This window comes from Mustela erminea, chromosome 19, assembly GCF_009829155.1.
Source record: "Mustela erminea isolate mMusErm1 chromosome 19, mMusErm1.Pri, whole genome shotgun sequence".
NCBI classification, from domain to species: Eukaryota; Metazoa; Chordata; class Mammalia; order Carnivora; family Mustelidae; genus Mustela; species Mustela erminea.
Window position 1 is genome coordinate 6,042,009 of NC_045632.1, and position 206,724 is coordinate 6,248,732.

The following is a 206,724-nucleotide window of genomic DNA, read 5'->3' on the forward strand; positions in this document are numbered from 1 at the left end:
TCTTGAACAGCTCGATGAAGTCCTCTCTATGCTCAGACTCACCATGTACAAAGGTCTTTCAGTTCTGTTTGCGGGTTAAACTAGTTTGGGGTGTACTTTGCATCCTATTATCATAGCAGTCCCGGCAAATGTGACGTTTATAAACTCAGGCTCCGAAAGATCAATTTCCTTGCTAGAGGTCGCCCAGCCAGTAAATCAAACATTTGAACACAGAGCCAGGATGCTCCAACCCAGCTGCCCAGTCCCAGAGAGAACAGGAGGCCCGGGTGGAGTGAGACCCATGGTGTGTGTTTATTCTGGTGTTGGTAGCAGCAGCAGTGGGGGAATCGGCCAGACGCAGGATGTGTTGAACAGAAAGGGCAGACACAGGTACGGGTGTGTGTGTGTGTGTGTGTGTGTGTGTGTGTGTGTGTGTGTGTGTATGTGTCTGGAGGAATACAGAGGATTAGTCTGTTGACAACCACGGCGAGAACGAGGGTCAGGACACTCTTTTGGACAAACAGCAAAGAGACAGACAGAAAGACGAAGGGTTTGGGGGGCTGGGGTCCCCCAGACATGCATGGCCCCTTGCCTGGAAGGGGAGCCCTGGGGAAGGGAAGACAGACACAGTGGAGACTGAATGCCCCCCCACCCTGAAACAGGGAGCCGGGCCCACCAGCCCCCCACCCTCACGTCCAGTGGGGTAGAAGGACGGGCAGGCCCAGGGCTGCCCTGCACCACGCAGCTCGGACGTTATGGCTTCAAGGAAATGAATTTCCAGTCCGGGCAGGAAGGGATGGGGTCCTGAGGGGGCCTGGTCCAATCCTGGGCCTAGGCCAGACCTACAGGATGGGGCAGGGAGGAGATGTCAGTGATGGCAGAGAGCAGGCCCATGACCTGCTGTAGCTTCATCAACACCGCAGGGACCTGGTCCCTTGTCACTCCACCCTCTGACCCAGGAATCCAGGCCCCCAGCCCCTCCTCCCTTGGAGCTGGGAGTCCAGGGCCCCAATCTCCTTCCTCCCCTGGTCTGGGTTCCTTACCCTTCACTCTGAGTTCTCTTTCTCTGATAATCCTTTGCTGCCTTTCGTGAAACTGGACAAAGTCTTTTCCTGAATAAGGAAATCCAGAAGGTTAAGATATAGGGAACAGAGGCAAGACAACCGCTAATAATCAACATAGTAAGACATCAGACCTGTTTTCATCATTTGCAATTTTCTTTTTTCACTCAGCTCTGAAGTGATGGGCCAAGTGGTATTACAGTCCTATTCTATAGAGGGAGAAACTGAGGTACAAAGAAAAAGTCACTGGAAATGTGAGGCGAGATGAGGCTACAGGGGTGATGCAGGAGACCCTCGCAGGGGGAGGGGGCTCAGAGAAGCTGAGGCTCTGTTTTGGAGGCTCTAGGGAGCCAGGGAGGGCAGTAAGCAAAGGGGCAGGGTCAGTGCTGGGGGTAGAAAGACCCTCTGGGGCCAGGCACTACGGCACTACTGGCTGAAAGCCAAGGTCAGGACCCCACTCAGGCAGGGTTCCACTCCTCTCTGTGCTCCCAGCATTGCCCAGCACGAGCATAGCACACAGGAGCTCTGGAGAAGTTTGTGGAATTAGTGAGTAAATTAGGAGAAGAATGAGTGGTGGAAGGAGGGAGTAGCTGCCATCTGTCTCTCTAAATAGAGCCACAGTCTTTTCAAAAATCACACTTGAGCTCTGTGCTCTGCTGCTTAAAATCCCTCCCTACCCGTGGAAGCCAAGTCCAAAGCAAGGCCGAGCTACAGTGAGGACCAGGAGGATTTCACCCTGGGTGCAAAATTTCAGGTGTGCCCCAAATCAGCACTCGAAATAAATACTATTGCAATGCAATATTTTTAAAAATCAAAATTAATCCAAAAAAATCCATGATCAGAAAAATATCACATTTTAAATGGAGGCCAGTCTCATGTCATAGCAGAGCCTGAGACAAAAGGAAAAATCAGCAGCTTTATTTTTATGTATTTTTATGGGTATTTTTTCCTGGAAATTTAAAATAATTTTTAAATTTTGAAAACAATGAAGAGTATGTGTAGTACAATTCACAGTACATTAAGTTTAAATGTTTATTTACACTCTAAACAGAATTTAGTATGATTTTACTGTCTTGGCTTTAATGACAGCAAATTCGTGGGTAATATTTTCAAAATCTACTTCTGCACTTTTTTGTTTGTTTGTTTGTTTCAAATGAGATAATGGCCATATTTGAAAATTTCTCTTGACCATGTAATAATCATAAATAATTTTCGATTTTAAAAAATTAGCAAGCTCATTCTTACATGACCTACCCGGCTCTGGTTATTTGCCCCTTTCCCCCTTCTCTCTCTGCTCCAGAGGGCCTGCCTCTGCCTCTTCCAGCTCATGGGCCTGCCCCTGCCTCTTCCAGCTTAAGAGGAACACCCAGCCCCCAGCCAAGCTCTTCCGCAGGAGCTTCTCCTAACCTCAAAACCTTCACCTAAGCCCCTTCCTTCTCAATCTTCAGGCTTCTGCTCAAATGTCACGTCCACAGAGAGGCCCTTCAGAATACCCTAAGCCAAAGGGCACCCCCCGTCCCTTGTCCAGATGTCCTCTACCTCCCAGACTTCCAAGGCTTTTGGACTACAATCCACAAGAAAAAAAAATTGGCAGTACAATCCTTACAACGGGTGCTGCCCTGTGAAATTTTCTGTTCTGTTCTATCTTGATTTCATTTTCTTAGGAAGAAAAAATTGTTGATCCCCACCCAGTAAACCACAGTCTAGTGATTTTTCAATTGCAGCCTTCTTTAAACCAAACCCAACCCAACCCCCTCAAAACCCCAACCCTGTTCCATCTTATCACCCAGTTTTTCCCTTTTGTTTTGGGCTTAGCTCATGGGAAGTAATAGTAACTGACCCCTTGCTGAGCCCCTACTGACAAGCAGACACTGATCCTGCATTAACTCACCGAATCCTCACAACCTTCCTAACTTAGCTACTATTAACAACCCATTTCCCAGTAGAATAAACTGAGACACAGAAAGGTTAAGCAAGGTGCTCTTAGTCACACAGCGAGAGCCGGGATTCCGACCCAGGCGGTCTGACTCCGCAGCCCGTAAGGACGGAAGCTCCGCGTGAATTACTGCATGAGCGCGGGAATGGCAGGGCGAGTGGCCCCGGGTGGCCTCTCCACTCACCTCCACCAGCTGATGCCAGTGTTCCACGGGCTTGCGGGGGTTGGCCAGCATCTCCGCCCAGTGCTCACGGCCGTGGGGGTCGGCGGCGTCCGGGCCCACGCGGCACACGCCGATCACCTCGTTGTGCCCGATGCTGGGGGAGCGAGCGGCGGTGAACAGCTGGGGCGGCGGGGGGGGGGGCGGGGGGGGGCAGGGCCTGGCCCCGCCTCACCCCCTGGCCTCCTGCCCGCCCCCGCCCGCCGGGCCACGCCCCTCACCAATCGTAGTCTACCACCGCGATGCTGAGCCCCACGCTCTCCACGCTCTCCGGGGCCACGTCGAACACCAGCGCCTCGTTGTACGTGGGATTCAGGGTGTTCTTCTTGATGGAGGTTTTCCGCTTCTTCAAACGCCGCCCCTCACTGATCAGAGAGGCCTTCACATAGGGGTCTGGGGGAGGGCATCAAGAGCACTGAACCTTGACTTCCTCCCTCAGACCCGAGTCCAGACCCCAGACTCCTCCCCCGACCTAACGGTCTGGGTCCCCATTGCCCTCCTCCCTCAGACCCAGGGATCCAGCCCCTCAGCCCCCTCCTCCCTCAGACCCAGGAGTCCGGGCCCTCAGCCCCTCCTCCATCAGACCTAGGAGTCCAGGGCCCCAGATGCTCCTCCCTCAGATCCCAGCGCCTCCTGGAACCCACCTGAGAAGCCGGTGAGGTCCATCGCTTTGAGGTTAGAGGCTTTGATGATAGTCACGGTGAGGCGCCCAGCCGTGGGGAGGTAGCAGAGTGAGAAGTTGAGCTCCCCAAGATCTGCCTTTTCCTGCAGTTGGGGAAAACGGTTCAACAATGCCCTGCCTTGGTCTCCCCACCCGTCAACCTCTCCCTCACTTGCTCTCCCTTCTGGAACCTCCAGGTCTCCTCCCTGATATCCAGGACTGGGTTTCCCATCCACTCAACAATCTGACTTTGCCAAACCTGGTAACTCCCTGGCCACAGCTGCCCGCCACCAGCAAAGCCTATTTGTTCTGCAGGGAAGATTGAAAGAGGCATGAGGGAGGGGGGAGAGCAAGAAAGAGCCAGAGAGAGAGAGAGAGAAGAACACAGTGAGAAATATACTGTGACAGGGACCAAGACACTGAGAGATATAGTTAGAAAGGCAGACCCACAGAGTCCTAAAGTACAAAAACCCAGAGAAGGACTCTAGAGACCCAGAGATAGTGCTGGTCCAAGAGAGAGATCAGAGGAACAGAGACTTCAGAGAGAGGAATAGAGAGGCCAGGAAGAGAGAGGGACAGAATCCCAGAGAGAGACAGAGTTTGGCGGAGGTGTGTGTGTGTGTCAGAGCCCCCCAGGTGCAGGAGATCTGGAGAAATTGGGGACAGAGACTTGGTGGAGGGTGTGGAGATCCAGAGAGAGTGATAGAGACCTAGGAAGGGGTGGGGGGAAGGGCAAAGACCCAGACGGAGAGAAAGAGAGAGAAACCTATGTAGAGCCGGTGAGGAACAGAGATCCAGACAGTGTGACAGGCACTGAGAAGAGAAGTCAGTCTTAGGGAAGGCAGGAGACACACCAACCTTAAGCGAGGCTGCAAGGGAGACAGCCTCCCACCAACACACACACACAGAGCCTCTACACCAACACACACACACAGACACCTGGAAGGGGGGTCAGCTAGCCAGGACTTCCAACCCACCCCCTGCTGGCCCTTCAGCTTTATCTGGGCCCCTGGCCTCCCAACTACAGTGACCGAGGCCCAGGTCCCTGCACCCCCTCCACTCACTATCCCTGATAGCAAACTGTGACAACCTAGACCTGGAGCTCCCGAGGACTGTCTGGGGTCCCCAGGTCCTGATCCTGAAACAAAAAAGCCAGTCGTTTAAGGAATGAATGAATGAATGAAGACCTCCAGTGATAATGAGGGGCAGGGGAGAGAATGAGAAATGATACACATAAGCAGGAGACGGGAGGGAGCCAGAGAGAGGGTCAGGACCCCTAACAAGCACGCAGGAGCCCAGCTTGGGGAACGACTAGATCGAAGAGGAAGGGAGGCCAGTTGGGGGGGGCGCTCCTGAGCACAATCTGGTACTGGGGGGAACTGAGGGGTGTCAGGACATAGAGGATCCAGGTATGTCTAAGGCCTGAGGGATCCAGCTCTCAGGAGCCAGGTGGAGACCAGAGGATGAGATTAGATCTGGAGGTCATGGGTTCGAAACGTAAAATGTTCAGAGATCAGAAAGGTTGGGGTTCAGGAAGCGAGGGAATTAGAAAAGGAGGTCGGAAGGTGAAGGGAGTCAGAAAAACAAATGCTGGGAATTCCAGGGTCGGACAGGTGGAGGGTCAGGAATCTGGGGTCAAAGCATGAAATTATGATAAAGTGGCTGGTGGGCACAGGGGTGTCTGTTATATTTCTCGGCTGTTACCATCAGATGTGAAAGGAGGTCAGAAATTGGGAGATCTGGGGTCCAGGCATGATGTCAGTATTTGACAGGGTGTGGGGGGCGGGGGGTCCTATTATAGCAATCTCTACACTTTGCTTGTGTGTTTGCAATATTTTGCAGTAAAACAAAATTTTAAAAGCCTGGGTCAAGAAGTTAGAAGGTTATGAAGTCCAAAGGCAAAGAGGTGAAAACACTGAGGGGTCCTGGGTCCCCGAAAGACTGACCGAGCCGCCCTCCACGATGTCCCTCCAGAGTGGGCGGTCGGGGGGCTGCTCAGCCAGCTCCAGGAGGTTGTCCAGCACCACTTGGCCGATGAGGTCGTGCCGCGAGAAGCGGTCGAAGTCATAGACGCTGAAGTGCAGTTTGCGCTGGGCCAGCTCAGCCAGTGGCACAGAGAACTGGAATGTCTCGTTGAACACAGGGTTCAGCGTCTTCCTGTGGACCTGGAGGGGTGGGCAAGGGAGGGATACAGGCACCATTCCCATCAACTCCGCTTCCGAAGGACCCAGGAGTCCAGACCCAAAACCCACTCCTCCCTCAGATCCAGGAGTCCGGACCCCCGCCCCCTCCTCTGCGGGACCCGGATGTCCGGGACCCTTCCTCTGGACCTTGGTCTGGAACTTTTTCTTGCGGTCTGGCAGCAGGTAGATCTTGACGTAGGGGTCTGAGAAACCGTTGGAGTCCTTGGCCGGGAGGTCCAAGGCCTGCAGGATCCGCACCACCAGCTGGTCTGAGCCATAGAGGTACCGCAGAGCGAAACTGATGCGGCCACAGGGCGCCCCCCCACCGGCATCTCCCGAGCCCGGGGCCCCGCCGCCACGCCGGCCGCCTGGTCCAGTCCCCTGATACAGCTCTGGCTTGATCTGCCCGATGAGTTTGGCTTTTTCCTCCCCACCCGGCAAGGGTAAGGGTAGGGCAGGCGGCCGCTCCTCACTGCCAGGGTCCGGCTGGGGGGTCAGGGTCTGCTGGGTGAGGGGCCGGGGTAGGGCCGGGTACCTGTGAGAGCGGGGAAGACCAAGGTGGGGTCACTGGCTGGGGTCCTTGACAGTATCTGAAGACCTGAGAGACTCCTCCCTGCCTCCTTCCCAAGGGCCACAGCCAAATGGCGACAGACCCCCCCCACCTCTGCTCACTGTGACCTTGAGCAAGCCACTTGCACTCTCTGAGCCTCAGTTTCTCCACCTTATTGGGGGGTATCCCAGTCTCTAAGCTAGCTCCAGCTAGGATCTGCTTATGCATCAACTTCCAGAAGCCTCCTCCGGACCTCAAGTGCATAACCCAGAATAACTTCTCTGAAGACCCCTGGGCCCCCACACAACCCAGGCCTCCTGAAGCTTCACCTGCCCTTCTTCAAATTCCCCCAACCTGTCTTAACCCTGGTCTCACCTCTCCTGCCTCACCATCACTCCACCTGGCCTGTCCGTTCTCAACTCCTTTCTCCACTGTCCACAAGTGTGTGGGGGACACTGGAATCCCAGAGCAGACCCATCAGCCACCCTGGCTGCTTCTTCCCTCTCATACACATGCTTTCCCTGGACAAGCTCATCCGCACCCCAGGTCTCCACACCCATCAACAGCACGGTGTCTGCTCAATCTGTTTCCTGGGCTCCAGCCCGGTAGGCCCCCAGCCTTGGCCATCCACCAGACCCCACATACCCCACACACCCCTCATATTCTCTGCCAGGCTCCATGCCTTCTCCCCAACCGGCTCCTTCTCCCCTGTGCTCCCCCTAGATCTGCAGATCAGACACCAGAGCCATCCCCTCCTCCTGTCCCCTCAAAGCCTATCCTTTCCCTCTCCCAAATTTCCCCATCCATGGCTCTGGTTCCTTTGCCTTCTCCTGCAAGGACCATCACACCCAGGGTGAAGTCCATGTGATGGGGTCCCTAACGATGGGCAGTGCTCAGCAGCCTCAGGTGTGCTGGAGGCACACATGGGCCTGGGCGGAGTGGGAGGGCTCAAGCTGTGGAAAGGGATGTGGTAGGGAGGCTCCTTGAACTACAGATCCCCCAGCCACTCCTTCCTCCCAGGGTGACTTTGAGTAGGTCATTAACACCCTCTGAGCCTCAGTTTCTCCATCTGTATAATGGGGGAGGGGAGAGCTGAGACCCGTGTATCCATCCGCCTCTGGAAGGCCTCCCCAGAGACCCCAAACTACAACTCCCATGAGACCCTGGGCCCCTGGTCAGGCCTGGGAATGAGACTACCTTCTCCCATGACCATCTGGGACCCAAGACAATCCCTCTAAGGGCAGTTTCCCCTGATTGCTGCTCCAGGCTCCTCACATTCAACAAGACCCAGATACGCTCAGGGACTCCCTCAAACTCACTCCTCTTACTAGATCCTCTGACAACCCCACCATCCACCCAATCACTAAGCCAGGCTGGAGGCCTTCAGTTCCTCTTCCCACCACTCCTACCCACCCCCAGCCATCACTCCCAAGTCTCACCTCTCCTGCTCCCTGACTTTCTTTACCTCCTTCTCTTATCCCCATGCCCATAACCTCAGCTAAGCCTTATCCTCTCCTGCCTGGACTACAGGCTTCCAGTCCGTTCCTCTAGCCCTTCCCCTATGTGGCCACAGAGAGGTCTTTCTGCACCCAGAACTGGCCCTGCCCCTCCCGCTCACAATGTTCCATGGCTCCCCAGTGCCCCCAGGACAAAGCCCCAGTCCCTCAGCCCCACATTCAAGGCGCCATGTGGTCTGGCCCTGCCTACATCCTAAGCCACATCTCCCTTTCTTTTTTCACACTTACTCTCAGGCCATAGTGACTGCTGGCAGTTCCCACAGTGCACTGTGACCTCCTTCCCCTCTCCCTTTTGCATGGGCTGCTCTCTCCTCCTGGAATGCCCAGCTCACACCCCTACCTCTGTGCCAGGCCAAATCTTCCTCATTGTGTAGGTCTTGGCCACAACACCTCCACCTCTGGAAGGCCCCAGCCTCTTCCCAGACTGGAACTGCGACTTCTCAGACTCCCACAGCTGTGGCCCCCTAAGCCACTTTCCGGCAGTACTGGCCTGGGTGGGAGGGGACAGCCAACACCCATCTCGGGTCTGGTTCATGTTAGGTGCTCCATATCCATGTGCAGAATGAGGAATACAGAACAAATGAACTCCAGGCCCCGCCACCAATCCTGGCTTAGGGTGAAACAGATGAATTGGTTTGTGTCTCAGGGCCTCGGGAGTCTAATCTTCATTCTCCTCCACCTTCCTGACCCCTGGAGTCCTATACCTTCCGAATCTGAGTCCAGATCTCTAGGGTCCTCCTCCCTTAGATCCTGAAGTCTGGAGCCCTAGCCTCCTTTGTCCCCAGGACCCAGGAATTCACACCCCAAGCCCCTTCCTGCCCCAGGACTCAGGACTCTGGACCTCTAGGCCTCTCCTCTTGCAGGGCTCAGGAGAACCATATCTGGGAAAGAGACACAGAGGAGGAACAGAAGTTCAGAGTGGAACCCCAGCCCAGTAGCCTGTCTCACCTGGTGGTGGGTGCCAGGCTTGTGACCTGCTGATGCGACTGGGCACTGGGCAGGCCCCCACCACTGGGGGGCAGCAGGAGCAGCCCAGAGCCTGCACCTCCCTCAGAGGGGAGTTCAGGAGATGTCTGGCTCGGTTTGACCCCAGCGGCCACTGCAGCTGCCGCAGCCTCTGGGTATGAGTCCATGTCCAAGTAGGAGGGCTCAGGGGGGTCAGAGCCCCCTAGGCTGCCTGGCTCCAGCAGCTCAGCGAAGGGCGGATGGTGGGCGGTGTGGGCATGGTGGTGTGGACCCCCCAGCAGAGGATGGCCACCCAGGCCAGCCCCCAGGTGGTGCCCACCGCCGCCTACCAGGCCTGCCAGCCCCACCCCAGGGCCTAGGTCTTTGCGCAGGGGGCCCCCGCCCACTGCTGAGCCTCCCTTGTCCCGCCAGGGCACCCAGCACAATTTCCAGGACACGAAGAGGGAGACGCCCAGAAGGACAATGCCACAGAATGTCACGATGACCGACAGCAGGCTCACGGAGATGTCTGGAGAGAGTGAGGACAAAGGTCAGGGGTCAGGGTGGGGTCACAGTTTATCCTCCCACTGCCATCCCCAAGGAGCTAGCCTCTAGCATTTGCCATGCATTGTCCTAAGCACTTTACATATGTTACTTAAACTATGACCCACAAGGTCAGTATCACTATATAACCATTTTAAAGATAAGGAAACTGAGGCACAGACAGGTTGAGTGACTTGTGTTATGCTGCACAGGTAGTAAATGACGATCTGGGATTTGAAAGAGCCACCTGTCTTCAGATGTGATGCTTAATCACTAGCCCATGCTGCCTCTCTGTAAGAGGACACACCATCTGAGGTACCACCAATGTCTCCCAAAATGCTCAGAGATGATCAAGGAGAGAGGAGGCTGCATGACACAGTTAGGCAGGTCAGGGTTCACATCTCTGCTGTGCTATGCTCGGGAACATATCTTAAGCACTCTGAGCCTTACATTCCCCATTTGCCAAGTAGGAAAAATCAGTCCTGCCTCTCAACTATGGTATTGAGGAGTGTAGGATGTAAATAGCTGCACAGCCAGGATAGCCAGTATTGCAGTGGAATGTAGAGGCACACATTCCTGAGCGGTTACTATGTTGCAGATCCCTAAGGGCTTTATTGGCAATAGCTTACTTTAGCTTACTTATGCCTGACAGGCACCCTAGGAGGTTCGACATTATTATGCCTGTCTTCCATAAAAGGAAACTGAGGGCAATAGACACAAAGTCTTCTGTATAGAGTCCCACAGCAGATCAGAGGTGTGTGTGTGTGTTGGGGTGGGGGTGGGGATCTCAGAATTTGGGTCTAGAGTGCCTGGCTCCAGAGCCCACGGTCTTCCTTATGCTGTCACTCATCAATATTTCCCAATAAATGGTAGTTCAGACATGGATTTTTATTAGACTAACAAATCCTATTGCTGTATGTGTATCCCTATGTATCCATGACCCTGCAGAGGCCCAGAATGGGCAGTGGCACTCTGAGCTTCCTACCTACCCCCACCCCTTAGGGTGTTCCTTTCCAAGTAACCGACATCTGCTCGGAGTTCCTGGGACCTGATGAAGAGCAGAGCAAGGGCTTTCCAGCCTCTTGAACATGGGAAGAATTGAGAAAAAGGGGTCAGGGGGCCATTTGGGAGGACAAGGCAGAGAAGAGGAGAGAAAAATCAGCTGCTTTCCCCTACCTTCAGCCTCACCCAGACCCTCTCCAAGTCAAAACATCAATCCTCCAAACTCTGTTGCATTTCTTGTTCCTGTCTGCCTGGTCTGGGGAGCGAGGTAGAGTAGTTGGGCAGGAAAAAGATGAACCTTGCCCAAAGAAATGTTTGGCCCTTGATCGGCTCCTGGAAAGAACCTCTAAGCCCTTGGAACATTCTGCCTGCAAGCATTTTTGTTTTTCTGAGGAAACTTGGACCATGTCAGATGGTCTGTGTAACAATGTGATTGATGTTGGGGGACTGGGATGTATCAGCTTGGCCTCTGGAGGAGGTGGAGGTGAAGTTTAGACCAATGGGCGGTCAGCCATGTGTACATGACCGAGACTGGAAGCTCATATCTGGTCTCTCCTGTACCCTATTCTATGTGACTTGCCCTTTGCTGTTTTTAACCTCCATCCTTTTGCTGTAATAAAACATAACTGTGAGGAGAACAGCTTTTCTGTGAGTCCTTCTAGGGAATCACTGAAACTGAAAACAGAGACCACAGGTGGGCTTGGGGACCCTCAAATTGTGGTAGTATGTTAGACTTCCTGGGGTCAAATCTGGCTCTTTTGCTTACAGGTTGTAAGTCTCTGAGCAAGCAACCGCAGTTTTCTGGACCTCATTTCTCATCCCTGCCCCTGGATACCCCCCACACAAGGTGCCGAGCTCTGCCTTGCACGCAGCAAGTAAGACTGTCATTATAACCTCGCAGCATGTGCTTCCTCGGGGTTCCTCATCTGGACAAGGGCACTCATAATATTTCCTTGCTCTCAGAACCCTGCTGCTTCCTAGATGGGTGACCTTGGGCAAGTCACTTCACCCTTCTGAGTCCCCCCCCCCCATCAAAAATAGGGACTATAGCTACCACAGAGGATTGTTGTGAGTGGTTGATGAAATATGCCAAGGACCTTGCATGCTGCCTGGTACACAGTCAGTGCTCAATAAGTACATCCCAGCATTTATTGAATGACCACTGTGTGCCCAGCTTGTTCTAAGCACTTCACATGTGTTAAATCATTTGAATCTCTCAGTTGCCCCAGGAGGTAGTCACTTTTATTATCCCCATTTTCGGGAAGAAACTGAGGCACAGAAGAAATATTATTTGCCTAAAGTCATCCAATAGTAAGTAGGGGTGGTGGGATTTGAACCCAGACTGGTCAGACAGCCTGACTTAAGAGTCTAAGCTTTGGGGCACCTTGGTGGCTTAGTCGGTTAAGCATCCAACTCTTGGTTTTCAGCTCAGGTCGTGATCTCAGGGTCGTAGGATCGAGCCTCATGTCAGACTCCGTGCTCAGTATGGAGTCTGCTTGGGAGCCTCTCTCTTCTCCCTCTGTTCCTCCCCCTGCTTGTGCTCACTTTCTCTCTCTATCTTTCTCTCAAATAAATAAATAAAATCTTAAAAACAAAAAGAGCCTGAGCTTTTAAGCCCTATGCAAGATGCACAAAAGGTGTGTGAAGGGGATAAGCATATGGCTGGGGGGAGGGGCCTGGGCAGGAGGCTCACAGGACAAAACCCAAAAGATCACGGGTCAAATGGCCCACCCAGCTCCTTCTCCTTAGATCGGAGGTTTGGGAGACCAGCAGCAGGCAGGATGGAGGGGAGATTCTAAGAGGGACTGGCCATGGGCACCTAGGGAACCGAAAGCTGAGCAGGTCTGCTCTGAATCTCTGAAAATACTGAATGTAGGGGACAGGGGGCTGGCTGAGATAGCCTGGGGGGAGGTGCTGACCTGCATCTGGGCCCCGGGGATAGCCTCGAATTCGCAGGTCGTTGAACTCCTGGCACCTGTCACTGGTGTCGGCATCTCGGACCCGTGCACAGAGGTCTGAGACCAGGATGAGTGCCCGCCGGCAGAGGTCATCCTCGTAGTCGCCTGACATGGTAGCCGGTGGGTTCTGTGCTTGGAAGGGGCCAGACAAGGGTGCCGATGGGGAATGAGATTGAGGGAGGGGTCGATAAGAAAAAGAGAAAAGGAAGGATAGGCGAGGAGACAGAGATTGGGAGTAGATGGACAAGGGGATATAGATTAGGGAGGGATAGACAAGGAGAAAGAAATTAGGGGCAGATGGACAGGAGACTGATTCGGGGCACAGGCAAAAAGACAGTATTGGGTTGGACAAACAAGGGGATGGAGATCAGCATGAATGGACAAGAGGAGAGAGAATAGGGACAAACAGACAAGGAGAAAGAGACAAGCAAGGCCAGTCCCTTGGAGATTAAGAATGCATGATAAACGGATAGACACACAAGGAGACAGAGATTAGGGGTGCACAGACAAAGGACGGAATTTAGGCACGGGCAGAAGAGGGGACAGCTGTTCATGGCTCATGCATTCAACAAATATTCATTGAGCACCAACTTCATGCCAGGCTCAGTGCCAGCAGCTGCAGATCCAGCAGAGAACGAACCCCACACATTTCCCGACTTCTTGGTGTTACAATCCCGTAAGAGGAGACATGGAGTAAACAAGTCAACAAACACACATAAACAAACAAGACAGGCTCACACTGTGAGAAGTGCCCTGAAAGAAATAGTTGGATATGTCACAAAGGGACAGGAGGGGGCAGTTGGGGGAGGAGGGCTCTCTGAGACCTGAAGGACCAGATGCAGCTGGCCACGGCCAGTAGGTGGTGGGGCTAGAGTGGGGAAAGCAACCCAAGCAGCGGGAATAGCATGAACAAGGGCTTGACAGGTTCAAGGAATGGGAAGGAGGCCAGATCCAGGTAGGAAGAATGAGGACAAGGAGAGAGGGAGGGATGAGGTTAGAGAGATAAGAGTGTGGTGGTGGGTGGGGTGGGATGGAAGATGCAGGTGCAGAGATAGGGACCAAGTTGAGAAAGAGATAAGGGGAGGGGAGACAGAGATACTGGGAAGGGCAAACTGCGGCCCAGAACAGAGGGACAGATGAGCAGACAGACAGAGGGAAAGTCAAGGATTGAGATTTGGGATGAACTAAGCATAAAGAATGGACTAGTGTGTAATTTATGGGAGTGTGAGAGATAGGCGGACAGAGGGACTGTGTAAGTGCCAGGACAGAAATATCTTTAAAAGCGAAACAGTGGTGGGAAGAATGGATGGGGAGCAGAAATAAAAGACAGATGGACAGACAATGGCCAGAGACCACAGATGGGCAAAAGGATACAAAGGAGGGCTGGGCAAACAGACATGGGTGCAGAAGGAAGGTTGGATGGGGGTGGGGGCATAAAAGAGAGAGGATGGGGAGAAAGAGGTGGATGTGGGGAGATGGGGAATTAGCCACACATGGTTTGGAGCGAGACATCAGAGATGGACTGGAAGGAGAGTGCAGGGAGAATATAGGGGCGGACAGACCAGAGATCACAGATGGACAGGTGTCGTGGGGGTACTGCCGAAGGCCAGGACTCCGAGACAGGCATGGTCAGACTCACCTGCGCTTATCCCTGCCGTGTCCTGGGTGGCAGCCGAGGTGGCGGCTGGCGGCAGCCCATGGGGGTTGTAGGGCGGACAAGGGGCTGCGGACCCGTCCCCACGCGCCAGGTGGTGGGAGGAGGAGCTGAATCTGGAGGCCGCGGCCAGGAGAAAAAGCTTAGTCCGAGCTTCACGTCTTGTCCTACTCGGACGGGCTGCTCGACCCCAGGCGACCCCCGGGCAGTCCAGCCACCCCCTCCCACCTCCCGGGCCCCAGCTCCCGCTGAGCTTAGACACTACAATTCCCAGCAGGCCTTGCGCTAGCGCGGCTAAGACTTCACAGAGCCGGCGCTGCATGGGCTTCTGGGAGTTGAAGTCCTAAATGCCTCTCCCGGCTGCAGAGAGGATGGGAATTTTTTTTGTAGGTGGGGGGGTTATGAGATACCGGGGTCCCAAGGCGCTGCAGGGGGGAGGAATGATGTCCTGGACCTCGAGAGGTCGCGGAGTCTTAAATCTTCAAGAGCCATGGAGTAGGTAAACGATCCCCACGCCCGGGGTATCGGTGGGCGAGGCTGGGGTACACCTAGGTGTTTCGGGACCCCCCTTTCTCGGGCCACGTGCCCCTCCCCCGGGGCGACCAGCGAGCGCTGCAGCACCCGCACTCTCTGGCAGGAGATCCGCATGCCTCTGCACTTACCCCCGCCCCCACGCGCTGGGGCCGCCCCCCAGGATCGGCCTGGGGCGGGGGCTGGGGCAGGGGGAGGGGGGAGGAGCGGACTCACCCCGAGCCGCCGCCGCCGCCTCCGCCGCAGCAGCCCCGCGCGCCCGCCGCGGTGCCCGCTCGGCTCCTCCCCCAGCCCCTGGCGCAGGTCCGCGGCTCCTCCCTTTGCACCCCCTCCTTTCCTCCCCTCTGAACCTGCGGCTTGAAAGCCGAAATCGCGCGGCCGCAGCAAGGAAGGAGGGAGGTTTCCCGGGACCCAGGCGTCCGAGACCCAGCTCTCTGACCCAGTGGAAGAAAGATCCAGCTGTCTAGGATCATGACCTTCCGCTCCCCCAGGATTCAGGGGTCCCGGTCCCCAGCCCCTCTTCTGCCAAATGGAAAAGTCTGGGACCCCAGTCCCTTCTCCTCCCGGAACTCAGGGTACTGAGCTCCCACTCACTCAATTCTCACATCCAGGAATCCACCCCTCGCGGCCCACTCGTCCCGGGGCCTTTCCTTCACAGGACCTTCCACAGGAGTAGGAGTCTTCCCGTCTGGGGAGCTCTGAGGGCTGGAGGTGGGATGGGAGGCGGGGCCTCAGAGTTAGCGGGTCTGAAGACTCTCCGCCCGGTGCGAGGATTAGCAGGAACCTGAATTTGGATCCTGCCAGCCGGCTCCTGCCTGTGTGACCTCACGCTCTTTGCTCTTGAGGTCCAGTGTGCTCTTCCAAAAATACAGACAATAAATCTGTTTCCAAAGGGATCCAGACATTTGACAAACCAGGCAACAGAGGTAAAGCACTGGCACCAAGTAGGTGCTTAATGACTTTCTCAAAAGCAGCAAGTAAGAGTTAATGCCCTATTAATAGCAGTTAATAATAATTGCCACTGACTGTGATCTGGGCACTGAGCTAAGTGCTTGGAAAGCACTCATTTAATCTCCACTTTGGCCCTATTAGGTGTGTACAGTTATGCTATTCCCATTTCACAGAGGAGAAAACCGAGGTCCATAGAGGTTAAATCTCTCGGAGAGGACCCAGAACCTCAGAGTCACTGCAGCAACGGGCAGGGGTGGCTGGGAGGCCCCTCAGTCTTCTTTAGTGCTGCCCTCCCGACCCCCAGTGACACTCATATAAATATACTCTCTAAGTAAAAAATTACTTTCTTCTGCCAAGGCAGCTTTAAGGCAAGTTCTCTCCCTTTAACTAAATTCCATCTCCCTCCCCACATATTGCTACCTATGTATATATACATTTGCAGTCCTTGTCACACTGTAGAATCACCCAGAAATGCCTCCCAGGTTCACCTTGAATCCTATCCTCAGTGCTTTTTCATTCTCCCTGATGGACCTGCATTTGTACCCAAGGAAGCCTGCACGGGGGGAGGGGGGTACATGCCCAGATGGAGGCACACAGGTCCATGCAGCTCAGAGCCCACTCACAACGAGGCCTGCACACCCAGCTGGCCGCCCAGAGTCCACAGGCAGCCCCTGCCCAGTTCCCCAGGAGAGATACACAGAAGGAAGTATGCAGCAATGCATACATTCAGAGATGTGTGTACATGGGTGGGCTTGCCAGACTTCCATGACACATCTCCAAAGAGATAGCTTCTCATTGGCTGGCAGCTGTAGGGTACCGGTTGCACCTGTGGTTTGGGAAATGGCAGAGCCAGGCTCCAATCCAGGTCTCTTTTCAGTATTGTGTGTGAATGGTTTATATTCTCAATGCCTCAGTTCCCTGTCTGTAAATGAGGATAGTTTATGTATTATTTATTTAACTTATTTTTTTTTTAAGATTTCATTTAAATCTTTAAAGAGAGAGATGGGGGAGAGAGGGCACAAGCAGGGGGAGCAGCAGGCAGAGTGAGAGGGAGAAGCAGGCTCCCCACTGAGCAGACAGCCCAACGTGGTACTCCATCTCATGGCCCCTGAGCTGAAGGCAGACACTTAACCAACTGAGCCACCCAGGTGCCCCGAGGATAGCTTTTTAAAAGCCCAGATTCCACTTCATTACGTTATTTTGAGGATTAAATTCATATGAGGTGCTTAGAAAAAATGGTTAGTATTTAGTATTGTCATAATTAGTAATTATATGCATTTGCTCATCTACTTTTTCTCTCTTTCAAAGTAAACTCTGCAGCCAACTCTGGGGCTTGAACTTATCCCTGGAGATCAAGAACCATATGCCCTACTGACTGAGACAGCCAGATGCCTGCTCACATACTTTTTAACTGCATTTGACAATGAGGAAACTGAGGCTCAGAAAAAGGAAATGTCCTGCCTGAGGTCACACGCCTAGGAAGTTGTCAGAGGTGATCATATGGATCATATGGATTTGAATCTAGACCCTTGCATTCAGCCTCTACATTGTTTGCCTCCAGGAAGTTTGAGGACCTTGCCTGTCACAGCTTCTGGGAGTGTAGAGCAGCATAGAGTATTGGACAGGGAGGGAACCAGGAGACAGTCTTCCATATTCATTTCATTCCATCCATAGTGTCATTTGTTAAATACTTATTAAGCATAGGAATGCCTGGGTGGCAGTCGGTTAAGTGTCAGACTCTTGGTTTTGACCTCAGTCTGTGATCTCAGGATGGTGAGATTGAGCCAGCATTGAGCTCCAGGCTTGGCATGGAGTTTTCTTGAGATTCTCTCTTCCTCTCCCTCAGCCCTTCCCTCTCGTGTGCTCGCTCTCTCTAGGTACCAGGGATCCAGCTAGGAACAAAGCAGACAGAAATCCAAGTCTTGCGAGGGCCCATGGTCTGATAGAGGAGACAGAGAGTCATCAAATAAATATCTATACAGGGGTGCCTGGCTGGCTCAGTTAGAAGAGCATGCAACTCTTGATCTTGAGATCATGAGTTTGAGCCCCACATTGGGTTAAGTAACGATAACTTGAATAAATACAACTTAAGGAAAAAACTATATGTATTAGAATCAATGCTTTGTGTGTCTGAGGATGTCACGGAGGGCTTCCCTGAGGAAGTGACAGAGTAATGTCTGAACTGAACTGAGAAGGGTGAGTAGGCAGAAACCAGGTGAAGATGGGGTAAGGGGAGGAGAAGTGCTCCAGCAAGAAGGAACAGCCTGTTGGAGGCCTGGGGCAGCAGGGAGTTTGGTTCACTGAGGACTGCCAGACACATAAGCTCTATGGGGGAAGCACTTTGTTTTGTTTATTGCTTTATCCCTGCTGCCTGACGCATTGCCTGGCACACAGTAGGGACCCAATATATATGGATTGGTTGGATGAAGGATTGAACAAGTGCATGAATAAATAGAGGAATGTATGAATGTGTGTATGGATGGATGGGTGGATGGATAGATGGATGGATGGGTGGGCGGATGAGTGGACAGATGGGTGGATGGATAGATGGATCGGTGGACGGATGGATAAATGGATGGACGGATGGATGGATGAATGGGTGGGTGGGTGGGTGGGTGGGTGGATGGATGGATGGATGGATGGATGAATGGATGGATGAGTGGATGGGTGGATGAGTGGATGGATAAATGGATGGATGGATGGATGGATGGATGAATGGATGGATGGGTGGGTGGGTGGATAGATGGATGAGTGGATGGATGGATGGATGGATGGATGGATGGATGGATGGATGGTTGGATGGATGAGTGGATGGATGGATGGATGGATGGGTGGGTAGGTGGGTGGATGGATGGATGGGTGGGTGGGGGGATGGATGGATGGATGAATGGATGGATGAGTGGATGACTAGAGGACTGGATGCATGTATGGGTGGATAGGTGGGCGGATGAAGTGATAGTTGGATGGGTGAATGGTTCAGTGGGTGGATGGGTAGGTGGATGGATGAGCGATTGGATGAATTTACACAAATACCTACAGATTCACACACAAATATTCCTGGAAATAGATGCAACTACACACCCAGATACATACACACATGTGTGTAAACAAAGATTCACCTCTTCTGGTGCTGCTCCTGGAGAAGCAAACACCAAGAAATTGGCCAAGCTGGCTAGGGCCTGTGTGGATGAAGATGCAGGGAGGCAAACCCTTTGACCAGGGCTAGAACCATCCCCACCCCCCACTGCGGCACTGACATAATTTCTGGAAAAGGAAGAAAATGCCGATTCAGGGATTTGTGTCCCAGGCTGTGAGCCAGGCCAGGGAGTGGGACAGGAATGGCCCAAGAGAGATGAGGCGATGGTAGAGGGAGGCATATGGGGCTAAGACAGACAGAGAAAAAGACAGAGAGATAGAGAGACACAGAGAAACAGAGATGGAGAAATAGAGCAACGGAGACAGAGATGCAGAAAGCTATAGAGACACAGAGAATAAGAAATGAACAAAGAAAGAGACACATGACATAGAAATTCAAATTCAGACACAGAACGAGATGAGGCAGGATTCCAGAGTTGAGAGAGGAAGAAAAATAAAGACATGGAGAGAAATGGAGACACAGGGAGATGGAAACATAGAGATCCAGACTCTAGAGGGAAGATGAGAGAGACACAGATGGAAAGAGAGTGAGAGGAGAACACCCGAAGGGGGAAAAAAAGAGCTCCAGAAGAAATGGCTAAAACTGGGCTCAGAGAGGGGAAGACATTTGCCCAAGGTTGCACAGTCTGGACATAGCATTTGATGCTGGTCTGTTGAGGGCCAGTGGGGTTGGGGCTGCTGAGCATGAGCCACAGCGATAGAGAGAAATAGTCTCTCTATCTAGCTGCTGGCCTGCCAGGGCAGATAGACACAGGACCGAATGCCTGAGCAAGACAGAGTGGACCATGTTTAGTCTGGGAAAGAAGGAGACAAAGAATGAACAAAGGAAGGAGACAAAAAACACAGCTAGGAGGAGGAGGAGGAGTCAAAGAAGGGTTCTGGAGGAGGGGGCATTTGGGCTTCTTATTAAAGGGTGAGAGCATTTGGGCTTAGGGAATTGAGGAAGAGCATTCTAGGCAGAAGGCACAGAATGTGAAGAGTGAAAACAGGAGTGGGGTGGGAGGGATTTGAGAATGTTTGAAGGGGTGAGGTGGGAGAGGAAAGTGGGACCAGATTGCAGATTTCAAATTCCTGGCTGAGAAACTGCATCATTGTCCAGGGGCACCGAGGAGCCATGGGAGGGCTGCAAGCTGGTGAGGGGCAGGGTCAGCTCTGGGTGCAGAAGGATGCCTCTGGAACCCTGCAGGGAAAGGAATGAGGAGGGGAGGGCAAGAGGAAGGTTGTAGCAAGGGTCCAGGCAGGAGAGGATGAAGCCTGAGTGTCAGGACTGTGGGAATGAAGAGGAAAGGAAGCAGTAGAGAGAGTCAAGAGGGATGGAGCTTGGAGACTGAGGAGCTGTGGGGGGTAGGTGTGCCTGTGGTCATGGGAATGAAAGATGTTCCCTGTCCCATAGGGTTGGAGTTGGCCACTGGAAATGGAGAAGGACAGCCTGATAGGAAAGAAAGACATGAGGGTGCTGAAAGGGAGACAGGGCCACAGAGGAACTGAGGATGAAACTGGGTCTATTTAAGTGAGCACTGTTTTAATTGCCAATGACAAGAGACTCAAATGACTGAAGCAAAGGAGGGAATTAATTGGGTAAATGAAAGCTTCAGGCATGGCTGGATCTAGGTATCCCAATCATCCTCAGGAATCTGCATGTTTGGTCTCTGTTCTCCTCATGTTGTCTTTGCTTTTGGGCTCATTCTCTCCCCATATAGTTATGAGAGCCCCCAGCAGCTCCAACCTAGACTCGACCAGCCCAGCAAGCTTAGCACTTTAGATCCTCTTTTATAACAGGTCCAGTAAAAGTACAAGGCTGGACTCTATCCTATATTGATTTTTAAGCTCACTCCTGAAGAAATCACTCAGAAAATCAAGGCACTATTCCCTAGAAAGCAGAGAGCCTGTGCTTATCAAGTCAAGGCAGAGACCATCTTGAAGGGGAGAATAGAGCACTAGAGATATAAGTGACAGGGACAGAGAGGGGAGGACAGACAGAATAACTAAGAAAGTCCTGCCTCTTCTCCCACACTTCCTGCTGAGAGCTCTGCAGACACAAAGAAAGACATGCTTAAAGAACACCAGTGTGGCACACTCCTGCACCTGGGCCCAGGAGCCCCCAGACCGTCCACATCCACCTCTGGATCCAGGAATCTGGTCTCCCACTCCCTCCTCCCATTGACCCAGAGGTCCAGGATCCCAGCTCCCTCCTTCCTCAGACCCAGAGTTGGTGTTCCCAGCCCCTCCCCCTCCTTCTGGAGGTACCATGGCGACCAGGCCCCCTGCCCACCTTTCCCTCCCCCATACAGAATCCAGTTTCTGTTTGAATCTGGCCTGTGTCTGACCAGTTCCTGCGTGAGACAGGGATGATCGTGAGACAGGGATGATCGGAGGGCAAGTGGGACCAGAAAGGGGATGACAGAGGGCAGGGGAACCAGTTATGAGAGAAGAGAGGTGAAGAAAGATGGGAAAAGGAGACTGGGAAGAGACAGGGAGAGAAGTAGGGAGACAGAGAAAGGGTGGTAGGCTTGGAGGGAGGCAGAACACTATGAAGAGAAGGAGGGCAGGAGGGCTGGGGAAATGTTGGGGAAACTAGGGGAGAAGGAGACTGGGGGGATGGAGGGAGGGAGGGGGAGAACAGTGGGGACGAAGAGGGCAGAGAAATCAAGGGAAAGAGTGGAGGAGAGATGCAGAGAGATCAGGGGGAAAAGATGGGGAGAGAGGTGGAGAGGGACAGAGAGATGGGGAGAGAAGGAGGATGAAAGAGGGACAGAGCCAGGGAGAGGCAGAGAGTTGAGGAGACAGGGAAAAACGGAGAAAGAAGCAGGAAAAAGGCAAAGAAGGAATCGGGGCACACAGGAATTGGAACTCACTGGGTTTCCAGAGGTTAGGGGAACCCAGATTCCTATGTGGCCTCAGCCTTCCAGTTCTTCCTTATTTCCCCCCCGGGGCTTTAGAGATGAGGAGGAGACAGCAGTGGGGGGAAGGAGCTGGGGTGGGTGGTCCAGTCAGGGCCCTTCTCCCCATCCTCCTGAGACATCCCCCACCCACCTTCCCAGGATGCAGCAAGAGGTGGAGACCCTGTGCTCCTCCACCGTGGGCAACCGCAGCATGCACAGGGAGGCAGGTACTGAGCACTGTGTGTGTGTGTGTGTGTGTTTGTGTGTGTGTGTGTGTGTATTGGGGAGAAGGGGGGGCCTTCACCCGTGCCCCATGTGGTAACCCTGGATTGCAGTGTGGCCTTAAGCTAGTCACTGGCCTACCAGAAAGCCACCCCAGACTCCGTCGTTGACCAGATTCATGGGCAACACCCTTTGGACTTCAAACTACATTTGTCATGAGCCTTTGCGGTTTCTTGGCCAGTGGTCTGGACCCAGAACTACATTTCCCACGAGCCTCTGGGGACTTCACGATGCTTCTGAGGCTATTGTCTCCCTAGGTGCTCTGCCCTGGTCCCTCACACTCTCCTTTTCTCCCACACTGAGCTCAACAGCTTCCCCCAAAGTCACTCCTCCTCCCTCTTTCCCAACCTCAATGGTCCCACTACCAACCTGGTCACTGGGCTAGACCACTGGTACTGGCCCTCCCTTCCCATTTCCTCCCACAGCCATCAGTCTGCAGCCCCATCTTCCAGCCCACCTCTTGTGTCCTCTGCCTGTCTCTCCATCCCCAGAGCCCCAACTCAGGTCTTGTCCTCTTCCACATGGATGCTTTCTCTACCTAACTCCCAGTTCAGTTTTTTCCCCTAAGCCCATTCCCCACTTGGCTCCTGCAGGGTCTTCTGACCACCATCACCGACCCTGTCTCTCCTCTGCTCACACCTTTCCTTCCTTCTTCATCACCTCCAGGATAGAGTCCCAACCCTTCAGCCTCAGACCCCGTGTGGTCAGCCACCTGCTGTCAACCTCAGCCTCATGTTCCAGGACTCCCTACCTGCACTCTGCTTTAGCAGGGTCATTCATTTAGCACTCAGTCAACATTCATTGAGTAGCATCTTGGTGAGGATGCATTCGGCTAGCATGCAATAGTAATTGGACTTGGTGTAGTATAAAGAATAGGAGGACCATTATCACCCAACCAGAAGCCCAGAAGTGGGGCATGGCTTGGGTTTGGTTGAGTCAGAAGCTCAGTGATATCATTGAGGACCAGATTCTATTTCACTGCCTTTAGGCCTGAAATGTGTGTCCTTTGCATACCAGCTTACTCACCACAAAACGGCTGCCACAAGTCCCAGGTATCACTTGCTGAGGTCTTCATCTTAAAAACTCCCAAATTATCTCTCCTCACATCTTATTGGCCAGCACTCAGTCACCCACTCACTCTTGACTCAACCCCTGGCAAAAGATTATCATCATTACTTTTGTCAGCAGTTCTCAACTCTGGTCCTCACATCAGGTGAAAGGATTTAAAAAAAAAAAATCTATACCCACCCTCACTTCAGACCCAATTTAACCAGAATCTCTAGGCTCTGGGTCCTTGCATCTATATTTTCTGAATGCTTGCCAAGTGATTGCGATGAACAGTAAGGGTTGGAAGGCACTGGTTTAAACTGGATGGGATACCTTTGAGGAAATGAGATTGGTGAGGGTCCCTTGAGTTGCATGAGCAAGGGATGGACCCTTCTCAAATGGGGGAAGAAGGATGGGACTGGCTGAGTGGGGATCCTTTCTTGGTATCTGTTACAAGAGCCTCTGTGCCAGGTGCTATGCCAGGCATAGCAAATGACCTCATGGCAAAATGGACACCGTTTCTGTCCTCAGATCTCTTTTATTTTTAAAAAAGATTTCATCTTTATTTATTTACTTGAGAGAGAGAGAAGCAGACTCCCCACTGAGCAGGGAGGCTCCATCCCAGGACCCTGGGATCACTACCAGAGCCAAAGGCAGATGCTTAACCAACTGAGCCACCCAGGCGTCCCTGTCCTCAGGTCTCTTTTAGGGTCTTTGAAGACCTCTTTTGGTGATCTCTGCCCCACATCATCTCTAACCTAGACTGAGGCACCCATCTGATAAATATAGTTTATGTAGAGCTTCAGAAAAGTTGAGTGGAACTGAGTTGACTAGTTGGCCAGTTTTGTAGATCAGTATTTCAGTTTTGTGGCTGGCTTTGTGGTACTTCAGAACCAGAAATATTTTTAACTTACTAGGGTGAGAACTTTGGCGTCAGATATCAGAAAGCCCATGGGTCTCCAGTGTTTTTGCCTATGGTGCCCGATTAGTGAAATGACCCAGCCTGTTCCCACACAGGGAGGGCAGACAGAGAGGGTGGACACCAACTCACAAATAATTAATAACCTACAAATGCAATAACCATGCCTTAGTCTTGGGGCTGAAGGGAATTCTGAGAAGTTATTGCAGATGACCATATTCTTTTGCTTAAAAACCTGAGTCCCTGGTGGTCCCTCTGCATAAACAACCTTTTCCCTGCCATTCCTCTTTTCTTTCTTTTCCTTCCTTCCTTCCTTCCTTCCTTCCTTCCTTCCTTCCTCCCTCTTTCTTTCTTTCTTCTTTCTTTGTTTCTCTCTCTCTTTCTCTTTTTCCTTTCAGTAGGCTCCATGACCTGAGCTGAGATCAAGAGTTGGACGCTCAACTGACTGAGCCACCCAGGCGCTGCCCTGCCATTTCTTTATTTGGCAAGCTCCTCCTTATTCCCTGGGTCTCCCTGTAGACATTACCTCCTTCAAGGAGCCTTCCCTGATTGCCCCTAGATTAGGCTTCGCCTTCACCTCATGACATCTCCGCTGTATATTCTATCATCCTTTATAGTGACTGCTTCCCTCACCAGACTGGGAGCTCCTGGCAAGTAGGGCAGTTGGTCTAGACAGAGTGGGGTAAGAGGCAGCAGACTGGGGAGATTGAGAACACAGAGTCTAGATCCAGATGCTTAGATTTTTATCCTGTGTCACCTTGGGCAAGTCCCATGATCTCTCTATGCTTCTGTTTCATCATTTGTTAAATTGCACTATTTCAGCAAGCTGTCGTGAGGATGCAATGGAAAACACTTTAGAAAGTGATTGGCTTTTTATTTTATTTTATTTTCAAAGTAAGCTCTACACCCAGTGTGAGGCTTGAACTCACAATCCTGAGATCAAGAATTGGATGCTCTACCAACTAAGCCAGCCAGGTGCCCCAAGGGTTTGGCTTTTTAAAAGGGATTGTAGGGGTGCCTGGGTGGCTCAGTGGGTTAAAGCCTCTGCCCTCGGCTCAGATCATGATCTCAGGGTCCTGGGATCAAGCTCCGCATGGGCTCTCAAGCCTGCATTGGGCTCTCTGCTCAGCAGGGAGTCTGCTTCCCTTCCTCTCTCTCTGCCTGCTCCTCTGCCTGCTTGTGATCTCTGTCAAATAAATAAGTAAATCTTTAAAAATATAATAAAAGGGATTGTAAACCTAGAGTTATTATTATCATTATATGGACAGATGTGGGGAGGCTATTGTGTTGGAGAGATGTAGGGGAAGCCAGTATAGCTGGAAGAAAATGATTAGAAAAGTCAACAGGGGTTGCGACCACACACAGAGATCTTGTTAAAATGCAGATTCTGATTCCATAGGTCTGGGAAATACTGTGTTTCTTTCTTTTTTGTTTCAATTTGTTTTCCAAGTTGCATACATAAAACAAAGAGATCGTAAATATATTTCAATCCGTTTGGACACATGCCTAGGTTCATCTCACCCAAAGCACTGTGAAGCATAGACTATCCCCATTATACCAGTTCCCTCACATCCAAATGCTGTGTTTCAAACAAGGTACTGCTCCCCAGATCACACACTGAGGAGCGAGTCCCCACCTCAGGGAGGACTGTACCCTGAAGGCAAGAGGAAGCCACTGGTGGTTCGCAAGCATGGGGTGTTGCGATGGAATGATCACCCCAGCTGCCCTGTGGAAACAGACGGGAGGTGGGAGGATGGGGACCAGAGCAGGAGACTTACTATGGTACAAGCTCAGTCAAAGACCACCAGGATCATAGCTGTGACATAGCTGTGTGCTGGAGACAGGCTCTTGTGAGTCGATTGTTAAATTTTGCAAGCTGGTTGTTATAACTGTGGGAGCATGGAATTGGTCATGGTGGGAGTACTGACAGAATGAAAACTGGCAAAGGCTACAGTGGGTGTGGTGTGAGCGCATGTGGGCACATGTAAGAGAGAGACAGAGACAGAGTGATATTAATTAGACATTTACCAGCACACCCCTAAGTTTACTGACTTGTACTGAAGGAGTCCGTAACACATGGACCGTCTTAGTAGGAGGGTGTTAGGGAGGACTTATTATTATGGGAGCTCCTGGGTTAGGTGACTTTGGGAGAATTCAGGGAAGCAGGATTTGCTCTGGATCGGATGCTGGCAGGAAGTGGAGGCAAGGCTATGACGCAGGAGGGATGAATGGAGCGAACATTGTGGGTGGGGAAGAAGCAGCATCAGCTCTAAACCAAGAGGAGGATGTTTGGTCATTTCGTGGTTTGGATGGTGTTCATGTTGTGTGGTGCTGAGACATAACTCTGCTCTTATTTTTATCTTGGTCTATCATGGTAACAGAGTGGCCTTGGCTGACGTGGGTGTTCTGTGAGATTGTTTATGTCCGACATAAACAGCCCTGGCTGTTGAGGGCTGCTTTCCTCTTTGTTCATTTGCTGTAACAAAGAGACACCCCCACACATGATGGCATGAAGAAGAGAGCGTATTTCTCTCATGTGACGGGAGGCAGGTGGTCTGGATTGGTGGGACATCTCAGCCCCATGAGATGACTCAGGGACCCAGATTCCCTCCATATTGTTGCTCTAGCACGGCTGAAGCTGGCTTGTTGCTACATCCATTCCAGTACAAGGGAAGGGGAAACAAGTCAAAGACAAGCAACGGACTTTTAAACAAATGACTCCAAAGTTTCATCCCTCACTCCCCTAACACAGTTGGTGAGAACTCCGTCACATGGCCACACACAGCTGCAAGGGATGCTGGGAACCGTTTTATCTAGCCCGACGGCTGGTCAGACTCTAAGACTGTAGAGGAGGGGCAAAACGGGTTATGTGAGACAACTAGCTGTTGGCCATTAAGAGAGACCCTTTAGTCAATGGAGGAGTTGCCTAGAGCGGCTCAGATTTGACAGCTGTTATCAGACTAGTTGCAATCAGAAGGCCTTTTCTGAGAGTGCTGGGAAAACCACACACTGGATTCAAAGGCTGCTGCTGGGCTAGGGTGACTGGAATAGGAAGCAAAATGCATGACAAGCCCCTTTCTCTTCCTCCAGCCTTGCGATCTATCTCTCTCTCTCGCTCTCTCTCTCTCTTTCGTGCGCGCGCGCGCCCCCTACAGGCAGAGCCTAGCAGGAACCCAGCTGTTGCAGCAGCAGAAACGGGGCGTGGGGGTTGGGGGGGGAGGGTTGATGGAGTCCCTGCCCTGGGATCAGAGTGGGTGCAGAAGGGAGTTGTTTGGAGCTGAGAGGCAATAGCTTAGTAGGTGGCATAAGAGCTATTCGGGGTGGCATGGACAACCCTTCGTGATGCCCATTTAGGCCAAAAAATGTCAGAGGAGTGCTCAGGACTGCTGACATTGAGTTCTTCATCCCCAGGAGCCCTCCTTGTGGACCTAGAGACCCCAGAGGAGACGCCAACCCGGAGCCTGGGCAGGCCTGTCAAATCCTCGTGAGTGGCCCCTGGCCCCTCTGATCTCAGCTCCTCCAAGCGCAATGTCAGCAACCCCTGACCTCAGAGGTCCTGCCCGCTCGCTCTCTCCCCAGAAAGCAGTACCTGCGCCAGGTCATTGCAGAATACGAGGCGCTGGACCGAGAGCTCCCGTGCATCCGGAAGTTCCCCACACCACCCGCTGCCCAGCCTCTCTGTCTGTGCATGGAGACCTCGGTGAGTGGCCTCCTCGCCCCTGCCCCTACCCCTGGGACACCAGGCCCGAGTTTCTGCACAGTTTTACTGGGAGGATAGAAAGAGAACTGGCTCAGAAATGAGGTGGACAAAGCTTAAATCTAGACTCGGCAGCTTACCAGCTGTGGGCTTGGCACCAGGTTTTAGGCTGCTAAAAATTGATTATGAATTTGTCAAGGGATCAATCATCATATTTATCACTGCTGATCCCAGAGAGGCAAAGAGAAGGGGAGGAAAAGGGGCAGCGAAGGGCAGAGATCAAAAGACAGAGAGCAGGGAGACTGAGGACACAGGGAGTCCTTTCAATCCTTCTACCATGAAATTCTGTAAAGTTTGCAAATGTAGCAAAGACTCAAGATAAAGCCCCTGCTTTTGGAGATTCAGTGTCCAAATCTGTTGGTAATCCCTACCATCAGTCAGAGGAGGTATCTACTAGGTTCTTACTGGTAAATTAAAACCTTAATGGGATGCTTCCATGCACCAGGCACAGGACCCAGACGCACTCCCTCAGCCCATCTTTGTGAGTTTAGCCCAACAGAGATTGTTGTCCTTGTCTTCCTTGTGGCTCTGAACAGAAGACCCTGCCTCCACCACACATACACCCACAGCTTGCCTTCCTGGAGATGACCAGTTTCATGATTTCATCCTAGTTCATCAGCAATTTTATATGCTATGACCATAGTATATCACCTTCAACATGGTAATCTCATGCTGAAAATGTGGTTAGTGATCAATGTTTTCGAATGGCAAGAAGTCACAACCCCTATGATCACTATTATTATTATTATTATTATTTTACAACGGAATATTCCTTAAAATGCTAATAGAAACATAAAAGGAAAAGTGTACAACCTTAATCCTTGCAGGATCTTCGAGAGTTGCTAAAAGCCTGCCATCCAGCGCAGGTTGCTGGAGAACTTTTTGGTAAAGTTGGCCAAATTGGTAAATCATTTAATCCACCTGTTCATTGGCAAATCGGCTCCTTGAGAATTGCTTTTTGGAGAATGACCTAGGAGGACAGGTAGATGCTTTTCTACCTCAAAGATACCTGTGCTCCCCGCTTTGACTACAGCGACGGGCTCCTGAGATCGAGTGTGAGTCTTGCCTCGCAAATGCCACCTGAGATTCTGGCAGGTCCTGCAAGTGGGTCTAAGGTAGGGGCTTAGGAACCTGGACTGAACCGGACTGTCTCGTACTGAAGTTCTCTTGACTCCTCCAGCCAGAGGAGGACCTTACCCACCTAGAGGTGCTGGAGGCTCTGGAGGCCGAGTTACCCGGCGCCATGGAGAGCGGGCGCGTGGGCAGCATCCGCTTTGAAAATATGAATGTCATCTGTGGGACTGCGGGGCGCCGGGACAGGTAAGCCTGCCGCGGGGTCGCCGTCCCGAAGGAACAAGAGAGGCGTGGCTAGGAGTGGGAGTGAGGGGTGTGGCCTACTGAGGGCAGTGGGGAGGGGCCAAGGCGCTGAGTGGGCGGGGCCGAGAAGGGAAGGCTGTGTGGTCTGGAGAAGGGCTTGATGGGTGCAAGGGCGGGACGATGGGGCTGAGAGTGAAGTGAAGCGGGAAAGGGCTCGAGACGAGAGTGAGAGCAGGGAAGGGGGAGGGCCAGGTGAGATCAGAGAGAAGGCGGGACCTGGACTGAGGAAATGGACGTTGAGTGACCCGGATAGGTAACACCGAGGTGTGGGGTCGAAGCCTGGACCCATCACATTGAGGGAGTGGGGACCAGGAGAGATCTAGAGAGTCAGAGGCCTGTAGTGTCTAGCTGGGGGCGAGGCCGGGAGAAACTTAAATCTGGGGACAGGCCTGAGAGACACACTGAAGGGGGCCCGGCCCTGGAACGGCGGTTTGAAGAGATAGAGCCTCGACAGACCACGATTGGGGGACAGGACCAGGCTGAGAGAAGACGGGACCTAGAATGACCCGCGTAAGGATCGAAGTACGGGTTGACTTCGGCGAGACGGCAGGGCTGCTGAGGGGTTTAGGGACAGCGGGACGAGCTGAGCAACCGCAGTGGGTAAACGAACGGGGAGGAGGGACCAGGCAGGGACTCTCCGACAATCAAAGGCGGGGCTGGGACCAGCGATTCCTTTCGGTCTCCGCCCCGTCCCTGTGCTCTTGGCCCTGCCCCCTCGCAGGTGGCTCATCACGGTCACTGACTTCCAGACTCGCTCGCGTCTGCTGCGCTCCGGTATCCGCCTCCGCGGGAACGCTCACCCGCTGGTGCGCCACGACGAGCTGCTGTTGGCGGATTACCGCCTGCACCTGCGCCGCTCCCTTGTCCGGCGGCGCATGCTCGAGGCTCTAGGGGCGGAGCCGACCGAGGAAGACTAACATTTAGAGGGCGGGCCGCGGCTGCGCAAGCCCACCGCCCCGCGGGCTCGGGCGACCCACCCGGAACCCCCGGAGGGAAGGGGGCGTTGCCTCCCCAGGAAGGAGGCGGGACCGGCTCGAGGGGGTGGATACTGTGAGTTTAATTATAAAGAATGACCTGGTACAAAAGCCATTTCTCTCTGCAAAATTTTGGTGGGGAGTCAGGGGGAGGGAGGTGATGGGGGTAGGGATGAACCCCCATAATATAATCCCGCCTCCCTCATCTTCCCCCAGTCCCTGCAAATGGACGCCTGGGTCCCCATCCCTTGAATGATGAACTGAGGCTCGCGAGAGGGAAGACCCGGCGCCGGGGCTTTCAACCCATGCTGATCCGTCTCAGCGAGAACCAGACGTCCTCATCCGCCCCCCTTCTCTTTTCTCCCACCCCCCTTGGAAGACAATTCTCGGGCTTTTATTTCAGGTTTTTTTTTTTTTTCTGGATTTTTTTGTGTGTGTGTTCTAGGTTTTTTTTTTTTTTTAATATTTTCTTTTGTTTTTGTTCCTCTTTTTGCTTTATCCTCTCCGCCCCGCGCTGCCCCCATCCAGTCCCTTCCCCATCCCACCCCGATCTCCTCCCCCCCCACCCCCTACACCCTCCCCAACCCCGCGACACCCATCCAAAATGAACAAGCCCTTGATAGACGGGTGCCGCGCAGGCCCCCTGCGGGCGGGGGGCATCCGACAAGGGGGAGGGGGCGGGTAGGGGCCCAGCATGACCTCTGCCCCCCTCCTTGCTACCCCTCCCCCCTCCCACGACCCTCCCACAAGGTTCCCCGCAGATCCCTGACGTGGTGAGGGGAGAGGGCTGCAAGCACCCTCCCCCCCCATGGACGGAGCGCCCCCCCCTCGGGGGTAGGGGGCAGCAGAGAGGGAATGGGCTTGGGGAAAGGAGGGGGAGCTCCCTTCTTTGGCAGCTGAACATGGGGGGGACCTGAGGGCGATGCCCTCCCCCCTTTACCCACAGTAGTAGAGGGGGCTTCCCAGGGGAAGGGGTGGCTTAAAATTCCCAAGCCCCAGGAATAAAGGAAGTGGGGAAGCGTGCAGGAAGGGAACAGCCATGCTGGAGGGAGGAGGAGTTCGTTGGAGAAAAGGAAAGGTTTGGAGGGGGAAGGATCTTCGTGCAAAATGGATGGAGAGATGGTCTAGGAAGAGTGAGAGGAGGGAGGATGTGCAAGAGGTCACAGACTGGAGCAGGGAGAAGAGGAAGCGTGGAGGCACGGTGAGCAAGAGGGGAGTGTGCATAGGGTCTTCTCTTGCCAGGAGAAAGGAGTGTCCAAGGGGTGAGAAAACAGGCAGGGTAAGAACGTCCGGAAGAGGTGTTCCTCCACAGGCACAAAACAAGGATGCTAGGAAAAGAAACGACAGTACAGCCCAAGAGTGTGTGGAAGGAGACAAGTGTGCAAAAGGAGAGAGACAGTTGAGTTCCCCCCAGGGAGACTGAAACATTCCGGGAGCCAACAGGAACAAGGAGAGATTCAAGAATGAGTGTGCAGCAAAGCCACGCTCTGCAGAAACGTTAGAGAAGGAACGTGGCCTCCAGAGAGCGGTGGAAGAGCTGGGGAGGACATGTGCGCAAGAGTTGAGTGAGTGAGAAAGCTCACAAAAGAACTGAGAAATGAAGCAGGACACAGATCTGGAAAAGAAGGGTGCACAGAACTGGGAACCTGGCAAAGAGGAAGAAAATGAGAGAGAAGCAGTTCCTGGGAGGCAGGTGTGCGGGATGTGGAAGAAGTGATGGTGTGAGGAGGGGAGGGGCAGGGAAGGGCATGGGAGTGTCACTGTTAGAGGGAGAGGCGTGGGGAGTCAGAACATGGGGCTTTGACAACAAGAAGGGGAAATGTTTAAGACGATGGGCACAAGCGTGTCAGGAGCCGTGCATGAGATAGTAAGTGCACAAGAACTGAGTCAAGGCAGGTGTGTTCCACAGAATAAATACGTGTGCACGGAGTTTGTGAGTGGGTAGGGAAAAGGGTGTCCCAAGTGTGTCTGCAGCAAGGGTTTAGAGATTTTCAGGAGTGAGGTGTGTAAAGGAAGGTACCAAGGGAAGAGTACGCAGGCAAGAGTTTGAGACAGGAAGGGTATGGAACGTAGAAGAAGAAATGCAATGTGTGCTAGGGAAACAGGGTGTTTGAGTGCTGAGAGGGCCTCATGAGCCAGAAGCAAAGGCGGAGTGTGCAAGACAGCGAGAGGGCAAATTTGTGCAAAATTGTAGCCCAGGGAGAGGAGAGGCAAGCAGGCGTGCAAAGGAGCGTGCAAGAGGCCGGGGCGGTGTGTGTGGGGGGGAAGAGGCGGCTGCTGTATGTGCTGGGGAGAAGGGAAGGTGGGGAGAACCCAGGGGCCTGGAGGGGGCGAGGAAGGGTTGTTAGAGGGGCGGCAGGTGGTGGAATCTGAGGGCACCCCCTTCCCCTGTGGCCGGGACAACCCGCATCCAATCAGGCTCAGGGCTGACCCTCTATGGCTCTGTCTGTTCCCCCCTCCCCAGAATCGACCCTTCCCTCCTCCTCCATCCCCCTCTGTGATTTCCTCCATCACCCCCGCCTCCTTTGCTCCCTGCTTCACACACAGTCTTGTGTCAGCTGCCCCCTCCTGTGAGGTGCAAATGTCTGGCTGGGATCAGGCCACCTGGTGACCTCCAGCCTTGGGAGAGGAGGGCAGGGCGCAGTTCTAGCAGAGTCCCTGGCCCAGGGGGAGAGAATGACGGTCAGGGGTCAGAGGTCAAGAGGCCAGTAGGCCCAGGGGTTCTGTGGACGGGCTGGTCCGTCCAGTCCAGCCATCACCTCTCCAGGAAAAATTTGAGAGCCCGGTCGATGTTCATGCGGTGGCCCACCCTGGTCACACCCAGATCGACGTAATCCTCCTTGGTCAAGGCAGGCAGATGGGAGCCATCGATCTCGTGGTCCAGGAACTGCGCCCGGTGCTCAGCCAACCCCAGCCACTCAAGCCAATCAGCCACATCGAACTTGGTCCAGAACCCCAGAGGCTTAGCGCCGAAGGGCTTGTCCGGGGGCAGCGAAAGCAGGCGGGTTGGTGAGAGGGAGCGGGAGGCCCCTGACAAGGCCCCACCAAGCCCCCCAGACATCCCAGGGTGTGGTGGCACAAAGACAGGGGCGAAAGGATCAGCTGAACCTCCTGCCCCTCCGGTTGGGGAGCTGCGGATGTCAAAGAGGCCCGGATACAGGGGTCCGGAAGGCAGGATGGGCAGGGACGAGGGCCTGGGCGCAGGGCTGACCTTGTGCTCCGAGGCGGGCAGCAGTGAGGGGCTGGGGGCCCGGCGGAGCAGAGGAGGCCGCATCTCGAACTCCACGCCCTGGAGGTGGCGGGTGGACGTGGAGGAGGAGGCTGAGGGTGAGGTGGCCCCCGACGCTGCAGCAGCTGAAGGGGGGACCCCGCTTCCTGTGGGGAGTGGCGGCAGAGGTGGTTTGGGCCAGTTCTGAAACAGGCTGCTGACGGGTTTGGAGAGGAGCGAGGACTGGGAGTCTTCAGAGAGTCTGGAAGGTGACAAAGGGGCAAGGGTGGAGGAAGGGGGTTTGGAGGGCAATGGCGGGGTGAGAAAGAGGCAGAGGTCAAGACGTAGGGAGAGAAGAGACACAGGAGCGGGGGGGTAGAGAAGTGGAGGAGAGAGATGGGAAGAGATAGAAGGGGCGAGGGGGTGAGACAGATGTCAGGACAGAAATGAAGGGAGAGAAGAACGAGAGGACAGGGAGAGGGTGACAGTCAAGAGAGATGAAAGAAAAAGAGACATTAAGTGATAATAATAATAATCGCCACCACTTACTGATGCTCACGTGTGCCAGGCATTGTTCTAAGTGCTTTACATATCGCATCTCAGTGTATTCCCCATGACAGCCCTGATGCAGGTTACTATTATTATCAGCAGCACAGAGAGGTTAAGTAACTTGCCTAAAGACACACAGCCAGGAAGTGGCAGAGCCCAGTTATATGGCACCAAAGTCTGAGCTCTTAACCACTACTCTATACTGCCTATCGGGTTATGGCCAGTCACAGCAGAGTGGAAGACAGGGAGACGGTGAGAGAGGAACAAAAAGAGGGTGAGCGTTCAAGGGAGAGAGATGGAAGGGGATAGGGGACAGAGAGAGAGAGAGAGAGAGAGAGGGAGAGAGATGAGGAGAGGGAGATGAAAGAGAGAAGAAACAAGGGGAGAAAAAGGTTCCCCTCATCCCTTTAGCTCCTTCAGAGCAGTCCTGCCTCAGGACCTTTGAACAGGCTGTTACCTTGGCCTAGCTCACTTCCTCCATGTAGCCATGAGATCTGCTCCCTCCCTTCCTTCAGTTTCTGCTCATCTTGCTGGTTTATTGTGAGGCATTTTCTGACCATCCCCATCCCTGCCTCGTTAGACTATGAGCTCTGTGAAGGCAGGGCCTTGCCTGTCCTGTCCCCTATGGTGTCCCTATCACTCGGCAGGGCACCCAGTGCACAGTAGGTGCTAAAGCAATAGCAGTGCATCTCGCCTATATTAAGCATCCTCTCCTCCACCCAGAATACTTAGAAATGATCAGCCAGTTGCCCTAGATCTTAAAGGCTTGAGAAAACCACATTCAGACATCACCCCATGAGGGTCTGATGTCCCTCAGAGGACATCAGACCCTCAGAGTTAGAGTGAGCTCTGCAGAAGGCCAAGGGCAAGGGGATTAAGAGACCTCTCCTCACTCTCTCCGTATGCCTGAATCAGGAATGTGACTCTACTTGCCCTAGACTAGAAGGTCTTGAATGAGCTCGAACTTTGTGGCGATCCTGGCTAAGCTAGCTGCTTTAGGAAACTTCTTCACTATCCTGTATTTTTCCTTCTACACTTGCTGGGCCTTGGTAAGAGGCCCCTCCCCTCCCCCAACTCCTGTTACAACAGAGGCCCACATTTAATCCTCTAGAAAACCCTTTAGGTGGGTTCAGTGCTGTCTACCTTCTACAGAGAGGTGGGTTCCTTTGCCTGAGGTCTCCCAGTTAGAAGTCCTGGGCTGAGACCAAAGCCCAAGAGGCTGGGCTCCAGACCCACACACCAAACCACTACGCCCTAGAGCCTCTTCTTAATCTTGAGCCACACCGGGTTCAAGGGACTTGATTTCAGGGACTGTCAGAAATGACAACCCACCAAGGAAACAGACATCAGCAAGTTGTGCTCCAATCTCCTTTGTTGATAACTTTTTTGTTCATCATGGGATGTGGGTTGTCATGGTGATGGGAAGAGACCACAAAAGCTACTGAGCTAAAGCATTTGGGAAAGCATGCTTCTGAGGACAGACTCCTGCAAGCCAGCCCCGTTTGTTTTCTTTCTACCACCTGGGACCCTCCAAGGATGCAGCTATGGGGTGGGTAGACTCTGGTACCCACAGCATTGGCCCCTGTGGCCTCCATCACCAACCACCCACCCCGGCTCACCTCTGCCGCTGCAGGGAAGAGGTCCTCTCAGGGACGTAGCTGGATCCCCCGTGGTGACTGTCCCCGCTTCCCCCGCTGCCTCCCCGGGCCCAGGGCAGAGCGCCACCAGCTGCCGAGGAGCCCCCAAATTGTTGAAGCTTGGAGCTGAGTTCACTGATGATGCTGGCTTTTACTGTGGCCAAGGCTGAGGCCTGAGGCTGGGCCAGGGGCCCGGGCAGGGGTGGTGGCGGTGGGCCCGGGCCCTCCTCCCAGGGTAGCAGCTTCCGAGGCAAAGAGGAGGCTGATGGCAAGGGCACTGGTGGGCCTTCTGGCTCTATCGCCACCGGACCCCCAGCCATACCCGCCGTCGAGGGTCCCGTGCAACCACTCAGGGCCAGCAGCCCATCTGTTCCAGCTCCCGTCACAGAGACAGTGGGGCTGGTGGGAGTGACAGGGTCCCGGAGTCCCCCACTGGGCCCAGGCCTCAGGCCTCCACTGGTCCCCAGAGCCCGGCCCCGGAGCTTAGAAGGAGTCATGAGCTGTGGGGGATAGGGTGGGCCAGGAGTCCCACTCCCCCCGAAGGCCTGGCCGTCCAGGTAGGCCACGTATGTGTCCAGAAGCTCTGGCCCACTGGCCACACTGGCCCCACCGCCTCCACCACCACCTCCTGCAGGGCCACCGCCTTCCGCAGAAAGGCTGCTCAGTGTGGACGCGCTGCTGATGGTCTCCAGCGGGTGGTCGCTGCTGCTCCGACTGTCTACCTCCTCGATTCCCGAATCTGTGCCGGGCGGTGGGTCCGGGCCAGGCTGTGGCGCCGGGGGAGCAGGGGCAGCCGGGGCCGGTGGGCCTGGCGGAGGGGGGTCCCCAGGAGCCACGGGGGCCCCCTGGGTCAGTGTGGCCACCTCACTGTCATAGGAAGTCAGGCTGGATGCCGTGGAGTCCAGGGTGGGAGGTGCAGCGGCGACAGCAGGTGGTGGCACTGGGGGCAATGGGGTGGTTGGGGTGGGTGGGTCCGGCAGCGGATGGGGGGGCCCGGGTGTGAGGGGCGACTCTGGCTTCTCGAAGCTGTTGGAGAACTCCAGAGGCGGAGGCAGCGGTTCCACAAAGAGGAATTCGCCATCTTCCACATCCACCGAGGGAGCAGGGGGCGGCAAGACTAGCAGGGGAAGCCCGTTCTCTTCAGTGCCCCGCGGGGAGGTCGGCGAGGGCGGTACGGAGCGGCGCGGGCTGGGCGGTGGAACCCCCGGCCCGTCTTCCGAGGGGGGTCCCCTTCCCCCCGCCCCACTGGCTCTGGGCTGGCAGTTCTCAAGGAACCGCACGTGCAGGGGCAGCCGCTCCGGCTCCTCAGGGGCTCCCGGCCTCCACGCCTTGTTCACCCCGGGGTGCGGGGGCGGGGGCTCTGGCCCCAGCTGCAGGAGGAGGGGCCCGACCCCGGGAGCTGTGGGGGGCAAGCGGTGCAGCAAGGAGCGTCGGGCAGCTGGAGGGCTGGCCGGAAGGGACTTCTCCTGGCTGCCCAGCCCTGCACGGTACCCCAGCTCCCGACGGGCGGGGTCCGGCGGTGAGGCCCCCCAGAGACGCAGCACCGGCTCATGGTGGGCGTGGGGCGAGTGGTGGTGTGGGGTGGGCGGCGGGGCCTCATAGCGGGGCGATGGGGGCCTTGGAGGGGGCTGGGGGGGCCCACCACCCTCCGAGGACTCCTTCAGCGCCCGCTCTCGGGCGGCCAGGGCCAGTCCGAGAGGGGAGGCGGGGTCCAGGGCCTTGCCGGTCAGCGGGTGGACCAGGGGCCGGGGCGGCAGGAAACTGGTGAAGGCGCTGCTGCCCCCACTGCCCCCGTAGGCGCGGCTGCCGGCCGCGTAAGCCCCGTAGCCACCGCCACTCCCCGCGCCCGCAGACTCCAGCCGCAGATAGGGCTCGGCGGAGAACATGCCTTCATCGATGGACTTCGAGTGGCGCAGCCGGGGACCCGGGGGCGCCCCTGGGCCCAGCCCGCTGTCGCCGCCATCCTCGTCCCCCGCGTCGGTGGAGAGGAAGAGCGTGGACCGCCGGCGGGCTTCGTTCTGCCAGCCCCCTTCCCTCCGGGCCGCCCCCACCAGGGCCGCCCCGAACTGGCTGGTGAAATCCAGGGTGGCCGGGCCGCTGGGCGAGGTGGGGGTGGGCACGGGCGAGGGGGACGGCGGCACCGGCGACATGGCCGGGGCGGGGCTCGGCGCCGAGGAGCCTCCCGCGCTGCCGCTGCCGCCGCCGCCGCCGCCGCCGCCGCCCCCCGCAGCCTCGGGCTGGGTTGGGGGCTCGGCCTCGGTGCTGCTGCCCTGGCTGCTGCGGCCGCTGCTACTGGTGGACGGGGCCTTGATGATGATGGTGGGGATTGGGATGGAGTTCTTTTCCGAGGGGGCGGCCGCCGCGGGCGGCGGCTGCGGGGACGCCGGAGACGTGGGCGAGGCGGCGGCTGGGAGGCCGCCTCCCTTCTGAGGCTCACCTTCGACTTTGGTCTGCTTGACCAGGGGCCCCTTGCGCCCGCGGCCCGAGCGGGCTGGCACGTACATGGCCGCGCTGGCCGCCCGGGGGGGCAGCTGGAAGTAGCGCAGAGCTGGGGCCTGGGAGGAGCTGATGCCTCCGCCCCCGCTGCCGTGGTGCGACGGGGACGGGGCCCCCGGGGTGGGGCTGGGCCCACCGCCCCTCCAGCCGCGCAGGCTGGGCTGGGGCCCCAGAGCCAGTCGGGGTGGGGGATCGTCGGGGGAGCCGCCCGTCTCCATCTCCGGGGGATGAGGGGGGTGGGCGTGGTGGTGGTGAGGCTGGGGGGGCGGGGCGTGATGGTGGTGGTGGTGGGGCGGGTGGTGGTGGGCGGGGGGCAGGGGTCCGCTGTGGTACAGGCTTTTCTCACGGCTCCCTACACGCGTGTCGGGAGGGGAGGGTCCATCAAAGGATGCGGGGGAAGAGGACGGGAGGGGGCCACCCGAACTGGGGTTGAAGGGCCCTCCCCTGGGGGATGGAGTGAGGCGGCCGGAGGAGGAGGGGGCTGGAGGTGTGCTGTAGGGGGGCTCGGGTGGGGACGTGGTGGGCGGTGGGGGGATGTCCTCCGAGCCAGGCACAGACAGGCTGCGGCTGAACTTCATGGCTGGGGGTGCTAGGTATGGTCTATCATCTTCTGCAGCCCCTGGGGAAGATACAGTGGATCCAGGATTGGGGGGGAGGGGGTCTCCCTCCTCCCCTATACCATAGTACTACAATATTAATGCAACAACAACAACAACAACAACAATATGATGCCACTGAGTATATGCTAAGAACCTCACACGAACTAGTCCAGAGTTCCCCACCTGTGGTAAATCGGCTTGATGTCACAGGCTGTGCGTTGCACAAAGCAACCGGCAGGGGGAGCAAGGGGAGGCGGGGCGATATTCAGCTGCACTTCCTCCTCAAGCCAGGAGGGGGCGCCGTTTTCTAATTCCCGCAAAGACACAGCCTATGCTAGTGGTGGCTTGGGGGAAGCAAAAGTGGCTGGAGCCCGGGACAGATGCCATGTTTAGGTGCATAGTCACAGATTTCTCTTCATGCATACGCGGAAATAAAATGTAATTAGCACATAAAGCCTGCGCTTTCACAGACGGAGCTGGTTAGGATGAGGCTAACGTTTATGAGAGAGATCCAATTTATGGGTAAGCAATGCTGGGTGGCTTTACAGGTAGTTGAGATGAGATAAAGGAGATACAGGTAGACCTCACAGATGCAAGACTCACTGGTAGACTTTGGACGCTGGAAGTGGGAGAAAAGCTAGACCCAGTCACAAAAGGACTTGGAGTGGATGGGAAGAACGAAGTCTTTTGCCTACTTATCACTGTCAGGGCTCAGTCTTTGACCCTCTTCTCTCCTCTGACTACTCTCTCTCCTTTGGCAATCTCAAGCGACATGCTGCTTCATTCACTAGGTCTCTGCTGAAGACGCCTACATCTGTCCTGGGGCTCAGTCCTTTCCCCTGAGCTCCAGGCTCCTATATCCAAATGCCATATCCACTTAATTGGATGTCTCACTGGCATCTGAAACTTAGCAGGCCCCCAGCTGTGCTCCTGATCTCCTCCCACCCTACAGTCTCCCCCTTCTGAACAAACGGTGGATCAGTCCTACCTCAGGACCTTTGTGTTGGCTGTTCTCACTCCCTGTAATACCTTACCGCCATATATCCACATCGCTCTCCCCCTTCAATTCCACGTTTTGGCTCATATCTGCCTCCCAGAACTCATCTCCCTTATTCTACTCTGCTTCCTACCCCACTAGAACTTACCACTGCCAACATACTATATAACTGTCTTGTTTCTTATCATTATAATCTATTGTCTGTCTTCCCCTGCTGGAAGGCAAGCTCCATGAGGGCAGGACCCTTTCCTCTGTTTTGTTCACTGACATATCTCCAGCAGTCTAGGACGTAGGGTGGATACCCAGTAAACATTTGTAGAATGCATCCACGCATGAGGGAAGTCAAGTATAAGAGAGAAGAAAGAAAGAAGAAAGTAGGTAGTGGGGGCTCTGACTCCTGCATCCAGGCAGGAATAATAACATGCTCATTTTCTAGATGCAGAACCCAAGGCCCAGAAAGGTGCATCTACTTGCCACAGGCCACACAGCTAGGAGGGACAAGAGCCAGAATTCAGATCCAGGTTTGCCCAACAAAAAAGCCTGAGCTCTCTGCCCAGCTGGATGGAACTGTTGTCATATACGGAAGTAGAAAAGAACATTTCAAAGTCCCTTTGTTCCTCCTGTAAACTGTCATCCTCCCAGCCTCCCCCTCCCCTGCTAGCATCCAATATACCCACCCTTCCGGGTGACATACCAATAGATTTTTGCCGGAGCATAAGCCCAGGTCCTGGAGGCAGGTAAGAAGGACGTTCATAACTCGGCTGCGAGCGGTGGTGCGGATCGAAGCTTGACTTTAGGGTGGCAGTCAGAGAAAAAAGACAGCAGAGAAAGATCAGTCTGGGCATGAAGATTCATAGCTTCACCACACAGCCAGCCTCCAAGCCTACTCCAACCAAGCCTCTGCAGAAAGGGTGAAAGGCATGGAGGAGGCAAAAGGGAATTCTGGAAGAGGGAAAGGTGTCTGAGTTTGGGCAGTGGGGAGAACAAAAGGAAAAGAAAGCAGATTCTCAGCAGCCCTGTTTTCTCTGCTTCCCATACCGAACACTAATCTGGGCCTTTTCTCCATTCTTGCTGTCAACCCCCAGGTCCAAGTCCCCAGCATTGCCTGGCTTGCTGGCTGCCCTAGCCTCTTCCCCTGTTCCCCTACCCCTTTCTTACTCTGCCACGTAAGAGTCAGAGGGATCTTTCAGAAAGAAGTCCAGGTCATGCAACTGCCCTGCTTAAAATCCCACAGGAGCGTTCTGCATCACCAGTCAGGAGGGGATTAGAATTCCCAACTCCGGTCTGGAGTTGTGGTCTGTGGTAGACACTGCTGGTACACACAACATCCCCTTGGCTGGGACGCTGTGACCATCCCCAGCTGCTGAGAGTGTCACCTGCCTGGGCTCTTGGCTGCCCCCCAGTTTAAAGAGTCCGCCTCCTCCAAAGGAGACGATAGGCCCAAGCAGTTATGTCCCCTACTTCTTCTTCTTCTTTTTTTTAAGATCTTATTTATTTCAGAAAGAGAGTGAGTGTGTGTGCATGAGTCGGGAAGAGGGGTAGAGAGAGAAGCAGGCTCCTGGCTGAGCAGGGAGCCCAATGTGGGACTCCAACTCAGGACCCTGGGATCCTGACCTAAGCCAAAAGCAGATGCTTAACCGACTGAGCCACCCTGGCACCCCATGTCCCCCTACTTCTGGGAGCAGCCTGCAGCCAAGGACCAACTAACAGGGAGATCCAAGGCAGAATTAAGTCCGTGGTGTAATTCAAACTCTCCCAGGGATCAGGCAGAAAGGGACTCCAGCGGGGGCCACGTTTGCTGAGCTCTCACAGCCCATTCTGCCCCCCTCACTCCCTTATAATTCTCCCCTTACAATACCGTAAGAGCAGGAATCCCCATCTCAGGCTCTGCCTATGGGAAACGCAGGTGCCCAGTACAGTTCAGCCCCGCCTACATCTCCTACCTGCTCACTCTGACTCCATCGTGTCCACCAGTCCTGCCCCAGTGCCCCAAGGTCCATCCCTGTTTTAGAGCACCTATAAGTCCTGCATTTGCTTTCTGCAATGTCTTCTCCTCCTCGTCACACATTCCTTTCCATCTTTCTGTCCTCTACACAAATGTCCCTCCCAGTCACTGTCTACTGCACTTCCCTGCACTGTTTCCTTAGGACACTCCTCTCCATCTGAGACACCTTGTTTATGTGCTTCCTTCCTGACTACCTGCCCAGAATCCGGCTCCTGGACGGCACCAGAGGTATGGTATCTCCAGTCCATGACACCTGCAGGCAAAATATTCTCATTTCCTTTAAAATCAGAGGGGGGAACATGAATAGAATCCAGTCTGGATGATAATACTCATCTTTGCACCAACACAGCCATAAAATACAGATTTTTAAACTTTTTTTTGAGGGAGGGGCTTAGGAAGGCAAAAGTGCCAAAGGCCCATGGAATCCTAACAGCAGTTGGACGGTAGCGACGCTGCTGCTCTCTTTCACTGCTGGGTCCCCAGTCTCCAACCAGGACCCGATATTCTATAAGCTTGTGTCAGATGAATAAAGGAGTAACTAAAGGAGAAGGAACCAGCATCAGCCAACTGACTCCAGTGCTTCTGCCAGGTGACCTCATGTGTCACTCTTCTCTGTCTTTGGGGCCCGAAGTACAGAGAAAGGAAACTCTAATTCAGACGAAGTCCCAACCTTACTTCCCTCACCTCCCATCACACTCTCTCAACTTCCTGTGCTGTTTCTCACCTCAGGGCCTCCACATCCTCTGTTCCCTCTGCCTGGAACATCCTTTCCCCCTGCTCTGCTTGGGAAGATATGTCTTCCTACCCCCACTTGGGTCTGGCGTCTCCCTTCCTCTAGACCTACGCTGCCCAATACAACAACCACCACCCTTTTAGATGTAAATTTTAACAAATTAATATAAAGTAAAATGAAAAATTCCCTTCCTCTGTTTTTGCTGGTCACATTTCAAGGGTTGAGTCGCCACACATTCCTGCAACACAGGAACTCTACTGGACAAGACAGAGCTGCTCTAGACCACATAGGATGCACCTGTCCTAACCTCTCCCTGCACTCACCCCCCTGGATTGAGACTGCCCATTTCTGCGTTTGTCTCATTCACTCATTCCACAGATATTTACTGAGCACCCGGGCCATCCCAGGGACTGTTCCAGATGCTGCAAATGCAGCCATCAATAAAACAGACAAAGTCGGGCACCTGGGTGGCTCAGTGGGTTAAGCCGCTGCCTTCGGCTCGGGTCATGATCTCAGGGTCCTGGGATCGAGGCCCGCATTGGGCTCTCTGCTCAGCGGGGAGCCTGCTTCCCTCTCTCTCTGCCTGCCTCTCTGTCTACTTGTGATCTCTCTGTCAAATAAATAAATAAATAAAATCTTTAAAAAAAAAAACAAAAAAACAAAAAACAGACAAAGTCCCCCTGCCTACATGGAGGGCAGACAAAATAAATTAGTAACATAACGGGTCGGGCGGAGGGAAGAGAGGGAGGAGAGGAGGATTTCAACAGGGCCATCAAGGAAGGTCTTTCTGTGAAGACTGAATCTGAGCAATTTCCAGAAGAAGGGAGCCATGCATATTCCCGGGGTGGGGGGAGGGTGGTAGTGGGGAGTTGCCAGGCAGAGGGAACAGCAATTGTCTATGTCCCGAGGGGGGAGTGAGTATGGTGTGCTTAAGGAACACTCAGGAGGCCGATCTGTCTTGGGCAGGTGAGTGGGGGCACTGAGGGGTGAGAGATGAGGTCAGACATCTGGTAGAAAGGTGATAATGGGTGGAATCTGTTAGTTTCAGATATCTCCTCCCTGGAGAGGCTTCCGCCTGATACTCTGCACTGTAACTCCCTCCAAATTAACCTAGTGTAGACTTATTATAATTATTTGCTTCTTGTTCATTGTCTGTCTCCCTGGGCATGGATCCCACACAGTTCCCATTCTACTCTTCCTTGGTAAGAAAAAAACAATCTCGTTTGGCACCTATTGGAACTACATTTCCCAGGATCCCGTGCAGCTGCGTGTGTAGGTAGGCTGGGATGCATAAGTGCAAGCATGTGTGTGTTACTTTGGGGAAGTCTCCTCAGAGGTAACCCAAGAAGCAACAATGCACCCTCCTTTGCCTTTCCGCCTTGACACTCTTCCTTGTTCCTGCTACCTGGAATGCTGGTGGCACAGCTAGAGCTCCAGCCATCTTGGACTAGGAGGTGACCGTATGGTTGGAAAGAAGGCTAGGATGGTGGAGCAGAAAGTGAGAGGGGTCCTGGGTCTTCACGACCATGGCAACTGCCATACCCACCTACTCCAGAATTCGTTAACATGACAGAGTAACAAGACTCTTCTGGTTCAAGTCACTGTTATTTGGAGGTTTTTCACGTATGGAAGAACCCAATTCTGCAAAATCCAACCCTTGTCCAGGAATTTAAATTCCCTAACAGGAGTGGCTTTACTCAGTTCGCTCTTCCAACCCCAGCAGGTCCAGCGCATCAAGGTGCTCAGTAAATATGTGCAGAAGGAGTCCAGACTGAGGAGGGCAAGCAAGGGGATAATAGGGACATGGGAAGGAAGGTGAGGGAAGCATCTGGTAGAGGAATGGGAGTGGGGATGGGTGGGGGAGCAGAGTAGTGGGGGAGGGTTCCGAATGACAGGGGAGGGGTTGAGGGGCAGGGAAGGGGTGTCTCTGAATGAAGAGAGTGCACAGTGAAGGGAGAGGCGTCAGACTGGCGTGTTGCCAGAAGACATTCTAAGTGGAAGAGGAGGGATTAAATGATGGGTTAACTTGACATAAAAGGGGTCAGAGTGGCAGAGGAGATGTCAGGCTGATGGAGAAGCCATAAAAGCGTCTGAGGAGGCGTTGGACTGCCTGCCTGAGGGGCACACTGACTCAAGGTGGGACAGGCTGACCTCCATCCAGGGAAGCGGAGTGTCCTCTCCCGCGCAGGGGGGCAGCGAATCAGAGTGCCCGGGTGCGCGTGACGTCACCGGCTGCGGGCAGACTCCTCCCCAGCAAGTCAGCCAGAGAGGTCCGCCCTCCTCCGGTGCCACCTCGTGCACCGGTTGTGGGTCTGATGCCTCAAGGGCAGAGTGTGTGCCCTGGGGCTGTGCACAGCCTGGAGGCTGAAGATAGGCTGAGAAATGCGCTCCAGGGAGACAGCCCCTGAAAGGGGTGATGGGGGAGACAGCGGAGGGGGAAACAGGCAGAGAGAAAGAGATAGACAAAGAGAGAGATGGGGGTTCAGAGCAGGGGAGACAGGAGGGGAAATGAGACAGCGATGGGAAGAGGGCCCCAACAAAGCAGGAAGAGAGGCAGTCCTGAGAGGCCTTGAAGGGGTGGTGGGTGGGCAGGGCTGCTCCAGGAGGGTTAGGCATGCAAACAGGAGGGAAAGAGACAATGCGATCAAGAGAGTATGGCCAAATAATCAGAGGGAAAAATTGTGTCCAGAGAAAGGTTGAGACTGGCAGCCAGACAGAGATGGGGAGAAGGGAGGACAGTGCAAGAGTGGGAGGAAGGTAGGGTACCCCTTGGGGTCAGAGACCAGGTAACAGAGACAGTAGCTGAGGGAGACAAAGCCACACAGAGGGGAGGACAGAGGGATGGACAGCAGAATGTTAGGAGGAGACAGCCCAAGAAGCACTTTGACCTACAAAGAGGCCTCGGTGGCAATACTGAGCCCCACACTGCCCGCTTACCCCCTCTGGTCTAGTGCACAGGGCTCAAATCGAGACAGCTGAAGCAGATGGGAAAATGAGAAACAGAAAACAAGACCATAGGGAGAGAGAGAGCCACAGAGATACAGAAGCAGCAGGAAGGGGCCCCTGTGTTGACTCAGAGTGTGAGAGGTCAAGATGTCTGATGGAAAGGTGGTGACAGAGATGGGGGGTGAAGAGAGCCCCTAACACAAGAGGTGGGGCTTTGGGAAGGCCCAGGGCTAGACCCTGGAAGGGAAAAGAAAAAGGGAAAATGACCACTGGCCTCTATGGCCCAGAGGGAAGGGAGATGCCATTCAAGAACTCAGGTGACTACCTAGGAGTCTCATTTCCAGGAGGGAGGGGCACGTGGGCACTAGATGTTATCATTGGCCCATGTCTGGGCTCCTCTAGGGGTGTCTTTGGAGCTCAGATGGTGAATTCCATGAGGGCTGGGATCTTATCTGTCCTATAACCATGGTTCACCCAGGAAGGGGTTGGCATGTTGGTTGCTATTTGTTGAATAAATGAAAACAAGAGTGTGCCCTATCTACTCTCAGAGACTCTGCATGTGATATGCTGTTGTAGGGTCTCTGGGGCACATGCAAGTCTCACTGGCAAGTCATTGTGGGGTCTCCAGTCTGTTTTATGGCCTAAGAGGGCTCGCCATGTGTTGCGAGCCTGCTGTACTAGGAGTTGACCTCATTCAATCCTCATCAGGACCAGCAAGACTGGCTTTAGCCCCATTGTACAGAGCAGGGAACTGAGGATGCAGAGAAATCAGGCAGTATGGTTCAAGTGACTCAAGGAGTCAGAGGGAGTCAGAATTTGAAGCAGGTCTGCCTGGCTTGACTGCCCATCCACTTCTGAATCTACACTGACCTTCAGGGGAAGTGGGCACAGAACACGGTCCCCACAGCCTCAGAGATTTCGGATTCCTTGAGAAACTCAAGACAGGTGAGACGGGAGGGGCTGCTGCGTGCAAGGCACTCTGCCAAGCCCCAAGAAGGTGGCCAAGGACCCTCCACTTTTACATCTGAAAGCAATTCTATGAGTCTGAGTACAAAATCTGCCACCTGCATTTGAGGCATTCTAAAGTAGGCAGTCTAACCCTTAGTAGGTCTATGGCTAGACTTCAAGGGGGCCATGCACTTGGACTAGAAAAAAAATTACATCTTTATTGTCATTATCTTCCAATGAAAACAGAATTTCCTCGACTAAGGATGTAGGCAGCAAACCAACCTGGCCTTATCAAGTCCTGTTCCTGTATCCCCAATAGAAATCCCAGATCGGGGGCGCCTGAGTGGCTCAGTGGGTTAGGCCTTTGCCTTCGGCTTGGGTCATGATCTCAGGGTCCTGGGATCGAGCCCCACATCTCGCTCTCTACTCAGCGGGGAGCCTGCTTCCCCCCTCCACCACGCCTGCCTCTCTGCCTACTTGTGATCTCTCTCTCTGTGTCAAATAAATAAATGAAATCTTTAAAAAAAAAAAAAAAAAGGAAATCCCAGATCGTACCATATCCCTTCACAGAGGTGCAGATCTCTTGAAATTGTGTTTATGCGCCTCATGACTAGTTAAGAGTTAAGATCCATCACGAGGTCTTGCTGGCTAATGTGTTAACGAAAAAGCACTGATATTACTATCATAAATTATGTGTTTACTTTGTGTATGTTTTTAACTGAACCCTAGGCCTAACACAGGGCTCGAACGCATGACGCCGAGATCAAGAGTCACCTGCCCTACGGACTGAGCCAGCCAGGTGCCCCACGAATTTTGCTTTTTAAAAATATTTTGATAACTGTATTATCAGTGTAATTGGCTTCGTTTTCTTAAGTAATTTACTTTACAATTCTAAGCATTATTTGGAGGACCATGCCAGCCTGCCAAGGGGGCGCAAGGTCCCTCAAAAGCCAAAGAATCCGGTTTTAGACTAAACAGCCTGTTGGCCACTGGGTGGTGGGTGTGGCCTGTGGGAAGAAAGGGTTGAGGGCAGGATCAGAGGGCATGGCTTGAGCAGAGAAGTAAGGCGGTGTGTGATCTCTGCAGGGGACTCTGGAAGGTGAGAGGAGGTTGCTTGGTGGCTGTTTCCCACAAAGGGGCACAGCCGAATGACAACCAGCTAGGGAAGGACCATCAGGCCCACCAGAAAAACCAGGGCCATGGATCCAGTTGCCTGACTTGCCTGGACTGAATTTTGCCTCCCTCTCTTAAGCCTTGGTTTCCCCTCTGTAAATGGGCTAGCTGTGTGGATGATCCTAGAAATGAATGAGATAATCCACGTAAAATGTAGTGTCCAAAATAGGATCACCACCCATTACAGGTCAGCCTCTGTCATAGGGAAAAGCAGGCAGAGTGGAGACAGCGATAATAAATAATATTTTTAAAACTCCCACTTGTTGAGCACCTATTATCACGTGCTGGGCCAATGCCATGGATCACCAGCTGTGACATCATTCTGCCTTCCCTGAGACTCTTGAGGTGGGACAGAGATGGAGAAGAGGTGAGAGCAGGGAGTGAGGAAATGAGGGACAAGACTTAGGAGGAGAATAAGGAAGAGGATGGGCAGAGAGGAAAGAAAGCTCCCAGAGTGAGGAGAGAAGAGGGAGCCCAGGAAGGGTGGTGCCCCTCCAGGGCCAACATCCAGCACAAAGGGTTCAGGAAGTTTATGCAAGGAGAAAATGGTGTGTGCATCCCTCAAGCCTCCTCTCCACTCTGCTCCCATTCCCTACCCACCCCCCCACCCCATCCAGGATGCCTACCTCAGTGGCAAAGAAGCCTTTGGGCCGGTGTTTGCCCAGCGACGCAAGGCCACCAGGTCCAGGACTCTCGCTTGCACTGATGGTCTGCTGAGCTGCCGCCAAAATTTCATCCAGTTTGTCTAAGGGGAGGTGGAAAGAGGCAGTGAAAGGAAGCTTGATTTGGCCTCGGGCAGAAACAGAGCTTCCAGGAGCCCATGCGGTATGTTGTATGAACCAGGACAGAGCACCCCCGACTCCATTCCCGTGACCGAGAGCCCTTGTGGAGACAGAATCTCCAGCTCAGAAGGCAGGGCCCAGCGGTGGGAAGGGGTCAGGGCTGCAAATTGGCACATGAGGGAAGGTGGAGGGGAGGCAGAAGTGTCGGGGGAGAGGCTGAGTACAGAGGTGGGAGCTTGCACTTGATGGCTGGGGCAAGGCTGGGGTATGAGATGATCAGGTCTGAGGTGACGAAAGGGTGTGCTGTCAGGAAGAGGGCTGGAAGGGCTGAGTGCAGGGGCAGGGGGCGTGGGGCCAGGGGTCCTGGGGAGCCCGGGGAACAGGGCTGGGCCATCTTACTGAGTGCCATCTGATACACGGTCCGCTTTTTCTCCATGCTGGGCACCGGCGCCGGCTGCTGCTCGTACTCTGTGGGCAAAGGATGCGGATGAAGTCCAGGGGCGCCCCCGGCGGCGGGGCGGAGCGGGCTCGGCCAGTAGGCGTGGCCAGCGGGCGTGCGCAAGCGCGAATGGGGCAGTGAAGGGCCCGGGTCAGGGAGAGGGGCAAGTCCGCCGGCGGGATGGGGACGGGGGGCCCCCCCGCCAGTCCTGTGCCCACTCACCACTCTTCTTCTTCCAGGGGGAGACTAGCCCGGGGGAGAGGCAGTAGAGGAGCCAAGAGTTAGGACTTCAGGGGGAGGTGAGGGGTCCCCTCTTTGGAACACCCTCCTCCCTCAGGGTAGGGGCGGTCAGCGGCCTGATCTGCCCCCTGTCAGGGGAAACGGGACCCCCCAGGTCCACTCGGCCCTGTCTGGGGGAGGGGCTGGCCTTCCTTTCTGTTAGTGGGGGGTGGGGAAGCTGGTGGAGGAAGAGATAGAGAATTGGGGCGGGGGGTGAGTTGGGGCAGATGGAGAAAACCGGAAAGGAAACGGGGACCCGTAAGAGGGACATGCAGACCCAGAGAGAGACTCGACAGAGAAACAGATATAAGAGGACAAAGGAAAGTTGACTCTCAGACGCCCCTTCCCAACGACACACACGCAGGCCAGAGAGAGTCTGACCCATGGACTAGGGACAGGATGAGGACAGGACCCCTGGTCACTAACAACACTAACAAACTCAAGGTCTGGTTTAGCCCTCCTCTGCCCCCCTACCAGCCCTCCCCAGCGCCTGTGCCCCAGCAGCCCCACAGGCTCACCCATCTCCTCCAGCTCTGAGGTCATAGACTTTGAACGCAGAGAAATGGCTGGAGGCGGGAGCCGCTTTGCCTGCTGAGGTGCTGAAAAGATGATGTTGGGGGTCAGGCATCAGTATCCCGAAAGAAGGCCCACGAACCCCCCCACCAACACTGCAGTGCTTACAGATACCAGAGAATAACTGCCACCAGCATGCTGACTCCTCCCCTCCTCAGTTTCTCCCCCAGAAGGGTCATGAACAAGCAATCTTGGGGAAGGAAAGGCCAGTGGTGGGGACCATTAGGCCATTAGGACCTCTGAGTATCTGAGCCTGGTGGCAGTGGGGTGCCCAGGTCTGGCCACACAAATGAGTGGAGAAGCACCTTTCTTATGGACAGCCTCATCCATGTCCGGGTGCCTGGTGACCATCACCACCTTGACCATCAGCGTGTTGCCCCCTTGTCGGATCATGTTCACCACCTGCCGGTGGCCAACCTTCACCACATTCTGCCCGTTCACCTGTGGCACAGATACCCCCACACCACACAGAATAGGTGAGGGGAGGGATGCTTTCAGCTTCAGAGTCGCCAACACAGTGGCCTCCAGCCTTGCCCTGTGTATATCACTCTTGGCCTCCCCATCACCCCTTCTCTTTGCAAGGCCCTACTTCTCCTTTGGTAACTTTCCTGGCCCCAGGGCCGGGGAAGGGGCTGGGCTCACCCCATTCTCCCCTCTCCCCCCCCCACCTCCTCCGTGCCCCTGCATTGTGTGTGTGTGTGTGTGTGTGTGTGTGTGTGTGTGTGTTTGTGCTGGGGAACAGCTCTGTTTTCTTCTGATGGTTCAGAGAAGCCTTTTGGAAGGAATCACTAAAGAAAGCAGAGGCTGGCTAGGGGGTGGGCTGGGGGGCTGGGAGGTCTAGTGCTGAAAGAGCGTCTGGATTTGGGCAGATTTGTTGTGGATTAGGAGGAGTCTAGGGTTTCTGTCACCAGGGTCCCAGGAAAAGAGCAGTATCTGTGGAAGGGGCGCTGGAGGTCAGCCCTCGGGAAGGCCCCTGGGGCTGGGGGTCAGGACTCACCTCGATGAGGAAGTCTCCCATCCGCAGTCCAGCTCGCCATGCCACACCCCCCTCATCCACAGACTCCAGATACTGCAGCGCCGGGAAGGCCGGGGTGGGGGTGAACTCCTCGATGGGGGTCTGCGCTGCAGATGGGAGGAGCCGGCGGGGTCGGAGGGGAGGGGGTGGAGAGGCCGAGCAGGGGATGGGGCTCAGACCCAAGTCACAGAGGCCTCACCGTAGCTGAGGGACCAGCACCCTGGGGGTGGGGTGGTGGGTGGGCTGGGGTCCCTTCCCCTGTCCATCCCCCTGGGTCAGAGAGCCCTTCTCCCGTCTCCTCCCCGGCCGGCACTCACCCTTGGCCCCCCGGAGCACGAACCCAAACCCCTCACTGTCCTTCTTCTGCAGCAAGACTGTCTTCTCCTTAATGATGTAATCGCTGGCAAGGGGGTGGGGTGGGGGTGGGGAGGTGGAGAAGGGATTATGAGACACGGGAGTCTGAGCTCCACCAGCAACCCGGTGACCTGAGCCCCCTGCTCCAGAGCCATTCATCCCACCTCCTATGATCTTCCTCACCCATTCCATGTGTGTTTGCTCACAGCAGCCCTTACAGGCCTCCCCCTCAGAGCCCAGAGTGCTTGCTCTCCCACTCAATCTTCCCTCATTCATTCATCTGTGCATCCATCCACCCATCCATTCAGCAAGCAGTTTCCAAGCCCACTGTGTGCGGGCGCAGCGCAAGGGCTGGAAGATAAATTGCCAGATTACCGGACAGCCTGGCTGGAGCCCCCGCCCCCTCTAGCCACTTCCTTATCTGTGACCTTGAGCCCGAGGCTTTAACTTCTTGGGCCTCAATTTCATCTATAGTGTGAGACAATAACAAGCCCCACCAGACGGGGTCGCTGTGGGAGTTCAGTATGCACGGTATTGAGCACCGTGCGCGGCACAAGCATGTACTCGGTAGGATTCCTTTAATGTCTTGGGTCAAGTTACCCAGTCAACAGGACATGGGTACTTCGATGATAGCCCTCCCAACTCCTTGACCACGTATCTACTACAGTAACGGCCCCCCAGGTACCCAAGCCGATTGTAGCCTCACTTACTCAGCAGTGTGCAAGATGGTGGCCACTCAATTCATGTGATTATCTATACGCAAATTAATTAAAATTAAATTGAGAAGTTCAGTTTCTCAGTCTCACTAGCCACGTTTCAAAGTGCCCCGTAGCCATGTGTGGCTAGTGGTTATCAGGGCGGACAGTGCAGTTACAGAACATTTCCATCGCTGCAGAAAGTTCTAGTGAGCCCCAGAGACTTTTCTATTCCCTGGTATACCCCCAGTGTATCTCCGGCCTGCAGTGGATAGGATGCAAACTATCCACGAATATGCAGACAGTCGCCACCATTAGGCCACCAAAGCCTGTCGCACATTTAGGTGATGTTCACATACCCAAGAAAGTTCAATTAAACTCAAATTTTTTCCACGAATCTCAACACCTGCCCGGGGTTGCTCAGGTAACAGCTTCAAATCTTTGACATCACCACAGTGTACCCCAAGATTATATATCCATTCCATTCCAGGAAGCCCAGTATACAACAGGAATACCTATCCATCTTGACTCCAATCCCACTACCCTTGGGAGCCCCAAGAATACCCTCCATCCACTAGAATGCACACCCTACTGCACCCCGAGCTTCCTGTGGTCACGTCTGAGACCCGTCCAGCGCACATGCAGACCCGTTAGCAGATCCCAGTAATATCCACCAGCCCCAACACACTCCAATAATAGTCAAGCGTGCTCCCCACCCACTTCAATTACCTACCCCCACAGATTCGGCAAAACAGCCCTTCACGATTACTCCAGTAGATTTCAGTAACACCCCCACACATCCCAGTATGCTCCAATAATAACTCCCCCTCACTTGGATCTCAGTGTATTCCCATAACACGCCCCCTGAACACATCCCAGCACACGCCAATAATACCCACTGTGCTCCTACTGTATTTCGGTACCATTCCCCTGATACGCAAGCACCCCTGTGTACTCCCGTGACCCCCCACGACTTCCACTGTCACTGTCACATCCATATGTTTGCACCACAACGACAGCGTTCTGCACATGCACGTGTATGGCAGCCCTGCCCCCGTCCCTCCTCCCCCCTCTTATCGTAACTGAGTGTGCTCAACAGCACATGTGTATACGCAGGCAGACCTAGCAACCGCTTTCTCTCCAGGTTCACCATGGTCCAGTCAACATGCCACACTATACCCACCATGTCTTCTAGATCTTATATTCAAGCCAGAGAGAGGCCACCTTTGTAGCTGGGTGGGAGGGGTATAGGAAGAGAGGAGGGAAGGAGTTCAAATGGGTAAAGGAAGGGAGAGGAAAGGAGGAGGAAGAGGGCAAGGACAAGGTCAACAGAAATTGGTTCAGAGCTGCCTGCTCCTGACCATGCACTCTGCGACACCCACCTCTGTCCCAGCCTGACCACTTCCACTGAACTCTTACGCCCTTGTGCTCGCTTCGGCATCACATATACTGAACCCTTATGCCCTTGCTACCCTCATACCCCCTCCAGACCTCTAGGTTCCCAACAGGCAGAGTGGCCTTGGGACTTTGTTCATCCCTCATTTGCAACTGTTTCTTTTTCTTCTGTTCATGCCACAAACCCCTCTGTTTCCCACACCTTTCCCCTACCCCTGGAATCTCTCTTTTACCCCACATTATCTTCACACTCCAGACACAAGCCTTCCCCAAATAGACCATCCCCCCATATAATTCAACAGAACTCCCATGTCCATTGCACGCCAGGAAGAAGCCCTTGCTTTGTGCAAGGCGGTATTTGAAACCCTCCACTTGGAAGTAACTCGGTTGTCTCTCCTAGCCAGCCTCTGACATAGCTGTAGTACTATTTCCACTTTATAGGTGAGGAAACAGAAGCACAGAAAGGTTAGGCAACTTGCCTAAGGTCACACAGCACGTAATCTTGGAAACACAGAAGAAATACTTGGATGGCTGCAGTTATAACACTGTTCTCTCCACTGCACCCAAATACTTCAAGTGCATATATATCTGCCCCGAATTGGCCAGAAGCACCCACCCCTCGGTGCCTGAAATTATCCCAGGTTACGCCCTCAGCACAATGAGGGAAATTTACTGACCCATTGCTGAATGCCAGACGCCACTACACGCATTTAACATTTATCTATTCACACATTCTCACAACACCCCTGCGAGAGGTAACCGAGGCACGGAGAAGTAACATGCTCGAGATCACAGCAGCTAAAAAAGGGTCAAAGCCAAAGACTGAATTCCTCACAGGCAACCCATATGCTCCAGTGCTCCAATAACGTCCAAACACCCTTGATCATCACAACACTACCTCTGTTCCTCCCTCTCAAGCATCCCCATCCCATACAGGCTCCTTTCTCTCCGCACTCCTATGACTTTCTTGCTCAATCCCTGGCCATGGGATGCTTCCCTTATCCCCCTCATCCCACCACATTTTCCTCCAGCTTCCCACCTGCCCTGTTGCCCCAACAGTTTCCCTAAACTCTGTGCTCCCTATCCTCTGCTCTTGTGTGTGCCCCTTTACCTCTCTGCACCTTGCTCCCTACTCCTCCATGCCATCTGAAAGCTCCATGTTGGCCCAACCCACCCTCATTAGCTTTCACTTCCCCTAACCCTCCTCACACCCCCACTGGGCCATCCCTCTACCTCCTATTTCGCCTCTGCATACGGCCCATCCCCTTCCCCAAAGTGTCCTCCACGGACCTCTGTGACCTCTCACCCCTCTCATGCCCCCCTCACCCTTCCCTTCGCCTCACCCCTCCTACATCCTCTCCCTCCTCTGCATGCAACCCCACTGTGTGCTCTACAGCACCCTAGGTTCCTTTCATACTCCCCAGTCCCCCGCATTCTGCTCCGTGGAAGCTGCTTTCTACTTCTGCATCCTCAACTCACTTCCTCACACACCCTTCCGCCTCCTGGTACTTGCAGCTGCATTTCATTTACATTCCCTGCATCCTCTCTGTGTTCTCCCTGTGCTGCCTGAATCCCCACCCCCAAATCCTCCTCGCGGTTCCTGCATTCCCTCCTCACCCCATTTCTCCAAACACCCCACGCACCCTCTATACTCCAGCAGCCCCCCGTTTCCCCCAAGTCGGTGTCCTCCGCTTTCCCCTGTTCCATTCTCATTGGCCTCCCTCCTCCTGAGACCCTCTAACCCCACCCCTGCCCCAGCATTCATTACCCACTCCATACCCCATTCAGGCTGGCATTGCTGACGACCTGCCCTGCAGGAGCACACACAATGCTCTCCCCTAGGCCATGCCTTGGCGACCCCAGAGCGGCCTCCGGAGCTCAGCAGCCAGCTCTTGTTCCCCAGATCCCACACGCGGAGACTGCAGCAGCGTCCACTCCCCCCCCCCACCCCAGAGGTGCCTCTCACACACCCGAGATCCCACAGCCCAGAGCTGGCTGCTGTAAAAGGTACCCCCTCCAGTACTCAGCCCCTCCTCATGTACCCCTCTCCATGGGTCTCTCCACGACCTGCACAGAGGCCCCCTCACTGGGAAGCCAGCCCCCTCCCATGCTGAGAAGTGGCACACACAGGCAGAAGCAGTTACCCGTGCAGAAGCGCAGCCCGAGCTCAGCACACATGCCCCACACCGGCACGGACCCCCTGGAGGCACGGAGAGGGGCACATGGGGACAGAGACACGCAGAGGGGGGGTGGGGGGGAGGGGACAGGCCTGGCATGAGAGGATAGGTAATGGGAAACACAGCCGCAGTCCCTGGGACAGACCCACTCTATCACACACACACACACACACACACACACTTCTCAGACAGCCTCTCTGTGGCTCCAAGTCACACACAGAGAGAGACACCGCCAAACAGGGACACACAGATGGACACAGCTGGGGGAGGGGGGCTGGGAGCCCACCATCTCTCCATCTCTGTCAGTCAGTCAGTCTCTCTCTCTCTCTCTCTCTCTCTCTCTCTCACACACACACACACACACACACGCGTGCGCGCACGGCTGCAGGCAGTCACACACACGCACATCGACATAGCCACACTGACACATGCACAGTCGCACAGTGACACGCAGCGGAAAAAGAGGAGGGGAGGGGAGGCCGGGGGTGGGATGTGTGTGATGGGGGGATGACTGTGAATGGGAGAGAGGGGTATGAATGAGGGGACTTGCCAACTCTGTAAAGGGGTGTGGGGAGATGAGGATCAGTGGAACAGGGTGCCTGAGGGGGAGCCACGGTGGCTCCCCACAGGGAGGGCTCCACAGAGTGGGGGCGGCGAAGGCGGCAGAAAGGGGTAGTGGGTCCCAAACCCCGGAGTGGGATCCGTTTGGAGGGTCTGACTGGGGGCAAGGTTTCGGAGGAAGACATGAGGGGGGTCTGAAAGGGCCTAGGAAGGGGGCTGAGGAGTGTATGTGCTGAGGGGGGCTCGGGGAGAGAGGCCCACGGACGGGGATGAGAGAAGGGTTGAGAAGAGGGGTCCTAAAGGGTTTATCACAGAGGGAAGGTGAGGGGAGAGCGAGTGGGGGGGGGCGGCTTGAGGGGGGAGGAGTCCCAAGGCTGGGGGATTAGCGGCGAGGGGAGGGTCGTCACAGCGGGCCGGGGCCTCCCAGCCTGCCGCGGAGAAAAGGGGCGGCGCGCTCCGTTACCTGTAGATGTACCAGACGCTGCGCCGCCGGGGCCCCAGGGCCGGCCAGCTGGAGGAGAGCGCGGGGGGCGGCTGCGGCAGGGAGCCCCCACCAGGGCCGCCTCCGAGACCCCCGCCACCGCCGACCGCAGACAAAGCCATCGCCGCCGCGGCCCCGGCCCAGGTCCCGGTGCCGGCCGCCCCCGCCGCCGCCGCCGCCGCCGCGTCCCCGTCCCCGCTCGGCCGAACCCCCGTGTCCGGGCCCCCAGGCCCCGCCTCATGCTGACCCGCGCCGGGAGGGGGGAGGGGGAGGGGGCGCGCACCCTCCCGCGGGAGGGAGGGCAGGGCCGGGGGCTCACATGCCGAGGGGCGCGGGGGCGCGGGGCGCGGGGTCGGGCCGCGGCGGGAGCGAGAGGACCGCGGACGGCGCCGGTTTCAGCACCGCGGACAGCTCCGGAGGCGGGCGGCGGGCGCTAGGCTTTAACCCCTTGGCGTCCTGCGCCGTGTGGCGGAGGGGGCCGGGCAGGGGGGGGAGGGGACCGGGAGGGGAACGCGGGGGCCCCCTTGGCGGGAGAAGGGGGAGGGGCGAGGCGCGGGGGGGGAGGAGAAGGGGGAGGCACTTCCGGTCTGGGCCCCCCCTTAACCCCCTCCCCCCTCCTGAGCCCTCCCGCGCAGGTGCAGAGCGAGGGAGAGCGGAGAGAGACGCACAACACCATACAAGATGCCTCGCGACCGCGTGCGGGGACGCGCGAACCGAGCCCCACTTCCCAGGCAGGGATACCACGGTGAGAGAGGCCTCAGGAGGGGACGCACAGCACCCCCATCGCAGATCGACACATAATGCACCCCGACACAGTCTGGAAGGGCCAGGAAGGGAAGGCTAGAAACATTGAGACTGGGCTCCAGAACAGTGAGAGACACCCCTCCCCCCAGGCCCAAAGAAGCCGAGAGGAGGGGCAGACACACACCGCAGCTCACTCCAGAGAGGAGAGAGCATAGACCCCCCAGGGGAAGGAGAGGGGGTGGCAACAGGCCAGAACCTCACAGCTCCAGCAGGGATGCAGGGCACACAACACAGACCAGGCCCCCTCAAGGAGAGCAGGGCGGGAGGCTGGAGGCGAAGAGGCTCAGACGCACCACACAGAGCAGCACATGCCAGCGGGCACAAGGAGGGAAGGAGAAGGGGAGGGAATAAAGTTGATGGAGCTAGGGGAGGAGAAGGAAGAAGCTGAGGGCAAGAGGGACCACCCCAATCCAGCTGGTGAGGCAAGTGATTCCCAGACTAAGGCCAAGGAGAGACCCAGAGAGACACTGTCAGAGACAAGAAGCAGAGGCTCATAGGGATATTTGGGGTGGGGGGGACCTTGATACTCACCCGGTGCCCAGAGCCAGAGACGTGCCAGGTGAACGCGCACAATGGTCAAGCGCCTCAGACACTCCGGGGGCAGGGTGGCACCCCAGCCCCACCCTCTCTCCCCATCTTGTTATTTCTCTCTCCCCAACCCCCTCACCCATCCCCACTGGCCAGAACACAGACACATAGGTTTGGACACATTTAATGGAAGGATGCTACAAACAAGGAGACCCTTCCCTGGATGGGGGGAACAGTGGGGGAGGGTGTCATCTTTCAGATACCAGTTATGACCATCCCTCCCCCACAGTCTTGCCCTTCTGGAGGCCCATGCCCTGGAATCCTCCCCTCTTCTGCCCTCCCCTCCCCCAGTGCCCCAGGTCCTGAATTCCAGATCAATTGGACAGATGCAAATGCATGCACACGATTTTCTGGGCTGACACGCAGGGACAGTGGCATGCACAGAAAGAGACAGACGTGTGCAGAAACCCACCTGTCCGTACAAGGTAAGCAGACACATTGACATCCCTGGAAACACTTGCCCTCATTCTCAGACACACAGATTCAAGGAAACACAAATGTGCAGTGCCAACCGCACGATTAGCCTCAATCGCACGCCCATAAATGACAGCCAAAAATGCACCCATCTACACAGAATAGGACAGACCCTCTCGCTGTCATGGGCATCTCCAGGCACAGGGCTACAGGTCTAGGAGCCTCTCGTCACCCATGCATACAGACACGTGTCATGCTCACCTACAGAGACACGGGGGCAAGGACATACTCAGAGAATCCGTACAAGGACGCTTGCCAGTGTAAGATGTTCACGCACAGGGAAACCAGCTCTGGTCGTGCACACACAAGTCCACATATCCCCAGGCACCCCTTTCTTCCCATTCCTGACCCCATGCCCTCCCTTCCCCTCCCCTCTCACCTCCCTGGGCCAATCCCATCCATCAAGCTTCTGAAGCAAGTCAGCCAGCAGCCAGGGAGGGGAAAGGTGTCAGTGTGCCTGTCTCTCCACCCCCACCCCTCCTGGCCCAGCTCTGCCTGCCCCTCTCCCCAAACCCGTGCGAGGCATGGGATGCATACACTTCTGCTGCACATGACCGCACAGAGATGAGGCACACGAAGGAGAAAGGCCTCCAGCCAGCCACACACACGAGCTCCCCAGCCCCAGACAGCTCCATACTTATCTGTCCACCCCATTGGTCTTAGGCTACCCAAAACTGGGCAGTCTCAGTGGCTGCCAAGGATGGTTTGGGACTGGGCTTGTGGTCTGAAGCTAACTCTGCCTTCCCCCACCTCTGGATTAAACTTTAGAGGGAGCAGAAAGGAGGCTTGGAGGTGGTAGACATATTTAAAGGTGGAGTATGAAGGGAGGTTGGGGTAAGGGGCACCCAAGGGTGTATGGACATTTACCTTGGGGCATCAAAGCTGTCGTAGGAGCCCACAGTATAATGCCGGAAGAGTCTCTTTGCCTTGTCACTGCGGCTTTCTGCAGGAGGACAAAGGACGACCTTAGACCCTCACTCTGGAAACCATGGGCCCACTCCCGGGGGTCCTGGCCCATGTCGTCCCCTCTATTCACCCCCCAGAGTCCCACCCCTGTCAGGAGAACCCCAGGATGATCAGGGACAACTGGAGAGTCCTCATTACCTTGTTTTCCTTCCTGGGAGCGGTTCGCCACCTCTTCTAGGCAGTCCGAGGGAAACCAGCCAACACGACCTTTGACCTGGCCTTCCCAGAAGCCTCCTTCCCCGATGCTAAGCACTGGGTGGGGAGCAGGGACATAGAAACACTTCTGTGTTTCTGTGTCGCCTCCCCAACTCCAACATACTTGATGCACAGCCTTGCTACAATTCCCCAGCACCGAGCATAGGGCCTGGCCCAAGGGCATCCTTAATAAATGTCCAAGGAAGGGATGAGGGGTTGGCTGGAGAACCAAATCCTATCATTCCTGCATTCTTGCTTTCCGAATCCAATGGGGACATCCAGAGGCACTGGGAGAAAGGGCTGTGTCTGGTGACATGGTCCTCGCAGGTTAAGTCCCCCCAGGACTGACCCTCACCTCCCTTGGTAAGCAGCCAGGCACAACTTGACTGTTCTATAATTTCCTGATGCCCTCTTAGACTCCCTAAGCCCTTCTGCAGTTCCGCCACAGCCCCCATTCCCTCCCACTCCCTCCTGGCCACTCAAATTTCTGTCCTTTGCTCCCAGCCCCTGCCCTCTGCCTCCTTTTGTTTCCCCTGGCTCTAGACGGGAAGAGATTAGAATCACCTCTTTCTTCCTCTCCACCCCTTGTCCCTGGAGGCCATTTCCTGCTGGCCCCATCTCTTAGCCACACATAGCACACCTTTGCTGACTGGCTGTGCTGTGTGTGTGCCGACCGCTCAAGGACAAAGACGGACATCGGGAACTGCTAATGTCTATCCAGTTCTCACCAGTAACCAGAACCCTAAGAAGGGACACTTTCGTTAAACCCCTTTTACCCACAGGGAAACTGAGGCTCAGAGGGCTGAGGTCATTTGCTCAGAATATACAGCTTATCGTCCACAGAGTCTGGATTTGAACACCTCTCTGCGTCTCCAGGGTGAATGCTTGGAGTCACAGTGTTTTGTGACCTCTCTGTTCAAGCGCTGTGTTGCTGCTCCTTCTAATACTGATGATCAAAGCAACAGTAACAAAGGCACGGTCTTCCATTTCTTCATTTCTCCTGGCTCTGTCTGCGCCCAGCCCTTCGCATACTTCCCTCACATCTACAGGGGTAGGTGACAACTGGTTTCCCATTTTATAGACGAAGAAGCTACAGCTAAACAGAAAAGTCCCTGGTCCCAGAGACGACTCAAGCCACACTAGGATTTGAATTGGGGCCCCCTGGCCCCAAGCTTTCTCTGCTTCAACTGCCACCCTTGGGAGGATCTGGGGAGACCAGATTGAGGAGATGCTCAAGGTCAGGGAAAGGAGCAAGTGAGGGAGTAAAAAGGGCTCTGGGCTCTTGGCTAGCCCTCCAGTGACCAGCTGGGTGGTCATGGAATCAATCGTCCGTTCACCAAATGAGTATTTATTTAGTGTCGGTCATGAGTCAAGCACCAGGCTAGAGTGCTCTTGGACACAACCAATGTGGTTCTTAACCTCGCGGTGCTTCCACGCAGGCACCGTGGGAGGAGTAACTCTGTAGGTGAGCGCACGATTGAAAGTTAAGGTCAGCCCTTCAGGGGAGAAGGACCAGGTGTCCAAAGAAAGGCCAGATGGGGGTCTATAAATCGGATGGCAAAGAGGTGCCAGGACGGTGTCCCGGACAACATGACATATAGACTGAGACTGGAAGGATCCTAGGAGCTGAAGAGGCAGAGAGGGAGGAAACGTTGTTCTGGGAGAAGAAACAGCATGTGCAAAGCGCCTGGTGTGGAAAAGGCTTGGGGCATGTGAGGAATGGGGAGAAAGAGGTTCCTGGCGCCTTGTGCGGGAAGGAGAGAGTGCCATGGGATGAGATTGGTGGGTGGGCAGGGGAGGGGCTGGCAGCCAGGCACAGGCACTGGGGTTTGGCCTGAGAGCACAGGGAGCCTGCAGCCTCATTGGGATGGGGTAAACCTCAAGGGCATGGTGGATGGAGGCACGCTTTGAAGCAATGACATGTCATCCTACTGTAAGGGAAGGACATCCAAACCGGGCAGTGTACAGAAGTACTGGGCTTGAATTTCAGAAAGAAACTTGGAAGATACTGCACATGGGAGGTCCCACCCTCGGACCTTAGCTTCCCCTTCTTCTTTCAAAACTCAGTCTCAAAGCACAGACCACACCCTCCAAGTGGCATGCATCTGTGCACGCATACCCGCTTCCCAGGCACCCTGCCTCTAGCGGCACTGCCCCTGGCCTCCAGTTTGCTCCTCTGTCTGGCCATTCATTCAGCAGATGTGCACTGAGGCTTCCTGGGTCCTGGGTCCTGACACGGGCCCCTGGCCACCCAGAGATCAATGACATGTGACCTTGCTTTCAGGAACTCACGCTACGGGAAGAAAGAAGGCGAACAGATCCGATACATGACCCAGCTGATGCTCTGATCCCTGCACACCTTTCCATGACCCACACAACCTCTGTCTCCTGTGGGAGGAACCCCCAGCTTTCCCAGACAGCCGGGGTCTCTCTCTCTCTCTCTCCTCTCTGAGCACCTGTCGTGGGGGCTCGCTGAGGACAATGATCATTGGCGTTTGCTGTGTGCTCAGCATTGTCCTGGGTGCCTTAAGGGAACTTTTTAAATCCTCATCAGGGTCCCGTCGTACAGATGAAGAAACTGAGGCCCAGAAAAAAGTCTCTTGTCTGAGGGTGCCCAGCCAGGAAGCGGTAGAGCCGGGATTTGAACCCAGGAAGCTTGGCCCTCCAGCGCTACACTACTCAGCTCCTCTGCAGCTGAGAGTCGGCAAAGAACTGCTCCCCCGTCTCGCATTCACTGCTACGTCTGCTTGCTTCCCGTTTCCAAGCCTCATTCTATCCAAGAACACACGTCACCAGCCCTGCGAAGTCTGCACGTGAGGGCTACTGGCACTGTTTTCCAGAAGCACACAGAAGAACCAAAGAGAGGCAAACTCCAGGAACAGCAGCCGCCGGCCACTCAGGGAGCCCTGGGCTTGGCCCTGGCTTCCAGCACCTGTCTCAGAGCCCCAGGAAACGGGCCCCATGCTGTTCCTCAGAGGAGAACACCTGGCAGGGGCAGGAGGTGAAGTCAAGGTGGCTTGGCCCCACGCTCCACACCAGGTGGCAGGAAAGACCATGGGTTCAGACTGGGGACTGGGGCAGGTCACTGGACCTGGGAGACCATTCCTTCAACTGTCAGAGGGGGTCCCGACACCCTCCTGAAAGGCCGATCCTGCGGGGGAGACCACTCCCACAGGGCATGGCATGGTGTTGGGGTCCCCAAATGCTCATTTTCCCTCTTTTGCCTCAACACGTCCTGCCGACGGGCGGCATTGCAGCAGCTACAATTCATGCTCAGGGCAGGGGGTGTCCAGGGGGCTCTCTGGGGTCCCCAGAGTATGCCCTGGACAGTCTAGGCCCTGGAGAACTGTTTGTTCTTGACTGCTTCCTCAAGTGGTTAGCTCACCTGCCCGACCATCGCCCCCAGTCTGGCCCAGCCCTGCCCTGCCCGGTTACCTTTGATCTTCTCCCCCTTGCTCAGGGAGATCTCCCCCTCCGCTTGGGCCTGGTAGGACTTCACGGCCATGAAGGAGCGTCCAGGTACGGCTGAGTAGAGCTTCCTACGCCTCCCGCGGCTGCCCAGGGAGCCCCCAGGGCCCCCCGAGCCCCCCGTGCCCCCTGCCGGCCCTTCCCTGGGCGTCCCGCTGGAGCTGCATACACAGAGGGTGTGAGAGGCAGGGGAGAGTGGAGGGAGGGGGCACCTCTGGGAGAACAGGGGTCCGTGGGGTGGGGGGAGATGGAGCATCAGAGTGGGGAGGGGGTCTGAGTGAGCTTCCCAGCTCTGGCATCCTTAGGGGAAGAAGGCATTTGGGGGCTCCCTCTGCCGGCCCACTGCTGCCCCCCTCGCCCCCCCACCCCCTCCTCTGCCTCCTGGCTTCCGGCTCTGCCCCTCCCACGGCCCTGCATGCTGTGCCTGATTCAGCTTCCTGAAGTGGAGCTCTGACTGTGTCATCTCTCAGCTCCCTCACGAGCCTTCAGCGACTCCCAGCTTCCTCCTGGTGCAGGTCCAACTCCTCTGCCTGCCGTGCCCAGCCCGCCATGATTTTTCGCTCTTCCGTGTCCTCAGGACATACCGGCCAGCCACAGTCCCCCTTCTCCTCCTCTTGCCAGCCTGACCTCTTTACCCCCGCAGAATGCCCCCTGCTCATCCTCCCCTCTACCCTGAGTGGTTCCTCTGCTCTGCCACCCCTCCTCTGGCCTCGTCTCTAAACTCAGATACCCTTCCCCAAGTCCCTTGTCTATCCCCACCTTATTTGGCTTTTTCTCACCTTGCCCTGTCTGTCTGTCTGTCCTCAGGGGCTGGAACCAACATTTCCATTGGGCTCCCCACCCCTGACCCCTGGCACCGAGCAGGTGCTCAGCTAAACTGGCACATTCTGGGACAGGTGCAAGACTGCGGCTTACAAGGCCCTTCCCTCCTCAGGGGGCAGGAGCAGGAGCAAGATCTGGAGGCCTGAGGGGGTGGACCAGGGCCTGGGGTGGATGGGGCACCAGCCTGGGTGGGGGCAGTTGCGGCTCCAAGGATAGGATCTGGTTGGGACCAGGGCTGAGCTTTCCCCTACCTGGGCCGTCCACGGGGCTGCCTCTTGGCCTCTTCAGGGTGCCTCCCGCGGGATGGGGAGCGAGCCCGTGCACCCCGGGGGCTGCTGGCACTTCGGAGGGTCCCACTGCTGAGCTTGGTGCTGGGGGCCGAGGGCTGTGACTGGCCCTGGGGCCCTGAAGTAGGGCCAGGGGCCCCAGAGGATGAGGTCCCCGGGGCGGCAAACACCATCCAGTCGGGCAGGGCCATGCTGGTATCACTGTTGGCCCGAAGCAGCGCTGGGGGCACCGTCAGCCCTGCGCCTGGGGGTCCCCGTCGCCGGGCTGCATACTTGGGGGACTCCTGGAAGGGCACTGAGAGGGCATAGCGGCAGGGGGCAGAAGGAGCAAGGGAGACAGGCAGGCGGAGGGGGTGTGCAGGCAAGGGAGGAGAGGCATGAGAGGAGAAAGACAGCCGTGAGAGAGAATGGGGGGTGGGAATTGCACCCCTTATTACCCTAATTACCCCTCATTACTATTCAGATAGTAGTCTCACTCACAGCCCAGTGACTCCCCAGTCCCCCCATACACCCCCAGCTACCCATCGGATCTCCCCTCAGCCCCACCCACCCCTGCTCGCTCACCCACATCCTGTTCTCGATGGTTTCGGATCAACTCCCCCAGTTCAAAATTCCCAGCGATCACTGCCACCTGGAGGGAGGGGGCACAGGGAGGTGGGGTGGCCCAGGCAGCAGAGGGAGAGGGCGGGAAGCATGGTGAGGACCCCTGCCCCCCAAACCTTCACCCCAGCAACTGCACCCCCTTCTCTCCCAAACCACCAGCCTCTCCGCCAGCAGCCCTACCTGTCCCACCTTCCTCACCCCCTGCCTTCTTTGTGCATCACCCCCTACCCCCGCCAGCCCTCACAGCCCCACACCTGGAAGGGGGTCTGTCCGTTGTTATTCTTCACATCCTTGTTGGCTCCTCGATAGAGGAGAATCCGAGCACAGGTCTCCTGAGGACGAAAGCGATGGTCGGTGGCAGAGAGTGAAACAAAAGGAAACCATGAAGATCATGAGCAGACAGAGGCACTGGGCTGAGAACTTCAGGAACAACCTGATCTAAACCTGCCTGGCCCAGGACAGTGGCCACTTACCACACATGGCTCAAGAGCCCTTTAAATGTGTCCGGTCCAAACTGAGCTGAGCTATATGTGTAAACTATACACCAGATTTTAAGAACTTAGCATGAAAAAAAATTACACATCTCTAATAATTGTTATATCGCTTGCATGTTGACAGGATATTTTTGGAAACCATGGGTTACTGAAATATGCTACAAAGATTAACGTCACCTGTCAACTTTTTAAAAAAATGTAGCTCCTGGGACACTTAAAATTACACGTGTGACTCCTGTTACTGTCTATTGGACGGCGCTCATCAGAATCAGGGATTCTCGACCTCAGCACTACTGACATTAGGGGCCAGATACACCTTTGTCGTGGCAGCTGTCCTGTGCCTGGTAGGACGCTTAGCGGCATCCCTGGGCTCTACCACTAGATGCCACTAGCACTCCCTTCTCTAGCTGTGAAAAAAACCGAGAATGTCTGCACACAGGGCTAAATGTCCCCTGGGGCCAGGAGTGCTGAAGTCCAGAGCCACCAACCCAGGCTTCATGGAGAGCTTCCTATGATCCATGTCAGGGGCATAGCACTTTAGAGGGGAAGCTCACTGTATTGCCCAACAGTTCCACGAGATGGAAATTGCTACCCCCATTTGACAGAGGAGGAAGCTAAGGCATCACAAGTAGCCACCAGTCATGCAGGGGGTGACTATCAGCAGTTGGATTTGAACGAAGATCTGTCGGGCTCCAGAGTCTTTCTTCTTATCATGCATTCTGCTAGACCCAGAAGGAAGGGGGTGGGCAGAGGGGGCCAGGGTTGAACAGTGGGGCTTAGGAATGCCATCCATGTCCAGATCGGTGCCTTCCTAATGTCAGCCAAGTCACTCCCTCTAGATAAATCCCAGTGGCCTCACCATGGCCCTAGAGACTCCAACTCCACCTGGTTTGCCTGCTTTCCTACCTCCAGCCTCATCAACTTCATCTTCTGCCATCTTTGTTCACACCCTCTACTCCAGCCACACTGGCCTCTTTCTTCCACTGACAGGCATGCTCCTGCCCCAGGGCTTTTGCACCTGCTGCTCCCTCTGCTTGGAATTAATTGTCTGCCCCTAGATTTCCACATGGCTCATTTTCTCACTTCATTCAGGTTTCTGCTCAAATGCCACCTCTTTGGAGAGGGTTTCTCTGGCTACCTTGTCAAAATAGCTCCCTATCCTGTTCCCTGTTTTATTTTTATTTATACGATGCCCACTACATGCCAGGCATTCTTCTAAGCCAGTATTAGCTCATTTTCTTCATGACGCTATCTCCCTCAAATGACATTTCTCTTTCACTTGTCTCATTAGCATCTCTCCCCCACTACCTCGTGAGTTTTACATAGGGGCACCCAGCACTTGGAATAGTGCCTAGACCACAGGAGCTGTCCAATAAACTGTTACTGGAGTCTTCCACCATTTGTCTTGCCTGACCAAAGCCAGCCTGGCCCCAGATCAACTCCCCTCTCCAGCTCCCCCTGATGCAATTCAACCAGCATTCACAAAGCACCCTTCGGTCTCACTCTCTTCGTGTAACAAGCACACCAAGGATGCTTGTATGGTCCCGTTCTACAGGACAGGCTCAGAGAGGGCAAATCTGTGCCCAAAGTCACACAGCCGGGGAGTGGAGCAGCTAGAACTCAAATGTGGCCTCTGAAGCCCAGGGCTCATCTAGGTCTTACGGGCGTACAATGCCGATTGCCTAAGTCGATCCCTGAACAGCAAAGTTAGCTCAGTTTTCTGGGTGTGTTTGTGAGGGTATGAGAGTGTGTGTGTGCGCGTCCAAGTAAGTGTGTACATGCTGACCCCCAATTAGACTGTTAACTGCTGTTTGTGTGTTTTTGCGTGTCTGCCCGCCTCCACCATTGCCTTGCCCAGCCCAGGCCCAGAACATCTCCTCCAGCCCAACCAGCAATGCACCCTATGCCTCGAGAACCTCAATTTACTGGTGTCCTAGCACTGATCTCACGGCACTGCAATTCCTTGTCTACACAGCTGCCTCTTTGCCAGGTGTGAACGCCCCCCAGCTCCCCAGACAGGCACCATGCTGAGTCCAATTCATCTCCCATTGGTAGGTGCCCACGAAACATGCACGGGGATGTAGGAGGAGGAAGGACATGGAGCCGAGTCACTCAGAATTCATTTGTTCAAGTCATTCATTCACTGAGTCATTCAGTCTATTGCAAAGAAAACACCTGTTGAATATTCTGAGGGGGGCTCTGTGTGGTCCTGGGGCAAATTCAAGGTAGCTGATTCAAAATTCATCCCTCCGCTCATTTATTCAACATAGAGGCACTGAGGCCGAGTACGACTTGCAGCCTCGGGGCTGAGTGAATGATCAAACAGCCCCCACCCTTGAGGAGCTCACGCCTTTCATTAACATGAACCTGACCTGCACCAGCAGGGGAGAGACCGCCATGTCAGGAAGCCAGTGGGGGAGAGTAAGGAAATCGGTCAGACCTAGCTCCGGCCTTGGGAAGCTTAAGGTCTGAGAGGGCAAACAAGGTAGGGAGAAGCACAAAACAAACTCTCTCTGTCTCAACATGTACTAGCTAAGCACCATGCAAAGACGTCCATCCATTTGAGCCTTTGCTCTGTAGGTGTTACTGACCCGTTGCACCGAGAGAGGAGAAGCTCAAGGAGGCTCCTCCAACCAAGGGTAATTGCTCCCACACTCTAGTTCTTTATACTAAGTTTTCCCTGTTGAATTGAATGATATAGTTTCCATGTCCTGATGAACAATGCTTCCTTCTGGGGATGAGCGCGCAACACACATGGTCTTTCCTCCCCTTCAATCAGCTGACGTCATCCCCATGGCAGGGAAAGGACAGAGCCTGAGAGAGGGCTTGTCTGGGGTGGGGGGGCGGTCTGTCCACAGGCCATGCGCTGAGGCCGTGGAGCGGGGGAATCAGGGGACAAGAGAGACAGAAGCACTGGGGAGGGGACATGACAGCACCGCGTTGGTTGGGTTTGACAAACACAGAGTTCTCCCTCGGCAGAGCAGACTGCTTGCTGCCACAAGGCAGCACGTGGCTACCTGCCACATTGCCAGCACTGCAAGTTCTGATGAGGCAGAAGGGGATGGGGCTGTCTTGGAAGACTTCCTGGAGGAGGGGGAGAAGTGGTTGGCAGACCAGCACCAGCATGCCAAGCCCCGCTCTGCGGAGTCCCTGAGGCACCCCTTCAAGGGCAGGAAGCCCTGGATAACAGGGAAGGAGACTGAGGGGCTGATTCGCACAGGATCTCCTAGGGCTGGGGTCAGCAGGCTGAAAGTTACAACTGGCTGGTTCTGGTTCTGGTTGGTGAGGCCCCTGCTAGCTCTTTCCGGCTCACCTCCTCCCATGGCTCCTGAGGTGGGGGCCGTCCACCCAACCCTGAATTGCTACAACTTGCAATACACTCTTGCTCCCTTCTAAGATGTGGTTTGGCCTTTCCTCTGTCCCCTGCAGCGCCCTCCAAAAGGCACTGCACACAGCAGGTCCTCCACGAGCAGCAGAATGGAGACACACAGGAAAGGGGACCTGGGGAGCAACTCTCCCGTCTGGGGATGGTCCTGATGTGCTCTCTCCCTTCTGGTTTGCTACCCAGGCTGTGCCCACAGCCTGGGACACCCTTTCTCCCCTTCCGATTCAGCTGACTCCTGCTCGTCCTAGCACTGGTACTGCATTTTCTGGGGGGCCACTTCTACCTCAGCCCCAAGGCCAAGCCCAGGCTCGGGCTCCCGTGGGAACCCAGATCCCCTGGGACCTTCCTCCCACTGCCCTATACCATAATGGGAAGTCCTGCCTGGCTGGAGGTGCTATCTGTCTGGCTCGCTACCTAGTCCTCAGCACCGGGAAGGTGCTCAGTAAATATCTGTTGAATGAATGAAGGCACAGATGAACGAACGAATGAAACAGTGATGGAACAGGGGGTGCAGGGAGGCTGGGAAGCTGGGGGCAGGAGGAGGGCCCCAGGCAGACGCTGCCAGAGCAGACCTTATTGTAGAGGGCGCAGATGTGCAATGCCGTGTTCCCCGAGGCGTTCTGGGCTCCAGGCTCAGCCCCGTAGAAGAGCAGGTGTTCCAGGTGCTGAGAATGACCCCGCTGGCAGGCCTGGGAGGACAGGGAATCCAGAAGGCTACATCAGAGTCTCCCAGCCATGGCATCTATCTCTAGCCTGAGGCCAGCAAACCCTCCTTCTCCCTCTCTTCTCAGCCTCCATTCCTGCCCAGGGGCCCAGACTATCAGCTTCCCGGGTCATTCCAAGACTCAGGTGACTGGTCTGGCCCTGCAAGAGGCTCAAGAGACCATCGTCAGCCATCTCAGGGATCAAGATGTCCAATGTCCCCTGTCCTTGCCTTCCCCATCTTTTTCTCCTTGGAGACCATGCTCGTCCCGCCCCCATGCTCTGTGAGGACCCCAGCATCTGGATCCCCAGCTCTTTGCACCAGGGTCTCTGATCCTTGCTCTGATCAGGGCCCAGGCACACCCCCTCCACACATGCCCCCCCCCAACCCCTCCTGGCCGAGTCTGGAGCACCTGGTGAATCTCCTGCCAGCCGTTCTCATCAGCTATGCCCAGCTGGGCCCTGTTGTAAAGGAGCAGCTCACAGCAGCGGGGGTCGCCCCCCACCATAGCCGTATGGAACAGAGGGGTCAGGCCTCGGCGGTCCTTGTAGTTGGGGGAACCCCCGAGGTCCAGGAGTGCCTGAGGAGGGAGACAAGACAGAAGACTGTCCCACTAGTCCTGGCTCAACCTGAAGGGACCAATGGGGCAGGGAGTCTTGGGTGACCCACACTGGCCAAGGCTGTTTTGGGTTCTGCCACGATGCCCTTGTACGACCTTGAGGCTGGCTCTTCCCCTGCCCTGTGGCTGACTTTGAATGAGACATGGAAGGAGCCTGGTGCCTCAGCGCCTCATCCTAGAAGGAAGACAGTTGGGGGACCATGGGAGAAAATAGTCTGGACGCAGGAGGACCCCTGGCCAGGCAGGAGGCGTAGTTGGGACCAGCATCCCAAAGATGGGATGCAGAAGGAAATCTGGGAAAAGGTTAAGCTTGGACCAAGGGGAGTCGAGCCAGCCTCGCTGAGGCCCGGGGGCTGGGGGACAGGGGGCATCCCGCTCCAGGAACAGCTCCGGGCACAGAGGCTGGCGGAGCTGAGCATCATTAGAAAAGTGCTGGCAGCAGCTGCGCGAGGACAGCCTGCAGCCGCGCTGTCCACCAAGACGTTTGCAGGAAACAGCCTACAACCGCCCCGCCCATCCAACACGGCAGCCACACGTGGGCTCCCGGGTGCTCGAATCTGCCAGTGAGCCCGAGAAACAGAAGTGTTCGTCTTAGTTCACTTTAATTAATTTACATCTAAACAGCCCCATGTGGCCAGTGGCTACAGGACTGGACAGAGTCGGTCTAGAGGCCGGGTGGTGGTAAGAGTAGGATCGGTCTGGGGGGGAAGGGAGCAGACTGGGGGTGCATCCAGAGGGCCTAAGCAGATCTCTGTGGCTGGCGTCTGACTGCATTTAGGGCCTTCAGAGCAGCTGGAAAAGGGAAGGGAGGGTCCATTCCGCTGGGCATCTGTGAGCTGAGGTTTTATCAACAGCTACATATCTCTGGAGGCGGTCTATCCTGACCTGTGTACGAAGAGGGATCAAGTGCCATGGGGGTGAGGGGAGAGGAAGAGGATTTTAAAGTGGAGATGCGGGTTCATCTACCTGGGAAAGTGCATTTTAGTCACAAAGCATGGGGAAGGGCTGCGTCTGCTTCTGAGAGAAGGGGAATGAGCCCCAGGCCGGAAGGGTAGGTGAGGGGCTGCATCCGGAGGTATGGGGGGCAGTGCCTGGGGAAGGTATGTGGACGGGCTGTGTTTGCAGGGAATGTGTGTGAGCACACGGAGCACTGTCTGCATCTGGGGGCCCAGCAGGTAGCTCATGGTGTGCTTTAAGGAACAGAGGAGGGAGGGTCGACACTTCAGGGAGACAGAGGCAAGGTTGGGGGTGAGCTGGGTCAGAGGGAGCCAGAATGTCTGGGTAGCAGGAGAGTATAGATATTAGGATCTCCCTGGGCTCTTCCGGGGGAAAGCTCCGTGTGACAGTGCCCCGCAGGGTGGGTGCACCCGGGGAGCAGCAGAGGGTCTCAGAGTCCCTTGGAGGAGTGAGCACGGGGGTTGTGTGTGTGTCAGGCTCTGGAAAGGGGCTTTGTATTTGGGACACGAAGAGAGACTATTTTTAACTAATCTAAAGAACTGAGGCTTGAGAGAGAACAAACGGGAAAGGGAGAGGAGTCTGAGGGAAGAGCAGAAGTGGCATCCCCACGGGGACGTGGGAGGGGACATCCACGAGGCGAGATGAGAGGCAAAGGGGGAGACCAGATGGTCTTGTGGGGTCAAGAGAGATGAAAGGGAGGAGGAGGCTGGGTCTGGGGCAACTCGCTGCAGTTCAACCTGTTAGGGGACCACTGCAGTCTGGGGGAGGGTCCCGGGGGTCTGGCACCTCACCGTGAGAGCGAGGCAATGACGGGCACATGCAGCTTTGTGCAGTGCTGTCATGCCATCCCGGGCTCGGAAGTCGATGTGGGCCCCTCCCAGGCACAGGGTTCGAATCACTTCCACGGAGCCTTCCGTCTGGGCAGCCAAAGTCAGGGGGGTCTCTAAGGGGCAGGAAAGGCCAGTCACATGCAGCCCTTATGCCTCATTTTAGGTTCCCCACCAAACCTCTTCCAAAGCACTTGGTTCCCTCCCTACCTCCTGAATCTGAGTCATGATAATTGGGGTCCAGCCCCTTGTCCAGCAGCCGCGCCACCTTGTCAGACGTCCCGAGCTGCACGTACTCCAGGAACTTCTTCAACCCCGTCTGAGCCATGGACAAGAGAGAGAAGACAGGCCGGTCAGGGAGCAAGGGAAAAAAGCTAGGGTCCCAAGCAGAGCTGGCCAGTGGAAATACACAGCGAGCCGCATGGGGCATTGGAAAGTCTCTAGGAGCCACCTTTTAAAAAAAAAAAAAAAAAAAAAAAAAGAGGAAGGCGCACTGTTGATTGTACCAAAATTCATCTTAATGACCTATCTTTTTAACCTAATCTAGCCAACATACTACCGCATCAACAGCTAATCCATAGGAAATGTATCAAGGAGAGAGTTTACTCTTTTGGGCACCGAATCTTCAAAATCCATGGGCATTTCACACGGGCAGCGAGGCTCAGTTTGGACCTGCCGCACCGTAAGTACTTGGGAGCCATATGTGGCCAGTGGCTACCAGAGTGGCTGGTGCAGGTCTGGAGGGATGAATATTTGGGGGAGGACAGAGAAGAATGCATGAAGGGGTCAGGATGGGGCATGAGGAGGGGACAAAGGCTTTTTTCCCAAGTGTCAGGAAGCCTTCTCTTCACCTCTGGCTAAAGCAGCCCCCTGGTTTCCTCCCAGGTCTTAGGGGACCAGGGGAGACACAAGAGACATATATATGGTCAGAGGCCTGGAGGGCAACATGGCTCCATGTGGCCGGGGGTGGGAGACATCCCGGGAAAGTTTAGGCTATAGGAGTGGGGGAACTGTGGAATATCTCAGAAACAGCCCTGAGGCAGAGGGACACTGTGTGTCGGAGTTCAGGCCAAGTGGGGGGAAGCAGGGGCTCTGCGTGGATATGGGGGACCCAGATATGAGATAGCAGAGTCCAAGGAAGAAGAAAGTAAGAGGAAGGGGGAAATAGGGGGACCTGGCCAGAGCAATGAGAGGCAGAGAGGGGAATGAAGAAGGGCTATGATGGAGAAAAAGGGGTGGCATTTGGGGCAGTCCCAAATGCAAGACAGCATCTCGAGCTAATGGGGGAGCCTGGCAGAGGAACAGAAGGGGCTGGGGAGTGTGGAAGGCTGTGGGGAAGAGGTGGGAGAGGAAGTGGGAAAGTGGGGGGGTCCCGGTCTCTGTGCGGGATGTTGGTGGGTAAGCTCCAGCAGGGTTCTCTCACCTTCGTGTGCAATTTGGCCAGCTGCTTCTCATCCAGGTTGGTCTGCTTGTAAACCCGGGTCTTATAACGGAACTGTGGCCAGGGGGGTATGAGGGGAGAGACACAGAGATTTGGAATCAGGGACTTGGGGAGGAGGCTGGACTCTTTTTGAGCTAGGGGGAGGAGGGCTGGTCATCTCAGGGTCAAGGTGGAAACAACCCTGGAACCTCGGCTGGGCAGGCTGAGGAGTGCGGGGCTGCTGTGAAGTATGTGGACTGCAACCCCTGACTTGGAGGAGTGGGAGTCTGGACCCCGCACAGAATGTTCTAGAACACCTATGTAATTGTGAATCCTTTCCCACTTTGAAAGGCGAGGAGAAGCTTGGGGCAGGGAAGTGACTTGCCCAAGGCCACTCTGTTGGTCAGAGGCAGAATAGGTTGTCCTTTGAACTCAGGCCTCTCTGACTCTACCGCTGAGAAGGAGATCTGGAAGAGCCCACCGGCTTTTCCCTTGCAAGGGCATGATGGGGAAAACAACGGGGCCTGCCTTCTCTCCTCTGTGACCAAGCTGGGCAGACTGTGGGCCTCACCTCCAGGTAGGGCACCCCCTTCTCAAAAGACTGAGGGTACTCCCGGAGCAGCCGCTCCTCCTCCAGGAAGTTGGCATCGCGGCCTGAGGTGGCCGGCTGGAACAGACCGTAGTTAAGCACGTCCTGCAGGCTCTCGCTCAGGGCGCAGAGCACCTGCTGCTTGGCTGTCCAGATGGTGGCATCAGGGTTGAAGCGCAGACATTTCTGGTTGGGAAGGTGACAGGGAGGAGCCTGAGCTGGTTTGGAGAGGGGGTGGGGGTGATTCTGGGGACAGGACAGGGACCCTGGGTTGAGGGGATGCTGTGGGGGTCTGGAGAGGGGGCCCAAGTGGGAGGATGCCCCGCACCAGAAGCCTCCTCCTGTGGGTTGGGGTCCCAGGGCCCTCCCGGCTAGCGGGCAGTTGGTAGGTCACTCACTGTCTGGTGCAGGTCCGGGATGCCAATCCTGAAGACCATCATGCTGAAGTGGGCGTCGTCTGGGACAGACATGGAGCGGCCCTGGAGGCCTCGGGTGGAGGCCAGACTACCAGGTGCTCCGCTGCCCTGGCCCCGGGTCCCCCGGGGGCCTCTGCTGGGCCCGTCTGGGGAGCTGTCGGACTCTGAGCCCCCCTCGGGACACTCGCTGGCACTGTGGCGTTCCTCGTCCTCGCTTGACGCGGGGCTGTGGGTCATCGTGGGGCCACGGGGCGACAGGGGACAGCAGCATCACAGGCGGCTGCCGGGGGGCCAAGGGCGGCTGTCAGATGGAAAGCCTGGGACTCTTCCGAGGCCACAGGCAAGTCGTGGACAAGCAGTCTAGGGCCGCTACCCTACGTGCCCCATGCAGCCAGGAAGGAGGTTGGACACACCCCCAGATACTCCTGCCATCTCTGCTCACACACGCCCATCACTACCATGCTTCCAACGCGTCTCCTTCCCTGCCCTTGGCCCTGCTCGCAGCCCCCCACCCCTCCTGCGCCCCACTTTGCCGCTGACCCAGCATGGCAGTGTCCCAGAAACCGCAGAATCACCGCGGGAGCTACTGGCCCACTTTGGCAGGCCACGGAAAATGCAGCTAAAATTAGCTGAGGACAGACAGGTGGACGACCCACCGGCATCCTGGCCTCCTGGCCCCACCCAGCCTAGCCCCTCACCCGGGTCCCTCCTGTCAGCCTCCTGGATAGCTGGTGGTGGGAGGCTGGGATGTAGTATTGGGGAGACAGAGGCACTGTGAGCCTGGGGCGGCAGAAGTGGGAGGCCGCGTGGTGCCCGGGAGTGGTGCCCGGGAGCGGGTGGAACTGGTGACTTCACTGAAGTGTGGCTGACAACGTGTGCAGAGGACTGCTGGGAATCAGTGTCCCAGGGGAGCAGGGACACTCAGATGCGGGTGTCATGGGGCAGAGGATCACACATGGGGCATCCCTCAGGGAACCACAAGACGTGGCCTCTGCAGGCCGTTCGGGGCATCCTGAGAGGGGTGCAGGTGGGTGGGGAGACGGGCCTGGGAGGGCTGACTGGTGCTGGTAGTACAGTGGCCTGGGTCAGCGTGGGGTGGCTGTGGATAACCTGCGGGCACATCTGGGCACTGACACTACAGGACAGGGCGATTGGCATTGCCTGGTACTGGTGGATCCACTCGGAGGGGGCCTGGGGGGCTGGGAGGGTGGCTAAGAAGCGGGGTGATGGTCTTGGGGACTGAGGTGGGAGGTCATCTCCAGATCTCCACTATTCTCTCCTGAGGCGGCCTTGTAAGCCTAGGTGCCAAATGGGGTCCGCCTCCCTCTTCTTCTCCCAGTCTCCCACCCCAGCACCGGAAACCAGAATGTCTGGTCTGGTCCCTCCCCCCCACACCAGGCCCAGCTCCTGCACCGTTGCCATGGAGATGGGAAGCAGTGGAGGGTACTGCTGACTTTGGGGGAGTGGGGATGGGCTGGGGGGTTGGGGGAGGGAAGACAAAATGAGTGTGCGAAGAGGACAGTTCCAAGAGCTGTGGGTGAGCGAGCAGCTTAATCGCGAGCTGGCCAACCCCTCCCCCATGAGTGGCCAGGCTGCGAAGCCCCCCCCCCACCCCCCAGGCACCCAGCAGAGCTGCCTCACCTTGCCCTTGCAGAGGCCCCCCAGCCTCCAACCCGCCGGATTCCACATCCCACCTCCGGACCCGGAGCCCGCTGCCACTCCCCCTCGGCTGACCCTGGCTGACCCCCAGCCTCAAGCGGGCACTAATGGGGTGGCCTGGGGGATGAAAGCAAAGCTGGCCCGGGCACCCCCGCGCGTGCGGCTGCCCCCAACCCCCCAGACCAGCTCCGGCCCCTCCCCCTCAGGCCCGAGGGAGGGAGCGGGCACACTCCGCCGGGGCGGCATGAATCAAACGCTCCGCGGCTAAGAATAGCTGGCACGCAGCTGGTACTGAGACGGGCTGAGGAATCGGCGGGGGGGGGGTGTGGAGAAGGGGAGAGAGGGGGTGCCCTGGGAGGCTGCGGGGGGATAGGGGGCAGCTGGTGTGGCCGAGAGCGGGGCCGGGAGAATGAATGGAGGCGGAGAGAGGCGGGGAAAGGCGGGGAGAAGAGCCGGGGCTGGGGCCGAAAAACCGGTGGGGGAGAGCCACGGGCCGGGGAGAGGGGGCGGGGGCACCCGGGAGCGGGACTCGGAGGCGGGAGCCGAGGGGGCGCGCCGGCCGGTGGTGAAGGGAGAGGAGACGGTGGGGATGAAGGGAGCTTGTGAACAGGGTGGGAGGGGATTGGAGGAGCCTAGGAGGAGAAGCCAGAGCTAGAGGGGGTCGAAGGGGGCGGAGGAGGCCAAGGCCCAGACCCCCGATGGAGGGGCAGAGAACCAGGGTGACCTGGGGGAGGGGCCTCGCGCGGTGGGGCTGCAGAAGGGGTCTGTGGGCACTGGAAAGCTGGGGTGGGTGAGGCGGGGGAGTGGCCAGGCAGGGCCAGGAGGTGGGTACAGCGAAAGAGCCCTCGGCCTGGGAGCGCGGGGAAGCGGGCTTGGGCTGGGGGCCTTACTGGCGGGGGTTGGGGGGCTCATCCTCGCCTCAAGTCTGGTATATGGGACGGGGCACCGGGGACTGGGGCGTAACCCAATTTGGCGTCGCCCGGGGCAACGCTCCCCTCCTCACCCCCACCCCCCATCGCACTCCCGGGCCCGGAGCCCGGCGAGCGGCCAAGGACGTCCGGGGCGCCCCCGCCCCCTCCCGCGGCCCCGGCCCCGGCCCCGCAGTTCCCCCAAACCCCCGGGTTTTCGGCCCCCTTACCTGCCTGGCGGGGCTGCTGAGTCCCGGTCGGCGGCGCCCGCGGCCCCTCCCCCCTCCCCCCACCCCCCACCCCCCCGGAAACGGGGGACCCTCAGGCCATGCCCCACCGCCCCGGAGGGCGAGCGGGCCGGGGAGGGGGCGGGCGGGGGCCGGGGGGGAGGGCGGGGGGGCCGAGGACCTCACCCCCCCCGCGGGCCGGGCCTGGCCATCCGCAGAGCGCCCCCCCTTCTGCCGCGGTCGCCGCGCCCCTCCGGGCTAGCCCGCCCCCGACTCGGTCCGGCCGGCTCCGGGCGCGGCGTCTCCGCCTGCTCTTCCTCCTCCTCTTCCTCAGGCCGCCGCCGCCGCCGCCGCCGCCGCCCGCTCCGCGCCTCCTCTGCCTCCCTTCTCGCTCTCTAGCTCTCACTGTCTCTCCCTCGCCCTGTCTCTCTCTCCCTCCCTCCCTCTCTCTCCCTCCCTCCCCTCCCTCCGCCCTCTCCCCTCCCTCCAGAGCCGGCGGAGGAGACATCGCCCCTCCCCGCGCCCCCAAACCTCGCCCATCCCCCCCCCCGCCGGCTCCGCCCCCTCCCCCTGCCCTCCCCCACCACGCCCCATCGCCACCAGATAACCCAACCCGGCTCTACCCTTGCTTGCCCCTCTACCCGGACCATGGGGCCCCGCCCCCCTAAGGGTACAGATCCACAGACAAACAGACAGACACACACACACACACACACACTCCAGGACCACCCCTCCCACAGCGCTTCCCAACCCGGCTGCACACAGTAGGGCGCAATAAATATTTGTCGCTAGACTCTAAACCTCCAAACTGGATTGTGAGAGCTATAGAATTCCGTCGCCCCAAACACACACACACACACACACACACACACACACACACACACACGCCCCTTCCCCCAAGGCACAGGTGCTTAGAGTCACTAGCTGGCCCTGCACGGTCGCACGTTCCCCCCACATACACTCTGCTGGGCATGCATGACCTAACATACCTGAGTGTACATCACCACAAACACACCCAGCTACAACATGCACATATCACACCAGCGTGCCAGAGCACACGCGCCACACAGCATTCTCCCCCCACCCCCGCAGGGGCGTGCAGGATGCTCTGATCTCCCACTCACGTGCAATCCAGAAATGGACACTCGCAATTGTGAGGGGTAGTGTGCATGCGGTCCCATCTCACCCCCCCACCATCCATCACACAGGTGTGCACGTGCCCATTTAGATGCACAGCCCTGTGCCTTAGCTCCCCTCCCTAGCTGACATTTCCTGAGCACTTCGCATGTGCCAGGTTCTGCTCCTGACTGTCAACTGACTGTCACCAGTCCTATGGACTGTGGGGACTTTCACCATCCCCATTTTCCAGAGGGAGAAACTGGGGCACAGAGAAGCTAAGTGACTTGGTGTCCAAGGTCACCTAGCTCTGAAGAAGTGACACCAAGGACCAGGGATGGGCAGCTGGCTCAGTCTTTACACTGCTGCCGTTCACGCTGCCGTTCACGGCTAGGCACAACATCAAGGCATGTCCTCCTTCATTGTACACAGACGCTCCCAAGGTCCCCTCACAGCTCAGGTCTCTGGTGCTGGGAACATCTCAGAGAGACAGGGCAGGTCCCATAGGGCAATGGTAAGACTGTCCCCAGAGCCCAAGCTCCTATCCTTCTTCCAGCTCCACCAGCGCCTCCAGAGCAGCCAGCTGGAGCACAGGCACCTGCAGAGGGCAGTTCAGAGACACCTCTGGCCAAGTCTCCAGCTGTGGGCTCCAGGGTACCAGGGATGAGCCAGCCCTGCCCCAGGAGGCCCCGCTCTGCATGCATATACCAGCCCAGGTGGCGAGCATCTGGGCCCAGGGAGAGAACAGCTGCCTACACTGGCACCAGCAGTGAGAGAGGCTGTGTGTTCCTCTACAGTTTACGAGGCCTTTCCTAGCCTGTGCGTTCTCTCGAGGGCTCTAGCTGCTAGCGAGGGGTCCTCAGGCCCCTAAGAGGCACCCGAAAGGCTCAGGGGGTGAGTAACCTGCCCTCATGCCACACTGCCTTCTGCTTTCTTGGAAAAGGGAAGGTTGGAGGAGTGGATTTCCAAGCCCCCTCCAGGGGCTCCCAGCAGCTGAGGGCCCATGCCCTGCCCTTGCTTAGAGCTAAAAGCCTTGGCTAGTTGTTGCCATGCTGGTGACCTCCAGCAGGCTGCATCGTCCCTTCTCTGAGCCTCAGTTTCATCCCTTGAAGAGTGGGCCCTGCAGTCCCAGGCTGCTGAGCTCCATGGCGGCTGGCACAACCAGCCAGGCCTCAGCCGGGAAAGCCCTGCATGACTCACGGGTCTGGCAGAGAGTGGGCCTGGCCTGGCCTCCTGCTTCCCTTATGTCTGCAGCTTCTCTCTTATTGCCCTCACCACCTCCACCCTGGTGACCACCAGCCCCTCCCCAGCGTGCCCCTGTGCCCCTGCCCCATGGAACTTGGGATGCCACCTAAACACAGTGGTCCAGCCTTCAGCCTTTGGCTGAGCTGTTACCCTACCAGGAATGGCTATTTCTTTCCTCACGGAGCAGACTGATTGAGCACCTACTGTGTGCTAGGTTGGCCTTGTCCTCGCTCTGGGGATGCAGCAATGAACAGGAATGCCTGCCTTGGTTGGCAGGAGACGGACAACAAACGAGGAAATGAACAAACAAGACAATCCAGTCTTGATTAGACCAACAAGATAAAATGGGCTGTTAAGTTGTAGAAGTGCAGCTTCCTTGGATATGATCGAGAAGGCCTCACTGAGCTGAGACCTTCATAATGAGAAGGAGCTGTGGGAAGAGGATCTAGAAGGAGCAAAAGGCTAGTGCAAAAGCTTGAGGTAGGAAGGAGCCTGGCATTCAGGAAACAGTGGAGAGGCGGTGTGGCTGGAGCCTGGGGGACAAGGGGAAGGGTGGGTGATGAGCTTGCCGAGGTGCCAAGGACCCATCCTTCCCAGCTTCCCACTGGGCAATCCAGGCCCCTGCTGAGGACAGGGTTTGGCTTCCCTCCTGCATATGATGGGAAGCTGGGGGAGCAGGGGAGTGGGGAGTGACGTGATCTGATTTATGGTTTGGAAGCATTGCTCTGGCTGCGGCAAGCAGTGTGGATTGGAGGGGCTCAGGAGAAAGGAGGGAGAGAGCCAGGAGGTGGTGACTGCAGTGGTCCAGGCAGGAGGCGAGGCACCGAGGCAGGCAGGCACCGCGAGGCAGGCATGGCTGAATGCTCAGAACGCCACACAGTGAGCCCTGCGACTGTCTACTCCACCTCCTGGAGGAAGTGTCCTCGATCACCACCCACCCCCCCTTCCCCCCTCCCTTTTGCCCTACTGTCTGCTGGTAGGTGGGGGCTGGAGTCCCCAGCATTGCCCCACCCAGGGCCTGCGCCTGCCAGAGGCTTCCAGGAGAGTACAGCCAATGAATCCCAGAACCCCACCTTCTAGAGTTGCCTGCACAGTGACATGCATACTCTCCATATGTGTCCCCACAGACAGGCACATACACTCATTTTCATCTTGGGGCAAGGGCTTGAGGCCAGGATGGGAGATCTGGGGGCAGGAGGCGCCCTAGAGCCTGTGAATCCTGGGAAAGCCTCCTCCAGCAGGGTGCGTGGGCAATGGTGGTCACAGGGTAATAAAAACCTTATGGAGACCCTGCAGTCTCCCTGCTCCTGAAGAGTGGCCAGGAGGAGTAGGGAGCAGGGCCAAGCCCCAAGAACCCCCTGAGGGTGTTCCTGGGCACAGGTCATGTCCCCAAGATCCCTTGGAGAACCAGCTCCTTCCTCTTCGGGCCATCTGAGCTTTTGGCCATGGTGGAAGGAAAGGGCAGAGCGGAAGTGAGCTCTGGAAAGCGGGAAGAGGGGGGTATGTGGGGAGACCCAAGGCGGGATCCAGGCTTTGGAACGTTGGAGGTTTCCGGCCACAGAGGCAGGGCCTCAAGGGAGCCAAGAGAGGCGGAGAGAGACACACACACAGAGGAGCAGAGACCAACGGACGAACAGACCGGTGGACAGAGACAGGAGCTGGGAAGAAGGGGACCGGAGAGAAGCTGGGAAAGGCAGAAACCAGGGGCTAGTGATTTGCACGCACTTCCCAGCGCCCAGAGACATCCATCTGCCGCCTTGGGAGCTGCAGAGCTCAGCCTGATGCAGGCAGCTTGGCTGCTTGGGGCCCTGGTGGTCCCTCAGCTCCTGGGCTTTAGCCACGGGGCTCGAGGAGCGGACAGGGAGTGGGAGGGGGTCTGGGGAGGCGCCCAAGAGGAGGAGCGGGAAAGGGAAGCCCTGATGCTGAAGGTGAGTTGCTTGGGACTTTGATGGGGAACTGTGGGTGTTGGAAGGAGGGTATTACCGGGTTAGGGAAATAGGCAAGGGAGAGTGATGGGGCAGGCTCAAAGGATGGGGATGATGGATTCCGACAAGGGACTCAGGGGCAAGGCTCACTGCTGGAAAGGGGTGGTTGGAGCGTGTGGGGCGTCTGAACGCAGCAGGGCTGGCCCTAACCATCCCTCCCCCGCCTCAGCATTTGCAGGAGGCCCTGGGATTGCCCGCTGGGAGGGGGGACGAAAACCCCGAGGGAACCCCTGAAGACAAAGAGACCTGGGGGACCGAGGAGGACGGTCAGGGGGAGGAAGAGGAGGAAACAACGCTAACGCCCTCCTCTAGCCCTAGCCCCTCTCCCACCCCTGAGGACACCGTCACTTATATCCGTGAGTAATCATTAGCTCCGCCCTGCCCCCAGGCCTCTGTGGTCCTTTTCTCAAAAAACGAACCGTCCTTCCACGGCCGAGGACCTTTCAATGGCCCACCGCCCAGCGCCCCACCCCTCACGTCCCTGGGAGCTCCGGGTGCCTGGTCTTGCACTCCCAAGAGCCCCTACCTTCCAGAAATCCCGAATGCCGCCCACCGCACCTCTACCCCCAGAAGCCCTAACTGCCCCCCAGGCCCTTTGGTCCGCCAGCTCCGCTTCCCCGGTCCCGTCCAACGTGCTCCTTGTCTACCCGCAGTGGGCCGCCTGGCCGGCCTGGACGCAGGCCTGCACCAGCTGCACGTCCGTCTGCACGCGTTGGACACCCGCGTGGTCGAGTTGACTCGGGGGCTGCGGCAGCTGCGGGAGGCGGCAAGCGACACCCGCGACGCCGTGGAAGCCCTGCAGGAGACGCAGAGGCGCGCCGAGCGCGAGCATGGCCGCTTAGAGGGTGAGTCCGCGCCGCGCGGGGCAGGGAAAGTGGGACGATCCGGGTCAAGTGGAGGACCGGTGGGAGGAGGGGGCCCAGAAACATCTGAAGAGACGTGAGGACCCAGGGTGTTACGGGCGAGCGGTTTCCTAGAGATGTGCAGGGTGTTGGCTTATGGAGAGTTTAGAGTAGCCGGGAGGGTGAATGCGGAGAGCCGCGGAGGGGGAGGCCCGCTCCGACCGCTCAGTGGAGCGTACCCGACTCGGCCCGCGCCACGCCCCCTACAGTCCGGTTCCAGCCGTCTGGCTCCACCCCCATTGGGCCCAACTCTCCGCCTCCTTACTCTCGGTGGCTCTGACCCCGCCTCCTCCCAGCCCCGCCCCGGAGGCTCCGACCCCGCCTTCCCCCCCTACCCCCGGGTCCCCTGACCCCGCCCCTCCTCGCCCCCAGGTTGCTTGAAGGGGCTGCGCCTTGGCCACAAGTGCTTCCTGCTGTCGCGCGACTTCGAAGCGCAGGCGGCGGCGCAGGCGCGGTGCGTGGCACGGGGCGGGAGCCTGGCACAGCCCGCCGACCGCCAGCAGATGGAGGCGCTGACTCGCTACTTGCGCGGGGCTCTCGCTCCCTACAACTGGCCCGTGTGGCTGGGCGTGCACGACCGGCGCTCCGAGGGACTATATCTCTTCGAGAACGGCCAGCGCGTGTCCTTCTTCGCTTGGCACCGCGCGCCCCGTCCGGAGCCCGGAGCCGGTCCTAGCCCCGCGCCGCACCCGCTCAGCCCCAACCAGCCCAACGGCGGCACGCTCGAGAACTGCGTGGCGCAAGCCTCGGATGACGGCTCCTGGTGGGACCACGACTGCGAACGCCGCCTCTACTACGTCTGCGAGTACCCCTTCTAGCGGGGCTTGTCCTCGCGTCTCCAGCCCATCCCACCACTCGCCCTTTGGCTGGGCGTTTCATCCTGCGAGTACGCCCTTCCTTCCTTTTCTCCCTACCCACGGATGGAAGCGTGTTCCCTCTGGCTGGGCGATCCCAGGGAGTCTTCTGTGGAGCCGAGAGCCCTTCCTCGCCTGTGTCTTTCTTGGGAGCGGCGGGCACCAGGCTAAGTCACACGCCAATAAAGCCTTGTGGAATCTGACTTGAGCGGGCGGTGGAGGCACTTTTGGTCTTTTATTGTCTCCAGGCAAGCCTGGAAGGGCAAGACCCTGGCCTTTGGATGCCTGTCCTGTTCCGCATTTACAGGTATCGTTTGAACCCCAGAATCAGAGTGATGGATAACACATGTACAAATGTATACACATCATCTGCTCCTGCACATAGATGCCCGGAGTGCACGTGTGCACGTGCTGCTGACGCGTCTACTCCTGTTGTGTCCCACTCAGGCCTTTGGGACACAGGGTCTGTCAGTCATTGTCCAGGCCTTTGCCTTGGTCCTGGTTAAAGAGATCTGGGAAATACAAAGGAGCTAAAGGCTCTGACAAGTCCTGCAGGAAATAGCCCCTTTAATTTTCTTTAGTTGGTTTATCTCAAACTCTTTCCACCAGATGGTCCCTACCCCCAGGGCATGTGTTGAGACGCAAGCTTAACCTATACTGAGGGAATTTAGGCTCCCTCCCAGTGTTTCCTTCTCTACTCCCTGCCTCTGAGGCCATAAGCCAGTCCCTCCTCTGTGAGCCTCAGTTTCCTCACCTGAACATGGGAATAATCATCCCGCCTTGTATTAGCTCTTGGAAAGTTTTGGGGAGCCCAGGAAAGTGAGCATTTTGAAAATGGTTGAACGTGAATCACATGCTACCTTTCTTTACCTTTTTCATACCTTCATTCCCTGAGTCAGAATACTCAGGAGTGGGCCAACCTGGGCCTCAGCACTGAGGACAGCACTCTTTGGAGGAGGAGCTCTTCTTTTGGAATTACCCAGCCCCCTCTCACTCCCCCTCCCAACAGTGGCAACACGGGCCTGACCCTGACATCATCATGGAGCCCAGGAAATGTATTGTGACCTTGTCTGTCCTTATATCCCTGCCTCTCCTTCACCATGGTACCACCAGCCTAAATGTCACCACTGGATCCACGAGTGGGAGGAATGAGCCATCCCTGTCATCTCCACCCCTGTCATTTCTCAGCCCCACAGCCCCTATAGAAGTAACAGAATGGGGAATGGTGAGGGGGTGAGGGGGCAGGGGCTCTAGTCAGGAAAGCTTCAATTGGGGGACTGAAGACCTTGCTTAAAATTATTCTTCCTCTGAACTTGTTTCCTGGGGTCGGGGAAGACATCAGGTTGTCTTCTAGGCGACCAGAGGGCATATTAGGTAGACATGGGTAACTGCTACTGCCTGGAAGGGGCCCACCATTACACACCTGACATTCTGGAAAGTGGGTGGGTAAATACGGAGTAGGTCAGTGGTTACCTGCCTGGACTCTGGAGCCAGACGTCCCGGGTTCTAATCCTATCTTGGCCACTTACCTACGAGGCACATAAAGTTAGATATAACCCCTGTGCCTCAGTGCCCCCATCTGTACAATCCGGGTAAGAGTGTCTACCTCTTAGAGTGCTGGACACAGAGGAGTCTTTACAACACCAGATCTGACTCTCACGTGGCAATTTTAACCTCCCCCTCTGCATGCTCTATCCAGATGCTGCCTTTGCATATGTACAGCTTCTTTCAAGAATTGGCCAGTGTGTCACCCTGAACAACCTGCTTCCCCTTCCCCCAGTAGGGTATGGTGCCCCTGTGATGTTCATAAATGCTGAGTTCTCTTCTGAGCTAAGTAAGCCCCGATGAGCCAGACCAGGGAGCCTCGCTGGACAGGGCTGGGTATGACCAACTCTGTGCCCCCACCATCCCCAGGCATAGGGGAGCTCCTTATGGAAAGGAAGACGCCTATATGGTGCCATGTTTGGGACCTTGAGATGAGTTCGATCTCTGCTTCTCTATCTCCCTGCCCTCCCCCAGGCTGAGTCCGAGCCTTCCCTGGGCTCCCACATACTTGGGGGCTTTCCTTATCACAACGTCCATTACTCTAGGTGTCACTGTTTGGTCATTGTCATACTAAGCCTGGACACAGAATTACATCCACACAGAGGTGGGAGCGTGGGATGGTGGTGAAGGGCGTTTTGCAAGGATTGTTTAAGCATCAGATCAGCTCCCCTGTACGATGCATTTTGGACTGATTCCTGACTCAGTTCTGTTCATAGGGACCCTGCCCCCCTCACCTCCTAGAAGCCCTCCTAGGCCTGCTAAAGACCAGCGTTTGCCAATGCCCTCCCCCTGACTCTCTGCGGAGCACCTGCGGTTAGAGAGCTCGGAGACGCGGACCAGAGAAGGTCTCAGCAGCTGCCTGGGATCGATGCATGAAGAGATTCCAGGGCGGTGGTGGAGGAAGGGCCCAATCCCTGAGATGACCCAGCGGAGGAAAAACCCGGTCGTCACCAGTTTGCCAAGACTACAAGTCCCAGGAGTCCGAGCGGCAGGCCTTTCCATTCTTCCCAGAACCACGTTTCCCAGCAGCCATCGGGAACCTCATGGAAGTCCTCTCGAAAAATCCCGCCCCCTTCTCCCAAGTGACAGGTAGGAACTTGACCGTCTCCAATCACAGCTCACACCCTTCCCCCGCCAACCCCGCCGGGCCTCGCCCCAAAGGTGTTTTGGGAAATGTAGTCCCGTTACGCGTCAACGGGGAGAAAAACCCAAAGTCAAAGCCTTGACATTCGTTTAGGCTTAGATTGTAACCAGTGCTCAGACCTTTCCAAGAGTTTTTAAAAATACAGGTGAATTTCCACGGATAATTGTAAATTGGTAATAAGCGTCTTTTAAAACAGAAGTGCATAGAAAACATGAAAATGCGTAGAAAATGGGAAGAAAATTTCTCAAAATGTGAGTATCTTGAATATGTACTAAATTACAACATAAAATACGACACAAAAATTCTTCCTTGGCCTCGAAAAAAATGGCTAAATACTAGTCCAAACTAAACTTAGTTTCTCTTAAAAAAAAAAAAAAAGCACACACACTTTTTGTTTGGAAATAATCTCAAGCTTACAGATAACCTGCCCAAACACAAATAGTTTCTACCCAGATTTATCTATTGTTAACATCTTACCCCATTGCTTTGGATTTATCATTACTTATTCATCCATCCATCCATCCATCCATCCAACACCCACCCGTCCGTCCTAAACCAATTAGCAGGAACAAATTAAAATCAGGTTTACTGACCAGTTGCAGGGAAGGAGACCACATCCCAAAAGAGAAGCTGTGATCAACTTACGGCATTCGGGGGAAGAGAAGAATTTGGTGAAATTTGAGTGAAACTGTGGTTTGGTAGCTTCAGAGCAAAGCAGGGATGTGTATAAATGAGTCAACAGTTATGGACTGCAAAGTGGACTCAGGATCCTGTTTCCTTGGAAACTACAAAGTTAAGATAAACGTGGCATGCTATGCCCAGAAACTCTATATAAAGCTCTTCATCGGGGCTGGAAATTGAGGCTTCTTGTCTGTGTCAAAGTGACGTAGATCTTCCGGGAAAAGTGGGCTAAGTTCCATTCCTACAGATAGACTTTCAAACAACAAAGTTTTGAAAAGCCTGTGATTTTAGAGAACAAACTTCCTCAGTGAGTAAGAGAGCAGTCCTTGCTCACAAAGCAGGTGGTAGGACCCTTCACAGATGCCGCGTATCCCTGGGAAAAATGTTGCCCATTAACTCTGCCCCGAACCTTATCTGTGTGTGTAGATAAATGGTAGGCAGAGGTTTACAGTCCGAGCTGGTTTTAGTTTCTCAGTATGTGCATCTATTTTCTGAAGCATGTTTTAGTTACATACACTGTCGCCCTTTACCCCTGAATACTTCTGTGTGTATTTCCTAAAAACAGAGATACTCTCTTATTTATCCACGATCCTCAACCTCAATAAACATAACATTTACTGATTCTTTTTATCTAATGTCTTGAGCTATCAGTTTCATCAGTTGACCCAAATGCTCTCTCACAGCACTTTCCCCTTCCAGTTCAGGATCTAGTCTGGGCTCAGGGATTGCATTTTGTTGTCACATCTCCTTGAATCTGGAACATTTCCATATTTATGATATCGACATTTTGGAAGAACAACCCAACCTTTTTTTTTTTTTTTTTAAGTAGGAGTTCCTCCCTTGAGTTTGCCTAACGTTTCCTCATGGTGATCCGACCCAGGGTACTCATTCTCCGCCACAATATATGAGGTGAAGTGTGTCCTTCCTCCTTATGGTCAGTTGAGGGAAGCATGAAGAGCATGGAATGATTGCTTTTGTTTTAGGTCCTGTTTCTGTCCTCAGTGGTTCACTTTGAACATGGCCCCCTCCTGGCTTCTACAGGCTTTTCCGTGCCAGCCCCATGTTCTTTATTCATTCATTTGAACAACCTCTTCTCTGCTCCAGCCCCAAGCTACCACCGCCTCTTAAAATGCCAGCCTCTGTCATTCCAGCAGCAAGTCGCTTTTTTTCCAAAGCACAGGTGGTTGTGTGAGCCAGGCCAGATGGCAGCATGAGCCTGGTTTTGGAAATTCTTGCAGGAGGCAAGTAACCTTCCCTTCTCAGTCTATTTCCACCTACTCCAAACGCAACTGGACTTTGGGTTCTAACCCTGAGCCGTGACAGCTCCTGGCAACCTTCCGGGCAGGAAGCCAGAGCTGGGGTGGATTTGGAGGACAGAGGTGGCGGGAAGTAGAACACCAGCTCTGCTTTCAAAACAATCTTTTGGGCAATGGTGGGTACATGCAAAATAATCTGTGTGTAAGGACTGAGGTACAGGGAGACCGCCCATTAATTTATCATTCGATTTAATACTAGGACATTATTATTTACTCCTCTTTCCTTCATGCCCACCTGTAACCACGATCCTGAATCACGTCTAAACTTCACTCAATTTCCGTGATTACTTTGGCGCGTATATATGCGTCCCCAAACAGCATATGATTTCTTTTTGCCTGTTTTTGAGCTTTGTAGCAACAATATCTGCATTAGTGTTCTAGAGCTGCTGTAACGAAGTACTAAAGACAGGGTAGCTCAAACAACAGAAATGGTATTTCTCACCATCCTGGAAGCTGGAAGTTGAAGATGCAGGTGTCAGCAGGCAGGTGGCTGCCTTTTCTTTGTGTCCTCACTCGTTCTTCTGTCTGTGCTTAGGCATTCTGGTGTCTCTCTCTGTGTCCAGATGTCCTCTTATGAAGGATACCAATCAGCTTGGATTAGGGCCGACTCTAAGGGCTTCGTTTTAAAGTCCTTAATTTGGGGGACCTGGCTCAGTAGGTTAAGTGTCTGCCTTCGGCTCAGGTCATGATCCCAGGGTCCTGGGATGGAGCCTGGCATCAGGCTTCCTACTCAGCCGGAAGCCTGCTTCTCCCTCTCCCACTCCCCTTGCTTGTGCTCTCTCTTTCTAATGACCTTATTTCAAAATACAGTCACATTCTAAGGTGCTGGGCTTCAACATAGGAATCTGTGGTGAGGGGCAAAAATCTAGCCCATTACCATATTTTACTATATGCAGCTATAGATGCAGCTAGCTTTTTTTTTTCTTTAAGATTTTATTCTTTAAGTAATCTCTAGGCTCAGCATGGGGTTCATACTTACAGTCCCCTAGATCAGAAGTAGAATGTTCCATGACTGAGCCAGCCAGGCACCCCAAGGTTTTTGTTTTTGTTTTTAAATAAGAGTCTTTTCTTTTTTTAAAAGATTTTATTTATTTATTTGACAGACAGAGATCACAGGTAGGCAGAGAGGCAGACAGAGAGAGGAAGGGAAGCAGGCTCTCTCCTGAACAGAGAACCCAGATGCGATGCAGGGCTTGGGCTCGATGCTGGGCTCCATCCCAGGACTGCAGGGGTTTGATCCCAGGACCCTGAGATCATGACCTGAGCCGAAAGCAAAGGCTTTAACCCACTGAGCCACCTAGGCGCCCCTAACTAAGAGTCTTACTTTCCTTCTTTCTTTCAGAACAGTTTTAGGTTTACAACAAAATTGAGAGGAAGGTGAGGGCGGGGTGGGGGTGTGCACCTGGCTGGCTCAAGCGGTTAAGCTTCTGCCTTGGGCTCAGGTCATGATCTCAGCGTCCTGGGATCGAGCCCTGCCCGGGTGGGGAGTCTACTCTCCTCCCTCTGTGATCTCTCTTGCTCTCTCTCAAATAAATAAATAAATAATTTTTTTTAAAAAGGTTGAGAGGAAGGTAGGGAGATTTCCCACATACCCCACCCCCACACATGCATAACCTCCTCCCATCAACATCCTCCACTAGAATGGGTACATTTGCCACAATGGTTGAACCTACACATCAGTACCCCTCAAGGTTTACCTGAAGGAGTCACTCTCAGTGGTGTGCCTCCAGTGAGTGTGGACAAACGTATAATGGCATGTGTCCGTCATTATAGTATCATGCAGTCCCTTAAGAAAGCCTTCCCTGCCCTGAGGGGCGAACCATATTCTCTTGCATTCTTTTTTTTTTTTTTAAGATTTTATTTATTATTTATTTGACAGACAGAGATCACAAGTAGGCAGAGAGACAGGCAGAGAGAGAGGAAGGGAAGCAGGCTCCCTGCTGAGCATAGAGCCCGATGTGGGGCTCCATCCCATGACCTTGGGATCATGACTTGAGCTGAAGGCAGAGACTTTAACCCACCCAGGTGCCCTTTCTCTTGCATTCTTAAAGTTTTCCCTTCCACACGAAAGTCTTCAGTCCACCTGAAGTTGATTTTTGTGAGGTGTGATGTAGAAATCCAATTTCACTTTCCCCCTAAGGATAAACAATGATTTCAACAGCCTTTGTTAAATAGTTAACCTTTTCCGATTCTCTGTGGTTCCTGCCTCATTATATTTTAGTACTTGTGGGTCTTTTATGGGGCTCTCTGTTCCGCACATCGATTCACCTGTTTAAGCCAGCATCAAGACCATCCTGTCTCAGTAACCATTGCTTTATATGATGTTTCATGGAACAAGTCATTACAACTTTGCATAAACCCACCCAGCAATTAGGAAAAGAAGTAACACTCCCCAACTCATTTTATGAGGTTACTACAATATTAACACACACACACACACACACAGTCAAAGACGGGGCACCTGGCTGGCTCAGTCCGCGGAGTGGGCAACTCTTGATCTCAGGGTTTTGGATTCAAGTCCCATGCTGAGTGTAGAGATTATTTTAAAAAATAGAATCTGAAAAAATGGTCAAGCACAGCATAAACAAGGAAAACCACAGTCTATTTCTCTCGTGAATCAAAAAAGTCCTAAATAAAATACTACTATCTGCTTTAATCAATTGATTGATTCTCCACATACATGGGTTAACAGAGGAAAACCAGATGACTATCACCACAGATGGAAAAAAAGCATTTGATAAAAACTTGATCCAATAATGGACAAACAATCTAAAGCAAACAGTTTCTATAATGAACAAACAATCTAAAGCAAACAGTGGGAAAATCAGCAATAAAGCAAATCCACAGGAACAAGAGCAAAACAAGTGACTAAAAAAAGGGGGCGCAGAAATCAATGGAATGAAAGAGGGGAGAAAAGTCTAACAAAACAAGATGTTGATTTTAGAAAAAGTTACTGACATCGATTGACTTTTGGCAAAACTGAATAAGAAAAAGAGAGAGGGGCTCCAAATAAAATACAAACCATAAAAGTGGATAATTATAGCTAGGACTGAGATATAAAAAGTAATTAGGGTCACCTGGCTGGCTCAGTCATGGAACATGCAACTCTTAGTATTGGGGTCATCAGTTTGAGCCCCTTGGTGGGTGTAGAGTTTACTTAAAAATAAATTAATAAACTTTAAAAATTGTAATTAGAGGGGCGCCTGGGTGGCTCAACTCTGCCTTCGGCTCAGGTCATGATGTCAGGGTCCTGGGATTGAGCCCTGCATCGGGCTCTCTGCTCAGTAGGGAACCTGCTTCCCCCTCTCTCTCTCTGCCTACCTCCCTGCCTACTTGTGATCTCTGTCTGTCAAATAAATAAATAAAATCTTTAAAAAATAAAAAATAAAAATGTAATTAGATAGTACTATAACCAACTATGGGCCAGCATTTAAAAATGTAGATAAAATGGTTAAATCATTAGAAAAATATAAAATGCCCCAAATTATGCAAAAATCAAAAACTTCAGTAAACCAGTAACTACTAAAATATACAAAGTTAGAGTCAAAGATTTCCATTCTCTCTCTCTCTCTCTCTCAAAAAATCTCCAGGGGCACAGATGGTCTTCTAGGTGACTGATATCAAATATTCAAGAAATGGCTAATTTTTATGTTATACACATTATTCCAGAAAATAGAAATGTAGAATCTGTCTAGTTCATTTTTGGAAGCTAATGCAACGCTGATTCTAAAACCAGATAAGGAACATGTACAAGAAAAGAAAATTATAGGTCCATTTAATTTGTGAATGTGGGTGCAAAAATCCTACATCTCGTAATAGCCTACGAAATCCTACACTGTATCATAATTCATCATGATGGGGTAGGATTTATGCTAGTTAGCAAGGGTCGTTCAAAATTAAAAAAAAAATTCTTTTAGTATAATTCACTAATAGAAAAAGGAGGAAAATGTAATGATTTCAGTCAACATGGAGAAATAATTTGGTAAGGTTTTATATATATTTATGAGTGAAAATTAAAACAGTAACTAGGGGGGGAAAGGATATTTTCTTAACCTTTTTTTTTTAAAGATTTTATTTATTTATTTGACAGAGAGAGAGATCACAAGTAGGCAGAGAGGCAGGCAGAGAGAGAGAGGAGGAAGCAGACTCCCTGCTGAGCAGAGAGCCCGAAGCGGGACTTGATCCCAGGACCCTGGGATCATGACCTGAGCCGAAGGCAGTGGCTTAACCCACTGAGCCACCCAGGCACCCTTTTCTTAACCTTTTAAAGCTTCCAGCAAACACCATAAAAATTTTGGATGGTTTCCTTCTAAGAGCAAGAATGATATTAGGATATTCTCATCATGGCTGTTGCTTAACACAGTACTGTATATAAATCCTGATTAATGGTTTATTTAAAAAGCTGTAGGAACAAGTAAGAGATATCAGCAAGGTCCTGAATTACAAGATTAACCTAGAGGGGTGTCTGGCTGGCTTAGTCGTGGATTGTGAAACTCTTGATCTCTCGGAGCTGTGAGTTTGAGCCTCACATTGGGTATAGAGATTACTTAAAAAAAAAAAAAAAAACCTTTAAAAAGTCAAACAAAAAACCCCCCAAGATTAACCTACAAAAATCAGTTCCATTTCTTTACACCGACAATAGACAACCATGAAATGTAATTAAAAATACCATTCATCGGGGTGCCTGGGTGGCTTAGTGGGTTAAAGCGTCTGCCTTTGGCTCAGGTCATGATCCCAGGGTCCTGGGATCAAGCCCCACACCGGCTTTCTGCTCAGCAGGGAGCCTGCTTCCCCCTCTCTCTGCCTGCTTCTCTGCCCGCTTGTGATCTCTGTCTGTCAAATAAATAAATAAAATCTTTAAAAAAAATATTCACCATCCCTCTGAAATACCTTGAAATCATCTGGGAACTAACACATTAAAAAAATTAAGATTTTGGGAGAGAAAACTTTATTTTTTTAAAAGATTTTATTCATTTAAGAGAGAGAGTATGAACTGGGGGAGAGACAGTTCAGAGTCCCCACTGAGCAAGGAGTCCAACGCAGGGCTCCATCCCAGGACCCTGCCCCAGCGGAAGGCAGATGCTTAACTGACTGAGCCACTCAGGTGCCACAAACTCTAATTAAGGACACAAAGATGATTGGAATAAAAATAAAGACACTCTAGGGGCGCCTGGGTGGCTCAGCGGGTTAAAGCCTCTCCCTTCGACTCAGGTCATGATCCCAGGGTCCTGGGATCGAGCCCCACATCAGGCTCTCTGCTCCGCAGGGAGCCTGCGTCCTCCTCTCTCTCTGCCTGCTTCTCTGCCTACTTGTGATCTCTGTCAAATAAATAAATAAAATCTTTTATAAATAAATAAAGACACTCTATGCTCTTGGTTGTGTGATTAAATATTATACAGATGTTAATACCTCACCAAAAAGTCATAGATCTAACATAGTTGTAAGCAAATTTCTACTTGGATTATTTTAAACTTTTATTGAGATTCACATACCATATAATTCATACAACTAAAGTGGACAATTCATCGGCTCTTGGTACATACAGATATGAGCAACCATCATCATGGTCAATTTGAGAGCATTTCACCATCACAAACAGACAAACAAACACCAAACCTGTAGCTTTTTTTTTTTAAATAAAGAATTTATTTATAAATAAATAAATAAATAAATATAAATCTTCTACTGAGCAGAGAGCCCGATGCGGGGCTCGATCCCAGGACCCTGAGAATGACCTGAGCCGAAGGCAGAGGCTTAACCCACTGAGACACCCAGGTGCCCCAAACCTGTAGCTTTAGCAATTATCTTATCTCTCCATCCATTCCCAGTCCCAAGAAACCAAGAATCTGTTTTCTGATCTTACAGATTTTCCCATTATGGATATTTCAGATGAACGGAATCGTGTAAATGTGTCGTCTTTTTGACTGGCTTCTTTAGCTTAGTGTGGTGTTTTCAAGTTTCATCTGGGTTGTGGCATGGAGTAGCCCCTCATTCCTTCTTATGGCTGAATAACATTTCATTGTATGGATATCTTGCATTTTGTTTGTCATTCCTCAGTTGATGGCGACTGTTAACACCTTTAATGCTGCTATAAATATTCATGTTCCAGTTTCTGTGTGGTTGTATGTTTTTATTTCTCCTGGAAATCTGTCTAGGAGGGGGAATTCCTGGATCTCAGGGTAACTCTATGTTTGACTTTTTTGAACTACCAGCCTGTTTCCCACAGTCTGCCCCATTTTATGCTCCCACCAGCAGTGTGTGAGGGTTTCAGTTTCTCCTCATCCTTGCCAAAACTTGCTATTATCTGACTTTTTAATTTTAGCCATCCTCATGGATGCGAAGTGGTACCTACCTCCTTGTGATTTTTATTTGCACTTCTCTGATGACTAATGATGCAGATATTTTCATGTGCTTTTTGGCCATTTGTATATCTCCTTTGGGAAACGTCTATTCAGATCTCTAGCCCATTCAAAAATTGTGTGATTTGTATTTTTGATACTGACTTGGAAGAGTTCTTAATCTATTTGTTTTGTTTGTTTGTTTGTTTTAAAAGATTTTATTTATTTATTTGACAAAGAGAGGGAGAGATCACAAGTAGGCAGAGGCAGGTGGGTGGGGGGAAGCAGGCTCCTTGCTGAGCAGAGAACCCGATGCGGGGCTCCATCCCAGGACCCTGGGATCACGACCTGAGCTGAAGGCAGAGGTTTAACCCACTGAGCCACCCAGGCGCCCCTGTTTGTTTGTTTGTTTGTTTGTTTTGTCGTTGCTTTGGGGCTTACATTTTAATTGATTGGAATCAGGTTCTTATTTATACTAGCTTAATTCCAGTGAGATAGAGAATTGGAACTCCTATGGAGCTCTATTCTCTTTTCTCTCTTCCTGTGGTATTATTGTCATTACGTATTAATATTACAAACCCAACAATTATTATTACTATTTTACTATCCATAGTTATTTCCTTACCTTTCCTCTACCACCTCCTTTGTGTTGATATTGGCAAATATTTTACATCTCTGCATGTTATAGGACAATGATATGTTATTTTGCAGATTATTTTATACAATTGATTTCAAAATCAGTTAAGAGAATAATGGAGAAAAACTGCATTAATAGTGCCTTTTAAAATTACATAATTACCAGAGCATCTGGCTGGCTCAGTTGGTGGAGACTGTGACTATGGATCTCAGAGTTGTGAGTTTGAGCCTCACGTTGGGTGTAGAGGTTACTAAAAATAAAATCCTTAGAAAATGAAATAAAATAAAATAATGTAGTTACCTTAACTAGTTTTCCCTGTGGATTTGCCTTACCATCTGTAATTACTTTGCCTTCTGCCTGAAGAACTTCCTTTAGTAGTTATTGTAAGGCAGGTCTGCTAGCAACAGATTCTCTCAGTTTTTTTTTTAAATCTAGGAATGTCTTTATTTTACCTTTACTTTTGAGAGATAGCTTTGCTAGGTATAAGATTCTTGGTTGCCACTGCTATTCTTTGAGCACTTTGAGGGGGGCCTGGATGGCTGAGTGGGTAGAGCACATGACTCTTGATCTCGGGGTTGTGAGTTCAAGCCCCACATGGGGTATAGAGATTGTTTTAAAAAAATAAAATCTTGGGGTGCCTGGGTGGCTCAATGGGTTAAAGCCTCTGCCTTCAGCTCGGATCATGATCCCAGGATCCTGGGATCAAGCCCCGCATGGGCTCTCCTCTCAGCAGGGAGCCTGCTTCCTCCTCTCTCTCTCTGCCTGCCCTCTGCCTACTTGTGGTCTGGAGGTCAAATAAATGAATACATTCTTTAAAAAAAAAAAAAAGATCTTGGGACATCTGGGTGGCTCAGTGAGTTAAGTTCAGACTCTTAGTTTTGGGTGAGGTCATGATCTCAGGGTCCTGGGATCCAGCCCTGCATCAGGCTCCATGCTCAGCACAGAGTCTGCTAAAGTTGCTCTCTCCCTCTCCCCCTGTACCGCCCTCCCTGGCCCGGCTCATGTACTTGCTCTCTTGCTCTCTCTCTTAAATAAATCTTAAAAATAAAATAAAATAAAATCTTAAGCAGCAACAAAAAAGAAAGATTTTTCTCCTTTTCTTTATTCTTCCTAGGGGACTGTCCAGACCAGAGGACGTGTGGCATGTTGCATAGGACATGTTGCCATAGGACACCCAGCTGGGCATTTCCTGTGCTTCATCAGAATGACCAGGATGTCACCATCTTCCACCTTCCCCTCCCACACACCCCAGGAGACCAGTGAGATCCCTGTGAAGTTTTAAATTTGTATTGATTTTCTAATGAATGCGGTTAAGTAGTCTTTCAAGAGACTCTGGTTTTAGAGGCATTTGAGGATCCTCCTCAGGGAGATGGTGGTCTTTGGTTGGGAAGAGCCCCGCATGGTTGGTAAGGTGGGATTGAGACCCAGAGGGAGCACTGCTTCTTGGCATGGCCAAGGGAAGGAAACAGCATTTCCTTGGGCAGCCTCCATGGGAGAGGCTTGTGGAGGATGCCCTAAGCCTCGGATTTTGGGGACTGAAAATCTCTCTTTAATAAAATTTCTATGAGAATCCAAGAAGGTGATCACAGCTTCATTCACCCAGATAAAGGCAGTTCATCGGCACTGATGGTGACCAGTGCTCCAGGCCCTGTCCAGCGCTCTATAAACATACAGACACCCAAAATTGGCATCTCGACCCTACCAGAGTGATAATTAGATTATGACTAGTCTACAGATGAGGAAGCTGGAGGGTCAGAGTGGTAAAGCCACTTACCAATGGTCACAGAGCGAGTAAGTGGTAGTTGGGCCTTGAAAAGACTGACCCCACTAATCCATTCAGTCATGATTGTTGAGAACCGGTGAGCTGAACGTTATGGTTCTAGGCTCTAGAGACAGAGAGGTGAAGGAGACAAGGATCCCTACTTTGGAGAGGGACATTCAAGGGAGAGGGCTTGACATTTGAGGGGGAGGAGCTAACATTCCAATAGGAGTTGGTGACATGCCAGTGGGAGGGGTTAACATTCTGGGGAAGGAGCTAACATCCCAGGGGGAGGGGCTGACATTTTTTTTTTTTTAAGATTTTATTTATTTATTTGACACAGAGAGAGATCACAAGTAGGCAGAGAGGCAGGCAGAGAGGGAGGGGGAAGCAAGCTCCCCGCAGAGCAGAGACCCTGATGCGGGGCTGGATCCCAGGACCCTGAGATCATGACCCAAGCCCAAGGCAGAGGCCCAACCCGCTGAGCCACCCAGGCGCCCCAGGGGCTGACATTTTGAGGGAGGGTTTACATAGTACAGGGAGGGGCTGACACCCCAGGAGGAGGGGTTGATATTCTGGGAGAGGGGTCAACAGCCCTGGGGAAGAGGTGAAATTCTGGGTGAAGAGCTAACATCCCAGGGGAGGGGTTGACATCTCAGGGGAGGGACTGATACCCCAAGGGGAGGGGCTGACATTCTGGGGGAGGAGCTTATGTCCCAAGGGGAGGGGCCAACAACCCCTATCTTTCAGAGCCTACAGCCTCCTCTTCACAATAGTCTGTCCCTTCAAGTATTGACGGAGCCCACGGCACAAATCTCTGCTATCCTCTGAATCCCTGACCAGAACAGGGCCTCTGCCCTCACGGAGCTCACAGCCTAGGGAAGACAGTCCTGAACAGCAAAATCCTGCAGAAAGATATTTACCTCCCCGGCAGGAGGGAAGCAATTACTCGCTCTTAATCACTACCTCTGTTTCTCTCAGCAGGGAGAGAGGGAAGGCGGCGCCCCCAATCTGGCCTGGTTTGAGATGTTCCTAGCCGTGGGAGACAGACATACTGTCATCAAACGTCGGAAAATAGCTGTCATGAGACTCCTCACCCCCTGACACTTGACACCTTTCCCTTCCCAGCACCTGAAGCCCTCCTTCCTCAGCGGCAACAAAACCGTAGTTTCTGTTCCTGTTGACTGAGCACAGAATGCTTCCTAATCCTCACGCACCCCTGCTGGGGTAGAGAGACTGAACTGCTCAGGGTCCCAGTCAGGGTCAGGATGTCAGGGTCCGGGTTCAAACTCAGCACTGTGGCGGGAGTCCAGAGGCCATGCCCTTCCCAACACACACGACCAGCTGTGCTATGGATCTCCTGGTTCCCATTCTTGTCCCTGCAGAATCAAATGAAGAAGGGGGGCAAGGTGACAGCCCTACCCCTTTGTCTGTTTCATTCGCTTCTGTGTCCCTCGCTCCTGAGATGCGGTCTATCATGAATGATGCGCCGCCCCACCCTCTGGGTCTTGTGCTGACCCAGACCTTGCCCAGTGTAATGAATTATTCATTTCTTTGAAAATGGGGACTTCCCATGTGCCTCCTCCAGTGGTGGGTGATGCTGGGGACCCCAGAGGAGTCATCCCAGGACTCTGATCTGAAAGAGGCTGCAGGCTGGCCACAGAGATGGATATGGTCAGTGAGCTATCAAATTGGTTATGGCTGTGACAAAGCAGGGACCAGGTGTAAGGGGTAGAGGGGGTGGGCTTGAGAGATGGAGTTGAAGGCTTTGATGGGGTCTGTTGGAAGGCCAGGCTGAGGGGCACCGGGGAGCCATGGGAGGTGTGTGAGCAGAGAAGGGTTAGAGTCAACCCTGAATGTAGAGGAGTCCCTCTGGGGTCCCCTGGGGGACAGAAAGAGGCCAGGAGAAAGTGAGCATGAGGGTCCTGGGGAAGAGGAGAAGGCCTGAGTGGGGGCCAGGCCACAGAGATAGAGAAGAAAGTATGAAGGAGGGAGGGGCTAGTAGTGGGCTCTAATCCAGGACACCCTCCCTTGCCTTATCTCCTTCCAATCTGGCAGAGCATGGGACACTAACCTCTCCATTTCCCACAGCCTGCCACACCCTCCAGGCCTCCCCTGCCGCCATCCTGGGTCCAGACCCCCTCTTCCGGCAGCCTGCCCTCAACTCTGTACTCCTGTCCTCAGAGGCAAACTTACTGACTTTCAAACTGTGTGACCTTCAGAGCACCTCCATTTGCTGGTCTATGAAATGGGTGTATTCATTTCTAATGGCTGCTGTAACCAATATCTATAAACTTAAAGGCTTAAAACCACATGAATCTATCCTGCACTTCTGGGGGCCCTAAATTGGGGTGGGTCACTGGGTTCAAGAGGAGAGTCCATTTCCTTTCCTTCTCTAGTTTCTGAAATTGCCCTGTTTTGTGGCTCGTGGACCTTGGTCCATCTTCAGAACCAGCAGGATTGGTCTCTGGGTCCCTCGCTCTTCTGCCTCCCTCTCCTACTTCCTAGTGACTATATGCCCCCCCCAAGATAATCCAGGATCCTCTCCCCATTTTGACAAATAGGCTTAATTTCATCTGTGGCTTTACTACCCTGCTGCTTCTGCTGGGGCTGGTGGGGATAGGGGATCCCAGGCCAGACATGGTGGAAGTGTGGGTGCTGCTCAGACCACTGGAGCTCACCATGGGTGGGGCAGGGGAGGGTGAGTAGTGGGTGCTTCAACCCTATGCGTTACACACCTGGGGACCAGGCCTCCAGGCTATGCCAGACCCTTGGCAGAACCGAGGGAGAGTGTCTGAGAAGGACATGGGTGAGAGGTCCAGTCATCCTGGGAGGACCTGAAGGGAAATTCCTGGGGGTTGGAGACAGTATGGGGGAAGGCGGAGGGTAGGGGAGGTCCTATCTCCTCCAAGCCTGGAAAATATGGGGTGTGCATGTTCAGCAAGAGATGGATATAGGAGAATGGGGAGGCAGAGAGAGAGAGAGGAGGAGAGAGAGGGACAGAGATGCAGAGAGGACAGGGAGGAGGGAGACAGAGACCGGGTGGAGGGAGACACAGAAGACCCTGAGAAAGTGGGACAGAGACCCTGAGAGAGGGATAGACACGCTGGTGGGGGGCGGAGATGATGCAGAAGCCCTGAGAAATGAGGTGAAATGGAAGAAGAGGTGGAGGGGAGGGGATGCGTGCAGGTGCAAACGTGATGAGACTGCGTAGACATGGGCGTCAGATGGCAGCCAAAGTAGGGAGGGGAGGTGAGAGGCAGGTCAGGCTGCCAGGAGGGATCAAGTGGAAGAGGAGACAGAAAAAGATATGGAGACAAAGACCCAGTGAGAGACAGGAACACGAAGAGCTCCAGCGAAAGACCGAAATAGCACCAGCCTCAACCTGAAGAAGAGCGCTCGGGGGAGACAGACGGACAGGGAGACAGACCACGGGCTGTGGGCTTGCATGTAAAGGCAGGACTGTGGACATGGCTGAGGAATTTAGAATGAGTGTGACCCCCCACAAGCCTGATTATCCCAGGACTGAGCGCTTCCTGTGATCCAGGGCTCTGGGAGCTCAAACTGGAAAGTTCGATGCAGCCCAGGACGCCTTGGTCCCCCAGATGGAACAGAGCAACACTGGGACAGCGCTGGGCCACCAGCTTCTCTGGCTCAGCACTGCATTGGCTATCATCATGCCTGTCTTCTCTCACTGCCCTGGGAAATGGGCCTCCCCATCGCCCTTCCGGTGCCCTGCTCTGGGAACAAACTACTTTGTCTTTCTCTTGTTTTCAAACTCCCAAATATTGCTAAACTAAAGGTTAAATTTTGCTTCACGTTCTGAGTCTTTTGATGTATCCACGGAGCTGCCGTGGACTGAGCTCCAAGGCGGGCGGGGAAATTCCTCTCTTCTTGTCTTGGGAAAATGCATTACAGAGACGCCTCTGAACCTGGCCGCACATCACAATCTCCGGGGGGAGCTTTTAAAATCCAATCGATGTCCAGGCCCCATCCCCAGGCGTTGTGGTTTAAGTGGTCCAGGGTAGAGCTGGTCTCTGGGACTTTCAAAAGCTCCCCACGGGCAGCGGGCTGAGCCCCATCCCTCTGAAGTGCCTGTGGTTGTAGAAATGCAACCTTAATAGCTCCCAGGGGACCCAGAACCCCAGCACTAAGTGGTTGAAAACCCTGGGGGCGGGGAGGGGGGGCATGCACAGATCGACTGCTCTGTCTGTATTTGGTTGTTCTATAAGCATTAACAGCCAAGACCCAAGCTGGGGCTCCCTTAGGAGTCAGATCCTATTCTGTGCACCCCACTTTCAAGCTCCCTGGTCACGGCCACCAAGGATGGGAGGGGAGACCAAGCAGCCACACTGGGAGCAGGAGGGGTTTTAGGAAGCCTTCTAGAGGAAGCAGACGCAGAGCAGAGGTGGGAAGGGGCACTCCAGGCGGGAAGCACAGCTTGTATGTGCAAAAACACAAGGGAATAACATTTTTTACTATCTCTGTTATATGTGGTTAAGGATATACTGGGGCGGGGTGCGGGGGAGCTGTGCGAAGGGTGTAGGTGAGATGGAAAGGAAAAGAAAAGAAAAAAGACTAGAGGGACGTCAGGTCCTACACAACTCCAAGGCCAAGCTGAAGGGCTGGGACTCGTGGGGGCGGGGGGCCACCTGAGGTGGGGGACATGGGAAGGCTGCTAGCAGGGAGGGACAGAGTCAGCTCTGGATGTAAAGGACCTCTGTGAAAGCTAGAAGTTAGAGACAGGAAGTAAGGCGAAGGTCCGGGGAGAGAGAAACCCTGGTGGGAGCCCGCCCGGAAGGTCTCTGAATTCGGTTTGCCCAAGCCAAGTTCCCTCACGGAGCCGGGCGGACTAACTTCTGGCTGGGAAAATGGTCCAACACCTCCCTCGTGTGGTGGCTCCTAGTTTTGCAGCCAGGGCTTCCCGTAAGTAAAACTAGCCTCTACATCAGGACGTTTTTGAGAATTAAAGAGGACGCTATTAACCAATGACGTTGCAACAACTGGCCCAAGGTGTCTGCAATCCGCGAGGCAAAATTGTAGTGAGGCTATAAGTCCGTTCCTAATCGAAATTTGCTAGGCCTTTCCTGCGAAAGTCGGGATGTTTGGTCACCCTCTTCAGGAACTGCCCTTTTAGATATTGAGTTGAAATAAAATTGTTCATCATATAAGAAAGTGGAGGAAGCTCAGCCAAAGGCTGGGGTGTCCCCCAGGGCATTCCATCTGCTGGGGATGAAGGCAGGCAGTGGGGAGGAGGTGGTTAGTGAGGGAGCTAGTAACAGACTGTCTGGAGGTCTAGACACTTCTATAGGAAGGGGCATTAATAGTGCGTATTGAAGGTTGAGTAGAAGTTTTCTAAGAAAAGAGAAAGATGTGTTGCAAAATATAACAATGAAGATGATACCTGACAAACTCAGTTTGTGTCTTTGGTCTCAAGTTTTTCTGGCTGTGGCCTTCAGAGCCCACTGAACAAAAATTTTCACCTTTGTCTGACTGAGAAGAAAACCAGGGTTTTCTGAAGCTGAAGTACGCAGCAGTTCGTGTTGATGCCAGGTGAGTCAGTCCTGCTCTCTCTCCTCTCTGTGCCTTCTATTTTTTTTTTTTTTTAAGATTTTATTTGAGAGAGAGAGAGAGAGCATGAGCAGAGGGGAGGGGGACAGGGAGAGGGAGAAGCAGACTCCCCTGCTGAGCAGGCAGCCCATTGTGGGATTTGATCCCAATACCTTGGGATCATGACCTGAGCCAAAGGCAGACACTTAACTGAGCCACCCAGGTGCCCCTTTCCTCTGTGCCTTTGCACCCAGAGTACAAATGTCCTTCCTCCTAACTGCTCCTGAAAGACTCCTACTCATCTCTCAAAACCCAGCTCAAATTTTGGGCTCCCTGTCTCAAACCAGAGACTCCGGGCCTTTAGCCCCTCCTTTATCAGGCCCAGGAGACTGGACTCCTGGCCCCCTCCTCCTGCTGTCTCAAGAGACCTGTCCCTCCAACAGAGCCTGGGAGGCTGTGACCAGCCAGGATGAAACAGGTTGTGCTGATTCAGTCCATTTATTTGGTCTCAGAGGCCAGAGTCATGATCCAGGGCCAAATGCTCTTGGATTAGGCATCCTGTGTCTTCTCATTGCTGAGCCTAAGGGAGGAAGACACAGAAAATCACAGAGGCATGGGAGAGGAGAAGAGGCTAAGTGGTTAAAATTGGGGCCAAAGGAAAAAAAATTTAAAAAAAAAATTGGGGCCAAAGAGACAGAGATTCAGCTCACCACCCTTACCCTCTTCCCACTCACCTTGTTGAAGAAGTAGATGGAGGCAAGGATGGTGAATACAGCCATAGCCAGGGTTACGTTCTGGGGGGAGCAGTCAGAGGTCAGGGCTTATTCCTTTCCTTCCCTCCCTCTGACCTCCCTCCCCCTGCGAGACCCCTCCTCACTTCCTGAAAGTTCATGGCCATGGTCTTGAACTCCGTGCTTGCTTGACCTTCCTCCTCCTTTCCTGGACTCTGAGGCAGAGAGGACAGATCAGCCACTAGAACGTAAGAGGGGTTGCCTGGGAGACCAGAATGGTGGCCGTGGTGACGAGAGAAGGGCATTCTGGGTAGAGGGGACATGGGACAGATACTGGAGGGAGAGGGGACTTGGAGGCAGAATGTTACATGCAGTATGTGAATTTGGGACGGGGACGTTTGAAATCAGAGAATCCAGATCTTCAACACTACACTGAGAAATCTGTCCCCCTCGCCCCCCAACCCTAGAGTGCTGGGAGCCATGGGAGGCTGTGAACAGGGGAGGCACTGAGTCAGCTCTGTCAGTGTCTTAGGAACAAGGAAGAGGCTGGAAGCTGGGAGGTGGCCCCTGGGAAAATTTTCTCCCCCAGTCTGCCAGACCCGAGGTTCTGAGGAGCAGCAGCTGAACTGAGCATTCCCATGAGTCTTGTCACTAGTGCTGGGGGGTACAGGGTGGCAACTTGCCCACCTGTGGACCACAGGCACAGGGACAATGCCAGAGACTCCAACCGTGTCCCCCCCAACCCCGGGTTCCCTGACTTTCTCCCCACCAACCTTCCCGCTGGCATTATAGGTGTCCAACTCTTTTTGTTTGTTACACCTTAGAACTAACTTCCCGGTTACCAGAAATATGGAGGCTAAAGAAACAAGTACAGTCAAAGGTCATCACCCACAGGTCCCAAATCTGTGAATTCTCCTCGCTAAATTCTCTGTAATCCCAAAATGCCATGCCCTTTGCCTTCTCGTGGTCATTAGTGGACATGGGCAGAACGGCCAAAATTTTGAGTTGCTGGATACACACATGGTCCCAGGTACACACATGGTCCCAACGAGGTGACACTCTGCCCTTGGAACTCATTCATCCTCAAAACAGCCCTGTGAGGCACAGATGGCACTCATTCCCATTGTACGGATTTGATGAATGAGGAGGCACAGAGAGGTGCGTAACTTGCCCACAGTTGCACAGCTTGTAAAGGGGGTTTGAATGCAGCCAAGCCAAAGCCGGGGTCTGGGTGTTCAACCACTGGGCTGTGCTGGCTGGGGCCAGCTGTGGGTGGCACCGGAAGAAGGTAACATCTCCAAGAAGCCCAAGAGAGCTTCAAAGGGCGCCAACGTTGAAGGGGTGAGAATAGGAAAAGACAGACTGAGGTTGTGAGGAGGGAGGAGAAGGCAGAGAATGGGTCTAGAATGCGGAGCTGGGTTGGGGGGGGGTCTCTCTGTCTCCTTTCGCACCCAGGTTAAGGGTCTCTGGTTCAAATCCCAGTTTTGCCACACACTGCCTGTGTTCCTCAGGCAAATTACTGACCCTGCTGTGCCTCGGTTTCCCCACCTGCACAATGGGGATGGTGAGAACAGAATCAGCCCCTGCCAGAGCTGCAGTGAAGATTAAACAGGTTGATCCACTGGCAAATCCAAGGCTGGCAAAGTCCCCAGGGGAGCCAGATCCCAGGAGGCCACCTCGGTTCCTGGGGGAGGCATGCCGGGACCTGCTTTCCGGGGGGTGCTGAGGCAGGGGTAATGAGCAGGTGGGGCTGCAGCGCAGACGGTGGGCTGAGCTCAGCGTCTGGGCTGTGCGGAGATGGCTGGGACAGGGTTTTGGGGCCTCCCCGCTGGACTTCTCCTGCTCCTGCCGCTGCTGCAGCCCCAGCCCCTGACCGAAGGACCCCTGGTGTTTGTGGCTGTGGTGAGGTTGTCCCCTGCCCTGGCCTGGCCTCTCCCCTCTCCTCAGCCAGCCCTGACCTGGTCCCGTCCCCAGGTGTTCCGCCACGGTGACCGGGCCCCGCTGGCCTCCTACCCCACGGACCCACACAAGGAGGCGATTGCAGCTGTGTGGCCAAGAGGCCTGGGACAGCTGACAGGGGTGAGAAGCCGGGGTGCGGGGGAGGAGAGGGTGGGGTGGGGAGGGGTCTGCTGAGGCTTCCTCTGTCCTCAGGAGGGGGTCCGCCAGCAGCTGGAGTTGGGACGGTTCCTGAGGAGCCGCTATGAGGCCTTTCTGAGCCCGGAGTACCGGCGGGAGGAGGTACTGCCAATGAGATGACCCTTGCTTGGCCTTCTGATCTCTCACCTCTGACCTCCACTGACTCCAAAAGTTGGGCCTCCACCTCTGGCCTTTGACCCCCAATAACCTGACCTGCACCCCATATCTGATCCCTGACCTCCAAACCATCAGCTAACTTGCACTGACCTCTGACCTCTGACCCCATCTCGACACGTGTCCCATGCTTCACCTCTGATCTCTGGGCTCCATCAACTGACTTTATTTCCTGGCCTCCCCCTCTGTCTTCAGACACCCACCAACTCCAACCAGACCTTCTGACCTCTGGTTTCTGATTCCAAAACTTGACTGATTCTGACTTTGACCCTCAGTGGTTCAATGTGCCTTCAAGAGTTCAGTGTTTGATCTCTGCCCTTCGTCAAATCTGATTTGTCTTTCCTATGTCCTCCTCTGTCTTTTGACATCTCTCAATTAGGATCATTCCTTCTGACCTCTGACCTCTGATCCCTGAGAGACATGTCCTGAATTTTGGTCCCATGTCCTTCCACCTCCCCTTTAAACCTTGAACTCCAACTTCCAGCCATCAGCAATTGTGATCTTCCTTTCTTTCACTGATGCAACTGACTCCTTTAATCCCACATGTTCGCCCAACTTCTGACCTCCAACCCCACTGCTCCTGACCTTGACCTCTGACTGTTGGTCCCATCTTCCAACATGGAAGACCAGACACTCCCGCTCACCCTCAGCTTTGACTTCCAACACCTGACCTTCGACCCTGAACTTAATCTGAAGCTTTTAGTTTGATGCTGCAGCCAACGTCTGACCCGACATTGGGCCCCTTGCCTGCCTTCTCTCCGCCACTGCAGGTGTATGTCCGCAGCACTGACTTTGACCGCACGCTGGAGAGTGCTCAGGCCAACCTCGCAGGGCTGTTCCCTGAGGCTGCCCCAGGTAGCCCAGAGGCTGCCTGGAGGCCCATCCCGGTGCACACAGTGCCCATCACCGAGGACAAGGTCAGGGGGCTGGACAGGTGCAGGGGGGTGGGAGGGATGGAGTGAGACCGAGACCCCTAGGTGGGGGGAGCCAGTGATTGGGAGAGGCAGCCTGTGCTGGCTGGGAGCAGTGAGACCCGCTCTGCGACAGAGCTGTCTAGGTGGCTCATGGATGTCGTGAGCCGCCATCCCCGTGATGTGCGGCCAGATTTGGGAGAGACCGCGTATTTTTAAAAGAGAGATTTGGACGAGGGCTCCACAGCCCAGCTCCCGCACTGCGACTGTGGGGTCCCAGTCACGCTGTTCTCTCTGAGCCTCAGTTTCCCCCAGCTGCTGAGGTTCCCCATGCGCAGCTGTCCCCGATACCATGAGCTGCTAAGAGAGGCCACAGAGGCTGCGGAGTACCAGACTGCCCTGGAGGGCTGGACAGTGAGCTGGGATGGCGGGGCGCGCTGGGAAGGGTGTGGGGCGGGGCGGCGCCGGGGGCGGCCGGTTGGACTCACCCAGGTTCCGTGCACCCAGGACTTCCTGACTCACCTGGAGAACGTCACCGGGCTGTTGTTGGTTGGAGAGCCGCTCCGCAGGGCATGGAAGGTTCTAGACACACTGATATGCCAGGTGAGCCCCTGCCCCACCCAACCAGCCGAGTGATTAAGGGCACCTGGATTCAAATCCCAGCTTTGCTGCTCACTATCTGCGTTCCCTCAGGCAAGTCACTTAATTCTTGGTGCCTCAGTTTGCCCATCTGCACAGTGGGGATACCAACAGCACTTGGGGTTTCTGGGAAGATCAAAACGGGCTAATCCACGCAATGTGCTTAGAACAATGCCTGGCATGCAGGCCTGCAGGAATGGTTGAGGCTACATGTTCGCTGTTCCTCCTCTGTTAGATCTCTTGTGGGAAAGGCTCCCAAACCCAGAACTTGGGCAGCAGGGACCGACCGGAACCGGTGTGATGCTCTTTAGATAGATAGTCTTTGCTTAGCCCATTCCGTAAGAATTACCCTAGTTGCACGGTGGGAATAACAACGTGCGTGATTAAGAGGGCTGCCTAGCCCCCACTGGGTGTATTCTGAGGGAGATGGTATTGCCACCGTGGGAACCTTCTAGATTCCAAAATGTCTGATGTTTGAAACACCGCTGGCTCCTTGCGTGGGGGCTCCTGGGCTGTGGGGTGATGGTCATTATTATTGTTAATTAATGATGGCTATTGGCCATGATTTCCTGACCAGCCAGCCCATGAGGGGTTTGTCGGAGGGGTGGGAGAGAGGACTGCAGCTCAGGGGGACAGCACAAGTACTCGAAGGGCATGAGGAGAGCATAACAAGCTCAGAATGTCCCAGTCACTTTGTCTTCTCTCCGTGTCTCTCTCCAGCAAGCCCATGGTCTTCCCCTCCCATCCTGGGCCTCCCCGAAAGTCCTACGGACCCTAGCCCAGATCTCGGCTTTGGATATTGGGGCCCACGTGGGTCCACCCCGGGCAGCGGAGAAGGCCCAGCTGACAGGGGGTGAGGTGTGGGGCTGGGAGGCTGGGAGGCCAAAGCGCCTTCCTTTGGGGGATTCTAAGCACTGTTCTTGCCCTCTCAGGGATCCTGCTGGATGCCATCCTTGCCAACTTCTCTCGGGCCCAGCACCTGGGGCTGCCCCTCAAGATGGTTATGTACTCAGCTGTGAGTCTTTGGGGAGGGAGGCAGTGCCACGTGGGCACAGGGATGGGGGATGTCAGATGGCAATGTGGATGGTCAGGAAGAGCTGGTGGGGTGGTCTCAATGGAACTTCAGCCCACTGCCTTGGGTAACTCATATCTTCAAACCATACTCTCAGACTGTATCACTAGAGGTATGCAGTCTGGAAGGAGGGAGGTGTTGGTGTTATAAGAGAATCTGGCTCTTCTGCAAAGACAAGCTGTTTAACTGAGCTGCCCAATCATATTTTTGCATCTATTTGACCAATGTTCATTAAATGATTTCCTGTATCTGGTGGGACTGCCTCCAGGGTGAGCTGATTTGGGGGGGGCAGGGTTGGTTCTAAGAGATCTGGGGGCATCTGGGAGGAAGCCGGATGCACAAGTCTAGAGTTCAGGAGAGGGGAGACATCAAAAGAGGAGCGTGTCTCAGTCCTGGGATCCACCTGCAGCACGACAGCACCCTGCTGGCCCTCCAGGGAGCCCTGGGTCTCTATGACGGGCACACCCCACCGTATGCTGCCTGCCTCGGCTTTGAATTCCGGAGGCGCCTCGGGGACCCGGATGAAGATGCAGGGTAAGGAGAGGGCAGTGCCCGGGGAATGGGCGGGACAGGACTGTCTCAAGAAGAGATGGGGTCCCAGGCAGAGGGGGATTTGTGTGGGATGGTTCAAGGAGGTTGATACGTAGGAATCAGGAGTCCAGTGTCTCCACTCCAGATTTAAGTCAGTGACGGGGGAGGTAAGGAGGGATCTGGGTGCTATCACCTCCTGTCTTCCTCCAGGAATGTCACCATCTCCCTCTTCTACCGCAACGACTCCACCGGACTGCCCCTGACCCTTAGCCTCCCCGGGTGCCCAGGCGCCTGCCCGCTAGCCCGCTTCCGCCAGCTCACTGCCCCGGCCCGGCCTCCAGCTCACGGGGTCCCCTGTCATGGCTCCCATGAGCCTGCCACCCCTGCAGGTGATGGCCACTGGCGTTGGGGTGGGAGTGTGGGGGGGCCCAGGTCCCGAGACTCACACTCCCATGTTCTCCCCACAGCCACTGTGGTGCCCCTGCTGGCTGGGGCTGTGGCAGTGCTGGCGGCGCTCAGCGTGGGGCTGGGCCTGCTGGCCTGGAGACCCAGCTGCCTGCGGGCCTGGGGGGGCCCTGTGTGAGCTGGGAACCCAGGAACCCCCTCCTCCACAGCTGGCATTGCACCCCAACACGTCTGCTCACCCACTGCTTTGGCTTCCGTGACTTACTGTGCGCACCTGTTCCTGCAGGAGATGGGGGCGGCGGGGCTCTCTGGCCAGGAAGCTGCAGGCAGTTGTGCGTGTGATCCTGCGTGTGTCATGGATGTGTGCCCGGGGTGGTTTGTGTACGTTTGGCTCCTGTGTCTACACATTCACGTGTGCTTCTGCACTTCTACACAGGAGCACAGAGACTCACATTGGTGCCTATGTGCATGTATCCCTGTGACACATTTCTATGCATACACGTGTGTGCTGGTGCATGTGGGGCTGCTGTGTATGGGTGTGTTCCTGTTGTCTCCATACAAGCTGGGGAGTATATGCTACATCAGTACACGTGGGGCTACGGGTTTGTAGGTGTGCACCTGCTCAGGGCGCCCCTGCACAGGTCACACACCTTGTGGAGACAGGGCTCCTGGGACCCAATCTGGCTCTGGTGACCCTTGCAGGCTCACGGGGCAGTAGGGACTGGTGTCACCTTTTCCCCCAACTTCTGGGCGGGGTGGGTCAGGCCTGCAGTGTAGCAGGAGAGCCTTCTGGCAGTGCCAGGTCCAGAGCCGTGGGCAAGCTTGAGGCAAGCTGAGTGACCAGCCTCTGCTCCCACCTCACTTGGCAGAGCCCAGAACCCCAATTCATCAGACCCCACAACCCTAGCCATTAACCTCCTGGGAACCAGCACAGCAGGTGGGGCTGGGAACATCACTCAGGGCTGCTGCGCAATGGTGGGGGGCAGGGGGTGTGGAGTGGGGGTCTGCAGCAGCATCCATTGGCTGCCAGGTGGCTAAATGAAATAAAGTGGAACGTTCCAGCCCCCCCGGCTGCACTGGCTGCAGCTTGGGGTCTCTGGCGAGGCCTGGCTGGTCAGAGTAGGTAGGGCTCCCCTCATTGCAAGCACAGCTTGTGACAGCATTAAGACTCAAGCTGCCCTGCACACCTGCTAGTGAACAGCAGGCTCGTTCACGTGTTCCCACACCTAACCACTCAACCTGCAAGGGGAGGTGCATGCTCCCACCGCGTGTCCAGTGCCCCGAATGTGCAGCACCAGCTCCCCCAGCCATTCCCCTAGCATGTGGCACTGATGGTCACACCTGTGTTGTCCGTGGGGAGCCCAGTGTGCAGGTGCCCATCAGTTAGGGTAGCTAGAGGTGGTCAGAGATGGGGGACCTACAGACAGAAGCTACTTCTAGCCACGAGGACCCCAAACTTCTACCTGGGGGGGAATAAGGCCCAGGGCCCTCAGACTGGGGCCAGCAGCCCTGGAGTCTGTACAACTTAGAAAAGCTCGAGATCTTCTTTCACACCCATCCTTGGGTGGGGGCTCAGCTCTATTGATGTCCATACCTCCCTGCCCATCACTGGCCCTGGAGGTACGGAGCCATCACAGGGCTGCAGAGTGTCTTCATGAGCTTCCGGGGGGAGAGCTGGTGGTGGTGGTGGGGAGAAGCATCTTCTTGCTTAGAGATTTGGACCCGAAGTTCTAGCAGGTTCCCCTACGCTGTTCTAAGTGACTCCAGTAGGGGCCCAGCCTCCTCAGCATACTGGGATGGCCCAAGGAGATGGGGGGGGCTTTCCTAGGGCCACAGTGCAAGACCTTACCCTCCCCCAGGAGGGTTCTGGATTCCCACCAGGACCATGCCACAACCCTGCTCAGACACCAAGGTCCACACACAGCAATGCTCACGCTATTTAATGAGTCCCATGTGCCCAGTGTGGCCTGCCAGGGTGGCTGGCTGTCCTCACAAAGCTGTGATTCTTGGCCCCAACATCTTTAATCCAGATGTGACCAACACTGGCCAGAGGTCATACATCTGCCTAATGGGACTGGCAGCTGCTTCTCCAGGTGAGCAAACAGCAGAGGTCCACTTTAAATGGGAAAGGAATTGCAAAACAGTAATAAAAAAGTCTTAAGGGGAAAAAACATTCCAAGAGAAAGGAGCATCCCTAAAATCAAAATGTACATGCTTTAAATCATTAGGTAAAAACACTGTATTTAAAAATACCTTAAAAAAGGTACAAACTTCAAGGTGCTTTCACATCAATGGGCTGTGGGGTCTCCCCACTTGGCCTGTAGTGCTTAGGGGGCCCATGTGGCCAAGGGGTGGGTGCCTGCCCACCCACTGTGCCAATCGGGCTGAAATGTAACGGATAAAAAGGAACAGGTCATGCCCCAGGGGAATGAGGCACCTAGGGCCACTGGCTGGCTCACCTGCCTCCACTGCTCTGGCTGGTGACACCTGTGGGGTGGCTGGGGGCAAGGACAGTCCCCTCTTCTGGGAGCCTCAAATACAGTAACAGTGAGGCCTGCCGTGGGGAGGCTGGAGAACAGGCAGACGGGCCATCCCTCAGTCTACGATGTTGGGGGCGGCGGGGGGGGGAGTTTGCGGTGGGTAGGTGGAGCCAGAGTGTTTCCCCTGGAATCCAGCCTCCCTCTGCCACGGAGTCCCATTGAAAACGTGGCCAGGAGGCCTAGTCATGGTGCACAGGCACAGGCGGCTCCTCCCCACAGGCCTGGTCTGAGTAGGGGGGAGGTGGGGGCTGCTCGTCCCCCAGCATGTAGGCTGGGTGGCTGCGGCTACGCTTAGCCTCTTTGATGTACAGCTCCAGGAGCACCTTGGTGGGCTGCTTGTCCACCCTCTCCTTGGGCACGCCATGGCTCAGCAGCCAGCCCATGAGGTCTTTGCGTGTTGGGTTGGGCCCCAACATGAGCTTGGCACGGCCTGGCTGGCTCTGACGCCAGAGCAGGCCCACGTCGGCGATGGTCTGGATCTCCATCACCGCTTCCAGCACCGTCATGCCCTTGACCAGCAGGCTGACGAGCGAGAGCCGCAGCTCCGAGGGTGCAGCCGTTAGCAGGCGCCGCTGGAGGCCCTGCGTGAAGGGCACGTCCTCAGGTGCGGGCCTTAGCCCCTGCTCGCCTGCGGGAGGCGAGGACGGCTCGCGGTAGATCCAGTCCAGCATGCCCAGCTCACGTACCAGCTGGATGCCCTCCTCCATGGTGGTCCAGGGTCGAAAGGGCAGCTCGGTAGCCTCGAAGTGCAAGAAGGATTCCCAACGCTGGCGCCAGGCCAGCAGCAGCCAGGTGAGCAGTGACTTGCAGCCACCCCGCAGGGTCTTACAGCGATAGTTGAAGATGGCATCGCTGGTCAGGTCGCCCAGCAGGGCCAGCTCTCCAGAATTCAGGGACAGGGCCGGGCCCCCCTGGTCATACACACGCAGGATCCAGGTGATCATGAGCTCATTGGGGTTCTGCTTGAAGCGCCGTGAGATGGCCAGGAGCTCGGTGTACGTGTAGTAACGGTCCCCCCGCCTTATCTGGGTGAGTGCCAGAGCTCTCTCAGCCATGGTCACAGCTGTCCCCTGCAGGTAACAGCAGGAAGCCCGGAGGGGTGCCGCCGCAGGACCCTTATGGAAGGACAGAGGTCATCAATGGGAAATTAGTCACACCCTCCAGCACCTCCCTGGAGTGGGACCCCTCAGATCCCCAGGTGTCAAAGGTCCCGGGGGGCACTGTGTCCTCAGGGGAGGTCAGAGCCCAGTGCTGAACATCATGGGGGTCCAAGCACAGTCCCTGCAAAAAGCCCTGGCAGTCAGCATCACTGCAACCTCTCCTGTACCCACCTCCTCCTGCCACCTCCCCCGATAGGCACACTGTGAGGATCAAGTGACTCCAGAGCTCAGCATTTGCTTTTACAGGATGAGCATCATCTACAGATCTTACAACAATAAGTTATCATGGTATTAATAATAAGAGAGACCCTCTTCTGTTCTTACCAAGCACAGGGATGGTGTGGCTGTTTGATTCCTCTAGGAACCACCTGCAGACGGGAAGGGGTCAGGGAGGGAAGAGCCGGTCAGTGGGGCACAGGACAGCCATGGGCCTCCATCCCTCCCTCTCCAGAGTGGGGGCCCCTCAGATCCCGCCAGGTGTCAAAGGTCCCAGGGGGGCACCTTGTCCTCAGGGGAGGTCAGAGCCCAGTGCTGGGCATCATGGGGGCCCTAGTACCCTTTGTCACCTCCTCACTCAGGTCGCAGAGCCACCTCCCTCCAGTCCTAAGGTTGGGGGGGGGATGCAGACAAGAGCTCATCCAGGTGGGACAAATGACTGAAACGTGGCCATTGAGGCACCAAGGAGCAAGCCCCCATCACATGCCTTTTGATGCCATATTTCCCCCCACACCAATGCAACTGACTACAGCATGCCCCCACCCCACCCAGGGATGCTTCTCCTCCTGGAAAACAGAGATTTGCCTGACAGACCCATGGGGGGATGGGGGCCTCCCTCCTGTGTTCAACTCCAAGAAGCCCCTACTGGAAACACCCCATGTCTGCTCTGTATGTACCTCATGTTCCTCCCACCCTGCCCTGCACCTCTTCCAAAGCCTCCAGTTCTGCTCTCATCTCCCCTCACCTGTCCTTGCTGAACAAATGGAAACTCCCTACTCCACTTGCTCAGAAATTCCCTCTCAGCAGCAATGAATGCTCTGCAGAAGAACACCCTAGGCGAAGAGCCCTGGTCCTCAGATACTCGTGATCTGAAATCTGAGCTCACTTATCACAAAAAGTAGCTTCTTCTCCCTGAAGTGCTGTCAGAAGAGTGGAAACCTCCAAGGACACCAGAACATACTTGCAGTTCTGTTCCCAACAGAAAAGAGCGTCCTAGAGCCAAGAACACTTGTTTCTTTTCTGATAACAGGTCTCTACACCCATTTTAGGATTTACCTTCTTGAAACACTTGAGCAACATTCTCCAGATAAAGGGTCCCTTTAGACAATGGTTACTGTGTAAATCAAGGGTAACTTTAATAACTGTAGCAGCTTAGAGGTAAAGGATTCTGGGGAAGCTAAGCTCTGCTTCAAAGTACAAGGTATTCAATCTACAAAACCCTCAGTATTAACAGTGATAAATGTTGCCAGCTTGTTTCTTTTGTTCTGCTGACGTTGCAAATTAGATTTCTGGTTAGCCCCTTTCTTTGAAACCCATATATAGGTTTATGTTTTCTTCCATAATCCATGTATTCTGCATCTAATTCAACCCCTACCTTTGAAGATGGGAAACTTCACTGCTACCCTCTCCCCCTGCCCTCTCCCCAACTGCACAGAGGACTCAAGCCCATATGTTCCTCAAGTGTGGTGCCTACTTGACAGACTTAGAAACTGAGGCTCAGGAGACCAATCACTTGTCTAGCTCTCCAAGCTCATCAACAGCAGAGCTGGGATTTGGACCCAGGCCCATTCTGGCTACACTTCCACGGCTATAAATGAACAGGGATTTGCATCCCCAGCACAAACGCTGGCCCATAAATACATGTCCACACACCAGAGAGATGTGAAGTGAAGTCACTCCAAATGAAGGTATTTTAGATTTGGGGTTGGGGGGGAGCAGGTGGGCCAGGGAGTGGAAGCAAAGGTTCTCACCAAGATGAGGTCGTAGTGGGTGGTCCCTCAGCTTGAAGATACACCTGTAACACAGAAAGGACAGAGGGAGGGTGGAGGAAGAAACAGTCTTGGGGCAGGGGTGGTGGTCCAGAGACATCCAAACCAGGGCCTCTCAGATCCCCAGGTGTCAAAGGTCCTGGGGGGCACTGCATCCTCAGGGGTGATAGGAGCCCAGTGCTGGACATCATGGGAGCCCTGGTCCCCAAGGCAACCACATCCCAAGGCCACTCACCTTCAGGAACAGAGGCCAGATTAATTGCACTCAAGAGACTGGGAAACACAAAACCCATCAGAAGGTATGAATGCCCTCAACTCTCCCTATGGAGACACGCCATACCCCACTTCCCCAGTGTCACAGGTCCACAGGGGACTGTCCTCAAACCCACTACATGGAGAAACCCCAGTGTCTATCAGCCCTTGCCCCGTTTTACAGATTTTCAGCATTGGCTCTACTTGCTAGTACCCGAAGCAATGAAAGCTGCTAGGGTACACATCCATCCCTTGGAAGAACCTATTGGGAGATAAAGGAGGGAGCTATTCTAGGAAAAAAACCCAAAAAACAAAACAAAACAAAACCCCCTAAGATATAAGCAGCATATGCAATGACCAGAGACCCTTTACTGAAACCATTCTGGAATAAATCCGCTGAGGAAGACATTCTGGAGACGACTTTGAAACCACAAATACAATATAAAGTGTTAACTATTTTCGATAAAATTAAAAACGTGTTTTCAAAACACAAGGAAAGCAAACATGGCAAAACGTTACAACTTAAACTTTGGTGGCATTCCCACCAGCCTGAGGATTTTAATGATAAAAAGTGAAGCAGAAATACATCGGACAACAGCGACAGAGGGCGCACCAGTGATGGAGGAGAAAAATCCTTTCACTTGTGGGGCGGCCACTGTTAGGATCAAGTCAATGATTTTCCAGGTGGTTGCCCAAAGGGAGAAAAAACTCAGAGAGGACTTTTGGTGGGTCCTGGTGGGGAGACAGATGATCAGCCACCTGCCACAGGGCTGGGTCTTCTCCGGAATCAGGAAACCAATGGATGTCCAAGACCCCAAGGACCAATGAGCCCAAAAGTTACGTTTCACAAGAATGATGCTTGGAGTGAACACAAAACTCCTGATACCTGGACGGGCCGTGTCAGAATGATTCGTGAGGGTAAACAAAGGCCCCACTTGCTTACTCCTAAAACCACACCTACATGGTTCTCAGAAACAACCCAGTAATTCATTTCGAGACTCTGCTCCGCCTCATTCCTTAGAAATCCTCCCCCAATAAACTTTGTGCTAGGCTGTACAAAATGCCAGCCATGTGCAATCGAAAAAACAGCGACTGCCTAAGGAAAACAAATGTAGCTAACACAGGGGTGGAAAACCTAAGAAAAACTCAGAGTCACACGCGCTCCCCAGCCCGCCCAAGATTAGTGGTCAAGATGGCGGAGCCCTGCAACGTGGGAAACAGAGATGGCGCAGCCAGACTGCGGTACAAAGGCACGCTAGCTCTGGGAGTCTTCATTCGCTCCGGCGGCAAGAGTCCTCCCCACCCTGACCGCCCTTGGCAAAGGGTGCCCGCCCCGCAAAGAACCCTAGGCTCGCCTCGGAATGCGCGCGGGGGTCTCACAAGGGCCCAGACCCCTTTCACGCGACGACCTGGCCGCCTCGCCGCAGCCCTGGGGCACCTCCTGACAGAAGCGACCCAGATCCCAAAGCCCAAACGCGCGAACGGAATGAAGCCAAAAGAACAAAAACACCTTACCCGTCCCTCAGCCTCTCCAAAGCGTGCGCCGGTGGCCTCGCGTCCCGCTTTATAGTGCGCGCCGCTCGCCGGGTCCACCGCGCGCGCCAGCCCGGGCTCCGCCCCGAGGCGTCCAGCACACGCACCGGTGTCGGAAAACCAACTTTGGCGCTTGGGAAAGCGAATAATGCCTATTCTCGCAAAATCTTCCTGAACAGACAACAGAATGTTGTCCCTGGAGTCGGAGAAAAGGAGCAGTGGGATATCGGGCCCCGTTATCCTGTCAGGAGAGTCAGGCAATTCTGAAGACAGTACCAAAGGCGGGCTGAAAAGGGGCAGGACCCCGAATGCGGCAGGAGAAGGACCGCGAGGCAACTGGAATTGCCAGCGGGGCAGGGGCGCCAGCCCTGGGCGCAAGGGGCGGGGCCCACCCCGACGAAGTCCGAGCGCAGGGCGGGGGCGGGGCCAGCGCGGAGATTGACAAGAACGTTCTGGGGCGGTGCTCGCGTGGCGCAGAATGAGAGGCTGGTCCTGAGCTGCGAAAGGAGGGGTTGGTCTCTGGACGCCCCGCTGGAAGCCTGGACGTCTGGATCAAAGGGAGGAGGATGCTGGGGGCCTGGAATCCTGGGCTGAGTGAGGGCCGGATCCCCTGCCCTCAACCCCCCACCCCCAGTCTAGATGATCTAAGACCTGGGGGCTTGGATTCTTCGTAGGGTTGGAGCTCTAGGGAGTGTCTTTCAACTGACAATGATTGTAAACATTATTTTCTTTTCAAAGATAAAAAATGAAACTTTCCGCTTCAAACCCAACCCACTCACTAGAGTCGCCACTGTCGATGTGGTGTAGACTTTTTACATTATGGCTGTACACACGCATACAAGTATTGTGGGTAATGATGTTTCCCGCCCCTCCTCCACTCTGTCCCATAAATAGTCCCCCTGCCCATCAGTACATATAGAGTGACCTCATTCCTTAAACAGAGGCAAAGTATTCCCTTCTGGAGTGGAACACACATTGTCTCCCTTGTCATTTGGATTGTTTTTTTTCCCATGAAGTTTATGGTCTGAAGTAAAAGAGACTTACACCCTCCTGTTAAGAAAATGAGACATTCCCTTCACTGGATTTTGCCTCACTCAGAATAGAGCAAAGCCCTCACTGTGGCTCACAAAGGCCAGAGTGAACTGTCTCCTGTTCCCCCTCTGTCCCTGCCCCCCTACCTTGCTCAGGGCTTCCCTAGTCTTCTTGGAGCCTGCCAAGGATGGACATTTGTACCTCAGGACCTTTGCACTTGTTGTTCCCTCTGTCAGGAATCCTTTCCCTCAGTCTATCCCTATGGCTTCAGTCATGTGTCTGTTCAGATGTCACCTTGGCAAGGAGACCCCACCCCTTCCCAGACCTGTCTCTCTTCCCCTCTTTTATTTTTCCTCATAACACTTATCCCTAACATATCTCTTTGTGGGCATATATTTTTGCCTCTCTGCCAAAATGTCAAGCCATAAAAATAAGGATTTGTGGCTAGTTTGATCACTGCTATCGATCCAGTGTCTGCCACATAGTTGAAGCTCAATTTACATTAAAGATGAAGATAATTTGAGAACCTTTTGTGGGAGAGAAGTGGCAGGATTATTTTAGTAACCCTTGAAGAACACAAACTATGGACTAGGTGTTATGTTAAATTCTATCTAAGTTGAAGTACTATCATTACCCCCATTTTACAGATGAGGAAACAGACCCAGATGGTTCAATACCTGGGCACAGGTCACAGAGCTAATAAGTGGCAAAGCCTACCCTCAACCCTTCTAGCTTAACCACTGTGTGAAAGGGAAGTAGAGGGGTCCCCCTGGTTGAGACCCTGCAGAGGGACCCAGGCAATGAAATAAAATCTGTACTTGAGTTTCAACCCTGCCCCTGCTCAGCAAATGACTCTGAGAGCAAAAATATGTCGCATCGAACAACCTTAAAGATAGGTGTACAGGTAAATAGACAATTTTTTTTTTAAAAAAAAAACAGCTCTGTGTTGGGGGACGATTAAGGAAGAAGAGGAGGTCACAATGGGGGATGCTGGGAAAAGCAGGAGGCAAAGTGTGGGTGCAGAGAGAATTGGCTTCAGAAAGGGCACATTACTGGCGTTCATGAAAGTAAAAGATAAAGCCTTGAGAGCCTGTAGAGACTCAGCTATCCAACAAATATTGATCGGCATCATCTGTATGTATGCCAGGAACTGTTGGCTCAGTCTCTTTGTTGACCTTGTGCCTTGCATCTCTTTCTCCTGAGTTCCTTCCCTTACCTGTCCCTCTACCCCAGAGGGCCCAAGGAGAGGGGCATTTCTACAGGACACTTAACAATGTACTGAGCTAGGAGAATATTCTGGGCAAGAATACAGATTGTTTAGATATACTAATTATTAATCTGAGTGGGGGGATTCAGAGAGGACTGAAAAGGGCAAAAACTCTCAGAGGGGTGGAGGGCTTGAGAGCTGGTTGTCAGGTACTTGGCAGAGAGCCATGGAGACAGGCCTGGAGAGGTGGAGTCATTCCCACGTCCTAAGTCCAGATGGCCTGGAGCGCCAGGATGGACCAGAAATTCATGTAGTTGAGATAGGAAAAGAAGCCTGGAGAAGGAAGAGAGCAGAGAGGGTGAGAAGCAGAGTTCACAGCCCACCCCTGGCCCCAACTCCCTCCCCAAGCCCAGTCATACCCCTACCCTGTCCCAAATCCATTCCCAAATCCAAACCCAACCCCATCCCCACATCCAGCCCTATGCCCACACATTCCCACCCTCATCTCCCCAATCCTGTCTCCCACCACAGTCCCATCTTATCTAGCCCTATTCACAATCCATCCTCATCCCAAGCTCTATCCCACTCAGCCCCTGTCTGTCTTCCTGAAAACCCATGCCCAAACCCAACCCCACTGGAACCCAGACCAGTCATCAGGAAGACAAAGACGCCGATCCATGCCAGGTAGAAGCTGAGCCCCAGCTTGTAAGTCATGCCTTCCTGCAAGTACTCCCTGGCCTGCAGCAGGTAGAACAGGACACCCAAGATGATGCTGGTCCCTGCATGAGTACAGGTGTTAGGAAGCTGGGCATCAGGTGTGTGCAGAACCCTGCCCATAGTTGTGCAGCTGCCTAGCCCTTGATCAGTATTGTCCCACTTTCTGTTGCCTCCCTGTACCTCTGTGCACAGGTGGGAAACCAGGCTCCTGACCTTGTCATGGTAGAGAACATTGGAAGCGCAAGTCTTCAACCAGGCCATGGTGGTGTCTAAAACCACAGACTTTGGAGCCAACAGACCAGAGCTCTTGTCCTGCGTCTCCCTCCCACCTCATCTCTCCCACCACTTCATCTCTCTGAGCCTCATTTCCCTCCTCTGTAAAGCAGGCATAATCATAGGACTCATCTCCTTGGACTATCATGAGTTGTTGAGATTGGCACATTTCCTGATACACAGTGAGCCCAGAATTGAGCTCAATTATTATCATTGTATTGTGTCTTTAATTTTGGGCTTCTGAAGGAGGGGACAAGAAACCCATTCATTCTGAATATTTCAACTTTTAAAATTTGGGTAGTGAAGGCTTGGGTAATTTTTTCCTTTATGTTATTGAAAGATAATATAGGAGGTGTTTTCCATTTAATTAAAAGGAATGGGCAGAATTTTTTTTTGTAGAAAAATGTCTTATATAAATGACACAAAACTAAGGTGTTTTATACCCTTTGTACCTTATATTTCAACAATTGGGAAGAGCTGCTGAACAAATTGGATAAATACTTCTTGCACACAAGGCAACAGGAAGTTCGAGTGTTGCTTATTCTTGACTTTTGCTATCACTCTCCAAGAATGTTTTCCTGATACAAATAAAAGTTGTGGTCAATTACTACAAATAACAGGAACGTAATATCCTTCATTTCCAAATTGAAGTGCCGCCCCACCTCCTTTTAAAAAGTGTATTTGGCATGCAAGTGGGAAACTAGACCCTTCTCCTCCTTTTATCTTCTTTTTAAACTAGACTATTCTAATCAGAGTATCAATTTTGAGTTATTTGTGTCAGGTGGGAGGATTGTCATGGTTAAGGACTTGGGCAAAGTTAAATATCTACCATCAAGTAGCAACATATTCTAATTCAGTCCTCAGTATACCTCCATGTGGTGGGAAATTTTATCCCCATCCTACAGATGAGAAAATTGTGGCTCAGAAAGATTAAGTAGCTTGAACACAATTACAGAGCAGGCGGTGGTGGGGAGATAGGATTTGGGATGGGAGTTGGAACTATAAATGGCTAATTGGGTAGAGGTTGACGTTTGCGTGATAAGGATGGAGGATGAGGTTGGGGATGGGTTGTGATTGAGTTTGAAAGTGAGGGTCACGGGTGATAGGGTTGGGTTGAATTTGGAATGAGTGTCGAGGAGGGTTAGGTATGGGGTTGAGTTGGGTGTTGAGATTTGGAAAGGGATTGGGGATGGGAATGGGGATGGTTTAGAGATTGAAAAGTAGATAGGATTGGAATGCAGTTTGGGATGGGGATCGGTACCCACAAGGGGGAAATGGGTGAGTTTGAGATTTGTTGGTGATAGAGATGGGAGGCAAAGTGGAAGCTGGTATGGGGGCTAGAGATGGAGTTGTATTGGAAGTTCATATTTTTTTATGGGCATGGATTGGAGATTTGGGGGCACATAGGACTGGGATTGGTGATGAAAGGGAAGATGGGGATGGGATTGGAATGTAGTGGGGAGGGGATTGGATATCATGATGGGCACCAGACAAGGTACTTCTCGCCTTGGTTCCTGAGGGAAAAATCTTAGTGCCGTGCCTGCCAGGAGGCTGATGATGACGTTGGAGAAGTCCAGCACGGGCAAGTTGGAGCTGGTGAAGAAGATGATGTTTATGAGTAAAATGCAGAGGCAGAAGCTGGCGATGCTGGCGAGGAGGAGAAAGGCCCAGGCAAAGTCCAGCAAATCTGGGGAAGGAAGAAAACCAGGAACACTGAAAGAGGCACTCGGTCCCTGAGCATGGTGGAGAGGATCCCCAGTGAAGTTGGGAATATTCATGAACACTCTCCCTTGCAGATTCTTCATCTTCATTTTAACAAAATTGAAATTGGTCTCTAGAGAAGAGATACTAAGGCAGATGCCTGTAGCACAGAGGGCACACCTCTGGGTCATTGAGAATAGGTTCTTGGGCAGGGAGAGGGGAGATGAACATTGAGGAACCAGCTCTGTGATGAGGGCAGATTCCATGGGGTGCAAAGCCTCAGGATAATGTGTAAGATCCTAGGGTTATAAGGACTGTGAGGTTGGGCATCATGGAGGTGAAGATGAGCACAGGGCAATGGGGATGGTCCTGAGGCAGTGGGGACCATTGGGGGAGGAGAAGGGATGACTATCCAAGGGGTAATGAGAACTATTAAGAGAAGGGAAGACTAACCCAGGGCAGTGAGGACCATCCCAGGGAAGGCAGAGAAGGGTCCCTGGGACAAAGAGGAGAGATAAGTCCCAAGAATGGTGAGTATAGAACAGGCCTTACAAGCATTCTGGTCGTACTCATGTAGGCAGGAGATGTCAGGGCACTGCACAAAGAGGACAGTGTTGATGGGGATGGTCAAGAAGCCATCAGGGTGCTCAGGAGGTCTGAGTGGCACCTGGAAGTGGATCCAGGGCTGGCCCAGAGAGATGAGACCGATGATCATCATGCCAACCAGGCTTAGTGCCAGACTCAGTTGACGGCTGATCTTCTTGGCTCCGTGCAGCAGCCGCCAGCCCATGGGCAGCTGTGAATGGCTGTGTCTACCCCTGTTCTGAAACCTGTAGCAGATTGCCCACCACCAGTGTCAGCACTGAGTCCAGCCACCCAGCCCAGCCACCCCAGGTCCAGCTGCCAGACCCTGTCCTAACCAGTCTACCCTTCAGACTTTCTTTTCTCTGTGTCCATCCTCCATGCCCTGTATCCCCCAGGTCCTGCCTTTAGAACCTGCTCACCCACGTTCAGCCTCTAGGCTTCCTTACCTCCAGATCTAGCTTCCAAACCGTGCCACCCCCACACTCCATTCCTAGGTTGAATCAATCACAGGTCCAGCCTTTATGCCAAGCCCCATCCACAGCCAACCTTCTGATTCAGCCTCCTGCCACACCTGGGTCCATGCTCCAGCCTCCAGTATACTAGTTTTAGTTCTGCTTCCTCTCCTTTGCATGCTGTCCTTTCCCAGAATTCTAGCCCAGAACCTGGCCCGCTGCCTGGACCCCTGCCTCTCACCTGTCAGCATTGATCTCTTTGGATCTGCTTGCCTGTGTGCTCTGGATATTATTTTCTAGAGTACTTTGGTTGGATTGGGTATTGTCCTCAGAGCCTTTGAAACTCTCCTGGGAGGGCCAGATGACTGATTCAACGCTTTTGATACTGACTGTGGGGCTGTGAGTAATTGAAGGGGGGACATCGACTTTAGCCCTGACTGGCGGTGTGAGGCCTTGAATACTTGAGTGAGAACTCCAGCGTCTTGGCCAGTGGCTATTGCTACTAGCTTGACTTCTGCTGTGGGTATCTGACTCTATATTAGTCAGGGAGTTGGTAGTCATTAACAGAGAATTTTGAACGTTGAAGTAGTGAGTTTGGAAATTGGATGGAACATCTTGGGTGCTGAAGTGATGACTGTAGCTAACTGATGGTGCATCTTGGACACTGACCCGGTGACTGCTAAGAGTGGCTGGTGTGTCCTCAGTACTGACACGACGACTGTGGGTGACAGATGGTGTGTCTTGGGTACCAGCCCAGAGACTGTTGACTAATGGAGGTTCTTGGGTGCTGACCCGGCGATTGTGGATAATGGGCAAGGGTTCTTGGATGCTGACCTGATGCCTGTAGGGAATGGGCCGAGAGTCTTGTGTGTTGACCTGGCGACTGTGGAGAATGGATGGAGAGGTTGGGGTCTCCTTTTGGGTATTACTGGGAGCTGCTGGAAGGACATCTGGCTGGGTGCTCTTGTCGTGAGGTTGGGGCCTCTGGGACATGTGGAAATGGAAGGCAAAGCCAGTCCCCAGGTGAATTAAACAGCCTGCCAACTGCTTCAGCCCCTCCTTCCAGGCACCTTCATGTCCACCTAGGAGTCTCTTGGTCTCTTTTCTAGATTCAGGCTCTGTCCTTTGTGGTTTGGATCTCTCTGACCCTCCTTCTGTGTTCCCTGGTCTCTCCTGCTATCTAGGGGTAGGCCTCAGGCCTTCAGTCTGGCCTACAGCTGGGGGGAGGGGGAGGTTCCATGACAGTTGGAGTGATTCCAGGAAGTTAGGACGTTGGCCATGGATTCACACTCTAACCTGTGTGAGTGACAGGGGGACTGGACTGGGGCTGGGTCAGGGTGGGGTCCATGTGGGGTATGGGCAGAGTCAGGGTTGGGTCGAGAAGAGGTCATGCCTGGGTTTGAGAGATGTCAGGACTGGGCAGGGGTGGAGTGGCAGTGGGGAGGGAGTGACCAGTCAGAGCAGAATCAGAGAGGGGCCAGAGTAGGGTCAGGGCTGGGCAGGGCTGAGCCAGCCCTGGTGCCCCTGAGGTCAGTTCTTAAGTTTCTGGAGGGTGTGAGATCTGAATTTGTAAGCCCCTTCCTATCTGCCCCTACTCCACTCCACTCCCAGAGCGTCTGAACCAATTTCCTCCTTGTATTCCCTTTTCCAGTTCAATGTCCCTCCTAGCTCTCTTTCTCATCTGTCTCTGTCTCTCTTCATCTTTTCCTGAGGCCTTGGGGACCAAGAGAAGGTTGGACCCATTCCCTGCCCTCAGAGACCTGCAGCCCAGGCTTGGGAGGGGAGGCAGAACAGCCACAGCTTGAGAAGGGCTCAAAAGTGGTCAGTGGAAATGCAGGAACTCCAAGTATGTGCAGCCTTTCCAGTCAGGAGTGGCGATATTGCAGACTTCCGTTTCCCATATCCTTCCTTTAGGTTTTTGTGGTAGCCTTTTGGAAAAAAGAAAGAGGAAGGAAGGAAGGAAAAAAAATGTACAGACTTTTATGTCTTTAATTACATGAATATCAAACTCCTCTGTGTCTTGTTTTCCTCATTTGTCCAAGGAGATAATGGTATTTCAGAGAGTTGTCTTAAGGATAAAATGGGTTGGGGCGCCTGGGTGGCTCAGTCATTAAGCGTCTGCCTTCTCCTGAGGTCCTGATGATTGAACCCCATATCAGGCTCCCCAGGGAGCCTGCTTCTCTCTCTCCAGCTTCCCCATGCTTGTGTTCCCTCTCTCACTATCTCTCTGTCATAAATAAATAAAATATTTTAAAAAAGAAAAGGATGAAGTGGATTAAGAACATGTAAAAGTGCCTAGAACCAATCGTAACCAAAACCTGTTGGATTTTTTTACACTTCGCAGATACTGATTTCGACTCACCAAGTTATTTTCTCCATTCCCCAAGCTCCTTCCCAAGTCCTAGACCCGTATACCCAACTTCCTCTGAAATCCACACTGAGAGGTGCCACAGAAGGACAGGAAGGAATTAGTATAACTAGATACCATGAATGTCCCCACCAGCTCATTTATTCTCACATTCCATCATTACCTTTTTCATTAAACAAATAGCAAAGGGTCTATACCAGCTGATGAGGGGTCAGTGGGAAACAGAAGATATTTGTTGCTGACCCTCAATGAGGTCCATTGGAGAAGACTGGTAGGGAAAAAAAGTAGTGGGATAAGGGGAATCACAAGTCTGTGACAGCAGTGAAGAAAAGTTGCATGTTGCACGGTGTGTGGCTTTGTCCAAGAATTGAGGCTTGGCTAGGCTCAGGAAAGGAGATGCGGAAGGAGTGGCATGGGAGGGTGGTTAGGGCATTTTGGGCACAGGTGGAAGAAGAGTACAACAGGCAGAAGGAGCAGCCTGAACTGTGTGTGGAGGTGCTGAGGTAGGGAAGCTCTCAGTGTGAAAGGGACCCTGTGAAATCTAGTGTGGCTGGACATAAGTGAGCAAGAGAGGTGGGGCAGGAGTCCCTGCCAGTCGGGAAGGTTGACAGGATCACAGGGGCTTGGTGGATGTAGGGTATAGATGACACCATGGATCTCGGCCTCATGAACATGCTTTGGAGCCTGTGTTGTAGCTGTGTGTGTCCTGGATTGAGATTTGTGACAGGGTCTAGATAAGGGGATGAGGTTGAGAGCAGAGATGGAGCTGGGGTTTGGGGAACAGGAACTGGAGGAGGGGGTTGGAGACAAAACAAGTATGTTTGGGCTTCAAACAGGGTTGTGGATGGGGGCCAAGTTGGGTATTAGGGTTAGAGATGAGAATGAGGATTCATTTAGAATCAGAGACCGGGCTGAGGTGGGAATTGGGGTTTGGGTGGGGGTGGGGAGATGGCTGTGGGACAAGGGGATTGATAATGAGGTAAAAGGCAAGGTCTGGGTGGGGGTGGAGATGTGGCCATGGTCAGAAATGGTCAGCAGTGGTTTGCAGTGGTTTGCAGGTGGATCCTAGCCCCCAGAACTCTCTTCTTTCCCAGCCGACGTGGTCTCTTCCTGGGACGAGGACCGCAAGTTCATCCTGCGGGGCTGGTCTCTTGTCTTCAGTGTCCTTGCAACCCTGATGGTGCTCAGTGTGGTGGATGGACGTCTGGTCTACTTGCAGGGCTCTTTTACAGGCCACCTGGGCATCTGGACAGACTGCAGGAGGTACAAGTGTGCCAACCTGGGCCAAGTCACCGGTCAGTAGGCGCCTGGGCAGGCTATGGGATATTTGAGGGAGGGGGTGTATCAGGACGTTATTTTGGGGCAGGAATCTCTGGGGAATCTCTTTGGATGTTCTTGGGAATGTTTAGAATTCTTGGGAGGGTCTCCGGAGATTCCCTAAAGGCATTGTGAAGGAGTCTTCTGGAGTTGTATATGACTTTTGAGGAAACAGGGAAACAAGACTGTCCTAGTGGATAGGAAGAGCATCACAATTGACAGAAAACCAATCTTTCTCATGATTAGATGGCTAAAGACACCATCATTTTCTCCCTCACTTAAAAAACAATCTATTTATTTGAGAGAGAGAGAGTGCAGGGGGTAGGGGCAGAGGGAGATGGGGAAGGAGAGAGAGTCCCAAGCCGACTCTGCATTGAGCCTGTGGTAGGGCTTGATCTCAGGACCTGGAGATCCTGACCTGAGCTGAAACCAAGAGTCAGATGTTCAATAGCTACCCCCTTCCCTCATTTTTTAAAATAGTGTTTTTTTTTTTTTTTTAAAGATGGTTAAAGAGGGGCGCCTGGGTGGCTCAGTGGGTTAAAGCCTCTGCCTTCGGCTCAGGTCGTGATCCCGGGATCCTGGGATCGAGCCCCACATCAGGCTCTCTGCTCAGTAGGGAGCCTACTTCCCTTCCTCTCTCTCTGCCTGCTTGTGATCTCTGTCTGTCAAATAAATAAATAAAATCTTAAAAAATAAAGATGGTTAAAGAAAGATGATTTCCAGCTCCTTCAGAAACATCTTGCTTCCTTGTAGGTCTCTGTGTATTTCCAGCACTTATGAGCACTGCAACAGGAGGCAGCCCAGAACCTGGAGCCAGAGTGCCCGGGTCTGGATCCTGGCTCAACCATTTGTTGGCTGGGTGATCTTCGGCAACTTCTTTGGCCTCTCTGTGGCTCAGTTTCCTCATTTCTAAAATGGTAGTGGTAGTAGTCCCTATTAATGCATTGTTAGAAGAATTAGGAAGTTAAAACAGTGCCTGGTACATATTAAGTGCTACACCAGCATTAGCTTATTATTATTATAAGGGATTTTTTTTTCAGCCAATGCACCTACCTTCATTTCAGGTCTCAAATAAGTTTATGAAACTTCCAGAACACTGTGCGATATTAATCTTATTTATTTTGGATATCTCTTTTTTGTATACCTCCCAAACTTAAGTTGGTGTAAGTAAGACAAACATGGTTTCAAGTTATAGAAAAGTACAAAGGCCTAGATCTATCCCAGGTTCAGGTACTGCTGGATCCAGGCGCTTAATGGGTGTCATTAGGGAATCTGTCTCTTGCCACCCCTCTGTGAAGGCTTCCTCTGTGTTGGGCCTCAGGCAAGCACTGCCTGGATAGTGGCAGTGGGGACCATGAATAGCACCCAGATTCTCTCCTTTCTGTGAGCAACCATGGGGGAAAGAGAATAAGTTATCTTCCATATCCCTCAAGCAAAGATCTCAGGATTAGCACTGAGGGGATCATATTTACTTCTCTGGGATTTCTCACTCCTCCCTGCACCAGTTGCTGTGGTCAGGAAGAAGTCATGCTGTGAATGGCTGGGTCTAGATCAGATGCTTTTCTTACGAGTCAATAGAGGGGCCATTTCTGTCAGAGGCACAAGGACCAAAGGTGGACAGAGAGTTCCTTAAAAGAAAGTCAAGTTGCTGTTGCCAGAAGAATAGGAATGGATGCTGGTCAAGCAAAAAATAAATAAATAAATAAATAAATAAATAAGGTTCACAAATTTCTCCCATATTAATGATACTTTATTGGAACTTAATTACCTTGGGGGTAAATTCCCAAGAGTGGAATAGCAGTCCTTCAGAAGAGCTGAGAAGACTTTGTAAGACTTTGATACACATTCCCTAAAATTTAAGTTACTTTTATTTGAACAGGCAATATATTTACACAGATTAACATTTTAACAAGTTCAAGAGTCTCCCTCACATTTCTGTCCCCCATTCCACCCATTCCCCTTCCTGGGCGCAACCTGTGCTACTAAGCCATTTTTAAGATCCTGTGTGTTCTTCTAGTCTTGTTTTCTGCACACATGAGAAAATAGCTATGTTTATATACAGTATGTATAAACAAACATCTACACATACACACATAAACACCCACACATATGTCTCTCTATATATTGCATATATTTATCACTTAAAAACACACAAGGTGGTATTACAGATCTCTTTTTATTTTTTAAAAAAATTTTAAAAAGATTTTATTTATTTATCAGATAGAGATCACAAGTAGGCAGAGAGGCAGGCAGAGGAGGCGGGTGCGGGGGGAAGGGAGCTCCCTGCTGAGCACAAAGCCCAATGTGGGGCTCGATCCCAGGACCCTGGGATCATGACCTGAGCCTAAGGCAGAAGCTTTACCCCACTGAGCCAACCAGGTGCCTCTACAGATCTCTTTTTAAAAGTAAATCATCATTTATTGAATGCTAAGAATGTATAATCCTTTATGGTTAGTATAAAGACATAACATATAGGTTATGAGGGCCTTTTTTAAGGTATAGAAACTTGGAATTTTTTAAAAGATTATTTATTTATTTGACAGAGAGAGAGAGATCACAAGTAGGTAGACAGGCAGGCAGAGAGAGAGGAGGAAGCAGGCTCCCTGCTGAGCAGAGAGCCTGATGTGGGGCTTGATTCCAGGACACTTGGATCATGACCTGACCCTGCCGCCTCCTGTTGGCGAACCGAAGAAGAACGAGGCACAAACAAGTCAGCTGCAAGAGAAAGGGAGCAGGGGGCAACAGTAGAAAAGACTGTTGCCCCGAACAATTCCTCAGTCTCGCTTTTATTAGATAGAAACAGTAACCAACAGAAGGGCCGAAGAAGGCAAACGTTAGTCATATGCCTTGTAGATAAACAAGAAGGGGGGCAAAATAGGTTTGTACAAGCAGTATAAAGTTTATAGTTGAACAAGCACATTCAAAGGACTTATCTAAGTAGCCACAGGTGCTCTCCGGGAGGAAAGGGGAGATAACGGAAAAATGAAGCAGGTGGTTTTCCACCCTGAGTGAACCAGGGCATCCCCAGCCGCTCAGCTTCAAGGCCATATATCGTCCTCTCCCCCAGAGGCCTGTTGCCAGTATGTGTTTTTCTTAAGGCTGTATCTAAATGTGCTTGGTAACTAGTAAAATTTCCCATGGGTTATATTTTAAGTAATACATTGTTCTGAGGGGCAGTTGCATGACCCAAAGGCAGAGGCTTTAACCCACTGAGCCACCCAGGCACTCCAGAAACTCAGAATTTTTATGTTCTAATTTCCCTACCTTTGCCTCTGAGATTTTACCAATTGCTTCTCAGCTTTGGGGAGTTCTTCTCCCTCTAGATTTTTGGCGAAAATTCAATAGTGGTTGTGTGTGTGTGTGTATGTGTGTGTGTGTGTGTGTGTGTGTGTGTGTGTGTGTGTGTGTGTCTGTGATTTTAATATGGGGTTTGCAGAGAGAATTGAATCCTGTGCTCCTTGCCAACCTATGGAAAGAATCTGAATTAGTCAAGAGTCTTTGAGATCATAAGTAACAGAAACTCTAACTTGAAATAGCTTGAGTGAAGGAATTTATGGTTTTATTTAAATGAAAAAGAGTGGGAGTAGGAATGCTTTTGGGCATGGCTGAATTCAAGTGTCCAAGTGATAGCATTAGACATTACTACCTGTCTATTCCTTGGCTACTTGAATTGGCTTCACTCTCAAGGCTCCACATGGTGGTAAGTCAGGATCTAGTTAGAAAAACAGATAATTCTAGATGCTTCAGAGGGTAGTTAATATAGGGACAGAAGAAAGAGAGGTGGTAGTATTACCAGAGCCTGGAAGCTGGAGCCATATTGAAGGCATAGACTCATGGTAGGATTTGCTTAGAGGTGACTAGAATCATAGGGGGAAAAATTCAGTTACTGCTAAAGACACCAGCTGAGGGGGTGGGGTGGGGAGAGGGAAATAAATACACTGGCCTGTCCTCTTCTTCCAGAGCCAGTCTTCTACTGTGCTGCGCATTAGCCAAACAGTATACTAAGCCAGTGAGCAAAGGAAGCTCAGAAATGCACTCCTTGCAGTAAAGAACAGGGAAGGGTGGGGAGTGGATCTGAGAGCAGACAGACAAACTGGCAGAACTACTAACAATGTGGCCTCAAGTCTGGCAGGAAAAAAAAAACCCACAAAAAGTTTCTGCAAAAGTCTTGTGTGGTGGGTCACATGAGCACCCCAAATCAAATACAGCAGCCAGAGCAATGCAATGCATTGATCAGCTTATTAGTGGGGCTGAGAGTGGTGAATGGACCTTGAAGCTTACACCACAAACGTCTACTTCTGACCAAAACACAGGTGCTCCATTCTCTGGGATGACAAGAGCCAGGGACTTGAATGTCATCTCAACTCTCTTTCTCCTGTCCTCCTGTCTGGTTCCCTTTCTTAGTTTTACTCTATCATATCTCAAGCACCCAGGAGACTGGGTCTAAGGCTCAGGCAGCCCCAAGCTTATAATCCTCTTGACTAAAAGAAAGAGTTTTTGACAGCTTCAATTAGAAAAAGTCCCAGGGGATAACTGTGTGGCTCAGTCGGTTAAGGGTCTGCCTTTGGCTCAGGTCATAATCCTAAGGTCCTGGGATCAAGCCCAGCATTGAGCTCCTTGCTCAGTGGGGAGTCTGCTTCTCCCTCTGCCTGCCATTCCCCCTGGTTGTGCTCTTTCTCTCTCTCTTTCTCAAATAAATAAACAAGATCTCTAAAAAAAACAAAGAAAAAAAAAAAAAAACCCAGAGCAGAGCTTGGTTGGTTGGCTTTGGTCATGTGCCCATCTTTAGGCCAATCACCATGGCCTGAGGTATAGGGCACTGTGATTGGCTCAGCCAGGGTCATGAGTATCTCTGTGGCCCGGGGAAGGCAAGGTATGTCATGAGAAGTCCTCAACCAGGATTTTGTGATTGACCCCCAGAGCACTCTTGCTATTCTGTATATATGACCAAGCTTTTACTTTCTGGTTAGGTTTCTGGTTATGTGATATTCAGTTTGCCAGAAGCAAAGCAGATGGAGTCTTAGCTTATTTGGCTGTAAGAGTCTTGCACTGTTCATAAGTAGGCAAAGTAGGGAAGAGTGAAAAGGAGATGCAATTCTCAGAAGGGGCAAAATTTTTGTTCTGAAATGTATATTGGATAAATAGCAACTTAAACTGAGTGTGATTATGTTTTAGGGTATTTGGAAGTTTTTCTTGTGTGTACATATCTGTGTATGCTCTAAGGGTCAAGGTAGGTGATTTGGAGAATATCTGTGGGGGACTCTGGGATGTGAATGGGGATAATATTTGGGAGGTTCTGGGAGTGTAAATGGGATCCCTAGGGGACCTTGGGATGTAAGTGGGGGAGACTATAGCAGAAGTAGGGGGACTTTGGAGACTAGGGATGACTAAAGTGTTTTGAATAATTTTGAGGGTGCTACTGGGGATGTCAGGGTACAATACTGAGGGTATTAATGTGAGTTGCTGTGGGATGCCTTTGGGGGTGTCTGTGGGGATGACTCTAGAAATGACTGAGATGATTCTGTGGGGTGACTTTGAGGCTGTGAGTGGGAGTGACTTAGGAGTCATCTGTGGGGTCACCTTGGAAGTATTGGTGGAGTTGATTATGAAGGTTCTGGGGTTGACTTTGGGGTTGGTGGGGGGTGATTTGTGACAATTTTGAGGGTGTAATTGGGGCTGATTTTGACTACACAGGTGCCTAGGGTGACTTTATGAGAGTCATTTTGGGGTTTCTAGGAAGGTACATAGGTGATGGGATTGTGGGTAAAGCTGAGGAGGTCTGTTGCCAAACTTTGGGGGTGTTCATTGGGCTGCTGCTGGGGATGGCAGTGGGATGAGATTGGAAGGTGACCTTGAAGAGTGTCTGGGGATGACTCTGGAGCATTTCCTCTTCTCTCTCTAGTTCTCATCCATATGAGCATGGGCTTCATGATGCTGGCCCTGACCCTGTGCTTCATCCTCCTCCCCACCATGGGCCTCTCCTTCCGGCCAGTGTTCCGACGCCTTACTAAGGTCGACCTTGTCTTCAGTTTTCTCAGCTTCAGCATTGGTAAGTGTCGGCTTGGGGAAAGAGGTGCCTTTCCCACCACCAGTATTTCTCCCCACGACTCTCTTTTTGGCTTTGGTAAGGTGTACCTCTAAAGTTCTGTCCTGCTACCTTCTGGGTCTGTCTTTGAATGTCATTTAGGGTTCTCTGCCACACTCTTTCTGTGTGCATCTCAGTTCCACTTTACCTTTTGCAGTTGGGGTGAGTGTTGGGGGTTATGTCTCTCTCCCCTTCCTATTTCCCCTCTTTCTTTCCACTTCTGTCTGGGTATCTTTCTGTCTGTCACGGGAGTGTGTGTGCGTGTGTGTGCGCGCGTGCGTGCGCGTGCACGCACAATGGCTGGTCACAAAGTGGGCGGGGGGGGGGGAGAGGAGAGGCTGTCTCTTTTCTCTTTCTGGGGGGGTCCTGGGGTCCCTGCCCAGCCATGTGTCCATCTCTGGCCTCACCCCAGTGCAGGGTTCCTGATTGTTCTCAGTCTGACACTCTTTGTAGTCAGCTGCGAGACGTTGCAGCCGAGGCCACAGATATCCTACCTGGTAACCACTTACCTGTGCTGGACTGCAAGCGCCTTGATGCTGTGGGCCGGTGAGGGCGGTGCCTCGGGAGGAAGGGGCGGTGCCTCGGGAGGGCAGGGGTCGGAGCCCGGGGGAGAACTGGAGGCAGGGCCCGGGGCTGGATAGGGGTGGACCCGAGGGGAGACGGCCACGAGGCATTGGACAGGCCCTAGGGCGGGACTCCGAGTGCAACCGCTCACTCGGCCTCCCCGCACCGCTCCCCCCCCACCCCCTTCCCCGGCCCGCAGGAGCTCTGAGCTACTTAAACCATGTGGGCATGTGGAGCAAAAGGACGTCCTCTAAGGAGCGGCGGGTGAGTTATCGACGGTGGGCTTTGAAGAACACCCTGAGAAGCGTGTCCCAACAGCAGCCTGACTCGGACCACAAGCACACCGTGGACCTGCCCAAGGCACTCACCCCCTCAAGCCTCCCGAATCAGTCGCACGGAGCTTCTCAGGATACTGACCGATGACCACGGTCAGATACCGGGCCCATCCCCTTACTCGTGGCCACGTGCCCGAAGAATGTGCCCCCATTCCTCGAGCTACCCTTTCCAGCTCTTTTCCCGCCCACTGAATCTCTGCTCCTACCCCTACAGTGCGACAGGGCCCCCTTCGACTCCTAAATTGTCTTCTGCGCAACTTGCCGGTGTGCCCCCCACCCCCAACCTAGCTAGGGCCCGCCCCTGGGTGACAAGCCCCCTCAGGCCACGCCCCGAAGCTGCACTACAACGTGGGAACTCCTCCCCCTCCAGGGCGAGTCACGTTCCCAGTGGGAACACTACACTGCCCCCCATTTGATGTAGCTGCACCCTTCTGGGGAACCAGCTTCTCCCCCAGAACGGCATGGCTTGTGATAACACTTCCTACCCCCCCCCCCCCCCCCCCCACCTTACTGACTTTTCCGACACGATAAAACGTGGGAGCCTCATAACCTTTAAGTCCGACCCTCTATTGCGTTCTCTCCCCCAGGGCAGGGTCCAGGGTTCAGAGTGTGTGAACCTGTATCGAGTCCCTTGCCCTTGCTTGCCCTTTGGGGTATGAGCCTCTCTCTGCGGGTTTGTCTACACCTGTCTTGGCTCATTCGTGCACACCTCCTGCCGAGAGCCTGGGAGGGCTTTAGACTGGGCTGCTGGGATCCCCAACTTCCAGGTTCCCAGCGTCTGGGAGGCCAGAGGACAGCAAACGTGATGCGAATTTGATGCTTATGCGATTTTACTGGGGTAGAGAACATATGGGGGCATTCAGGAATTGGCTGTCATGGTCTCCTTGATCCACTCCAGGTGCGAGATCACTTTGGTGTAGATGGCGGGCATACTGGGGCTGCCACATGGAACGTGGCCCCAGGATGTGATACCTTGAAGCACACCATCGCAGATCAGTGGGCCCCCTGAGTCACCCTGCAGCACAAGGCGGAGAGGAAGAGGAAAGTCAGCAAGGCCCCGGGGTCTGTGTGTGAACCACCAGTTCTAACCCCCGGGCTCACAGAGTGCAGACAGCGACTCCCCAGTTCCGGGAAAGACCCAGTTCTCTCCAGAGTCCACTGCCAGAGGGCCGGTGGGATGCTAACAGAGGTGAACTCTGATGTGGAGGAGGGAGATCCATGGGACACCAGGATGAGGGTGTGGGAAGGAAGCGGGGCAGTGGGGAGGGCACAGAGGCTGGTTGGGGAAGCTGGAGTTGATGCCTGATTAGCTCTCAAGTCCAGAACCTGAGTCCCCTCCCCCAGCACCAAGAGGCCTGGGGGTAGGGGGTGGGGCAGGCTGACTCACCGCACAGGTGTCCTTGCCACCCTCCAGCTGTCCAGCGCACAGCATGAACTCTGTCACCTTCTGGGTGTGGGCCTTGGCACATAGATCATTGGACAGGAGTTTGAGGTCCACACACTGGAGATCGTCTGGGTATGTGACTACAGACCAGACAGAAAAAGGGCTGTGACCAGACCCCAGGTGGCTCCTCAGACCCTGAGTCTAGTCCCCAGCTCCCTCCTCCCTACACCCAAGTGCCTGGACCGGCTCTAGCGTACACTCATCTGGTTCAGTGCTACCCCAGCCAGAGGCATAGCAGGTGCTCCCCAGTTTGGGTTCCTGAGTGGGCAGGTCCAGGACCCTCACGGCGTCTGTAATCTGGGCCGGGGCTGCCAGGCGGAGCAGCATGAGGTCATGGCTGTAGTCCTCTCCCGGGAGGCGGGTGTGGTTCTTGAGGAGACTCAGGTTGAATTCAGGGTGTGGAAAGCTCTCACTGACCTGGACAAACTGGGCTGTGTCTTCATGCTCAAACAGGTTGTGGCGACCCAGCCAGAGCTGGTAATTGCTGGGGAGAGAGGGGGCCCCAGGGAATGAGGAGAGAGGAGGGAGAAAGGGAGATGGGGCCAGGGAAGGTCCTGAAGACAGAGAAACAAGGAGTAACCTTGGAGAGAGAGAGAGACAGTTGGGAAGATAAAGGGCTATGAAGAAAAGAGAGTGAGTGAGAGACAGAAGGATGTGACAAGGTCAAAGCCAGAGACAAAGACAGGGAGAGTGAAAAAGAGAGAGCACAAAGGGAGAGAGGGGATGGGAGGCAGAGGGGGAACAGTGAGAGACAGAGCACAAAGGAGGCAGAGACAGTAGAAGGAGGGAAGGAGCAGGAGGGAAGGAGCAGGGGTGAAGGACCACACAGGGAGGAGAAGGAGCAGCAGGCTCAGTGCCACAGGGACAGGAAGCAAAGGGAGAGAGTGAGGAACACAGGTGGTGGGGGTGGAGGGCAGGCTGAGAGAGAACAGGGAGGGAGGTCAGGGAGGCAGAACAGGAGGGGCAGGGAGGGGGCCTGGGACAGGCTCAGCTGCAGCAGGGACTGTGGGGCTGGCTCCCCAGCAGCGGGTGGGTTGGCCGCCAGCCCAAGGTCTGCTCCACCTCCCTCCCCAGACTTTCTCCCCCTTTCTCCTCCTCTTTTTTCTCCTCCTCACCGGACTCCAGCTGAAACCAGCCCTTCCCTGTGTCCCCTGGAGGACATCACTGTCCTGGAGGGAGGGTCTGGGTACATGAGAAGCGCTCCCCCCCCCACCCCCAACCCCATGCACACGTCAGGAGAATCCCTTCCTTTTCTCTGGGGATCCCCCTCATTCCCATTCTGGGGGTGCTCAGCAGCGATGCAGGAGAGGGAGTGAGGTCTGCAGCAGAGGGACCCAGAGGTGGACAGATGCAGGGAGACACAGACAGACAGACACAGGACAAAGCCAGTTACTAAGAGAGACAAAGACACAGGGCAGGGAAACACAGGAAGACAGTTATAGGGAGAGCCCAGAGACATAGGCTGCCATGGGAGGACCTCCTGGGTGGTCCCTGCCATTCTCCATGGGCCCCAGACCAGTACCATCTTTGTTTCCCTTAGCCCCCCAGCTTCCCCTTAGGTGAACCCAGGGTCTGTGCCCAGTTGCTTATTCCTGTGGGAGCACAGACATCCACCCTCCCCACACACCCTGTCTCCACTCACTCGTTTATGCAGTGGGCAGCTGTGAGCACCCACTGTGGGTGCACCAGGACACCCCCGCACTGGAACTTGCTGAAATGGTACAGAGCTGCCTGCCAGGGTTGGGAGTTCAGCTCACAGTCCCAGCCTCCTATGATCCGGGACTGGACTGGGGGCGCGGCACCTGTGGAAGGGGTGCTGGGTCAGGGCAGGTGGGAGGTGGCCCTCGGGCTGGGGATACTGGGCTAGGAAAGGGAGCTGTGATGTGGGGTTGGAGGGACATGAGGGCAGAGGAGCAGGGCTGGAGGCCTGGGGAGATGAGCAAGGGTGTGGGGGATTTCTGGAATTCTAGAGCCATCCCTGGGATTATGGATTGGTGACGGGTCCTGTGTGGAGAGACTATGCTGAGAACAGAGCCAACCACAGGGATCAGGCAGGAGATAAGAAGGCAGTGTGTAGAGTAGCATATGTGGGGGCCGGGTGATATGTGGGTGATTTGGGATCTTGGCCTGGGGAACAGAAAATTGTAAGTTCTGAGAGGGAAAAAAAAAGATTCTAGAAATAGAGGATATATGCCCCAAGAGTGTCGTTCAAAAGCTGGGGAGGAAGGATTTAGGGGGTTACAGAGATCCCAGGCTGAGCAATTGGTTAGGGCCCAGGTTGGGCTTTTGGGGGTCTGGAAAGATTCAGGGGAACTTTCAGGGAAACTAGGTCTGAGAGGCCAAGAATAACACCTGGGCTGAGGAGTCTTGGTGTGATTTGAGGTCCCTTGATTGGGACTGGGAGAGGGTCCCCTGGGCGTCCAATGTTCTTGTAAATGGTTTTGTAAAAGGGGTGAAGCCATGGAACTGGGGTTGGGGTCAGGACTGGGAGGGGGCTTAGGGGAGACAGAGCTCCATGAGAGTTCCTCTGGGATTGGGTGATTCTCATGGAGATGGGGTTCATCGTCTGCAGGTACAGGAGGGATCTGGGGGTCTCTCGGGGGTGGTGCCAGATAGGAATGAAGATGGAGACTTACTAGGGCCAAACAGCTATGGGAATGCAGGGAGGACCCACTCGATGTGGCGTTTTAGAAATATAAGCTGGAGTACTTGGTGGGTGGTAGGGCAGGATAGCTGGCCTGTGAAGGTATTTGGGGATCCTGGAGGGAAGTCGGGAAAACCAGAGCCATACAGGAGGGATGCACTTGGGGAGGGCTGGAGCATGGGGAGGAAGGACATTCCAGAAAGGAAGGAGCCTGTAGCTGGGGGTTCTGGGTGTTCTTCCTCAGGGAGAAGAGGGGGTGGTGCTGGAGCAGGGTTCACAGACAAGGAGTTGGGGAAGGAGGAGATATTTGTAGAATTCTTATACCATGATGGGGGGCCCCCCCAGAGTCACGAGCCAGAAAGTCTGTTTGGGGAGAAATATAGGTGTCTGATGGAATTTGAGGGTCCTGGGAAGATTTGAAGGGAGCCAGATGCCAGGGACAGGAGGACGTAGTTGAGAGCGGACAGCCAGATGGGAAAAATCACCAGGGTATAGAATAATTTGGGGACTCAGGAGCCCAAGCCATAGAGAACTAGGGGGTGGGTGGGGGTGATTAGGATCCCAGGGCCTGCTGGGATTGGGGGCCCTCATTGGAAGAGTTGGAGTCCCCCAAAGAAAGAGACAGAGATAGCCCAGGCTCTGCCCCTTTGGTAAGGGGCAGGAGTCTGAGCAGGAAGAGGAGAAAGTTCTGGGGGTCCTGGGAGGGGGCAGGGACCTATTGCAAGAATGAGGACTGCAACCAGGAAGAGGGGCTGGAACTTTAGGGGCCTGGGTCTGGGGTGGAGTGTGGGAGAGAAAGAAGTTATGGGGGGTGAGGGCAGCATGAAAGTCGGGCCCACTCCCCCACCCCACATCTTCCCCACTGTCTCACCAGTCCCCGCCACGGACAGGGCAAGGCAGAGAACCAGGAACCACATGGTGACCACGGGCAGGCTGGTGGTGAGCTCGGAGCTTGGAAGCCTCCCCAGGAGTGTTTTAAAGCCCTCATCCCCCCTCCCACCCTAGCCCCACCCCTGCCCTGCTGGCAACAGATACTGGCCAAGGCCCTGCCCCTGCTGCCTGGGGGCTGGACACCTCCTTCCACCCCAGAGCTGTGGAAGGGGCGGGAGACCGAGCACCTGTTACACGCTGGCTCTGATTGTGCTAGAATGGTTCCTGGGGCCTGAGGTCAGAGAGGGCAGGGCTTGGAGCTCCTGGGCCCCTGCTTTTGGAGACAAGAGCCGGTGAGGAGAGGTGTGGGGGGTGACTGGGACAAGAAAGAGGAGAGTGGAGGAATCAGTGACCACCAATACAAAGCCCCATACATTGGAACCCCAAGGAAAGTCACACACCTGAAGAACCAGTGCAACCTCAAACACCAGCGGTGGGGCTCTGATTCCCTTCTTCATGCACCACCTGAAGCCAAGATGCCAGTTTCTCAGCTTCAGCTGTCTCTGAAACGTAAGCTTTGGCTTTCAAAACACCCTGATTCTGGGGCGCCTGGGTGGCTCAGTGGGTTAAGCCTCCGCCTTTGGCCCGGGTCATGATCCCAGGGTCCTGGGATGGAGCCCCGCATGGGGCTCTCTGCTCAGCGGGGAGCCTGCTTCCCCCTCTCTCTCTGCGTGCCTCTCTGCCTACTTGTGAGCTCTGTCAAATAAATAAATAAAATCTTAAAAAAAAAAAAAAAAAGAACACCCTGATTCTTATACTCCCCGACTCAGGATCTAGGCCCTACCCTACTGTTTCTCTCCAAATAAAGTCTTGGATCTACCACCATCACCCTAGTACCCCCAGATCGAGAAGTATGAAGTTTCAGTGGTCTCCCTGATTATGTTCCCTAGCATTTCAAAACCCAGTGTCCCCCTGCCCTTCAACAATGTTGGGATCCCATTACACCTCACCCCTACTCCTTGTTCCCCTGGATGCTCAAGGTTATGTCCCCCAAAGTCCCGCAAATTCCAAACTCTCTGCCTTCCACGGTCAAGGGCATCTTCTCCACAAATTCTAATTCCCCTTCCCCCAGTAAAATATTTAGGTCTCAGGAGCCAGGTTCATGTAGTTCAACATCGGGTGACCTTGAAGATCACACTTGGGGGGGATCTCTGTTGAGAACTGGGAACCAGATTCCTGCAGCCTCAGTGTTAAATTCATAGGCTCCTGACACCTTCCCTTGGCTCTTCAGTAAAATCAAAGTACATCGCAGGGTAACCCAGTCTCCACTATGTGTCAGGAAGCCCGCCCAAGGAAAGGAGAGCGTTTGCCATTTTGCCTGGCTACCAAGAAGTCTACAATGAAGTCTCGAAGAAAATGAGGTCATTCTTGATCATCTAGTGTGCTGGGTCCTCTCACTGGGGTCCGGAGATATATTTGCCCAGTGCCAGGCACTATTTGAATCAGTTCATATGAGCTTCCTCATCTAATCCTTACAGCCCTGTGAGGGAAGCAATACAGTAAGTTCTGTTTTACAGATGGGAAAACCGAAGCTGAGGGGCACTGGGTCTTTTCCTCAAGATTACACAGGTGGGGGCGCCTGGGTGGCTCAGTGGGTTAAAGCCTCTGCCTTCGGCTCAGGTCACGATCCCAGGGTCCTGGGATCGAGTCCTTCATTGGGCTTTCTGCTCAGCGGGAAGCCTGCTTCTCTTCCTCTCTCTCTTTGCCTGCCTCTCTGCCTACTTGTGATCTCTGGCTGTCAAGTAAATAAATAAATCTTAAAAAAAAAAAAAGATTACACAGGTGATCCTATGTGTATGGAAATGAAGAGAGCCCTACCTCCTGCAGTTTCTCTTCACCTAGGCATTGGGGTGTGGGTGTAAAGGAACAGTGCACAGTGGCTCTGGGTCTCCTCACAGTCTCTGGCTCCCACTTCCTTTCATCCCCAGGAAAAAGTCACAGAAACTCCTATAGAGAAACTTGCATCAGCACTCTTGTTATTTCAGTGTTTAAAATGGGTGAACTTGGACGCCTGGGTGGCTCAGTGGGTTAAGCCACTGCCTTCGGCTCGGGTCATGATCTCAGGGTCCTGGGATCGAGTCCCGCATCGGGCTCTCTGCTCAGCAGGGAGCCTGCTTCCTCCTCTTTCTCTCTCTGCCTGCCTCTCTGCCTACTTGTGATCTCTCTCTGTCAAATAAATAAATAAAATCTTAAAAAAAAAAATGGGTGAACTTGAGCACCGGCCCTGGCAAGGGACAAGTCCTTGGATAACATCTGTCCCTTGGACAAATGAGGTCTTGAGGGTTGGCTCAGTTCTCTCCCCAGTCAGGATGGGGCTGCTGGTCAGCTCTGGGAGCTTCTTCTCAGAGACACAAGATAGGAGACCAAAACTGTCAGTTCCTCTTCATGTTTTCCTTAATCCACTCCAAGTAGCTACAGACTTTGGAATAGACACCAGGCTTGGTAGTAGTGTCACAGGGGACATCACCCCAGGACACAATGCCCTGCAAGACTCTGCCACAGACCAGGGGTCCCCCAGAGTCACCCTGTGGGGAAAAGGGAAAGTGTGAATGGGAAACTTCTGGATCCAGGGCCCCCATTCCTATCCCAATCACCCTTCACAATCTCAATCAAAATCTAATCCAACCCCACCCCATGCAATCCCACCCCACCTCAACTCAATATAACCCAATTTAGCCCAAACCAGTCCAACCCAACTGCAGCCTAACACAAGTCAATACAACTCAGCCAACCCATGTTCTATCCTTTTCATGTAACCCCACCCAACCCAATTAAACCCCTACATCTTCCCCATTCAGAATCAAACCAGACCTACGCCCATCCTCTTTGCCAACACAACCAATCCTAGTCATCATCATGTCTTTCACACCCTAGACAAAGTTTTCCCTATCCTCCAGTTCAACCCTAAATATTTTCCATCTAAATCAAACCAGGGGCACTGGGGTGGCTTGGTCGGTTAAGCATCTTACTCTTGCTTTCAGCTCAGGGTCCTGAGATGGAGCCCACCACAGGGCTCCAGGCTGCAGTCTCCATGCTCAGTAGGGAGTCTGCTTGAGATTCTCCCTCTGGTCCCTCCTCACCTTGTGCTCTCTCTCACTCCCTAAAATAAATAAATATTTCTGAAAAAAAAAATCAAATCAAGCCCATTCATATTCCTTTTTTAAAGATTTTATTTATTTTTTAGACAGAGAGAGCATGAGCAGAGGGGCAGAGGGAGGAGAAGCAGACTTCCCGCTGAAAAGGGAGCTGGATGCAGGGCTCGATCCCAGGACCCTGAGATCATGACCTGAGCCACGCTTAACCGGCTGAGCCACCCAGGTGTCCCAAACCCATTCCTATTCTTAACTCAAACCCAGGCTACTCCAAACCAATCACCACATCATCCACCCCAAACACAACCTAATCCATCTCCAACCTCACCCCCATTCTAACTGCTCTTCCTTCTCCATCCCCAAACCTCTCCCTGGCATCTTCTCTGGCCCAAAGCAAGCACAACCTGACCCCATCCCTACTCCCAAACCTGTCCCTCTACCCCATGGCTCTGACCTCACAGGAGGCCGGGCCTCCGCCTACTCCCCCCACACACACCATAGAGGCCATCAGGCACCCTGGGTAGTCCTTGTTACAAGATGTGGCTGGGGAAACACTGATGTTGGCACAATGCAGGGTATCTGGGTATCCCTCACGGGGGAGACAGTGGACTTGGAGTGAATCCGTATTTTCAGGCCCTAGTCTCCTTCACCCAAGAGCCCTGGAGAATAGGATCCCTAGAGGCCTGACACCCAGCGCCATCCTTTCACTCACCTTGTGACTCTGTGCTCCCTTTGGTCCCAGGCTTGTCATTAGACACCAGGCCCTTGCCGGACACCAGGCAGGCCTCACCCCGTTGGGGGCAACGTGTGGCAGCGAGCGCCACGGGGCATACGTGCAGGGAGAGGGACGCGGGCCGTGTCAGACATAGCAACAGCAACATGTCACAGCGATGGCTGCGGGCTTCGTAGTGTGGGTGTGGGATGACTCAGGCCACAGTGCACAGCCGCTTGGGACCACCGCGCTTGCGCAGATTGTGTTTGCCCAGGTGCACTCTCATGAGGCTGTGAGGGCGGGTGAGGGCAGGTGATTACCTGCAAGAGGAGTGAGGAGTGCACAGAAAGATCAAAGAGCGAGCGAGCTGGGGTCCCCCCACCTTCTGAGAATCTGGAGACGCCATACACTGTCCAAGGCACTGCAGCCAATAGTTTTAGGCCCTGCCACTCAGAGACCAAGGAGATGCACCCCCACCCCTCCCCTGCTCCCGCCCTGGAACTCAACCCCCAGGTTCCAGCTCCTTCCTCCGCAGAATCCAAGATGCTCAGATCCCTAGACCCTTGCTGCATGCCCCTCAGGACTTGGAGCCCTGCCTTCGTACCAGGTTTGGTAGTGGTTTGTAGACCACACCCAGAGTGCAGAAATGAGGGAAGCGCCACAGCTGAAATGCCCACGCTCAGATAGGGCCACTTGGCATGGCTGGGAGTGGGGCTCACACTCCTCACTTCCCAGTATCTAGTCAGTGTCATCCTGGGCTGCTGGGAGGGGGGCAGAGGAGGGTCCCTGAGGACAGAGTCCTTTTCCTTGGGTCCTACACCTTGCTTGGACCCTATCTGGGAGGGGAGCAGAGGAGGGTCCCTGAGGACAGAGTCCTTTTCCTTGGGTCCTGCACCTTGCCTGGACCCTATCCATACCATGCATTTTTCATTTGTGCTCTCCCCCAATCTCTTAAGGTGTCCCTGTCCTTGAATTTTCAGCACTGCCTTCTCTCTGGCTTTTACCACTGCTGCTTGTTTTCTCCAGAACTGTCCCCCTGCCCTTGGCCCTCACCTGTTTACTACAGGATTCTGGGAGAGCAGGGAGGTGGGAAAGGACTAGAAGTCAAGAAGTCCTCTGAGATTAGTAGAGACAGCAACATTGGATACAGGTTCCAAAAGATGACCACTTGGAACCAGCCACTCAAGGTCGCCAAGCTGTCACAGACATCAAATGGATGTGGCCACTCAATACGTATGACATGCAGTCTTGGCTTCAGAGTCTGAACATCTCAGCCAAATGCAGATATGGCCACACAAGGTCATGGGCAAACTTGGGAACAACCAGTCTCCCGAACTTAGGAACTGAGGAAGAGAGCACTTTAAGCTTAAATTCACTTGCATATACATGGGTTGAAGTTTTAAGAATCACAGCATATTAATAGACATAGCTGAATATGAACAGCTACAGCAGTGGCGTGTGTGCCTGTGCGTGTGTGGGCACACACACCCACACACCACAGACCCTGATTTGCACGTAGAAGTTCACACCTAAATTTACAGTCTCTAGGGGTGGCTGGGTGGCTCATTGGTTAAGCGTCTGCCTTCAGTGTGGGTTGTGATCCCAGGGTCCTGGGATCAAGCCCGGCATCGGGCTCATTGGTCAGCGAGGAACCTGCTTCTTCCTCTCCCTCTACTTGCTGCTCCCCCTGGGCTTGGGCATTCTCTCTCTCTCTGACAAATAAATAAATGAAATCTTTAAAAAAATAAATTTACCGTTTCCAGTGTGGATCTGAATATACCAGTCACAGACTTGCACACTAGTGCACAGGGACTGGACAACACGGTGGGCTTCTTAATAAGGGTACATGGGGAGAGACATACATATGAACTCAGACCCTCAAAGACTTGTTCACAGACATGAGTCTACGTATAGGGGTTAAATCTGGAATGTTAGAATAAAGGCCCTAGATCCATACGTGTTATCTGTGAGCCTCTGAGCAAATTATTTGACCTCTCTGGGCCTATGTTTCCTCCTCTGTAAAATGGGATTATTGTAAGGATTAAATATGTGTGTGTCTATGATGTCTGGCTTATTATAGTTGCTTAATAAAGACTAGTTATTTTAAATAAATGACATAGATTTACTTATGTAGGTGTACATGTGGATAATTAGGCTCTGGACAGAAATTTAGCCAAAGTCAGTCAGACATATGACCAGGCTCAGATGAAGAGTCAGGTCAAAATTGTGATTCTTCTTCAAGTGTGGGGATTCAGAGTAAGAGACATGAATCCAGAGGGCCAATACTCAGATGTGGACCCATTAGATCAGACCCCAGGGAAACAGTGCACACAGGGCTAGATATCTAAGGTCAAAGACGTAGCCGGAGACACAGGGCAGGACATATTTTACCATCTCCAGATGAGCCCCCCACGCAGTCACTGGTGTTCAAGGTCACTGGGTTTCACATAGGGAAACCGGTTCACACATGTGGGTAGGGTGTGGACACACAGAGCTTTGAACCCCCCCCCCCCCACTGCACCATGCACAAGGACATAAACAGGGATATTTCAAGGTTACAAGATTATGATCTGCTGCTGGGCAATGGGGATATGACCTCTGAAGTTCACGCAGACACCCATCCTGGGGCAGGAATTTGCAGAGCCAGACCAAAAACCCATCCTCTGCCTGCCAGGGTCAGGAACTGGGCCAAGGGCCCTGGCAAGGTTGGGGGAATGCGGATGTGGTGGACAGGGGGCTTAACAAGGGAAGGGCGGGATTGTTGTCCTGTGAGGAAGGACAGAGGGTGCAGGCTGAACCGCCGGGTGTCGAGGCTGCTCCTGGCCAGTACAAGCCGGAGGGGGGTGCAGGCCCCAGCTGGGTGCAGCAGGCAGGCAGGAGGCAGGGAGGAGAAAGCACAGAGAAAGCCTGAGGGGAGGCTGGCAGCAGGGGGGAGCTTCAAGGGGCGCCCAGAGGCGAGGGTCATGTGAAAGTCCACCCTCCACTTCTCCAGAGTAAAGGCATCAGGTTACAGTAAAATTCTCCATGGGTGGTAGTTGAACATGGGTTGGAGTTTTCCTGCCACCCAGGGTCACCTTGACATAGTGGTCACCCCTCCCCAGCCTCAGCCCCTTTCCCTGTCAAATGAGGCTAGTAGAGACCACCCCACAGAGATGTTTTGAGAATTAGGGGAGCTCTGGCATATTATCCTCGTGGCTGCCTGGCATCTACCCAGCACTCAGCCCACTTACAGGACACTACCCTGGACTAAGTATCTTCTCATGCCTCACCCACAGGACCAGATTTAACCCTTACAACTCTGGGGGCGTCTGCTGTTATCTCCATATCACAGAGATGTTAAGTCACCAGAACACAGCGAGTTGGAATTCCAGCCCAGAAGTCTGTGTTCGTGGCCTCTTAACACTTGTTTAAGGCTTATGGTGAGCTTTTTTTTTTTTTTTTTTTGGCTTATGGTGAGCTTTATCTACATTATGCTACTGAAACCTCACCATTACTGTCATAGGTAGCTGCTGTCTTCTAGAGAAGGCACTCTAGGTAGAGAGAGGTAATTTCCTCAAGGTCACACAGCAAGGAAAGGGCAGCCCCAGAACTCGAACTCAGGTCTGTGTCACCCCAAGGACTGTTCTTGTTGTCAGAAGCGCAAGAGGCCCCAGTTGACATGGGGACTCCAGGGCAGCCCCAGGCCTCTGACAGTCTTAAGGTAGGGTGAGGACTCTGGGAGGGGGGGAGGGGGAAAGTAGAAGACTGTAGGGCCTGGATTTGTTCTTGATGTTGGGGAGGGCGACGACATTCCCATAGACCCAGACCTGACCTGGGCCCACCTCATCTGCAGATATCAGCAGGAAGGAGAAGGTGAGGAGAAGCCACATTGTGGAGCAGGGACAAGGGTTCTGTTGAAGTCTGCGGAGAGGAGAGAGTAAACCCGGTTGAGGCTGGACACTTGGGCCCTCACCTGGATCCCTCCAGACACAAACTCATCCCACCTGCTGCTTGATAAACTTCTTCTACCATCTTTGCCCCCCCCCCACCCCAGACTGCTCTTCCCCCCCGCCCCCGGCCTTCCCAGGTTCCTACCCACCCCAGCCTACCCCGGTTCTCCATCTCTGAGGGTTGTGTTGTTCCTCCAGGCACCAAAACAGACCCTCAGGTGCCCCCAGAGCCTATCAGGCCCCAGCACCATCCCACTTGCTCCTGGATCTCTCTCCATGCTTAAGGCTCTGGTTCAGAACACGTTCTCCCCCCAGACCCTAACCCAGCCTCCTACCTGGCCTCCTGGGTGCCCATTGCCCCCCACCCCTCCTGTCTGTCTCTCCAATCAAGTTCACACTCCCCAACCTACATGGCCTTGCAGGGTCTTTCTAGACCCAGAGCTGACCATGTTGCACTCCTGCTGATAGCCCTCAGGATATCGCCAGCACACCCAGTAAAAAGTCCTAGCTCCCCAGCCTTACTTTCGAGGATATGAGTGGTTTCTCTCTTTCCACCAGGCCCTCTGAGGGGGTCTCTCATAAGCTTGCCCTTCTAGATGCAGCTGATTCTCCCATTTTCCTTCCTTGATGTCATGCCTCCATGCCTCCTCCTCCCAGGTATGCCATTCCTTTCAGGATCCACTTGACTTTGAGGGATTTTCTGACCATCTCTAATGAGTGGTGTCTGCCTCCTCCATCAGACTGAGAACTTGCTGTAGGCAGGCCTGACCTGACTGAACACTGGATTCCTGGTGAAGGGTCCAGTCCATGGGAGGCCCTAACAAGCTTTGGGAATGAATTAAAGCCTTCCCCTTATCTTCCAACTTCATATTTTCCCTCCAAGGCTCAGCTCCCACCTCTTCCAGGAAGCCCTGAGACCTAGCAGATGTCTTTTCTGGGCCTTACAGCCCCTGGTGTACCTCTATCACATCACAAATCCCCAGGAATGCTCATATAAGGTCATCTCTGTGTCCCCAGCCTGGGGCCTGGCACCTGGGGAGATTGAGCTGAGCTGACCTGAACCCTTGATAACTCCTGACCTTTTCTTAGCTCTGATACAAGAGCTTTGGGGGACATCCTCCTGATTCACTCTATCCCCCTCCTCCCTGGCCCCTCTGCAGCTCCTTCTTGCATCTCCTTTCTTTGTTCAGGTCCAACTTGAGGCTTCAGTAAAGGGCACATGGACCTAAACAGGTACCCTTGAAATTCAAGTCCCTCAGGGCAGTGTATGTCTGCTTTCTGGGACCAGGGCATCCAGTGTCTCCCCTAGACCAGGGCAGACCTGTGTCTTCCTGGCTATCTCCCATTCCCCCCATCCCTAGCTCTTGTCTCAAAGATCTCACCCCAAAGATCCTCCAGCTTCATCTGGGGCAGTTTGGGTGCCAGAAGAAGGGGAGCAGGCACCTGAATACCTGAATTTGTAGCCTCTGGCCCCACCTAGAGTCTCTAGGGGGTAGGGTGGGGAGGAAGGTGGCTGAGAGTCAGGTTTACAGGTGGGGACACCTAGGTGGCTAGTGGGGTGGGGGACAAGGCCTAATGAGCATTTATTAGGTTGATGCTTTTGTCTGAGTCTATAAGGAAGAATTCCCTGCCAGGGACAGTTCCTAAAGGGAGAGGAGGCAGGAGGGCAAGAGCCCCAAATCAGAAGAAATCAACAGATAGGACCAGCAATCTGGAACCTGGAACCTGGAATTGAGGTCTGGAGTATAGAAACTGTATTCTAGCGCCATGTTTCTTATGCCTGGGGTAAGGTTCTGAATCTCAGATTCTGGACCTGGATCTGGACCCCTCAATTCTGGGATTCTGAACCTTGGATCTCTGATTTTGAACAGTGGAGTTTGGATCTGGATCCCCACTTCCTGATTTGGGGTTTTGGATTCAGATCTCTGATTCTGGATCTGGGTGCCTTTGGCTCCTAACTCTAGATCCTGGGCATTGTATTCTGGATCTTGGGTTTTGTACGTTTTGTTGTGGATCTCCAACTCTGGACTCCGAATTTGGTGGTCTAGAGTCAGGCATTTATGATCTGAAGTATAGAGTATGGATTTTGGAGTCTGTATTCTGGAGTTTGGGTCTGGAATCTGGATCCTACAGTCTGGTCTTTGAGTGATAGGTCTTAGTCTTGGATTCTAGATCCAGGGCCTTTGAATCTAGAATCCAGACTAGGAGTCTGGAATTTGGTGTTTAGCACCTAGGACTTGAGGTCCTAGGATCCCTCACATCTGTTGTGTGAAGCCTGGGGCATGAATGGTAGATTTTAAATTTTGAGTTTTAAGGCCTGGATTCTAGAGTCTGGATCTAGACCTTTAAGATTTCATGGATTAGTTTTGGAATGTAAAGTATGGAGTTTCAAATCTACATTGTTCATTTAAAGGGCTGAACTGGGAGATATGGGCCCGAGTTCCACAAGTCAGAGATTCCTAGAATCTTCTCTGTAATATGAATTTAGACACTGGTAGATTGGAGTCTTTAATTTGGATCCTTTAATTTGGATCAAGAGATTCTGCATTTTGAAATCTGGATTCTGCTTTCTGGAGATCATTATTAAAATGACTCAAAGCTTTGGGAATTCCAAGTTGTCTTCCAATGTCTCAGGACCATAGGAGGGCCCTTAGCAATTTTCTAGAGTCTGTGCTGGCTTGTATAACTAATGAGAAGGCACGGAGAGCAGGAGGGTCTGACCACAGATCACCCAGTGAAGGATGGGACCTACTACAAACATGGTCCCTCTTAGTGTCTGGAAAGCCATTACCTATATGGGAAGAGGCTGCATGAACAGGGCTGACTGTTTAGGGGATCAGTGGCCAATGCCTCCGGGTCCTTGGCCCTTGATTTCCCTACAGATAATATGTGAGAATGATGGCATCTAAGCCACCAGATGTCTTTGGGATATTCCTGAACCACTGACCCCCAGTTATTCCAGAATCTTAGGGTCTCAGTTATTCTAGAATGATTGACCCTCAAAATTTCTAGCCTACTACATCTCCAGATTCTAGAATCTAGAATCTAGTATCTAGAACTAAAGATACCTAGAAGTCTAGGACCTCGAACACTTTAGAACCTGAGGTTAAAATAATCTAGAACCACGAACCTCCACATATTCTAGAACCCTAGATCTTCAGATGTTCTGGAATCCCCCCAGACATTAGACATTCTGGATTCCCAGTTGAGAAGCTATTCTAGAACTCCTTTGTCCCTTCATCTGGCAAAAAAAATTCTTGCTGACGATCTCTAGGACTCAGTGGGCTACAGCTTCCGTTAGGCAGTTCCTGTGTACCTTATCTCATTCATCCTCCTGACAGCCCTGTGGGGGTGGTTATCATGGCTTCCTTCTTAATGTGGAGAAAACTGAAGCTCAGAGAGGGGTGTCATAGGCAATGGTCATGCAGAGGATGCAGAGGAATCCAGCATTCTGGAGCCACCTCCCTCTGTTGGATCTGGGTGGTGAAGAGGGGAATGAGGTGAACCCCTGGGGTAATCACCATGAGAACTTCCCTGGTGTCAGGCTAAGCATTTTCCATCATGATCGCATGTGTTCCTTTCACTCAGGCAGGTGTTGTAAGCATCCCCATGACACAGATGGGGACACGGACAGATCTCAGACCTAGCTCAACGCAGGCTCACAGGCTCATGGGGAGGGCACCCCGCCCCGCCCTGACACGGTGACGTCAGCGCCCCTCCTCCCACCCACTTTGACCTAGACAGACCTGGGCTATCGATCCATGTCCTTCTGGGCCTCTTTCCAGTTGTCCTTCACCTCCACAGGCGGCCCGAGTCCTGACGTCTGCCTTGCTCCTCCTCTTCCTCCTGAGAACACTCCCTGAAGCCTGAACCTCTCTTGTCTCAACTCATGTGGTTCAACCACCAACCACACAGGTCTCCTTCATCTGACCTCGAACTCCAGCCTCTGGCAGCCACCTGCTTCTGGGCATCCTCCCACCCGCAATGTCCTCAGGCCCTTCTCACTCACAGTGTCCTAACTCATTTCTCTCTCTCGCCAAACTCGTCTTCCCATGTTTTCCATCTCAGGGACAGCTCCACTGTTCACCCTGTCCTACGGCCTGTCCCGCAGGCACTGTCCCCACACCTTCCTTTTCCTTATCCCCTACAGCTCAATGGTCTCCAGCCCCATCCCTTCTCTCCATTCCCTTGGCCTGGCTGCAAGTCAGGCATCCTCCTCTACTCCTAGACCCTCACCTCCAGCCTCCCGTCCTCTATTTTGTCTCCTCCCACCCATTACCAGGTGATCTCAGAAGGTCTCTCTACACTCAGAGTTGACTCCTTTCCTCCCCTTCTCATAGCCCTTCAGTGGTGACTGCATCACCCCTGGACAAGGTACCTGCCTTCAGTGAGTCATTTGAGGCTGGGATCCCCTTGTCCGAACAAGTCTCATCTTGAACCCCCTTCCCCATGGAGACAATCATTGTGTCCCTCCCGCCCTGGAATGGGACTGGACTCCTGGTGCCTGAGGCTTCCCTTCACCCCTCCCCTCCACCTTCAGCGTGGGACAGTGGAAGGTGGTGTTTCAGAGTACGGGCTCTGGAGTCAGAGAGCTCCACCTCACTGCTTGCTAGTTTGGGAGATTCTGGTGTATCTTCCTTTCTCTGCTTCTGATTCTCATCTTTAGAATCAGATAATCAGAGGGTCTCCTTGTAGAGTTTCCCAAGGAGTGTCTAAGAGCCACTACCTATAAGGAGCTAAGGGCACTATTAATTTCACTCCATTTCACACACTAACAAACAGTGGGGAGGGGAAGGCCCCAGTTGTTCAAGGTCATCTAGGCTGCAGAGGGGAGGGGGCAAGAGAATGATCCAAGGGATCCTTGGGTGCAAAGCACCACTTCTTTGGTTATCAGGGTCTCGTTGTGGGATAGGAGTGGAAAAAGGGTGGGGATGGTCTCTGGTTGGATGAGGTAATATGCATGGAGCAGGTGTGTAAATCATAACATTAGGTTCGCACTTAAAAGACCGGTTAACACAGGATGTGATTCAGATGTGAACTCTAGAGTCAGGGGCCTGGGTTGGCATCTTGCCTGCAGCCCATAATACTGTGCACCTTGGGAAAGTCACTTGGCCTCCCTATGCCTCAGTTTCCGCATCTGTAAGGTACAAATAATTGCTTCTGCCTCATAGGAATGTTTTGAGGCAAGAGTGCCTGATGGCATTTAGGGCCATAAATGCTGCCATGCCTGGCATTTAGGGCCTAGTAATCCCAGATGATGATTAGTCCTGTTTATCCTGGGGAGGAGTGGTCGTACGGTCTGTCTTAGATAACACAGTCGGGCAGCGGCAGTTCCCGGACTTGAAGAATCCGATATCCGACTGTCCACCTCTCAGATATGGCACCTTTCTCTGAAATTCCTTTATAGAGACTCCCGTTTTACACACGGGAACACTGAGTCCCAGGGGGTAAGAAACAGATGTTTGGGGCCCCAGCGTGAGAGTGTTCTCTCCAGCAGGGAGAAGTACTCCGGTACGGACTAGGATTTCTAGTTTATCTCTGAGATTTTGTCTCACTTTCTGTGCTGGGAGGAGCCGCGGGCGGGGCTGGGGGTGGGGGACCGAGACTGAAAACATGGCGTCTTTTCTTCTTGGCCTGGCAGGCTCCCGCCGCTAGGTGGCGCCAAGTGCGCTTGTCCACGGAGGTTTGCTCCCGGGTCTGAGGGAGGAGGGTTTGGGGGAATCACGCAGAATTAGGGAACGCTGAAGGAGGTGGATCTTGGCGGCGGCCGAGAGGGGTAGGTTGGAGACTCGTCCTGGAATTTGTTCTTAGCTGTTCTGCAGGAATTCTTGGGTCCATTCGGCGAACGGGCACAGGTTTGTGCAGGAATTAGGTTGGTGTGCTGGGGTTTTCCGCAGCCCTGTGCTCCCGTGGACACAAAGTCTGCAAGTATCTGTCCACCTCAGACCAGAGGGCTCCCGCCGCGCTTCCGGGACAGAGGGAAAGGGACCAAGATCCAAGTCAGGCAGAACATCAAAGCCGGTGGGGTGAGGAAAGAGAGGGTGACTCGGAGAAGAGGAGCAGAGAGACAGAGCAGGACAAAAGACAAAGGTGGTTGGGATAGAATTCTCCATGGACTCCCATGTTTCTGCGTGTTTTTGGAGTTTGGTCTACCAAGCCGTCTTGCAAGACGGTTATTCCGGTCCGAGCAGTTGGTTTACAGTCCGGGACAATAGAGATCTCTCTCCAGAAAAAGTCCGTGTCTTATCCTAGCGAATAAAGACAACATCCTGCTCTCATAAAGATTTATTTGCTCTTTAGAAAATAAATATGCCTCCCACGAAGGGGCATTTCCCAGCTCGCATACTATGTGGAAGAGGTACTGGAGTCATGGGGCTGGAGTGTATGTGCGTGTGCCTCCGGACTGCAAGGAATCTGAGAGGCAGGGCAAGACTGTGGCTCTAAGATGTTAAGAGCAGGTGAGTGGAACTCCAATGTCCCATAGGGTTGAGAGAGCCAAAGTTGCTTACACTTTGGTCTTTTGTCTGCCCCACACTCAACCTGTGCATAGCCATCTGCCTACACAGTTGCACGTGGGTGTTCGTGGTGCGTACAGTTTGCATAAACGCAATGCTCAAGGGCAACCGTGGGCTGTTTCAGGCTTCATCCAGCAGTGCTGTGAGACACAAGTTCATCACCATGAGGTCAAGTTGTTGAAACTAGCCCAACCAGTGTGACTCCTACCACTTGCACTGCCCAGAGTGCTGCCCACACCTGCCCCCTTGTGTCCAGAGCCTGCATGGCAACTGGCTGAGCCCTCGTGTCTGACAAGGAGCCCAAGACCACAGGGAGTCATGTTGGGAAGATGGATGATCAAGGCTGGACATCATCTCTCCAGGAATCATAGGCTCCAAGGCTGCATTGTGGAATGGCCATTGTCCAGAAATTGGTTTGGTCTGAAATGAGTGAGTTGGGGTTGTATGGGGTTGGGTCAGGATTCAGTTAGGTGTGTCAGGTGCTATTTTGGTTGGGGTTGTAGATGAGGGTCAGTATGGAGATAGGGTGCTGGACCCATAATGTCTCTCCCCAGGGTAACTCGGGGGACCCCGATCTGCATGTGGGTTCTCTGGCCCCTGAATTGACTATATTCCTCTACTCCAGTTCTTATGATCTTAAAATGGGTTTGTGTCTGTCCATTAAAAAAAAAAATCCAGTATAGTTAGCATGCTGTGTTATTTTAGTTTCAGTTTATACAATGGCCACTTATTTATTTTATTTTTGAAAGGAGGATATTTCATTACTTTTAAAAAGTAAACTCTATCCCCAATTTGGGGCTTGAACTCACTTATCCCATCTCCTTGAGATCAAGAGTTCAGTGCTCTACCAACTGTCCCAGCCATGTGCCCTCAATGCCCCCAAGAGCTTATTTGTGTACTTAAATAGGAAAGGAGGGGGATTTTCTATCAAGTTTTAAACACATACCTTAGGCTGACCCATCAAGAGTAGCTCTGATTTTCCCAAAGAGCCTTGGAAATCAAAATGGTGGAAGCCTAGTAAACCATTCTGTCTCTCCTTTGAGACCCCCAAAGATGAACCTTGAGATGCATGAATCTAGCTCCTGAGAACTACATAGTCCATTGCACAAAGTACTGGATTTTGCATGAGGATACTCTTGACTTGGGTTGTCAGATGAACCAGGATCCCTAGGCTATCAAGTGCTTTGTTACTTTTCCATTCTGGTTCTGAGACCACTGCTAGGAGAAACCCAAGTCCCTTTGGTAACTGAGACCATGATTTCCATGTCCTTCAGACAGAAAGGGCCACCTCTCACCCCCTCCCAGGATGACTATCACTCACCCCTCTCCTCCTGACTGCATTCCCACCATGACCACAGCATTGTTCCTGAACCTCCCACTCCCTCTTAGAATGCCAACAGCTCATGGGAGACCACTCCTAGCATTGACCCTCACCCTTTCAGTCACCCTGTAATAGGGAGATACCCAGTTCTCTCAACTCTCAGCCCAGCTGAAAGCCTCCAACCACAGTTCTGGGAACCCCCATTCTCAAACACCCTAAATCCATCCAAGATGCTTTTCTCAGCCCACCAGAACTAACACCTAAATCAGTGATGTTTTACAACCTCAAAAGCTCACCACAGGCCTCAAAAGTTTTTCCAGCATGGAACTCAATAAAACTTTCCTCTCTTAGCCTCTGCCCCTCTGGGACCCTTATGTGGAGTTTCTGGAAACTCTTAATATCCCAGACCACACAACCATTTCCCCCCGCCCCCTGCCATGTGATTCCTCAAATCACCAGACCCCCACACCACATGCTACTCTAGATACTGCCCTCTGTCTCCTGCTTGATTCTTGTAGTTGGCTCTACACTCACTATAGTCTCCCCACCCAGGCCCTGCCACCAACCCACAACCCCAGGAATGGCTCCAGAATTTCAGAACCTTCCCACCCTTCCCACTCCCCTTGTCTCTCTATCTGGACCCTGAGCAGTGTTCCTGTCCCCATGTCCCTCCATCTCCACAGCACAGTTCCAACTCTTAGCCCAAGCCCTCTAAGCCCTGCTGCTTATGTGTACTCTCTCTCTCTCTAAGAAAAAAAATTTTTTTAACGTGGGGAGTTGATATATCCCTGAGATAAGATGTATTTCTGGTGTATGGTGTAGTTCTGGCCTTAGGAACTGCAAGCAAACTGCTTCTGGTGGTCTTCACCATTCTATGTCTGCCCGGAAAGAACCGTTTATTTTTTTATTGCTGCAGAGCTGAGGTTTCTGAAATCCAAACCTGGAGTCTTACCCTCTGAGTGGCTGAATTACAATGTAAAATGAGTTGCCAGCCATCCCGGTATCTTCTGTTCAAATGAAGGCATGATGGGAAAGAAGAGCGTTCAGAAGTTCAAAAGGAGATATATGGGAAGATCCTGATGAAAGGGAGGACACTGTGGGTAGGGTCCAAATAGAGATGTGTTTCAGCCAGGGTGTAGGGGATAGAGAAGATCCAGGGAGCAAGTGTTCGTGTCTGAAGGTCTGTGAGGCTCCTGGGGTCTGTCCTGGTGCCTGAGGGAACATTGTACTTTCCCCAGAGGGAGAGCCAAGAGGAAGAGCGTGTTGGGCAGGGGGAGGGACATGAGTGATAAAAGGAAGTTTCTGAAAAAGCTGGTGGGATGACTTTGTGTTTGGATGCATCCTTGGGGCAGGCAAGTCCAGCATCTCCACTGCTTACACCTCTCCCCCAAAGTTCAGCTCAGTCCTGGTCTGTCCTCCACCATGTGGCTGCCCAGCAGGTCCCCTGCCTACCTCTACCTCCATCTGGCCAGTTGCTGCCTCAGTGCCTAGCTGTTTGTCACGAATTCTGAAAAGTCCAAGATTTCACTGCCTTGCAAGCAAATGTTAGCTGGCCAGTTTTGTGAGTACTGGCAGAACACAGCAGATCCTTGGTCAGAGGCAGGATTTTACGACTCATGGCCCAGGAGGCAGCATGGGCTTTATATTTACACCCATTCACCTGGCTCTCCAACGCCCATGGCGGTGATCAAGGAACATAGGTGGATTCTGTGCACACAGTGATTTGTGTCATAGCTGAGGAATGGAGTTTGGGAATCCTTAATCTTATAAGGGGGCTGCTGGCAAACTTTCCAAAGTCAGAATGTGGTTGAGATATTATCTTTATAATTCTGGATTGCAAATAAAATTTCTCTGGAGGGACATATAATTTTTATTGTCCTTGGCCATAAACAGACATTATATTTTATTAAATCGTGGACAGTAAACAAACCTTCTCTGAGGGAGATACCATCTTGAAAGGCTGCATGATAGACAAACAATCTTGGAAGACAGTCCAGAGTAAAATACATATTGATTCCTTTGTTATGAAGATGTGACATGCCCATGGAGAATTTCTGAGAACATGAGTCCGGTCTCACCCCTTCCCTTTCCTCCAAGGAAGGGGAAGGTAGTATCACTCTGCTTTCCTCATGCTCTTTCTCCACCACATCTACATGGCCTCTGCTCACCAGAGTTCCAGCCCTAGTTTCCAACAGCAGGGGGAAGAGTGTGGTCATTTGATCTGTGGGATTGATGTCCAGTCCTGCCCTAGTGTTGGCTTCTGTTTCTGTGTGTGTGTGTGTGTGTGTGTGTGTGGCTTTGATCTTGAGGGGATGTCTCTATGTTTCCCTTAGATAGAGAGTTCTATCGTAGACAAGGAGTTCATAGAGGTTCATAGTCCTTTGAGCTCGTAAACTGCCTGTCTGGTACTTGTGCACAGCGCAGCTGTGTGTGTGTTGGGGGACAAGTGTGCAAGGCCTTACCTGTCTCCTACTTGCTTCCTCTTGTGAACTTTGTCATCATACGTGAAACACAGTGAGAGATCTTGAACATCAAGCATCTGACTTGGGGGCTGATGTAGCGATGTGTCCTGTCCTGAAGCCTGTATCTCCAGCTGTCTCTGTCATCTTCAATGTCCAGCCTGTGTCTAGGTGTTGCACTGGGGTCGGATCCACTGGGTCCACACCTGAATGCTCAGCCTCTGGGTTTGTGCCTGCCACTTTGAATCACCGCCACAAAGTGGCTTGTGGAATAATCCAGTTTTGACCTTGACTATCTTACCTGGGTCTGCATCTATGTGAGCATGCATCTATGTGCATCTGTGAGCATGACCATATCTGTGTCCACAACATTTAATATCCACATTTAGCCCTTGACGAAAATAACTGCTATTAAGCAGCAACTTGTCCTAGGCGTTCTCTTACACACAGACCCCTCTTTAACCTTAAAACAACCTCCATTTAACAGATGAGGAAATGGAAACACACAGAGGTCAAATGCTGGCTATAATACCATTTTATAGAGCTATGTTTCTGAACATGTCTTCAGGGGCCTGAGTCCATACTGACGTGTCTCCCCTGTGTATCCTTATTTAGGACCCGGCTTCTATGTCTAGACCCCGTGTACAAGTGTGTGCATCTCTGATATTGGATATGTTCAGACCTCCATTGGACACTGTGAATTTAGGTCTGAGTTGGTACATCCAAAGCTTGGTGTCAGTGTGTGTGTGTGTGTGTGTGTGTGTGTGTGTGTGTGCGCGCGCGCGCACAGGCACTCATGACTTATCTGCCTACATCCATATGCACATATGAACATCTACTGTGGTTCTTGAATAACGTGCATATGTCAAGTGAGTTTCAGCATGAGGTGCTGTCCACTCAGTGCCCAAGTTTGAAAGTGTGATTTGCATGTGTGTACATCCATGAAATAGGATGACCACATTCATAAACTTGTGTGACACTGAGTTTGGCTGAGATGTTGGAGTCATCTTGACACAGAGACATCTTTTTGTCATCCATTCTCAGTGGCTACATCCACTTAAGAGGTATGGTACATGGGTGACATTGAGTGACTCAGTCCAAGTGACCACATGTCTGAATCTGTGTCCACTGGCTTTGCCTCCATCCTAAACCATGGAAACCCCTGCCCTCCTGTCCTTTTCCTCTCCTCCCTCCTTCAGGTACTAGCAAATGAGAGGGTGGGAGAGACAAAAGGAATGGAGTTCCAGAGGAAAGAGACCGTAGTTTGAAAAGCTAGAAGGGGGACAATGTTGAAAAAACACATCAGAGTACCTGGAGAAATTGAAAGGAAGGCATGGGTAAAGTTGGGATTTGGAATGGTTTTGGTTTGATTTGGATGGGAATGATGTGGGGGCTCAAGGGGGATGGTGGGCAATATATTTGTGGATGTAGAAGACCTGGGGGTTAAGATTGGTTGTGTTGGATGGAAGGATGGTATGGGTTTGGTTTGATTTTGAATGTGGAGAAGGTGGTGGCTGTGTTCTGTTGGGTTAAGTTGGGTGGGTTCATTTGCCTTGGGTTGGACACGTGTGGGATTGGGGTTGGTTGCGTTGGGTTGTACTGGGTTTTGGTTGAGGTCATGTATGGGGATTAGGATGGGGATTGGGCACTGTCTCCATTTCTGCCACAGGGTGACACTGATCTGTGTGTGGGGGAGGTCAGATCACGGACTGAATGTGTTCCTGTACCCCAGTCTTTATGGTCTTTACTTGTGACTGTCGGTGACCACTTCTCTCACTTCCTGTCTTGGGAGCTTCTCATGCGGCTCAGCACAGAGGGGGAAAGATTGGATCAAGTGCTTGACATGGGAGGGGCTGGATCCGCCTGTCTTCCGTAGGTGAGAGCCCCCTTCCTGGCTCACAGATGACTTTCTTCTCTCTGTCTTGGCATGGCAGAAGGGGCAAGGGATCCCTTTTAAGTGTATTCATTCCATTCATGAGGACTTCACCTTTGTGACATAATCACTTCCCAAAGGCCCCATCTCCTCAAACCATCACACTGGGGAGTAGCAGTTCAATGTAAGAATTTGGGAGGAATGCAGACATTCTGTCCATAGCATGTAGGATAACACTGGAGGCCAGAAAGGCTCTAGTTCTTGAGTCTCTTCTGAGACTCCAAAATGCGATGTTCAACGCCACTTCATCCTGAGGTGCATTAACGAGGCCCCTCTAATCTAAATGTTCACTGGAGCAGGGCCACTGGATTCTTCGAGGGTTCTCTTGACCTGAATATGCAGCTCATCCGGGTGTCCTGGGTCATCAGATGTCCAGGTTAAGGAATGAGGAGTTGGGAGGGGGTCTATGTTGGTACCTCTGAATTGTTCTGGGGAACGTTGGATTTTGGGATGCTAGGAGATTCGCTCCAGGATACCTTTGGAATTTCATATCTCTGGGTCTAGTAGTGTTGGGATTGTGGATCTCTGGCATTCCAAGAATTGATTTTGTGGGGAACATTTTAGTCGGGCAACTCATTCCTGCATCTGGAAGTACAGGGGTTCTGAAAGCCAAGCTCGTATTTCAGGGATGTGGGAAGTTGGGGGACAGGCATCTTGGCTCAGGGGGATATCAGAGAGCTTCAGGGACATAGTGCATGTATTTGAGGGTCCAATGGGCTTTGGGTTGTGAAATCTCTCTTGGAGTGTAGCCATTGGAGGCTTTGTAATAGGAATCCTGATTCTCCAGTGCTGCTGATTCTGTTTTCTCGGGCTTCCTCTCACTGCCTGTGTCTAAAAGAGCAAGGCAACAGGGCTGTAGGCCCTGGCCCATTTGGACTCAGAGCCCGGCATATATCCAGCGTGATTAAGGACCTAAGAACAACAGGTGCTTGCTCTTTCATCCCTCCCATAGCCCTGGGGGTGGGGGTTGTCCACACCCAGAAGCAGGGCCAGGCTTTGGCCAGCTTCTTGGTGGCAGCAGATCAGGGGTGTGGCCATGGGGTTGTAGACTTTAAAGCCTCCCCAGCTCCTAGCTCACCGTCTGCCAGCTCCTGGACACTCTGTCACCATGTGGCCTCTGGTCCTGTGCCTGGCAATGTCCCTGGGGTGGACTGGTGAGTAGAATGGATCTGAAAGAGGGAGAGGGGCCCTGACTCTCATGGTGCTCTCACCCTGCCACCCCCACAAGGCCAGCACTCTCCCCATCCGTGCAGCCTGTTTCTCCCACCCACAGTCCAGCCCAGGCTGGGTACCAGTCTCTTCCTGCCTCTCCCACCCCCACCCCAGAACCTTCCTTAGCTCTTCACCCTGCCATCTTCTTCACAGTCCTCACTGCCACACTGGGTGCCCTGCTTCCTCCCAGTGACCCCCAGACAGCTTCCGGACACGCGCAGTCTGGAGCCATCTCTGTCTCTTCTCTTCAGTGCTCCCCAACTCTTCCAAGCAGCACCTCCTCCTCATTGGACCCAGGGACCCTGATCCTCCTGTCCTACTTCCTAGTTCTCCAAGGTCCGGTGCTCTGGCTCCTGAGCCCCCAGGTGACCTTTCCTCTCAGTCCTCATCCCCTAAATATTGAAACCTTCTCAGAACCCACAATTCCCACCACAGGCATACAAGATATTTAAGACCGAGACCCCTTAGCACCACTCAAATTCTTCTCTCCCAGTCCATGATCCATGACCCTCTCCTTTGGAGTCCTTAACACTGATTTTCTTTTTCTTTCTTTTTTTAAAGATTTTATTTATTTATTTGACAGACAGAGATCACAAGAAGGCAGAGAGGCAGGCAGAGAGAGAGGAAGAGTAGCAGGCTCCCTGCTGAGCAGAGAGCTCACACAGGCCTCCATCCCAGGACCCTGGAATCATGACCTGAGCCAAAGGCAGAGGCTTTAACCCACTGAGCCACCCAGGCACCCGCTTAACACTGGCTTCTAAATCCCCTTCCTCTTCTCTGAGCCAACACCTCCACCAAAGCCAGCTGTCCCCCAGTCCAGGAACTCCAGATCACTACAAAACAGCTGGCCTGCACACCACAAGTTGCTCCAGATGCTTCCTGTTTTCTTCTGATTCCTGGGGTGCAGTCTGTCTCAGCAGAATGTCTTCTCAGGCAGGATCTGTCACCCACCCAATTTAGGGACTGCAGGAAAATCACAGACCCTTACTGCACCACTTACCAGAACCTCAGCTCTGCTCTTCTGCGGCTGTGTCCCTCTCCTAACCTAGACCCTCCCAGCCCCATCATCTCCTCCCACCTGCCCTGACCCAGCATCCCTCTGCAGGTGCTGTGGCTCCCATCCAGTCCCAGATGAGCGGAGGCTCGGAGTGTAATAATTTCCAACCCTGGCTGTCGCTTGTGTACAATTTCAGCAGTGTCAGGTGCGGGGGTGTCCTGGTGCACCCACAGTGGGTGCTCACAGCTGCCCAGTGCATGTACAAGTGAGTCTGAGCATGGGATCTGGGAGGGGGTGTCTGTGCTCCCACAGGAATAAGCAATGGGGCACAGACCTTGGGGTCACCCCACAGGGATGTGGGAAGTTGGGGGGCAGGCATCTTGGCTCAGGGGGATATCAGAGAGCTTCAAGGACATAGTGCATGTATTTGAGGGTCCAATGGGCTTTGGGTTGTGAAATCTCTCTTGGGGTGGGGGAGGCTGGGGGGCTGAGGGAAACAAAGATGATACTGGTCTGGGGCCCATGGAGAGTGGCAGGGACCACCCCAGGGAAGCCCTCCCATGGCAGCCCGTGTCTCTGTGTCTCTCCCTGTAACTATCTTCCTGTCTCCCTGTCCTGTGTCTCTGTCTCTCAGTCACTTGCTCTGTCGTGTGTCTGTCTATGATTTATCCGTCTCCCTCTCTCTCCTGTCTCAGGGTCTCTGTGTGTCCCCCTGTGTCTGTCCACCTCTGGGTCCCTCAGCTACATCCCTGTCACTATAGGTCTCATCCTCCATGCCTCTGCCCCATCTGTCTCTCTGGGTCTCTGCCTCACTCCCTTCCCCCGATTGCTGCTGAGCACCCCCAGGATGGGACTGAGGGAGACCCCCAGAGAAAAGGAAGGGATTCTCCTGATGTGTGTGTGTGTTTTTTTGGGGGGGGGGTGCTTCTCATGTGCCCAGCCCCTCCCTCCAGGACAATGATGCACTCCAGGGGACACAGGGAAGGGCTGGTTTCAGCTGGAGTCTGGTGGGGGCCCTGGAAGAAGGAGGAGAAGGAGGAGAAAGAGGAGGCCAAAGAGGGGGAGAAGGGGGTGGAGAAGAAGAGGGGGAGGAAGGTTAGTAAGGGTCGCGGGTTGGCGGGGAGGAGAAGCGGAGATAGTCCCAGGTGGGAGGGGGTGATGGAGGGATGTAGAGGTAGAAGATGGAGGAGGTCCTGGGAGGGAGGGGGCTGCCGACCTTGGGCTGGGGGCCAGGCCACCCGCTGCTGGGGAGCCAGCCCCCAGCCCCTGCTGCAGCTGAGCCAGTCCCAGGCCCCCTGCCTGCCCCTCCCTGTCCTCCCTCCCTGCTCTCTCTCAGGCTGCACCCGCCACCTGCTTGCGTTCCTCCCTCTCTCCTCTTGCTCCTGTCCCTGTCGCACTGGACCTGCTGCTCCTTCCTGTCTGTTCTTTCACTCTTGCTTCTTTCCAGGGACCCTTCCTCAAGGTCGCCACCTTTTCGCTTCCTCTCCTGTTGCCTTTGTGCTCCTTCGGACTCCCTGTTCTACCCTTTGCCTCGTTCCTTCTGTTTCAAGCTCTCTCTTTCACTGCTTCTCTTTATCTCTGGATCTGCCTTTCATGCTGTCACCCTCTTTTGTTTCCCCCAGGTCTCTATTTTTCCGTGACTAATTCTTTACCGCAGGCTCTCTCTCTTTCTCCATGGTTGCCTCTTGATTCTCTCTGTCTTCAGGACCCTCCCTGGCCCCACCTCCCCTCCCCCTTCTCTCTTCTCATTCCCTGGGGCTCCCTTTCTCCCCAGAAATTACCAGCTCTGGCTGGGTCGCCACAGCCTGTTCCAGCATGAAGACACAGCCCAATTATTCGAGGATATTAGAAACTTCCCACACCCTAAATTCAACCTGAGTCTCTTGAAGAAACACACCTACCTCCCTGGAGAGGACTACAGCCATGACCTCATGCTGCTCCGCCTGGCAGCGCCCGCCCAGATTACAGATGCAGTGAGGGTCCTGGACCTGCCCACCCAGGAACCCAAACCGGGGAGCACCTGCTATACCTCTGGCTGGGGCAGCATTGAACCAGGTAAGTGTACGCCAGAGCCGGACCATGCAGCCTGGAGCCCAGACACGTGGGTGTAGGGAGGAGGGAGCTGGGGACTGGACTCAGGATCTGAGGGAGGAGGAGGACTGAGGAGCCACTTGGGGTCTGGCCACAGCTCTTTTTTCTCTTGGTCCTAGTCTCAGACACTGGCGATCTCCAGTGTATGGACCTCAAACTCCTGCCCAATGATGTGTGTGCCAAGGCCCACATCCAGAAGGTGACAGATCACATGTTGTGTGCTGGCCCTTTGGAGGGCAACAGTGACACCTGCCCGGTGAGCCAGCCTCTCCCCCCCTCGACCACCTGGGCTCAGACACGAGGCCCAGATTCAGGACCGGGGTGCAAGGGTTAATCAGGCATCTGTCCCACTGCTGTCTAGCTGTAGCCCCGCCCCCAGTGCCTGCGTGCCCCCTGCCCTATCCCACACCCCCTTCTAGGCACCACCCGCACCTCAGTCTTCTACATCACAGTCCATCCCTTCCTCCAGGCAGCAAGTACTTACTGAGCATCTACTGCGTGCCCAACACCAACCTAGCCCATGGGAAGACAGCAGTCACTGCTGTCTATGTCGCGTTCACTGTTTCTGTCTGTGTCCCTCACGTGGTGGGGGGGGGGCTTCATGAGGGGCACTGCTTTCATGTCAGGAGATGCTGGTGCCGTGGGGTAGAAGGAGACATCATGGAGCCGGGGGAGATGGCCGGTGAGCTGAGGGGAAGGCAAGGAGGTGGTGGGATTGAGTGGACACCTGTAGCAGGTGAGGGTAAGCCCAGTGGAACGGGGGGCGGGGTAGAGCAGGTGCAGAGGTCCTAGGGCAAGTGGGCCTGGTGTATGTGAGGGTGTCAGCGAGGCCAGTGTGGATGGAGCCCAGTGAGCAAGGGGAGAGGGCAGGAGGTGACACCAGAGGGAAGGGGTCCCTCCTGTGGGACCCCACCTGGGGCCTCAGGGAGGTGACTGCCACTCCTCTGAGGGACCTGGGGAAGCTATAGGGGAGAGGTGACATCAGAGATGGGCCCTCAGGTTGGAGGGCCCAGTAGATGGATCCCACTTCTTTTCGCCGTTGATCTGTCTGCTGGGACTATTCTCCTGGACCCTCCCCACTGTGCAGAAACTAGACCCTGAAGTCTTCTCCCCATTGGCCAGGACTCAAGCTATTGTCCTCTCTGTTGGAATCCCACCAGCCCTCTGGCAGTGGACTCTGGAGACAACTCTGATTTCCCCCGGAGCTGGGGTGTCACTGTCTGTGCTCTGTGGGCCCAGGAGCTGGTACTCTGCATGCAGAACTGAAGGCCTTGCTAATGTTCCTTTTCCTCTCCCCTTTGTGCTGCAGGGTGACTTGGAGGGCCCCCTGATCTGCGACGGTATGCTTCAGGGAATCCCAGCCGGGGGCCATGTTCCATGTGACAGCCCCAGTATGCCCTCCGTCTATATCAAAGTAATGCCCTATCTGCAATGGATCAAAGAGACCATGTTGGACAACAGCTGAATGCCTCTGACCTTCCCCTCCCCTTAGTCAAATAGAATACGCAGCAAATTCTGGCATCGTTTGTCCTTTCTAGATGTGGAAGTCAGGTACCCACCTGGCCTGTGTCTTAAAGTGTGGAGTCAGGGGTAGAGACGGGGAAGACCAGTGGCTTTCAAATGGGGGCGACCCCCCAACCTCCAGGAGACATTAGGCAGTGTCTGGAAACACTTTCTCACCCAGGTTGTACAGACACACTGAAGGTGGGGGTGGCCAGGCTCTTGTGGGAGGGATGGGTGTCCACCCTGGGCAGGTGGACAGTGACATGTGGTAGGTGCTTGCCACACGGCACTGAGCAGAGTCCGAAGTACAAAGCCGATGCATGCATGCCAGGGATGAAAGCACAGTCATGAGTGAAAACGTGTGAACATACAATAAGTCACGGAGCCTAACAGCCTTACGTAAATTACACTATGCGCCCACAGTACTCATTCTGTAGAGCACAGTCAAGTCATGACGCCCAGTGAAGACACCAGAAGGGGTGCCTGTGGGAAGGGGAGTGGGTTATGGGGATGAGAGGGAATCATTAGTTAATAGTTGAGAGTCTGAGTCAATGAGTTGAATATAAACACAGTGGGAGGATGGGTCATGGATGCTGGATCAACGGTGCATGAGCTAAGGAATACAGTTACCTCCGCCCTCTGCCCATGAGGCCCTCAAAAGAGAGTGAATCAAGAGGGAACTCCATGGCCATCCTTCTCAGACACCACTGCAGGAAGCTTGGGCCGTCGCCTAGGGACAGGATCCACACTCGGAGATGTGGACTAGGGACAGAGCTGTTAGGGAGAGACCCCCACCCCCACGGGCGCAAGGGCAGCAACAGTGACTGAAGAGCTCACTGTGGGATGTAAGTGCCAGCCGGACACCAGTGGTGATGCTGCTGGTGCCGACCCAGTCCTGCTCCGTGGTTGCTGAGTTCGGTTTGGTGAGCGTGAGGTCCTGGCTATGAGAATCTCGGTCCCCACCAAGGTTGTGCGGACCCAGCTGGATGTTGGAGTTGCCGCAGATGAGCACATCTCTCCCTGCCTCAGCACGCCCGTGCGGCGGCAGCCTCCCCTCATCTGAGCTCCCACCCGAATGTCAGCCGCATCTCATTTCCACGGCAAACCCATCCAGTCTCACCCCCTCTTCAACTTCCGCTGGAAACCTTTCCGGAGAAAGGCACTCCCCTTCTACTCAGGCCCCACCCCATAGCCGAAGCCCCGCCCCCAACTCAGGCCCCGCCCCCAAAGTCTACGTTCCGCTTCAAGAGCGCACACCGGGCGGGCAGTGGAGTCCCTCTCCTTGCAACATGGCCATGTTTGGGTGTGGTCTGCACCCCCTGCTGTTAATGATGGGGCTTTGGCCGGGCCCTGGCCTGGACGCCTAGAGGCTGGGTCAGAGCACAAAGTGTGGGAGTCAGGGTTCAGGGCGGGGCCAGAGCTCAGCGGGCGGGGTCAGGACCAAGGAAGGTTCAGGAAGGTGAGGCCTGGACACAGTCTCCAGTCAAGAAAGCCCTACGTTAGGACACCTCTTCTGCACCTCTCTCCCCCCACTCCTCGCCTGTCCCCACCCTCAGACACAACAGTTGCAAAACCTGCCTGGGTGCACATGGCATCTCACATTCACTCCCTTTCCCTTGGCAACACGGGTCCTCTCCGTCCATACAAGAGTCACGGGGGAGTCTCAGGCTCCACCGAGTCTTCAGGTGAGTGCGGGGTCTTTAGCTCAGGCCTGTCCACCGCCCCCCCCCCATTCTTTCACTGTTTTCCAGGAGATCTCTGGGCTGGGAAAGGGTGCAGGAAGGACACCTCATCCTCAGCCCTGAGACTTCTGCCCTGTGACGACAGGAACGCGAGACACCTGGGAGGAAAAGAGAGAAAGTGTCAGCAACAGTTAGAACGGCGGCAGCAGAGGGAAGATAGCGTGACAGTAATAAAGAAAAAAAAATCAAAGAGAAACACGAAATTCAGAGAGGTTCAGAAACACGGAGATTCAGAGAGGAAGAGAGAGAGAAGGCGGTCGGTCTGGGTAGCTGAATGGGTTAAGCATCTGCCTTGGGCTCAGGTTGTCAGGATCCCAGGGTCCTGGGATGGAGTCCCACATCAGCCTTCTTGCTGAGCAAGGAGCCTGCTTCTCTGAGAACTCTGCTTGCCGCTCCCCCTGCTTGTGCGCGCTCTCTCTCTCTGACAATAATCAAATAAAATCTTAAGAAATAAAGAAAGGAAGGAAGGAAGGAAGGAAAGGCAAGCAGGTCCGATCTGGGACGAATCAGGTGATGGAGACGCAGAGCAGGATAGGAGAGCGGATGGGTTCTGCATCTGGGGGATACAGAGACAGAGGGAGAGAGAAATTACTGAGCCAGAGATACAGACTTAGACTTACAGATGGAGAGACAGAGCCGTCAGAGACCCAGAAGGTGATGTGGGGGCCAGAGAGGCAGGACACAGACTAGCCTGCCCCTCACTCACCTAGCTGATCTGGGCTTGGCTGGGCTCCAATCTGCCACTGCTTCCTGGAGCCACAGGGGGGCTTACAAGCTCATCTCTGCAGGCTCTCCCACCCTTGCGACAGGTGGACACATGGGGGTCAGATGCTGCTCTCTTCCAGTTCACAACCCCTCAGCTCACCCACCTCCCAGACCCACATCAGGGTGTTCAGAGCATGGGTTGGAGACAGGCACTTTGAAATTGAGCTACCACCCGATTTCATTTCTGGAGGTCTCCCCACCTCAGTCTCCTTTGTGTTAGGTTAATTGGCTATTTTTTTGTCTAACACTTGGCTCCTTTATATTCACTCATTCTTCTTTGTAATCTAATTATTCAAAGCTATAAATCTGCTGCTCCCCACAAGTCTTCATATGTCACATTTTTATCATTCTGTTCTAAGTTTTTAAAAATTTGCATTATGATGATTTTTTCATCCATTTTTGTCCATTATGATTTAATTTTTATCATGAATTATTCAGATGAGTGGTTGCATTTTAACTTCTGTGCGTATGGGTATTGTGTTGATGTGCATATTGAATTTTAATTTTCTTGCATCATGGCTGGAGAGTGTGATCTGTGTGATACCAAATCCTTGGTGTGATAATGGCATTGAAATCTCACACTTCCATGGGATGAATTGCTCCAGTTCTCCCTGTACTCCTACTAATTTTTATATTAAGTATTATGAAGATATTTTATTACAAATATTCTAATTTGGAATTGTATCCATTATAAATTTTTTATGAATTGTTACTTTGTAGTGACTCACTCTGCCTAGTAATGGTTTTAGTATTAATGTCTAATTTGATTGATACCAGTAAAGCTACCCACTCTTAGTGGTAATATTTCTTAGTAAATCTTCTTTTGCTTTCAACTTTTCCATGAGCTTTTGGTGTGTCTCTAATAAACAGCATAGAACAGACTTTTACATTCTAATCTGAGTTTAACCAATTGCATTTATTGTGGATTCTTGACGTATTGGGCACTATTAATATTTTCTTACTTTAAAATTACTATTTGTCTTGCTTTTTCCATGTTTCCTACGTTTTGGGGGATCATATAATTTTGTGGGATTTTTCCCCCTTGTTTTTTCCTTTCTGTTTGTTTGTACTTAATATACCCTATTTCTACTCTTTAGTGGTTATATTTTATATTTTATTACATTGTATTTTCCTTGTCATGCAACTAAAAATATTTTCTAATTTCCACTATGGTTTCTTCTTTGAGCTGTGGGTTACTTAGAAGTATATTTCAAAAATCAAAACGTGAGGAGGGCATGTGGGTAGCTCAGAGGGTAAGCGTCTGCATTTGGCTCAGGTCATGATCCTGGGGTCCTGGGATGGATAGTCCTGGAAGGGGCTCCCTACTCAGCAGGGAGTCTGTTTCTCCTCTGCCCCTCCCCCCTGCTCCTGATCTCTTTCAAATAAATAAAAATCTTCTAAAAAAAGCCATGTGGGGATTTTCTGCATAATCATTTTGTCATGATTTCTGGCATAATTACCTTGTGGTCAGACAACATACTCTGTATATTATAACTTTGAAAATTGTTAAGACTTGTTTCATAGCTCAGTATCTGGTCACTTTTTGTAGATACTCTATGAAGCTTTTAAATTAAAGTATAATTTTTTATTGAGGTATATAGAATGAAATGTACAGTTCAATGAGTTTCTATGAATGCAGGACCCCTGTAACCCACACTCCTGTCAAGTTCTAGAAAATTTCTGTCACTTCAGAAAAGTTCTCTTACATCACTTCCCATTGTTTCTACACCTACTCCTTCCCACCCCATGATTAGTTTTGTCTGTTCTAGAATTTCATATATAAAAGGAACCATACAGGATGTCATATTTTGTGTCTGGCTTCTTTCACTCAGCATAATGAGTTTTGAGCTGCACCTCCATTGGTGGGTCTATCAACAGTTCATTTCTTTTCATTACAGAGTAGCATACCATTGAATGACTATGTCCTAGTTTGTCCGTTCAGCCTTTTATGGACATTTGGGTTGTTTCCAATTTGGCTATTATGAGGAACTTCTATTCTTCTATGAGGAACTTGATGTTTCTCTGAGCATTCTTGACTAGTCTATTGTTTTTTTTTCATTGCTCTTACACAAATACCTAGAAGCCAACCTGCTGGTCATGGGGTAGAGGTATGCTCATCTTTTTCAGACATGGCCAAACAGTTTTCCAAAGCAGTTGGACCATTTATGCCCCCTCAGCGAAGTATGAGAGTTACAGCCGCTCTACATGTTAACCAATACTTGGTGTTGTGATTCTTTTTTAATTCCAGACATTCTGGTAGATGTATCTTTTGGAAGGATGGTATATTCTTCACATACTGGGTACAGGTTCTATATATAACCATTAAATAGAGGTTTTTTAAATTAACATATAATGTATTATTTGCTTCAGGAGCTCAGGTCTGTGAATCATCAGTCTTACACAGTTCACAGCACTCACCATAGCCCATACCCTCCCCAGTGTCCATAACCCAGCCATCCTGTCCCTCCCCCTCCCCCCAGCTTGTTTCCTGAGATTAAGATTCTCTTTTTTTTTTCTCCCCAGATATATTTTTTTAATTTTTTATTTTTTATAAACATATATTTTTATCCGCAGGGGTACAGGTCTGTGAATCGCCAGGTTTACACACTTCACAGCACTCACTGAAGCACATATCGTCCCCATAACCCCCCCCTTCTCCCAACCCCCCTCCCCCCAGCAACCCTCAATTTGTTTTGTGAGATTAAGAGTCACTTATGGTTTGTCTCCCTCCCAATCCCATCTTGTTTCATTGATTCTTCTCCTACCCACTTAAGCCCCCATGTTGCATCACCACTTCCTCATATCAGGGAGATCATATGATAGTTGTCTTTCTCTGCTTGACTTATTTCGCTAAGCATGATACGCTCTAGTTCCATCCATGTTGTCGCAAATGGCAAGATTTCATTTCTTTTGATGGCTGCCTGGTATTCCATTGTGTATATATACCACATCTTCTTGATCCATTCATCTGTTGATGGACATCTAGGTTCTTTCCATAGTTTGGCTATTGTGGACATTGCTGCTATAAACATTCGGGTGCATGTGCCCCTTTGAATCACTACATTTGTTATCTTTAGGGTAAATACCCAGTAGTGCAATTGCTGGGTCATAGGGCAGTTCTATTTTCAACATTTTGAGGAACCTCCATGCTGTTTTCCAGAGTGGTTGCACCAGCTTGCATTCCCACCAACAGTGTAGGAGGGTTCCCCTTTCTCCGCATCCTCGCCAGCATCTGTCATCCCGAGATTAAGATTCTCTTATGGATTGTCTCCCTCCTGATCCCATCTTGTTTAGCCATTAAATAGAGGGTTTTTAAAAAAGATTTTATTTATTTAGTTGACAGAGAGAGAGAGATCACAAGCAGGCAGGCAGAGAGAGAGGGTTGGGGGAGCAGGCTCCCCACTGAGGAGGGAGCCGATATGGGTCTCAATCCCAGGACACTGAGATCATGACCTGAGCTGAAGGCAGAGGCTTAACCCACTGAGCCACCCAGGTGCCCCTAAATAGAGTTTATTAATCCTATTGATCATCTATGTCCTTACACATCTTTATCTTTTTCATTCTATTATTTTCTTTCTGTCTTTCTTTCTTTCTTTCTTTCTTTCTTTCTTTCTTTCTTTCTTTCTTTCTTTCTTTCTTCCTTGTAGGCTCCATGCCCAATTCAGGGCTCGAACTTACAACCCTGAGATCTAGAGTCACATGTTCTACCAACTGCACCAGCCAGGGGCTCCTCTTCTATTATTTTCTAAGAGCCATCTTTAAATCCTCTTTTACGAGTGGGAATTTGTTTACTTCACTTTTAGTTATTTCACTCCTTACTTTATGTATTTTGAGGAATATCTCCAGATGAATAGATTCCCAAATAATATATTTATTAACTCGTTCTTGAATAGACATTCTTAGCAGTGTATTCTTATGGATATAATATATCAACGAAGAGTATGATAACAATTCCAAATATTCTTTTTTTTAAAATTCCAAATATTCCTGGGCCCTCAGTCTCCCACCATCTCTGCCCTCAGTCTCTATATCTCTCCGTGATCCTTCCCATCATGCCCCAGTTACAGCAGGAGGATTCTGAGGCAGATTCAAATGAAAAGTTCTTCGAATGCGTTTAAGAAGACAAAAACAAAACAGATTAACCAAAGTTAAAAAAAAACAACAACAACTAAGCAAGAAAATCTCATTAACTGGCCATTTGCTGACTTGGCTTTTTTGAAATTGGACATCCACAGAATCAGTTTCTCTTAACCTCTCAAGCATATCTCCTCCCTTGGGAATCCAGTGGCTCTCCTGGTTCCCAAGAAGGAAAAGTTATTTGTTGGAATTCTTTGAATAGGATTGGAAGCAAGGAGGACAGTTCAAACAGAGCCCGAGATTCTTTTAAATTTTTATTTCTGGGCTTAAGAGAAGAGGACAAAAAAGATGAAAAACCAACCCCCTCTGCCACTGGTAAGGCTGGGTCAACATTGTGCCACTAGGGGGCACTGTGTACAGGAAAAGATTCTTGGTGGGACTGGATTCTTGGGGCTAAGGGAGTAGGGAGTTGGGAGTGTAGACTCCTGGGTCTCAGGCAGGAAAGCACTGGACACCCAGGGTTCTGAATCCCTTCCGCAACATATACTGGGGGCTCGGTTTCTTGGGTCCAAGTCCCAGGAGTTAACTGTCCTGGATGGTTTTCTGTATCCAGTCAGTGAACTTGCAGAGGTTGGTGTAGACGCCTGGCACGTAGGGTAGGCCACACTGGGCTTGTCCAAAGGACACGAGGCCCTGCAGGGACCCGTTGCAGACCAAGGGGCCCCCAGAGTCACCCTGGTTTTGGAGAGAGGAAGAAAGAGAGAATCCAAAACACAGAGACATGGAGACACATTGAAACCAGAAAGGAACCCAAAGACACCAAGAGACAAAGAGGGAAATAAAAGACAGTGATGTACACCTTCAAGGCCCCTTCCAGTGCCTGACTACATGGTATTCTGCTCCCTGAGGTTCAACGGCTGCTTGATTCTCCTGCATTTGTTGTTATTCTGTCTCTCACTCTTTTTTGTTTGTTTGTTTTATCTCCCCCTATGGCTTGTTTCTCGGTCTCTGACTCCCAAAGTCTCTGTGCCTCTCTGCATCTCTGGTATACTGTTTCCCTCCCCCTACTTCTCTTTGCGTTTCATTTCTGAGTCTATCTCTGTTTCTCCCTGAGGTGTATCTCTGTGTGCGCCTGAGCTCATGTCTATTACTCTTTCTCCATCCCTCTGTCTCCCGGGGTGGGTTTCTCCCTGCGTGCCCCTCCCTCCCTTCTCCATTGCCCCCTTCCCTCTCCTCCCCTCCCCCATCTCTCACGTTGCAGGAGTCCTTTCGGTCCTGTCCTCCGCCTGCGCAGAACATGCTATGGTGGTAGACGGGGGCGTAGAAGGCACTGCAGATCTCCTCCGGCACCACCGAGATATTCACGCACTGGAGCACTTGGGGCTGCCTGCCTGCGACGCAGAGCTCTGGGTCAGCCCCCTCCTGCTGGGAGGAGAACCCTTCAGGGAGGGCGGCAAACGCACGCTCAGGAGCTCACCATTCACCAGCTGACCCCAGCCAGAAACGAGGCAAGAATCCCCAGCAGTCGGGCACTGGGAGGCGATGCTGATGTTCTGGATGGTGTCAGACCCGGACACCGACTCTTTCAACTTGATGAGCATGAGGTCGTTGGCGATAAAGGGTTTGTTGTACTCTGGGTGCTGTATGGAGAAGTTGGCCTCCACCATCCGGCTGCCTGGCTCTTCGTTGGCCTCGAGACTGTGCAGTCCCAGCCCGATTGTGTAGGAGCTGAGGGACACGGGCGACCGGTTAATTTTGTGGCAACTACACCGTTATCTCCATGGCCACGCTCAAGCACAACCCCAACTCCACCCACCGACCCCAACCTCATCCTCCTTGTTAAGCACGACGCTAAGAGATAGCCAGCCATGATCTCAAACCGTCATTCATACAATCAATAATCCAGCCATAAGAACTTGTCTTAATTCACTAGTGACTCAGCAGCTGAGATGGGATTTCGACCCTGGGTTGACTCTTTCCCCCACTTCCCGAGCAGAGCCTCGCTTCGCAGACGTTTCGGCTCTTAGCACGGAGGCCGAGCCTGATATTAGGACCCTCCCCTCAGCGACACTACGGCCCGGTCGGGTCATCCCCCCAACCCCACCCCGCTCCGCACTCACTCCTGGAAACAGTGTGCCGCCGACAGCACCCATTGCGGATGCACCAGAACACCCCCGCAGAAGAATTCGTCTTCCGTGAACAGTGCCGCCTGCCAGGGCTGCGAGTGTGGGCTGCAGTCTTCGCCGTTGATGATGTGGCCGCCGCCACCCGAGGCCAAGGATCCTGAGGGCGGACGAGGGCTAGGGGCGGGCTCAGGGTGGGACCAAGGCTCCTGGGGGCGTGGCCATGGGCTAGGGACGTGGTTAGGGCTTTGAGGGTGTGGGCAGGACTGGGGATGGTCTCAGGATGGAACTAGGGCTCCTAAGGGCAGGGATCGCTGCAGGGGCGTGGGCCAGGTTGGGGAGGGGGGGGCAGGCTCAAAAAACAGGCCTAGGGTCCTGAGGGCGGGGGTGGGGGAGGTCTCGGTGAGGGGGCGTGACCAGTACTTCGGGGGCTGCTATGGTGCCAAGGCGTGATCAGGGTCTCATGAGTGCAGTCAGGGACCCTAAGGGCAGAGTCTGGCTCCTAGGGGCGGAGTCAGGAATGCTAGGGTAAGAGCAGGAGGTGGGGTCCTGGCGCAGGGCTTTTATGGACCAGATGACGTTTCTTGTGGTGGGCTGGGAGTCCGGAAGACATCAGAGCAGAGGAGAGGGGTCTCTCGTCGAGAGGGGTGTTGCAGCTTTGAGCCAGTCACGCCCACCTCCGAGACCCATTTGCTACCTTTGTCCGTCTTTCTCTCCCTCCCTCCCCGCGCGCGCGCCAACCCCCCCCCGCCCCAAACACGCCAGGCTCGTGCACTACCCGGGCCACGGTCCCCCAGAACAGGGGACTCAAACCCTCAAACAGGGTGCAGAGACAAGGGTGACGCAGCCAGACGCTCAAGCAAGCAGTGTCGCTCTCTGTGACCCTGAGTCCCGCCCCGCAGTCGCACCAGCAACAAGCCAGTTCCCAAAGAAACCCCATCACGCCGTCCTTGACGTGGGTCCCCGGGGATCCCTGGAACAGAGGCTCAAAAAAGTAGGCACGGATTCCCCGCAATGGGTGACACATCCAGAAGCACAGCCTCCCTGTTCGCGGCCCCCTGGGCTTCCCCTGTCCTTACAGCAGCGTCTGCCGCCTTTGTCACTCCACGGGATCTTCTCAGGCACAGACACTCCGAATCCTCCGTCCCTAATGCACCGCCTTTCACTGGTTCAACCACAGAGCTCAGCACTCTGTGTCGCACAAAGAGGTGTGCAAAGCCACACACAAACAGTGCACCAGCAGCACACACACAAACTCCCTATGATACAAGGAATCACACGTGTTTAACCAGAGAGCATGGTCATGCGGCAGTCACACAGGCAGCTTTAGTCACACAGAGGAGGACACTGAGTCATACCTGCACAGGGACAAACCCTGTGCCCCTAGGCACTGACAGACACACACATACACACTCAGATACCTGTGACACCAAGGATGAGGTACCCCAGGAAACAGCCCCAGGGGTTTCCTGCTGTGGTCATGACCTCGGCACCTGCACAAGACGGTCAGTTTCTGATGAGTCTGGGGAGACCTACAGCTCAAATCTCTCCCTCTGTCTCTGTCTCCCTCTTTTTCTGCCCCCTAGAATATTATGGTCAGACTAGGACCCCTACACCACCCCTGCCTCCCAACACACACATGGTAGGTCTGAGATCTTGGCTCAGAGCCCCAGAACCTAGAGAGACTTAGAGAGTGAGAGATAAATGGAGAGGGAGAGAGAAGTGGAAGGAGAGAGAATTAGGTGGAGAGGAAGGGAAGGAGGAAGTGTCTTTCTGTTTCTAAACTGAGAGAGTAGGAGCATGGAGAGGACAGAGACAGCATTTCAAGAGATAATCAGAGACAGACTGAGAGCCAGAGTCATGGACAGAGACGTTCAGAGAAACAGAGAGACCAGGGGAGCCAGAGAGAGAAAGGTAGAAACTCCTAATTAAATAGAGACCTCTTGGAGAGGAGACTGGGAGACACAGGGTCCTGAGGCTAAAATTCACAGTGGTGTGGAGTTGTGGGGAGACTGTGCTCTTAGGGGGGTGGGGGGGCGCGGAGACCACAGGGATGCTCACCTGGCTGCCTCTGGGCTCCGGGATCCTGCGCTGGGCTGCACTCCCACTGGCTGCTTCCTGCAGGGGCCCCTGTGGGACTTATAAGCATTCGCAGCTGGGCCGGCCTACCCCCGGGGACACATTCCTGGGGTCAGGTGCTGCACAGTTCCAGCTCAGCCCTAGTGCCAGGCTACTAGCTGGCGGTGGGGGGGGGGGGTGGTGGTGGTGGTGTGCAGAGGTGCTGGGAGCAGTGACCCAGCGGGGGCATCCTGGTCCCACTTGTTTCTTGGTTCTCCCTCTCTCATCATCTTGTGTTCTTATTCTCTCTTGTTGTCTTTCATTTTCTCTCTCTTGTGTTCTCTTATTTTCTCTCTATTAAATCTTTCTCGTTCTCCCTCTTTCCCTCTGTCTCCCTACTATGCTTCCCCAGCAAACCTTCCTGGGTTCAGAGACAAACTGAAAGCCAGAGTCATGGACAGAGACGTTCAGAGAAACAGAGAGACTAGGGGCCTACCCTAGTGGGGTACCTTTGGGGTACCTGCTCTCTCAAGTTTCCTACCTTTGGAAACTTGGGGTGACTGCCTCTCTCTGAGCCTACCTTTTCCCATCCGTAAAACCAGGGAACTATTGTTCCTCACTCCAAAAATACCTATCCAAAAAGAGAATGCAGGGAAAGAGCCTTGGCGCAGTGTCAGGCATGTAGTAGGAGCCCAGTAAGTGGGAGCACGATGAAACCCTTGCTCAGAAAAAAGCAAGTACGCACCTGCCATGCTCCAAGCTCTGCTGTCTGCACTTGAGATGCAGGAAGAAACCAGCAAATTCCAGGGCTCATGGAGCTCACATCCCAGTAGGGGAGACAGACAAACAGAAAAACTGAAAGGGGGTGCCTGGGTGGCTCAGAGGATTAAGCCTCTGCCTTCTGCTCAGGTCATGATCTCAGAGTCCAGGGATGGAGCCCTTCATAGCACGGGGCTCTCTGCTCAGCGGGGAGCCTGCTTCCTGCCCCCCACCCCGCCCTGCCTGCCTCTCTGCCTACTTGTGATGTCACTGCCTCTGTCAAATAAAATATTAAAAAAAAGAAAAACTGAAAGGAAATATCTGATAGTCACCTGTGTGAAGAGAACACAGGTGATGGTAGATTGACTGGAACAGTGGGCTTTCTGCAGACAAGGTGGTGGCTGGGGAGTCAGAGGAGGAGACATTTAGGCTGACAGCCACCATGCCCCATGAGCCTTGAAGGAAAAAGCGAGAACTTGGTGAGTGCAAGGCAGAATAAGGAGAAGGAACAAGACAGACTGTGCAGGGTTTTGTGCTGGGGAAGAAGTTTGGGTTTATTTAAGTGCAATAGATTTTAAGCATAGGGGTAGAGGGAGTAATATGATCTTATTTACTTTTAAGAGAATCTTGTGTGGAGAATGACTGGAGGGGGAGAAGGGAGCAGAGACTAACACAGAGGTCGGAGGGAGAGCAGCCCAGGTAGACAATGCTGTGGTCCAGGGAGAAGAGCCAACATACTCACCAAGGGGTGGCAAGTAGTGGGGGCGCGGGGGGAGGCAAGGCTTGGCCTGACCATTTGTGGCACCCTTTGTGGAGGCAGGCAAGGAGATGTGGGGGCAAGGGCTGAGCTGGGGATGCCTGTTGGGAGCCAAGTGGTTGGACGCATGGGCAAGCAGAGGTGCAGACAGAGGTCAGCGCTACTGAGAAGTGGTGGGGAGTCATAGAGGAGAGGTGGTGTTTAGAGCCATGGGGTTGGGTGAGATCACCTAAGGAGCAGGTGTGGATGACTTGATGAGGGGTTGGGCGACAGATGACTGTGATGATGAAGCATGAATGTCTGTGCTTCTCTCTGCCTCTCTCTGGCCTCGTCTCTTTCTGACTCTGTCTCTCTTTGTAGCTCTCTTAGTGGCTGTCTGGTTCTCTAGCTCTGTCTCCGTTTATCTGCCTGCGTTCAGTCTCCTGGTGACACATGGACACCCGCCCCCCAACCCTGCCCTGGTCCTGGGACCAGCAGCTCTAATCACAAGGACAGATGAGGCATGGAGGAGGGGCAGGGGTTCAGGGTGGGCTCAGGTCTCCCAGCCGCCCAGACGTGACTAAGTCTGGACAGCGGCAGGAGGCAGGTTGGGGCCAGTGCTGGGGCCCAGGGCTGGGCAGCTGAAAGAAAAGAGAAGAAAGTAGACGTCACGCCTCTCTGTCCCTGTTTCATGGTCTCTCCTATGCCCTGTACTGTCCGAGGTAAAACAGAAGTGATCCTCTTATTAGGGTATGGGCCCAGGACAGAGCTGTGGGAGAGTTACGCCGTGGAGATGCTTCTGGCCTGGCAGGTGGGAATGGTTTGGAGTGTGGGCCAGGGAACCGGGCTCCCTGGCTCAGAACTCAGGCTGGGGTTGGGGGAGGGTGGACATAGAGACAAGGGGAGACAGAGATGAACAGAGAGAGAAATGGTCACAGAGCTGATGAGAGGGAGAGGAACAGAGACAAGGAGAGAGAACAGGGCGAAGAGATAAAGGCAGAGAGGGACAGAGACAAGAGAGCCGGAGACTGAAAATGAGACGGAGACAGACAGATTGGGACACAGACAGAGAAATTATCTCGCATTCTGGAAGTCATTTTTTTTTTAAGATTTTATTTATTTGACAGACAGAGATCACAAGTAGGCAGAGAGGCAGGCAGAGGGTGGGGGGAAGCAGGCTTCCTGCTGAGCAGAGAGCCCCATGTGGGGCTCGATCCCTTGTAGACAAGGGATACCTGGGTGACTCAGTCGGTTAAGCGTCTGCCTTCAGCTCAGGTCATGATCCCAGGGTCCTGGGATTGAGCTCTGCATCGGACTCTCTGCTCAGCGGGGAGCCTGCTGCTCTCTCTGCCTCTGCCTGCCACGCTACCTGCTTATGCTCTCTCTCTCTGACAAATTAATTAATTAAATAATTAAACCTTAAAAAAAAAAAAGTAGACAAAAGGGAGTGTGAATTTCCCCCAGCGTGATCCATCCTAGGCCCAGAACCCATTCTGCACAAGCGGCACCCCATTCACGAGTCCCCTCTGGTTCTCCGCTCACCTGCAGGCCCCCCAGGCAGCACCTTCTCAGAAACATAATTCAGACCTAGCAGGTCACCTGCTTCGCCTCCCCTCTCCCTCTCCAGACCCTCTTCACTCCTACTCGTGCCTGCTTCTGTCTATTCCCAGAGGGACGTGGCCCCAAGCCCTGTCTCATTTAATAACTAAATCTACATTGGGGCAGATTATATTACCTGAAGAGAAGTGAAGTGTTTTCCTCCTTTATTAAGAGCACAAGAAGGGGCACCTGAGTGGCTCAGTGGGTTAAAGCCCCTGCCTTCGGCTCAGGTCATCAATCCCAGGGTTCTGGGATTGAGCCCCACATCGGGCTCTCTGCTCAGCGGGGAGCCTGCTTCCTCCTCTCTCCCTGCCTGCCTCTCTGCCTACTTGTGATCTCTGTCTGTCAAATTAATTAATTAAAAAAAAAAAGAGCACACAGGGAGGAGTACCTGGGTGGCTCCATTGGTTAAGTGTCTGCCTTCGGCTCAGGTCTTGATCCTAGGATCCAAAGCCATGCATCCTTGCTCAGTGGGGGAGGTGTGTGTGTATGTGTGTGTGTGTCTGCTTCTCCCTCTCTCTCTCTCTCTGCCTGCCGCTCCCCCAGCTTGTGCTCTCCCACTCTCTCTCTCTGTCAAGTAAATAAATAAAATCTTAAAAACAAAACAAAACAAAAAAAACAAAATGAGAAGCAATGGGAGATTCAGTAGGGAAAACCTCACAAAGGCTCATGGGAGCATCTCCCTTGCCTATTCCTGTCCCAGGCAAGGGAGAGGCCAGAACCGACCGGGCCAGTCCTAGGGTCTGCATGGAACGGGGGAGAATGGAGGGAGAGGGTTTTACTGGAGAGAGAGAGAGTGGTAGCTTACCCTAGCCTGGGCAGCGACAGAAAATGTACCCTGACCATATGTACGATGGGAGGATGGCAGGGACCACCATGGGAGGCACCTCCTGGCCCTCCTGTCCCTTCTGCAGCAACAGGGTTTGGGAAGGACCTCAGCAAACATCCAAGGGGCAGAAATTAAGATGGCGCCCCCCTGGACCAAAGGCCTGGACTTTCCTCCATGTTTCTAGCACCAGCCAAGCTGAGTTCTCTGTCACCACTTTGCAGAGCAGGATAGGGAACCCCAGAAGTGACTGAGACATTTCCTGCCTGGTGGACTCAGATCTGCTTCACCCAATACAACAGCCACCAGCCATTGTGGCTGAGCCGAAGGCAGACACTTAACCAATGGTTCCCGAGCCCTTGAAACAGGATGTGGTTGAGGAACCAGCTTTTAACTTCTATTCAGTTTTAACTAATTTAAATGTAAATACTGGATCTCGCTTCAGTTACTGGAAAGGTTTTAAGTACATTCGGGACAATCTGGGTACATGAATCTGCTTTTCCAAGTTGAAGTTTCATAGGCTGCATAGAGATCAGTTATGTCCGATGAAGATTTAGTGTTTGGGTGGGGATACCACTGTAGGTGTAGAATATTTGCTAGGTTTTGTAGACTTGGTATAAAGGGAATGTAAGCTATCTTATTATTAATGTATACTGATTACATGTTGGAATGATCATTATTTGGATATGTTGGGATAAAATAAAATATCTCTAAAATTAAATTTTTACTTGCTTCCCACTCTTCTTTAGTGTGGCTACTAGAAAATTTTAAATTACGTATTTGCCTCATGTTAGATTTTCAATGGTTAGGGCTGATTTGGAGAAAATAGGAATCAAATCAAATGGGATCAAGGCTTAAGTGCTCAAGTGATCTTAAGTGGAAACTGCCAGGAGAACTTTTTTTTTTTTTTAAGATTTTATTTATTTGTCAGAGACAGAGAGAGCACAAGCAGGGGGAGTGTGCAGGCAGAGAGAGAGGGGGAAGCAGGCTCCCCGCCAAGCGAGGAGCCCAATGTGGGACTCGATCCCAGGACCCTGGGCTCATGACCTGAGAGGAGGGCAGATGCTTAATGACTGAGCCACCCAGGAGTCCTTGCCAAAGCACTTTGTAAACTGGTTGTGGAGATGGGGGAGTGGGAGCAGAAAAAAAAAAAAAAAAGCTCTAGAAACAGATCCTTGGCTGGGCTGATCTACAATGACCCTTAGCTATATGAGAAAATTATTTAACATGCAAACTTGGTCCTAAAATCTTGTGATCACACTCAGAGTAGAAGCTAGAATTTTCACCTTGACCCAAAGGCCCACTCATGATCTCTCCCTTCTTATTCTTGCTTTGACTTCATCTTCCTCCTTCTCCACCTTGCTCACTCCAGCAGTACCTGCCTCCTTGCTGTGTCTTAAATATGTAAAGCATGTTCCCACCTCAGGATCTTTGCACTTGCTGCTGTTTCTACCCAGAATGCTCTTTGCCCACATATCTACTTGTCTCTGTCGTTATTCAGGTTTCTTCTTAAATGTCCCCTCCCCAGAGGATCCTTCCCTGATGGCTCCCTGTCTAGCTCCACTCTAGTGGCTCCATTCTTCTACCCTTACTATCAGTATATATACCCTAATTATCAGTATAAAACTTATTTTTGGTTTTATAAATATATATCAATTTCATATTGCTGCTGTAAGAAAATATCACAAATTTAGTGGCTCAACACAACCCAGATTCAATCTCTTATAGTTCAGAAGGCCAGAAGTCATAAGGCAATCTCATTGGACTGACTCCTTCTGGAGGCTCTAGGGGAGAACCCACTTCCTTGCTTTTTGTAGCTTCTAGAGGCACCTGCGTTCCTTGGCTGGTGGTCCCTTCCTCCATACTCAGAGCTAGCAATGCATCACTCTGACCTCTGCTTCCACTGTCACATTGCCTTGTCTAACTCTGATGCCCTTGCCTGTCTCTTAGAAGAGCCTTTGTGGGGGCGCCTGGTTGGCTCAGTGGGTTAAAGCCTCTGCCTTCGGCTCAGGTCATGATCCCAGGGTCCTGGGATCAAGCCCCGCATCAGGCTCTCTGCTCAGCAGGGAGCCTGCTTCCTCCTCTCTCTCTGCCTGCCTCTCTGCCTACTTGTGACCTCTGTCTGTCAAATAAATAAAATCTTAAAAAAAAAAAAGAAGAGCCTTTGTGTAATCTGGGTTAATCACCCCATCTCAAGATCTTTAATTACATCTGCAAAGTCCCCAAGTAAGCTCACATATTCACAAGACCTCTTTGCTGATGGGCATTATTTTATCCACCATAAAATCACATGACGCTTTAGTGATTCACTTGTTCCTGGTGTCTGTCTCCTCCACCGGAACGAAAGCTCCTCCATGAGAACAAAACTTCCTGGCCAAGTTTGCCATTGTATGGCCAGGGCCAAGAGAAATGAATGCCTGGAACACGGTAGGTAGTCAATAAATATTCACTGAGTGAACAAATGCCCTCTGGGAGGGAAGAATTAATGCCCTTACTAACAACTGATTTACAGTAACAGAAACAACTTCCAAACTGATTTTACACTGATTAAGAGACAGACTCTGGAGCCCAGCCTGTCAGGGTTCAAATCCTGGCTCTGCATTCACTAGCCAAATGACCTTGGGGACATTACCAAGTCTCTCTGAGCCTCTCTTTTTTATCTGTGAAATGGGGACAACCATATTACTTATCTCACAGAATACTGAGAAACTTCATTCAGTTCATACCTATAAAGCAGATAGTCCCGAGCCTGGCACACATGGGAAGTACTTCGTAAGTATTCACTCTTGTTAATATTAATATTACTTTGCAAATATCTGAAACAGTGTTTCACAAAATGTGATGCTAACCCAAAGATAGGAGGTTTCTGTGTAGATCAAAATGGAGACAAACAATTTCAGGGGGTGCCTGGGTGGCTCAGTCGGTTAAGCATCTGCCTTGTGCTCAAGTCCTGATCCCAGCATGCTGGGTTCTGTGTAAGACTCCCTGATCTGCAGGGAAACTGCTTCTCCCACTTCTTCTGCCCCTCCCCCATGCTTGCAAGAGCTCTCTCTCTCTCTCTTGCTCACTCTCTTTCTCTCAAATAAATAAAGTCTTAAAAAAAAAAAAAACCTCACTAACATCTTGGAGGACCCTTATGGCACTCATCTTGGTCATCAGAAACTCACCAAGTGAGAAAATACAGTACATAGAACTCAATCAAAAACTAATTCTTGACTTCACACCCTAGCTTAGCGAACTCAGCTGCCAATTTATTTCCTATTAGGAACATACGAAATCCATTCTTGAACAAAAAAGTCTTGTTCAAGTGTGTGTTGGTGGTTAGCTATCCCATATAAGTGTAATTGTGCAGTATTTCTGGGACTGGCTTATTTCACTTAGTACAACATCCCTCAGGTCCATCCATGTTGTGACATATGTCAGGATTTCCTTTTTTAAAGCAGAATAATATTCTGTTGTGTGGATGTGCTCTATTTTTCTAATCCATTCATCTGTTGGTGGACACTTGGGTTGTTTCCACACACAAATAAATGTCTCTTGGAGACTCTGATTTCACTTCCCTTGAATAAATAACCAGAATGAGATTGCTGATCATACGGCTATACAGTACAATTCTATTTTTAATTTTTTGAGAAACCACCACACTGTATCCCGCAGCAGTAACACCATTCGTGTTCCCACCAAGAGTGAACAGGTGTTCCAATATCTCCACATCCTCACCAACCCTTCTCATCTCTGTTTTTGTTGTCTTTGCTTTAATAACTTCCATCCTAACAATTGTGAAGTGATATCTCCCTGTGTGTGTGTGTGTGGTTTTTTTTTTAAAGATTTTATTTATTTATCTGACAGAGAAAGAGATCACAAGTAGACAGAGAGGTGGGCAGAGAGAGAGAGAGAGCAGAGAGCCCCATGCAGGGCTTGATCCCACGATGCTGGGATCATGACCTGAGCCAAAGGCAGAGGCTTAACCCCCTGAGCGATCCAGGTGCCCCCTCCCTGTGGTTTTGATCTCCATTTCCCTGATGATTAGTGATGTTGATCATTGTTTCGTATACCTGGTTGTCATTTCTATGTCTCCTTTGGAGAAATGTCTATTCCTGTCCTTTGCCCATTTTTGCTGGAGAATTTTAAGGGCATTTTGTTTTTCAGAGCATTTTTACAATAATCATCTTGTATAATGTTCTCGTGTCCTTTTTTAAAATATTTTATTTATATACTTATTTTACAGAGAGAGAGAGAGAGAGAACATAAGCAAGGAGACCTGTAGAGAGAGAGAGAAGCAGACTCTTTGCTGAACAGGGAACCCGATGCAGGACTAGATCCCAGGACCCCAGGATCATGACCGGAGCTGAAGGCAGACTCTTAACCAACTGAGCCATCCAGGTACCCCTACCTTTGCCCATTTTAATATTAGGTTATTTGGGGTTTTTATTCTGTTTTGTCTTGTTTTGTTTTTGCTTTTTGTTTGTTTTTTGTTATTGAATTGAAGGAGTTTCTCATATAGTTTGGGTATTAACCCCTTATCAGTTGCATGGTCTGCCAGTGTTTGCTCAAACTCCATAGGTTTCCTGTCACTGGGGATATTCCCTTTGCTGGGCAGAAATGTTTCAGTTTGATATGATTCCACCTGTCTATTTTTGGCTTGTGTTGCCTGTGTTTTGGTATCATATTCAAGAAATCATTACCAAGATCAATGTCATGAAGATTCTTTCCCCCCTTTTTTCTTCCAGGAGTTGGACAGTTTCAGGTCTTCTGTTTAAATCTTTAACCCATTTTTAAAAGATTTTATTTATTTATTTGAGACAGAGAGAGAGAGAAAGAGAGAGCACAAGCAGAGAGGAGGATCAGAGGGAGAGGGAGAAGCAGACTCCCCTCTGAGCAGGGAACTCAACTCCAGACTTGGTCCCAGTGTCCTGAGATCATGACCCGAGCCAAAGGCAGACGCTTGACCACCTGAGCCACCCAGTTGGCTCTCTTTAATCCATTTTGAATTGATTTTTGTGTGGCATGTAAGATAGGGATCCAGTTTCATTCCTTTGCATGTGGATATCCAATTTTCCCCCACACCATTGGTTAGAAAGGCTGTCCCTTCCTCCTTGTCTATTCTTGGCACCCTGTCTAAGATTAGTTGACCACATATGGGTGAGTTTATTCTGGGCTCTGGATTCTGGGCATTTTTTAAAAAAAAAGATTTTATTTACTTATTTGAGAAAGAGATAGCTGGGGGCGCCTGGGTGGCTCAGTGGGTTAGCCTGCTGCCTTTGGCTCAGGTCATGATCTCAGGGTCCTGGGATCGAGTCCCACATCGGGTTCTCTGCTCACCAGAGAGCCTGCTTCCTCCTCTCTCTCTGCCTGCCTCTCTGCCTACTTGTGATCTCTCTCTGTCAAATAAATAAATAAAATCTTAAAAAAAAAAAAAAAGAGAGAGAGAGATAGCTGGAGCAGGGGAGTGAAGAGCAGAGCCAGACGGGGAAGCGGGCTCCCACGTGGGTAGGGAGCCCAATGTAGGACTCTATCCCAGGACCCTGAGATCATGACCTGAGCCAAAGGCAGACACTTAACCCACTGAACCACCCAATCACCCCTGGGCATTTTTTTTTTTTTAATTGGCCACCAGCATTGATGGACCAGGAGATTTCAAGCTTCTCCTGAAAATCAACATTGTGTCTGCATTCCCACGGACATTATCCATCAGCAGCCGGCTCTGAGTGGCCAGGCCCCTGAGGGCAGGCTGACCCACACCCAGAAGCTGGCCCTAGGAGGCAGCAGAGTTCATGACCCCAGTGAAGGAAAAAAGGACACGTGGACGCAGAAAGACTCAAGACACAAAGCGATCAGAGAAAAACAAGCCACAAAAACCAGTAATGGTCATACAGTGACATTATGGTTATGGAGAACCTACATATAAACCTCCCTATAGGTTGTACAGATAGTTCTCACCTTGCTTCCTTCCTCACAAATGTTAACTGGCATAATCTCAACATCCTCTGAAATAGGAACTGTTAGATTCCCCTACTGTACAGATGAAAAAAGTGAAGCACAGAGAAGCTGAGAGGCGTTTGTGGACCAAGTTGGTAAGTGGCAGAGCTGGGATCTGAGCCCTGGTCCCCACACCATCCCCACTGTGTGCTCCCAACCACTGGGCAACACTGACCCCTGGTGGAGCCGGAGACACACACAGGGAGACAGTCCCATTGTGGAAGTAAAGAACAGAGAAGGGGCCCCAAGCTCCCTGGAGTGGGTCACTGTGGGCCTCAGCACCCAGTTCTGGTGCTAGATAGGGGACAGAGTGGCAGCTGTACCCCAGGTAGCGACAGAAGGAGGTGGCCACCTGAGCTTTGCCCCTTGTGAGCTCCTGTCTTGACCTTGGGTCTCTCAGGTTTTAAAGGGAAGAGCCAAGAGTATGGCCTCTGGGGTCAGACCCTGGGCGAGAGACTGAGTATTCCTGCCTCAGAGCTCAGCCACTGGAACCTCCAAGGAAGGCCAACAATGTAATGATTTAATAAGTTGGAGAAATCGGGCTCCCTTGGCTAAGCATCAGACTCTTGATTTCCGCTCAAGTCATGACCTCAGGGTTATGAGCTTGAGCTGTGAGGTGGGCTCCACGCTCAGCCGGAGTTGGCATGAAATTCTCTCCCCCTCTTCCTCTGCTCTTCCCCTTGAAGGACCTCAGTGGGAGAGACCGCTCTCTCTCTTAAATAAATAAATAAATCTTTTAAAAAAATAAGTTGGAGACATCATCATCATTTCTGTTTATTCTTGGGTCATGGTGATCTTGGTTGTCTTCTAGAACCATCTCCTCTGTGCACCCGGATACCCAAATAATGATCTTGATAAGAATAATAGTAATAATAAGGAGTCAATCCCATTTACAAATGTACCCAAAACCATAAGATACCTAGGAATAAACCTAACCAAAGAGGCAAAATCTATACTCAGAAAACTATTACTCATGAAAGAAATTGAGGAAGACACAAAGAAATGGAAAAATGTTCCATGTTCATGAATTGGAAGAACAAATATTGCGAAAATGTCTATGCTACCTAAAGCAATCTATACATTTAATGCAATCCCTATCAAAATCCCATCCACTTTTTTCAAAGAAATGGAACAAATAATCCTAAAATTTATATGGAACCAGAAAAACACCTCGAATAGTCAGAGGAACGTTGAAAAAGAAAGCCAAAGTTGGTGGCATCACAATTCCAGACTTCAAGCTCTATTACAAAGCTGTCATCATCAAGACAGTATGGTACTGGCACAAAAACAGACAAATAGATCAATGGAACAGAATAGAGATACCAGAAATAGACCCTCAACTCTACAGTCAACTAATCTTCGACAAAGCAGGAAAGAATGTCCAATGGAAAAAAGACAGTCTCTTCAACAAATGGTGTTGGGAAAATTGGACAGCCACATGTAGAAAAATGAAACTGGACCATTTCCTTACATCACACACAAAAATAGACTCAAAATGGATGAAGGACCTCAGTGTGAGAAAGGAATCCATCAAAATCCTTGAGGAAAACACATGCAACAACCTCTTTGACCTCAGCCGCAGCAACTTCCTAGGAACATCGCCAAAGGCAGGGGAAGCAAGGGCAACCATTGGGACTTCATCAAAATAAAAAGCTTTTGCACAGCAAAGGAAACAGTTAACAAAATCAAAAGACAACTGACAGAATGGGAGAAGATATTTGCAAACGACATATCAGATAAAGGGCTAGTATCCAAAATCTATAAAGAGCTTATCGAACTCAACACCCAAAGAACAAATAATCCAATCAAGAAGTGGGCAGAAGACATGAATAGACATTTCTGCAAAGAAGACATCCAGATGGCCAACAGACACATGAAAAAGTGCTCCACATCACTCAGCATCATGGAGATACAAATCAAAACCACAATGAAATACGACCTCACACCAGTCAGAATGGCTAAAATTAACAAGTCAGGAAATGACAGATGCTGGAGAGGATGTGGAGAAAGGGGAACCCTCCTACACTGTTGGTGGAATGCAAGTTGGTGCAACCACTCTGGAAAATAGCATAGAGGTTCCTCAAAAAGTTGAAAATAGAGCTACCCTACAATCCAGCAATGGCACTACTGGGTATTTACCCTAAAGATACAAATGTAGTGATCCAAAGGGGCACGTGCACCCAAATGTTTATAGCAGCAATGTCCACAATAGCCAAACTATGGAAAGAACCTAGATGTCCATCAATAGATGAATGGATAAAGAAGATGTGGTATATATCTACAATGGAATACTATGCAGCCATCAAAAGAAACGAAATCTTGCTATTTGCGACCACGTGGATGGAACTAGAAGGTAGTATGCTTAACAAAGTAAGTCAATCAGAGAAAGAGAACTATCATAAGATCTCCCTGATATGAGGAAGTGGAGATGCAATATGGGGGGGTAGGAAAAGAATAAATGAAACAAGATGGGATTGGAAGGGAGACAAACCATAAGAGACTCTTAATCTCACGAAACAAACTGAGGGTTGCTGGGGGGAGGGAGGTATGGAGAAGGTGGTGGGGTTATGGACATTGGGGAAGGTATGTGCTATGGTGAGTGCTGTGAAATGTATAAGTCTGGCGATTCACAGACCTGTACCCCTGGGGCTAATCATACATTATAAGTTAATTTAAAATTTTAAAAAATTTTAAAAAAGAATAATAGTAATAATATAATAAACAGCTCATATACATCAAGCAATCACAGTCATTGTTTTACTTGTGTTGTTGTACTTAATCTCCTGGGATTAAATCATGAAACTGTCTTTAAAAAAAAAACAAACCCAGAGAGATAAAGAAATATGAGGGGTGCCTGGGTGGCTCAGTGGGTTGAAGAAATATGACTTTCTCATTATAAAAAGTAATAATTTTTTTTTCTCAGTAGAATCTTCACTGGCTAGGTTCGTTAAGATGGCAGCAGAAGGTGAAAAGAAAGTACTTTTTTGTTTTTACTTATTCAGGGGGAAATGTTAAGACGATGGGCCAACGTCTGCTGAGCAAATGCTCTGTAAAATCGTTTTAAGGGCTTTGCATGGATTATCATTTTTTATTTTTTATTTTAAGACTTTTTAAAAAGATTTATTTATTTGAGGCAGAGAAAGAGAGAGAGCAAACGCTGGTGCACGTGAGTGGGGAGGGGGGAGGGAGAGGGAGAACAAGAATTTCAAGCACACCCTTCCTTGAGCATGAAGCCAGGGCTGGGACTCAATGTCACCACCCTGAGATCATGACCTGAGCCAAAATCAAGAGTCAGACACTCAGTCAACTGAACCACTCAGGCACCCCCAGATTAACTTTTTTATATTCCCATAAACCTTGCTGCTGTTGCTATCCTCATTATAAGCAGGAAAAACTGAGGCCAAGTGACATTAAAATTATTTTCCAAGGTCACAGAATAAGAAATAACTGGGTTTGGGGGCATCTGGGTGGCTCAGGCATTAAGCGTCAGACTCTTGATTTCGGCTCAGGTCATGGTCTCAAGGTCATGAGATTGAGTACCCCCCCCCCCCACACACACACACCATCAGGCTCTGCACTGGCCATGGAGACTGCTTATTAGGACTCTCCCTCTCCCTTTGTCTCTCCCCTCCCTCTCTTTCTCTGAAAAGAAAAAGAAATAGCCAGTGTTTGTTGTTGTTTTTATTTTTTTAAGATTTTATTTATTTATTTGACAGAGATCACAAGTAGAAAGGCAGGCAGGGAGAGAGAGAGGAGGAAGCAGACTCTCTGCGGAGTAGAGAGCCCGATGTGGGGTTCAATCCCAGGACCCTGGGATCATGACCCAAGCTGAAGGCAGAGGCTTTAACCCACTGAGCCACCCAGGTGCCCCAGAAATAGCCAGTTTTAAAACCAGAGAGACTTGGATGAGAATCTATGTGTGTGTATGCAAAACATCATTTCTACTTAATTTTTTGAATAGGTCCTATTCTCACATGTTACAAAAATGAAATATGTTTATTTAAAAACTATAGGGGCACTTGGGTGGCTCAACCATTAAGCTTCTGCCTTTGGCTCAGGTCATGATCCCGGAGTCCTGGGATGGAGTCCCATGTCAGGGTCTCTGCTTGGCAAGAAGCCTGCTTCTCCCTCTCCCACTCCCCCGTTTGTGTTCCCTCTCTCAGTGTGTCTCTCTCCATCAAATAAATAAATAAAATATTAAAAAAAAGTATAGAGTGATAAATCATGACCATAACCCCCTTCTGTTCTGTCCTCACCGCTTCTTCAGCTAGAATATATTACTAGAATATATTACTTGGGTCATTTTCAAAAGTTTCGTTGCACATAAACCTGCAAGTGCAAAGTTGGGTTCTTATTTTTCCCTTGTCTTTAGCCTTTGGGCTGGGCTCCCAGCAAAGTAAGGCGTCTCCTGGTGTTCTGAACACTTGGTTAATTCTTTTTCCTGTTATAAGCATGGAAGACCTGCCATGCCTGGGTAGTTTCAAGGTTTGTGAAATACTGTTTAGATAATTACATAAGTTGTAAAACAATGACTGGTGTGAAATTTACAGATGAATCATAATTATATCTGTGACTATAAAACTTTAGGTTGGGAAGTCTTTCAGTCTGGGAGAATTTAGTGGGAGGCAACATTTTTTTCCCCTCCCCAAGGGAACTTGTTATTCATTTTGTCCAGCTTAGAGGTTGCCAGAAAAGAAAGAAAAGAAAGCAAATAAGACCGGATGAAAGATGTACATAGGGAGATCTAGGACCATAATGACTAACGCTCATTGACCTCTTCCAGTGTGCCAGACACGGTTTTTAGTATAACATTTTATTTTGAAGTTGTTCAGGAGAAGTACAGAGAATTCTCACAGAACCCGCAGCCAGTTTCCCTCAATCACACCTCTCACAACCATAGTCCTTTGTCAGAGCCAGCACGCTGACTTTACTACAACAATAGAAAGTGGGGGACAGATCTTACTTGAATTCCGTCATTTTTAACATCTCTCTCTGACTCTCTCATCAACACCCTCAGGATACACAGCTGTTGCATCATCAGGAAGAAAAGTGTCACGTGCTCTCCCTTAGGGACCACACCCTTCCCCCACCCTCTGGCCCCGACAACCACTGTGACTTTGAGAATGTTATATAAATGGGATCATATAATAGGTACCACTCTGAAATTGGGGTTTTCCCCACTCATCGTAATGCCCTGGAGATCCATCCAGGTTGTTACATGTATCAATCATCTGTTCCTTTTATAAGCATTTAAAAAATATTTTGTGCATATCTTCACTTACCTTCACAAAAGCCTGAAGGTTGTAGTTTCTAGTCAATATTCCTATTCGCAGATGGAAAAACTGAGGGCAGAGAAGTGAAGTAACTTGTCGAGGGGCACATAGCAGGTAAGAGGTAGGGCTGAGATTTGAACCCAGGCATCCTAACTCCAGGGACACTCATAGAAACAAAACAAAACACCCCCCACACACTTAGAACTAATGAAACTTGATATCTCCTTTTCCTTTTTTATATAATCAAAGACCCCTTAATCCCACTGTGGACTTACGGTTATACGTATTTGAAAGAACTGAGAGCAGGATCTGGGAAATATATTTGCACATTTCCTGTTCATAGCAGCATATGGACAACAGCCAGAAGGTGAAAATAACCCAATGATGGATGAATGGATAAACGAAATATGATGTATGCATAAAATGGAATATTATTCAGCCTTAAAAAAGGATATCCTCTCACATGCTATGTATGGATGAACCTTAAAGTACATTATGTGAAATGAGATAAGCCAGTCACAAAAAGACAAGTTCTTGCATGACACTTCTTTTTTTTTTTAAAGATTTTATTTATTTATTTGACAGAGAGAGATCACAAGTAGGCAGAGAGGCAGGCAGAGAGAAAGAGAGGAGGAAACAGGCTCCCTGTTGAGCAGAGAGCCCCATGCGGGACTCGATCCCAGGACCCCGAGATCATGACCTGAGCCAAAGGCAGCGGCTTAACCCACTGAGCCACCCAGGCACCCTTGCATGACACTTCTTAAAAGGAGGTATCTAAAATAGTTAAAATTCAGACAAAATAGAACAGTGGCTTCTGGGGAGGAGCAAGGAGGGGGGATGGGGAAGTTATAATGTGCAATGGGTACAGAGTTTCAATTTTGCAAGATGAAAAATTTCTGGAGACAATGTGAATGTACAAAAATATGAATGGACTTAACACTACTGAACTGTACTCTTAAAAAAGGATAAGATGAGGGTGCCTGAGGGGCTCAGTCATTAAGCATCTGCCTTTGGTTTGGGTCATGGTCCCAGGATCCTGGGATCCAGCCTTGCATTGGGCTCCCCGATCAGCAGGAAGCCTGCTTCTCCCTCTCCCTCTGCCTGCTTCTATTCCTTCTCTCGCTCTCTCTCCCTTTCTCTCTCTATGTCAAATAAATAAATAAAATCTTTTTAAAAATGGATAAAATGGGGGGAAAATGGATAAGATGGTAAATTTCATGTTCCATGTTCTCTACCACAGTTAAAAATAAAATCTTACAAAAGACTCCCCTAATGCGTGAGTTGGTTATAAAGTTTGTGACACACCATTTAGTCAATTGCATAAGTTATAAAACAATGACTAAGTGTGAAAATTAGTAATGACTCTCTTAATTGTTATCAGCGGAGGTAAATGATACAGCCCTGCAGCTCCCTGGCTTATTTCTTAAAGCACATTGTTTTAAAAACCTATTAAAACTCACCACAGACTCCTAATTGTGGAGATGAAGTTTCACTCTTCTTTGTCTATGGCCCAGAGGAGTGTTGGGTTGAGGGATTTCCCGACAATTTTTTTCTTGAAACCCAAGCCCACACTCACAGCTTTGTTGGGTATTATGTTCAGTTATCCTTGAAATGACCCCTTGATATTGTACTGTTTTTTTGTGTGTGTATGGGTGGTTTTTTTGTTTTGTTTTGGGTTTTTTTTTTTGTTGTGGTGGTGGTGGGTGTTTTTTTTGGGGGGGGGGTTTGTTGTTGTTGTTTTTTGTTGTTTGTTTTTTTGCCATTTCACACACATTCAGTGCACAGTAGAGCTATGTTTAGGGTAAAGGAATTTGGCTCCTGAAGGATATGTGCTTACCATCCTGCTATCCTGCCTCATGGAGGAAACTGTCAACACTGGTTTTCTCTGGCTGGTGAGATCACAGGATGGTTTTGTTTCCTTCATAAGCCTTCCTTCATACAGTTCATACACTTCCTTTGTACACCTCAGTGTTCCTCAGGGTAACCGGTCAGTCTCTCGCACTCGCATAAGCCCCACACAGGGAGACGCACAGGTCTCAGGGCCAAGGTCGGAGGGAACCTGCCCCTTCCTTCTGTACCATTTCCAGATGTGTCTGGAACGGCTCCTGCCCGGAATGTTCTCTTTCCTTTTGCTCCCAACAGAATAAAACATGATAAGCTCCAAAGGATCTGATCCAGGTTAAGCAGCAAGGAGAGAAAACCTAAAGCCATGTGCTGATGTGCACAATAGCACGTAATGAGAACATGTAGGAGAAAAAAGGTGCGCGAGTGCCTTTGAGAACACAGAGCGCTGGTGTGGGCATTCTCCTTTGTAGAAAAGATGAAGTTAACAGTAGAAAAATATAGTCTGGGGTGCCTGGCTGGCTCAGTCGTGAAGCATGCTATTCTTGATCTCAAGGTCATGAGTTCGAGCCCCACGTCAGGGCGGAGTTTACTTAATGAAAAAATTAAAAATATATATATATATTCTGGTCAGCTCTGAAGGTTTGGAGAAAAAATAGCAGCAGCAGCAGCAGCAGAACAATAACAGTTTTACTTGGTGGGACAGTGAGATGAGTTCCTGGCTTGAGCTGAGTATATTGAGGGCAATAGCTCATCCTTGTAGAGCTAACTCCTGGATGGTTTATTTGCTTGAACCTCCATGGTGACCACAGGTTTCTTACGATCATCTACAAAATGGGAACCATTAGAGAAGACGACGTTACGCAAACTTTGTTGACGTGCTTGTTCTAGATAAGTTGTAGCTGTTAGAGTGACTGTTTTAGAATATTTCGTGTTTTCTGAAAGTTAAGAGCTATGTTTCCAGGTAGCAGACAAGTGAAGAGAGGCTCAGAATCGTCAACAGTTCGAGACATGCAAGTCTAAGACGCAACGCAGGGTATTATTTCACACCGGTTAGATTGCTGGGGAAGCTGGGGAAGCTGGGTCATGTCCAGAAGCAGCAGTGACCTGAACTCCAGGGATCCTTGGGTTCTGCCCATGGAATGCGGAGGACAAAGCCACTCAAGAGAGTGACCTGGCCCTTCTTGCTCAGATTACTGTAGGCCCACGCTATCACCCAGTAGATCCACTCCTGGGTCTAGATGCTGGATAGCACCCATTGCTAAGTAGCAATTCATCCCAAATGTATCAGCTTAACACAACAAACTTAAGAAAAAAAAAATCTCACACAGTTTCTGAGGATCAGGAATCTAGGAGCAGCTACCTGGGTGGTTGTAGCTCAGGGTCTCCCACTAGATTTTAGTCAAGATGTCAACCAGGGCTGTAGTCACCTGAAGGTTCCACTGGTGCTGGACAGTCTACTTCCTGGATGGGTCACTCCAGGGGCTGTTGGCTGGAGGCCTTGGTTCTTCACCATGTGGGCTGAGGAGTGTCCTCAAAACATGGCGGTTAGCATCCCCCAGAGCAAGTGAGCTGGGAGGGGAAGGGAGACAGAGAGAAGGAGGGAGGGCAGGAGGGCAAGAGAGGGTGAGAGAGAGAAAGGGCAGGAGGGCAGGAGGAGAGGAGACGGTGAGAGAAAGAGAGGAGGGAGAGAGGCAGTGCCTTTTACTAACATACAATATCACTTCTGCCACATTCTGTTCATGAGAAGTGAGTCAGTAAGTCCAACCTACACTCAAAGAGAGGGGAATTCAGTTCCAACTTTTGAAGAGAAGAGTGTCGAGAAGTTGTGGATATATTTTGAATCTCCACAGATCCCAAAGAAATTCTCACACAGATTCTAAGGAGACATAAAAAGCACTGCTCATGGAAGTGAGGAGTAGGAGGTAACTTCTGTATCCATCCCTGGGGTAGTGGAGGGTAGGATGTGATGGGTGCCCCCCCATTCCATGGGGAACTGAGCACCGGTTAAAAACACGAGATTAGATGTATACATATCAATCATGGACAGATTTTAAGGGCTCCGTCTTGAGTGAAAAAAAAATTAAGGTGTGATTTGGGGCCTATAACCAATATGTATATGCATTAAAAACATGCACAGGAGGGACACCAGGGTGGCTCAGTCGGTTAAGTGTCTGCCTTCGGCTCATATCATGATCCCAGGGGCCAGGAATCGAGCCCCAGATCAAGATCCCTGCTCAGTGGGGAGCCTATTTCTCCCTCTCCTTCCGCAGCTCCCCCGGCTTGTGCTTTCTCTCTCTCTCTGTCAAATAAATAAATAACATCTCTTTTAAAAAAGATTTTTAAAAATAGTTCATTTATTTATTTGACAGAGAGAGAGAGAGAGATCACAAGTAGGCAGAGAGGCAGGCAGAGAGAGAGGGGGAAGCAGGATCCCTGCTGAGCGGAGAGCCCGATGCAGGGCTCGGTCCCAGGACCCTGGGATCATGACCTGAGTGGAAGGCAGAGGTTTAACCCACTGAGCCACCCAGGCACCCCAATAAATAAAATCTTAAAAAACAAACAAACAGGGACACCTGAGTGGCTCAGCGGGTTAAAGCCTCTGCCTTTGGCTCAGGTCATGGTCCCAGGATCCTGGGACCGAGCCCTACACTGGGCTCTCTGCTCAGCAGGGAGCCTGCTTCTGTTCCTCTCTCTCTGCCTGCCTCTCTGCCTATTTGTGATCTCTGTCTGTCAAATAAATAAATAAAATCTTTTAAAAAATGGTTACAATGATAAAAATTTAAAAACAAACAAACAAACAAACCAAAACACATGCCCAAGTTGATGGAACATCTGACTCCCGATCTTGGGGCTGTGAGTTCAAGCCCCACACTGTGTGTAGAGATTACTTAAAAATAAAATCTTAAAAAAAACAAAACAAAACATATGCACAACTCCAACATCCTTACACATTTTGTAAATGTGTAATAAATAGCATTGGGCTGGCGTCTGTCTCCTGTTCTTGGGAAGGAAGCTCTGAACCTTTGGAGTGATAGAAGTGTCTTTGTTACATATGGCAGGCCCCCAGGGCCTCACTTCAAAGACCAACCAAGTGTTTAGAAGGCTGGGGCTTTGGGCCACTTGGTATCAGCCTAGGGAGGAAAGAAGGCTGGACTGAATTCAATCGCATGGCCCATGATTCGATCAACCACATGTCTGTAATGAAACCCCAGTAAAAACTCTGCACTCCAGAGCCCCTGGTTGGCAACACTCTTTGGAAACTGTCACCTCTCTGATGCTGGGAAGCTAACACATCCCTGAGGTTGAGGAAGGCCTCACACTTGGAACAATCCCCTACTTCCCTCTATGCGTGTCTTCTACTTTCTGTCTTTTCGCTGTAATAAAACTGCACTTGGGGCGCCTGGGTGACTCAGTGGGTTAAGCCTCTGCCTTTGGCTCAGGTCATGGGGTCCTGGGATGGAGCCCCACATCGGGCTCTCTGCTCGGCAGGGATCCTGCTTCCTCTCCTCTCTCTCTGCCTGCCTCTCTGCCTACTTGTGATCTCTCTCTGTCAAAATAAATAAATTTTTTTTTAAAAAACTGCACTTGTAAGTATGGTGCTTTCCTGAGTCCTGTGGCTGTGATCTGTGAAACCTGAGGGAGTCTGTGGGGACTCCAAGTTTGTAGCTAGTTGGGCTCTCAGCGGGGGGTGGTGGTGACACTGTGGATACCCCAAATTGCAGCTGGTGTCTGAGACAAGGGCAGTCTTGTGAAGAACTGTCCGCAGATCCAGTAGCTTGGCACACTCACAGCAATAAGAAACACGAAAAACACAAAGATACGAATGAAGCGTAAGAGGGTGGTTACCTTCAGGAAAGCTCCCAAGACCAGGAGTTGGGGGGAAAGAGGGTCTTGGGCATAAACGTAAGCATGCACCAAAAGCCTCAGTAACCAAGGATAAGTACTATGCTAATGCAGTGTTTTAAAAACTCAAAATTAATGCAACAATCTAGGATGAACTGAACACCAAGATTTAAAATGAAGACCACATCCAGCGGGCCTGGGATTAGGGCGTGACTTGCAGAGCCAGATCCCTGTGTGGACTTGTCTGTTCATTTTGACTTTTAAAAATATTGTTTGTCTTGATTTCTGAGGTTTTGGGCTACTCCCTAAACGTTGCTTCTGAGGCAAAATACCTCATTTGCCTCTAGTTTTGGTCCAGAGGAGGAAGGGAATAAGAACAGGGGATGTGTGTGGGGGGGAATAGATTGGAGAAATTATATAATAAAATAAGATAATATAATAAAACAAGAAAGAAGCCTTGATAATAATGTGTCAGCAAAGGTGCCATATGATGAACACAACCTCTTTTACCTTTGGTCTAAAGTAAAAGCAAATAATAAACCATACTTAATAGAGAATATTGAGTTTGCTCTGGAATCCGAGAGAATCTGACTCAGGAATTTATGGACCCACTTGATTTACTCAATGTGTGTGTCTAGGAAGTGTTCTTTATTAGGATTTTTCATTTTTGCAAATTTTTTCTTTCTCCCCCCTCTTCTCCTCGTCCTTTGCAAGTGAAACCAAAAGCAATTATAAATAATTTATTTTTTTTTTAAAAAGCAAACACTTTTCATTTTCAGTTCTCCAAGGGATTCCCAACTCAGGTCTCAGCTGGGGCATGGGGCAGAGGAGTGCTGCCTGACAAGATTGGAAAGTGGGACACTAACAAGGGCCAGACCATGTCAGCCTTCATAGGCTCTGGTGACAAGTTTGGGCTACATCCTAAAAGTAGTGGGAAGTCATCATTGGTGTTTGAGGGGAAAAGGGACTTCAGCCAAGTTCTCCCCTGGTTCCCATGAGTAGTTTCAGCCCCATCATCTACAGTATCTCAGAATCCAGCTGTCACCAGAAGGGACACAATTTTGGATTTCTGCACAGAAGCCTGGCCCTGGCAGTCCCAAGTGTAGGAAGCTTATAGGTGGTAGGGTTTGCCAAAAAGGGTCATCTTCCAAGTGAGGACTTCAGCCTTGAGCTTTCAGCATGCTGGTTCCTGAAAGACCCTCCAGATCGCCCATCCCTCTTCTAGCTGCCCTGCTCGCTCCTCTTTACTCTTCCTTGTCACACCTCTCCTCCTCCACATTTACCTCCTAGACACCCACCCAGGGACCCTCAGTTCTTCTCACTATGAAGCCAAATAAATGATCCAGTTTCTTCCATCTTCCATTTTCCATCTACCATCAAACTCCACCACAAGCCCTACTCAGCCTCATAGTCCCCACCCCAACCTGCAGAACAGAAGGAGCCTCCTTCCCTGTAAACAATCTAACCCTCCTCTGTTTTCTGTGGGAGAACAGACGAGGGGCAGAGCAGGGCAAATAAATGCAGAGACCAGTGCAGGGAAGTGGAGAGACTGTTTGCAACAGTCCAGTGTACCTGTGTCAGCCACACATCCTGGAGGATCCCCAATCACCCCCATGACTTCTGGTCTGTGGTCTTAGTTACTTCCTAAAGAAGCCTCTCCTGACCAGCCAGTGGGAAATAACACCCCCACCCCTACGGCCAGCACCCTCTATCTTCTTACCCAGCTTGCCTTATTCATCTTCATAGTATCTAATGTTCCCAATATTACATAATTATTCATGTTTGTCCTTCTCCTCCTATAGGGAAAAAAACCCCAGCTACACAAAAACAGATTTTCTCTGGCTTATTCTGTGCTATGATCTGGAAACCTAGAATAGTGCTTGAAAATAGTAGGTGCTCAGTAAGTGTTTGTTGAATGGATAAATGAATGTCTAGGGGAGAAAGAAGAGCAGCTCCAGCTAAGGTGGTGACAATTAAGATGGAGAAGAAATCAGTTACTGCAATTCAGCTAGACACATGTCTGGTTTCCCCCTCAACACTTATATTAGGAACATTTTTAAACACACAGCAAAATCACAAGACTTGCAGCATACCCATATACCTGATACCTACATTCCACCACTCACAATTTGCTATACTTGCTTTATCACATGTCTGTTGATCTTCCATCCAACCATCCATCCATCCATCCATCCGTCCATCTGTCCATCCATCTATCCATCCATCCGTCCATCTGTCTGTCCATCCACTTATCCATCCATCCATCCATCCATTTGTCCATCCGTCTGTCTGTCCATCCATCTATCCATCCATCCATCTGTCTGCCCATCCATCTATCCATCTTACATCTGATGCATTTCAGAGTAGGTCACAGACTTCAGTATGCCTCATCTTAAACTCTCAAACACATGTGTCATGTACTACAACTCAAACTTCATGTTTCTTTTCTAAGGTAAAATTTACATACAATGAAATGCACAAAATGTAAGAGTTACCTTTCAGTGAGTTTTGACCAACACACACACACCAAACCCCTTGCAGAGCACAGAACATCCACCATTACCAAGCAAGTTTCTTCACATCAGTTCTGTCCATCCTCCACCCCAAGAGGCAAGCAGCATTCTGATTTCTCTCCATCATAGAGAGAGCTTTGCTTGTTCTGGAACTTCCTGTAGATGGAGAAGTAAGTGTGTACTCTTTGTGTAAGACTGCTTTCATCTTGAGTTCCCTCAAATAGCAGCAATTTCCCCCTAGTGATTGCTGAGGCATATCCCATTGTTGGCATACACTATGGTTGGTTTATCCTTTCTCCTGTTGATGGACACCTGGGTTGCTTCCAGTATGGGGCTATTACACATAAAGCTTCTATGAACATTTGTGTTAAAGTCTTTGTATGGACATGTGCTTTCTTTTCTCCTGGAGGAATACCTACTGAGGGACTGCTTGGTAGAGTAGATCATGCATTGTAAGAAGCTGCCCGAGCTTTTTCCAAAGTGGTTATACCAATTTACACCACCAGCAACAATGTGTGGGAGTTCGAGTCGCTCTACATATCATCTGCTACATTTGGGAGTTTGGGGGGAGGATTTAAAAAATTATTTTTTCCAGTCTGATGGGTGTGTACACATGTCTCATTGCAGTTTTAAGTTGCATTTCTCTTGTGACCAAAGACGCTGAGCATCTTTTTGTGTGTTTGTTGGCCGCTTGTATATCTTTGGTTGTAAAGTAGATCTGTGTTTAATTTCTTCCTCTCATGGAAAGGGTTCTTGAGATGTTCTAATATCCTTATCTGACTTACACAGAAGATCAACTTTCCCATGTGTAGTAGTTTCCTAGGGCTGCTGTAACAATGTTCCACAGACTGTGGGCTTAAAACAACAGAAATGTATTCTCTTACAGTTTTGGAGGCCAGAAGTCCAAGATCAAGGTGTCAGCAGAGCTGTGCTCCCTCTGGGACTCTGGGTAGAATCTTTCCTTGCCTCTTCCAGCTTCTGTCAATGGCTGTCAATCCTTGGCATTTCTTGGCTTGCAGCAGCATCACCCTGATCTCTGCCTCTGTCTTCACATGACCTTCCCCCCTGTGTGTATGTCTTCCCTCTTCTTATAAAGACACCAGTCATATTGTATTAAGAGTTCACCCTATGCCAGTATGACCTCATGTTAACTAATTATATCTGCAATGACCTTATTTCCAAATAAGGTTACACTCTGAAGTCCCAGGGATGAGAACCTCAGCATACCTTTTTGGGGAATACAATTTAACCCAAAACACTATGGATTCAGTGGTCTGCCCTCTAAATGATGCCCAGGCTTCTTCTCAGAAACCGTGGTGCATTCTGAAAGCGATAAGACATTTTTTTCAGCACCAACTCTGCAGCAGTCACCGTGCATGACGTGCTGTTGTGATCTCAGTATTACAGGTTAAAAGTGTCACTTAGCCATGGCTCAGAGAGATCAAGTAACTTGTCCAAAGTTCCAAAGTTAAGCAGCCTGGGAACTGGCACCCAGGGCTGTGGGATTCCACGTCCACGACTTTCCGGAGTCGTTTCTTCAACAGGCCTCAAGGTGACGCCCTAGAGCAGGTGGTGGATTCTCACACCGCGGGTTTAAAATCCCTTCTTCCTAGGTGCTTAGGGGCGCATCTCAAACGCAAAAGTGCACACGAATCACCAGTAGATCTTGTTAAGATGCAACTGTTGATTCGGTTGGTCTGGGGGTGGGGTGGGGACAAGAATTTACACTAAACAAGCTGCGGATGTGGCACAACGGCTCTCTTTGCACTTGTGCAGGCTGCTCAAGGAACTCCAGGACAATAGTAATAATGTCATAATAATCACAGAAACTACTATTTTACACGCCCTTTCAATGGCAGGCTCTGTGCCCTGGCCTTTATGTGCATTCACTCCTTTAATGCTCAGAATTGGAAACAGACACAGATTTGAAGCCAGCCTGTCTGCTCTTTGGCACAGGAGGGACATTCTCTGGGGAAGGTTGGGGTGGTGGTGGGGAAGCTCAGACCAAGGCCTGAGGGAAAGGGCCTGAGGGTTCTCGAGGTCTAGCTGCAAAGCCTATGGGTGGGGTGGGGGCACTTAGGCGTCTAAAAGTTGGGGGAAAGTGAAATTAAGGGTCAATAAGGGAACCTGGGTTTTCCCAACCATCCCCTTAAAACTGTCAGTGCAGGGATCCTTCCTTCCTTTCTTTCTGTCTCTCTGTTCCCATCTTCCTATCTATCTTGTTGAGTCCCTCTCTCCATCTCCCCTAGGTCCTTCTTCAGAACCTTTCTCTATGGCTTTCTTTCAGGGCCCCTCCTTCCAAAGCTCCCCAAAGCTCCCTTTGTTTCTGCGTGGCTTCACATCTGAACTTGTCTTTAAATCTCTTTTGCTCTCTTTCTGTAAAGCTCAGTCTCTCCCCCTCCCCTTCCCCACCCACTCTTTTCTTTTGTCTCCTCAGCCGCTCCCTCTCTCACCACTGTCATACTCAAGGCACCCTGGCTTTGGCCCAGTGCCCCTGTGTTTGCTTCTGTTGGCTGGAGCACAGTGTGGTTTCGGGCATAGGCTCAGGCCTCCTACTCCCTTGATTCAGATCCCGGCTCCCACATGTAACAGCTACAGAAATTGAGCCAAATTCACCCAACTTGGCTGCCCCTCAGCTTCCTGATTCGTTGAGGGCCTCCCTCCTGAGGTTGCTGTCATAGCTGGGAGAGACGAGGCATGCAGTAAATGCAGTGAGGTGTCAGGCACTCAATAACTGGTTGCTGTTGTCATCATCATCATCATTATGATTACTAATAAAAGGTAAACCACAGCCAGCCTCTCTGTAGCCAACAATTAGATGCTTATCTGGTGTGTGGAATGCATGGGGAAGATCCTCCCACTGACAAAATTGGGGCCACTCCCTGACCTCGGTTTTTAGCCAGGACCAACCACCCCAAGAGCGAGGGCATCGGGTGGAGGACACACCAACTTTCCAAGCCACACCTGATGACAGTTTTGTACCTGAGTCGTACCCTCTCTGAGGTCCTGAGCCAATTCTGCGCATTGCAGGGGAGTGTGGAATCAAGCAGGCACCACTTAATGGGTTACATGAAGCGTCCGATTTAACAATTCAGAGATATAGAATAGTATCAGAAGGTGGCCACGGTGAGCCAAGACATGCAAAATGCACACAACTTTCCTAGCCCCACAGAGGGGCTCAGCTTCTAGACACCGTCCATGCAATTTAACAAATTTATTTTTTTACTCCCTTCAGACCTTAGGTGCAGAGGTTCAATGCTAAATGCATCATTATCATCACAGGTTTGTACAGAATCTTTCTTTTCTCTCTCCTCCCTCCCTTCCTCCCTGTGTCGCTCCTTCCCTTCCTTTCTTCTTCTCTTCCCCCTTCCCACCCTCCCTCAGTCTTACAAAATGCATAGTGTGGTTCTTATGGCCTGTAATTTTAATTTATGCAATTGGGGTTGGATTATATATCTCATTCTATTCTAATTCGCTTTTCAAACAGCGCAGTTGTGAAGACCCAACCACATTGCTGTGGTCACACGGCCCCATTGCATCAAACTCCACGATGGGCGTCCACACATTTAGTCAACAATCCCCCTAGGGGTGGACACATGGTGGCTGCCAACTGAGAACACCACTGAGAACACCGCAAGTCACATCCATGTGCATGTCCCCCTGTGTGTGTGGAAGAAATTCTTTGGGATGTATAGCCACTAGAGAAATTGCTGGGTCCTAAGGAGTATATATATTTAATTTAATGAAACAGTGCCAGATCCTTCCTCAGAACTGGAGGCCCCACACTAACCCCAACAGCACTTGAACATTCAGGGATGCTGGTACATCCCTGACAACACTAGACATTACCCATCCTTCTCATTTTCTCCAGCCTAATTAGTGTAAAGTGGTATCTCATTGTTGTTGGAATTTACATTTCTCTGACAATGAATGAATTTGAACATCCCCTCATATGCATGTCAGTTCTTGGATTCTGCTTCTGCAAATTACCTGTTCCTACTCTTTCCCTATTCTCCTCTAAGGGTGCCCATCTTTTTTCCCATTAATTTACAGGTGTTTCTTGCATATTATAGGTATTGGTCCCCTCCACATTATGAGTATCTCAAATAACTTCTCCCATTCTCATAAATGTCTTAATGATCCATTTTACTCTCCTTTCAATTTTGACATAATCAAACTCATGAGTGTTCTGTTCTATGATCTGTGCTTTTGAAGTCTTAAGAAGCTGTTCTCTGCCACAGAGATTTGAAGATAATTTCTGTGATTTCTTTCTGTTTGCTTTATAAGAGTATCTTTCACATCTGGAGACCACCTTTGTGTGTGGTGTTAGATAGAAATCTAGATATATTTTTGTCCACACAGGGAGCCGTTTACTGCTTCCCATCTTCCTCCCATTAATTTGGGTTGCTATTTTACCATGTTTTTTATTTTACTGTATTTTATAACTCCCCATATAGCATATCATATGGAGTTCTGAACTCTCTCTTCCGTCTCGCTGAACCATTCTTCTGTTCTTGTGCTAATAACACACTTTTAAAAAATACATTATTTTGTGTTGCAGCCTCTCTTAATATCTGGTAGGGCAAGAAGCTTATTTCTTGCATCAGCACCATCTCCTCACCACTTACATCACCATGCAGGAAGTACACTGGTCCTCTCCACCCTTGACAGGAACCATTTGCTGACATGTTTCCTCCTAGTTCTGGAGCAAGTCTTCATACTGAAAAAGCACATCCTCATCCAGGAAGAGAAAGCTGAACCTGCCCAGTAAAATCTGCACAGTATCTTAGCTCAGTTTTTCTTCCTAGAAACTTCATTTCTCCTCATCAGCATACTTAAAACCAACCACAGTGGCCCAGATGCTGGAGGTTTTGTTCTCTCTTTCTCATGTCTCAATGTTGGAAGTGTGTGCCTGGAGCAGGGGCTTCAGCAAGTCACGAAGAGTGTGGGCTTCCGTTCGATTCTTGCAGTCCCATATTTATCCTGTGGCTTCTATCCTTATAGTGCAAAGTGGCTGGTCCACTTCCAGGCAAGAGAGTAAGGTCCAAACATAACGCCCACCCTTTTATCAGCAAAACTGAAACATCCAGGGAAACCCAGCCACTAGGTTTCAGCTTATAATGTATGGTTAGAACTGGATCCCATGGCCACCCACAAGGAGGATAAACATCTTTATCCAGGTTGCATGCCACCCTGAGCAATAGTTGGGTTTGTGAGGTAATCAACAGGTACATCTCAATTTTGCCCAAAATGCCCTGTGCTGAGTCAAACAAGATCACAACATGTCAACACATCTATCTCTGCCCCTGGTCCACACACCTACCTTCTGATCTCCTGCCCACCCTTGAGCCAAAACCTGACCCAGGATTCTTCCAGGTTCTGCCAACAGGAGAAAGAAGAAGGGGAAGGGGCAGTTTCGAAAGGCTGTGTCAAGCACAATGCTCCTGAATTTTCGCCATAGCTTTGGGAGCTGTTAGATCAGCATACTGCCTTTAAAGTTGTTGAAGGAACTAGAAACTCCTAAATGCCCATTTATGGTAAAAATGGGTCAGTAAATTGGAGTACTTTCACAGAAAAATATATGGTGCTGTAATGAGAAGGGGACATTTACAACTACAGACAAAATCTGAATGAAGCACACAAATACAATACAGAGCAAAACGAGTCAAACACAAGGTGATTGTGTGATTTTATTTATACACATTTATCATGTTTCCATAAATATATATAAATAAATTTACATTTATTCATACAAAGTTAATAAATGGGCAAAACCAAAGAATGGTAATAAAAGTCTGGAAAGTCACTACACTTGGCGGGGGGTAGTGACTGCAGGGGGACCCCCTAGAAGATCTTCTGGGGATCTTGTCAGATCGTGTGGCCACATCTGGGTGCTGGTTACAAGAGTGTCTTTATCGAGTTTGTAATATTTATGATAAGGGCACATTTCTGTTTGTACACTATACTTCACTGAAAAGTTCATTTTAAATATTTCTGAGAGGATGCCTACCCACAGACACCCTTGGCTATTTACCACCATCCATTTTTCTCTTCTTGAATCTTCCTTTTACTCAGGGAGCAGCCCCTTTCCTCATGCCTACACTACTCAGGAGACTTTCTGAGCTCAGTCTCAGAAAATAACCCTGACTGGTGCAAATCAATCATGTCAATCCATTTCTCCTGGCCTGTAATTGGTTTAGGAAAGAACATGTGACCCAATTCTGACTAATAAGAATGAAGGGAATTCTGCTGGAGCCGTTTCTGGGAAAGTGTCATCCTTCTCTAGAACATGTTCACTACAGTCGTTGATCTTGAGGATGATGAACCCACATGAAGGAGAACCAAGAGAAGCAGAGGGAAGTGGAACTGGAGACACGACATTCTCTTGCCTAGAGTTGTCCTTACCTGTATTTCTTGGCATGCAAGGTCAAAACCCATTTAAGACAGTATGAATTTTCTCTTGTTGCCAAAAGCAGATTGACTAACAGCATTATTTTGGAGAATGTACTCAAGATTGCCCCTCAGATAGCATTCTGCTCTACTCTAGACTTTCCGTAGTCTAGACTTTTAATATTCTTTTAATTATTTAATATTCTAACTTTGAACTATCTGTGTCACCTGCCATTACATCAGTATTATTTGTCCCACCACCCATCTTGTGCTTGCTTACAGAGAGCAGTTGAAGCTGAGCTAAGTGCACATCGGTCACTGCACACTGGATATTAATCTTAAGATTTATCTTAGACCACCAAGAAGAAGACATGAATCTTTGGCAAGGTCAATGGCCCCAACCCTTGTAGAATGTGCCCCCCAAATTGTTGTGAGGAGTTGAGCTAAAGAGAGATAATTATGATGAGTATCATTATATCAATAATTAGTATCTTCTTCCTTCACACCATTGACTGTCTACCCAAAGGCCAGTTCTCACCCTCTCCTCTCTCTGGACAAAGACAATAGACACAATAGAGACTGAAAATGCCAGAAAACAATTTTTCCAGTTTCTCTTGCAGCAGTGGGCATCTATCTTCCATTGAGACCCAAAGAGAAGTCTGAAGAAGCAGGTGGGTGTGTGTGTGTGAGAGAGAGAGAGAGAGAGAGAGAAAGAGAGAGAGAGAGGGAGAGATGGGGAAGTTAGAGAGGGACTCTAGAGAAGGACTTTCTTCCCTTATGAAGCCAGCTCTGCTAGGAAAAGCTCTCCTTCCTGCCTTTTGTCATGGTTGTGACAGACTTGATGGCTGGAACAGTGGCAAGTCATTTTTATACCCAAGAGGTTACAAGCCTGAAGAAAAAAATAAGACATATTTTCTTCCCCTTTCTAAAATGTAAGCTGAAGGAAGGCAGAGATTTTTTTAAAAATCTGTTTTGTTAATTGCTCTATACCAAGTGACTAGAATATTACCTGACTTAGTATATTATTAAGCGCATGAAAGAATGCAGAGAATATTACAGAATAGATAGAAAGAGCCTAGACTCCTAGTGACATCATGACATTTAAGACATCACACTGACCGTGTAACTGTTCTTTTTTTTTTTTTTAAGATTTTATTTATTTGACAGCCAGAGATCACAAGTAGATGGAGAGGCAGGCAGAGAGAGAGAGAGAGAGAGAGAGAAGCAGGCTCCCTGCTGAGCAGAGAGCCCGACGCGGGACTCGATTCCAGGACCCTGAGATCATGACCTGAGCCGAAGGCAGCGGCTTAACCCACTGAGCCACCCAGGCGCCCCCGTGTAACTGTTCTTGCTTTGAGTTTCTTGTTATGTGAAATACTAAAGGTCCTTATTATGTAACTCACTTTTAATTTGGTGTTTTGTTACTGATAAAATTCCCTAATGTAATTCCTTTCCTAGAATGTTCCATTTCTGGGGCACCTGGCTGGCTCAGTCAGTAGAGCCATGTGACTCTTGATCTCAAAGTTGTTATTTCAAACACCACGTTGCTCCTAGAGCTTACCTAAAAAAAAAAAAAAAATTTAAAAAAATGCTCTATTTCCAACATATTCCCTGAAGTGACTTTTCTGTGTCTACTCCTGACCACCAGGAGTAGGTATCTCTGGGGCTGAGTCCACGTGTGAAGATCTTTACATTGCAATCTTCTCATTTTATGGATGGAAAAACTGAGGTCCAGAAAGAGGACGACTGGTTAAGAGGTCACTCAGTCCTGTTTCATTGACTTCCATCCCCACAGCCTTATTAGGGGCACTGCCAGCCCACTGCAGCTAGTGAAAGGGGGGTGAGAGGGATTCAGGGTGTACAATGTGGCCCCACCCTCCTTGGCTACAGCTGATTGGACCCAGAGTCAACACCTGACTCACAGGCAGCCAATCAAGACTGAAGAAATGCCAGTAATTGGAGCTAGTTATGGGGAGCGCTATTGTAGGCCACATACCCCCAAATCCGAGGAGGAAATAGAGGATGCCCCTTGGAGAAAATGAGAGGAGGGAGGTGTGAAAGAAAGAACACTGCAGGAAAGCGAGCAAGAGAGATCCCACAGGCAGCCCAGCTGCTTCTGGGCTGACATCTGCCTGTCCCAAGTTTTGGATATTCTGTTGATAACCAACCTCCCTTTTATGCTCTGTCCAAAAAGCAGCTCTGCTGTGTCCTTCACCAGCAGGCAAATGATCTTCTTACACAGAAATTCCCAGTCTCTTAGGGAAAACCAAGAGTTTTGAGGTACATTGGTCTTTCCATTCCTGGGAAATGCCCAGCTGGTCCCATATCAGAGCCTTTGATTTGTCCTTCTGTCTGGAACACTGAGACCCCAGAAATTCACTGGGCTAGCCACTTGTCGTTCTGTAGGACTCAGCTCAAATGTCACCTCCTCCCAGAGGCCCTTGATGTTAGTTTCTGCTGAAACAGATTATCACACTTGGTGTCTTAAAATAACATTAATTTACTCTCTTATTGTTCTGGAGGACGGAAGTTCCAAGTGTTGCCAAACTGGGCTAAAATAAAGACATAAACAGGCAGGGGTGAATTATTCTGGAGGCTAAGAGGGAGAATCCATTCTTGTGCCCTTTCTAGCTCCTGGAGACCACCTACATTCCTGGGTTCATGGCCCCTTCCTTCATCTTCAGAACAAGTTTAGCAGCATCTTCTGATCTCAATCTCATTTCCACTACCCACCCCCCAACTCTTTCTTTTTCTTTTTTTAAAGATTTTATTCATTTATTTGAGTGAGAAGGTGGGGATAGCAACAGAGAGCACAGCAGGAAGGAGAGGGAGAGGGAAACTCCCCATTGAGCAGGGAGCACAATGCCGGGCTCAATCCCAGGACTCTGGAATCATGACCTGAGCCAAAGGCAGATGCTTAACCAACTGAGCCACCTAAGTGCCCTCCACCCCAACTCCTTCTTATAAGGACCCTTGGGGTTATAATGGTTTCACCCAGAAAATCCAGGATCATCTCTCCATCTCAGTATCCTAAAATCACACCTGTGAAGTCTCATTGCTGTATAAAGCTACATATTCCTAGGTTCCAGGGATTAGGCT

General features: G+C 52.1%; 12 protein-coding genes, 2 long non-coding RNA genes and 3 other non-coding genes across 43 annotated transcripts; 6 read left to right on the forward strand and 11 right to left on the reverse strand.

The window, feature by feature from the left end:
- Positions 1–242: 242 nt before the first annotated feature.
- On the reverse strand, positions 243–15,532 carry SYT3 (synaptotagmin 3). Of its 7 annotated transcripts, none has more exons than XM_032324388.1 (11): positions 15,335–15,532; positions 14,195–14,325; positions 12,517–12,682; positions 9,056–9,581; positions 6,188–6,575; positions 5,804–6,022; positions 3,841–3,961; positions 3,418–3,589; positions 3,161–3,293; positions 1,023–1,091; positions 243–821 (listed from the first exon to the last, which is right to left on the reverse strand). In XM_032324388.1, the coding sequence occupies exons 3-10, from the start codon at positions 12,665–12,667 to the stop codon at positions 1,026–1,028; spliced, it is 1,776 nt and encodes a 591-aa protein (XP_032180279.1). In that variant the 5' UTR covers positions 12,668–12,682; positions 14,195–14,325; positions 15,335–15,532; the 3' UTR covers positions 243–821; positions 1,023–1,025. The 7 variants fall into 7 exon arrangements, with proteins under 7 accessions (XP_032180279.1, XP_032180283.1, XP_032180284.1 ...); XM_032324392.1 differs by having other exon boundaries at positions 12,517–12,687; positions 15,335–15,448; XM_032324393.1 differs by lacking the exon at positions 15,335–15,532 and adding an exon at positions 14,962–14,996 and having other exon boundaries at positions 12,517–12,687; positions 14,195–14,333.
- C19H19orf81 (chromosome 19 C19orf81 homolog) lies at positions 13,385–30,100 on the forward strand. Of its 5 annotated transcripts, none has more exons than XM_032324401.1 (6): positions 21,135–21,206; positions 21,888–21,956; positions 27,389–27,461; positions 27,557–27,677; positions 28,915–29,054; positions 29,833–30,100. In XM_032324401.1, the coding sequence occupies exons 2-6, from the start codon at positions 21,890–21,892 to the stop codon at positions 30,026–30,028; spliced, it is 597 nt and encodes a 198-aa protein (XP_032180292.1). In that variant the 5' UTR covers positions 21,135–21,206; positions 21,888–21,889; the 3' UTR covers positions 30,029–30,100. The 5 variants fall into 5 exon arrangements, with proteins under 5 accessions (XP_032180293.1, XP_032180292.1, XP_032180289.1 ...); XM_032324398.1 differs by having other exon boundaries at positions 21,141–21,283; positions 21,889–21,956; XM_032324399.1 differs by lacking the exon at positions 21,135–21,206 and adding an exon at positions 21,207–21,223 and having other exon boundaries at positions 21,889–21,956.
- Positions 30,101–30,516: 416 nt separating this feature from the next.
- On the reverse strand, positions 30,517–86,032 carry SHANK1 (SH3 and multiple ankyrin repeat domains 1). 6 transcript variants are annotated; one of them, XM_032324387.1, is made up of 26 exons: positions 76,542–76,656; positions 73,727–74,024; positions 73,311–73,514; positions 72,743–72,814; positions 71,530–71,638; positions 71,284–71,435; positions 69,329–69,496; positions 68,786–68,902; positions 64,589–64,666; positions 64,296–64,362; positions 63,696–64,026; positions 62,590–62,783; positions 59,098–59,211; positions 58,861–58,936; positions 58,373–58,402; positions 50,782–50,864; positions 50,447–50,571; positions 49,755–49,890; positions 49,395–49,475; positions 48,820–48,843; positions 48,558–48,626; positions 48,003–48,121; positions 40,266–40,362; positions 35,462–38,594; positions 33,968–34,048; positions 33,452–33,555 (listed from the first exon to the last, which is right to left on the reverse strand). In XM_032324387.1, exons 2-25 carry the CDS (start codon positions 73,979–73,981, stop codon positions 34,003–34,005), a joined length of 5,880 nt encoding a protein of 1,959 aa, XP_032180278.1. In that variant the 5' UTR covers positions 73,982–74,024; positions 76,542–76,656; the 3' UTR covers positions 33,452–33,555; positions 33,968–34,002. The 6 variants fall into 6 exon arrangements, with proteins under 6 accessions (XP_032180274.1, XP_032180273.1, XP_032180272.1 ...); XM_032324383.1 differs by lacking the exons at positions 33,968–34,048; positions 76,542–76,656 and adding an exon at positions 85,975–86,032 and having other exon boundaries at positions 30,517–33,555; XM_032324382.1 differs by lacking the exons at positions 33,968–34,048; positions 76,542–76,656 and adding an exon at positions 81,966–82,036 and having other exon boundaries at positions 30,517–33,555.
- On the forward strand, positions 80,408–82,848 carry CLEC11A (C-type lectin domain containing 11A). The gene is made up of 4 exons (XM_032324396.1): positions 80,408–80,827; positions 81,054–81,240; positions 81,538–81,729; positions 82,159–82,848. The coding sequence occupies exons 1-4, from the start codon at positions 80,681–80,683 to the stop codon at positions 82,602–82,604; spliced, it is 972 nt and encodes a 323-aa protein (XP_032180287.1). The 5' UTR covers positions 80,408–80,680; the 3' UTR covers positions 82,605–82,848.
- On the forward strand, positions 82,960–99,856 carry LOC116579272. Of its 4 annotated transcripts, none has more exons than XR_004281201.1 (4): positions 82,960–83,873; positions 84,340–84,521; positions 84,902–85,274; positions 97,042–99,856. It is a non-coding gene; the product is annotated as an uncharacterized LOC116579272 (long non-coding RNA). The 4 variants fall into 4 exon arrangements; XR_004281200.1 differs by having other exon boundaries at positions 82,960–83,865; XR_004281202.1 differs by having other exon boundaries at positions 82,960–83,865; positions 84,421–84,521.
- A 2,236-nt stretch (positions 99,857–102,092) lies between these two features.
- Positions 102,093–102,599, reverse strand: LOC116579768. The gene is made up of 3 exons (XR_004281411.1): positions 102,488–102,599; positions 102,345–102,404; positions 102,093–102,190 (listed from the first exon to the last, which is right to left on the reverse strand). It is a non-coding gene; the product is annotated as an uncharacterized LOC116579768 (long non-coding RNA).
- Positions 102,600–102,656: 57 nt separating this feature from the next.
- ACP4 (acid phosphatase 4) lies at positions 102,657–108,447 on the forward strand. Of its 2 annotated transcripts, XM_032325478.1 has the most exons (12): positions 102,657–102,714; positions 103,431–103,499; positions 104,316–104,420; positions 104,493–104,579; positions 105,422–105,568; positions 105,878–105,976; positions 106,070–106,165; positions 106,922–107,054; positions 107,134–107,216; positions 107,683–107,807; positions 108,015–108,193; positions 108,272–108,447. In XM_032325478.1, exons 2-12 carry the CDS (start codon positions 103,482–103,484, stop codon positions 108,385–108,387), a joined length of 1,188 nt encoding a protein of 395 aa, XP_032181369.1. In that variant the 5' UTR covers positions 102,657–102,714; positions 103,431–103,481; the 3' UTR covers positions 108,388–108,447. The 2 variants fall into 2 exon arrangements, with proteins under 2 accessions (XP_032181369.1, XP_032181370.1); XM_032325479.1 differs by lacking the exon at positions 104,316–104,420.
- Positions 108,448–110,134: 1,687 nt separating this feature from the next.
- On the reverse strand, positions 110,135–116,065 carry LOC116579767 (Friend virus susceptibility protein 1-like). Of its 3 annotated transcripts, XM_032325483.1 has the most exons (5): positions 115,662–116,065; positions 114,361–114,408; positions 113,877–113,920; positions 112,234–112,277; positions 110,135–111,863 (listed from the first exon to the last, which is right to left on the reverse strand). In XM_032325483.1, the coding sequence occupies exon 5, from the start codon at positions 111,802–111,804 to the stop codon at positions 110,929–110,931; it is 876 nt and encodes a 291-aa protein (XP_032181374.1). In that variant the 5' UTR covers positions 111,805–111,863; positions 112,234–112,277; positions 113,877–113,920; positions 114,361–114,408; positions 115,662–116,065; the 3' UTR covers positions 110,135–110,928. The 3 variants fall into 3 exon arrangements, with proteins under 3 accessions (XP_032181374.1, XP_032181371.1, XP_032181373.1); XM_032325480.1 differs by lacking the exon at positions 114,361–114,408; XM_032325482.1 differs by lacking the exon at positions 115,662–116,065 and having other exon boundaries at positions 114,361–115,655.
- On the reverse strand, positions 111,929–112,019 carry LOC116580381. The gene has a single exon (XR_004281634.1). It is a non-coding gene; the product is annotated as a small nucleolar RNA SNORD88 (small nucleolar RNA).
- LOC116580382 lies at positions 112,366–112,459 on the reverse strand. Its single transcript, XR_004281635.1, has one exon. It is a non-coding gene; the product is annotated as a small nucleolar RNA SNORD88 (small nucleolar RNA).
- LOC116580383 lies at positions 114,003–114,093 on the reverse strand. Its single transcript, XR_004281636.1, has one exon. It is a non-coding gene; the product is annotated as a small nucleolar RNA SNORD88 (small nucleolar RNA).
- A 1,577-nt stretch (positions 116,066–117,642) lies between the features above and the next one.
- LOC116579967 (outer dense fiber protein 4-like) lies at positions 117,643–122,868 on the reverse strand. 3 transcript variants are annotated; one of them, XM_032325968.1, is made up of 6 exons: positions 122,481–122,868; positions 121,888–122,043; positions 121,162–121,439; positions 120,449–120,595; positions 118,566–118,697; positions 117,643–118,251 (listed from the first exon to the last, which is right to left on the reverse strand). In XM_032325968.1, exons 1-6 carry the CDS (start codon positions 122,594–122,596, stop codon positions 118,184–118,186), a joined length of 897 nt encoding a protein of 298 aa, XP_032181859.1. In that variant the 5' UTR covers positions 122,597–122,868; the 3' UTR covers positions 117,643–118,183. The 3 variants fall into 3 exon arrangements, with proteins under 3 accessions (XP_032181859.1, XP_032181860.1, XP_032181858.1); XM_032325969.1 differs by lacking the exon at positions 121,888–122,043; XM_032325967.1 differs by having other exon boundaries at positions 121,888–122,573.
- Positions 122,869–122,910: 42 nt separating this feature from the next.
- Positions 122,911–133,008, forward strand: LOC116579969. Its single transcript, XM_032325971.1, has 5 exons — positions 122,911–122,946; positions 125,109–125,309; positions 131,234–131,380; positions 131,834–131,962; positions 132,180–133,008. The coding sequence occupies exons 1-5, from the start codon at positions 122,925–122,927 to the stop codon at positions 132,401–132,403; spliced, it is 723 nt and encodes a 240-aa protein (XP_032181862.1). The 5' UTR covers positions 122,911–122,924; the 3' UTR covers positions 132,404–133,008.
- Positions 133,009–133,123: 115 nt separating this feature from the next.
- KLK1 (kallikrein 1) lies at positions 133,124–137,383 on the reverse strand. The gene is made up of 5 exons (XM_032325970.1): positions 137,275–137,383; positions 135,402–135,561; positions 133,957–134,243; positions 133,703–133,839; positions 133,124–133,330 (listed from the first exon to the last, which is right to left on the reverse strand). The coding sequence occupies exons 1-5, from the start codon at positions 137,318–137,320 to the stop codon at positions 133,175–133,177; spliced, it is 786 nt and encodes a 261-aa protein (XP_032181861.1). The 5' UTR covers positions 137,321–137,383; the 3' UTR covers positions 133,124–133,174.
- A 2,322-nt stretch (positions 137,384–139,705) lies between these two features.
- On the reverse strand, positions 139,706–148,892 carry KLK15 (kallikrein related peptidase 15). Its single transcript, XM_032326335.1, is given in 6 exon segments — positions 139,706–139,858; positions 140,880–141,034; positions 141,138–141,427; positions 141,742–141,890; positions 144,959–145,037; positions 148,813–148,892. Coding segments are annotated over 5 exon segments (795 nt in total). The 5' UTR covers positions 145,007–145,037; positions 148,813–148,892.
- A 9,485-nt stretch (positions 148,893–158,377) lies between these two features.
- On the forward strand, positions 158,378–163,107 carry LOC116580187 (kallikrein-1-like). Of its 3 annotated transcripts, none has more exons than XM_032326295.1 (6): positions 158,378–158,448; positions 158,758–158,871; positions 159,612–159,768; positions 161,278–161,558; positions 161,714–161,850; positions 162,904–163,107. In XM_032326295.1, exons 1-6 carry the CDS (start codon positions 158,403–158,405, stop codon positions 163,057–163,059), a joined length of 891 nt encoding a protein of 296 aa, XP_032182186.1. In that variant the 5' UTR covers positions 158,378–158,402; the 3' UTR covers positions 163,060–163,107. The 3 variants fall into 3 exon arrangements, with proteins under 3 accessions (XP_032182186.1, XP_032182187.1, XP_032182188.1); XM_032326296.1 differs by having other exon boundaries at positions 159,612–159,762; XM_032326297.1 differs by lacking the exon at positions 158,758–158,871 and having other exon boundaries at positions 158,387–158,448.
- A 6,507-nt stretch (positions 163,108–169,614) lies between these two features.
- KLK4 (kallikrein related peptidase 4) lies at positions 169,615–173,898 on the reverse strand. 2 transcript variants are annotated; one of them, XM_032326299.1, is made up of 6 exons: positions 173,866–173,898; positions 173,226–173,297; positions 171,802–171,964; positions 171,159–171,409; positions 170,936–171,072; positions 169,615–170,416 (listed from the first exon to the last, which is right to left on the reverse strand). In XM_032326299.1, exons 2-6 carry the CDS (start codon positions 173,284–173,286, stop codon positions 170,264–170,266), a joined length of 765 nt encoding a protein of 254 aa, XP_032182190.1. In that variant the 5' UTR covers positions 173,287–173,297; positions 173,866–173,898; the 3' UTR covers positions 169,615–170,263. The 2 variants fall into 2 exon arrangements, with proteins under 2 accessions (XP_032182190.1, XP_032182189.1); XM_032326298.1 differs by lacking the exon at positions 169,615–170,416 and having other exon boundaries at positions 170,462–171,072.
- Positions 173,899–206,724: the final 32,826 nt, after the last annotated feature.

Coding starts and splice junctions, on each gene's coding strand:
- SYT3 (XM_032324388.1), bottom strand. CDS start 12,667: ATGTCAGGCGACTACGAGGATGACCTCTGCCGGCGGGCACTCATCCTG. Junction 3,962..5,803: donor ACATCGTGGAGGGCGGCTCG/GTCAGTCTTTCG, acceptor CCCCAACTGCAG/GAAAAGGCAGATCTTGGGGA. Junction 3,294..3,417: donor GCGGTGGTAGACTACGATTG/GTGAGGGGCGTG, acceptor TCGCTCCCCCAG/CATCGGGCACAACGAGGTGA.
- C19H19orf81 (XM_032324397.1), top strand. CDS start 21,737: ATGTGGCCTCAGCCTTCCAGTTCTTCCTTATTTCCCCCCCGGGGCTTT. Junction 21,957..27,388: donor CAGCATGCACAGGGAGGCAG/GTACTGAGCACT, acceptor CTTCATCCCCAG/GAGCCCTCCTTGTGGACCTA. Junction 29,055..29,832: donor ACTGCGGGGCGCCGGGACAG/GTAAGCCTGCCG, acceptor GCCCCCTCGCAG/GTGGCTCATCACGGTCACTG.
- SHANK1 (XM_032324383.1), bottom strand. CDS start 73,981: ATGACCCACAGCCCCGCGTCAAGCGAGGACGAGGAACGCCACAGTGCC. Junction 73,515..73,726: donor TCCCGGACCTGCACCAGACA/GTGAGTGACCTA, acceptor CTTCCCAACCAG/AAATGTCTGCGCTTCAACCC. Junction 64,667..68,785: donor TCTGCGCCCTCTACAATAAG/GTCTGCTCTGGC, acceptor TTTCGTCCTCAG/GAGACCTGTGCTCGGATTCT.
- CLEC11A (XM_032324396.1), top strand. CDS start 80,681: ATGCAGGCAGCTTGGCTGCTTGGGGCCCTGGTGGTCCCTCAGCTCCTG. Junction 81,241..81,537: donor GGACACCGTCACTTATATCC/GTGAGTAATCAT, acceptor GTCTACCCGCAG/TGGGCCGCCTGGCCGGCCTG. Junction 81,730..82,158: donor CGAGCATGGCCGCTTAGAGG/GTGAGTCCGCGC, acceptor CCTCGCCCCCAG/GTTGCTTGAAGGGGCTGCGC.
- ACP4 (XM_032325478.1), top strand. Junction 104,580..105,421: donor CGGAGTACCGGCGGGAGGAG/GTACTGCCAATG, acceptor CCGCCACTGCAG/GTGTATGTCCGCAGCACTGA. Junction 107,217..107,682: donor AGATGGTTATGTACTCAGCT/GTGAGTCTTTGG, acceptor ATCCACCTGCAG/CACGACAGCACCCTGCTGGC.
- LOC116579767 (XM_032325480.1), bottom strand. CDS start 111,804: ATGGCTGAGAGAGCTCTGGCACTCACCCAGATAAGGCGGGGGGACCGT.
- LOC116579967 (XM_032325967.1), bottom strand. CDS start 122,207: ATGACTACCAACTCCCTGACTAATATAGAGTCAGATACCCACAGCAGA. Junction 121,440..121,887: donor AAAGAGATCAATGCTGACAG/GTGAGAGGCAGG, acceptor AATCTGCTACAG/GTTTCAGAACAGGGGTAGAC. Junction 118,698..120,448: donor CATCATCAGCCTCCTGGCAG/GCACGGCACTAA, acceptor GTACTCATGCAG/GGACCAGCATCATCTTGGGT.
- LOC116579969 (XM_032325971.1), top strand. CDS start 122,925: ATGGATTCACACTCTAACCTGT. Junction 122,947..125,108: donor GGATTCACACTCTAACCTGT/GTGAGTGACAGG, acceptor CTTCTTTCCCAG/CCGACGTGGTCTCTTCCTGG. Junction 125,310..131,233: donor CAACCTGGGCCAAGTCACCG/GTCAGTAGGCGC, acceptor TTCTCTCTCTAG/TTCTCATCCATATGAGCATG.
- KLK1 (XM_032325970.1), bottom strand. CDS start 137,320: ATGTGGTTCCTGGTTCTCTGCCTTGCCCTGTCCGTGGCGGGGACTG. Junction 134,244..135,401: donor GCTGCCCACTGCATAAACGA/GTGAGTGGAGAC, acceptor CTCTCTCCCCAG/CAATTACCAGCTCTGGCTGG. Junction 133,840..133,956: donor TAGCACTGAACCAGATGAGT/GTACGCTAGAGC, acceptor TCTGGTCTGTAG/TCACATACCCAGACGATCTC.
- LOC116580187 (XM_032326295.1), top strand. CDS start 158,403: ATGTGGCCTCTGGTCCTGTGCCTGGCAATGTCCCTGGGGTGGACTG. Junction 161,559..161,713: donor CTGGGGCAGCATTGAACCAG/GTAAGTGTACGC, acceptor TCTTGGTCCTAG/TCTCAGACACTGGCGATCTC. Junction 161,851..162,903: donor GCAACAGTGACACCTGCCCG/GTGAGCCAGCCT, acceptor TTTGTGCTGCAG/GGTGACTTGGAGGGCCCCCT.
- KLK4 (XM_032326298.1), bottom strand. CDS start 173,286: ATGACCACAGCAGGAAACCCCTGGGGCTGTTTCCTGGGGTACCTCATC. Junction 171,965..173,225: donor CCTCATCCTTGGTGTCACAG/GTATCTGAGTGT, acceptor GTCCGCCCTCAG/GATCCTTGGCCTCGGGTGGC. Junction 171,073..171,158: donor CTGGGGTCAGCTGGTGAATG/GTGAGCTCCTGA, acceptor TCTGCGTCGCAG/GCAGGCAGCCCCAAGTGCTC.